Source organism: Biomphalaria glabrata, chromosome 8 (assembly GCF_947242115.1).
Source record: "Biomphalaria glabrata chromosome 8, xgBioGlab47.1, whole genome shotgun sequence".
NCBI classification, from domain to species: domain Eukaryota; kingdom Metazoa; phylum Mollusca; class Gastropoda; family Planorbidae; genus Biomphalaria; species Biomphalaria glabrata.
The window spans coordinates 1,325,848-1,552,484 of NC_074718.1; the positions used below are offsets into that span (position 1 = coordinate 1,325,848).

At 36.4% G+C, this 226,637-nt stretch overlaps 6 protein-coding genes, 2 long non-coding RNA genes and 1 other non-coding gene across 22 annotated transcripts; 5 read left to right on the forward strand and 4 right to left on the reverse strand.

Annotated features, from left to right (window-relative positions):
* The first annotated feature begins 16,858 nt into the window (after positions 1-16,858).
* LOC106058577 (A disintegrin and metalloproteinase with thrombospondin motifs like) lies at positions 16,859-93,032 on the forward strand. 8 transcript variants are annotated; one of them, XR_008779341.1, is made up of 19 exons: positions 16,887-16,943; positions 21,514-21,599; positions 23,012-23,217; positions 25,577-25,672; positions 27,289-27,508; positions 27,914-28,176; positions 30,511-30,588; positions 35,095-35,240; positions 42,312-42,361; positions 44,781-44,898; positions 46,461-46,631; positions 50,018-50,156; positions 54,527-54,646; positions 58,231-58,282; positions 58,473-58,607; positions 65,041-65,220; positions 66,036-66,173; positions 84,225-84,728; positions 92,953-93,032. XR_008779341.1 is itself a non-coding variant. In XM_056038155.1 (18 exons), the coding sequence occupies exons 2-18, from the start codon at positions 21,542-21,544 to the stop codon at positions 84,416-84,418; spliced, it is 2,364 nt and encodes a 787-aa protein (XP_055894130.1). In that variant the 5' UTR covers positions 16,887-16,943; positions 21,514-21,541; the 3' UTR covers positions 84,419-85,330. The 8 variants fall into 8 exon arrangements, 7 of the variants coding, with proteins under 7 accessions (XP_055894131.1, XP_055894130.1, XP_055894134.1 ...); XM_056038155.1 differs by lacking the exon at positions 92,953-93,032 and having other exon boundaries at positions 84,225-85,330; XM_056038156.1 differs by lacking the exons at positions 21,514-21,599; positions 92,953-93,032 and having other exon boundaries at positions 16,859-16,943; positions 84,225-85,330.
* LOC129927734 (uncharacterized) lies at positions 67,760-83,572 on the forward strand. Its single transcript, XR_008779342.1, has 2 exons — positions 67,760-68,234; positions 82,659-83,572. It is a non-coding gene; the product is annotated as an uncharacterized LOC129927734 (long non-coding RNA).
* Positions 85,405-117,800, reverse strand: LOC106050554 (uncharacterized). 5 transcript variants are annotated; one of them, XM_056038163.1, is made up of 18 exons: positions 112,979-113,239; positions 110,767-110,833; positions 109,515-109,657; positions 107,178-109,376; positions 106,490-106,632; positions 102,407-102,454; positions 98,972-99,028; positions 98,223-98,282; positions 97,753-97,812; positions 97,037-97,081; positions 96,288-96,410; positions 94,284-94,308; positions 93,880-93,949; positions 93,303-93,362; positions 91,826-91,897; positions 91,509-91,571; positions 90,080-90,151; positions 85,405-85,593 (listed from the first exon to the last, which is right to left on the reverse strand). In XM_056038163.1, exons 5-18 carry the CDS (start codon positions 106,581-106,583, stop codon positions 85,588-85,590), a joined length of 855 nt encoding a protein of 284 aa, XP_055894138.1. In that variant the 5' UTR covers positions 106,584-106,632; positions 107,178-109,376; positions 109,515-109,657; positions 110,767-110,833; positions 112,979-113,239; the 3' UTR covers positions 85,405-85,587. The 5 variants fall into 5 exon arrangements, with proteins under 5 accessions (XP_055894138.1, XP_055894137.1, XP_055894139.1 ...); XM_056038162.1 differs by having other exon boundaries at positions 110,664-110,833; XM_056038164.1 differs by lacking the exon at positions 110,767-110,833.
* A 17,082-nt stretch (positions 117,801-134,882) lies between these two features.
* On the forward strand, positions 134,883-147,184 carry LOC106050677 (uncharacterized). Of its 2 annotated transcripts, none has more exons than XR_008779506.1 (5): positions 134,883-134,945; positions 137,182-137,275; positions 138,188-138,364; positions 138,967-139,137; positions 145,635-147,184. It is a non-coding gene; the product is annotated as an uncharacterized LOC106050677 (long non-coding RNA). The 2 variants fall into 2 exon arrangements; XR_008779505.1 differs by having other exon boundaries at positions 134,913-135,052.
* Positions 147,185-158,522: 11,338 nt separating this feature from the next.
* LOC129927706 (signal peptidase complex subunit 3-like) lies at positions 158,523-168,897 on the forward strand. The gene is made up of 5 exons (XM_056038032.1): positions 158,523-158,733; positions 161,842-161,915; positions 163,373-163,449; positions 164,622-164,737; positions 166,511-168,897. Exons 1-5 carry the CDS (start codon positions 158,591-158,593, stop codon positions 166,638-166,640), a joined length of 540 nt encoding a protein of 179 aa, XP_055894007.1. The 5' UTR covers positions 158,523-158,590; the 3' UTR covers positions 166,641-168,897.
* LOC106053578 (ubiquitin carboxyl-terminal hydrolase 12-like) lies at positions 167,479-189,686 on the reverse strand. Its single transcript, XM_056038031.1, has 9 exons — positions 189,489-189,686; positions 186,446-186,526; positions 184,824-185,043; positions 183,725-183,805; positions 181,133-181,257; positions 176,800-176,960; positions 173,217-173,349; positions 170,572-170,715; positions 167,479-169,019 (listed from the first exon to the last, which is right to left on the reverse strand). The coding sequence occupies exons 1-9, from the start codon at positions 189,489-189,491 to the stop codon at positions 168,906-168,908; spliced, it is 1,062 nt and encodes a 353-aa protein (XP_055894006.1). The 5' UTR covers positions 189,492-189,686; the 3' UTR covers positions 167,479-168,905.
* Positions 189,687-192,580: 2,894 nt separating this feature from the next.
* Positions 192,581-197,970, forward strand: LOC106053579 (60S ribosomal protein L21-like). The gene is made up of 5 exons (XM_056037863.1): positions 192,581-192,733; positions 193,032-193,170; positions 194,668-194,780; positions 195,444-195,594; positions 197,859-197,970. Exons 2-5 carry the CDS (start codon positions 193,042-193,044, stop codon positions 197,946-197,948), a joined length of 483 nt encoding a protein of 160 aa, XP_055893838.1. The 5' UTR covers positions 192,581-192,733; positions 193,032-193,041; the 3' UTR covers positions 197,949-197,970.
* A 1,393-nt stretch (positions 197,971-199,363) lies between these two features.
* On the reverse strand, positions 199,364-224,086 carry LOC106076549 (amyloid-beta A4 protein-like). Of its 2 annotated transcripts, XM_056037861.1 has the most exons (4): positions 223,652-224,079; positions 204,733-204,924; positions 202,417-202,602; positions 199,364-201,880 (listed from the first exon to the last, which is right to left on the reverse strand). In XM_056037861.1, the coding sequence occupies exons 1-4, from the start codon at positions 223,845-223,847 to the stop codon at positions 201,669-201,671; spliced, it is 786 nt and encodes a 261-aa protein (XP_055893836.1). In that variant the 5' UTR covers positions 223,848-224,079; the 3' UTR covers positions 199,364-201,668. The 2 variants fall into 2 exon arrangements, with proteins under 2 accessions (XP_055893836.1, XP_055893837.1); XM_056037862.1 differs by lacking the exon at positions 204,733-204,924 and having other exon boundaries at positions 223,652-224,086.
* Positions 224,087-225,198: 1,112 nt separating this feature from the next.
* Trnaq-cug (transfer RNA glutamine (anticodon CUG)) lies at positions 225,199-225,270 on the reverse strand. The gene has a single exon. It is a non-coding gene; the product is annotated as a tRNA-Gln (tRNA).
* Between the last annotated feature and the right edge of the window lie 1,367 nt (positions 225,271-226,637).

Below are 226,637 nucleotides of genomic sequence, written 5' to 3' on the forward strand. Positions count from 1 at the left end.
TGACGTCACGGACCCGTGTAGTGAGGGAGAAAGACATCTCGAATGGCTACGAGACTAAGACTTTTTAGTGTCCCTAAAACCCACATTAAAACGCTAATATCTCATTAACGGCTGAAAAGTTATAGAAAATATTTTGCATACACGTTTTTTTAAGCATTATATTACAGAAAACAAGTATTAAAACGGTTTCTGTGATTGACCCCAAAACCTCTTCAGTTGGTCTTTAAGGTCAGGAAGCAATGAGAAGAGAATCAACTCTACCTCGCCTTCCCTGAATCCTGTGAGGTCTATATTTTATAATGACTATTAATCCGGAGTCAATTTTTCCACACATTCTCACGATTGTCATTTTTTTCCTCGTTTTGTCAGTTTTTCTTTTATATCATGAAAATTCAGTTAGAATCGTTATGGTTGCTATTTTTTTGATAACGTCACCAATGGCCCATAGCCTAAGGATAACATATACGTTAACATTTTAAAACTACTTTCAAAATTAAGGTCGCTAATTAAAGAGTGCCTAATTATCCGGTGCCTAATTTTCCGCCTTGTCAAAAAGTGCATAATTATCCGGTGCCTAAATTTCCGGGTGCCTAATTATCCGGGTGCCTAAATTTCCGGGTGCCTAAATATCCGGGTGCCTAAATTTCCGGGTGCCTAAATTTCCGGTGCCTAAATATCCGGTGCCTAATTATCCGGTGCCTAAATTTCCAGATACCGTGTCCATTAGAGCACGAGTTTTTCGTCAAAATAATGCCAACATTGGCAAGACTGCACTGGGTCAGAAATAAGGAAATTAATTCAAGTCATTATAATAGGTTAATGAATGCCTGCTGAGCACAAGTTCTCAGTACTTGCAAAGTCCTTTCTTCAGAGAACAGTACCAGGAAAAAGAAGAGGCAGACAGAGAAAGCGATTACAAAACAACTTTAAAGAATGGAAGGGGCCTGTCTTTGAAAGAGATTCTATTCAAAGCAAAGGATAGACAGGGATGGAGGAAGACGGTTGAGCGATCATGAGTGGTGCCCCAACGGGCTAACAGACCAAGGGATAGGTGGAAGTCAATAAAGGCGCCACGACAAATAGTACAGAGACAGCTGGTTCAATGACACCGAGTTAATTTTCGAATCTCCACGGCCTTAAGTGGCGCCTTGGTAGAAATGTTAGCGGAAGCAGATAGGCGAACAGCGGGTAGTGAGCCTCGCTTCTGTCCGTTTTTTGTATCGTTGTTATTGGGGGGGGGGTGTATTTTTTTTTTGGTGTTTTTTTAAATGTTTTTTTTTATGTTTTTGTTATGATATTTTTTTTTCAGTGTTTTCCAGTGCCTAAAGAGCCCCGCCACAAAGAGAATCTTTCGTCCCCTTCAGCCCATTGTACAAATATTCGTGCCCCTAATGCTATCTTCATTTTTTTTTTAAATACAATTTTGTAGAAACAAAGGGAGGATACTAGAATCAAAGCATACCAAACGACGAGAGAGAGGAAGAGAAACACAAAGACAGAAAGAAAAAATTAGAGACGTCGACATTGTGTTGATGTGTATGTGTTTGTATGTAGAGTTATTCCCCTTGGTAAGAAATCTCCTATTGTTGTGTGTGTTACGTGTGATATTAAAGAGTTTGATGTACCCAGCGTCTAGTGTTAGCGCGGCATCTTCGACACGGAGGTCACAGTTAGCGTCGCAGGTATAGAACATCTTAATCGACCACCGGCGGACAATGGTTATGCTTGCCTTGGATGTAGTAAAATATGTAGGTCACAGCTGGGACTCCATAGCCACGAGAAATGTTGCATTCCTCATTAATCTTCGGACTCCAAGACAAGCCTTATTATTATTAGTAGCAGTAAAGCTAACATGCGAGGGAAAGAGAAAAATATAGAGAGGAAAACAGAAAAAATGAGATAGAGAAAGAGAGATTGGAGCCCCGATGATACTAGACGAGAGGGAGAGAGTGAGAGAGAAAGAAAGAGATAAAAAGATAGACTTGTTGACATTGTATTTATGTGTATGTGTTTGTATGAAGAGTTAGTCCCCATGGTAAGAAAGTTCATACTGTGTTGTATGTAACCTGTGTTTTAGAGAGTGTTTTATGAAAGAGTCTGGTGTAGGCTATCCAGCATGTAGTGTTCTTAAGTGCTTTATTAGGCTAATGAGTGTATCATTATTTTAAAGAAATAGAGGAAAAGAGAAAAATAGAGATAGAAAGAGAAAGATAGAGAGAAAAAGAGAGAAAGAGATTGGAGCCCCACCACAAAGAGAATCTTTCGTCATTTTCAGCCCATCCTACAAATATTCGTGCCCCTAATGACACTCGCACAGGCCCCGTCCAATGCTAACGCCGTCTCTGAAGACTGCCCACCTTTTTGAAATAAATTACCATGTTTTAATTACTTTTTTTTAAAGATTAGAAGTTGTAATACCATCTTCCAATAGAACGACCGTTGCAATAGGACGAATCATAAAGATAGAAAGTGTCCATTTTGTACACCAAAAATAGGTGATTCTTTTCATTACCTGCTTGGGTGTAAGGATTTTAAACAACACAGACTAAGGTTGGTAAAAAAAGAAAATATTATTCCAGGTCCAATGTTGAAAAATTAGCTGAACTGTTAAATTCTAAATCTGTAAAAAAAAAAAAAAAAAAAAACTTAAAAAAAGAAAATATTGGTTTATTCATAAAGTTAATTCTGCCTTTTTCAGAAGCAAAATCCTACTATAGAATGTTATATTGTTATTTTAATATATACGTTTATTAAATTATTGACATCATTATTCTCATATTGTGTGTTGCTATGTCTATGGCTTAGAATGTAATTTGGTTCTAGATGACTATTTCACTATTTTGCAGGGCCGAGCTTAGGCCACTGCAACCTATGCGACCACAGTGGGACACGCACTTTTATAGGACCCGCGCTAATTTTAGGTGTATAAATTATTAAATTAAACCATTTTATAACTTATAACAGATTTCTCGCGGCCTCCTGTCGATTTAACAGGAGGTCCTGGAAATATTCTGAAATTGCAAAATATACCTACGAAAAAGTCCTGGAAATATCCTGAAATTATTAAAATCTTTTGAAAACTTATACAAATCTCATGTAATATATAGACGAATATTGTCATTTTGTGGTGTCATTCAATATGGAAAAAGCCAATCCTACGCACGATAAAAAAACGGCATTATGCAATACCCGCAATTGTGGAATCTAGTGAAATAAGCTTCTCGCGCCTCAAACTAATGAAGAATTACTTGAGATCAACAATTCTCGTAGATAGGTTGAAACATTTGGTAATTCTTGCTATTGAGCGTGATCTATGTAGGAAATAGAATTTTTATGATACACTGTATATGACTTCGCTACACGCAAGGCTCGTAAAGTAATTCTGTACGTAGTAAAGAATGAATAAAAATGCAAAGACGAATTTATTTTCTAATACAAACTCTTAATTTTCACTTACTATCCGTATCCCTACCCAAACTTGGCCCCGCGAAATCCGTTTCGCATAGGGCTCTACAATTGTTAAGTCCGGTTCTGCTATTTAGAGACGGATGAATAGTAATTCACCCTCCCCCTCTATTTTTTTTTTTTGCCTCTAGACTCTAGGATAACTCCCTCCGTCCGACTTGCAAAAATAAAAGAGTGATCTTTCCATGGTGTCCAAACTCTTGAGCGTGCTCCGTGTCGCCTCGATAGTCACTACAGAGTAGATTACTCCCCCCCCCCCCCTTTCCCACACACCTTTTTTTTTTAACGTGAGGTAGAAATTAAAAAAAAAGTGATATTTCAACGGTCCGGCTCTGCTATTTTGTGACAACGTGTTAACACCCCCCCCCCCTTTTGTTTTCTCGTGGAATATCCGCAGAGATAAGAGAGTGATCTTTCCTTTACTTTTATACTATTGAGGGAAGAGGAGAATTATATATATATAGAGAGAGATAGATTACTTTTCATTTATCTTAATCTTGATCATGTGTATATTGAAGTGCGACGAAACAAATCACATTATGAAATTGTTCAAAAAAAATTTTATTCTTGTAGTAATGCAATGTTTATTTTTTTAATGAGAAAAAGAAATGTAATATAGGCCTACATATATTTATCCCCCCCCCCCCCAAAAAAAAAGGATTGTAGAAGCAAAGGGAGGATACTAGGATCAATCCATAATTCGTGGATTATTTACCCTGTCTATTTACAGTGTTTAACTAATCTCCATCGTTTGTAGATCAACATGTTTAAGAGAGTCTCAATTTTAGAATAATTTTGTTTCAAATCATGTTGCTATTGATGTCTAGATGACACATTGTACAGTAACTGTTAATAATTATTGTTTAAATAAAAAAAAAAAATTCAGAAATTTTATAAATGTCATGCATTTTTAATTTTCCTTTTTTTCTTCTTTTCTTTCATTCTAAAGAGAAAAATAATTAGGCAGTACGAGGATCGAACCCACACGCTGTAGCATGACGCTATAATAACTTAGTTAACCAGCCATACTACTAAAAAGTAAAAAGTAGTTACCCTTTCAGACCATGCGGTTTATAGGGAAGATGATGTTCAGGTCATCTATATCTTAAGCCAACGGTTTACAAGAGTGTCATGTGGCCTGCAAAACGATCAGCCTCTACTTCCCTCAACTAGAGTCATTAGAGTTGGGTGGACTCTGAATGCAGAACTAGAGGGAAGGATCCTAGCAATGAAATTGAGATGCTACTAAAAGATCCTAGGTATCACATATAAAGACCTCATCACAAATAAAGAGATTAGAGACAGGATTAGCACTGCGAATGGACCCCACGATAACTTGCTAACTACTTTCAATAAAACGCAAACTAAAACTCTATGGCCATATCACAATATCCTCAGGGCTTGTAAATGCCTTCCTTCAGGGAAAAGTACCAGGTAAAAAAAAAAAGAAGAAACAGATGGAGAAAGAAGAAGGCAACATCAAAGAATGGACGTGCTTGTCATTGAAAGAGATTTTATCCAAGGCAAAAACAGAGACGATCTATTGGTCTAAACTGGGTCAAAGGTTGTGACGAAGAAGGTCAAGGTTGAGGTCTTCTATAACGATTGGACTCGATTAACTACCCACTTTTAGACTTTGCGGTCTACATGGCAGATGATATAGAGATTATTTTTCTTTGACAAACGGTTAACAAACGAATGAGGGTGTCATGTGGCTGACAAACGATCAACAGCCTTAATTTATCCCAGCTAATGTCAGGTACCTATTATAGTTGGATGGACTCATAGGTGTGCTAATATTAGAAGATATTACGTCATTGTTTGTTGTTTATGTTTTATGCGAAAGCAAAGAATCGGACGGAAATAAAAGTTAGTTATATATGTCTACCTTGATAAAGACAGTCTCGTTATTATCATTATTAATTAGTAACGTCTACAGTAATTTATTATTAATCTGTGACAACAGAACAATAGGTGTCCTAAAAAATCCCGAAATTCAAAAACCAAGCCTTCTCCGAGATTCGAACCTGAGACCACTCATCCCCCACGGCCACATAGTAGGCCTATTTTTTTAAAAGAAATCGTTAAATTGTCTGTGCTGGATCAACTATCTTGCATAGACAGTAACAACTGACAGTAAATGACTTTCAAAACACATATAATGTATAGAGGTGTATGTTTTACAAGTTTCGGATGTTCTTTTCAATATGAAGTTTATTACATCCTACGGCGTTGGTGGGGTGGCGGGCGAGGTTCAAACTATGCACGAGTGAGACAACAGAGCGCATAACACAAAACCTGACAACCAAATGTCCACATTTGATATCCCATGAAAAGCTTTTGCTGGGAGAGAGAGAGAGAGAGAGAGAGAGAGCTTATAGAAATATACTGGCCTACAAACAGACGGAAGTACGGATAGATAGATAGATAGATAGATAGACAGACAGACAGACAGATAGATAGATAGATAGATAGATAGATAGATAGATAGATAGATAGAAAGAAAGAAAGAAAGAAAGAAAGAAAGAACATGAAAAAGACATGTCGTTGAAATCAACATGCATGCCCTCAGGCCTGTCTACCAGGTCAAGTGAGACCATGGGATAGAAATGTTGTACACATAGCACTGGCTTAACGAGTTCTCTATTGAACTCCTGGAGAGCAGTTCGGGTCATTTAGAGCAGTTTCTCTTTCTAAAAATAGTTTTCTTAGTCAATGGTCGGCTTTGAGTATTAATTTGTTTTAATTTCCTTTCATATGTTTCGGATGTTCCATCAGAATAGAAGATGCATACATCCTAGAAACCTTCGCCAGAACAACTTGTGTAAAGCAACGGGCAGGGTTTGAACCCGGTACCAATGAGACAATAGCCCAGCGCTCTTACCACGTCACCAGACAGCCATAAATAAAGTAAGCACCCCTTTTTGACCTTGCAATCTATAAGGCAGATAGTGTAAAGATCATCTGTTGCTATGGCCTACTGTTAACGAAAGTGTCATGTGGCCAGCACAACGACCAACCACTCTTACTTCCCTAACTAATGTCAGGTTACGTGTTGATAGATAGATAGATAGATAGATAGATAGATAGATAGATAGATAGATAGATAGATAGATAGATAGATAGATAGATAGATAGATAGATAGATTTAGGGGTTATGGATAGATAGATAGACAGACAACAGGGGTGACTGGCTATATGGACATTAGGCCTTAGTAGAGTATATTAAAAAAAAAAAAAACTACTTCGCTCATGGGCCACTTCCCCTGAAAAAAGAATATTATAAAACATTTAACAATTTAATAGTGTCATCCATGCGGCCCTTATCTTATAAAATACAGACGTGATTTAAAAAAAAAGAAGATGCTTACTCTAGTGGGCCGGTATCCAAATGGGCCGGTAGCCGGTAGGACTATTAAATTGTTAAATGTTTTATAATATTCTTTTTTCAGGGGAAGTGGCCCCTGAGCGAAGTAGTTGTTTTTTTTTTTAAATTTAATATATCATATTTTCCGAAATAATGTAATAGCCTACATCCATAGAGCTTCATCCTTTTATACACTTTGCGATTAAAAAGCAATATAAAGCCTTTATTCCTTATAAGGACACAGTGTTCACTGTAAGCATGTGTACAGCTTTCGATACATTATCAAATTTAACATAATGATTATGACGTTAGGTAGACCTAGATCTGGATGTCCATCATATAATATACAATTTATGGGCCGGATGGTATTGAAATGCCTGGGCCGATTTTGATACCCAGTCCACCCCTAACAGACAGACAGATAGGCCTATATAGAGTAGAGCACCTATTTTAGACCTTGCAATCCATAAGGCAGTTGACGACGCTTAACTAGAATGTCATGTGGCTAGCACAACGACCAACCGCTTATACGTTCGCTAACTTATGTCAGGCACCATTAGAGCTGAATGGACTCAGGAGCACCCTAAAAATCCAGAAATTCCTAACCCACTCTTCACCGAAATTCGAACCCGAGACTCATCGGTTAGGAAGCCAAACCACCAAGCAGTCATCAAGCGTTTTCTTTCTTAGAAATTTTATTTTCGAAATAGGCCTAAATTGATTGTATGCAATCTCCCATAACAAATATTGTTCTGTTACTTTGATATTGTCCTTAGAAACTTTACAGGTAAAAAAAAAAAAAGCACAGACATATATGCCTTTATGTCTGTGGTAAAAATATAAACTTAAGTTATTGTTTCGTTCCCTAACACTTCAAAAAAATAAAACGCGGCCACTTTTGAGTCTTGAACATACAGCAGCGCACAGACCACAATTTCAACTCGCGGGAAAAGTGGCGCCGCCATTTTTCATTTTTATATTTATTTAAGTATGGGTGCTATTGATTTAAAGCAAAGAATGAAGAACCAGTCAATATAAGAAGCACATTAGAATTTTTTATTTTTTTATTTAAATTAAAAAAAAAATGAAATAAAAAAAAAAAAGTGTTAATTTTTATTTGGCCGAATTTTCGTAAAAAGTTCGTTATTTTGTAGATCTATTTCGTGCTTCAGGTTGTTTATACATTGAAAAAATTTGGTTATTCTTGAAGATAATTTAAATGGCCGTAAGTTGAGCAAATTTCATTGTAATATGATAATCGAGGCGATTTTTGTCTAAATTCTTGTGAGGCATATATGTCTGTGCTTTTTTTTTTTACCTGTAAAGTTTCTAAGGACAATATCAAAGTAACAGAACAATACAAATATATCCAGTTATCATTTATTAATGGGTCTAATCACCTGTACAGGTACCATTTATTCAAAAAACATTCCACATAAAGATGATGTTATTTCGAAAATAAAATTTCTAAGAAAGAAAACGCTTGATGACTGCTTGGTGGTTTGGCTTCCTAACCGATGAGTCTCGGGTTCGAATTTCGGTGAAGAGTGGGTTAGGAATTTCTGGATTTTTAGGGTGCTCCTGAGTCCATTCAGCTCTAATGGTGCCTGACATAAGTTAGCGAACGTATAAGCGGTTGGTCGTTGTGCTAGCCACATGACATTCTAGTTAAGCGTCGTCAACTGCCTTATGGATTGCAAGGTCTAAAATAGGTGCTCTACTCTATATAGGCCTATCTGTCTGTCTGTTAGGGGTGGACTGGGTATCAAAATCGGCCCAGGCATTTCAATACCATCCGGCCCATAAATTGTATATTATATGATGGACATCCAGATCTAGGTCTACCTAACGTCATAATCATTATGTTAAATTTGATAATGTATCGAAAGCTGTACACATGCTTACAGTGAACACTGTGTCCTTATAAGGAATAAAGGCTTTATGTTGCTTTTTAATCGCAAAGTGTATAAAAGGATGAAGCTCTATGGATGTAGGCTATTACATTATTTCGGAAAATATGATATATTAAATTTAAAAAAAAAAAACATCTACTTCGCTCAGGGGCCTCTTCCCCTGAAAAAAGAATATTATAAAACATTTAACAATTTAATAGTCCTACCGGCTACCGGCCCATTTGGATACCGGCCCACTAGAGTAAGCATCTTCTTTTTTTTTAAATCACGTCTGTATTTTATAAGATAAGGGCCGCATGGATGACACTATTAAATTGTTAAATGTTTTATAATATTCTTTTTTCAGGGGAAGTGGCCCATGAGCGAAGTAGTTTTTTTTTTTTTTAATATACTCTACTAAGGCCTAATGTCCATATAGCCAGTCACCCCTGTTGTCTGTCTATCTATCTATCCATAACCCCTAAATCTATCTATCTATCTATCTATCTATCTATCTATCTATCTATCTATCTATCTATCTATCTATCTATCTATCTATCTATCAACACGTAACCTGACATTAGTTAGGGAAGTAAGAGTGGTTGGTCGTTGTGCTGGCCACATGACACTTTCGTTAACAGTAGTGTGGCCAGCACAAGATCTATGGGGCGGATGATGTTAATGTCATCTGCCTCTAACATGAGCATGGTGTCATGTGGCCAGCACAAGATCTATGGGGCGGATGATGTTAATGTCATCTGTCTCTAACATGAGCAGGGTGTCATGTGGCCAGCACAAGATCTATGGGGCGGGTGTCATCTGTCTCTAACATGAGCAGGGTGTCATGTGGCCAGCACAAGATCTATGGGGCGGATGTCATCTGTCTATAACATGAGCATGGTGTCATGTGGCCAGCACAAGATCTATGGGGCGGATGATGTTAATGTCATCTGTCTCTAACATGAGCATGGTGTCATCTGGCCAGCACAAGATCTATGGGGCGGATGATGTTAATGTCATCTGTCTCTAACATGAGCATGGTGTCATGTGGCCAGCACAAGATCTATGGGGCGGATGATGTTAATGTCATCTGTCTCTAACATGAGCATGGTGTCATGTGGCCAGCACAAGATCTATGGGGCGGATGATGCCAATGTCATCTGTCTCTAGCATGAGCATGGTGTCATGTGGCCAGCACAAGATCTATGGGGCGGATGATGTTAATGTCATCTGTCTCTAACATGAGCATGGTGTCATGTGGCCAGCACAAGATCTATGGAGCGGATGATGTTAATGTCATCTGTCTCTAACATGAGCATGGTGTCATGTGGCCAGCACAAGATCTATGGGGCAGATGTCATCTGTCTCTAACATGAGCAGGGTGTCATGTTGGATGATGATGTTAATGTCACATCTGTCTCTAGCATGAGCATGGTGTCATGTGGCCAGCACAAGATCTATGGGGCGGATGATGTTAATGTCACATCTGTCTCTAGCATGAGCATGGTGTCACGTGGCCAGCACAAGATCTATGGGGCGGATGATGTTAATGTCATCTGTCGCTAACATGAGCATGGTGTCATGTGGCCAGCACAAGATCTATGGAGCAGATGATGTTAATGTCATCTGTCTCTAACATGGTGTCATGTGGCCAGCACAAGATCTATGGGGCGGATGATGTTAATGTCATCTGTCTCTAGCATGAGCATGGTGTCACGTGGCCAGCACAAGATCTATGGGGCGGATGATGTTAATGTCACCTTTTTACGGCAGAATGGACCAATTTCTTCCGACTAACAAACTATCATACTATTGATGTTTTTTTTTTTTGAGTGAACAAAAAAGGCCGGTAGAGGTCTCGCTAAACAGGAAGATGGTCTCTACCATTTATACATCCTTCTTTTACTGTTTCTTAATTTCATTTTCTTTAACATGTTTAATTACACATTTACCACACTAAAATTGACCCAGTCCTTTTTTAGATCCCTCTAGAAGATGCACAGTATGCGTCGCAGGCAGCGTAGGTGGAAGCTATTTAATCTGTGTTCTTGACGCATGTAAGTTGCCCAGCTCTCACTGCCATAAAGAAGTGTGCTCAGAACGCAGGCATTGTAGACAAGGATTTTTGTTGCCGTGGTCAATTGGGTATTTTCCCACAGCGCTTGGAGAGTTTTGCCATTGCTGCAGAAGCCTTCCTTATTCTTTTTGTCAGCTCAGTGTCTATATCTAGGTTGCTTGCTATTGTTGTTCCCAAGTATGTTAATTCCTGCACCACCGCAAGTGTATGATTTCCAATGTGTATCACTGGTATTTCTGCAACACCTTGTGCCAGGATTTCAGTCTTGGAGAGGCTGATTGTGAGGCCAAACTCTTGACAAGCAGCTGCCAGTGCATTCACAAGCCTCTGCAATCCTTCTTGTGAATGAGACATGTGTGCAGTATCGTCGGCGAACAGCAGTTCTCTAATCAAGATAAGCCGTCTCTTATATATATATATTAGTATTATGAGAATAGAGTAAGAAAGTATAAAGAGAATAGACAAAGAAAGTATAAGATAAGATAACTTTTATTGATCCAATCAAATGGAAATTCGGTTTGACAACAATTGACATCCTCAGCGTAACTACTATACAACAATATAGATGCACAATATAGATGCACAATATAGATGCACAATATAGATGCACATACGAACGACATTCACACACGAAAAACACATACACATAACCAGCGCTTTATAAATAGACTTCTATGTACTTCTCGATGATGACAGAATGTTAATTTTCAATGTTGGTAATCCAGGGTCTATTATTACTGAATGTTTTAATTTTCTTCTTTGGTACAATCATGCTTTCACAGAACTGGATGTACGAATTAACAGTTGTGTTAAGTTCATCTGTCTGGGCAGTTGTTTACAAACATGTCCCAATCTGCTCCAGACAACTTTGTGGCTGTAAAACAGCGTCGTCAGACCGTGACTGGATGGACCGTACTTCGGGTTTTGTTGTTTTTAAAACCGGTTTGTACGTTGGTGTAAGATGGATTGTGTGGTCCGACTCTCAGAGGGGAAATAACGATCGAGATGTGTAGGCCACTTCTATGTTGCTATAACACATGTCCAAGGTTTTATCGTGCCGTGTGGGACAATTAACATATTGACTATATGTTGGCAAGTGTTGATCCAACGAAAGATGATTGAAATCTCCCATAACTAGTTGGGAGGAACCATAGGAAGGGGTTTTCAAAGCGATACAGGGAACCCACCTCCTCCGGCCCGAGCCTCAAGGCGGCGACGATGGACGCCATCGAAGCTCTGACTGCTCCCTATCCGGACAATTTTAGTAGCAGAGTGCCTGGTGGGTGGACCAAGCCACCCTCCAGATCCTTGCGTTCAATCAAAAATGTCTTTATAGACATAGTAGAAAAAGAGAAAAAAATGCAAAAAAAAAAAAAAAAAACACTCCTTAAAAAAGGAAACGAAGACACCACACTTCTCGCGGAATCGAAAGTAATCTAAACGGAAGTTTAACCCTTAAAGTGCTGAGTGGAGTCTATTGTCTACAAGCAGAGCCTGCCTTACATAATAGGAGGTAAAACGAATAGGGCGGCCCAATGCGAAGTGAATAATGTGGCCTCAATTGCAATAGAAAAGCAAAAAAATTAATGCCTAAAATATGCAATGAATAATAAACTTTCCTGTATCACCTGTATTCATATCAAAATCAACAAATAAGTTCAATTCACACAGCTCCTACGGCGCTGTTGTCCTTCATGGACGATCCATGAGACTAGAAATAACGTTTCCATTATGTCAACAGAGGGAAGACATAACGGTCTTCTAACATATGTCATCTAACAAGTACATCTAAATAGTTGTGACTAAACCTTGACTCGTAGTAGAGACTTACAATTAGAGCTAGGGGAGAGGACGTAGTAGAGACTTACAATTAGAGCTAGGGGAGAGGACGTAGTAGAGACTTACAATTAGAGCTAGGGGAGAGGACGTAGTAGAGACTTACAATTAGAGCTAGGGGAGAGGACGTAGTAGAGACTTACAATTAGAGCTAGGGGAGAGAGGACGTAGTAGAGACTTACAATTAGAGCTAGGGGAGAGGACGTAGTAGAGACTTACAATTAGAGCTAGGGGAGAGAGGACGTAGTAGAGACTTACAATTAGAGCTAGGGGAGAGAGGACGTAGTAGAGACTTACAATTAGAGCTAGGGGAGAGAGGACGTAGTAGAGACTTACAATTAGAGCTAGGGGAGAGGACGTAGTAGAGACTTACAATTAGAGCTAGGGGAGAGAGGACGTAGTAGAGACTTACAATTAGAGCTAGGGGAGAGGACGTAGTAGAGACTTACAATTAGAGCTAGGGGAGAGGACGTAGTAGAGACTTACAATTAGAGCTAGGGGAGAGGACGTAGTAGAGACTTACAATTAGAGCTAGGGGAGAGAGGACGTAGTAGAGACTTACAATTAGAGCTAGGGGAGAGGACGTAGTAGAGACTTACAATTAGAGCTAGGGGAGAGAGGACGTAGTAGAGACTTACAATTAGAGCTAGGGGAGAGAGGACGTAGTAGAGACTTACAATTAGAGCTAGGGGAGAGAGGACGTAGTAGAGACTTACAATTAGAGCTAGGGGAGAGGACGTAGTAGAGACTTACAATTAGAGCTAGGGGAGAGGACGTAGAGCCTTAGAGTTCTGCTTGAGATTTCATTCACGTTTCGCGATTTTTTTTTTCTGAAAAAAATTCTTTGAGTGGGACTAAGGATGGTCCATCTACAAGATTGGGGGGGGGGATATAGGTCGAGTGTAACCTGATCAAGAAAAGAAAACTGGCTCCTCTTTTACACTAAATTTGTTTAACAATGTGTGGTTGGGGGTGGGTAGCGATTCCACCTACCGCTTCCCCCTCTCTTTTCATTAATCCACTAGTATTTACATTCTGCTATGGAGACAGTTTTTCTCTTCTACCGTACCGGTGGCTATTTTTACCCTTTCATTTTTTCCGTACCTTTCAACACGCGCCGACACGTACTATCGTAGTTTTCACGGCAGAACTAGGTGTGATGTAATCACCTTTCCCTGTTCGGAGCTTCGCCAGCGCCGGCTCCGTATTACATCAGTTACTGTTAGGATCACCGGCAGGCTCGTAAAGGGGAAGGGCAAGGTACGGTGAGTTAACTTGGTCAATACTGATCTCGTCGTTCACTTTCTTTGTTAGATCACCGACAGACAGTTCAACTGAGGTCTAAGTCGTTCACTTTCTTTGTTAGATCACTGACATACAGTTTAACTGAGGTCTAAGTCGTTCACTTTCTTTGTTAGATCACCGACAGACAGTTCAACTGAGGTCTAAGTCGTTCACTTTCTTTGTTAGATCACCGACATACAGTTCAACTGAGGTCTAAGTCGTTCACTTTCTTTGTTAGTTCACCGACAGACAGTTCAACTGAGGTCTAAGTCGTTCACTTTCTTTGTTAGATCACCGACATACAGTTCAACTGAGGTCTAAGTCGTTCACTTTCTTTGTTAGTTCACCGACATACAGTTCAACTGAGGTCTAAGTCGTTCACTTTCTTTGTTAGATCACCGACAGACAGTTCAACTGAGGTCTAAGTCGTTCACTTTCTTTGTTAGATCACCGACATACAGTTCAACTGAGGTCTAAGTCGTTCACTTTCTTTGTTAGTTCACCGACAGACAGTTCAACTGAGGTCTAAGTCGTTCACTTTCTTTGTTAGATCACCGACATACAGTTCAACTGAGGTCTAAGTCGTTCACTTTCTTTGTTAGTTCACCGACATACAGTTCAACTGAGGTCTAAGTCGTTCACTTTCTTTGTTAGATCACCGACATACAGTTCAACTGAGGTCTAAGTCGTTCACTTTCTTTGTTAGATCACCGACAGACAGTTCAACTGAGGTCTAAGTCGTTCACTTTCTTTGTTAGTTCACCGACATACAGTTTAACTGAGGTCTAAGTCGTTCACTTTCTTTGTTAGATCACCGACATACAGTTCAACTGAGGTCTAAGTCGTTCACTTTCTTTGTTAGATCACCGACAGACAGTTCAACTGAGGTCTAAGTCGTTCACTTTCTTTGTTAGTTCACCGACATACAGTTCAACTGAGGTCTAAGTCGTTCACTTTCTTTGTTAGATCACCGACAGACAGTTCAACTGAGGTCTAAGTCGTTCACTTTCTTTGTTAGATCACCGACATACAGTTCAACTGAGGTCTAAGTCGTTCACTTTCTTTGTTAGTTCACCGACAGACAGTTTAACTGAGGTCTAAGTCGTTCACTTTCTTTGTTAGATCACCGACAGACAGTTTAATTGAGGTCTAAGTCGTTCACTTTCTTTGTTAGTTCACCGACAGACAGTTTAACTGAGGTCTAAGTCGTTCACTTTCTTTGTTAGATCACCGACATACAGTTCAACTGAGGTCTAAGTCGTTCACTTTCTTTGTTAGATCACCGACATACAGTTCAACTGATGTCTAAGTCGTTCACTTTCTTTGTTAGATCACCGACAGACAGTTCAACTGAGGTCTAAGTCGTTCACTTTCTTTGTGAGATCACCGACAGACAGTTCAACTGAGGTCTAAGTCTAAAATGTGACGTAACATAAACGATGTCCCGATCAAATCTCTCTAGTTTGGATCCTATATCGTCGGCCAGCTTCAAAAGCAGTTGTGTATGACAAATGCACTCTGCTTGTCACACTCATAAATAAAATAAATTATAGTTTTTGTATAGCGCTACTTTCATGCTTATAGCATGCTCAGCTATAGTCCAATCTCATTTGTGGTCCAGTGGGAGGAGGGGGCAACTGGGAGAAATTTTCCGTGCTGGCTTTTAGGCGCTCAGTAAACACAACTCTGCTCGCGTCGGGTGTCGAACCTCGTACGCTTCTCACAGTGTCTCCCCCCTCTTTCCCCTATTTGGTCCAGAGAAGTAGTAACACTCAGACTATTTCATCTTGCTGCTCTTTTATCCCATTGAAGAGATTTAATAAAATCATTGATTTTTTATCGGCCCAGTCTCTATTTGGAGCCATCACAAGGTTACTAACTCCGATGCCATTGTAACATTTCCCGAATCTTCCCTTCCATGCCACAATCCAATCATGACTTTCTCAACTTTTTTGTAGATATTGCTTATTTTTATATTGCTCACTGTTTTACATTCAATAGTTTTATTATTATGTTAGAAATGAACGAGTAGTCATTCTCTGGCGCTGCCAGGGTCGAGTTTCGCTAAAGAGAAACAAAATTCATCGTAGTCCCTTTAACAGTTTCCACTGAGGAATTTTCTGGTGATGTGGCAGGTCTGCAGCAGTACCGCCCTCTGACAGGCAACGAAGATGTTCCTAGGAATGTTGAGGGCCTTGAAGGTGTCTGTGAGGTCAGTTGTTATTATCCCCTCGGTTGATATAACAATGGGGTATATTGTTATTTTGGACAATTTCCATAGACGCTTAATCTCCAAGCCTAGGTTCCCATATTTTCTTTGTTTTTCTCTCAGTTTTTCTTAAATTATGAGACAGTGGTACGGCGATATCGATAATGGTAGCGGTTTTTTCTTTTTTATCGATGAACAGCAGATCCGGGCGATTGAAATCTACCGTTTTGTCGGTTATTATTATTATTATTATTTCTCTTTATTCTATTACGGTTTGTGTGTGTGTCAGGCCTACCCGTGTATCTAATTAACCCTGTGCATCAAGCAGTCATTTAAAATTAGCCAATTTGTTTGCTAAATATTGGTAATTAATTATTTTGTTTGGAATCGAAAAAGTGAAAGAAATTGTACTTGAATGATGTGCTGGTGTAAATATTTGTTTTTATTATATATTATAATATACATATATAGGCCTATTATATAAGAAACAACGAAGATTAAATTACGCTATGACTACAACATGTCAAGCTTAAAGTTGGAGGTTATATATTTGATGTTAATATGTTTTCTATTATTTTTTTCCCTTTGTAGATCTATGCTATTACTTTTATTACATAATTTATATATAGTTTTTAGTTATTGCTTAAAGTACAAAAGCTTGTTTGCATTCTAAGTAAGTTTCACTATAAGTTCTAATAGCTGCTAGAAAGAAAGACAAAACAGCAACAGAAAAAAGTTGGCAAGTAATTCAAGGGAGATAGTCTAGTATTAAGCCTTAAAATCAAAATGGCGTATTTCCAATGACAATATATGGTAATAAGAAATAAAACTTAAAAATATATATTTTAAAAACTATTTATCTCCGAAGAAATCACATTATGTATTCATGGGCGCCCGCAAGGGGGTGCACTGGATTCTGAGTATCGAAATTTTAGCCATTTGTTCGCGCCATCAAATCAATTAACTTCTAAGTAGCAACTGAACAAGTAGTGCCTATACTAGTGCTTCCACTGGTTAATGTAGTAGTGATTAGCCTAGGCGTATGGAAAGGATGGCCAACCATGTACGTGCGCGCCTCTGCATTCTGAGTAGCCACGTTTTAGCCAATTAAAAAAAAATAATTTTATAATGAAATGCATCTTCCAGAACTGTTTTTTTTTTTTTTTGGTTTATTACGTAGATGTAGATTTAGTCAAAATCCGGGGTGGGGGGGGGGGCGGGTTCAAGTGCATCACAATGTACCCCTCAGGGTGCCCATGTATTATAGATTCAAGAGTTTAATAAATTAATGTTTAGGAAAACTTTTCGCATCGGATCGTCTTCTAAGTCTAAATCATGCGCCTGTCTCACAGGTGGCTGTAGCAATGCTGAAGGCTTTCAGAGAAGCTTTGAGGGTGTCCCTAAAGCATTTGCTTTGTCCACCTTGTGAGCGCTTTCCTTCCCTTAATTGGCCATACAGGAGTCGTTTAGGGATGCGGCGGTCTTCCACTCTGCAGATGGGTGCTGCCCATCGAAGCCTGAACTGCATCAAGTGGGTGCTTTGCAGGCCGCTTTTCGAAGGACTTCAGTATTGGCTATTTTTTCTTGCCATTTAACATTACGTATTTTTATTTGACAGTTCATGTGGAAGTGGTTCAGTTTTCTTTTTGCGTGTTTTTTATAGACACATTTGAGACCAAATCAAAATCCGCGACAGAGGACAGACGTAGACGACGAAAAGAAAATCTTAATCGACCTCCGGCGGACAATATTTTTGCCTGCTCTGGATTTTGGCAAAATATTTAGGTCACAGCTGGGGCTGAGTAGCCACGGGAAATATTGCATTCATTAATCTTCGGACTCGAACACAAGCCTTATTATTATTATGTAGGTCTGTGATCTTATATATGTAGCATTATTTAAATTAGTCACCCCTCCCCATTGTACTGCTGATTCCTTGCTTTACTTAAGTCTGTAATGACAATTGAAGTAATTACCTTGTGTTCCTTATGTTTCTTGTTTCCTTGTGTTCCTTGTGTTTCTTGTTTCCTTGTGTTCCTTGTGTTTCTTGTTTCCTTGTGTTCCTTATGTTTCTTGTTTCCTTGTGTTCATTGTGTTTCTTGTTTCCTTGTGTTCCTTATGTTTCTTGTTTCCTTGTGTTCCTTGTGTTTCTTGTTTCCTTGTGTTCCTCGTGTTTCTTGTTTCCTTGTGTTCATTGTGTTTCTTGTTTCCTTGTGTTCCTCGTGTTTCTTGTTTCCTTGTGTTCCTTATGTTTCTTGTTTCCTTGTGTTCCTTGTGTTTCTTGTTTCCTTGTGTTCCTTGTGTTTCTTGTTTCCTTGTGTTCCTTGTGTTTCTTGTTTCCTTGTGTTCCTTATGTTTCTTGTTTCCTTGTGTTCCTTGTGTTCCTTGTGTTCCTTGTGTTCCTTGTGTTTCTTGTTTCCTTGTGTTCCTTGTGTTTCTTGTTTCCTTGTGTTCCTCGTGTTTCTTGTTTCCTTGTGTTCCTTATGTTTCTTGTTTCCTTGTGTTCCTTGTGTTTCTTGTTTCCTTGTGTTCCTTGTGTTTCTTGTTTCCTTGTGTTCCTTATGTTTCTTGTTTCTTTTGTTCCTCGTGTTCCTTCTCTCTATCTGTTAGTTTCTGCAGACTTCTACTTATGAGAAAAGAGTCATTGTAATCACAACAAATTTCCTCATGGATCAATAAAGCAGTCTTATTCTTAGTTGTAATTCATATGTTGCATATATTGGGCCATAACAATACAGGGCCAGGTAGGCAGTACTGGCTAGTCCACGATATGTAGTCTTGAGCATATATTGGGCCATAACAATACAGGGCCAGGTAGGCAGTACTGGCTAGTCCACGATATGTAGTCTTCAGCATATATTGGGCCATAACAATACAGGGCCAGGTAGGCAGTACTGGCTAGTCCACGATATGTAGTCTTGAGCATATATTGGGCCATAACAATACAGGGCCAGGTAGGCAGTACTGGCTAGTCCACGATATGTAGTCTTGAGCATATATTGGGCCATAACAATACAGGGCCAGGTAGGCAGTACTGGCTAGTCCACGATATGTAGTCTTGAGCATATATTGGGCCATAACAATACAGGGCCAGGTAGGCAGTACTGGCTAGTCCACGATATGTAGTCTTGAGCATATATTGGGCCATAACAATACAGGGCCAGGTAGGCAGTACTGGCTAGTCCACGATATGTAGTCTTGAGCATATATTGGGCCATAACAATACAGGGCCAGGTAGGCAGTACTGGCTAGTCCACGATATGTAGTCTTGAGCATATATTGGGCCATAACAATACAGGGCCAGGTAGGCAGTACTGGCTAGTCCACGATATGTAGTCTTGAGCATATATTGGGCCATAACAATACAGGGCCAGGTAGGCAGTACTGGCTAGTCCACGATAGGCATTAAGTCTTGACTTGTAATGGACCACCCTACACTCATACACACACATGTTATTTTATAATGAAAACGCGACATCCTTTTGGTGCATTCTTTGTCTTGTATTTAGCTGAATATTGGTCAGTGTTTATCACATTGACAACTTTATAAGAACAAATTGTTATTAACGAAAAGGGATATAATGGACACAAATATTCACCAATATTCTGGCACTGTAGTTCCAATGAGCTGAAGATTAAATGTCTCGCTATACAAGGAAACAGATTGTTTACTAGCCTGCATCCTTGACCTTAGATCGGACTACTCTGGACGTGCTAGGGACCTGTTCCAAATCTTGATATTTCCTGCTTTTACTGTATGCAGCAGACCTTCTTCAAAGACGTCCAGTCTTGACTTGTCCAATAAAAGCTGGATACATTCTGAAACTGCAAGATGGAGAGCAGTCCAACCTAAGTAATCACTATTGAGACAAGTTAGAATCAGTGGCGTGCCAAATGTGGGGAGAGAAGAGCATCCGCCTCTGGTGCCGGGGCCGTAAGGGGGTGGCGCCAAAACATTACAAAACATATATTTTACTAATTCAGATAAGCTAGCATGAATAATTGTATTAATCATTTCACTGATTTGTATCCGCTTTGTTAATTTTCAACGCCAGCCGAATGCAAAGTAAGTAAGTCTGACACTTAACTTTTTAAGCAGCATGGCTAAATGTACATGTATTTCTAGGACTGTGACTGCTACTACAGATAGTTCATTAGCTAGCTTCGTTTTCATTATTTGTAAGTTATGTATTTCTCACATGACTATGCAAATATGTATTACGTACACTATTGTAAGGTTGGGTGGGGGGGGGGGGTCTCTGACAGCACTAGCCACTCCGGTTGGCTGGCATCCTTGGTACGCCTTTAGATATAATCCTAATATAAAAATAATTGTTAACTTATTAACGAAAGAGACTCACTATCTTAGTCTGAACTGAATGTCCATGTTAGTGCTAAAGTGCCAAATCCATGTCATCTATAGAATCCCAACAAGAAGAAGATTAATGAGGAGTACAGTATTTCACGTAGACACGCAGTCCCAGCTGCGACCTACATATTTTACCACAGCCAGCGCAGGCATAACTATTGTCCGATGGTGGTCGATTTAGGTTCCAGAGAGCGAAAAAGAGAGAGAGAGATAGAAGGACAGAGAGGGAGCGGGTCGTTAAACTTCATTGTTACAGATAAACTAATTCACTTGCTGTAAAGTACGTTAGGGTGATCATTAACATGTAGGCCATTTATTCAAATACTTTTAAAAAAGAAGTCGGTTCCGGCCATAATAAACAATATTAACTAATAAAACCTTGGAACAAATCAACGGGTGTAGCCGGTGTGAAGTGCTAGCATGATATATATTTAATATTTTTGTTTTTTGCCTGAAATGAATTGGGGTCTATTATGTTTGCCTACAATGGCTTAAGTATTTGATGAAACATACATGAAAAATAAAAATAAAATTAAAAAAAATAGCAAGGTTACAAAGACAGTTTGTGTGAAACAAACTGAAAATCGGCCCCCGAGTTTGTCAAACCAGGCAAGTAACAAAGGCAGGGTTCAATATTATCAGAATGAAATTTTATCAAAGACAAATGACCAGAGAAGAATGGAGAAAAAAAGGTTAACAGATCTTGTGTGGTGCCCCATCGGTCCAGCAGACCAAAGAATAGGTGAAAGTGAATGTGATATCATATACGAACCTGGCCTAACTGATGTCTTATAATAAATACCTAACTGATCGATTTATTTGGGGGCTAGAACAACAAAGATATATTCACGATGGAAGCCGCAGCGGTTAAATTTACCACATTAGAACGAAGAAAAAGAAGCAATAAATTGTTTGTAATTCTGTACATTAGTCACAAGATAAGAATTGAATGTTCTTTTTTAAATGCATTAAATTTGCAAATATTATATTGCAAAAACTTTTATATATCAACAGACTGTAATTGAGAGAACTTATTGGAAGAATGTCTATTATTGTCGTAACTCTCTCTGTTTTCATCTGTCATATCTCAAGTACTGACGGTCAGTGTGATCTATTAATATAAACAGTATTCTAATAACTTAGACTCTACTGTTCTGCCTTATATACAAAAGTCGTTAGAATCTCTGGTGTTATAACGTAATAGAAGCGAGATTTGTATTTGGCTAATAACGTGAGAATGTATTACCTTGTATAAGAGCTCATTTTGTAATTACATGTAAAAAAAAAAAAATTAACCAATAACCTTGTTCTAAAAGGTATTAGCAGTGAGAGACACATTTAATGCCAATCTATAAGGCTTGACTTCCGATCCGAAGATTAAGGAGGAGTATTTTACTTGGCAACGCAGCCTTGCTGTCATCTACTGAGTTTGTCACACCCAAAGCAGACATAACCGTGTGTCTTCCTGTGGTCTGTTTTGGGTTCTCTTTCCGCCTGCCACTGAAAGGGGTTCTAACCAAGACAAAAGAAAGGAATGGAGAAAGACGGTCAACTAATCGTGTATGGTGCCCCAATGGTCCAACAGACTAAGGCAGTGTTTCCCAAACTTTTGACCTATGTGTACCTCATTTATAATTTTTGTAACCTTGATTACCCCTCGCCCCCCCCCCCCCCCAAAAAAAAAAAAGAATAAAAAAAAAACCCCAATCAAAATACATTATTTAATTATACACTAAATAATAATGAACGAACAATGCAATTATAAGTAAAAGTTATTGTATAAATAACAATCTATGTGGATCAATGTTGATAATGTTTGTGTGCTGAGATAACACATCTTCGTTCTCTGGTTGTTCATTTTAACTTAAGAGGCGTTTGCTTTTTGACGTGATTTCTAGAAATGCTGACAGAGCATCTTAATGTACACATAAAGTTGGAAAAAGCAAGAAATTTTTTTGGAATGTTTTCAATCACACAACAGTTACCCCCCCCCCCCCTCCCCCATTCGGCTAGTGTTTCCTATGGAAATATCCGATACAGTTTGAGATCAACAGACATAGCTCGTATAGAGGAACATATTCAAATATTTATCAGTTATTGAACTAAAGGCGCCCTCGATATTCATTTTCACTCCACCCACATTTAACTCTTTCTCTCCGTTTTTTATTTGTCCACGTTTCGAAGGAATTCTTCATTTTGCTCATTACTATTTCACTTCCCTGTTATGATTGGGCTTCAATGACTTGGTTGTTTGTTATCAGAAAAAGTTGTATCTGGTATAGAATTAAAGGGAATAGCATGCTCTTTTTATTTAACACAAAGTCAAGTTCATAAAATTAAACATTAATTTAATTTAATTAGGTCAAATCAACGATGGTATCGTCGATTAGGAGAGAAAGAGTTAATCATTGTTATTATTCATAAGAACTGTATAAAAATTATTTAATGGATGTCATAGTAACAGCTCTTATATATCGTCAAGTAAATTTAAGCCTTATTTTTTTCTTCACAGTTATGCTTCAATATGAGGCGAGTGAAGTCACTGGAGATCAAATGCCTGACCAGGTCAATGTAACTTTTAGCACAGAAACAAAATCTCTAACCAAACTTAATCTCAGACGCTCGCGGCATTTTAACCTCGATATTCCTTTGTATACTTTGGACACCGACCAGGAAGGAATTTTCCATAGGCATAAAGTGAAAACCAGACCCAAAAAGGTAAAAACTGTACATTTTAAATTATTTTTTTTAAAGAAATAGTTCCAATAGTCAACATACAAATTACAATGAAGAAAAACTTATTGTGCGAAACTTACTGAAAAGAATGTGATTGTGTTGCGAGCAAGTGTCTGGAGTAATGCACCCCTAAATTATTGTTTACATGTCCAGTGGTTAAGTGTGGGATTTAGGAATTTTAAGCATTGGAATATTTGACACCGGACATTTAGGAACCCGGTAATTTATCGACCCAGAAATTTAGGTACCGGTAAATTAGGGATAGTTTATCATTAGAATAGTTTCTTGATTTCATTCAAAAAAAAATTCATATCAACAGTGAAAAATACACTCACACACACACACACACACAAGACTGGCTGCTCGAGTAAAATGTACACACATCGGCATACCATTCCTCACGCTTAACACACGCAAAAAAAAATAAAAAAATAGATAACTCAATTGCTCAACAAGACTACTGCTATTAACTCTTTCTCTTCGTAATTATTTTCCTCGTTTTGATAGTATTATTCGTTTTGCTCATTTGTACATAATTTCACTATACTATTTTGTTTAAACTTCAAAAACGTTTCTGTTTGTTATCAGAAAATGTTGTATTTGGTATCAAAATGCTCTTTTAACATAACTCATATTACAGCTTATTGCGCTGCCTGAGACGCATAATGGGCATCTCTTGCAGGGACCATGTCTCCAATTAGGAAGTTTTGAGATTGGCCAATATGAACAGCATGTATGCTCTCCTGACACAAAGAAGATTACGCTGGCTCGGACATGTCACCCGCATGCCAGATGGTTGAATCCCGAAAGATATCTTATATGCTGAGCATGTGGAAGGAGTCGGACCCAAGGGCCGCCCAAGACTAACATATAGAGATGTCTGCAAGCGAGACATGAGAGCCACAAGGCATCAGTGAAAGTATGTGAGAAAACAGCCAAAGACCGGAGTGCATGGAGACAGACTGTGCGTGCTGGGACAACCCTTGCTGAGAACAAAAGAATTGAAGCGGCCTTAATCAAGAGGGAAAAAAAGAAAGCTGCCCTGTCCGCTAGCCCTAAATCAGAGGCATACACATGTACGAATTGTGGCAAAGTACGCCGTTCTAGAATTGGCTTGATTAGCCACACCAGATTCTGCCCCATCTCAAGATTAAGCCAAAACCAGTGACTCATTTGGGCGCATCCATTGCCTTTCGAGACAAAAGGAGCCATATATATTACAGCTTATAAATCTAAAAATCAATTAAAAAATCAACGTTGGCACCGTCAATTAGGAGAAAAAGAGTTAAAGCTTCCTCCAGTCGTGAGACTATTTTTGGTCGTCTGATAGAAATGTGAGGAACGCCTGTGCATTAGAGATGGTTGGAATGACATCGCCTCCCTCTCCATGCAGCTGTTCTGTCTGGAACAGCTGCGTCGCAGGTTAAAGACAGGTGCTGGTACAGCTGCGTCGCAGGTTAAAGGCAGGTGCTGGTACAGCTGCGTCGCAGGTTAAAGGCAGGTGCTGGTACAGCTGCGTCGCAGGTAAAAGGCAGGTGCTGGTACAGCTGCGTCGCAGGTTAAAGGCAGGTGCTGGTACAGCTGCGTCGCAGGTTAAAGACAGGTGCTGGTACAGCTGCGTCGCAGGTTAAAGGCAGGTGCTGGTACAGCTGCGTCGCAGGTTAAAGGCAGCGACTCTCTGATTTTTTCCTCTGGGTTGATTTTCTCAGCCTTTACCAAGTTTGGATATCACAACAAAATTAATGTGTATTATTTAGTTGGCAACGGGGATTTCGCCCCACAGTGTTTATTATGTGTATTTCATTAAAATTATTTTTTTTTTATTATTATAGCTTTTATATAGCGCTACTTTCATGCTTATAGCATGCTCAGAGCGCTTTTTGGTCCAATCTCATTTGTGGACCAGAGGGGGTGCTGCCTTTAGGGCGCTCAGTAAACAAAACTCTGCCCGAGTCGGGTGTCGAGCCCCGAGCCCCTTTCTAGGTAGCCAAGCCAAGCCAAGTTCAAGCGCACTTAGCCTCTCGACCACGCTTCCAATGTTATTCTTTTCATATTTGTACGTTGTTCATTAGAACACAGTATATCGCCCTGTTTATTTTCCATAACGCCTGTGTTTTTTTTCAATAAAAATCCAGATCTTACAAACGGAAATGTAATCAAATTACTATGATGAATTCATTTTTTCATGAAAATAAAGATTTTAAACATCCTACACGGAAAACCAACTCCTAGATACCCCCTCCCCCCAACTGGTCCACGAATGAGATTGGACCAAAAAAGGTCTCTGAGCATGCTAAAAGCATGAAAATAATAATAATAATAAACACTCTCGTCATTACAGGATCTAGGTTTCTACCAAGATATTACAAACAAGGCTGTTTTTCGCATCCAAAGGTCTTCAGAGAAATCGGCGTACAAGAAATCTAAATTTAATTTGGTCAGTTTTCCACAATTGACGTTTTCTGGGAGGAATCAAAATAGTTTAAACTTCATGGACAGTGGCTCCTCTGGCTGGGACGATGCCCCAGTCGCTATGCATAATCATTTCCTTCATAATCAGCTTCTCTTAGCGGCTAAATGTGTATCTCGTACTATGTTATAGTAATACAATTAAGTGAAAAATAAATCCGGTTTTATATTTATAACAAAGCTTACATGAACTCACTCCAACTGTCTGTCTGTCTGTCTGGCCAAAAGTTTGTACACGTTATTATTCCGACACCAAATTTCGGATCAAGCTGAACTTTTGGACAAATATTTCTTTTAAATGACAAAGCAAAATATATTTAAAAAAAATAGCTAATTAGCAATTGGTAATAATTTATTTTGTTTGGTATCTCAAACAATGGCAAGAAATGGTACTTATCTAAAGTGGTGGTAGGGTGGTATAGTCCCCTTTATACGAGACTTAGTGAACACAAATATGAAATAGAAAGAAACAAAAGATAACTATACAATCTTCCATGTTTATAGAATCTTTGCTAGCAGAGTGGTTACCGCCTTTGCTTGTGAAGCCTGAGAAGGCTTTAGCCAACAAGTTCAAATTAAGGTCGTTCCCTTTTAATACATTTAAAAAGCGATCACCCAAAAAGCACGTTCATTCTCCACCTATCCCTTTTCAAGTGGTCCAGACAAGAGATAGAATCAAAGTGTATTGAGAACGCTAAAACCATGAAAATGCGCTAGACAAAAACAATTGGTAAAAAATATTTCTAATCGCTCAGATTTATTATTGTAAGTCTAGACCTATTATGAATTTAATTACATGACTGATTCTAATTGATTGATACACTTAATATAATCTCCGTGTATGTAAAATATTTTTTTTTTGTTCTTAGCTTGTTTGATTTTAAGATCATTACATAGAATATTGGTTTATTTGTTTGCTGGCCTGCTTGAGTCTTAGAACGACTAGGGTTAAGTTGTGTGCTGGCCTGCTTGAGTCTTAGAACGACTAGGGTTAAGTTGTGTGCTGGCCTGCTTGAGTCTTAGAACGACTAGGGTTAAGTTGTGTGCTGGCCTGCTTGAGTCTTAGAACGACTAGGGTTCATTGCGTCCTCAATCTTGTGTCAGGCTGACCTTGTGTGGCACACAATCGTCAAATCAGATAGCTCCGAATATGAACATTTAACAGATAACGCCCCCCTTGCGCTGACTACGTCATGTCCTCCGGACGGGGACTATCGTATCCCGAAAGTCATCCTTTTATGACTCGTGACAGGATCAAGAAAAACAGGTCGACCAGCCCCCCCCCCCCCCGCCCGCCCCGCTTCCGTTATGTCCATGCTATCAAACGGAACCTCAAAGCAGTGGATATTGATCAAGAAAGATACGGACAGCGAACAAGAATTAGCCACATCTCCACAGTCATATGAAAAAATGTTCTTCGAGATGAGCCATAGTCGTTCTACGACTGAAGCAGGCCAACTAAACACTAATCTTGAATGCCTAGTAATACAGGAGCATTTTCAATAAAACATTGAACTAATTATAAATTTGTAATTGATACTTATTTGTTACGCTGTAAAGACATGCCAACTAGTATCGTTTCAGAAAGGGGAATTTCTTTTGAACACCTCCAAATGTCTCTTCGACTCAGAGAAAAAGACCTTAAAAAAGCCTTGGAGAAATATGCCCCCCAAACCGATGTCGAATTCTAGATGGACTGCATCTCCTAGACCACTTTTCAATACAACATTCGACCAATATGTTTATACTTTAGAAATACTGAAAACCACAACGTTTGATTTGTTTGACCGCGTAAGAATACATCGTAAGTCACGTGACTTTCCATGTTACTAATTATTGTGTGAGTTTAAAAAAAATAGCTCTCATGCTCAAATTCAAGTTGTCCACCACCTTTTTTAAAATGCATTAAAAAACAATCAACAACATACATCCTTCTTTCTCCCGCCAATACTGCATATGCTGGCTCAGTAAATTGATAGGATTATAGTGTAGTGAGAAAGCTAAAATCATGAAATTGTGCTAAACAAAAAACAATTAATGAAAATATTTATACTCGCGCAGATTTATTTTCGTAAGTCTAGAGTAATCTAGAGTCTAGATCTATTACAAATGTAATTACATAACTGATCCAAACTAATTGATACAACTACGCTTACTATAAGTTTAGTTTTTTTTTTAAAGTATTTTTATTATGTAATGAATATTACAGCGCCAAAAGAAAAAACTGTGAGAATGAATGCCATCAACATTAGAGACATGCATATGAATAACACGGGCCGTAAATCTAACCAGTCAAAACTGAGGTCAGTCCCGCAAAGCAGACGTCGCCGGAACTCAGTGCAGGACTACTTCGTTGACGTGGTGGCGGTGATTGACTACAAACGCTACTCCATGTTCTTAGCACAAGCGAACTACAATAACTTCGCGGCAATGCAGAATATTCTAGAGTACTATGCTTTTGTGTTTAGTGGGGTGAGTTCCTCTTAGCATTTGTTCTCAAATTATCTAAATTCGATTGCGCGCATGTATGTCAATGTAAAATCTAATTCGATGCATAAATGTTAGTGCAGAATGAATCGACAGAGAGTAGGCATGAGAAACATGCGTGGTCTAAATGTGTGACATTCATAATGAAAAGAAATGAATTGTGTACAGATATCTTTTTAGTCGACACGACGAGAAAGTCGCAGTAGAATGTAGTAGAAAATCTGTAGCCAGATAGTACTTTGAATAACAACCAAATCTTTACAAACTTTTTGTAAGGCACTAAATAAATGGTCAAAAATAATTATTTTAAAAACAACGTGAAGCTTAGAAGTTGGAATATAAGTTTGTTCATTTCACGGATTTTGTTTCTTCACAAAGCAAGACTGTGTGGTGGCTCTAGCAGAAAGCAGGAGAGACGATAATCGCACAACTTTTAAGGTATGGAAACGCAACAAGAAGCTCTTCGAAACTGACACCAACAGTTGGGAACAAAAAGAAGTAAGGGTGAAAGTGATACAGACTCTTCTGATTACAAATGCTCAACCTATGACCAAAGCTGTGTATCGAGAATGGGACTCTTTTTATTTACACAAGACATTGAAAAGGGAAAGGTTTATTAACCAAAATACCACACGAATATGGTGGCAGTGAATTATATCAATATCTTATTAATTAATTTTAAAAGAGTAAACACAATTTTAGGAGATTTCTAACATTTTTTAGGAGGACTTTAGGAGATTTTCATTTTGTAGGAGATTTAGCTGCAGAAAAATTTAATCAGTTGTTTGAAATAAGCTGTTTAAATGCTCGTCAAGCAGTAATTATCCATCCTGGTATGATTGAAGCGCCTACAAATTTAATTGAAACCAATGAGACCAAATAACGATAAATAAAAAAAAGTTTATAGAAACATTTTAATTTTATTAAAACTAGTCAGTAAATGTTAATCTGGATCCGTGAGATTTTCATACATGGCGGAATACCTATTAATAGAAAGCTTTTTGGTGTATATGGTGTACCAAATAAAGTTAGTGTGGATGAGCTGTGTTTTTTTTTAAAACGTTACGTGTCAATTATTATACACACTTTAGCAATGTACAATCAAAGTTTGAAATTTTTTCTAGTTGTAACTTTCATTTGAGTTGGCAATTTGGGAAGGTCAATTAAGCGTTTAACATTGTTTAGCAACTTAGGTGTGTCCTTGACATTGTTTAGCAACTTAAGATCGTCCTTGACATTATTTAGCAACTAAAGTGCGTCCTTGACATTGTTTAGCAACTTAAGTGCGTCCTTGAAACTGTTTAGCAACTTAAGATCGTCCTTGACATTATTTAGCAACTAAAGTGCGTCCTTGACATTGTTTAGCAACTTAAGTGCGTCCTTGAAACTGTTTAGCAACTTGAGTGCGTCCTTGACATTGTTTAGTACATTGAGTGCGTCCTTGACATTGTTTAGCAACTTGAGTGCGTCCTTGACATTGTTTAGCAACTTGAGTGCGTCCTTGACATTGTTTAGCAACTAAAGTGCGTCCTTGAAACTGTTTAGCAACTTAAGTGCGTCCTTGACATTGTTTAGCAACTTGAGTGCGTCCTTGAAACTGTTTAGCAACTTGAGTGCAACATAAACATCTTAAATAATATGTGAATTCGTTTCTTATTTCGTTGAGTGGTGTGTCTCGGCTACCTGAGAGGGCTCGAGTTTGAATCCCCCATATAGACTTAGAAATGTATATCCGAGCTGAGTTGTGTTTGCTGAGCGCATAAAGGCTACACAGAAAGATTTTCTAGTTTCTCCCCTCTCCAGTTTCTCCCCTCTCCAGTTTCTCCCCTCACCAGTTTCTCCCCTCTCCAGTTTCTCCCCTCTCCAGTTTCTCCCCTCTCCAGTTTCTCCCCTCTCCAGTTTCTCCCCTCACCAGTTTCTCCCCTCTCCAGTTTCTCCCCTCTCCAGTTTCTCCCCTCACCAGTTTCTCCCCTCTCCAGTTTCTCCCCTCTCCAGTTTCTCCCCTCACCAGTTTCTCCCCTCTCCAGTTTCTCCCCTCTCCAGATTCTCCCCTCTCCAGATTCTCCCCTCTCCAGATTCTCCCTTCTTCAGATCAAAGAGATTGAGCCAGAGCGCAATGCTACGAGTACTATACAGGAACTATACAGATACCTAAAACCTACTCCGTGCCCTTAATCAACTAGTATTTTTTGCCGGTAACTTTCCCTCTTGAAATTTGCTTGAAGCATAATGAGTACGATGTTTAAAAATCTTGATTTAAAGGTAGATCCACATATAATCTAGTTACTGACTTATTGTGAAGATGTTTCTTTTTTTCAGGCCGATATGCTGTATGAAGGCATCAAACATCCAGAGTATACGATTCATATTCTTCTAAGTAAAGTATACGTTCTTCAGGTAGTGAAAATAATTAATAGTACTAGATTTATTTTTAAAACATAAAATTAGTAGAAAATTTGACCACGTATAATAATTAATATATCCAGATTTATATATAGGCTACTTTTTTTAGCAGTGTTTCTCAAACTTTTACCGAAGGCTCCCCCATATTTAATTTCCCCGTTTAGACCTAGCGATCTATAAAGCAGATGATGTTTCTTCGGCCAACGGTTTGACCATAACACTAAGCCTCTCCTGTCCCTTGTTATTTTCAACTAGATCTAAATCACTTGACCACATAAAAAGTTGCCCTATTTTTTTTTATCCTTATCTCCCCTTGGACAAGGTGAAGACAAAGACTCCAGTACGCACGAGTGATGGCGCTGGACGGTTTCGAGGAAACTACGACACACGGTGTGTCGCCACTGCACCGAGGACGTGGAAACAAGACACCACTTACTTTATGAATGTTGCTCTTCTGTTAGAAAGAAGATCTAAAAGAGAGAGAGAGAACTGGTTCGTGTGCGGTGTGCGGCATTTGGTCTGTCCTTGTACGGGGAAAAGGCGACCTTAAAACTTACTGACCGCTTCCTTGCACATGCTCTAAGGGAGTTCTCTCAGTCTCTCAGCATGGGTCACTACTAATGGGGTTTTCGAATCGGTTGCGCTGGTCTATGATGCCCGGGTACTCTGCCTCAACCTGGCACTCGGGTGGAAAACGATCGCTAGAGGAAGGGATTCGGCAAAATGTTGAAAATTTAACTTTTTAAAACCCCATCTGTCATATATCAGTTTTAGAACCCCTGTAATATTTGGTGACTAGTAGTCACTGAACTATTCCGTGCAGTTACCACGAGATTTTCTTGGTCGGAAGCTGACCACGAGGTGGACACCTCAGTTAACGGTGGACTCTTGTACAAGAGAGAGGAGCGTTGATATCTCCTCGAGTAGAAAGTATAAGTAGAAAGTGATTATTACACAAGTTATTTCTTTGGATGAAATTTGTGATGGCTGAAGTCGCCAATATCTTTTGTGAATTATTATGTGAATCAAATCCATGTGTCTATTAATGATACTCAATGTTGAGGTCGGAGAGTCCAGTATGTTAGTGTTCTCACAGCACCTGCAACTCTAGTGCGTGTGAGAAAGTATTTAGTTAACAAGCCAGAGAACATTATAGTAGTACCAGAAGAGGTATCTACAACGCACAGAGACATTCGCGTCATCACGCCTATAACAAGAACCAGGCTGTGACACCATCCAATAAAATAAACGAGTCAGCAATGACAAATATTTCCATCAAACACAATTAACTTGTTGAAATCATAGAAGTAGTAAAAAAAAAAAACTTGACTAACAAAAACATCCGAGCACAGTGATCTTAGAATAAGCATCATTGACTTTGTTAATTACTGACAAATGATTACTGATTACTGATCAATGACTTTACTAATTTTGACCAATTACTGACCAATGACTTTACTAATTACTAAAAGCCGAAATCTTGAACCGTTTTCCTATTGTAGTGCCCCAATAATTTTTTGCACTGTTTTGTTTTACATGTTTCGTATGACCGCTCAGATGTTCTGAAGATAATTATATCCTATCCCTAATTGTAGTGTGTGCTGGTCTATTTCGCTGTTATTCTACTCTCTATTATTTTCTTTATTTTTTTCGGATAGAGAGGAATTTACATTTGTTTTCTCAAAATGTATTTATTTATTATTCTATCTATCTGGATAGCATGAATAATATGATCATCAATGAATCTATGTACACACCCGCCATCTTGGAAACAAATGGCCGATACATAACATACCGCCATGAGCCCATCAACACACAGACAAACAGAACAAACGAGGCTTTCGCTAGCCCAACACTTGCCAACATATACTCAATATGTTGATTATCCTACAAGGCACGATAAAACCTTGGACATGTGTTATAGCAACATACAAATGGCCTACACATCTCGGTCGTTATTCCCCCTCGGAGACTGTCGGAGAGTCGAACCACACAATGATCCATCTTACACCTACTTACAAAACGGTTTAAAAAACAAAACCAAACCCAAAGTCCAGTCCATCCAGTCATGGTCTGACGACGCTGTTTTACAGCCACAAAGTTGTCTTGAGCAAACAGATTGGGACATGTTTGTAAACAACTGCCCAGACAGATGAACTTACCACAACTGTTAATTCGTACATCCAGTTCTGTGAAAACATGATTATACCAAAGAAGAAAATTAAAACATTCAGTAATAATAGACCTTGGATGACCAAAGAAATATAGGAAGCGATTCTATACAAAAAAAGAATGTTCAAGAGCAGTTCTTCTGAATTCATCTCAGCCAAAAGAGCCCTTAAAAAGAAATTATTTCAAGGAAAAGAGAGATTCAAGGAAAAAATTGAAAGCTCTTTCAAGAAAAATAACTCTAAAGCTTGTTGGAGTGGCTTGAAACAAATTACTAGCTACGTACCTAAGCGCGAGCCAATGTGCGTCGCTGACAATAACGAATTTGCCAATGAATTAAATGATTTCTACAGCCGGTTTGACTGCCACAACTTCGAAAAAGACCACAATGATTTATTGGCATCATTTGAAAACAGCAATATAAACCAGTCTCAAGAACTGTTTAATAAACAAGAAGTGACTAAAATATTTAAACAAGTAAACACCGCCAAAGTACCACGACATGATAAATTATGTGGCAAACTTGTAAAGCTATGTGCGTAACAACTGGCTTATATCTTTTGTGCTAAATTCAACAAGTCCTGGCAAACGCACACAATTTCTTCCATTTGAAAGACATCTGAAATAATTCCAGTACCCAAAAAGAAGATCATTGCTTCCAACAACGACCTACGTCCCTTAGCACTTACATCAATTCCAATGAAGCTCCTGGAGAAAATGATTTTAAAACATCTACTGAAAGAAGTCGAAACACGTCTTGACCCGCACCAGTTCGCTTACAAACCGTCAAGAAGTACAGAAGATGCAATACTATTCATGCTGAATTATCTATACCATCATCTTGATACTCAGAGACACTACGCCAGAGTATTATTCGTAGATTTTTCATCCGCATTCAACACCATTCAAACCATCCATGAAACAAAAACTATCTGAACTGAACGTTAGCAAAAACATACAAGCTTGGAGTCCAGATCTGCACATCAAACGCCCACAATATGTAAAAGTGAACGGGCATGTGTCAGGCACGAGAGAACTTAGAAATGGAGCGCCGCAGGGGTGCGTCCTGTCACCAGTATTGTATACCATATACACAAATGACATTCACAGCCTGTCAGCTGACACTCCCATCATAAAATTTGCTGACGACACAGCAATCATTGGCCTTATTGCAGGTGACGAAAATATGTACCATTCAACAATTAACACTTTTTACCAATGGTGTATAGATAACTTTTTAACTTTAAATGTTCAAAAAATTAAAGAAATGATTACTTATTTTAGGAAAAATAAAGGCCATATTGCAGAAATTCAGATACACAAACCAAGCCATAGAGCAAGTACAAGAATATAAATATCTAGGTACAACCATCAACAACAAGACGAAAGTGGACGCTATCATAACCTCTACACGAAAAATCACCAGCGACTCTTCTATCTCAGAAAGCTAAGAAAATTTAACATCGACAAAACAATAATCAAACTTTTCTACACAGCAACCATCAGCAGTCTAATTAACTTTGCCATCACCTGCTGGTATGGTAATACTTCACTGGCACAAAGACTTAGAGTAAATAGACTAACTCAAAAAGCATCGTATATCACTCAAATACAGCTACCATCTCTTGAAAAGCGTTTTCATGAAAGATGCTTTTCCAAAACACGATTCTTAAAGACAACCTGCACTTATTAAACCACTGTTACATAAGATCTGAACGGAGTGGTCTTCTCATTTCCATTAGGACTAAAACAGAAAGATTTAAAAAATTCCCTTATTCCAAATTTCGGTTAGAATGTTACAAGATCAGCTGTCGTCATCGAGAAGTACATTGAAGTCAAATTCATAATGTGCTGGTTGTGAATGTGTATATGTTTCAAAATGTTGCTCGAATTCTTCATCTATATTGTTATTGTACAGTATGGCTGCCTGGTCGTGCGGTTTGCACGCTGGACTGTCATTCAGATTTATCGATGGTCCCGGGTTCAAACCCTGTCCGCTCCCATCCCCCGTCGTCCTGCGGGAGGTTTGGACTAGGAAGTAATTATCTTCAACTCTGAAGGAACATCCGAAACATGTAAAACATTTTACAAAACAGTAGTTACGCTGAGGTGGTCAATTGTAGTCTAACAGAATTTCCATTTGTTGGATCAATAAAAATTGTCTTATCTTATCTTATTTAATCTTATCTTGGACCAGAATGTCTACTTTTTCATTTGCCTTCGTTTTTAATGTGTTTGTTTAATGAAGAACCTTACCAATTGTTTGAATTATTATTTTTTTTCTTTTCGAATAAATACCTAATACAAAAGAGTAACTGATTTCTCCCCCAGACGGTCGCTTCTTCAAGTTTTATAGACAGGCACGCTAGTGACGATGAGATCTATGGAGACACAGCGTTACCTGATCTACGAGCATTTATTATAGGCGCTGGGCGGAGCATCGTTGGCATTTATGATCACGTGATGTTGTTTACCGGGTAAGAAGTTTCCCTACATTTAATGGACCTCGTTCACCAATCGTAAACAAACAACATTTAGTCACGTGATCTTATTGATAAAACAACGAAACAAACTGTCACGTGGCAACCATCATGAAGTAAACATCAGATCGTAAATTATATAGAAGAGATAGAGCACCACGTAGCCCCGCCCCCCCCCAACAAACCTAAAAAAAAAAAAAAAAGAAAAAGCCGCTAATAGTCTTGCGTGGTTGGTCCGTCCTTCGTTTAAGCCCCCTCCCCCCCCTCCCCCCCCAAAAAAAAAAAAAAAAAAACTAGACAGATATTTAAAAAATCTGATATTATATTTTAAATATTGCAAAGTTCTGGTACAATGGCTTTTTAAAAATCTTTTGTAAAAAATACTGCTACGAATGTCCACTATCCTGGCTCTCTGCAGAATGCACCACACGACACAACGAACTTAAGAACCTCACAACTCAGGCCTCACAATCGCTCTTATATAGGGTCTTAACTGGCCTTCTCGAATCTTCTTGACCACTACCAGTTGATCACTTCCGCCGTGACCTGCGTACGTAATATTTACAACACTGGTCCTTGCCGAACTGGCGAGTATTGTCGCTGGTCACGGTTGACCGCTCGTCCTGTGCTAGACTGGGGCGATTTGGGTAGGCTAAAAACACATACTGTTACGACCACCTGTGTCACCACCAAGTTTCAAACAATACCTTTTGTTTTAAAGTTAATGATGCAAGGTTTTCTTTTTCGCATAAATATAGCCTACTCTTTTGAAAACAATTCATCAATCAAAGACACACAGATAAAGGCACATTTCTTATTCCATATGGAAGTTTGCACAAGTGCTCTCTCTTCCCTAGTGCTATTAGCGGATAGTATGGGCTGCCTTAATCAGTCAGGAAAAGCAACGACTTGGCATATTTCAAGTGACTTATAAACATGTATGACTAAATTGATACATAAATACGCCTAAAATGTAATCATCTTCTCTATTGAAGTAACGTTTATAATTAATAAGAAAATTAATACATCCTTGCCCTTCCTAAGTCTTAGAACGACAGTGGTTCATCTCGTAGAACGACAGTGGTTCATCTCGTAGAACGATTGTGGTTCATCTCGTAGAACGACTGTGGTTCATCTCGTAGAACGACTGTGGTTCATCTCGTAGAACGACAGTGGTTCATGTCGTAGAACGATTGTGGTTCATCTCGTAGAACGATTGTGGTTCATCTCTTAGAACGACTGTGGTTCATCTCGTATAACGACTGTGGTTCATCTCGTAGTACAACAGTGGTTCATCTCGTAGAACGACAGTGGTTCATCTCGTAGAACGATTGTGGTTCATCTCTTAGAACGACTGTGGTTCATCTCGTAGAACGACAGTGGTTCATCTCGTAGTACAACAGTGGTTCATCTCGTAGAACGACAGTGGTTCATCTCGTAGAACGACTGTGGCTCATCTCGTAGAACGACTGTGGTTCATGTCGTAGAACGACAGTGGTTCATCTCGTAGAACGACAGTGGTTCATCTCGTAGAACGATTGTGGTTCATCTCGTAGAACGACTGGGGTTCATCTCGTAGAATGACAGTGGTTCATCTCGTAGAACGATTGTGGTTCATCTCGTAGAACGACTGGGGTTCATCTCGTAGAACGACAGTGGTTCATCTCGTAGTACAACAGTGGTTCATCTAGTAGAACGATTGTGGTTCATCTCGTAGAACGACTGTGGTTCATGTCGTAGAACGACAGTGGTTCATCTCGTAGAACGACAGTGGTTCATCTCGTAGAACGACAGTGGTTCATCTCGTAGAACGATTGTGGTTCATCTCGTAGAACGATTGTGGTTCATCTCGTAGAACGACAGTGGTTCATCTCGTAGAACGACTGGGGTTCATCTCGTAGAATGACAGTGGTTCATCTCGTAGAACGATTGTGGTTCATCTCGTAGAACGACTGGGGTTCATCTCGTAGAACGACAGTGGTTCATCTCGTAGTACAACAGTGGTTCATCTAGTAGAACGATTGTGGTTCATCTCGTAGAACGACTGTGGTTCATGTCGTAGAACGACAGTGGTTCATCTCGTAGAACGATTGTGGTTCATCTCGTAGAACGATTGTGGTTCATCTCGTAGAACGACAGTGGTTCATCTCGTAGAACGATTGTGGTTCATCTCGTAGAACGATTGTGGTTCATCTCGTAGAACGACTGTGGTTCATGTCGTAGAACGACTGTGGTTCATCTCGTAGAACGATTGTGGTTCATCTCGTAGAACGATTGTGGTTCATCTCGTAGAACGACTGTGGTTCATCTCGTAGAACGACTGTGGTTCATGTCGTAGAACGACTGTGGTTCATCTCGTAGAACGACAGTGGTTCATCTCGTAGAACGACAGTGGTTCATCTCGTAGAACGACAGTGGTTCATCTCACTGCTGACACCTATTCTCGAGAGACATTTGGTTATTTCTATGATGATGAATGAATGTAAGGGAAATTATATCAAGGAAACAAAATATTTTTTTGTACATGCCGATTAACATTTATCCACAAAATTTAGTTATTTGTTGAAAAAAAAAATGTTATATATTACATTTGGTTTTCCTGATCAGCATCCCACTGATCTTGGTATCTGAACATAATTCTGTTGGCTCCAGACCATGTTGGTTAGTTTCCTAGTATTCGATTTCGCACTTGAGTCTCAGCTTTTGTTAAACGCTTGAGTGCAGGATTCGCGTTGATATCTTTAAGATTGTGATAGTTCACAGTAATCGTAAGCTTCTTGTCGTGGGATCTACATTCGTAGGAATTGCTATCACAGACAACGCTAATATCACCAGCGTCTCGGTTAAGTCTCTTTTTGACATGGTAGCCAACATGGTACCTATTGATTGTCTTGTTAAACATGGTACCTATTAGTTCATCTGTCTTGTTAAACGTGGTACCCATTATTTCATCTGTCTTGTTAAGCATGGTTTCTGTCAGTTCGTATGTCTTTTAAGTATGGTTCCTAACAGTTCATCTATCTATTATGGATCATGGTACCTATTGATTCATCTGTTTATGGAGCATGGTACCTATTGATTCATCTGTTTATGGAGCATGGTACCTATTGATTCATCTGTTTATGGAGCATGGTACCTATTGATTCATCTGTTTATGGAGCATGGCACCTATTGATTCATCTGTTTATGGAGCATGGTACCTATTGATTCATCTGTTTATGGAGCATGGTACCTATTGATTCACCTGTCTTATTGAGCATAGTACCTATTGATTCATCTGTCTTATTGAGCATGGTACCTATTGATTCACCTGTTTATTGAGCATGGTACCTATTGATTCATCTGTCTTATTGAGCATGGTACCTATTGATTCATCTGTCTTATTGAGCATGGTACCTATTGATTCATCTGTTTATTAAGCATGGTACGTATTGATTCATCTGTCTTATTGAACATGGTACCTATTGATTCATCTGTCTTATTGAGCATGGTACCTATTGATTCATCTGTTTATTAAGCATGGTACCTATTGATTCATCTGTTTATTGAGCATGGTACCTATTGATTTATCTGTCTTATTAAGCATGGCACCTATTGATTCATCTGTCTTATTGAGCATGGTACCTATTGATTCATCTGTTTATTGAGCATGGTACCTATTGATTCATCTGTTTATTGAGCATGGTACCTATTGATTCATCTGTCTTATTGAGCATGGTACCTATTGATTCATCTGTTTATTGAGCATGGTACCTATTGATTCACCTGTTTATCGAGCATGGTACCTATTGATTCATCTGTCTTATTGAGCATAGTACCTATTGATTCACCTGTTTATTGAGCATAGTACCTATTGATTCATCTGTCTTATTGAGCATGGTACCTATTGATTCATCTGTCTTATTGAGCATGGTACTTATTGATTCATCTGTTTATTAAGCATGGTACCTATTGATTCATCTGTTTATTGAGCATGGTACATATTTATTTATCTGTCTTATTAAGCATGGCACCTATTGATTCATCTGTTTATTGAGCATGGTACCTATTGATTCATCTGTTTATTGAGCATGGTACCTATTGATTCATCTGTTAATTGAGCATGGTACCTATTGATTCATATGTCTTATTGAGCATGGTACCTATTGATTCATCTGTTTATTGAGCATAGTACCTATTGATTTATTTGTCTTATTGAGCATGATACCTATTGATTCACCTGTTTATTGAGCATGGTACCTATTGACTCATCTGTCTTATTAAGCATAGTAAATATTGATTCATCTGTTTATTAAGCATGGTACCTATTGATTCATCTGTCTTATTGAGCTCTGTACATATTGATTCATCTGTCTTATTGAGCATGGTACATATTGATTCATCTGTTTATTGAGCATGGTACCTATTGATTCATCTGTTTATTAAGCATGGTACCTATCAGGGGCGGACTGGCTATATGGGCATCTGGGCAAATGCCCGGTGGGCCGGTACCAAAATGGGCCGGTAGGGCCACCGAAATGGCTGCATCGATGCCATTACGGCATATATCAAATTGTTAAAGGTTTTTATAGTATTCTCTTATAAAAAGGCCTTCTGGGCGTAATGTTTAAAAAGAAATCTTTCACAGACTCTACAGTGTAATACTATTTTAATTTAACACATTTTCCGAAATAATGTAATTATTCGTTGACAGTGCTAGTAGTAGGCTTCATTGTTTTAGGGCCTACATACTTAGCGATTAAAAAGCAACATAAGGCCTATATTTTGTATATAGATATTGGTTTCACTGTATGCATGCATACATTATCAAACTTATTATAATGATTTTGAGGACAGGCACACCTAGAAATGGATGCCTATCATATGATATAGAATTTGTGGGCCCGATTGTATAGACATGCCCGGGCTGATTTAGACACCCAGTCCGCCCCTGGTACCTATTGATTCATCTGTCTTATTGAGCATGGTACATATTGATTCATCTGTCTTATTGAGCATGGTACCTATTGATTTATCTGTCTTATTGAGCATGGTAAATATTGATTCATCTGTCTTATTGAGCATGGTACCTATTGATTCATATGTCTTATTGAGCATGGTACCTATTCATCTGTTTATTAAGCATGGTACCTATTGATTCATCTGTCTTATTGAGCACTGTACATATTGATTCATCTGTCTTATTGAGCATGGTACCTATTGATTCATCTGTTTATTGATCATGGTACCTATTGATTCATCTGTCTTGTTAAACATGGTACCTATTGATTCACCTGTCTTATTGAGCATGGTAAATATTGATTCATCTGTCTTATTGAGCATGGTACCTATTGATTCATCTGTTTATTGAGCATGGTACCTATTGATTCATCTGTTTATTGAGCATGGTACATATTGATTCATCTGTTTATTGAGCATGGTACCTATTGATTCATCTGTTTATTGAGCATGGTACCTATTGATTCCACTGTCTTATTGAGCATGGTACATATTGATTCATGTTTTATTTTTGGTACCTATTGATTCATCAGTTTATTGAGCATGGTATCTATTGATTCATCTGTCTTGTTAAACATGGCACCTATTGATTCACCTGTTTATTGAGCATGGTACCTATTGATTCATCTGTCTTATTAAGCATGGTACCTATAGGTTCACCTGCCTTGCTAAGCATAGTACATTTATCCATATCTCAAGTTAAATTTCAACTATGGTACAGATCTGTTCGTTAGATCTGTTCAATGACCTTGTTCAAAATGGCGCTTGGTTGATCTACAAACAGTCAGGTGTCCAGGTCCTCTTAATCTTCCATCAGAGCTAGCTGGAGACATTTTTTAAAGAGTTTCCTTGTTTCTTATCTTATATAATACAGACGTTACGTCAAAAAAGAAGATGATTACGTCCTACGCGTCATGCATTTAGTCATGCATATTAACCAATGACTTAAATGCAGCCAAGTCACTGGTTTTTCCTGGCTAGCTCAGGCAACCCATTCCATGCTCTAATAGCACTAGGGAAGAAGGAGTGTTTGTACAAATTTGTCCTAGCATATGGGACGAGGAATGTGCCTTTATCTTTGTGTCTTTCAGAGTATTTTATTAAATTTTGGTTTTTGTATTTGAAGATTATGGTTCAGTGTTTTATGTATGATTGCTACTTTACTTTTGAGCCTTCTGTCCTGAAGGCTTTCTTTTAAAGCATTTCAGTCTTTGTCATCGTATTTATTGTTTCAGCACTTTGAATTCAAGTTCGTGGATCATTTTCATAAAAGCCATAGAAAATTCTACTTTAAGACACCAATGTTGCATCTCTTTTTATCAGCCTCTCAGCAAACACTGCTCAACACAAAACAAACAACTTATGAACTTGAGCACTCCCCTTTCAAATAATGTTTTACTTCTTTTACTGCGTGTAATACTGAAGTACTTTATGAGAAGCAACACAAAACGACTGACTGTAATTGCTGGACTGAACTAGTTTCTCTGTCTCGTCCTACACTCTCGTTCTACTTTTGCTCGGGGTTTCACTGAACTGACGTCACTGAGGGGTGAATGTACGAAACTAAATTGTCTCTCTGACCTACTCGTTCTTTTTTTTTATTGGTCTACCAAGGCAATCTTGAAAAATCACAAAAACGCCAGTCCTTTCTACAAGATCTCATGACCTGATCACGTGATATTCAGGTGCATTATTCATATCACTATAATCCACCCTCACAAAAACTCTCCTAGCACCAGTACGGCGGACCAGCACCTTTCTCACCTTTTTCAATGTGGGGAAAATTATTACTTTTCTGGTATTTTAACGTTTATTATTAATTTATTAGTAATTTAAAGTTAGGCAATCCATCACTGAGTACCGGCACCTATTTTTTTTTTTTACAAAAAAGTACTGCATATAGGGTTAGGGTCGACTTGATCCGAGATTGAGCCAAAGAGTGTACAAACTTTTTACAAGGCAGACAGAATGAGTTGATTTTAAGCTTGGTAAAAATAGAGTCATTTAAATTCAGTTCAGTACATTTAACATTAATAACGAACAATTTCGTATCCATTCTTTTCATTACAGTTATGACCTCTATACATTGGACAATAACAATGATAAACAAAATACCTTAGGTAAGTGCTCTCTTTTCGGGTTAATGTCTTTAGACAGTAGGCCTACCTCAGCTCATGATCATACTTCCTTCCAGAATGTTGGTTGAGAATTAATTTGTTACAACAGCTTAATACTTAATAATTTAATTTGTGGGAAGCGTGGTCGAGAGGCTAAGTGCGCTTGAACTTGGCTTGTCTTGGCTACCTAGAAGGGGGCTCGAGGTTCGACACCCGACTCGGGCAGAGTTGCGTTTACTGAGCGCCTAAAGGCAGCACGGAAAACCAACTCCTAGATACCCCCTCCCCCCCCCACCGGTCCACAAATGAGATTGGACCAAAGCGCTCTGAGCATGCTATAAGCATGAAAGTAGCGCTATATAAAAGCTATAATAATAATACGTATTTAAATTTAATTTGTTTTTTTGTTTTTTTTTCCACGAACCAGATGCAATGTGAGTGTATGTATTCTACAGTTAACACGTTGTTTTGAAGTGTCAAATGTTTGACATGTTTTGGATGTTCCTTCAGAGTTGAAGAGAATCTATTTCCTAGTCCAAACCTCCCGCAGGAGGACGGGGGATGGCAGCGGGCAGGGTAGGAACCCTGGACCATGGAGACAACGGAACGACAGTCCGGCGAGCATACCGCACGAGCAGGCAGACATGTAGTGGGACGTAACGCTGTGGTCATATTTTAAACGTATTTCCTTTTTCTTGCTAAAAGTTCTCAATGTGGGTCTCTTTGTTTTGACTGATGACTTCATTAGACCGTGATTCAAGATTCGCAGTGAAATAACAAATCGAACAAGTAAAATTTAAGTTGTTTTTAAATGAAGTCTTCACTAATGAAGCCGTTTGATGGTCTATGATTTCTCATTTAATCAATTTCCTGTAGTCCTTATCATTGGAATGAGTCTTTCTTCTAAGTCTAAGCTTTACACATTCAAGTTCTTCTATTCACAATTCAGCTCAAGATTTCTACTTTGAGCTTGTGTGCAAGATGTTCATGAACGTCTATTTTATGTTGTTCATTTACGTGTCCTCTTTAGTGTTCACTTTTTAAAGCTGGTCAGACACCTTGAGTTATCACTTTTCTTGCCTCCAGTGCCGGCCTTAGATAAATCGAGGCCCTAGGGGAACTGCATTTGGTGGCCCTAAATGAAATGTGAACTACTGGCTCGAATTGCACAGTTCACGGCAGCACTTTTAAAACATAAAATAATATGGAAAGACAAAGGCTTAGCTCTCGGCACCAAAAACAGACTGATGCGCTCCCTGGTCATGGCCACATTTTTATATGCTTGTGAGTCTTGGACGCTGACTGCAGAGCTAGAGGAGAATCCTAGCAATGGAATTGAGATGCTACAGAAGGATCCTAGGGTATCACATTCAAAGACCGCATCACAAACCAAGAGATTGGAGACAGGGTTACTGCAGCGATTGGACCCCATGATGACCTGCTGACTATTGTAAAACAAAACGCAAGCTATGGCAATATTATGGCAATATTACAATATCTTCGGGGCTCGCAAAGACCTTCCTTCAGGAGACAGTACCAGGAAAAAAAAAGAGTCAGACAGGGAAAGCGATGGGAGGACAACATAAACGAATGGACGGGCCTGCCATTGAAAGAGGTTCTAACTGAGGCAAAAAAACAGAGAGGAATGGAGAAAGACGGTCGACGAATCTTGCATGGTGCCCCAACGGTCCAACAGACTAAGGCATAGGTAAAGGTAAAAGGTAAATGGAAAAAAAAAACAGCGAAAAAAAAATTAAAGCATTGTCTTCGATTCCGAAGATTAAAATAATTTGACTACGAAACCCAGTCGCAACCTTCATATTTTGTTACATCTAGTGTCGACCAAGCCTTTTTTTTTTTTGTAGAGCGTTATTGAGTCATAGATAGATTTAGGAAATTTAATAAGTAGCAATATCGGAACCAAACGTGTAGTCTGACAAAGACAGAAAGTACAAGACTAAAGATGCTCTAAGAATAGTGACAAGAGAGACGCTCAAGTTAGTAAAGCGGAAGTCATTTGTCCATGTAAATACATCTGTTCAACTTATTAACAATCGTTTTATCCCTTGAGAGCGCCTGAGAAGCCGAGCATGAGGATTGAGTGATCTAAATAGGAGCATAACTGTCTATTTAAGTTTCCTTTTCGTATTCGGCTCCTGTGGGTTAGGCCATCTTCTGTCAGATTATTTCCTTTATGGGGGAAATGGAACTTAATTTTACTGTAATATTTGATAATTATTCAGTAGTATTATTCTAATATTATTATTTGAAATAGGTAAAATAACACCTATGATATCACAATTTACTTATCAACTTAGCATGAACAATCACTTGTTTACAAATCTGAAAGATCATATGCAAAACCATATCCAGAACAAAACCTAAACCTATGTTCTAATAACCGAATCCTAATTTCTCTCAGGGATTGCTTATAATAACGAAATGTGCCTAACAAACGGAGGAAGCTCTTCTATGATAGAAGATCGCGAAGGCTATTCTACCTATACTATAGATACGGTAGCACATGAACTGGCTCATGGGTAATTCTTTGCTATTTACTTTGTTGGAAGGCTTTTATTATTCTACGTTATTTATTATATGAATTGTACAAGCATTAAACACCGGCTAACGTCCATAAATATTATATCTAGACTGGACATCATGGAGATATTTCAACACTGCAAAAAATGTAGTTAAATTTTTTTAAAGTTGAAACAAGGCGTTGTTTTCTAAAGCAGTTATAATAAAGTTATAAAGTAGTTGTTATTTTACACCCTAACCTATCATACCTATGTAACATAATTAAATGTTTACATCTAGATCTAGTAATTGAACATCTAGTCTCATAATTATTAATTTGCAATTTTTAGATACATAATCTAGAAAGATCTAGGTAATCAATATATTTAAATGTACATAAGATGACTTAATTCAATAGACGTGAATTTTTTAGATCGAGGATATTTGAAACAATATCTTAATGGAAACTAACAGAAAATGGCTTTATTTGATGAATTTGCCTGAATATATAGTCCTGTGATTAATATATATATATATATATATATATATATATATATATATATATATATATATATATATATATATATAACAACATTCTTATAAAAGTAAAATTCCCCTTTCAGACCTTGCGATCTGAATAGATGATGTTAAGGTCATCTGTTTATTTGGCCAAAGTTAACGAGCAGGGTGTCATGTGGCCAGCACAACGACCTACATCTTTGCTTTCCCCAACCAAAGTCAGGTACCTATTAGATTTGATTACACTTAGAGGCGCCCTAAAAATACCGAAATTCAAAATCTCAGTCTTCATCGAGATTCAAACCCAGGTCCCCAAGACTAGGAAGCCAAGCGCTTAACCACTCAACAACCGCGTCTACCTTTTTTGACTTATAAACAAATGAACTAATAGCGGAAATAAAGGAGGTTTGTTACATAGATTAAATGATACGCTTAGCGATAGTGTTGAAAGTTTTATTTCGTTGGATACATCAGCTGTGGGGAGAGTGGAAACTGCTGTGGGAGAGGGGGAACTGCTGTGGGGAGAGGGGGAACTGCTGTGGGGAGAAGGGAAAATGCTGTGGGAGAGGGGGAACTGCTGTGGGAGAGGGGGAACTGCTGTGGGGAGAGGGGAACTGCTGTAGGAGAGGGGGAACTGCTGTGGGGAGAGGGGAACTGCTTTTGGGAGAGGGGGAACTGCTGTAGGAGAGGGCGAACTGCTGTGGGGAGAGGGGAACTGCTTTTGGGAGAGGGGGAACTGCTGTGTGGGTGACATCGTTCCAACTAAAGCTAATGACCAGGCATTCATTATCATTTTTAGGAGTTGATTCATAGTCGCAATTCCCTGTCCTTGACATTATTTAGCTTGTCGTGAAATTCTTCAATAAAGAATTTTGCTCGTTCTTTAATTCACCATCCTGGGCAGTATTAGATTCGAGTGAATGCCTCCTGTAGGTTGTGGCGGGCAGGAGACTTTGGAGCGGATAGTATACAACAAGGCTGCCAACTGAGTGAGGAGCAGACGGACTTTCTTAAACAACCGTATTATGAGATTTAACTTGTGAATACATTACATATTTTGCAGCCTCTCAGCACGTCACGACGGAGAAAACAATCTCTGCAACCCTTCAGAGAGATACATTATGGGTTCTCCTGATGCGGAAAAAGAGCCTGGGACAGAGTATAATCCATGGCTGTTCTCTCCCTGCAGTGTCAGTTACTTTACCAGCTTTTTGAAGGAAAAGTTGAAATCCAGGTTGGTTACTACATTGTTATGAAAACATTTGTTGTTGTTTCAACTAAAGATCTACTTGTATCTGTTGAATTCCGGTGGCGTCGAAGACAGACGGAGACGGCGAAGAGAAAATCTAAAATCCACCACAGGAGGGAAATGGTTATGTCTGCGCTGGATGTGGCAAAGTATGTAGATCGCAGATGGGGCTGTGTGGCCACGGGGAATACTGCATTCCTTATTAATCTTCAGACTCGAAGACACGCCTTATTATTTATCTTATCTTATCTTATATAATACAGACGTTACTTCAAAAAAGAAGATGATTACACTACGCGTCATGCATTTAGTCATGCATATTAACCAATGACTTAAATTCTGCCAAGTCACTGGTTTTCCTGGCTAGCTCAGGCAACCCATTCCATGCTGTAATAGCACTAGGGAAGAAGGAGTATTTGTACAAATTTGTCCTAGCATATGGGACGAGGAATGTGCCTTTGTCTTTGTGTCTTTCAGAGTATTTTATTAAATTTTGTTTGTTTTTGTATTTGAAGATTATGGTTCAGTGTTTTATGTATGATTGCTACTTTACTTTTGAGCCTTCTGTCCTGAAGGCTTTCTAAATTGAGTGATTTTACTAAAGGTGTTACTCTAGTCAAATGTGAATATTCGTTTGTTATGAATCTCACTGCTCTATTTACAAAGCTTATATCAACTCCCTCTGTCTGTCTAGTAAAACGTTTGAACATGTTATTTCTCCCGTACTCAATCTCGGGAAAAAAAATGAAATTTTGCACAATTATTTATTTTACATGCCAGCACAATAATAATAATAATAATAATAAAATAACCAATTGTTAATTAATTATTGTTAATCAATTATATTGTTTGGTATCTTGAACAAGGGAAAGAAATTTCACTTGACTGATAAGCTGAATTAGTCCTCTTTATTATTTGTAGAACGAAAATTTTGTAAATTACTATAAAATCCATTTTCATAGACAGCTCTCAGGCAGAGGGGTTACCGTATTGGCTTGAGAAGGCAGAGGAGGCCTTGGCCCTTGAGATTGAACTCAGACCACTTACTTTTTTTTTTACAAGTACATTTAAAAGCGATCACCCAGGTACTCCCTTCTTTCTCCACACAACCCCTTTCCAATTGGTACTTACAGGTGATAGGATCATAGCAAATCGGAAAAGCTAAAAGCTAAACAAAAAAACAGTTGGTAAAAATATTTCTAAACGCGCACATTCATTATAGTTTGTCTAAAATCTAGATTTAATCCAAATTTAATTATATGACTAATCCAATCTAATTGTTAGTTGTGTTTAAGTTTGAGTCTGTTTTTACAATTATATAAGGTGAAAAACTAACATTTTAGAATAGTACTAGTCGACCGGCGGCGTACCTTACGCCGCTATTTTACAGTGCCGGCCTTAGGCCACTGCAACCTATGCGACCGCAGTGGGCCCCGCACTTTCATAGGACCCTCGCTAATTCAAGGTGTATAAATAATTAAATTAAACCTTTTTATAACTTAAAACAGATTTCCCGCGCCTTCCTGTCGATTTACCAGGAGCTCCTGGAAATCTGCCGAAATTGCAAAATATACGAAAAAGTCCTTAAAATATATGGAAATATATAGACAAAAATTGTCATTTTGGGATGTCATTCAATATGGAAAACGCCAATTCTACGCATGATAAATAAAATCGGCATTTTGCGTTAGCTGTAATTGTGTAATCTGGTGAAAGAAGCTTCTCGTGCCTCAAACTAATGAAGAATTACTTGACACTTGACGTCAACAATTCTCAAAGATAGTTTGAAACATTTGGTAATTCTTGCTATTGAACTATGTAGGAAACAGAATTATTATGATATACTGTATGTTTTTGCTACACGCAAGACTCGTAATATAATTCTGTACGTAGTAAAGAATGAATAAAATACATAGATGAATTTATTTTCTAATACAAACTCTTAAATTTCACTTATTATCCGTATCCCTACCCAAACTTGGCCCCGCGAAATCCGTTTCCTATAGGACTCCACAATGGTTAAGTCCGGCCCTGCTATTTAGTGACAGATTCCGATAGGGCTGAACATCCTGTCATTATGTGTTCAATTGACTCACCCACATTTTCACATTTTCGGCATTTGTCAACAATATTGACTTTTGGGGTATGTTTCTCGTAATTTTCTGTCCTGTATTGCTGTAACAAAGGCTTCAGTTTCAGAGTAGACCTGCTTTGAGCCATGCTAAGGAAGCAGCCTTGTCTAGGTTGTCCATGTCTAATAAAGCCGGGAATTTTTTTCTTCCCATTGGTGAATCTCATGCACTACATCTTCCAGACCAACATTAACATCAACATTGTGTAGGTTCAGAGGGGCGCATCGGGGTCGTATTTCCGTAGGAAGGAAACTAGTTCATTTCTGGAGGCGTGCAATTTTAATCTTATTTTTGAAAACTTGCGTCTTACACAGTTTAAAGATGTTCTGAAATTCCTGACCTCCATCCTTCCGGGGCAGGTATAACCCTATGGTGGAGGACTTGGGGCGTAAACATCGAAATTTGGTTAATAATTTCCTCGTGAGGCTGTCAATGTCATATAGGTCGGTGTCAGTCCGTTTGATGACACCAAACTTTTAAAGGAGCACTGGGACGGCCCAGCTGTTTATTGCCGTGATTAGGTTACTGCCAGACAGTTCTTTGTTGAGAATTTTATTTTTCTCTCTGCTTGTATTCACCAAGAAAGTCCCCTTTTAATTTTGTATGGTTTATCTTGGCATTCTGGTTTATTCCAAGATATTTATAAAGGGAGGCAGAGTTCAGTTCTTCGATGCTTTCAAATGTAATGTCAGTGCTGGTTGACTTGCCTTTTTTATGCTTATGATACCACACTTATCCAAGCCAAAAGACATGCAGATATCGTCACTGAAGCGTTTTACTGTTTTAATTAAGGTGTGCAACTTTTGCTCGTTCTCTGCATATAGCTTTATATCATCCATGTATAACAGGTGAGACACAGACTTTGTACATTTAGTGTCAACCCTAAAACCGTTTGTAGTGCCATGGAGTAATTTAGATAGTGGGTTAGTAGCTAGGCAGAACCAGAGCGGAGATAGAGAGTCTCCCTGCTATATACCCCTTCTTATGTGCACAGAACCTAGTTTATTACGATTAAGATGTAAACTTATCTTGCAATTATCCGTACAGACTTTCAATAGCTGTTATATTCTTGGGTTGATTCTATGAATTTCCAGGTTTTCATCAGCCTATTATTACTATTACAGTGCACAGTCTCGACCAACACACGAGTCTTGCCTAAATAACTAACATTAAAGGAGTAAAGATTTGAAGCTAAAATGTAAACTCTACGTAGTATATATTGTAAATGTTTATTCCAAGTCGAGGTTACACCTGTCTTGTCTACGCTATCGAAGCATCAGCAGACATTCCAGATGTATCTGATAAACTATTGGGTCAGGTGATCAAACCTGATCAACAGTGTCAACAGTTTTATGGAAATGATTCCTTCTTTTGTAGGGTAAGTAACACAACTCGCTAACAGCCCAATTAAATTAACTTCTTTCCTGCTAAGCACTATTATCCCTCATATCAATGTCTGCTTAGTCACGTCATCATGCATTGACTTCTTATTCCCTCTTATTTCCTGCTTAGTCACTTCATCATACATTGACTTCTTATTCCCTCTTATTTCCTGCTTAGTCACCTCATCATACATTGACTTCTTATTCACTCTTATTTCCTGTCTAGTCACCTCATCATGCATTGACTTCTTATTCACTTTTATTTCCTGCTTAGTCACCTCATCATACATTGACTTCTTATTCACTTTTATTTCCTGCTTAGTCACCTCATCATACATTGACTTCTTATTCACTCTTATTTCCTGTCTAGTCACCTCATCATGCATTGACTTCTTATTCACTTTTATTTCCTGCCTAGTCACCTCATCATGCATTGACTTCTTATTCACTTTTATTTCCTGCTTAGTCACCTCATCATGCATTGACTTCTTATTCACTTTTATTTCCTGCCTAGTCACCTCATCATGCATTGACTTCTTATTCACTTTTATTTCCTGCCTAGTCACCTCATCATGCATTGACTTCTTATTCACTTTTATTTCCTGCTTAGTCACCTCATCATGCATTGACTTCTTATTCACTCTTATTTCCTGCCTAGTCACCTCATCATGCATTGACTTCTTATTCACTTTTATTTCCTGCCTAGTCACCTCATCATGCATTGACTTCTTATTCACTTTTATTTCCTGCTTAGTCACGTCTTTATCATTGATTGTCGTCACGTTAATCACCGAGCCCCTTATCTTTGCTTCTTCACGAAATTCGCTAATGATGAGGCTCTCTTTGCTCTGCTCTCAGTCAGACGTAAATGAGTATTTCAGAGAATGGAACAAATTGAAAAATACAGTATATATATTTTTTTAAATATTGAATGTTTAAAAAAAAATGATAATCGATTTTTGTAGGGAAAAGATGGAAAATGATATTGTTTCTGTAGCTGGAGAGAACATGGAAATAGTACAAATTTTTAAATACCTTGGACAAACAATTAAATTTTACTGCACATACTGGTCATTTCAGCCAAAAAGGGCAGCAAAGATTATAATTACTTAGAAAAATAAGTTCCCATTTCAGACCTTGTGGTCTATATGGCAGATGATGTAAAGGTCATCTGTTTCTGTGGCCTACGGTTAACGAGGGTGTCATGTAGCCAGCACAACGACCAACCGACTTTATTTTTTCCCCATCAAATGTCAGGTACTTATTAGAGCCGGGCGAACTCAGGCGCCCGGAGATCCCGAAATGTAAAATCCCAGTCTTCACCAGGATTCGAACCCCCGGACCCCGGTTAGGGAGTCAAGCGCTTTACCGCTCAGCCGCCGCATCCCCAATTGGAATAATGTTAGCGAATATCATTGACGATGTTTTATCATGTTCACATTGGCCTGGTATGGCAAGCTGCTTTTTTAAGAAAATCTTATCTAAAGGGGAACAACTCCGCCCATTAAACTATATCAATCATGCACAAGTTATTTACCTTATTCTATATAAAAAAAAAATTATTACCAATTATAAATTCACATTTTTTAAATTGATTCATGTTTTGTTAGGTACAACTATTAATTGTTTGAAGTATTAAATTGAGGATTGGCCTTATCTGTGATTACTGACGGATTAATTTCCCTTGTTTGTATCAAACAAAATGAATAATTATCAGTAATGAGTTTACACATTTTTTTTTTGGGGGGGGGCTGTCTGTCGTGCGCGCGTGAAGTTTTCTTTGCATTTAATATTGGTGTTTTAGCGTATAGGAAGTAGTTTCTTTTTAGTGCGTTTTGTTGTCTAGAATATTGTGTGTGTGTGTGTGTGTTTACGTCATCCTTAGTTCCCGCAAGAGAGAGAGAGAGAGAGAGCTTCTTTTGTGAGCTAGGTAGCTGGTTGTTTGTTTTCCCCTTGTAAGGGGTGTTAGGCTTTGGGCTATGGGAAAGTGTGTCGCCTTTCCGCCCTTGGAGTTTTGCAGTAACTCTTGTTGTTGATGTGTAGGGAGTTGAGGTTACGTTGGGCGCCGAAATGGAGTGTGAGCGTGAAGGTGTGTTATGGAAACTTATTGGCGTGATATTAGACTAATTATTAATTCAATGATGACTTCAATGATAGTGATGTATATGTAAATATGTTGGTAACTTATAATTAAGTATTATTAAATATTGTTCATGTTGACAACTGTTGTTATTCACTAAATGTTCAGTTGAATAACTGTTATTCAATGTTCGTATTTGACATGCCATTACCTTTAGGTTCTTGTGTTACTCTGTTCAGGCTGGGGATATGGGACCATCATATCATACCCTACTTAAGCGACTAAACCCACCTGACACTGTCCATAGCGTTCTTGTCTGCTATTTCTCTCCGCGTAGGGAGGTATAGTGCATCGATGTTCCCCGTTTTGAGGTCACGCTTGATTACTTCCACGTAACGGAGGAGGAGGCAGCACACAAGTGGAATGAGTTTAGTTTTCTCTCTTACTTTGCATTGGTTGTCCACGACTCACTGCCTTGCGGTAGCGTGCTCAGAACGCATGCCTTGTAAACCTCCATTTTGGTCATGCTAGTGAGACACTGGTTTTTCCCAAACTCTTGGTCCGAGTCTAGCCTTCCATGTGCTTTGTTTTCTATTTCCTCCTCTGGAGGCAGGTCAATAGTGTATACAAGATAACAGGTTTCATTTACGACAGCCAGCTTGCTATCGTCTATGAGGATGGAGGGTGGTGTTTGTCAGGTCTTTAATTGAGTGTAATTATTAATTATTAATGTGTGTAGGGTATTAAAAATAACCTAAATTCCAAAATGTGTGTTTTATATTATATTATTGTAATATTTTAGGCCCAAGTTCAGCCCGACAGTCACAGCATACACACACAGTTGTGCATAAACCAATAAACGAGGTGTATGATGGTTTAAATTAAAAATATGAATTTAATCTACAATAAAAAAATGACATATGATCAACAATAATGATGTAGAAATATGAGTACATATAGTATGGTATGCAAAATCAATAATAATAGTATGATTCTAGTAAAATACTTAAGTATTTAAAAATAAACAAGAATAATTCACCTTAACTTATAAGGTTCAGTAATATTGTCCACACAGTGACAATCTTTCAAGACAACAACTGGCAATACACGTAGATCTATATTCCTGCCAAGAAACTGTTCACTAACCATCCATAAGTAAAAGTTTATAGTAGCATCCAAAACTCACATCTTCACAAAGCACCACCAGGTCTGGATATAGCACTCGCAGTCTGAAATCTGGAACCTCATTCCCGAAACTTGAGACGAAAACCTCAGACAGAAAACTTGAGATGAAAACCTCAGTCCTGTAACCTAAAACTGAGACTTAAAACTGAGACTTAAAACTGAGACTGAACCTGAGATCCTATAAAGATAGCGAGAACAGATTCTTCTAATCTTCTAGTCCAATTACAAAATACGAATACGATCGAATCCAAATAAAAATTAACTATACACTATGAAATAAAACTCACTCTAAACAGGGGTCAATATAATCCTTTAGGAATATCTACCAAAGACAGCGATAAGGCTATCCAATATCAGATCCAAGAAGCAGAAATTAAGAGCTGACCAAACTATAGCTTGCTTCAGTCTATCAACATGGCGTTAATGCACCAGACGAACTAAGACAATTTACGTCATACAAAATTTTGACGAAGCAACAAGGGGAGATCAGCTACTACACCTATATTAAAATAACGCAAATTGCGTCATCAAGAGTTGATGAAAGCTGAGCTATTAGATAGTGAAACAATTCTACTGTACAACTACATAGATAACTGCGACAGTGCTGTAGCAGGTGGTCCTATAACATTTGTTTTCTTCGTGCTAATTCTTTACAGGCATGAGAGAAGCGGGACATAATGACTGAAGCTCTTCTTGTGAGTATGTCACTAGAGCTGCATCGTCCGCGAATAGCATATCTCTTACGAGTGGGTTTCTGATTTTAGATTGACCCTCTGTCTGGCAATATTTATAAGTTTGCCTTCAAATCTGGAAGGGAGATAGATGCTCTCGGTGGATTTATCAAACGCGTGGTGGATTAGCAGTTAAAAGAGTATTCCGAACGGGGTTGGGGCCAGAACATATCCTTGTTAAACTTATCTTATTTTATATAATACAGACGTTACTTCAAACAAGAAGATGATTACGTCCTACGCGTTAGCAGTAATAACTGGTATGGTACAATTAGAGGCCTTTTGACATGCACACTCAGACCAAAATGACTAAAAATACTATAAGTAGCCAAGCGGCGAATAGCATAATTATTTTGTTTTATTAAATCAGGCTTCCGAACCTAAACGCTCTTTCTCTGAAATCTGCCAGAAAATGTATTGTGCAGATGTTTCAATACAGGTTTGTATACCTCAGATAGCACTCATCGGAACATCTTGTGGCGATGGAAAGGTAAGCTTTGATCAACAAAACAGTGTATCTCAGAACAGTTTCTCAACCACTGGTTGCATTAGGGTTACTGATCGGTGAAGAAACGCTAAGGCAGTTTGATTATTGTACTAGAAATATCAATAAAAAATCTAAGCAAAAAGAAAAACAAAAAACAACAACAACATTGTTTACTGAATTATATAAAAAAAAAACTGTGTAAAAGGACAGTAAAGGCCTTGTGGCACAAATGTCCTTTTATTTTATTTTGTCCCGAAAGCCGTAGGGTAACATTTTTATTGTATTTTCTATAATATATACAGTCTTTCACCCCTGTAGCAGTACATCTTTGTTTATCCCTCCTTCCTTCTCTTCCTCTCTTCTATACTTCTCTCTCTTTTCATTCCTTCCATTTCTTTCTCTCTTTGTCTTTTCCTTCCTTGAGCTCTTTATGTTGTCTGTTGTATTTATGTGTATTTTTCTGTTGTGTTGTCTTTAAATGAGAAACGAGTCCTTGTAATCACAACAAATTTCCGTAGAGATCAATAAAGCAGTCTTAGTCTTCCTTTCTTCTCTTTCATCCTTCTCTTTTCATCTCTCTCTCTCTCTCTTTTCCTTCCTTCCTTTCTTCTCTTTCATCCTTCTCTTTTCATCTCTCTCTCTCTCTTTTCCTTCCTTCCTTTCTTCTCTTTCATCCTTCTCTTTTCATCTCTCTCTCTTTTCCTTCCTTCCTTTCTTCTCTTTCACCCTTCTCTTTTCATCTCTCTCTCTCTCTTTTCCTTCCTTCCTTTCTTCTCTTTCATTCTTCTCTTTTCATCTTTCTCTCTCTCTTTTCCTTCCTTCCTTTCTTCTCTTTCATCCTTCTCTTTTCATCTCTCTCTCTCTCTTTTCCTTCCTTCCTTTCTTCTCTTTCATTCTTCTCTTTTCATCTTTCTCTCTCTCTTTTCCTTCCTTCCTTTCTTCTTTTTGATCCTTCTCTTTTCATCTTTCTCTCTCTCTCTCTTTTTCTTCCTTCCTTCCTTTCTTCTCTTTCATCCTTCTCTTTTCATCTCTCTCTCTCTCTTTTCCTTCCTTCCTTTCTTCTCTTTCATCCTTCTCTTTTCATCTCTCTCTCTCTTTTCCTTCCTTCCTTTCTTCTCTTTCATCCTTCTCTTTTCATCTCTCTCTCTTTTCCTTCCTTCCTTTCTTCTCTTTCATTCTTCTCTTTTCATCTTTCTCTCTCTCTTTTCCTTCCTTCCTTTCTTCTTTTTGATCCTTCTCTTTTCATCTTTCTCTCTCTCTCTTTTTCTTCCTTCCTTCCTTTCTTCTCTTTCATCCTTCTCTTTTCATCTCTCTCTCTCTCTCTCCTCCTTCCTTCCTTTCTTCTCTTTCATCCTTCTCTTTTCATCTCTCTCTCTCTTTTCCTTCCTTTCTTTTTCTCTTTCTTTTCTTTCTTCCCTCTTTGTTTTTCCTTCGCTCTCTCTTGTTCTTCCTTTCTTCTCTCCATAACCATTTCTCACGTTTCTGGGTTTAGTCTAGCCCTAAACTCGCTCAGTGTGACTCCACCCACTATGTGTATTTTTCTGTTGTGTTCTCTTTATATGAGAAACGAGTCCTTGTAATCACAACAAATTTCCGTAAGGATCAATAAAGCAGTCTTAGTCTTACAACTACTATTTCATTGGTAGTACTACTTGTGGCAGAAATAGCAATCGTCGTCCCTTTCCCCCATTCAGAGAAATAAATGAAGCAAAACTAATATTACAGAATCATTAGTTAATGAGGCTTTAATGCTCAACCCCTAACACCAATAAAAGTCACTGGGTTCCACTGATAAAGTAATTATATGAAAACTCGAGCAATAAAATCAGCCTGACAAAAATTGAAACTTCAAACTTCGTAGTGATGTTATAGACTTTTTTGGGCTACCAAGAAGAACTAAAATTCATGCTTAGAAATTTAATTCATACTTAGAGATTAATTCATAATTAGATATTCATTCACGTGTAAGTCTAAGCTTATCTCGCTCATCTCTACCTGTGGTCCTTGGCCACCAACCAGCTTCCTCCAAGCGTCTCGGTTCTGGGCGAGTCTCTCCAGCTGTCCCCACGTCTTGCTCATCTGCTTCCAAATCGCAGCGCCATGTACTCCTGGTTCGTCCCCTCTTCTTCTTTCTAGCCAGTTAGTTCATTAACTATCGGTGATTAATGATTTCTTTTGTTATCTTGAACAAGGGAAAGAAATCGTACTTGACAGATGTGGTGGTATACGTTGAATTAGTCCGCTTGAGGAATCTTAAGCCCTTAATGTATTTAAAAACGATCATGTAAACATTCACCAAGATACCCCCTTCTCCCCCCCCCCCGCCGCCCCTTTTCACAAGTGGTACAGACAAGCGATAGGATCATAGCGCATCGATTAATTTCAAAGCTAAATAAAAACGATTGGTAAAAATATTTCTATCGCACATTTTATATATCTAGGTCCATCAGCCGTTGAATTACATATTGAAATCACAAGGTGCATTGGTCTGATCACATACCAGATATTGAAATCCTACAATTGTCCAACATGAACAGTATCAATGCTACGGTAAAATGGTCGCAAATTCGATGGGCGGGAGATGTAGTCCGCATGCCAGATAATCACCTTCCCAAACGATCTCTGTAAAGGGGTCTGTGTTAGAAAGCGCTCCCAAGGGGGTCAATACAAGCGCTATAAAGACACCTTCAAGAGCTCCTTCAAGGAGTGTGATATTGACATTCACGGCTGGAAAGCACTAGCTCTCAATCGATCTCTGTAAAGGGGTCTGTGTTAGAAAGCGCTCCCAAGGGGGTCAATACAAGCGCTATAAAGACACCTTCAAGAGCTCCTTCAAGGAGTGTGGTATTGACATTCACGGCTGGGAAGCACTAGCTCTCAATCGTTCCTCATCGCGAGAAGCTGTAAGATATGTTTCCGTGATATGAAGCAAGAAGAGTGACCAGCGTAAAAAAAGGGCCGAACCAAGCAAAAGCTGAGAGAAAAGACCTATCTGCAACAGACCAAAACTACGTTTGCGGCCGGCTTTTTGAAGTGAGGATTGGACTTTAATAAGTAATCTTCGAGTCGATAAGATATGAGAAATACTCTCATCCTTAATCATACATATAACGAACAAAAAAGTAATGTTTCCCTTTCAGATTATGTGGTCTATAGTGAAGGAGTTGTAAACGTAATATGTTTCTGTGGCCAAGGGTAAACGAGGGGGTCATGTGGCCAGTACAACGACCAACTGCCTTTAATTTTACTCAACTAATGTCAGGCAAAAAGGGAGGAATGGAGAAAGACGGTCGACAAATCTTGCCTGGTGCCCCAACGGTCCAACAGACTAAGGGATAGGTAAAGGTAAAAGGTAAAAATGTCAGGTGCCCATTAGAGCTGGGTGGACTCAGAGGTGCTCTAAAGATCCTGAAATTAAAAATCCCAAACTGTAATTACATGAATGATCCAAACTAATTGATACAATTACACTTTGTGTTTTTTTTTAAGTATTTTTTTTCTTTAAATCTTGAAACAAAATAAGTAATTTATCACACAGTCTAAAAAATGTTGATCATTGAATTTTAAAATACCTATATTTGTTTCAGGTCTGCATAAATGGACAATGTGTCAGCGACCCATACGCTCCTCAACTTGATGGTGTGTAGCTTAATTGAGTCCATTGTAAAATAAATTATCTTTTAGCTGCCATCAATGTACCTTTGTGTATGTTATAAAGCAATCTTAACTTTCTCGGAAATACATTCTCTTTAGAAGTATTATTAGATGTTATTTATGTGCTATAGCTGCTTATGGTTAATGCTTCTCTGTTGCATTTTACTCTCTCTAGAAAACTGTGCATTTGGAGACAGACCGGACAACTCTTGCTATGGGTATATCAAAGAATTTATAGGCAAATGCTATACTAGTATTGACTATCAATCATGTTGTGACTTATGTAACAATGTGTCTAGGCCCGTGAAAGGTAGATCTAAATACTCACTTTCAACGTCATACATAATGTCATACATGTCAATCCATGTCGAGTACATGTCAATCCATGTCGAGTATTTTAGAGGCACCATAGTCTGGTATGTTTTGACGAAACAGAGTGATTCAAAGAAAGAGCTCGTGTGTCCGGAGTCAGCGTATCGTTTCCGAAAGCTCCACTCACCATAGACTGGTTAAAACCATAAGCGCTTATGGTCACCTTCAAATAAGAGTATGATGGAATAGGTCTCTTCCCCATATCAATGTCTATAAAGTAGTTGGTTCTCAGACCTTGATTTCTATAAAAGGCATCAAAGTTGTCTTCGCTCCTTAATTGGCATAAGCTGGCAAGTGTTATGACATGATTAGGAATTAGTTATTTGTTTCGGGAATAGGGTAAAGTTTTACTTAGCGACGATGACGTAAAGTTGGTTAAAAAACAAGAACGCTCTAAGTGACGCTAAAAGAAGACGCTTCTTGTAGAGCAGTAGAATATATACGGATTTACGGACATAGCTAACATCGGACGATTCCCTTCTTGATTATTAAATCCTATACTCTTAATCGAGCAATTCTTGTATGTATGTATATATATTTATATATATATATATATATATATATATATATAAATTTTATTTCGAAAACGGCTCTAACGATTTTCTTTAAAATTTCACGGTATGTGCATAATAGTGAGAAAAAAATTCTTAACTCATTGGCCACATTGGGAAAACTCGAGATCGACCGTTATATCGGTTTGAAAATGCCTCATTATCGAAAAATTAAATTTGGCTAGAATGTTTTATGAATGAAAATTTTCCATGACGTAAACGGGAAAAACGCTGCTTACGTCACTAGGCTTACCGCAGAACACTAAAATATTTCTTTGCAAACAAGAACAAGTTTTAAAGAATCAATAGACCTAATTAAACATTTGCGCACCATCTTACTGTAGATTGATTTATTATAGAACTATGAAAGAAAAGTAATGAAATTAAATGTGCCGATGTATGATTAGTTATTGTGTTTTAAGTGCTTAATAAATTGTTTACACTTTAATTGTGTAGAGTGGTGTAGATACCTTTTACTTTGTTGTTTATTTAGCTGGTGCCCTCCAGCTGTCTCGTTCTGAGGTTGCATGCAACCATGTGCTCTCTTCTTTGTCAGCTAAGTCAAGTTTGCGCCATAAGCTGGTGTTTTAAGCGTCTCGGTGTTACGTCGCCCACTTTTTAGCTCACCAAAAAAGACTGCCTTTGGCATACGTTCGTCTGAGATTCGTCTCCCATACAGGATACTGCTCTGTCCAGCGTAACTTTCGTATTTAAAGAATTCCCTCTATACAAAGGCCGTGGATACACATTTGAGACCAAAAGAAAATTTGCTGCCGTGGACAGACGCAGACGCTAAAAGAAAATCTTAATCGAGCACCGCGGACAATGGTTATGCTTGCCTTGGAAGTGGCAAGATATGTAGGTCACAGCTGCAATCCTCATTAATTTTAGGACTCTAAGACAAGCCTTATTATTATTATTATTTTGCTGGTGAATTATTACCATGTGTTCATGCTTCAGTGTCTACCTCTCCTGTACCAAAACAAAGGAAATGGTCATAACACAGCTTCTCTACGCCTTACTTGCTCACACTAAACATGATATCTAGCGAGCGGTCAACGAGTTTGCTTACGCTGCAGCCTCTTTTGATTTAACTATAAACCTCGGTAAAAAGCTTGGAGTTAGGGTGTGCTGACGGAAAGCCCAGGAGAGATCTGAATGGAGGGATGTGTAAAAGCAAGCCATAGCACCACAAGGATGGATGGATGGCAAAAGCCGGTATGAACTTCCTATAGTCCGACAGTCAGGCTGGGCAGGGCACGTATCCCGTATGGGTAACGAGCATATTATTTGGCGTAACAGAGGTGCCCTAAGGAAACGTTTTTTTTAAAAAAAATAATGCAATGATTTAAGTCTAATAAGAAAAAATGAGCCATTTTACTTTGTCACTAAGTGCATGTTTTACCCTATAACGTAGAGAAGTTACACTGCAAAGACTTTCTTCCAAGCCAATAATAGTAAGCCTACAATAGTTTTACGCAAAAGATGGATTGCAAAACTTTAAGACGGACTTGAGTTGTAGTTTGTCTAGACTGTAGGAGGACTTAAAAGACTTTAAATTTAATCGACATGTTCAATTAGGCCTACAATTAGAACTAACAGAACACTAAAACAACTCTTCAGATTAGTAGTCTTTATCCGATCGTTCATTTTCATAATTACAAGAATATTCCCAAAATGACTTCGGGTATATAACCTTCCGAAATTATTTAACCGAGCGAGGTTCGGCCACCTGGTACAAAAATATTCTCAAAATGACTTCGGGTATACATCCTTCCTTAACAAATTATTCATCCGAGCGAGGCTCGGTCACCTGATATTATATTTGTAGAACAACATCAGCGTCGACTACATATTTGATAGTTTCGGCCTTTCGCCGGTGTTACTGAAGTAGTTTGAGTTAGGCTACGCATTACTTCCAGTCAGACGTAGATCTACACTAGATATGTTTCCAAGAATCAGCACCGCGCGGAAGCCTTAACACAAGACTACCTTACAAATAATCATGTTCTGCTAGAGTTCGGTTTAGAATGTAGAAGCCCTACTTACGATCGGACAACAGAGCTGGGGCGGACACTTATCCCATATGAAGGAGGGACTGCATGCCAAAGGCGATCACTTTGAGGAGTGTTATAGAATAAAGAACAAAAGAGTTCTTGTGTCTATTTGTTTTGGGGAAGGTTATGTTCGTCTTTTTCATAGAAAAAATAAAGTGCGTCATTTTCTTGTTTTTTGCACGCAGTCGGCCACAACCCTCGCGGCGGCTCTGATAACAACCCAAAGTAAACTATAATAAGTAGGAGGAAAAATCCGAATAACTGTTTCGGCTGCCACACTTAAACCTATGTTTCCGAACCTGCATAGCCTACGTCCGAACCTGCATAGCATAGTCTGAACATGCATAGCCTACGTCTGAACCTGCATAACCTACGTCCAAACCTGCATAACCTACATCATAACCTGCATAGCCTACGTCTGAACCTGCATAACCTACGTCTGAACCTGTATGTCTGAACCTGCATAGCCTACGTCTGAACCTGCACAGCCTACGCCCGAACATGCATAGCCTACGTCTGAACCTGCATAGCCTACGCCTGAACCTGAATAATCTACGTCCGAACCCGCATAGCCTACGTCTGAACCTGCATAGCCTACATCATAACATGCATAGCCTACGTCTGAAGCTGCATAGCCTACGTCTGAACCTGCATAGCCTACGTCTGAAGCTGCATAGCCTACGTCTGAACCTGCATAGCCTACGTCCGAACATGCATAGCCTATGTCTGAACCTGCATAACCTACGCCTGAACCTGCATAGCCTACGTCCGAACCCGCATAGCCTACATCTGAACCTGCATAGCCTACGTCTGAACCTGCATAGCCTACGTCCGAACATGCATAGCCTACGTCTGAACCTGCATAGCCTAAGTCTGAACCTGCATAGCATAGTCTGAACCTGCATAGCCTACGTCTGAACCTGCATAACCTACGTCCAAACCTATATAGCCTACATCATAACCTGCATAGCCTACGTCTGAACCTGCATAGCCTATGTCTGAACCTGCACAGCCTACGCCCGAACATGCATAGCATACGTCTGAACCTGCATAGCCTACGCCTGAACCTGAATAACCTACGTCCGAACCCGCATAGCCTACGTCTGAACCTGCATAGCCTACATCATAACATGCATAGCCTACGTCTGAAGCTGCATAGCCTACGTCCGAACCTGCATAGCCTACGTCTGAAGCTGCATAGCCTACGTCTGAACCTGCATAGCCTACGTCCGAACATGCATAGCCTATGTCTGAACCTGCATAACCTACGCCTGAACCTGCATAGCCTACGTCCGAACCCGCATAGCCTACATCTGAACCTGCATAGCCTAAGTCTGAACCTGCATAGCCTACATCATAACCTGCATAGCCTACGTCTGAACCTGCATAGCATACGTCTGAATCTACATGTCTGAACCTGCATAGCCTACGTCTGAACCTGCATAGCCTACGTCCGAACATGCATAGCCTACGTCTGAACCTGCATAGCCTAAGTCTGAACCTGCATAGCATAGTCTGAACCTGCATAGCCTACGTCTGAACCTGCATAACCTACGTCCAAACCTATATAGCCTACATCATAACCTGCATAGCCTACGTCTGAACCTGCATAGCCTATGTCTGAACCTGCACAGCCTACGCCCGAACATGCATAGCATACGTCTGAACCTGCATAGCCTACGCCTGAACCTGAATAACCTACGTCCGAACCTGCACAGCCTACGCCCGAACATGCATAGCATACGTCTGAACCTGCATAGCCTACGCCTGAACCTGAATAACCTACGTCCGAACCCGCATAGCCTAAGTCTGAACCTGCATAGCCTACATCATAACCTGCATAGCCTACGTCTGAACCTGCATAGCCTACGTCTGAATCTACATGTCTGAACCTGCATAGCCTACGTCTGAATCTACATGTCTGAACCTGCATAACCTACGTCTGAACCTGTATAGCCTACGTCCGAACCTGCATAGCCTACGTCTGAACATGCATAGCCTACGTCTGAACCTGCACAGCCTACGTCTGAACCTGCATAGCCTACATCATAACCTGCATAGCCTACGTCTGAACCTGCATAAACCTACGTCTGAACCTACATGTCTGAACCTGCATAGCCTACGTCTGAACCTGTATAGCCTACGCCTGAACCTGCACAGCCTGTCTGAACCTGCATAGCATACGTCTAAACCTGCATAGCCTACGTCTGAATCTGCATAGCCTACATCATAACCTGCATAGCCTACGTCCGAACCTGCATAGCCTATGTCTGAACCTGCATAGCCTACGCCTGAACCTGCACAGCCTACGTCTGAACCTGCATAGCCTACGTCTGAACTAGCATTTTGTTGTGACACGGTTACTCTGTGTGGTCAACCGTGACACACGGTCAAGTGTTGAGTACCTGGCAGCATCAAGTGGAGTTGCTTCTTTATAAATGTTAGCCTTGTACATACGTTACTGTTAATTCCTTTTTAATTGAAATTTCATCCTTCAGAATTCAGCTATATGACTGAATATGTAGGGTTCTTCTTGTTCATGGCTAGTGATAAAGAAATTGACTTGAAAACATTCTTAAACGATAGTTCGTTGATGGCGATGGTACAAAAAATGTTTATATTGCTCCTTGATAGTAGTTAAGATCACATGTTTCATTGGTCCACGGTTAACGACGGTGTCATGTGGCCAGCACAACGACCAAACTGCCTTTACTTTTCCTCAACTAATGTCAGGTACTCATTAGAGCTGGGTGGACTCAAAGGTGCCCCAAAGATCCCGAAATTACAATTCCTAGTCTTCACCAGGATTCGAACCTGAAACCCCCGGCTCGGAAGCCAAGTGCTTTACCACTCTGCCACCGCGCCTCCGACTCTTTTAGTAGTTTCAAATTATTTCAAAATCATGGAACAAACTTTTCTATTCAGACTAATTAAGATGGCGATTTTAGTGTAGACTTTGTTTTAGATTTCATATAGCCTCAGTGTGGGATGTATGACCGAAGGGTAAGTACGCTTGAACTTGGCTTTGATAACTATCAATGGGGCTCTAGGTTCGACACCCGACTCCAGTAGAGTTGTGTTTACTGAGCACCTAACTGCAGCACGGAAAACCTTCTCCCAAATATTATCCCTCCCCCTACTGGCCCATAAATGAGATTGGACCATAGCGCTCTGATCATGCTACAAACATGGAAATTGCGCCATATAAAAGCTATTCTTTATTTACAAATGTAGTACGTTACGTCAATAAACGCATTCATGAGCTCAGTTTTCGAGACTTTATCTAGTTAAAATAATATGACGAAAGGTACGAATGGATACTTATGATATAGCAATCAAAAGGTTGGCCTGTAGTAAGTAATACCAGGCTTATTTTGATAGCCAGTCCAACCCTGTATCAAACGATGATAATTACCTATACAAAACCATAATTACCAAATGGGTTTGAGAATTTTCAAATTGCAACAACACATTTTATAGTTCGTCCATCGTAGTTCGATGATGCCACTTTTGTCATCCAGGGGGGGGGGGTCTGCGCTGTGGTTTTGTGCCCCCTCATGTGGCTGGTGAGACCTACGTGAGCCCGGAATGTTTAGCTGCACTCTGGGCAGGTTATTCCAGCCGGAGCTAATGTAATTGGCCTTGCTTTTTTTTCTCTGACGCTTTTCTTCTGCCATCGCTGTTCTCTTATAATTTTGCACACGAAAGACTTTTTTTTTTAGAATTCTCCATATAATTTTAATTTGAGATTGTACCGCTTTAGGCTGTGAATACGGAGACAGAATCATCGATTGTACACAAGATCACTGCTTGAATTCTCAAGTGGATTGCTGCGGCACGTGTAACTATGGCACCCCCTTTACCCCAACGTACAGCACCAGAAGAAACACACCTAAAAGATCCACGACAGTAAATCCCCTTGTGCTATTCACTTCAATTAAAGGTAGGGAACTTTGTTCACATTTCATGTAACGTATGGAATCATAGTTTTGAACATTTAGTATTATCAGGCTTTCATATGCTATTCCTGTGAACGTTGGTATGGAACTTCTTATGGTACGACAGTTACGCTGGGCAGGGCACGTATCCCGCATGGTAGACGAACGTATCCCAAAAGCAGTCCCTTTTTGGTGAGCTAAAAGGTGGTCGACGTAACAGAGGGGCCCCACGGAAACGCTTTAAAGACCAGCTTAGGCGCCAACTTGCCTTAGTTGACATAGATGAGAGCACCTGGGTGTATGCGGCTTCCGAAAGACACAGCTGGAGGTTACTCACAAAGGCCGCGGGATACACATTAGAGACCAAAAGAAAATCCACTGCCGAGGACAGACGCAGACGGCGACAAGAAAATGTTAATCGACCACCGGCGGAAAATGGTTTGGCTGGCTCTAGATGTGGCAAAATATGTAGGTCACAGCTCACTCTGTCTCGTAAAAAGTTTGAACACATTTTTTTTCCCACACACCCATTCTAGGATCTACAAGGAATGTGGCAAAGTTTTGGCTATGTTGACAATTTAATTTATTTTTTTTGTGGCAATCTGAGCTCTGCATTTTATCAGCATTTTGACATATCTGTAAATACTTTTATTTCTACAGGTTTTTTCTTTTGTTACATTCCCCATCTCTCATTTAGCATAACTCTACTTCATGTTGCTAAGCATTTTATGTATGCGCCTCTGCACTTTGCAAAAGCCTCTCATTTTTTTGGAGTAGTCAAGATATAGTCAAGTAAAGTTTTTCTTTAAATAATGTACAGGATGTGAACCAGGGGATCAAGACTTGAGACCAGAACTGTGCACTAACTTAAGCGTCTGCCTGATACAGCCAGCACAGTGCTGTCACTACTGCTCATTCTATTTCACGTATGCAACTACAAGTACCACGACTGTGACAGGTGGGGAAATGTGACGTGTGTTTGGCGCGTTTAATGTCTAGGGGATGATTATTTTTAAAGCTATCACACACCATCCTATCAGCATATGAATCGGGAGCAGACACGCAACGAGACAAGCAATGAAAGAATAGATACAAAAGTTAAAATGAAGAATATTTATTTACATAAATATACATATAAGAATAAAAAGGGGGAGGGTTTGCATCTATCTCTAAATAATACTAGAGTTAATCATCACTCTTGCATTTAATAAGAGAGCATGTCACTTTGTCCTCTGACTTAGCTGGTTGTCCTGTTGATGTCGCAGCTGGCTGTGTCCTGGCTTGAGGTTCTGCAGCTGGAGGTGGCGCTCTAGCGGATAGAGGGACGCCGGTGATATAGTTCTTGTGGAGTCTCAATCCCAAGTTCTAATATCTGTAGTGGGCACAGTAGGGCGGGTGGCCGGCTACCGTGGGCAGCGTAGTTGACAGGATATGTCCAGTGAGTTGCAGAGGGTTGGCATAGCTATGACGTCTCACACAGATCTGAATCTATAGGGACTTCGCACCTAATAGCTTGACAGGTGGGCTGTCGAATAGGCGGGCAATGCCGATAGCGCCAAGTGGTAGAGTTGAGTAGATCTCAGTAGGCAAGTGCAGTGCTGAATAGCACTAAGCACATAAATAGGCAGGTAAATAATCCGATAAATAGGCAGACACCTGAGGGAGGCTGCGGATAAATAAAGACAAGTTAGGACATGTCTCTCATACATCTTATCGATGCCCTAGACTGAGGTGCATTCGTCAGATTGGTGAAATTGTTTTAGAGCACAATAGGGAGATGATGACAAATGGGATTGGGAAAATAGATGGCTGACAATAGCAATATAAAAATGTACATCAAAGGGAAAGTAATAATATAAAATATACATGGACGGGGAAATAATAATCTCAAATAAACAACACAGGTTGGAAGAGAAAAGAGGGGGGGGGGGGAATGGGCGGTGGTCAGCGACCATGACGGTTTGTTTACATACGACCCTCGGTCGAGAACAATGGAGTGCGCTTGAATGGAGAGGGTGTCCGTTCAGGCGGCGCACCTCTCGTTAGAGTGAAATGACTACAGGGGAGATAATTCAATACAGGGGAGATAACTCATATCTCCTTTCTAGACGCAGTATCAGTGCGCTAGTAACATTATCAAGGCGGCCAACCGAGATAAAGGAAATAAAATACGATGTACAAATATATACATGGTTGCATCAACGATCAATTTAGCAACGTAGCATTAATAGATTAATTCAATACATAAATACATACATAGGACATGTTTATGTTTTCTACTTACGCCAGTGAGAAATACACAATGCACTAATCAAATATAAATGAACTAAGCAAAATACACATGATAAAATCCAAATGGAAAGGGCACAAAAGTAACTAAGATGGAACTCGTGATTAAGTTCGGCTTACCACCAGGTATTCCCCTAGGAGAAAGAATAAATGAAGCAGTCCAGACTCGATTGCTCAGATAGAATGAGAAATGAAAGAGAGTCTGGCTTTATTTGGATCTACTTTATATAGGCCTGGAAAATGCGGGAGGAAACAGGAAATGTCCTAGGCTAAGAATTATCGTACACGTGGGTGAAGTCCGACAAGAGTCGCACCTTGGAGTATCACGCGGTGTGTTGACCCGAGTAATCTCTTAGATCAAAGAGAGACTTAGGAGAAGGGGGGGGAGGAGTGACTTGCATTCCACACAAGGTGGTGTCCACTGCGGCTGTCAGACATCCTGCCGATAAGATCAAAGAGTCTGTGTGTATCTTTGCCCTGGTCAAGGGAAGATAAATCGAAAGACGTGGCCTAGCTATGTCCAATGTGGTCAAATAAGTCTAGCCTGGAGCGGAAAAGGTGGTGCGGGTGAAGAATTTGGGGTAGGATGTGGAAATAATTAAAATAAAATAAATAAATAATGAAAAATAATAATTAATGCTGTGATAAATTTGAGTGACTCTGACAGCGAGTTTTTGACTTGTCACAACGACAACGAGACCATTGATACCATCCACTTCACCCAAAACTAGTAGGCTATGTATTGGTAGTAAATGTGACGTTTGAACTAGCAAAATAAAAAGAAATACTTTTAAAAAAAAAGCTTATATTAATGTGTATCATTTAGTTTGGATCAGTCATGTAATTAAATTTGTAATAGAGCTAGACTAACATTAATACATCTGCGATTAAATATATTTTATACCAAATGTTTTTGTTTAGCGCTATCTCATTCTTTTAGCGTTCTCAATACACCATGATCCTATTACTTTTATCAACCGGTTGGAAAGAAGGAGAAAGAACGGGGTATCTGGGTGATCGCTTTTCAAGTGTATTTGTTAGAAGAGAAAAAAGGTAACGACCGAACTTTGGGTCTAAAGCTTTCTCAGGCTAACGCGGTAACCATACTAAGCCTCAGACGGCAGCGTAATATAAAGGAGCTTATACCACGACGTCAATCAAGTACTATTTATTTCCATTGTTTCAGATACCAAACAAAGTAATTAATTACCAATTGTTAATTAACAAATTTGGTTAATTAGTTTTTCGTTTTCTTTTGCACCGACGTATGTAAAACAAATTAGGCCATTTACTGCTTCGTACTGCTTCGTGCGAATGCGTGTTGAAAGGGTTAGTGAAGAATCCAAGATGGAATAATGTAAACCATGTTATTATTGAAATGTTATTAATGGTTTCTCATTATTAAAGTATTCGTCGTCTACTATATATATATATATGAATTAGTTTGTACATAATTAAGAGTCTCGTCAGTTCGTAACATTTTCCTTAAATTCGTGGTTGTTCATATTTGATACTGTTCCATATCTGAAGCTTATACTTATACTCTACAGCAGTGATGCCCAAAATACGGCCCGCGGGCCGACGTGGTTTCATCCGGCCCACCGAACCGTCGCCATTAGTGTAGAAAATCCAGTAGACATTGAGCTATAGACTTCTGTTTGAGATTTGATCTGTATGATATGATTTAGAGCTAGACCAGTAGACATTGAGCTATAGACTTCTGTTTGAGATTTGATCTGTATGATCTAGATTCTAGAGCTTAGAGCTAGACCAGTAGACATTGAGCTATAGGACTCTGCTAGTTTGAGATTTTATCTGGATGATGTAGAGCTTAGAGCTAGACCAGTAGACATTGAGCTATAGACTTCTGTTAGTTTGAGATTTGATCTGGATGATGTAGAGCTTAGAGCTAGACCAGTAGACATTGAACTATAGACTTCTGTTAGTTTGAGATTTGATTTGGATGATGTAGAGCTTAGAGCTAGACCAGTAGACATTGAGCTATAGACTTCTGTTAGTTTGAGATTTGATCTGGATGATGTAGAGATTAGAGCTAGACCAGTAGACATTGAGCTATAGACTTCTGTTAGTTTGAGATTTGATCTGTATGATGTAGAGCTTAGAGCTAGACCAGTAGACATTGAGCTATAGACTTCTGTTAGTTTGAGATTTGATCTGGATGATGTAGAGCTTAGAGCTAGACCAGTAGACATTGAGCTATAGACTTCTGTTAGTTTGAGATTTGATCTGTATGATCTAGATTCTAGAGCTTAGAGCTAGACCAGTAGACATTGAGCTATAGACTTCTGTTAGTTTGAGATTTGATCTGGATGATGTAGAGCTTAGAGCTAGACCAGTAGACATTGAGCTATAGACTTATGTTAGTTTGAGATTTGATCTGGATGATGTAGAGCTTAGAGCTAGACCAGTAGACATTGAGCTATAGACTTATGTTAGTTTGAGATTTGATCTGGATGATGTAGAGCTTAGAGCTAGACCAGTAGACATTGAGCTATAGACTTATGTTAGTTTGAGATTTGATCTGGATGATGTAGAGCTTAGAGATCTTATCTTTTTCTTTCAGTCTTATCTTATCTTATATAATACAGACGTTACTTCAAAAAAGAAGATGATTACGTCCTACGCGTCATGCATTTAGTCATGCATATTAACCAATGACTTAAATTCTGCCAAGTCACTGGTTTTCCTGGCTAACTCAGGCAACCCATTCCATGCTCTAATAGCACTAGGGAAGAAGGAGTGTTTGTACAAATTTGTCCTAGCATATGGGATGAGGAATGTGCCTTTATCTTTGTGTCTTCCAGAGTATTTTATTAAATTTTGTTTTTGTATTTGAAGATTATGGTTCATTGTTTTATGTATGATTGCTACTTTACTTTTGAGCCTTCTGTCCTGAAGGCTTTCTAAATTTAGTGATTTTACTAAAGGTGTTACTCTAGTCAAATGTGAATATTCGTTTGTTTTGAATCTCACTGCTCTATTTTGTGTCTGTTCCAGTTTTTTTAATGTTTTCTTGAGTTGAGGGGTCCCAAACGGAGGATGTATATTCTATTATTGGCCTAATCAAGGTTAAATAACATTTTAGTTTTATGTTCTTATTTGATTTATAGAAATTTCTTTTAATAAATCCTAATGCTTTGTTTGATTTTTTTGTAGTTTCATCAATATGTGGATTCCATGACAGTTTTTCATTTATTATAACACCTAGGTATTTTGCGTTTTTAGTCTGTGTTACTGGTTTGCCATGAATAAGATAAGTGGAATTAATTTGTTTTAGTTTTTTTGTTACTCTTAACAACTGACATTTTTCTGGGTGGAAAGACATGCCCCAATTTGATTCCCATTTCTGTAATTCATCTAATTCTCTTTGTAAAGTATCTGTGTCCTGTGTTGTTTTTATTGTTCTATATATTATGCAATCGTCTGCAAATAATCTGACTTTTGTTCCTGTAGTAATGCAATTTGGTAAATCATTTATGTAAATTAAAAATAGTAGTGGACCCAAGACTGTTCCTTGTGGTACACCTGAGTTTACTGTTATCGGTGTTGATTTAGAGCCATTTATTATTACAGTTTGTTCTCTCCCTATCAGAAAATCTTTAATCCACTGATGCAGTGAACCATTAATGCCAAAATATTTTAATTTTTTAAGCAAACTATGGTGGTGGACTTTGTCAAAAGCCTTAGAAAAATCTAGTAAGATAGCATCTATTTGATAACTATTATCTAAACCTTTTGAAAAATCATCAATTAGTCCTATTAGTTGTGTTTCACATGATCTATATTTCCTAAAGCCATGTTGGTATGGTGTGAGGACATTATGTTTGTCTAAGCGGTTTATGATGTTGCTACATATTATGTGTTCTAGGATTTTACATGTGATGCTGGTAAGTGATACTGGTCTGTAGTTTCCTGGGTCAGATTTTTCTCATTTTTTAAATAGGGGGGTGACATTAGCTCCTTTCCAGTCCTTTGGTACTCTGCCCTGATTAAGTGAAGCCTGAAAGAGTATTTTGAACACTGGGGTTAGCTCATTGCTTAGTTCTTTGAGTAATCTAGCTGGAATACCATCAGGTCCAGAAGCTTTATTTGGTTTATTGTTGGCTAATAGTTTTTGAATTCCATTTTCTTGTACTACTATATCTTCTATGTTAAGATAGACCAGTAGACATTGAGCTATAGACTTCTGTTAGTTTGAGATTTGATCTGTATGATCTAGAGCTTAGAGCTAGACCAGTAGACATTGAGCTATAGACTTCTATTTGAGATTTGATCTGTATGATCTAGAGCTTAGAGTTAGAACAGTAGACATTGAGCTATAGACTTCCGTTTGAGATTTGATCTGTATGATTTAGATTCTAGAGCTTAGAGCTAGACCAGTAGACATTGAGCTATAGGACTCTGCTAGTTTGAGATTTAATCTGGATGATGTAGAGCTTAGACATAGACCAGTAGACATTGAGCTATAGACTTCTGTTAGTTTGAGATTTGATCTGGATGATGTAGAGTGTGATGTTGCTTGTTCAGGCTGTCTTGAGGTCAACTATGGATGACTGTTGAATTTCAAACAATTACTCTGCAAGCGTTTGGGTGTTATTGTTCGGGTGTATTCCATGTAGTTGATCAACAATCCAGACAAAACAATAAACATCTATTTAACAGGTAAAGAGATGTAGTAAATGCTTATGAACACTTATCATATATTTATTCTAAGAAAAGGCCACAGTAAAAGTCTCTGTCAACTAAACACGTCATTACCCTAGAGGATTATATCGCTAACTGATTTTCCGGTCTCTAATCCAACATATCCCAAACGTCACTAAACTATAAATACGGTGTCTAACAAGAGCTTAGAGCTAGACCAGTAGACATTGAGCTATAGACTTTTGTTAGTTTGAGATTTGATCTTGATGATGTAGAGCTTAGAGATAGCCCAGTAGACATTGAGCTATAGACTTTTGTTAGTTTGAGATTTGATCTTGATGATGTAGAGCTTAGAGATAGCCCAGTAGACATTGAGCTATAGACTTCTGTTAGTTTGAGATTTGGTCTGGATGATGTAGAGCTTAGAGCTAGACCAGTATCTTATCTTATCTTATATAATACAGACGTTACTTCAAAAAAGAAGATGATTACGTCCTAGACATTGAGCTATAGACTTCTGTTAGTTTGAGGTTTGATCTGGATGATGTAGAGCTTAGAGCTAGACCAGTAGACATTGAGCTATAGACTTCTGTTAGTTTGAGATTTGATCTGGATGATCTAGAGCTTAGAGCTAGACCAGTAGACATTGAGCTATAGACTTCTGTTAGTTTGAGATTTGATCTGGATGATCTAGAGCTTAGAGCTAGACCAGTAGACATTGAACTATAGGACTCTGTTTGAGATTTGATCTGGATGATGTAGAGCTTAGAGCTAGACCAGTAGACATTGAGTTATAGACTTCTGTTAGTTTGAGATTTGATCTGTATGATGTAGAGCTTAGATCTAGACCATCAGACATTGAGCTATAGGACTCTGCTAGTTTGAGATTTGATCTGGATGATGTAGAGCTTAGAGCTAGACCAGTAGACATTGAGCTATAGACTTCTACTAGTTTGAGATTTGATCTGGATGATGTAGAGCTTAGAGCTAGACCAGTAGACATTGAGTTATAGACTTCTGTTTGAGATTTGATCTGGATGATGTAGAGCTTAAAGCTAGACCACTAGACATTGAGCTATAGACTTCTGTTTGAGATTTGATCTGGATGATGTAGAGCTTAGAGCTAGACCATCAGACATTGAGCTATAGGACTCTGCTAGTTTGAGATTTGATCTGGATGATGTAGAGCTTAGAGCTAGACCAGTAGACATTGAGCTATAGACTTCTACTAGTTTGAGATTTATGATCTGGATGATGTAGAGCTTAGAGCTAGACCAGTAGACATTGAGCTATAGACTTTTGTTAGTTTGAGATTTGATCTGTATGATCTAGAGCTTACAGCTAGACCAGTAGACATTGAGCTATAGACTTCTGTTAGTTTGTGATTTGATCTGTATGATCTAGAGCTTAGAGCTAGACCAGTAGACATTGAGCTATAGACTTCTGTTAGTTTGAGATTTGATCTGTATGATCTAGAGCTTAGAGCTAGACCAGTAGACATTGAGCTATAGACTTCTGTTAGTTTGAGATTTGATCTGGATGATCTAGAGCTTAGAGCTAGATCAGTAGACATTGAGCTATAGATTTCTGTTAGTTTGAGATTTGATCTGTATGATCTAGAGCTTAGAGCTAGACCAGTAGACATTGAGCTATAGACTTCTGTTAGTTTGAGATTTGATCTGTATGATCTAGAGCTTAGAGCTAGACCAGTAGACATTGAGATATAGACTTCTGTTAGTTTGAGATTTGATCTGGATGATCTAGAGCTTAGAGCTAGACCAGTAGACATTGAGATATAGACTTCTGTTAGTTTGAGATTTGATCTGGATGATCTAGAGCTTAGAGCTAGATCAGTAGACATTGAGCTATAGACTTTTGTTAGTTTGAGATTTGATCTGTATGATCTAGAGCTTAGAGCTAGATCAGTAGACATTGAGCTATAGACTTTTGTTAGTTTGAGATTTGATCTGGATGATCTAGAGCTTAGAGCTAGACCAGTAGACATTGAGATATAGACTTCTGTTAGTTTGAGATTTGATCTAAATGATCTAGAGCTTAGAGCTAGATCAGTAGACATTGAGCTATAGACTTCTGTTAGTTTGAGATTTGATCTGGATGATCTAGAGCTTAGAGCTAGACCAGTAGACATTGAGCTATAGACTTCTGTTAGTTTGAGATTTGATCTGTATGATCTAGAGCTTAGAGCTAGACCAGTAGACATTGAGATATAGACTTCTGTTAGTTTGAGATTTGATCTGTATGATCTAGAGCTTAGAGCTAGATCAGTAGACATTGAGCTATAGACTTTTGTTAGTTTGAGATTTGATCTGGATGATCTAGAGCTTAGAGCTAGACCAGTAGACATTGAGATATAGACTTCTGTTAGTTTGAGATTTGATCTGGATGATCTAGAGCTAAGAGCTAGATCAGTAGACATTGAGCTATAGACTTTTGTTAGTTTGAGATTTGATCTGTATGATCTAGAGCTTAGAGCTAGATCAGTAGACATTGAGCTATAGACTTTTGTTAGTTTGAGATTTGATCTGTATGATCTAGAGCTTAGAGCTAGATCAGTAGACATTGAGCTATAGACTTTTGTTAGTTTGAGATTTGATCTGGATGATCTAGAGCTTAGAGCTAGACCAGTAGACATTGAGCTATAGACTTCTGTTTGAGATTTGATCTGGATGATGTAGAGCTTAGAGCTAGACCAGTAGACATTGAGCTATAGACTTTTGTTAGTTTGAGATTTGATCTGTATGATCTAGAGCTTACAGCTAGACCAGTAGACATTGAGCTATAGACTTCTGTTAGTTTGTGATTTGATCTGTATGATCTAGAGCTTAGAGCTAGACCAGTAGACATTGAGCTATAGACTTCTGTTAGTTTGAGATTTGATCTGTATGATCTAGAGCTTAGAGCTAGACCAGTAGACATTGAGCTATATAGACTTCTGTTAGTTTGAGATTTGATCTGGATGATCTAGAGCTTAGAGCTAGATCAGTAGACATTGAGCTATAGATTTCTGTTAGTTTGAGATTTGATCTGTATGATCTAGAGCTTAGAGCTAGACCAGTAGACATTGAGATATAGACTTCTGTTAGTTTGAGATTTGATCTGGATGATCTAGAGCTTAGAGCTAGACCAGTAGACATTGAGATATAGACTTCTGTTAGTTTGAGATTTGATCTGGATGATCTAGAGCTTAGAGCTAGATCAGTAGACATTGAGCTATAGACTTTTGTTAGTTTGAGATTTGATCTGTATGATCTAGAGCTTAGAGCTAGATCAGTAGACATTGAGCTATAGACTTTTGTTAGTTTGAGATTTGATCTGTATGATCTAGAGCTTAGAGCTAGATCAGTAGACATTGAGCTATAGACTTTTGTTAGTTTGAGATTTGATCTGGATGATCTAGAGCTTAGAGCTAGACCAGTAGACATTGAGATATAGACTTCTGTTAGTTTGAGATTTGATCTGTATGATCTAGAGCTTAGAGCTAGATCAGTAGACATTGAGCTATAGACTTTTGTTAGTTTGAGATTTGATCTGGATGATCTAGAGCTTAGAGCTAGACCAGTAGACATTGAGCTATAGACTTCTGTTTGAGATTTGATCTGGTTGATGTAGAGCTTAGAGCTAGACCAGTAGACATTGAACTATAGACTTCTGTTTGAGATTTGATCTGGATGATGTAGGGCTTAGAACTAGACCAGTAGACATTGAGATATAGACTTCTGTTAGTTTGAGATTTGATCTGGATGATGTAGAGCTTAGAGCTAGATCAGTAGACATTGAGCTATAGACTTCTGTTAGTTTGAGATTTGATCTGGATGATCTAGAGCTTAGAGCTAGATCAGTAGACATTGAGCTATAGATTTCTGTTAGTTTGAGATTTGATCTGTATGATCTAGAGCTTAGAGCTAGACCAGTAGACATTGAGCTATAGACTTCTGTTTGAGATTTGATCTGGATGATGTAGAGCTTAGAGCTAGACCTCTAGACATTGAGCTATAGACTTCTGTTTGAGATTTGATCTGGATGATGTAGATCTTAGAGCTAGACCAGTAGACATTGAGCTATAGACTTCTGTTAATTTGAGATTTGATCTGGATGATCTAGAGCTTAGAGCTAGACCAGTAGACATTGAGCTATAGACTTCTGTTTGAGATTTGATCTGGATGATGTAGAGCTTAGAGCTAGACCAGTAGACATTGAACTATAGACTTTTGTTAGTTTGAGATTTGATCTGGATGATGTAGAGCTTAGAGCTAGACCAGTAGACATTGAGCTATAGACTTCTGATAGTTTGAGATTTGATCTGGATGATATAGAGCTTAGAGCTAGACCAGTAGACATTGAGATATAGACTTCTGTTAGTTTGAGATTTGATCTGGATGATCTAGAGCTTAGAGCTAGACCAGTAGACATTGAACTATAGACTTCAGATAGTTTGAGATTTGATCTGGATGATATAGAGCTTAGAGCTAGACCAGTAGACATTGAGCTATAGACTTCTGATAGTTTGAGATTTGATCTGGATGATATAGAGCTTAGAGCTAGACCAGTAGACATTGAGCTATAGACTTCTGTTAGTTTGAGATTTGATCTGGATGATGTAGAGCTAGACCAGTAGACATTGAGCTATAGACTTCTGATAGTTTGAGATTTGATCTGGATGATATAGAGCTTAGAGCTAGACCAGTAGACATTGAGCTATAGACTTCTGATAGTTTGAGATTTGATCTGGATGATATAGAGCTTAGAGCTAGACCAGTAGACATTGAGCTATAGACTTCTGTTAGTTTGAGATTTGATCTGGATGATGTAGAGCTAGACCAGTAGACATTGAGCTATAGACTTCTGATAGTTTGAGATTTGATCTGGATGATATAGAGCTTAGAGCTAGACCAGTAGACATTGAGCTATAGACTTTTGATAGTTTGAGATTTGATCTGGATGATATAGAGCTTAGAGCTAGACCAGTAGACATTGAGCTATAGACTTCTGTTAGTTTGAGATTTGATCTGGATGATATAGAGCTTAGAGCTAGATCAGTAGACATTGAGCTATAGACTTTTGTTAGTTTGAGATTTGATCTGTATGATCTAGAGCTTAGAGCTAGACAAGTAGACATTGAGCTATAGACTTTTGTTAGTTTGAGATTTGATCTGTATGATCTAGAGCTTAGAGCTAGATCAGTAGACATTGAGCTATAGACTTTTGTTAGTTTGAGATTTGATCTGTATGATCTAGAGCTTAGAGCTAGACCAGTAGACATTGAGTTATAGACTTCTGTTAGTTTGAGATTTGATCTGGATGATATAGAGCTTAGAGCTAGATCAGTAGACATTGAGCTATAGACTTTTGTTAGTTTGAGATTTGATCTGTATGATCTAGAGCTTAGAGCTAGACAAGTAGACATTGAGCTATAGACTTCTGTTAGTTTGAGATTTGATCTGTATGATCTAGAGCTTAGAGCTAGATCAGTAGACATTGAGCTATAGACTTTTGTTAGTTTGAGATTTGATCTGTATGATCTAGAGCTTAGAGCTAGACCAGTAGACATTGAGCTATAGACTTCTGTTTGAGATTTGATCCAAGTTTTGCTTTTTTTTTTCTCCAAACATTTTTTTTTGAGTCCTGTGCGAGGCTACCTTTAATCTAAGGCCGGCCCTGTACGAACTTTCAACCGTGGCGAGGGGCGATTCCTCGGCTCATATGATCATCCAGAAGGAATGGCAATGTTCTAGCGCTTTCGAGAAGGCCTTCGACGATCCTATAAAAAGAGAGAAGGTCATGACGGTTCAGATTCACGAGTTACATTTAGTCCAGTACAGTCCAGTCCAGTCCAGTCAAGTCCAGTCCAGTACAGTCAAGTCCAGTACAGTCAAGTCCAGTGTGAAGTCACCCAGTTGAATCCAGTACAGTCAAGTCCAGTGTGAAGTCGCCCAGTTGAATCCAGTACAGTCAAGTCCAGTGTGAAGTCGCCCAGTTGAATCCAGTACAGTCAAGTCCAGTGTGAAGTCATCCAGTTGAATCCAGTACAGTCAAGTCCAGTGTGAAGTCACCCAGTTGAATCCAGTACAGTCAAGTCCAGTGTGAAGTCACCCAGTTGAATCCAGTACAGTCAAGTCCAGTGTGAAGTCACCCAGTTGAATCCAGTACAGTCAAGTCCAGTGTGAAGTCACCCAGTTGAATCCAGTACAGTCAAGTCCAGTGTGAAGTCACCCAGTTGAATCCAGTACAGTCAAGTCCAGTGTGAAGTCACCCAGTTGAATCCAGTACAGTCAAGTCCAGTGTGAAGACACTGTTACGTGTTACCAATAGTACAGTATTGACTAATTGACTTCTGTTTTGAAGTAGCGTCTTTATTTCATTAGATATTAGAATTATATGGAGCCCGAGTTGTCAGGTTATTAGAGTAGGTTGTGAAGTGTTTGCATAAAGCCTGGATAGAAAGAGTGACGTTACAATATTGTAGTCTTTTGATCGTGACACGCCAAGGACTGTGTTATAGTGTTATTGAGTGTGTAAGTGTATTCATAGCACCTCCGTCGTGGTTTTCTATGAACTCTACGATGACTAAGTCTAATCCTCCATTTAAAAAGACAGTATTTTTTCTGCTTCAAAGAATGTAAAATTGTTCATTAATGTGTATTATTGCTTATCAACTAGTATATCAATCTATACCAAATCTATTTCACTGTGTATATTACAGAGAGTGTATCATCGTGATGTGTGCATTTAAGTTTTAAAATTGTCTTAAAGAATGTGACGTGTATAATTGTAATCAAAGAATGCAAATTATTGCTTCAATTGTGTATCACAGTATAATCACAGATTGTGTAGCCTACAATTGTGTATCAAAAAAATGGGCTTTATTATTTATCAAAGAGAGGGCATCAAAGGATGTTTATGATAGTGTTTCAAAGTTATCAAATAATTTCTTAAGTTGGGTTGACTAGATGACTACTTACTTTTAGAGCGACAGTTCTGGATTTTTGAATGACCACAGTCTTATGTCTTTATAAAGAAAAGTTGTTTTCGCTTAAAAATATTTGTGAAGCTATAATACACGAGATTCAAGGCACTGATTCCTGTTTTAATTGACCCCTGTCCCCACTAATCACTTCATCTAATCTTTTTCTTTAGTTGCTAAACATTGTTTTGTATGCTCCATTTAGAATTTAGATACTACAAGGCTATGCTTTAAAAAATAATATATGCTCCATTAGATACTACACAGCAGTGGCGTAGCTACCAATGTGCGGGTGGTGAGGGCCGCACAGGGCACCAAGTGGAGAGGGGCACAAAAATTCCCCCAGTGTGTATTAATTTCCTATTTCCCTGAGCTTTTCAGTAAAAACGACTAATTGTATGGACACGAACAAACATAAACTACTGTATTTTAAACATGAACTAACGATTTATAAACTAGTCATGTCGCTATTTTGTTTCATCTCCTTGACTATTTCTTCAATACAATGTAAGCTATAGAACAGTTTGAATCTAATTTACTACATTTATTTCGGACACACGGTACATATTGTTACTACACTGATCGATGCTCTGTAATATGAAGAAGAAGAAGAGGATAGGCCAACCTTTTTTTTTACTTCATTGTTTAGTCCATTGGTTTAATCTAGATATTGAGTTTACAAATATATTTCTAAACTCTAGCTCTAAACAATTGTCTTAGTTTATTCATTTCTTTATGATTCTTAATAGTTTAATTTTTGAAATAATTCTATTGTAATGTCAATTTTTTTAAATAAGCTAACCTTTGTTTTCTACGAGTTTTTTTTTTTTAACTAACTAGTTAATTGTAATACTGTAACGTAAACAAAATGATGAACAGTGCTCAAGACTGACTAGTCTGGCTTGCGCCTCAAAACCATTTTAAGCTCACACGGAGAAATCGGCATATCTGGTTCTGTCCGGTCTGGGTAGACTATATATATATATAAGGGCCCGATACCCAGATCTATCGGGGTCCCTCATTACCGACCCATCGGTGTAGCAGAAAATGGCATCTGATGGGTAGGACTTTAGTGTAGCTGATGCCAAGTTTTGGAGTTGCCCAATAAGGGACATGTTTATTTGTGGGGCTGGCAATCTCCTCCATGGAGGGCAAGTATTAATTCTTCTAATAGGAATTCTATCAGTGGAGAGCCCAGATGATTTTGACAAATTGGCCGCAATGTGGAGGAACGATCGCATTTTTATGCGGTTCCTCTCTCTCCACTGTTGCACTAAGATTGTGGTGGGTAGCCTAGAGTCGCCCCTTTTGTAGCGCTCGTAGGCCGTAAGTACCGCCCTCTCCCTCCTTAAATGTAAAGGGGCCACGTTTGTTAAGATTTCATCATCTTCATTTAAATCCAAAGATGGATTCAATAAGTGGTGGAGGTTATCCCCGAAAATAGTAAAACATGAGACCAGCAGAGCTCACATTCAGTCATCGCTTGCTTGGAGGGAACTTGAAGTTCACCTGAGAGTAGGAAACAATATGGACAACAAGGCCCAAGATTTGATTATACAAGAGACGAAAACCTGGAGAGTTAGTAAAATTACTATCAAAGTACGATCCACTCTTGAGGGAGCATGTGCTTCGAACTAACCTTTGTTCCAGACCGAATACATACATGTCTCCACAAATACAAAATGAATTTATTACAAAATTGGGGGATCACGCTAAAAAAACAAATCATACAGCAAGTAAAACAAGCCAAATATTTCTCTATTATTTTTGACAGTACAACTGACATCTTAAAGCTGGATCAAACTTCCCAAATTTTACGGTACGTTGTCATGGAGAATGACGGGGTGCAGGTTCGTGAGTATTTTATTGACTTCATCGACACAAAGGACAAGCATGCTGCTGGAATCGCTGAGATGATTCTAGAGAAACTGCGTTCGGGTGGCTTAGACATAATGGACTGCAGGGGTCAAGGTTATGATATTGCTGCGGTCATGAAAGGTCAAAACTACGGTGTCCAAAAACGTATTCTAGAAGTCACTATTCATTGCCTGCTCAAACTCTGGAGACATTAACAAGCAGAGATGAAAATTCATCGACTAGATCTGAAGCAGGTGGATTATTGGTTGCTGTTCAGTCTTTTAATTTTCTCACCTATCTTGGATTTTGGGCTCCTGTATTAACTGAAATTAGTGATGCGCAATTCTACCTTCAACAAAAAAAAAGGATTGTCTATTCGAGACTGCTCACTCAAACTAAAAACATTAGAGACATTTTTAAGTAGTAATCGAGAGGACATCGCTGAAACCAGCATTACCTTTGCCGAAAGCGTGTGTTCAGATCTGAGAATCAGTACAGAACCTCAAAAACGTATTGGCCATAAGAAAAAGATGCCTGGTGAGAAAAGTGACTACTCTGTACTTACACACAAAGAAAAGCTACGAAGGGAAATTTATTCTACCTTGGACAGGATTGTTCAAGAAATAACCACCCGATTCGAGCAACTTCATGATGTAGCAGATAGATATGAATTTTTGTCGCCTTCCCAGCTATTAAATCTTCAGGTCGAAATCAATCTCGATAGTACACCTAACGACATTGATAAAAACGAATTTCTGCTGGAGCGAAAGAGGCTTCAACAGTTTCATCAGAAGCCTCCGAATTTCCAAAACAAAGACCTGTTGAGCTCTTGAATTTTATAAATTCGGCATCTCTGGTTCTGTCCAGTCTGTGTAGTCTATAAGGGCCCCATACCCAGATCTATCGAATCCGAATATCGTCCTAGCTATTAAATCCTCAGGTCGAAATCAATCTCGATAGTACTCCTAGCGAGATTGATAAAAACAAATTTCTGCTGGAGCGAAAGAGGCTTAACGGTTTGTCACAGTTTCATCGGAAGCCTCCGAACTTCCAAAACCTGTTGAGCTCTTGAAATTTATAAAAAAATATCAGCTAGATGATTCAGTCCCGAATATCGTCATCATGATTCGCATATTTTTGACTATTGCGGTAAGCGTCGCTACATGCGAGAGAAGTTTTTCCAAACTTAAACTGATCAAGAATAGCGATCAACGATGACTCACTAATTTGGCAATTTTGTCCATTGAACAAGAGCTGGTGGAAAAAAATGGATTTTGATAAAATTATTGATACTTTTGCCAGCAAGAAAGCGCGTAAAATTCATTTGTAGTATGTTTATGTAAAAGTGATTTTTTTGAATTAACAATATTTGATTTATGAATACATATTATTTTGAACAGGTTTTGCAATGTTATTAATTAGTTAGTTCTTTTTTTTGGTTGGGGGGGGGGCATCAAGATGAGGTACCGCACCAGGCATCATATACTCTAGCAACGCCACTGCTACACAGCTATGCTTTAAAAAATAATATATGTTCCATTATATACAAATCTAGCTTAAAAAAAAAATAATGTATGCTGCAAGCCACAAATCGAAGAGCAATGGAGGCATTCTTGATGATATAGTATGTATTTTAAAAATTGTCTACAGAATGTGAACCAGGAGATCTAGACTTGAGGCCAGAACTGTGCACTAACACTAGTGTCTGCCTGACAAAGTCATCACTATGCTGTAGCTATTGCTCGTTACATTACAATTCTTCAACTACAAGTACCACACAATTAACGCCCCCCAACGATAGGAAATTTTGTAACAAAATGTGTGCAAATACATTTAACATTTTTCGAATGCTTATTCAGTTTTGAAGATGAACTACATCCTGGCCCAAACCACCGCAGGACAAAGGGGGGAAGGCAGCTGGCAGGGTTTGAACTCATGAACATTGAGACCACCGAACGACAGTCCAGAACGCATACCAAACAACTAGGCAACTATTCATGTTACATGTATTTTATCTGACGTTTGAGCTTTTGGTAGTGTAAGTGATTTGCAATTCGTATCTAAGTTCTAAGCTTTAAACTATTCCTTTGTCTAAGAAATGTGTTTTATAAAAGATACATAGTCAATAAACGATCTTCTATATACGTAAAAAAAATTTGAGTCAAGGGAAGTTAATTAAAAGATTGTACCTGTACTTTCGTTCAATATAAACTCATATGTTTCACTGGAAATAAAATAGTGTGTATCTTTAAGTATCAAAGAATGTGTATCATTATGCATTTTTATGAAAAACCAACTTGGATAATTATTATTCTAATAAAGACGGTTCAGTTTCAGAAATCATAAAGTAGCCTAAGCATCAGATCTTTCCAAGCTGTAAAATATGAAATCAGATTTTCAAAAGATTTTCTATAAGTGTGACAGACTGATGAAAGAACGGACTGACAGACTTCACAAAGCTATAGCGGCTTTCCTGCCTTTCGGTGGCCAGTAATATTGTCGCGATAATAATAATAATCTGTATAATCCATTAGGAAATGTGTCTTACATTTTGTGCATTGCCCCCCCCAAAAAAACATTAGAACTATAGAAAACCAAAATATTAATATAGTAGGCCTAGATATTTCGATCTACTTACTTTGTCTTAGCTCTTGTAAGGATGTCAGTAATGGTAGAAACATTGTTTACAATCAGAAATTTTAATGTGGTGTATAATAATAATAATAATAAAGCTTGTCTTTGAATCCGTAGATTAATGAGAAGTGCAGTATTTCACGTGGCAACGTAGCCCCAACTGTGACCTACATATTTTGCCACATTCAGCCATTTTGCGCAGACATAACCATTGAGTGAGGTTTCTACAAAACACAAAATGCCTCGTTTCCTGTTTTATTGAAGTAATTTCTTCATTATAAAAAAAAATGTATCCCGTGTCTTGGAAATGTTTATTTGTTGGTATTCTGTTCAGTCCGTAGCTATGTTGTTTCCTTATATATTCCAATCCACTTTATCGGTTGCTAATATTTTGTTTTGTGAGCTAGAGGTATTTGTATTTTTTGGACGCATCGGCAGAATTTAGGCCATGTCCTGCCCATAATCCCTCTAAGGAACTAGAGGTCAACATATCTAACTTTGATTAAGTTGTTTAAGAAGTGGTACGGTTTTCAGTGGTCGAGACATAATGAATAAGTATAATTATCTGTTTACTTTTAACAGAGTGTGTACTAGGAGAACCAGATTTATATCCAGAGCTGTGTACTAGCCCAAGTATCTGCCAGACACAACCATTGATGTGCTGTGAATATTGTTCTTCTGCCAGCCGTCTCTCATTATACACTATTTGGATAGAGATCTATATTATTCGATATCGTTGTTTTTTGCATTGCGTTCTATTATTATATGTCTATTAGGTAGATAAAGTACAAATGTCTATTAGGAAGACAAATTACACATGTCTATTAGGTAGCTAAAGTAGAAATGACTATTAGGTAGATTAAGTACTTAGTAGCCCTAGTAGGTCTACTCCACTGAAATCCCCTTGTTCGATATTTTACTAGATTCTAGATTATATAGAATATAGATATATACTACAAGTTAGTTTTAGTTTTTGTCCCCACAACGATATCAATCATAATGAAGCAATCATTGGTGTACTGTGCATGAAATAATTGTAGTTTTATAGATCTAGACCTCTAATAAAACGTGGCTTTGATAATTGAGGTAATTGATAATTTGCATGCTTTTGGACGTCCTCTTCTAATACTGGATCTTAAGATAAATTGTGTTGCTAGTTTGTTTTTTTCATTAAACGATTTCAAATTCTTTATATAATGTGTTGCCTTTTCCATTTATAAGTTATTCTACAGTTACTACACTTGTAACGACTTGTTTGTTTTGTTTCTTTTAGTGTAAATGAACTTTCCAATTTAATTTTTTAAAGCATTGATTCTGATTTGCCTTTTAATTTATTTATAAATCTATAAAGAAAACTTAACTAGACCCAACACCGGATGGCTCTCTCTGCACTAGATGTGTGGAAAAATATACAGGTTGTGACTGGGTTTGAGTAGTCATGTGAAACACTGCATTCATTTAAATCTTGGAAATTGAAGGCATTGACATTCATTGTATATCATTTGTCTTCAGTGTAATTATTATAGGATTGTTTCCACAGAATTTTAAAATTTGTTATGTTGTCTTCTTCATCATCAATTACACCTTAATAATGTTGATTCAACTATATTGTTTCTGTAAGCAAGTACTCTATAATTAATGTTTAAACAAAACAGTGTATGATGCTGGCAAATGCTTGTTACTGCAGACTACTAAACAGCTGTATGCTGGTATTTTGTAAACAAATACAGACAAAACTCCACAAATAAATGACAGGAGAGGGAACTGTTTCAAAATTTAATTGCAACAAATAGTTTGTCCTAATTTTAGGTAAATAACAAGTGTTACATCCAGGTAATAACTTGAGTACTTTATATCCTCAGTAAATAGTTTGATTATGCAATTCACAAGTAACATTTCAGAAAAGCTGCAACTCAACTGAGTCCCTTCAAAACAACTGTCCATCTCATGGCTAAAAAATATTGATATATGCACACAAAAAAAGTTGAATAAAAAGTAAACAGGCCTTTCAAAGTTTATAAAATAATTTTATATAGTGCAATTTAATGTTGGTAAATAAATTAACAAGCAGGCCTTTAAGGACTATAATTCTGAATTTCATCAGCATAAATCAGTTGCTTGGAGAGAGGGAAACTGCTGTGAGGGAGATAGTTTTGGCCAATGCCCAGGGATTCATCTCATTTCCATATACTGTAGTTTCATGGCTGAAGGATCACAATTAAATCAAGCTGGAACTTTGATCTCCCATCAAGCTTTATCTCAGGTGGCAAATAGGGGAAGGCTCTTCAGATATGGCGAATATCGAAGAAATAAAATACTTATGGTATACCAAAATCAAACCTGCTGCCTGGACAAAAAGGGAGGATCCACAAAGATTATGGCACCTTAACCAAAAGTAAAGGCAGCTATCCATAGAGCTTAATAGGGCAACCCCAACTGGTTGTGCAAAGGGTTAACAACAGTCATAAAAAAATATGAATACTAAAAAGTAATTTTAAAAACATGCTTTGGCTATAATAAAATGCTCTAAAAAGAAGAAAAAAGCGTTGATAATACAAAATAAACCTTTCAATGATGAACTATGAAGAATTCATGACGAGGCAACACTGCATGACATCAAGGAGATTTCAATTGCCAAAATTGGAAAAGAATTTGCCTTCAGATCAAATAGGCAAAGAAAACATATGAAGAGGCAAATAATAATGACCTAACATTACTGGGTTTGGCCTCAGGAAAAGGAATGTCTATCTGTAGCACTAAATGCCAGCATAAGAAAATTTATAAAGCAACATGGATATCACCTCATGGAAAATGAAATCAAATAGATCATATACGGGTACTCATAAATAAAAGATGTAGATTTGATATAATCGATGTAAGAAGTTTCAGAGAAGCAGATGCAGAATGAGACCATCTATAAGTAAAAGCTCAATTTAGACAAAAAGTAACATATATACAATAAATATACAATAACCAAAGTAGCACAGCAATATGATAATCAAAAACTCATGATAGACCCACTTGATGCAGAAACTTAAGAATTCCTAACACATCTAACAGCATTGGAAAAGGACTATTACAATCTAGACTATAATTCGAAGGGCATTTACTGATTCCCTCACCTTTCACTAGTAACCTCAATTGTGGTGAACTAAAAAAAAATACAAATTTAACTTGTTCCTAGAACAGCTAATCCAGTTCACGAATGGAAACTTCTACCATGCCATAAACGAAATCTATGGACCCACAAAGTCAGGCTCATCCCCTCTATTAAATGCTGATGGGACAATCCTATTGACAGATAAGGAAGAAATCCTAAAATGCTGGGCAGAGCACTTCGAAAACGTTCTCAATACACCTTCCATCATAAATGAAGCGGCCATAGACAGGCTACAGCAAGTACCAATAAATGAAAAAATGGATGACCCAGCTACGATAAAGGAAACCAATCTTGCCATTCAACAGCTCGCAAGTAGAACAGCCCCAAGAGCTGACTCCATTCCCGCAGAGGTCTACAAAAAAGGTGGATTAGCCCTGATTGAAAGACTTCATAAGCTCTTCTTAATTATGTGGGAAAAAGAGTCAATACCACAAGACTTTAAAGATGCTAAAATTGTTCATTTATACAAGCGAAAAGGAAACCGCCAGATCTGCGACAACCACAGGCGAATATCTCTTCTCTCTATTGCTGGGAAAATCCTTGCACGCATCCTACTAAATCGGCTCATGCAACACATAGAATATGGTCTACTACCAGAAAGCCAGTGCGGCTTCAGAAAAGAGCGTGGAACCATTGACATGATCTTTGCAGTAAGGTAGCTCCAGGAAAAATGCCAAGAACAAAATGCTGACCTGTTCTCAATATATGTCGACTTAACAAAGGCATTCGACATTGTTAGCAGAGAAGGACTCTGGAAGATCATGTCAAAGTATGGCTGTCCACAAAAATTCATAACCATGGTGAGACTATTTCATGATGGCATGAAGGCTCGCGTCCAAGAAAGTGGAGAACCATCAGAGCCCTTCGAAGTATCAAACGGGGTAAAACAAGGCTTTGTCCTAGCACCTACACTGTTCAGTATCATGTTCTCCGCTATGCTGACAGATGCATTCACAAATAGAGAAAACAAAGGGATAAATATATCATACAGATTTGATGGTGGCCTATTCAACCCGAGGCGGCTTAAAGCAAAATCAAAAACAAATGCAGCAGTAATCATAGACTTGCTATTTGCTGATGACTGTGCCCTAAATGCCTGCTCTGAAAACGATCTGCAGAGCATCGTCAGTGACTTCTCAAGAGCATGCTCAGACTTTGGCCTTACCATCAATACGAACAAGACTGAAGTCTTACATCTACCTGCTCCTGGGAAAGCCTACTCGGATCCAAGCATTACTATAAATGGACAGGATATAAACACAGGGGACAAATTCACATATCTTGGCAGCACACTCTCCAGAAATGGAAAAATCGATAGTGAAATCGACCTGCGTATCACCAAGGCCAGTGCATCCTATGGCAGACTGTCTACAAATGTCTGGAACAGACGTGGTATCACCACAAACACCAAGCTAGGGGTCTATAGAGCCGTCATCCTCCCTACATTGCTCTATGCCTCAGAAACATGGACAGTGTACAGTAAACATGCAAAGAAACTAAACCACTTCCACATGACATGTCTGAGAAAAATACTAAATGTCAAATGGCAAGACAAAATACCAGATACAGAAGTCCTTCGAAGAGCGTGTCTGCAAAGCATCCACACAATCCTGATGCAGTCCCAGCTGCGATGGGCAGGTCACGTCTACAGAATGGAAGACCACCGCATCCCAAAACGACTCTTGTATGGCCAACTAAGCGAAGGAAAGCGCTCGCAAGGTGGGCAAAGAAAGCGCTTCAGGGACACCCTCAAAGCTTCTCTGAAGGCGTTCAGCATAGACCCTGGCACCTGGGAGACAGAGGCACATGACAGAGCATCATGGCGTCGCGCTGTGAAAACTGGCGCACAGGTTGCTGAGGAAAAAAGAACAACGCAGGCAGAAGAAAAACGCCAGAAAAGAAAAGCAAGACAAACGACACTAGCTCCAGCTGGAATAACCTGCCCAGTGTGCGGCCGAACATTCCGGGCTCACATAGGTCTCACCAGCCACATGAGGAGGCATAAAACCCCAGTGCAAAGCCCTCAGCCCCCTGGATGACAAAGTGGTCATCATCGAACCACGATGGTCGAACTATATAATCCAGTTCACGAATGGAAACTACAGCAATTAAAACTTCCCAAAATGATTTTTCATTCCCAATTTTATCTTCAAGTTGATATAACAAAAAGACAATATTATTTTATATACTAGGACAAAAAAAAAATTTTAAGTGTGTAAAATGTGTTTAAAACAATGCAGATTTAAATATTTTATTTGTTTGTTTGTTTTACATGTTTCGGATGTTCCTTCAGAGTTGAAGAAGAAGAAGTTTACTTCCTAGTCCAAACCTCCTGCAGGACGATGGGGGATGGGAGCGGGCAGAATTTGAACCCTCGACCATCGATAAATCCGAACAACAGTCCAGCGCGCAAACCGCACGACCAGGCAGCCATCCAATTTTGTGTGTTGAGGTGAAGGTAAAAATAAAAAACATCCAGAAGGATGTGCTTGTGCGTGGGAGGTCAATATAAGTGACCTGCTCTAATTTAAAGTAATATCGAAGAAGAGTATCTTAGAAGAGTATTGAAATTGGAAGGGGGATATTGGATCAAAATGTTATGCGAGAACAGCTCACAGGCCAGAAGTGTGTATGGGATGGAATTTAAAGCTGGCCATTCCAATTAAATGAAGCATATACTAGAATACACAGACCAAAAGATAAATTGTTGAAGCACAACAACAGGCTACTGTGGGTAATCCTAATTATAACAAATGAGCAATGCAAAAACAACAACATGCTATTAAAAGTAAAGCAGATGACATGGTTGGATTTCAGCAAAAGAAAAGGAGAATCTGACATACAGAAGAGACAAATAATGCTAAAGAAAGAAAGCAGTACTATGAAGCAAGGTGAAGGGTTACAAAATCTGTCAGAAAGAATAAAAATGAGCCAATGAGAAAAAAAACAAAGAGCACTCATTGAGAACCTTGATGCGAGAGGAATGGGCATGAAAATAAGAGATGACAAGAATGGATTTCAAGCAAGATCACACATGTATGAGAACAATAATGGTGTCCTCGTCACAAAAAAACAGTCGGGTCATTGACAAATAGGCTGAATACTTTGAGGAGTTCCTAAATAAAACTGAAGATGGAGACAAAGGAAAATATGAACAGCCACCAACACTATATTATGTAGGATTTTTTTTATATTAGCCTGAGGCAAATACAATTATAAAAAACAGCATGTTGATAAACTTGAAATAAGACTTTACAAATATTGTTAAATCACTTACAGTTTGGTCAGCAGCACAGGTAGAGGTTTGACTAACAGTTGCAGTTTGACTCTCTGAAGTCTTGGGCTGGAACTGGAATGGTCAAATAAAAAATTTGAGATCACAAACACTCTAATAAAAAAGACAGTCATTTTAACAATAAAATAACATAAAAACTGGACAGCCATTAAGAACACTATCTATCCTATAAGATTATTATAAAATCCCAGTTTATGACATTTATTCTACTCAAAAGCAGCTATTTCTTATCATTTATGGAATCTAAAATTAAAAAGGGGGGGGGGGCAAAAATTGGCTGTTGTAAGCTAACTTTGTACAGATCTAGATCTAGTATTTCACAGCCTACGATTCTGTGGGGTTGATAAAATACCTTTAAATATCCCTATGCACATTAAAAAATAACTTTATGAAGCTGCTTACAGATCTAGATCTATTCTAGATCTGAATTAGATTTTTTTTTTTACATGCAAGTGAGAAGGGCAAAGGTTTTCATAGAAGGAATATTGGTTGAGCTTAATATTATCTCTCTTTTAACATGATAAAGGAAATCAAACTGATGTTCCCTAACTTGCAGAATGTATCTTCTGTGGTAGCTACTGGAATAGTCACTAGCGACTATCTAGTTTCCATTACTTATGAAGGCCTAAATTCAAATAATGAAATCAGGGGCATTTTAGGCAGACTCAATTACTTTTTTTATATTAGAAACAAGTTCAAAGACTAATTAAAATTATCTGCCTGAAAAACAAATATTTAAAATGTTTGTTATTAGTGATTGTAGAGGATGCCAAAGCTTTCATAGCTAACTTTGCAAAAAAGGTATGGAAGAAGAAAATCTGAATGATATAAAATATTTCCAGTGGCTGGATACCTTGTAAAGAAATTGCCTATAAACAAAACTACTTTTACAAAACTAGATGTCACTGATCCAGCTAAGCAAACCATTACATCCAGTTTAAGTCTATATTCTATATTCACTTGTAACAAAAATTCTCATTCTTTTGAATACATTTTCTGTTGCTGCTATTATAGAATGTGAAGTACACAAGAGGCATTATGATCAGTAAATCATTGCCAAGTGACAAGAACGTTTTCATTCTAACATTTTCTAGAAAAGTCTAAGACAAAGACTGCAAGTGTAAATATTTTGACAAATGTACAAAATGTCTTATAAAACTTTATGCTGTGTTTAGGATTGCTGCCTTTCGTGTATGTTATGCGCTTGAATGATTTAATTTTAGTCTATCCTTAGTATATTTCTTGATATTTAGGAAAATACACATTTTCCCCTCAAAATACACATTTCCAGGTCTGGGAATACACAATTCCCTTTTGGCATGTAAGCATCTCTGAATATATATACAAACATTAAAAACAGAGTGTTGATAAACTTGAAATTAGACGTTATTAACATTGTTAAATAACTCACAGTTTGGTCAGCAATACTGGTTAGGATACTTTCAGTTAGGCTCTCCGATGTTTCAGGCTGGATCTGGTGTGGTCAAACAAAAACAAAAAAATAGAGCTCAAACACTCTAATAAAAAAAAAAGTCCCCTTTATATTAAAAAAAAACTTGAAAAACTGAACAGTCATTAAAGAACTTTATCCTATAAAATCATAGAAAATAATAAATCTACTTTATGCACATACACAGTATTAACATTTTTATATTAGCTTGTGATATATAGAAAAAATAAAAACAGCATGTTGATAAACTTGAAATTAGACTTTATTAAATGACTCACACTTAGGTCGGAAATACTTGAAGCATTTGAATTAATCGTTTCAGTTAGGTCGTCTGAAGTCTTGGGCTGGAACTGTAATGGTCAAATAAAAAATTTGAAATAACAAACACTCTAATTTAAAAATAAAAACAACATGAAAACAACTGAATGTTAGATGTTGTTAAAAACCTCAATTAATTGGATGGCTACTTAGTCTAGTTATAAAAACATATTGACTAATAATGTAGTCAATAATAATGTAATCTTTTTTATACTATAATTTCTTTTTTAATGCTTGCTTGGCCAGTCATTTTTCTAAAAAAAAAACTTTCAAAAACCAAATAAATATATACTAACTAAAGTAGGGCAGAAAAGCGCTTGGTTTCTGAACCGGGGATCCTGGGTTCAAATTCTGTTGAAGGCTGGGAATTTTAATTTCGGGATCTTTGGGCACCTCTAAGTCCACCCAGCTCTAATGGCTACCTGACATTAGGTGGGGAAAAGTAAAGGCGGTTGGTCATTGTGCTGGCCACTTGACACCCTCATTGACCGTAGGCCACAGAAAAAGATGACCTTAACATCATCTGCCCTATAGACCACAAGGTCTGAAAGGGAAACTTTGAAGTCTAGTGATAAGTGCTCTGGACTGCTGTCATGATGTTCACCATATCAAACCCACCTAATGGCGGTCATTCCCTAGCCATCCTGTAGAAGGTTTGGACTAGGATTTAATAATCTTCATTTCTGATGTAGTACCCAAACTACAAAAACAGTAAAAAAAAAATAAAAAATTTAGTTCAATCTTCCTCCATTGTCTGGTGTGAATTTAAACTGCCTATACAAGTTTTGCTTTTTGTCTTGGATGTGAAAGTTTGTTAGTTAAAAAAAGTAAAAGGTTTGCAATAGCATTTTTTTTAAATATCTTTTTTTTTTCCAGTTCTTTTTAGGGATGTAATGTCTGGAGATTAATTAAATGGTCGCCCTGTAAAGAACTTTTTCTATCCTATTGAGGATGTTCATACATGGCAGAACAATTAAATAGCTAAGTGTACAAAAAGAAGGAAGTTTTGATCAGTTTTTGTTTTTTAAAATGTATAAGTACTTTTTAATGCAGCAGAATGAAATTTTCTTAATTTTTCTGCTTGTAGCAAAAAATAATGTCAATATGGAAGGACATGTAGACTTCACTCTATGACTTAAAAGTATTTAAAACAAGAGGGGATCTGAGGTAAGATAATGTAATTGATATATTGTTAAAATTATATCTTAATCCTTTTTTAGAGTTGGCAACTGTAATATCCAATTAAGCATTCCAATTAAGCAGTCTTGACATTATTTATTTATTATAAAAAATTTTCAATAAATTGTTAGCAAACTAATAGCTCTACTTTCTACAGGCACAAATAGCCTTACCAGTATACATTTCTTTGCACCATAGAGAGATCATGAAAGCGATAAACTTGAAATAAGACTGTTCAAATACTATTTAATGACTTACGGTCTGATATCCTGTATATATTACTGAGTCATAAACATGGTTTTCTTCTGTACTGTTCGCCTATGGAATGAAAAAAAAAATGTAATAAAATTTTAACAAGTTAAATATAAAAACATTTTTCTTAAAAAGGCATGCATCTCAAATAGCCTCTGACAACCAGACCTTGGGCCTGGTCTAACTATTTATCACTAACAGGAGAAGGGGAAAAGGCGAGTACTGACACTTAAGCAAGTAAGCTTTGGGTAAGGAGGGGCTCATTAGCCTGGCTGGCTACACGCATGGAGAGGGTGGCATCATTCCATCCAGGATTAAGGCATAAGCTTCATCTCACTTCCATAAGATGATCCATAGTCATTTCTCGATTTAAAGAGGCCACATATATGGTTGACAGAATCAATGTATGCAATGACTAGTTGAAAATTCTTTTAATAAGAACTCTTTTTTCATCTCTAAACTTTTTACATGATGAATTTCCTCCCCCCCCCCCTCTCATTGCAATTCTTATATGTTTGTGGAATACAGAAATTAAATAGTAAATAATGTTGATACAAATTTTAAATGGTATTTAAATACTTACTATCTCTATTTCTTCAGCAGCATTGGAGGTGGTCGCATTGGAGGTGCAGACCACAGCATTGCTTTGAATACTGAAAGAATAAGAACATTTTAAAAATGTTAAAAAAAAAAACAATAAGAAAAATGTTTAGTTAACCAAAAAACCATAAAAGCAATTGTAGTTTATGATAGGCAAAGACAAAAAGAAACAGCAAGATGATGTCAGGTGGACTCAGAGGTGCTCGAAGATCCAGAAATTAAAAATCCCAGTCTTCACCAGGATTTGAACCCCGGACCCTGGTTCAGAAGCCAAGAGCTTTACCACTCAGCCACCATGCCTCCAAATATGTCATTGTACATTGTTCAAATGATCCATGCATAAGTTAGGTTTGCAAAAAAGAAACATTAAAAAAATTAAATTCTTACTTCAATTGAACAGCTGTTGACGAGCCTGAGAATTTAAAAAAATGAAACAATATTGAAAGAATCTTTTTTGTTGTTACAAAATTGGTTTTCAACCAAAATAAAAGTGAAAATATATTGTGAATTTGTTTACTTAAAGGGGGTTCCAAAGGACTGTCAATGCCGGGGGAGAAAGTGGAGATAAGCACCCACTTTCCAAGAAATGCTCCCATGGCTTGCGTCTCTAAATTTGTTGAATTTGTGAATTTATTTACTTAAAGTTTATTTATAACAATTAATTTTTTTAACGAACAGTAACTAATAAAAATCAAACAAATCTAACATTACTAAAACAGTTAGAGACAAAAGGGCTGCCACAAAGTTTTAAAAGTTATGTAAAAATATAAGTAATGCATATATATATATATATATATATAAGTGCATCTCCTGGGGAGATAGTGTCTCCAATCAGTTTTGAATTTGGCCTAAATATATAGTGTTTTTGCTTTATAGAAACTTGAAACAGAACATTATGCTAGTTTAGACAATGTCACATTTCACCTAGATGCATGTTTAATATTTAAAGAAAAGGAACAGACTAAAAGCAGCTGTCACATCTTTTTTTAAGCACATTTAAGGCCATGGTGAAATAAGTTTTTCAATAGCATTTCTAGTTTCTGAGACATTAGCATGACAATAAGCACAAAAGGCAGCTTTTCAATATTGGTGCTGTTAAAAATGTACATGAATGGCTGACTTATGAAACAGAAGGTATTGATATACAAAAATTTGTGAATGATTTAGCTAACTTAAACAATGCTAGGAGGATTCTATCAGCTTTGAAGATATAGGATGATGAATATGTTGTATTTAAGCAAAAAAAACTTCAGATTTCCTTTTGCTTGTGTTTTAGTCGAAAAAAAAAAGGAATTATATTTTAGTAATATCAAACTTCAGCGAGTTATATCTTAAACAGCTAAAACCCTTTCCTTCAAACATCCTGGTGAAAAATCAATGGGCTTGTATTTGACAAGTGGCTTCCTTGAATAATAAAAACACACACTAGGTAAGTTGGAAAAATTTAACCCAAAATCAGACATGATTTTCTATTGCGCACATAAAAAAAAGTTTTTGGAGAGTAAAACATTTAGCATCATTGTGAAAAATAGGAACTAAAAATACAGAGGCTTGCTCTGCAACGATCTAGTTTTTCTAGCCAGCTTTTTACCCTCAGCTCTTTTGCTGTCTTTACCAAGGCTGAACAGCGTGTTGTTTTTTTTCAGCTGTTCCACATTGTTCGAAAGAGTGTTGGTTATGCTGGGTTAATGTGGTAATAGGGTTTGTGAATTAATTAGGGGCATTTAAACCATTAGCTCCTTCTCAATCAGAAACGTTTTCTCGTTTTAGTCCTAAACCGTTGTAGAACGTTTCTGAAATCCCCTATTCAATATACTTGCTTTTAACTTTTGAAAAAGAAGATTTCTTCTAGTCTCTTTGCTAGCATTATTACAAATCATTATGGAGATATCTATTCTATTATTATAAAATTGGGAAGATTTATGTTGCTTAAATAATTTTTCAAACGAACAGGCCCATAGCCCCACTGTATAAGCCCCACGTGGGAAAATGAGCATTTTTTAATCTTTTTTTATATTCTAATGGTGTTAAAAGTATTATTTAAAGTAGACATATCATTCTATATTTTAAAGTTGTTTGTTTATTAATTAGTATTAGATCTTAAATTTGATTATTTTTTCAAAATAGTTATTTTTTTAGGATTTTTTAAATTGGGGTTATCCCTCTTTGCTTAGGGCCTGGGAAGGATTTTTGGTAAATAGAAATAGGAGCTATTGGGTTAAAGACTAAGAGGGCAGGTTTTTGTAAAGATGGGCACAGTATTTACAAAGGGGTGGGTTTATTTATGCCAATATAGTACCAACATAAGAAAATTAGAAAGGATCAGAAAGTTGATTTAAAAAATCAAAACAAATTTAGCTTATAATCATTTAAATATAAAAATAATCTCACCTGAACTGAACTTGAATCCTCTTTTCCAAATATAAATTACAATCCCAGTACAAACCAATGCAACAGCAATAAAAATAGTTAAGCAAATAGAAATGACCATAGTCATTTTTTCTTCCATTGAGCCTAAGAAAATTTTTTTTATAATAATAAAAAACATTAAGAATAAAGATATTATTAATTTCATTTTTTATTTTAACTAAAAAATGTATTCCAAAATCTCACTACTTGTGCTAAAATTTTAATAAATGTTTGATTCTCTTTTATGGAAAAAAGTTGCTTGAAAAACTCTTTCTCTACTATTAAACGATACCAAAAAAAAAAGTGATTTGACCCAATTAAATTGACTTCAACTGTGAGAGAAGCAATACACTGTTGCTATTAATATCTGTGGTGTGTACTTATATTTTTCATGCACCAAGTCTTTTGGTGTGCTGACTCTTAGAGCACACCTTTGGTTAAAATTAATGGTACAATTAAACCACCAATGACTGACTCAGCCAGCATAATAAAAGAGATTATAGTATACCAAATAAATTACATTATTAGTCAATAAGTTTTATAAGGCTAACTACTAAAAACTAAAATTCAAAAACTAATATTGATATTTCAAAGTTAGAACATTCATACATTTTGTAAAACTTACTTAGCCATTTTAGCTCTCCTGTTTATGTTTGTAATGTTAATTACAATTAGGTAATTAAAATTTTCTTGCTAACTCCATAAAATATTACAAAAATAATAAAAACTACCTTTAGGTTCTGCTGTAGACTGGTTTGGAACAAATGTGGGGGTAACTGTAAACAAAAATAATTTTTAGTCAAGTAACAAAAATAATTCTGAAATGACAATACTAGTTTTAAAATCATAACAAATCTTTGATACTCTTCTAAAAACCATAGAAATATTTGCATATCAACATAGAAAAGATATCAATTGTCAGAGAAGCACTACACTGTTGCTATTAATGACTGGTGTGTCAATGGTATGTACTTATATTTTTTTGGCACCATGTCTTTTTGTGTGCTGACTCCTAGAACACACTTTTGCTGCTGTATTGCTTTTAGTTATAGACCCTTGTTCTCACTATGATGAATGTTGGTTTTGTGGCTCTATAATGCTATATTGCAGTACTGTTGATTTTGTGGCTCTATAATGCTATCTTGCAGTACTCTTGGTTTTTTGGCTCTATAATGCTATCCTGCAGTACTCTTGGTTTTTTGGCTCTATAGTGCTATATTGCAGTACTGTTGATTTTGTGGCTCAATAATGCTCTCTTGCAGTACTCTTGGTTTTGTGGCTCTATAATGCTATCTTGCAGTACCCTTGATTTGTGGCTCTGTATCTATATTTTAGATCAAATATTAATTGACTTTTTGTAGCTAGGCATTATTACAAAGGTTAAACATTGCACATTTTATTTTTCTAGTTTACTACATAGATTTTGTAGACAAAAAGTAAGACATACCTTTGGCATTAATTGAATAGGTCGGGTCAGTAGTCTTGTTAAGTCTGGTTGTGTTTGGGGCTATGAACAAAGAAAGTCAATAACTGTGTTTTCTTATTTTAGATTAAATATTCTTTTTTTTTTCTAAGTAATCAGTTACTCTTGAAGGGTAAACATCGTTATTAGTGACGGACTAGACTGTAGCCCATTCTGTATTAAACATTATATAAAGTTCACCTTGAGTCAACTTAGTCATTTGAGTCTTTGTTCCTGTTTGCTACCTGTTCATTCTTGAAGTGGATGTCATAATAAAGAAACTCGCAATTGTAATTCATCTTACAAGGTACGCACGCACTTAGTATAATCAATTATTGTTTGAAATACTTCAACTACATTTGATTTACACATGCATCTGTTTCAAAGTTGAAACATTATGACTTTTATTTTTCTAACTTACTACATAGATTTAGTATACAAAAAGTAAAACATACCATCAGCATTAGTTGAATAGGTTGGATTTGTAGTCTTGTTGAGTCTAGTAGTGTTTGAGGCTATAAATAAAGAAATTGCATGTTTCTGAATCAATTTGTTTAACTAAAAAAATGTACTCCAAAATCACACTATTTGTGCAAATATCTTTTCAACAGTTTGTTATTGTTTTATAAATTAGAGAAAAAGAAAATAATCTTAAAATTACTATTATGTATTATTACTATTAATCTTTAGTTAGTATTTTTTTGGTATATATATTTTTTTAAGTTTTTGTTTAATATAAAAATTACTGGCTAAGCAAGCATAAAAAAGAAATTACAGTATAAAAAAAATTACATTATTAGTCAATAAGTTGTTTTTTTTTTTTTTAAGGAGCTTTACTCTCTGTCACAGTGAAAGTTACGTGGGGTAACTCTAGTCCGACTTGCAGAAATAAAAGAGTAATCTTTCCATGACTTTTTCATCATAAAGCCCCACAAGGTTGGGCCACGAAGAGAATTAGATATATATATATATATATATATATATATATATATATATATATATATATATAATATATATATATATATATAATATATATATATATATATATATATATATATATATATATAATATATATATATATATATATATATATATATATATATATATATATATATAATTACTTTTCTCCAAAGCTTAAGTTAATTCATTTATTTTATATCCTATTTTTATTTTAAAATAATTTCTAAGAATTCTAAAATCATACTGTTGGCATTAGTTGCAGTGGTCGACGTCTGCTGGTATTTCTGGGTAGATTCTGTGGCTGTAAATAACGAAAAAGCATGTCTCTGTTTAAAAAGACTATTATTAATTTTTTTTTATTGTAAGTAAAAAAAAAAACCTCCAGTAACACTACTTTTGCTGATATTTCATTCATTGGTTGTTACTCTTATAAATTAAAAAAAAATGTTTACTAATGAAAGAACATATTATTTTTGAGGCATAAGCTTTAGTTATTTAATTATTTTAAACTGCATCTTTTAAAAAAAATTAAATTCTAACCCTTCTACAGTTACTTAACAGAAACAATAAAAATTAGAGGCATGATTTGAATAACTAATTCGTTTGCAAGCTAGAGGATTTCAGCTCCAGTAGTGTCAAAGTGGTGCTTGTGTGGAAAAGTCTAGTAGTTGAAGTAGTTAAGCCATAATGAACCAGGCCTCAAATGGATTGTGTATGGCATGATTCAATCATAGTAATGGACATTGCCATTATGGAACCTTCAGACATTACTTTTGATGAAGAGCATTCAATCCTTTCCAACTAATTGGGATTCTGGCCTAGTGCCACTGGTGACGAAAGACCTAAATTTGGTTTGGGGGAGTTGTATTATGCAAAACCCTCTTAGAAACAAACAGATGTATATTCTAAATAATGCAATTTGCAAAAGTCATATTTTTATTTACAAAAAATGCCATTAATGAGAAATTAAAAAAAACAAGGTTACAAAAGACAGTTTGTGTGGAAACACAAACTCAAAATCGGCCCCCGAAGTAAAATGTTTTACATAATTCGGATAATCCTTCAGAGTAGAAGATAGTTTACTTCCTAGTCCAAACCTCCCGCAGGACGACGGGGGATGGGAGCAGGCAGGGTTTGAACCTTCGATCGTCGATAAATCCAAACGACAGTCCAGCGCGCAAACCACACGACCAGTGGTCCACCCAGGTAGGCTTCAATATTTTCAGAAAGAACATCCAAATGAAATTATATCAAAGACAAATGAGAGATAAGAATGGAGAAAGAAGGTTAACAGATCTTGTGTAGTGCCCCAACCGTCCCGCAGATCAAAGGATACGTGAAAGTGAATGTAAAGTTAGATGTGAACCTGGCCAAACTAGTTTGTGGTCTATAGGGCAGATGATGTAAAGTTCATCTGTTTTTGTGGCCTACGGTTAACGAGGGTGCCAGCACAACGACCAACCGCCTTTGCTTTTCCCCAACTAATGTCAGGTACCCATTAGAGCTGGGTAGACTCAGAAGTTGAAAATCCCAGTCTTCACCAGGATTCGAACCCGGGACCCTCGGTTCGAACTAAATAAGTTAATTGTTTTGAAAAGGCTCAATCTCATATTCGAATCCTCAAAAAAAAAAAAAAAAATTTCCGCTATATAGAAAAAATGTTCACGAAAATGATGTTTATAAGATTACTATTCGTCTTATATTAGGTCTAACATATAATGCATACTAATTAGCTTTTTCTTATAAAAAACTGCTTGCATAATTGATTTTAAAAATTAGAATTTTCGCTTTCAGGAAAAAAAAAAGTAGCCGTTGCATCAGAACTTTGAATGGTCTAAAATATTGTGAAGTCGGATTTTCAATATCTCTTCTAGTTTACGAGATCTAAACGGGACGGACGGACAGACGAACAGACGGACAGACATTTTGCACAAAACTAATAGCGTCTTTTCCCCTTTCGGGGGCCGCTAAAAAAGAAAAAAGAATTAAAGAAACATAATAAGAGTATCATAAATTATCGAAACAGCTGAGACTATTTATTTAAACTATCCTGTTTTAATGGATAAAAGTTGCTAGTCTTCCTGAATTATTGTACATGTAGGCACAATGTCATAACTATTCATTAGAATTTTTAAGATTGAAAAGCTTTCAGCAGAGCAGTACCCACAGGCTAGCTATTATTAGCATAATTAGAAAAAAAATCTAAATTTCTTTTATGTTGTTTTTTTATTGTAATGTATTGGAAAAGCTGTTAAAATCTTTAATGAATTTGGGAAAATTAGGGATCGAGTTTTGTAATTCTTTGAATAACTATTTCTTCTTTTGAAATACTTTTAAATTTTATTAAATCATAGAACCAACAATTTAAACTGTTGACAGAAATATTGAATCCATATATCTAATTAGAGAAATAATATTATTTTTTTAAAATCTATTTCATATTTGCTTTTACAGGAATATAATATTTGTTCCGGCCTACATGATCCAACACCACTTTCTTCTTGGCTTCCATTTATTTTTAGCCTTTTGCCAGATTAATTTTTTTGTATCTATTTTGCCTGATCCAATCAAAAAATATATGCAAGTACTCAAAAAATAAGAGACCTATCTTTGAGTGTAGTTTCAGACTGATATAGATAGTATGTCCTAGATTCTATAAACTAAAATTGACAAAAATAGTGCAAGATTTCATTAAAAGGACTACATTACACATTTTTTATTCAATTAAAATAACTCATCTACAATATTGTTATGAAAACAACAATTGCTATTAGAACATTTTTAAAAGTCAATAATTGTCTTTTCTTTTATTAGATCAAATAATAGAGATCTTTTTCTGTGTAAGTAGATGCTTTGTTTTCTTAAGTGTTATTCTATTTAAATATTATTTTGAGATACTTGTCCATGACACACCTTCATGGAGGACCTCAGAACAGTGGACACCAGGTGGGAGGAGGCTTTAGACATTGCCAGTGACAGATCATTATGGAGACAGCTTGCCGCCCAATGCGCAGAACGGCGCGGGAGGACCTAAGCCTAAGTAAAGTAAGTCCATTCTATTATCCACTCTGCTAAAATACTAATATAAAAGTGACCTTTACATCTATATCTTTAGTTAATTATTTGTAGACTTTGTTTTCTTGCTTACTCCATAATATATATATATATATATATGAAGACCTAAGTTTATAGTAGTTGTTTGGTTGTAGTTTTAGACTGATTTTGATTGGATTTCGTAGATAAAAAAAAAAAGATTTGTAACATAAAAAAAATTGCTTGAAATTTCCCTGATCATTGATGCATAAAAGAAAAATGTGCATACAAATACACTACACACTGGACTATAACTATGTTATCCATTTACAATGTTTTAAAATAAAGATTTTAATGGGTGGAGAACAACAACACTGTTGCTAGCAAATAAAAAATACAAAAAATGAGTAATTTTCTTTTATTATATCAAATAGTAGAGATATATTTCTCTGAATGTAGATGCTTTGGTTTCTCAGGTATTTTTCAATTTAAATTTTTGTACGTATATACTTATCTATTCTATTATCCAATCTGCTAAAAAATTAATAAAAAAGTGACTTTTACATCCAAATCTATAGTTAATTATTCGTAGATTTTGTTTTCTAGCATACTCTATAAAAAAATGTATACAAAAAATACGACTTACCTATGGGTGTGCTTTTAGAGTGGTTTTTTTGTGATGGCATAGTAGATGCTGTAATAAAAAAAATACAAGTTTTTATTAAAAGGACTACATTACACATTTTTTATTTCATTACCATTCTGAAATCTCTTGTGCCAATATATTAATAGATGTTTGTTACTCTTTTATAAACCAAAGGAAAAAAAAATCAGTCTTCACCAGCATTTAATTTAAACCCAGGACAGCCGGTTCAGAAACCAATCAATTTATCACTCAACCACCACACTTCCATGGTCAAGTCAAGTCACCAACTCAAAAATCATAAAAAAGATTTCTTTTCTTTCTAAATATCTTTGTGTTTGATGCTGTAGACCAAGGTAATCCTTGTTTCTGTATAAAGGGCCAACCTGTGAATGTTTGTATGTGGCTTGGACAGGAGAAGATTCAGAGGTAGAGCAGAGAGGCAAGTTGGGTTTTGTGTGAGTTTGTTTTGGACGTTTTCAATGTCTGTAAATAATGTGACCTATTTTCAAAGAGACTTGATATGTTACATGTATGTGTGTTGATCTGTACTATTTGAAGAGCATCACACACAAGTATTCAATTTTTTATTTCAGCTAACAATGAATTAAAGTATTTCCCTTGTTGTACTAACATATTAACAAATGTTTTTACTTTTCAATAAACAACAAGGGTGAAATTTGTATAGCTGTGTATCTATTTTTAAGTGTAACTGTATTCTTAACTCTTTATCTCCTAATTAACGAAACAATCGCTGATTTGACTCCATTAAATTAAATTAATTTTTTTGTTTTAGAATGTATAACTTGTGTTATATAAAAAGAGCATGCATTCTCCTATAATTCAATACCACAAGAAAAGTTTTCTAATTTCAAATAAAATTTTTTATTGAAGTTTAATCATAACAGGGAAGAATGTACAAATGTGAAAAATGAACAATTCTGTCAGAACATGGAAAAATAATTACGGAGATAAAGAGTTAAGTCTATTTACTTTACCATAAGTAAAAACTACTCTTATTGGTTGGTGTGATTAATATCTCAACCAACCCATACCCTCATGTGTTGTTTTTTAAACTTTTTATAAATAGCCAGTCAAGGAATGTATTTTATAAAAAGCTAACTTATGTCTGTTATAGATAATACTTCCAGTTGGCCCCCTTCAGTTGTAGAGTGACTATGGTTCATCTCAAACACTTTTTCGTGTAGCTGTAAAGCCCTATTTCGGAGAGACATTCCCGTCCACAAATATTGCAGGTTAAGGTGGCTTTCAATTTGGTGGTAGAGGAGCTGGCCATTTTTCACATGGCATGCTTTTCTTCCAGAGCTGAGGCCCATGTTTTTTTGCTGTCCATAGCTTTTTGGTCACCATCTCTCTCCAACTAGTGCGGTCTAAGGCTATGTCAATGGTCATTATCAATGTTCGCTGATTTTAGGTCCCATTTTGTTACATCCATGTAAAGGAGGTCAGAGCGACCAGTTTTCAAACTCAAGTGGCCCACAGAGAATAATTTTCGGGATGCGATTGTCTTCCATCCGGCGAACATGTCCAAGCCAGCGCAGGTGGTGTTGTCTGAGGACTGTAAAGATGCTGGGAATACCTGTTCGTGCAAGAAGGATCTCTTTCTTTCCATGTGATTTTCAAGATTCTTCGGAGACAGCGCAAATGGAATGAGTTTAGTTTTTTTGTCTTGCTTTGCATAGGGGGTCCACGACTCACTGCTGTACAATAGGTTACTCAGAATGCATGCCTTGTAGACCTCCATTTTAGTCGCTGTAGTGAGCTTCTAGTTTTCCCAAACTCTTGACTTGAGTCTAGCGAATGTTGAGGCAGTCTTCTGTAACCATTTTTTAAATCTCTTCTTCTAGGTCATCCTAAATTGTGGATCCAAGATAGCAGAATTCATTTACAGCATCCAGTTTGTTATCGTCTATGAGGATGGAGGGTGATGTTGTAGCAGTTGGTCCCATAACATATTTTTCTTCATGCTAATTGTTAAGCCATACTCTTTACAGAGAATACTATATATATATGTATATAATCACACACACAAAACCTCAAGTAAATGTTTGTTTGTAAAATGTTTTACATGTTTCAGATGTTCCTTCAGAGTTGAAGATAGTTTACTTCCTAGTCCAAACCTCCTGCAGGACGACGGGGGATGGGAGCGGGCAGGGTTTGAACCCTCGACAAATCCGAACGACAGTCCAGTGCGCAAACCGCACGACCAGGCAGCCAAAACTAAACTACATGAGTAATAAGATATTCACATTAAGACTGTACACAATAATACCTTGGTCCTCCACATTTAGTTTGTTTTCTTCATTCACAGGAGAATTCACAAAGTAACATCGCAAGAAAGGTAAGAGCTTTGAGAATGTGTCCATGTCCAAACTTGTGTTAACTGTAATCACTTCCTTAGTCTTAACTGATTCTTGATTCCGCAATGAAAACTTTTTTTTTATAGATGTCTAATGAATACATTAATATGTGCATAAAATCATATTAATGTTTTCCTGGCTGAAGAATGAGCACTTATTGAATTCATCCTAGCAAATAGAATCAGAATTGTGCTTATCTATTTGTCTTTCTTAGTGTTATATAAGTTTGCTTTTTTTTTTTTTTTATTTTAAGATTTTGGTTGTTTTATGTATAATTGCTACTTTAGTCTTCTATCCCGAAGGGTCTCTAAATTTAATGTTTTTACTAATGGTGTTTTTTGACTAAATGTGAATATAGATTTGTTATGAATGTCACTGCACTATTTTGTGTCTCTTCTTGTTTCTAAATGTTTTTCTCTTCCAGAGTTGAGGGGTCCCAAAACAGAGGATACATATTCTTTTAATCCTACCCAAGGATAAATAACATTTTAGTTTGTCTTTATTGGATTTGTAAAAACAAAAAATATTTTAATAAAAACCTATTGCTTTGATTTTTTAAAATTTCCTCAATATAGGATTTCATGATAATTTTTCATTTATTATAGCACCTAGGTATTTGGAGTTTTTCAGCTCTTTCTCTCCTAATCAACGATACCATTGTTGATTTTGACCTCATTAAATTTAATAAATGTATAATTTTTAAAACTTGACTTTGAACTATATTAAAATAGTATGCATTTCCCTTTAATTCTATACCAAACATTTTCTGATAACAAACAAGAAAGAACAACAAAGCTATTGAAGCCCAATCATAACGGAGTAGTTAAATAGTAATGAGCAAAATGAAGAATTCATTCAAAACGTGGAAAAATAATTACGGAGAGAAAGAGTTAGTATGCATAACTGATTAACCATGACGAATATAAGTGGTATTTATTTGTTTTAATTTTTCTATTACTCTTAATAACTGTCATTTTTTCTGGGTGGAAAGACATGCTCCAATTTGATTTCCATTTTTATAATTCATCTGCAAAAAAATAATAAGACAAATGCAACTAATGCAAATTAGTAATTCATTTATGTAAATTGTACTAAGGCTGTTCCTTGAAGTAAACATATACACTGTTAATGTAGGTTTAGAGCCATTTATTATTACAGTTTGATCTCTCCCTTTCAGGAAATCCTGAATCCATTGATGTAATGAATCAGTGATGCTTTTTTTAAAGCTAGTTTCACTGATTTTAAGCTCCAACCCATAGGGGATAGGATGAATAGAGGTGTTAAGAGTAAATCAGACAAGTGGAGGTGGAAATAAAACAACTTATCCAAACCTCTTAACATAATAAAACACAGGAATTAAAGAGGAGCTCAATCTAAAAAGTAGATTGTATGATAGTAAGAGCAAAGCAGTGATTTTAATTGGCCACCAGTCAGTTGCACATTAGTGGCAGTAACCAATAAAAAAAAATAGTCCACAGTGAAATAGCAAAGAAAACCCTTCTCACATATGTCTGTGGAGACACTTAAGATTAATTCTGCAAGAAAATTTTCAATGTTACAAAAGTGTCAAGACTTTTTTTCTATACTATGCAGCTCTAAAGATGTTCAGGATGGGACACAATTAATTTCTGGTATTCCATGTACCTATTAAGATATTATTCATTGATCAAAACGTAGGTTAAAATGTCAACCAAAGTGTACTCACAATAAGATTTTTCACACTTTCGCTCACTTTGGCTGCAACTAGATTTGGATTCAGTGATTTCAATACCAGATTCTCTGTCAGGTCCAGTGAACATTGGAGAGAAAGCTGACTTTTTGCATTTCCGCTAAGGGATATCTGAATAACTAAACAATACAGTTAGGATACATAATTAGTAGAATATACAGTTAGGAAACATATTTAAAATAAACAGGATATATAATTAGAATAAACAATTAGGATAGATATTTAGGAGAATAGAGAAATTAATTTTGTGAATAGAAATATCAAAATCAAAAGTGTAGCTAGAATTAAACTGAAGTTATAACAGTTTCACCACTAATAGTGTAGTGACACTAGAGACACACTGAATATTGGAGACTTAACAACATTTAACCCTGGTTAATAAATGTTTTTAAGTTCTTTTAAGTCTTATCTTGAATGCATAGTAGCTGTTGAGAAATTGCATGTGTGTTAAGAGGTCTTCATTTAAGCACAATAAAACATGGTAAGAAAATAAATGTTCAAAATAAAACTTAATAATGAAAGTAATGAGGAGTGAAATAGTGATTCTATTCATCTGGGATTTATTTGTAAGTAGATAATTCTGAACAAATAGTGTATTTAAAAGATTTAAAAATATCCAGCTTAGGGTCTAAAACTCTTGGTGACTAATACAAAAAATTTTTACCATAGTTTATATATTTAGAATGGATCTTTGTGATCAATAGCTTTAAGAGTGCTAAGTTTGCACAGGAGCTCATTTCCAGCTCTGGCCGGATAACTGGCCATGTTTTACTCCAGCAGGGCATTGAAGTAGAGTTGCCTGATTTAGGTCTAGGATGGATTCCTTTACTGTCTAAAGCTTCACAATCTTGCGTCACACCATTCTCTACAGAGAAACAAGCTAACAGGTCCCCATTATATCCGATTTAACCATTTTGACCAGTATACAGTAGCTTCAGAATAGCAATGAATCTTGGAGGGCTTCCGAGCTGAGATAGAATCCACCACAAGCCATCCCGACTCACTGTATCAAAAGCTTTGGTGAGATCGGTAAAGTCAGCATACAAATTAGCTACCTGTATTTTTCCTGCATTTGAGGCAAGACAAATATCATGTCAGATGTACCTCTCCTTGCTTGAAATCTGCACATCTTAACTAAAACATTGCCTAGTAATAGTTTACATATAAGCACTACATATTTAAATATATAAATATATTTACATATATATGTGATATTTATTGAGAGGTTTATAATTAAAAAGACTAATATTGTTGGCATTAAGTTAATAATTACTATTTCCAGTTTTGAAAAGTCTAGTATAAATCCTAAGTAAAGAACAGTAACTCTAACAAAAGAATATATTTTTAAAGGTACTTCAGTATCAACACTTTTGTTGTTTTTTTTTAATTTTCAAGGATCACTATCACTAAAAAAAAAAAGAAAAAAACTTGCAAAGCTTCTCTTATAGAGGAATAGAAACGTGATGAGCTTTGCTTCTTTGAAAAAGGGAAAAAAATTATTTAGAAACCCATCACTCTTCATTAGTTATTAGTCAATGGTAAAGTCCATTATATCCAAATATCAATTACCAGTATTGTAAAAAGTTTTACATTTAAGATATTCCTTAAGATTTGAAGGTCTTCTGCAGGACAACATGATCGAATCGGGCAGGGTTTGAACACAGACCATCTAGACCTCTACATGTCTAGAACACATATCACATGACCAGGCAACATCTTTAAAAAAAGTTTCCAGATAAAAGTTTTTTTTCGGGACAATGACATATCGGTAGGTGATTCCTTTACAATAAAAATGTTATAAAGTTTTGGCTTTTTAGCAACAAAAGTGGCTAAATTTTTATTTTATTAAAAATTCCTATACATGCCTTTCTAAAAAGGATAAAACATATATATTTGAAAAGATATTTATATAGTTTATACAACAAGACATTTATAGTACCAAAAACATTCAAAAGTATCATTATTTAATTAGTTTAAAAAAAAATCTTTACAAAATTAACTTTTATACATCTAAAGGCAAACAAATGCTTAAATTATGTAAATATCAAAATGATTTATTATGATAAAAATTATTATGAGTATTGTACTCAAAGGAAAAAAAAAAGTCCAACTTCAAAGGAAAAAAGTACATTTAATTTTTTTAGCAAAATAGTTGAAACGCAGAACTTGTTACAATATACTGATAAATCACACTTCATTGAAATACACGAGACAGCAAAAATTTTTATTTTAACATACACACATTTAAGGAACACTCCTTGTAACCATGTATTTTGCAAAGTTTCGGCTGTCAGAAAGTGTTGAATAGTGTCAGATACTTTTAAATGTTCTCAGATCCAAAAAAAGAATTTATGTTGGTTTGCAAACTTTATGTATTACAATGGTGCTGAATCTTGTTTGCTCTAGGGGCCACATGTGTGCAATATGTGTGTCACAGGTCACACAAAATTGTGGTGTTCAATGAATTAAGTCTTTTCTGCTTCATTCTGCATAGCGAGAATTTCAAGTGACCAGTTAAGACCTGTCACTCGCTGAATATGGCCTATGGATTATAGTTTGAATATCACTGATACATTTGATTCCACACTGAATGATTCAAAACATTACCATCAAGTCCCTAACATATTCAGTAGACAATTGTACTGGCCTGGTTGTTATTTAGCATTAAAAAAGTCTGGTTCTGTTTGTTTTTCTTAGATATAAAGTTTAAGACCACAACTGGAGGACAGGGAAGATGATGGCGGTCATTGTTCAAACTTGGCACCATCCTCACAACAGTCTTCATTAGTTTCTATTTCTTTTGAAAAAATGTATTATCCTTTTGCAGGAGCATATTGCTGATTTATCTTGGCTAAGGATTGACCTGAAGATATAAATTAAACTTTGAAAAAATAAAACACATTACAACAAATTATACTTTAGATTTGAAATTACTTCACTTAATAAATAATTATTAAATGTAGAAATTCATTTAATCCAAACTCTTTACTATTTTTCTTACCTAAGTTAAAGCAGAGGTCTTTATTTTCAAAGTTAGTCTCCTGTACACTATTTGACAGCTTATTGTTATCTAGGTAAGTTGGAATAGCTCAAAGAGTTACATTTTAGTTTTTATTATAGAGCCATAAAACCCTGGCTTCAGATCTGAAAATTATAAATATTGATTAGATCAACAAATTATTTATTTTTTAATTTTCTAATTTCTAACACACAAAAACAGTCATAAATCAGATCTAGATAATGCTGTAATGAAGGAAATCAACATTTAAAGCTAAAATGTAAAAACAGTGTACCGGTAACAAATCAGATCAATCAGTCTATGTGCAGACTAATATTGTAATGAAAGAAACCAGCAGTTAAAGCTCAATCAAAATATAATCAAAAATATTTATACAAGTAAGTAAATAATAACATGTTTTCTAAATATCTGAAATCTCAGAGTTACAAAAGTTAAGTTCCCCTTTTAGACCTTGCTATCTATAAGGCAGATGATGTTAAGGTCATCTGTTTCTTTGGCCAATGGTTTACAAGCAGTGTGTCATGTGGCCAGCACAACGACCAACTGCCTTAACTTTCTCAAATAAAAGTCAGGTACCCATTAGAGTTGGGTGGATTCAAGAACGCCCTAAAAATCCTGAAATTCAAAATCCCAGTTTTAAAACCCAGGACCCCAGGTTCAGAAGCCAAGTGCTTAACCACTCCGCCACTGTGCCCCCTAATAAAATCTCAGACATGCCTAACTAGAATATGGAATACTCAAGATCAGAAATAATTTAATTATAAATTAAAACTGTAGATGAAAACCTGCCAAAATTGTCCTCTTATTAAGTTTTTATAGATGCTTGAATATAGAACAGATCTAGATCAAAGATCTGTGGGCTGTAAACTTTTTTTTTACATACTGCCTTCTTTTATTTTATTTTTAAGTGGTAATGGATATTATTTTTAATAAGCACACCAATACCTATAAAATGTCGAAAACTAGTCCAAGAAGTGTGGCTTAGATGTTGAGCCAAGGGAAACTGTTTTCAATAAAAGGTGAAGGACGAAGGCGTTTAACTGGGTCTGAACCAGAAAGATTCAGGGAGGAGGGGCTCATTAACAATGGCTAGCTACCACCTAGGAGAAGAAAAACTCTTTTAATTCAAACCTCTGCAGCCTTGTAGCTATTCCAAAACATGAAAAAGCTGCCTGGCCATGTGGTATGTGTGCTGGATTGCCATTGGGTGGCCTCGATGGTCCAGGATTCATACGTGTCCACTGCCATCCCCGTCATCTTGCAAGAGGTTTCGCCCATTTATTTCAACTCTGAAGGAACATCTGAAACATGTAAAACAAAGGCTTTAGGAATCAACCATGAAAAAAAATATCAGTGGATGATGACATCATCCCAACCATTGCTAATGCCCAGGTAGAAGCTTCACACCATGACAAATGAAGGGGGAAGTATAATTTAAATACATATAATTCTAGACCTATGATTAGTGAAGAAACAGTTTATTGCAGATCCAAACTAGTCTTGATCTAAGAATCTATAATTAAGTTCATCCATTGAAGTTCGATGATGACTTTTGTCATCCAGGGGGCTGAGGGCTTTGCACTGGGGTTTTGAGCCTCCAGATGTGGCTGGTGAGACCTTGGATGGCTGCCTGGTCGTGCGGTTTGCGCGCTGGACTGTCATTCCAATTTATCGATGGTCCAGGGTTCAAACCCTGCCCACTCCCATCCCCCGTCGTCCTGTGGGAGGTTTGGAATCTTCAACTCTGAAGGAACACCCAAAACATGTAAAACATTTTACAAACATGTGAGCCCGGAAAGTTTGGCTGCACACTGGGGAGGTTATTCCAGCTGGAGCTAGTGTCATTGGCCTTTGATTTTTTTTCTCTGACGCTATTCTTCTCCCAGCGAAGTTCTAGTGCCCCCTGCAATATGTGCGCCAGTTTTATGTGCTTCTGTCTCCCTGGTGCCTGAGTCAAGGCTGAATGCTTTCAGAGAAGCTTTGAGGGTGTCACTGAAGTGTTTTCTTTGTCAACCTTGTGAGGGCTTTCCTTCCCTTAATTGGCTATACAGGAGTCGTTAAGGGATGCTGCAGTCGTCTACTGCGCAGATGTGGCCTTCTCATCACAGCTGGGACTGCATCGGGATTGTGTGCATTCTTTGCAGGCCCGCTCTTTGAAGGACTTCAGTATCTGGTATCTTTTCTTGCCATTTAACATTCAGTATTTTTCTGAGATGGGTCATGTGGAAGTATATATATATATACTGTCCAGGTCTTTTAGGCATAGAGAACTGTCGGGAGGATGACAGCTCAATAAATCCCTAGCTTTGTGTATGTGGAGATACCCGTCTATTCCAAACATTTTAGACATTCTGAAATAGGATGCACTAGCATTGGCGATACATAGTTACTAATGATCTTTTGCAGATAATTTAATTTTCAGAACAGGCATTTTGGGCACAGTTGTCGGCAAATAGCAGATCCCTGATTACTGCTGATTTTTTTTTTACTTTGCTTTGAGACGCTTCGGGTTGTATAGGCCACCATCAAATCTATATGTTATATTTATCCCGCTTGTATCTCTATTTGTGAATGCATCTGTCAGCATAGCAGAAAACATAATGCTGAACAGTGTGGGTGCTAGAAAACAACTTTGTTTTACCCCATATGATACTTAAAAGGGTTTTCCACTTTCCTGAACACAAGCCTTCATGCCATGAAGGCATGAATAATTAAGTAAATCTATATAGATCTACATCTTATCTAGACTCTATATAAAATCTATAGATAGAGGCACATTTCATATAAATTCCATATATATATGCTAGAACTAATTCATACAAGAAGTGCTTTTTCTTGCCTAATGACTATAACAGTGCCATTGATTAGAGAATGGAATGGGTTGCCTGAATCAGCCAGGAAAACCAAAGAGTTAGCAGAGTTTAAATTTAAGTCAATAATAATATTAACATGTATGACTGTCAGACCTGTCACTATGACTAGATTCTCTAGATTGTAGTAATTGTACAAATGAAATGTGTAGGTTTTGAAGGTTTTTGAAGATGCCACTGAATGTAAAAAATGATCATTTATGATGTCAATAATGAGTCATTGAGACAATTGAGTGAATCATGATTGCATGAATGAATGATGAAGGGCAGTGTCCAATGATTTTGAATTTTAGAACTATTCAACTAGACATAGATTCTAGATCTAGAATTCTAGATCTAGTCCTAGATCTAGATCTATTTCTAGAGAGTCATTAGACTGCTTAAATGCCGGCTTACGTCTTAAGAAGTTAAGTCTTAAGTTATGCTTATTAAATTCATTTTTTTTTATATCTACACTAGATCTATATTCTTATATAATAAATCCAAATTGGTTAATATATAGGTAATTTCCTCCGCTTTTAGCAGCGGAGTCTAGACTAAAATCACTATATATTTGAAAAAAAAAATTTAACTTACCTGCTATGTCACTATGTGTTGGTGTTGATATTCTATAGCCAGACAATCGCACAAGGTGCATTCAATGTTTCGATAAACAATCACCGGGCAAACGGAAGCTGTCCAGGTTAGCAGTAACTGAATAAGCACCAAGAACACTTACTAAACACGAGCTTCGATGCTAATTTGTTAATTAGCTAAATCTAAACGGGGTAAATACGCAGTGGCAGTGGTTATCAAACTGTTATATAGATCTAGTAACTTCGTAGACCAAAAAAAAAATGTTTTCCCCATAATAGTCAGAAGTTTTCCGTCAGAAAGTCTTATCTTATCTTATATAATACAGACGTTACTTCAAAAAAGAAGATGATTACGTCCTACGCGTCATGCATTTAGTCATGCATATTAACCAATGACTTAAATTCTGCCAAGTCACTGGTTTTCCTGGCTAACTCAGGCAACCCATTCCATGCTCTAATAGCACTAGGGAAGAAGGAGTATTTGTACAAATTTGTCCTAGCATATGGGACGAGGAATGTGCCTTTATCTTTGTGTCTTTCAGAGTATTTTATTAAATTTTGTTTTTGTATTTGAAGATTATGGTTCAGTGTTTTATGTATGATTGCTACTTTACTTTTGCGCCTTCTGTCCTGAAGGCTTTCTAAATTTAGTGATTTTACTAAAGGTGTTACTCTAGTCAAATGTGAATATTCGTTTGTTATGAATCTCACTGCTCTATTTTGTCATTCTCATGTATGAACATGTGAGAGGAGAGGGCTGTAAATGTAGGCACAATTAATTAATTAAGCTATTGTCATAAGTGCGACCATTCTCTTGGGTAGAATTTCGTATACCTATAGAAATCAAACTTTTCCGGCTTCAAACTTGTATTAAAAGGCTAATATTAATTTAATAGATGATAGGCTATATATATATATATATATATATATATATATATATATATATATATATATATATATATATATATATATATATATATATATATATATATATAATCACGTTAGGCTTTATTGGTGAAGAGAATAATCGAGTAACGTTATTTTATATTAATCCCATTTAGCCTCTTTTATTTGACATGCATATTTTGTTAAAAAGTTTAAATTGAATTAAAGGTGAGGGTATAGGCCTATAGTGCGCGGGTCTTGCATTTTCGTAAACACGTCATAATTAAATATAAATAGGCCTATATGGTCTACAAGGGTGGCTGCCTTGTCATGCGTTATGCGCGCTGGACTGTCGTTAGGACTTGTCGATGGTCCCGGGTTGATACCCTGCCCGCTGCCAACCCCGTCGTCCTGCGGGAGGTTTGGATTAGGTAGTAAATCAACATTTTCTTTAACTCTGAAGCAACATCAGGAACATTTTTTTTTTAAAATTACAAACAATCTCATCTGCATACCCACTATATAATTTTATAGAAATGATGTCACCTACGTACATTAACACATTTTAACAGCGTACATCAATTTATGGACGAAGTCTACAATTTTACAATGCTACAACTTAGGAGCTATAGGGCCTATAATGTAACCTACATTGTAGTCCAACTTATGGGAGTAGCATACGAATATTCGATGTTAGGATATAATTTAAGGAAGTATAGCCTACATATATACAATGTTAGGCCCTCACCTCAAGGAGGTAGCCGACAAAGATAGGGCTACATTATTAGGCCTACAATTTACGGAGGTAGCCAACAAAAAATAGGGCTACAATGTTTAGCCCACAACTTACGGAGGTAGCCCACAAAGATAGGGCTACAATGTTACCGTTCAAATTTTCTCACCCAATATGCCCATATTAGCCTATATAGCCTACTTAATGCGGCGACCCCCAACCGTAAAAATCATAAGCCTAAGTAGCTGTGCTTTTGATAATGTTCTAAAACAGTTCACTTGATGTAAATATTTGATATGCGTTGCCATGTTTTAGGTTTCAACATGAAACAATTGTCATTGTAGTCTTGAAATAAATAGTTCTGATTATGATTAAATTATAAATAAATAAAATTGCATCTTTGTGACATGCATTTTTTTTTTACTATTCTATTTCTTATTCGGTAGACGCGGTGGCTGAGCGGTAAGGCAGTAATCCTGTGTTTGAATCCCTTTGAAGACTAGGATTTTTAACTCGGGAATCTTTGGGCGCCTCTAAGTCCACCCAGCTCTAATGTGTAGGGCCCACCTGATATTAGTTGGGGAAAGTAAATGCGGTTGGTCGTTGTGCTAGCCACATGACACCCTCGTTAACCGTGGGCCACAGAAACAGATATCCTGTACTGTGTGGACCCTACAGTCCGCAACGGAAACTTTTACTTTTTAACTTATTTCGTATTCACCATTTTTGTGGTGCAGACTTATGTGATTATTTTTTTTAAGCATGACGTAGCATTTGCAGTATTAGAATCTATATTTTCAATGGTCTTTGACGACCCCTGGCGAATCGTGCATCGACCCCCAAGGGGGTCGTGACCCACAGGTTGAGTGTCACAGTCTCGGTTGATATTGCCTGCTATATGTTCACCTCGGGTCAACAAGGTGAAAGACACGTGAAACCTCTGATATAGAAAGAAGTAAGAATGACTAAATTAACTTTTAGTCAGTAGTAACCTTAAGTCAGTTGAGTAGGGCAGTCACTTGAAAACAGTAGTAACTTTTAGTCAGTTGAGTCGTTTATGGGACTTGAGACAGTACACGTATTTTGATAGTTATTTTCTGTACTTACAGCAGAGTTATTTTCTGTACTTAGAGCTGGATACATATTATTGAAGTTAATTGTTACCCGCTGTGATGCGGACGTGATTTGATAGTAAAGTATATATATACACCTGCTCTTGAGGACTTAGTATATTGGATATATTTGGTACCGCTGTTACGCGGACGTAACTATATTTCTATGCATTTGATCATTTTTGTAACTACTATGAAGTGCAGCATATTGTCATTGAATAAACGTTATGTCTTGTCTGCTACAATTCGGATTCTAGTCAATCCACGGAACTATACCATTTGTGTTTGTTACGTGTCAAGTGTGACTCCAGGCAGCACGAACCCAGCATTCTACAGCATTCGCGACACATTGATTGTGATACACGTTTCTACATCTTAGTGACTAGCCTTATGTGTAATACTAATACCACGTCAAAAGGCCAGTTACATTGAGAACCTCGGCTCTAGATGGAAAACAAAAAGTATGTTGGCGCTGCCCTTTGTCACTTTTTAGTGGGCTTGGGGGGGGGGTTGGGGGAACACTGCTTTTGAGTTGTAAAGAGCTTTCTCCTGGCGACGGTAGAACAAGTTAAAATAAGCCCAAAGTAGGAGGAGACACTGGCCGATAATGTGAAGAGCAAACGAGGCTGCATATTAATTTTTATATGGGGGTGGGGGTGGGGGATAATCGTTTTGACTGTTGCAACGCAATAAATACTAAGACTAAGACTGCTTCATTGATCAACATGGAAATTTGGACTCTTTTCTCATATAAAGACAACACAACAGAAACATACACATAAATAAATAGAACAGACACAACATAAAGAGTTCATTCAGCGATTACACTTAGGCACTTTGGTCCTTTTCATGTTTCCTGATCAACGACTGGCGTTGATATAGTCTGACCGAGTAAGGTACGGACGAGTTTTTGTACCGCTCTGTTCTTGTCATGATTGACAGTAGTAGCCCACTTCGCAACCACTTCTGATGGAGCGGGTGGCTTCCAAGATTTTTCCGATTTTTCTTAGACATTTCTGTTCATGAAGCTCATTCAAATATAGCCATGTAGGCGGGGTAGAAATGGGCATGGCGGCTATGTTGAAATGTTTTCTTGAAAAGAATGTTTTGAATTGATTTTGTTGCTGGTCCAATTTAGAAGATGAAAGGACGTCTCTTAATTTTCTGTTTTTAAATTTAAGATTTTTATTTACACTCTTTGTTCTTTTTTTTTTAATTCACAAATATGTCCCCCCCCTCCCCACCCAATCTTTATATTTATTATTTATATTTATTTTATATTTATTAATTATTAATTTTCAGATAAACTATCAATAGATATCGCTAATAATATAATATCGAATCTATATTTCTAAAACATAACAAAACATTGACTATTCTTTAAAAAGTAAAATAAGATGATTTTTAACAGATAGCCTACTTAAGGAACTGCAGTCCATATAATGTGAAATATGGATAGCTGCCTGCCAGTGCCTGGTCTTATGGTATGCGCCTCGGACTGTCGTTACGATGGTTCGTGTTTGAACCCTTCCGCCGCACAGTAAATTTGACTATGGTGTAATTATTTCTGAAAAAAAAAATCCGAAACTCGAAAGACAAAAAAGAAATTACAGTTTCTCCTATTGTTGTGTTTTGGACTTTGATTATATACCAGTAGGCTACAATACAAAAAAAAAGTAATCGGATGGACTCTCTAAAATGAACACACAATGAACATTAAAAGCAGACCTAATTGATTTGTTAAAATGTTACTTACACGTTGATAGCAAAATCACTGAACCCAGAAAGGTCTTCATTTTCCAAATCATTTTGTTGAGTCTACTGCTCTTATAGTCCTAAATGCGAAATAGGCTTGTAGACTTTCTTTCACGATATAAAGCTTGATATTTTCCAATACAGTAGAGTGCCTTTACGAAAGTTTTATTGCAATTTTCTGCCACAAACTGATATTAAATTAGAAACTAGACAGTTTGTAGTTGCGTCCTTTTAAAAAGAAAAAAGGAATGTCCCAAAAGAAAACAAAATAGAATCGTCAATTTCACACATTAAAATTCACGTAAGCTGCTTCCGAGATTCTTTTGTTTTGGTAATCCTATGTAAATCAGATTAAAGAACCTATTTCGAATGCAAGTTCCGTGAGTGCCCTCCTTTTTGTCACTGCTTTTTTTTTGTCACCTGCCTGGCGCACGTTGAACAGTGCGAGTAGACCTAATGAAATCACAAATTGGTCGTCATTTAATGCAGTGAATCCCTGTCTCTCCCCCCCCTCTCTCTCTCTCTCTCTCTCTTTATATATATATATATATATATATATAGAGAGAGAGAGAGAGAGAGAGAGAGATAGATAGATAGATAGATAGATAGCATGAGGCCTCGAAATGATAAGGCCCAATGTTTGTCTTCCTAGAAGTGAACAAAATCTGCTGTTCAACCAGTAACTGGCGTTCAACTAGTAACTCTGACGTTTAACCAGTAACTGGCGTTCAACTAGTAACTCTGACGTTTAACCAGTAACTGGCGCTCAACTAGTAACTCTGACGTTTAACCAGTAACTGGCGTTCAACTAGTAACTCTGACGTTTAACCAGTAACTGGCTTTCAACTAGTAACTCTGACGTTTAACCAGTAACTGGCGTTCAACTAGTAACTCTGACGTTTAACCAGTAACTGGCGTTCAACTAGTAACTCTGACGTTTAACCAGTAACTGGCGTTCAACTAGTAACTCTGACGTTCAACCAGTAACTGGCGTTCAACTAGTAACTCTGACGTTCAACCTGTAACTGGCGTTCAACTAGTAACTCTGACGTTCAACCAGTAACTGGCGTTCAACTAGTAACTCTGACGTTCAACCAGTAACTGGCGTTCAACTAGTAGGCCTAACTCTGACGTTTAACCAGTAACTGGCGTTCAACTAGTAACTCTGACGTTTAACCGGTAACTGGCGTTCAACTAGTAACTCTGACGTTTAACCAGTAACTGGCGTTCAACTAGTAACTCTGACGTTTAACCAGTAACTGGCGTTCAACTAGTAACTCTGACGTTTAACCAGTAACTGGCGCTCAACTAGTAACTCTGACGTTTAACCAGTAACTGGCGTTCAACTAGTAACTCTGACGTTTAACCAGTAACTGGCTTTCAACTAGTAACTCTGACGTTTAACCAGTAACTGGCGTTCAACTAGTAACTCTGACGTTTAACCAGTAACTGGCGTTCAACTAGTAACTCTGACGTTTAACCAGTAACTGGCGTTCAACTAGTAACTCTGACGTTCAACCAGTAACTGGCGTTCAACTAGTAACTCTGACGTTCAACCTGTAACTGGCGTTCAACTAGTAACTCTGACGTTCAACCAGTAACTGGCGTTCAACTAGTAACTCTGACGTTTAACCAGTAACTGGCTTTCAACTAGTAACTCTGACGTTTAACCAGTAACTGGCGTTCAACTAGTAACTCTGACGTTTAACCAGTAACTGGCGTTCAACTAGTAACTCTGACGTTTAACCAGTAACTGGCGTTCAACTAGTAACTCTGACGTTCAACCAGTAACTGGCGTTCAACTAGTAACTCTGACGTTCAACCTGTAACTGGCGTTCAACTAGTAACTCTGACGTTCAACCAGTAACTGGCGTTCAACTAGTAACTCTGACGTTCAACCAGTAACTGGCGTTCAACTAGTAGGCCTAACTCTGACGTTTAACCAGTAACTGGCGTTCAACTAGTAACTCTGACGTTTAACCGGTAACTGGCGTTCAACTAGTAACTCTGACGTTTAACCAGTAACTGGCGTTCAACTAGTAACTCTGACGTTTAACCAGTAACTGGCGTTCAACTAGTAACTCTGACGTTTAACCAGTAACTGGCGCTCAACTAGTAACTCTGACGTTCAACCAGTAACTGGCGTTCAACTAGTAACTCTGACGTTCAACCTGTAACTGGCGTTCAACTAGTAACTCTGACGTTCAACCAGTAACTGGCGTTCAACTAGTAACTCTGACGTTCAACCAGTAACTGGCGTTCAACTAGTAGGCCTAACTCTGACGTTTAACCAGTAACTGGCGTTCAACTAGTAACTCTGACGTTTAACCGGTAACTGGCGTTCAACTAGTAACTCTGACGTTTAACCAGTAACACTCCACTCATCAAACAACGTTTACCTACACGATTTGTGTTCTGTCCAATTTGTTGACGTTTTTAATTCAATTTAAAATTGTCCTATCTAATGAATTCTAAAGTAATTATTACTTATATGGTTATCTTTCTCTTGTTAAAGGCTGACTCAGTCCTTATGCTCTCAGCGAGAGCATCAAAGATTATGTGATGATATATATACAAGAGAAATTAGCAGCATTACTGTAACACTTCACTGTCTCTCGTGTTGCAATGTTTTGTAGTTTTCTCTAATAAAAAGCCCTTTGTGGTCATTATCCTCGTCACCCCCTGGCAATCAAATCATTAAATAAGAACAATCTTGTATAAACTTTGTCACATGTAAATTATGAGAGAGTCTGGTGTGAATGTACACTTTGGTTTCTTATTGTTATAATGTTTTTTGTTTGGTGTAATGCACAAATTGTAAGACAAATTTCCATACGGACAATTATTATTATGTTAGAAATGAACGAGTAGTCATTCTCTGGCGCTGCCAGGGTCGAGTTTCGCTAAAGAGAAACAAAATTCATCGTAGTCCCTTTAACAGTTTCCACTGAGGAATTTTCTGGTGATGTGGCAGGTCTGCAGCAGTACCGCCCTCTGACAGGCAACGAAGATGTTCCTAGGAATGTTAAGGGCCTTGAAGGTGTCTGTGAGGTCAGTTGTTATTATCCCCTCGGTTGATATAACAATGGGGTATATTGTTATTTTGGACAAATTCCATAGACGCTTAATCTCCAAGCCTAGGTTCCCATATTTTCTTTGTTTTTCTATCTCAGTTTTTCTTAAATTATGAGACAGTGGTACGGCGATATCGACAATGGTAGCGGTTTTTTCTTTTTTATCGATGAACAGCAGATCCGGGCGATTGAAATCTACCGTTTTGTCGGTCAGAATAGGCCTATCCCAGTACAGCAGATGATCAGTAGACTCGAGAACCTCTTGCGGAGAGTATTTATAATAAGGGGGAGTGTCCTTACCGATCAATTTGTACGTCAAAGCCAAGTGTTGGTGTATTAACTTTGCAACTTGGTTATGCCGACCTAGGTAGGCTGATTCTGATAGGGCTGGACATCCTGCCATAATGTGTTCAATCGACTCGCCCACATTTCCACATTTTCGGCATTTGTCGACAACATTGAGTTTCAGGATATGCTTCTCGTAATTTTGTGTCCTGATTACTCTGTCCTGTATTGCTGTAACAAAGCCTTCTGTTTCAGGGTAGAGATGACCTGCTTTGAGCCATGTTAAGGAAGCAGCCTTGTCGATGTTGTCCCCATGTAATGAAGCCGGAAATTTTCCGTGGAGTGTTTTTTCTTCCCATTGGCGAATCTCATGCCCTACGTCGTCCAAACCGATATTGACATCAACATTGTGTAGGTTCAGAGGGGTTGCATCGGAGTCGTATTTCCGTAGGAAGGAAACTAATTTGTTGCTGGAGGCGAGCAGTTTTGATCGTATTTTTAAAACTTGCTTCTTACACAATTTGAAGATGTTCTGCAATCCACGACCCCCATCCTTCCTGGGCAGGTATAACCTTATGGTGGAGGACTTGGGGTGTAGGCATCGAAACTTGGTTAGTAATTTTCTAGTGAGTCTGTCAATGTCATGTAGGTCGGTGTCAGTCCATTTGATCACACCGAACGTGTAAAGGAGCACAGGGACGGCCCAGCTGTTTATTGCAGTGATGAGATTACTGCCAGACAGTTTGGTGTTGAGGATTTTATTAACTCTTTGCCTATATTTGCCAAATATTATTATTATTATTATTAAAAGAGCGAGTATTCATTCTCTGGCGAAACCAGGGTCGAGTTTCGATAAAGGGGAAACAAAATTCATCGTAGTCCGTTTATCAGTTTCCACCGAGGAATTTTCTGGTGATGTGGCAGGTCTGCAGAAGTACCGCCCTCTGACAGGCATCGAGAATGTTATTATTATTATGTTAGAAATGAACGAGTAGTCATTCTCTGGCGCTGCCAGGGTCGAGTTTCGCTAAAGAGAAACAAAATTCATCGTAGTCCCTTTAACAGTTTCCACTGAGGAATTTTCTGGTGATGTGGCAGGTCTGCAGCAGTACCGCCCTCTGCCAATAGATCGTAGACAGGTAAGGACTGTGGTTCTGCACAAAGTAAACTAATTGACCTCGATTTGGAATAAGCTTCTTGCTACAAGATATATTTCAGTCTTTTCCATTTTTTACGAATTTTCGTTTACACTACAGCCCTGTCTCATTATAGTCCTGCAGGAGTGTTAAGCATGCTCTCTATCATTTCGTATTAGTTCAATGGAGACAACTGTGTATCATCCTATTGTCTCTCTATTCGTGAGTTATTAAGTCATAAATCGTTTTCTTCCGGCTGGATGTTTCCTGTCCCCTGTGGCGTAGCTAGAATGGGATGAGAAGGAGCGGGAAGAATTTGAAAATCCCCCGGGCCTCACTTGAGGGGGCCCCCAAAGGAGTGTTTTTTTTTTACATTAAAAATTAAATATTACGCAAAATGCAGGGCCCCCCAAAGAGGTCAAGCCCCCCGGAACCCCAAACAATGGAAAATTCCTAGCTACACCTCTGACTGTCCCGATTTAATGCATTGATATTTGTTATTATGTCATTCACACTAAATTTTTGTTGATTTTCAACGCGTCCACCTTGTTAAATGTTGCCTTATTTATAGATAGATTGTTTCGTTGGCCTAAAGCTCTCGGGTTATCTTTTTAAGGCGCTTTCACCAGTTTGGCCGGTGCATATCCGGGTTTTCGTCAGTGAGTCTTCCAAGGGCTTTTCACTCCAAGAACTGAACAATTATAGGCCTACACTTTTGAAACTAAAATATGCATATTAATTATTGTTTAAAGGGAAAGTGAGATTAAATTTATAAGAACTGTTTCTTTCTTCTAAAATATAACATGCTTTTAGATATAATCATTCATAAGTGGATCTTAAAGCTTTTGAAAAATTGTAGGGGGCTTCCACAAAATCTTGCCCTGGGGCCTCCACGTACTTAAATCCGGCCCTGGCTCCACCCGGTGCAGACAAAGACTTAATTCGATCTGGGGTCTATGTAGGCCTAAGTTATTTTTTCGTCCTCCGTGCATGCCTTTGGAAGGGGCTTTTCTTTGGGACTCTAATTTCTCTCCAGCGGCCTGCTTTCATCTAAGCTAGTGAAGGCGAACATCATCATGGCACCCGATAGGCCTTTACAGCGCTTCAGCTCCCCTAAGCATGCAGTCACCCTTAGGGTTACGTCTAAAGGAGGGCAGAAAGAAGGCAGAATAAATATATATATATAAATTGAAATGGTATTGATGAAACATGACTATCATTGGCTGTAAAAATAAAATTTTATAGCTCTTAACTCTTTCTCTCCGTAATTATTGTTCTCGTTCCGATAGTAGGACTATTATTCGTTTCCCTCATTTGTAGTTCACTATCCTGCTATGATTAAACTTCAATATTTGTTTTATGTCATCAGAGGATGTTATATTTGTTATTGAATTAAAGGAGCTGGCATGCTCTTTTTACACAACACAAATTAAAGTTTATAAATCAAAACATCAATTTAGTTTAATGGGAGTCAAATCAACGTTGGCAGCATCCATTTGGAGAGAAAGAGTTAAAAAGTATCATAGTTATCGGTCGATGCGACTTTTTATGTTGCACTTGTATAGCATAATCGTTGCACCATGGTTGAACACTTTCTTTAGATTGTGTCAGAGTTAAGACGCCTCAGTCGAGTACCGGTACTGTTGATCCACAGCAAGACAGTGCGACACAGTAGGGAGTCCAGAGTGAAGTTAGTACGGGCATGACTTCCGTGACCCCTACATCGAAAGGTGTCGGTCCGGGACAGTCGAGACAGAGTCCAGTTCAAGTTGAGTACAACGGTAAAGGGTTAATTGTACAGTATTTGGATGTAATATATTACATTCGTTAGAGCATAAAGCTATAGTATTAAAGTAGTCCCTTATTTGGAAATGGACCTCATTCACTTATCGTAAACAAACAACATTTAGCCTCTCTATCTCTTCTAGACAAATTACGCAATCCATAAAGGCTGTCACGTGATACTTTTTTTTTTCATTGTTTTATCAATATTATCACGTGGCTAAATGTTGTTTGTTTACGATTGGTGAATGAGGTCCAATGGAGTTGTCAAGTTCTTGAATTGTTTATGTCGGGTTAAGCACGTGTGTTAAGCAAACGTGATGTCAAGTGATGGTTCAAACAAACACCATAGAGACTTTTCTAGCTTTAGTTTTCCCACGCGTTACTAAAAAAAATATAGTGCTAGATCGGGGACTACACAAGCCAACAGTTTTTGATTGAAAGAATAATATGCAATGCAGTGGCGTAGCAAGCGTGGGTCCGGGTTGAAGAACACGTTTGTGGGCCTCCACACAGAAATAAAAGTGTGTGACAAAGAAATCGAGTAGTCTGTATGTATGGGCACATTGAACAAAAGACATTCTAATACCGTACTAGTAATGCAACAATTTTGTAAGTAATTATTTTAAAGCCATGTATCTACTTTAGTTATGACTTCGTGCAAGTAATAATGTCTTTAAAACTAAAAAATTGTAGACCTTCTTAACGTATCAATCGACTAAAAATGTTTTCAATTAACAAGAACAAGTTTTCGGCTGTTACGTCCGCCCCCCCCCCCATTCTACAAGTTTAATAACAATGTCCATTTCTTCTATTCCAAAGATTAAGGATGAGTTCAGTGTTTCACATGACTACGCAAATTCAGTTGCGACCTACATGTTTCTCCGCATCTCGTGCAGACAAAGCCGTTGTCCGCCGGCGGTCTATTTAAGCTTTCTTTCCGTCTTCTACGCATCTCTTCAATAAGGGCTTTCTTTTGGGTCTCACATATGAGTCCCGCAACCTTTGTGGGAGCTCTCGAAATGGCGCCTGAGTTGATCTTTATAGTGCTCAAGTCACCTCTTTTACGCAATCTTCCATTACAATCACCAAAGAAGATTCGGTACTCGGGGTGATTCGAGACACACTGCAAGGCATCCAGCCTGCACTGTCTATTTATAGTGGAATATGGAGTGCACAGACCAAAACCCTTTCTTTATGTCAAGTGTCGACCACAGTGGCACAGTAGTCTGAGATAGCTGTAGACATCAAAAGGCTGTAGGCTTTATTTTGGAGTTTCTATCTCCTAGACTGGCTGCCGACCTAGAGCCCAGTCCGCCCCTCGACCGCAAATCTAATCTATTCTCTTCATCGCCTTTGGCATGCGGTCGTCTGCGTTGCAATGGTTTTCACAAGGAAGAAAAAAATTGTTTACAAATCTCCCAACCAGACCTATTATTTATTTATATTATATTAGACACGACTCCATCAGTGTTAATGAGTGGCTGACAGGTCAGATGTGCCACAGTGTGGACTATATGCAAACCCTGGCCTATATTGCTGATCTAATGAGTCATTGGACTTTGTTGATAGTTTCAAAGCATCTCAGTTGTTAATGTCTGAATGTTGACTGTACAGCACGACGAACAACATTTTGTCTTTATTTACATCCTAACAGCTAAGCTTTAAAACAAATAAATAAATGCTAAGCTATAAACTGAATGTATAAATGCTAAGCTATAAACTGCTTGACTATCTAAGTGAGGAGAGCTTAAATTGAAATCACTAGGTATTTTTAATGGACTTGATTTGCTTGCATAGAGCCTAAAGGAAGAACTCACAGATTTCCTCCACCCCCCCCCCTTTATGTTTACAAAAGATATTGACCCAGAATGCACTGTGCTTGCTATAGGAGCATGGAAGTTGTGCTAATCAATAGCAATAATAATACCGGCAATAATAAACAGCATGACTACTGTCCAGAGATGAAGGCTTCAATTCAGCTTTTATCACCAAATTTTGAAAAGCATGAACTAAAAATGTAAGTCATTCAGTGTTGCCAGACATAAGCACTGTAATGAACATCTTCTCAATCACTTGTTCCATAAGTTTGATGGATCACTGGGTCAACAAAGATGCTGCCCATCAAAGCTTTTCTGCTTTACTCTTAGTGATAAATCTGATGGCTCAAAACCAAGGACTTTACCAACAAAATAAAACTCTTCATCTAATGAGGTTTGTATGGTCTCTGCTTTTCGATAGCCATGTTGCTTCCCTAAAAATGCAAAATATTAAAAATTTCTTTAGAAAATGTTATGTTCTCTTGTTTTCACTATTTTTGTCTAACATATGCAATTAAAAGTAGCCTATAGCATAACTGACACGACCAGAGCGACAAACATCCAACGGGACTGTGGGGTTGGAGGTGGCTAGGGTTCGAACCTTGACCATCGAGGCGACAGTTTAAAGAGAATACCCCATGACCAAGCAGACAACCAATACGAACAATCTCTGGCATTTCTTCCGTCCCTTTGACTATCGACGTAGGGTTTGACATTTCACTTCACCCAAATCCACTTCCCCGGATGTTCTTAGCAGGATGTCAAGGCCGTTCACAAAGTCCTGCCAACTTTTCTTTGGACGACCCGTTCTTTGTGCTCCCTTCAGTGTACCTTGAAGGATGACTTTTGACAGCCAACTACAATTGGATGGCTGCCTGGTCGTGCGGTTTGCGTGCTGGACTGTCGTTCGGATTTATCGACGGTCGAGGGTTCAAACTCTGCCCGCTATCATCCCCCGTCGTCCTGCGGGAGGTTTGGACTAGGAAGTAAACTATCTTCAACTCTGAAGGAACATCCGAAACATGTAAAACATTTTACAAACAACAAACAATTGAACCGAACTTGCTCAGCTTTCGTCTATTCACAGTATTGAGAAGTGCATCCTTTTTGCCAGCCAGACTAGTTAAAAAAAACAAACTCATTTACTCTCAAAAGTTTGAATTCTTCTTTCGGCCTCAGCGTTCAGTGTCCAACTTTCACCACCATATGGGAGAACATAGATTTATATGTAACAATATATTACTGACCGGAGATGTCCAAACTACTAGTCATATCCAGCTCGTGACGTCATATCCAGCTCGTGACGTCATATCCAGCTCGTGACGTCATATCTGGCTCGTGACGTGGTGCTATTCATCCTCTTGAAACGAATGTTACAATGTGTGTTGAAGACTCAATAAATTTTGTTGCTCATCCGGCCCATGACATGTTAGAAATTTACATGACCTTCAAAAACTGGGCGTCACTTGTTACAACTAATCCGTCTTTAGCAACAGTCGTTTTTATTTTGAGAGGAAGAAGGTTTACCATTTAAAAAAAAAAAACAGCACCGGTATCAATAACATTTTTAAAAAGGATTTTTAGTTAAAAATATTTTCTGAATTTAGAACAAATTTAAAGATGGCCAAATCTTGACTACACTGTTTTCTGTATTAGTTTTTACTACTTTTAGGACGCGTAGAATGTAATCATCTTTTTTGAAGTAACGTCTGTATTTTATTTTATAGCTGTTGTGTAGATTTGCTTATATAAAAATGAGGTGTATTAACACAAGTGGAATCAAACGTTAAATGATAAAGGAAAACATATACTGGCCTTTAATTAGTATTGTACATTCATGTCGTACACATATTTTGTTTCATTAAATGTTGCGTAACATCATGTTTTGTCATTAAATTTTAAACTTTTTTTCCTCTGCAGTCCCTCTTTTATTGTTGTAATTCTAAAAAAAGAAATTTAATGTCCAAAGACATTAGCAGACCAATGCACTAAGCCAAGAACTTGGAAAATGTAATAGGTCTTCAGGTAGCCACGTGTCACTAGTCTACTGGAAAGACATGCTTCAATTAAGAATCAAATATACAACTTTGTGTAATATTTCAATATTTTCTTTATTTTATATACTAAGTGTTTCAACAAAAGTCTAACAGTAGGCTTTCTAAATAAATTTGTTTTAGAAGTATCACATGTTCCTCCAGTAATCAATATTATAATGTCCTAGCACATATAACAAAGCATCTGCAAGCCACAGGGGAGGGAAGTGGGCAGTGATGACAGTGCAAAGTCTATAGTAGTCAGGCAACTCTATATTAGGAAATTTTAGATTTCTTGAAGTAAAAAATAAAAAATCCTTTCCATACATGTCAACACAAGAGGCTTAAATTTCATTGAAAGTGTTGAACTAACAAACTAACATCTCTTCTTATATTATCCTTGCCGGTTCTGTGAAGTAGAATGTTCTGTGAAGTAGAAGTCTGTTATGTGAAGTAGAATGTTCTGTGAAGTAGAATGTTCTGTGAAGTAGAAGTCTGTTCTGTGAAGTAGAATGTTCTGTGAAGTAGAATGTTCTGTGAAGTAGAAGTCTGTTCTGTGAAGTAGAATGTTCTGTGAAGTAGAAGTCTGTTCTGTGAAGTAGAATGTTCTGTGAAGTAGAATGTTCTGTGAAGTAGAATGTTCTGTGAAGTAGAATGTTCTGTGAAGTAGAAGTCTGTTCTGTGAAGTAGAATGTTCTGTGAAGTAGAATGTTCTGTGAAGTAGAATGTTCTGTGAAGTAGAAGTCTGTTCTGTGAAGTAGAAGTCTGTTCTGTGAAGTAAAATGTTCTGTGAAGTAGAAGTCTGTTCTGTGAAGTAGAAGTCTGTTCTGTGAAGTAGAATGTTCTGTGAAGTAGAAGTCTGTTCTGTGAAGTAGAATGTTCAGTGAAGTAGAAGTCTGTTCTGTGAAGTAGAAGTCTGTTCTGTGAAGTAGAAGTCTGTTATGTGAAGTAGAATGTTCTGTGAAGTAGAAGTCTGTTCTGTGAAGTAGAAGTCTGTTCTGTGAAGTAGAATGTTCTGTGAAGTAGAAGTCTGTTCTGTGAAGTAGAAGTCTGTTCTGTGAAGTAGAATGTTCTGTGAAGTAGAAGTCTGTTCTGTGAAGTAGAAGTCTGTTCTGTGAAGTAGAATGTTCTGTGAAGTAGAATGTTCTGTGAAGTAGAAGTCTGTTCTGTGAAGTAGAAGTCTGTTCTGTGAAGTAGAATGTTCTGTGAAGTAGAATGTTCTGTGAAGTAGAATGTTCTGTGAAGTAGAATGTTCTGTGAAGTAGAAGTCTGTTCTGTGAAGTAGAATGTTCTGTGAAGTAGAATGTTCTGTGAAGTAGAATGTTCTGTGAAGTAGAATGTTCTGTGAAGTAGAATGTTCTGTGAAGTAGAAGTCTGTTCTGTGAAGTAGAAGTCTGTTCTGTGAAGTAGAATGTTCTGTGAAATAGAAGTCTGTTCTGTGAAGTAGAAGTCTGTTCTGTGAAGTAGAAGTCTGTTCTGTGAAGTAGAATGTTCTGTGAAGTAGAAGTCTGTTCTGTGAAGTAGAAGTCTGTTCTGTGAAGTAGAATGTTCTGTGAAGTAGAAGTCTGTTCTGTGAAGTAGAAGTCTGTTCTGTGAAGTAGAATGTTCTGTGAAGTAGAATGTTCTGTGAAGTAGAAGTCTGTTCTGTGAAGTAGAAGTCTGTTCTGTGAAGTAGAAGTCTGTTCTGTGAAGTAGAATGTTCTGTGAAGTAGAATGTTCTGTGAAGTAGAATGTTCTGTGAAGTAGAATGTTCTGTGAAGTAGAAGTCTGTTCTGTGAAGTAGAATGTTCTGTGAAGTAGAATGTTCTGTGAAGTAGAATGTTCTGTGAAGTAGAATGTTCTGTGAAGTAGAATGTTCTGTGAAGTAGAAGTCTGTTCTGTGAAGTAGAAGTCTGTTCTGTGAAGTAGAATGTTCTGTGAAATAGAAGTCTGTTCTGTGAAGTAGAAGTCTGTTCTGTGAAGTAGAAGTCTGTTCTGTGAAGTAGAAGTCTGTTCTGTGAAGTAGAAGTCTGTTCTGTGAAGTAGAAGTCTGTTCTGTGAAGTAGAAGTCTGTTCTGTAAAGTAGAAGTCTGTTCTGTGAAGTAGAAGTCTGTTCTGTGAAGTAGAAGTCTGTTCTGTGAAGTAGAAGTCTGTTCTGTGAAGTAGAAGTCTGTTCTGTGAAGTAGAAGTCTGTTCTGTGAAGTAGAAGTCTGTTCTGTGAAGTAGAAGTCTGTTCTGTGAAGTAGAATGTTCTGTGAAATAGAAGTCTGTTCTGTGAAGTAGAATGTTCTGTGAAGTAGAAGTCTGTTCTGTGAAGTAGAAGTCTGTTCTGTGAAGTAGAAGTCTGTTCTGTGAAGTAGAATGTTCAGTGAAGTAGAAGTCTGTTCTGTGAAGTAGAAGTCTGTTCTGTGAAGTAGAATGTTCTGTGAAGTAGAATGTTCTGTGAAGTAGAATGTTCTGTAAAGTAGAATGTTCTGTGAAGTAGAAGTCTGTTCTGTGAAGTAGAATGTTCTGTGAAGTAGAATGTTCTGTAAAGTAGAATGTTCTGTGAAGTAGAAGTCTGTTCTGTGAAGTAGAAGTCTGTTCTGTGAAGTAGAAGTCTGTTCTGTGAAGTAGAAGTCTGTTCTGTGAAGTAGAATGTTCTGTGAAGTAGAATGTTCTGTGAAGTAGAATGTTCTGTGAAGTAGAATGTTCTGTGAAGTAGAAGTCTGTTCTGTGAAGTAGAAGTCTGTTCTGTGAAGTAGAATGTTCTGTGAAGTAGAATGTTCTGTGAAGTAGAATGTTCTGTGAAGTAGAAGTCTGTTCTGTGAGGTAGAAGTCTGTTCTGTGAAGTAGAATGTTCTGTGAAGTAGAATGTTCTGTGAAGTAGAATGTTCTGTGAAGTAGAATGTTCTGTGAAGTAGAAGTCTGTTCTGTGAAGTAGAATGTTCTGTGAAGTAGAAGTCTGTTCTGTGAAGTAGAATGTTCTGTGAAGTAGAATGTTCTGTGAAATAGAAGTCTGTTCTGTGAAGTAGAATGTTCTGTGAAGTAGAATGTTCTGTGAAGTAGAATGTTCTGTGAAGTAGAATGTTCTGTGAAGTAGAATGTTCTGTGAAGTAGAAGTCTGTTCTGTGAAGTAGAAGTCTGTTCTGTGAAGTAGAATGTTCTGTGAAGTAGAAGTCTGTTCTGTGAAGTAGAAGTCTGTTCTGTGAAGTAGAATGTTCTGTGAAGTAGAATTTTCTGTGAAGTAGAATGTTCTGTGAAGTAGAAGTCTGTTCTGTGAAGTAGAATGTTCTGTGAAGTAGAAGTCTGTTATGTGAAGTAGAATGTTCTGTGAAGTAGAATGTTCTGTGAAGTAGAATGTTCTGTGAAGTAGAAGTCTGTTCTGTGAAGTAGAATGTTCTGTGAAGTAGAAGTCTGTTATGTGAAGTAGAATGTTCTGTGAAGTAGAATGTTCTGTGAAGTAGAAGTCTGTTATGTGAAGTAGAATGTTCTGTGAAGTAGAATGTTCTGTGAAGTAGAATGTTCTGTGAAGTAGAAGTCTGTTATGTGAAGTAGAAGTCTCTATTTGAACTATTCTGTTTAGTTCAGTAAATTTAGAATTTCACTTGTGAAAATTATATGCTGTATCGGTTTTCGTTCTTATGTTTACATGTGATTGTAACTCGTCCGTAAGAATGTGTTCACAAAATGTGTGTTGTCTAGTCATTCAGTGTATTAAAGCCATACTAAGCAGACATGTTTTTTCGACTCAGTTATCATTATGTTCATAACACTGAGGATTGAGAGCTGCCTTACAAAACAGAAAATGAATCTTTATCTAGAGAATTAATTGTACATTCATAGAAATATTACTGGAAACACACACACACACAAATGAAATGGTATCAATATCAAATTCTGTATTATTTTTTGTTATTTTTTTATTATTGGAAACACACACACACAAATGAAATGGTATCAATATCAAATTCTGTATTAAATTTTTCATCAATATCAATTTCTGTATTAAATTTTTCATCAATATCAAATTCTATATTAAATTTTTAAAATATTTAACATTTACAATTTAATTTCAATAGTGGAGGCCAGACATTGTAGGGAATTTGTATGACTATTGGGAGGACAACTATATGACTCCAAGATTTCCGATAGCATTATGGACCTATTGGACAGTGTCCGACTCGGAACTGGGCTAGGACTGCCTGAGCTCATACCATGTGTCCTTTCGGTCTGGTCTACTCAACTGCTTAGGTAGCTCTCGACCCTTATCGGAGCGTCCCAACTTCGAACCAATGTGCCGACAAACGGGTGTCGGCTAGGGATCGTACACTCGCGAGAGTGCACTGTTCATCATCCATGGTGCACTTGCCGCCGCGGACTTCGCAAAAAAGTCAGCCCTCTGATGACTGACCAGACCACAATGGGATGGAACCCACTGAATAAAACTATTTACATATCGCGTGTGAGTATAAATCAGACAAGTATCTTTGCCTGTTTTCAAAGTACACTATAGAATGTAAATAAATTATATATTTTGAAATTATTCATTTAGGATATAAGATATCTTATCTTATATATTACAGACACTACTTCCAAAAAGAAGATGATTACTTCCTACGTGTCATGCATTTTGTCATGCAATGACCTAAATTCTGCTTAGTCGCTGGTTTTTCTGGCTAGCTCAGGCATGCTCTAATAGCACTAGGGAAGAAGGAGTACTTGAACAAATTTGTCCTAGCATATGGAACGAAGAATGTGCCTTTATCTTTAGGTCTTTCTGAGTACTTCACTAGATTTTGTTTTTGCATTTGAAGATTATGATTCAGTGTTTTATGTATAATTGCTACTTTACTTTTGAGTCTTCTATCCTGAAGGCTTTCTAAATTTAGTGATTTTACCAAAGGTGTTACAATGTGGAAATTCAAGAGCTGTAAAAGAAAAAGCATAACTGCTATCTTTGTTCTTGCAAACCCTAATGACAATGCAGCCAGATCTCTCTATAAATCTTCTTGTCACATTCTGCAGACAAAGGCCCGAGAACTAAATAGTAAATGGTGGCTTGAAGTTTAACTCTCAGTAAACGTGTAGGGTTATGCTAACACTGGTGACACACGCTCTTTCCACGAGTCGCTTCTATGTATCTCTAGCTCATCTTACCAGACTGCAACCAGACTACGTCGCCGCTAAAATCTTCCGATGATTCCACTCTTTTAACTAGCAAGGCGGATATACAAAATCGCTGGACAGAACACTATAGGCCTGCTATTTGGTGATAAAGGTTTGTATCGCAGAGATTGATAGCTAATCAGTTGCTCAGAAAACTATGAGAGAGGATCTCGATGATTCACCATTTGAGAAAGTTGAAACTGCAATTCTCATATCCCTATACAAAAAGAGTGACAAGTCTAACTGCTCCGACTATCGAGGCATCACACTTCTGTGACAGGGCCGCCGCTACCTATTGTGCAATGTGTGCCGAAGTTAAGGGGCGGCCAAATCATTATTCATTTTTTTTTTATTTTTTAGTTTAAAAAAATACTTCAATATTAAATTTTTTTATATTAGTTCTAACACTATTGACCAGGGCTGCCTCTTTATTATTAGATTTAATATGGCCCTCAACTTTTTTTTTTTACTGGGATGAATAGTGCGTTCTGAGAGAAAGCACATCAACTTTGGCGTTTTCGATATACTTTTTTCTTACTACAAGAAAAAATGAAATGTAGACGGCAGGAGAAAGAATTTCTGAAGATGAAAACGACATCAGACTCCTTGCCAAATTAGCGTAAACCCTCCGCATTTCTATCTCCAGGAAGAACTTTTTACAACGCATAAAACGGAAATTTCGTTGTGTAAATTTTGATTCTAAACATAGCGTTAAATTACAACAACTCTATATCCCCAGCTTCTAAGGAAGGCTCGAACGATAATTTTGTCATGTAGATGTCTGACTTACACTGCCTTTTTTATTATAGTATTATAGCTTTTATATAGCGATACTTTCATGTTTTCATTGTAGACAAGTGTGCGTGTTTGGGGGGGGGGGGGGTATCTAGGAGTTGGTTTTCCGTGCCTTTAGGCGCTCAGTAAACACAACTCTGCCCTAGTCGGGTGTCGAACCTAGAGTTCCAGCGCATTTAGCCTCTCGACCACGCTTCGAATCATTGTATAAGTAACTTGTTCTTTTGATTATTTATTTTGTATTAACGCAAGAAAAATATTCAGCGCTGAGTTGCTTCATTTTGTTGGATAAATTTGTAAGCACCTCCGAATCCGCGTATGTCAGGTGATTGTGGAGACAATCCAAAATACAATCGTGATAACCATTATAAAAACTTGCGAACGTTGAAAAAGATTCACAATCAATGACTTTTATATTTTGAGGAATTTATTCTGCATTTTATGGTCCTTATAACCTATGTTGAAATACATGAAAATTTTTTGGGGTTTCACCCAATTACTTAGACAACTGGAGTCTGGAGAAAGACTTTGTGACATCGTGGAAGAAAAAATCAAAGTTAAAATTGGAAATAAAACGTCTTAAATGGCAAGAGGGATACGGCAACAGTGCGAATATGAAAGAAATGATCTACAAATATGGATTTAAATCAAAGGACGCTTTTGGTCCAGTGTTCAGCTAAGTCTAATGAATTTTGTTTTCTAGAAAGAAAAAAAAAAGGGGAGGGGGTTTGGAAGTTTTAAAATTTCGCACGCAGGAAGTCACAGCCCTCGAGGCGGCCCTCCTTCTGTCAGTAGCTTAAAAGCTCTTTACGTGAGTTTTGCTCGATATACTAACCCACTGTTTAGTGGAAAACCAGTGTGGCTTTGGAGCCGGTAGAGATAGGCCTACTTCTGACATGATATTTGTTTAGCGAGAGCGACAATTGCAGAGAGCAGAACTTAAATATAGGCCTATATGCTGCCTTTGTGGATGATGTGGATCTCACCAAGGCTTTCGTCGCGGTCAGTTGCGATGCCTTATAATCTTCCGACTCCAAGATTAGCCATATTAAAAATTATTATTTCATCAAAGAAGTTACTACTAATTTTCTTTTTTTTTTTCAAATGGCATTTTGAATCAACTATTTGCTGACGAGATTGCTACCACTACCTTAGATCATAGAGACAATCGAACGACAGTCCAGCGCGACCATGCAGCCAATATTAGATCTAAATTAAAGGACAAGATAAATAACAACTACAATATAGGCTAGAACTAGATTTTCAAATCTAGATATATTCTTTTTTGTTCCGTAATCTGGCGTAATCATGACTAAAGGTAAAAACTATGTTTGCATCCTATTTTTTTATTCAATCCCTGCGGTGGCTATGAAATTTATATTTTATAGATAGATCTAGATCTAGTGACCCTAGTGTATATAAAAAATGCAGGTAATGGGTCGTCGTCATTATAATAATAAACTGACAATAATTTGATGATAATTAGATCTAAATGGTTACCCTAATAATGTTGGGTGGATATGCGGTTCTCCTGAAAGGTAAAATAATAATAATATAATATATCTATGACGATTTCAGATTCTTGTGAGTACAAAAAAATGAAACGTTATAAACGTACGTCGTACCGTCTGCTGTGAAAGGAAAACTCGTGGAGTCTAGATCGGTAGATCTAGATAGTAAATGTAATATATCCTTAGCTACTAATTTACTCATTCAAGTTGGTAACATGGTGACTTGATTTCACTAAGTTTTCTTAATTCAGTTGTTATGAGCAGATGAGACTCTTAATCATACACCAAACCGACTCATTTATAAAGGACTTTAATCTTGATTCAACAAATAGATCTAATATGTTAGAAGAAAAGATAGGCAAAGCCATCAGCAATGGAAACATTAAAGGCCATTTATTTGACCCTATGAAAGAGAATAATGAAAATTTGATTTCCTACCAACAAGTGCAATTAGTTTTGAAACTCTGGTCAGCTAGTCACAGGAGACATCCAGTCTTCAGAATTGAATAAATTTATAATTATACTTAGCATAAGGAGGCGCGGTGGCTGAGTGGTGAATCGCTTGGCTACGCCTACTGAACTGGGGTTCAAATCCTGGTGAAGACTGGGATTTTTAATTTCTGAGTCCACCCAACTCTGATGGGTACCTGACGTTAGTTGGAGAAAAGTAAAGGCGGTTGGTCGTTGTGCTGGCCACATGACACCCTCGTTAACCGTAGGCCACAGAATCAGATGTACTTTACTTCATACTTTACTTCATCTGCCCTATAGACCACAAGGTCTGAAAACACTTTACTTTTACTTTATACTTAACATACTAACTGAAATAGAAAACACTGCTAACACTCATATGAAGAGGCCGTTTTATTAGGCTTTGTGGATTTCGCTGATGGCAGTTTTGAGACCCAGAAGGGAGAAATTATTCCATTAACTGAAGCCTGTACTCTGGGGTTGATGAAAGGAAAAGCATCAAAGCAGTTCATGAGGATTTATAAAGAGCTTAGATTAGCTGACTTTTGTCTATATACAGTGCTCTTTTTGTGATGGTATGCACCTGTATGGTTTACTGGCACCTTTTTCAATGTGGGGAAAAATATTACTTTTCTTGTATTTTAACATATATTATAAATTTATTAGTAGTTAAACGTTAGGTAATCCATCACTGAGTACTGGCACAAATTTTTTTTTACAAAAAAGCACTGTATATTTGTAACTCTTTAGTGACAGGTGTACTGTTTTAACCATTATGTACATTTCGTTTTTCAATCTTCATTTTTTTTCCTCAAATATTTACTTTACAGATTACTCTTAATATTTATCTGAACTCTTTAAGGGCATGGTGGCTGAGTGGTAATGCACTTGGCTTCCTAACTGAAGGGTCTTGGTTTTTAATCTCAGTAAAGACTTAGATTTTGAATTTCAGGATATCTAGGACATCCTTCAGTCTCAAAGTACTTGACATAAGTTGGGGAAAGTAAATGTGATTGGTCATTGTACCGGCCACATGATAACCTTGTTAACTGTCAGCCATTGAAACATATGAACCATACATCATCTGTCCTATAGATTCAAATGTTTAAAAGGGGTACTTAACTTCTTTTACTTATCTGAACATTCCATGTGTCTCAGTGACAACTTTGTGTTGTATACATGAATGTATATCCTTTTAATCACCTAATTAAATTATACATACCATAAGACATTCTTAGACTTAGATCCATTTGCACCATTTGGCACATTGGGCATCAAGAGCCTTCATAGAGAATTGATTTCTTGCAATGTCTGTAACATTTCAGCTGATGTTCACTGCGATTAGGTCCTACATGAAGGTGTGGTGCCAAGTTCTATAACATCCTTGTTTGCATTTTTCTCCAAATTAGCCATCCCATTGCTACCTATCCTTGGGATGCAAAATTCATTTTGTCAGATGACTTGTCCCTCAAACCTCATGCAATGCTTGGTCACATCCTCTTTAATTTTGTCACGTGTGCATACTAGGCATAGATTTCTTTGATTGTGACCCCACCTCTAAAACTAAGTGACTTCTTACTTTATGTTTACATTTTATATTATTATTTGTACCCCGAATTTCATAAAAGTCTTCTGTAAAAACAATAACTTTATTATTTTAATTTATTTTCACTTTGCAAATACAGATAAATGAACAACACAACTAATAAATCTTTGGCAACTCAAGGTCATTCTACAGAGAAACTGGGGATCCTGAAACATCAAGTGGGAAATTTAATGGTATGGTTGAAATCTTTTTTATGTTTATTTTTATATTATCTTAAAACATTTATTGTATTCAAAGGACTAAGATTGTATTGCTGACTGTAGTTGTATGTTTTTTTTATGAATAGGAAGATATTTTGGAAACACCAAATTTTTACATTTCTTAGCCATTCTAGACATCTGCATTTCTTATTTTTACCTTTTGGGTATACTTAAAATTCAAGAAATATAATCACGACACAATTTCTACTATGTCAGCTAAAATGTAAGTTGAAATATTTTTTGGGGGGCATGGTGGATGAGTGGTAAAGCCACGGGACTTGAGATCAAATCCAGGTGAAGACTAGGATTTTGAATTTCTACATTTTTAGGCCCCTGAGTCCACCCAATTCTAAAGGGTACCTAACATTAGTCTTGGATTGTTCAGGCATTCGATTAGTCATTCTTCTGGCTACATTACACCCTCATTAACCATGAGCCACAAAAAATCAGATGAAATTTACACCAACTGCTGTATAGATGACAAGGTCTGAAAGGGGTAATTAACTTTAAAAAAAAAATATATTGTTGTAAACCTGTTTCCCCTTACTCAGTTTTCTTTCTCTACCAGTCATGTGCTAATTGTATTTTGTTTCTGCTTGGGTATAAGAATAACTCATGCGGACACATGGCTAGTGTGTAGGAGGAAGATTTTTTTTCTAACTTGAAGAGAGAAATACATTTTAGGGATTGAGAATGGTCATCATTTGTTTATTTGTTTTTGGATTCTTTTACAGTATTATCAACTAATTTTTTTTTTATTTTGATATAAGCTGTGCTTTTTGTGAATAAGTTGTATTCAGAGAAATATCTGCAAATTGGGGATTTTTTTTTTGGTTTGATCCTTAAACATAGCCATAGGTAAGACATATACTGTTTTTTTTTTAGGAGTGTAAGCAACTACTCAGCAGGAAGGAGCCTGAACTTCTTAAAGTGATTAGCCAAGCTGAACAGATTATAAAAGAAAATGTTGAAACACAAGATGATAAGTTGAATGATGCATCAGCTTAACTAATTCAGAAACTTAAATCAAGCACCACTGACCTCAAAGCTAGATTTAAAAAGGTTAGTTACATTCAATATTAGCCTAGTCATATTTTTCAAAGCAAATGACACAAACTTCATGCCTATTTTTTAGTGCCAGTATTTGTCAGACTTAAAGGTGGTCAACGTAACAGAGGTACCCCACAGAAACATTTTAAAGACCAACTTAGGCCAACTTGCTTTAACTGACATTGAAGAGAGAACCTGGTGCATGCAGCCTCAGAACAAGACAGCTGGAGGTCATTCACAAAGGCCACGGGATACACATTTGAGACCAAAGGAAAATCTATTGCCAAGGCGTGCCCTGGATGTGGCAAAATATGTATGTCACAGCTGGGGCTGCGTAGCCACAGGAAATATTGCATTCCTCAATGATCTTCGGACTCAAAGACAAGCATTATTGTTTATACTTATTCTCCTTCAAATTTGATGGTATCCTTTCATATCTTTAACTTGGTAGTTTTCTTTCTTTTGCCTAGTTGGTCTACTCATCAGAGAAATGGATTAGTGCATCTTGCCTTTGTTAGTTTTTATTTTTGATATAGAAAATTATATATATATATATGTGTGTGTGTAAGTGTATCAATTTTCAAAATGTTTTGTTCATCTTTAAAATAACTCAGGTCAACACAGAAGCTGACAGTCGTGTAGAGATGTACAGCCAGATGAGTAACCATTTAAGCAAATTTTATTTGGACATGGAAGATAACAAATGGCTGAATAATAGTTTGGAAAGAACTAAAGACCTTCAGTTGCCATCAGTGGCATTAGATTTTCAACTAAAATTAATTAAGGTTGGTTACTTGGTTACTAAGTTTTTTTGTTTTTTTTTATTAACATGAATATTGATTACTTTAATTAATTGCAGGCTAGTCACCATACTGAAATGCAAATGACTAATAAAGTGACTTTATCATGACTCGCCATCTAGTCACCATACTGAAATACAAATGTCCATGTAAACTAAGATAGTGACTTCATCATGACTCACCATCTAGTCACTAGACTCAGAAATACAAAAGACTATGTAAACTAAGATAGTGACTTCATCATGACTCACCATCTAGTCACTAGACTCAGAAATACAAAAGACTATGTAAACTAAGATAGTGACTTCATCATGACTCACCATCTAGTCACTAGACTCAGAAATACAAAAGACTATGTAAACTAAGATAGTGACTTCATCATGACTCACCATCTAGTCACTAGATTCAGAAATACAAAAGACTATGTAAACTAAGATAGTGACTTCATCATGACTCACCATCTAGTCACTAGACTTAGAAATACAAAAGACTATGTAAACTAAGATAGTGACTTCATCATGACTCACCATCTAGTCACTAGACTCAGAAATACAAAAGACTATGTATTTATAAGACTATTATATTTAATTTATATGTATAATGTAAACTAACAAATACATTGACTTTATCCAGACTGTTCAGTATATTTCATTTACTTAAGTTCCATGCCATTTCTTTCTTATTCAAATATTAGATATTTTTGTTAGTTGATTCTCAATTTTTTTTTCCTGCGCATTAATATGGACATTGCCATAAAAATAATTTAACATCAAAATACACATAGATGTAACAATTAGTGCTTGAGGGATAAACAACTAAATTGATAAATGTAACAGTTTTGGTAAAACTTATGATGTCACATTGTATCTGTCCCTTAATGTTTGCTTTGTACAGAAATAATTTACAAAGTCTAGGGCTCAATCATTTGTATATGAAAAATGAAAGTCAAAATGATAGTTCAAGTTGTCCCTGCTGTCAGAGGTTCAACTTATATATATATGCTTGCTGCTGCTCTATGCTCTGCTTGTCTCTTGTTCTTGTTGACTAGGCTCGCTAGGGGTATGAATACTCAATTACACTTGTTAATACTTGCTTGATACTTTCTTGGTTACTCAATTATGTCATCAATACTTGCTTAGCTCAAATACGAACACTTAATATACATCAACTCTAACTCCTTATATTCATGAATATCGATAATACTTTAATACTTAATAAAGCACACAATTATATCACTCTTATGAAATACACAAAACACCAGTCCATCAACTTATAAATATATAAATGCATAAATACCAGTCCAGGAAGTAAACGTCCAACCTTCCTGGACCGGGAGCAAGACCTTACTGACTTAACACATTCTCTCGCACATTCAACGAAGACTTAATCACTCAGTTCACAACACGTGCAACACTTCGCATTCATAACAAGGGGATATAACAATCATACCAAAATATCAAACTAACATTCATTCTCGCCATACCTCTCCCTGACATCCCCCCTCTCACGATATGACTGTTATTAGATAACAGTCATTCAAATATATACATAAATATACATACATACACACACTGTGTCATACACATACTTATATACATATATATAAACATATATATCTACAAACAAATGTATATAATGTACATTAAAGTGAAATAGTCCTTATTAACCTAACAAAAGGAATATGTCCCGCTATTTACAACAAAGGGAAAGAGAGAAAAGAATAAATGAGAAAAGAATAAATTAGAAAAAAAAATAGTGGCATGGAGAGTTAAATTACAATTTGTAGTCGGCAGGCATAGTCCTTCCCACGTTAATATTTAATATGTAAAACAGCAAAAATACAAGAAAAGATCAACTCCTATGTATAGCAATAATATACGACAAGATACCATCTCTAATAGTTAAAGGCACGTTTCACATTGTATTGGGGACAAAAATGAATTCTATCAATTATAACTAATACAAATATGCTAAGTCTTGACAGTGTATCTGCTAGTAGACAATGGTCTGTGGTCAAACTGAATTGTGCATCCTCCTGGGTATCAGAGGTATCTGTCTAAGCGTTGGACACTCACGCTACTAATGAAGTAATGCTGCTCTCTATATGTCAGTTCTCTGCACTTTACCGGAAGGAAGCCATCTACTTGGTGTAACACACAGCAAGCTATTTCGGATGTACTGTTTAGATAAACACAATAACTATTAAAAAATAAATAAAAAAAAAAAAAAAATTAAAATACATGAAGACAGACAATGCTGAATTTTCTCTATTGCCAAGTCGCACTCGGGAATTCAGGTGACCCTCGTGGACATCCCCTTCTCAGCAACAGGGAGAGGGGAAACACTACGTCAAGATTTCTTTTATCTTTTTCTTGGAAGTTTTAGATACAAAAACATTTGTAGCCTATTGGGGTCTGGTTTAACTTTACCCCCAACAACAACTTGACAAACTTCTTTAAGACTTTTTTTTCGTCTTCTGGGGATTTTTAGGTACAAAAACATTTGTAGCCTATTGGGGTCTGGTTTTACCCCCACCAACAACTTGACAAACTTCTTTAAGACTTTTTTTTCGTCTTCTGGGGATTTTTAGGTACAAAAACATTTGTAGCCAATTGGGGTCTGGTTTTACTTTACCAGTACCAACTTGATAAACTCCTTTTGTTAGGTTTAATCTCTTTAATGGTTTGTGTACTCTGTGAAATGGTCTCAGAACATGAATAATATTATTGTCAATAAACTGACAATCAATAAGTTCCTTATCAATAAGTTCCTCATTAGTTAAGACATTTTCTATTACTTCTCCAATTTCTATCTCATTAATATCATTAACAGTATAATTACAATCATTTAGTTCCTTACTTGATAAGACATTCTCAATTTCTTCATTATCTTCTATCCCACTTATATTATTATCAATATCCTGACAGTTATTTTGTTCCTCATTAGTTAATATGTCATTTTCAATTTCTATTTTATAGTTTACATCTCCCTGTAATGACAGTTTTACTTCCAGTTCCATTTTCAACTTTACCACTTCTATTGCCTTTCTTTCTAATTCTAATTTTAATCTTTCTAGATCTAGTTTTTGTTGGTTTAAAACAAACTCTCGTAATTCATCACCCTCAATTCCAAACATGTGGGCCTGTTCTATTAATACCTCAATTGACCTAGGTTTAAACTCGTCCAGTTCTATTTCCAACTTTACCACTTCTATTGCGTTTCTTTCTAATTCTAAATTTAATCTTTCTAGATCTAGTTTTTGTCGGTTTAAATCTTTTAATCTTTCTAGATCTAGTTTTTGTTGGTTTAAAACAAACTCTCATAATTCATCACCCTCAATTCCAAACATGTGGGCCTGTTCTATTAATACCTCAATTGACCTAGGTTTAAACTCGTCCATGGTAATCACAAATAATAAGAAATATTACTGAATAAGCGTAAATAAATTTATAAAGGTTAAGTTAACAATTAACATTGTTCAATTTACATAAGACAATAAATTATAAAAAGGATCAACAAAAAAAAAATTCACCCTTTATCTCCACTACTGAAAAGGCAATGTACACTCGACCCTGAATGCCCTATACAACAGACAAAAGAAAACTCAACTTATCTGTGTCTGATGCCAGGAAAGAAATGACAACTCTTCCCACACGACAGTGTTGCTTTAAGAATGTAGAACTTCTGGAGTGTCAGGTCACTGTTCGGCCTCCTTGTAAACACTTTATGACTCACAGCAGATTTAGAGAATGAAACAAATACAAAACAAAATTATTCAAACATTGATATGATACTAATAGTGATAATAATGGGTGCATAAAAAAAAATGATTATCTAGTTAGTTAGTGCAATAATAATCCAAAAGATACCAGATATACAAATAATCAAGTCAGTCCCATAGGTTAGACACAGTGATACAGGCACTTGCTATTTCCTTTACGTTCAACGATGACCAAGAGGGCATCGATGCGCTAAAGTCCAGTATAATCCAACATCAATGTAACAAAGATAGATAATTCACGATTACTTGAGTAATTGCATTCATGTAGAATAATCCAATAGTAAGTGAATACTAGTAGTAGTAGTGTCTCTTTAAATGGTGATGTCTCTTTAAATGGCGATGTCTCTAAATCCAATAATCCAATAATAAGTAAGTAGTAGTAGTAGTAGTAGTGTCTCATTAAATGGTGATGTCCCTTTAAATGGTGACGTCTCTAAACGCAATAATCCAATAGTAAGTAAGTAGTAGTAGTGTCTCATTAAATGGTGATGTCCCTTTAAATGGTGATGTCTCTAAACGCAATAATCCAATAGTAAGTAAGTAGTAGTAGTGTCTCATTAAATGGTGATGTCCCTTTAAATGGTGATGTCTCTTTAAATGGTGATGTCTCTTTAAATGGTGGGTGACGCAATGACCTCGGTATACAAGAAGTAGCTGCAAGTCCACATTAGTCAATGACCTTTCGTAGAGTTCTGGTAGACTGCTTGACTTCAACAATAACGTGTGGATGGCGAAACAAACAAATAGTTCCTCCGTGTTCTCAAAAATGTAAACAATGTCAAGTCCTTCAATGTGTGTCAAGAGACTCTCAAATACTGGCCGAACGAGGCCCAAAATGTCAACGAGTAGTAGGTTACAAATAATACAGATTGCCTTGAATCCAACTTTAGTGGACAATGTCATGTACAATAGTTACTGTCCCAGACCGGACGAAGCTCAAAAAATTCGGTATCCTTATCTTTGCTTGTGTTGCTTATTCTTTATTTTCTTATCGACTTCTTCAACGTGACGAATGACATAACAGGTATAACTGACCTGCCCGGACTAGCCCTCAGATAGATGTCAAGAATAATACTGTATTAGTACACCGGCTAACACACTGGTGTTTAATAATACAGGTAACAGGTACAACGATACCTGCCCGGACGAAGCCTCCAGATGTCAGGGGTTCTTAATTATATATATATACTGCTGCTATGCTCTGCTTGTCTCTTGTTCTTGTTGACTAGGCTCGCTAGGGGTATGAATACTCAATTACACTTGTTAATACTTGCTTGATACTTTCTTGGTTACTCAATTATGTCATCAATACTTGCTTAGCTCAAATACGAACACTTAATATACATCAACTCTAACTCCTTATATTCATGAATATCGATAATACTTTAATACTTAATAAAGCACACAATTATATCACTCTTATGAAATACACAAAACACCAGTCCATCAACTTATAAATATATAAATGCATAAATACCAGTCCAGGAAGTAAACGTCCAACCTTCCTGGACCGGGAGCAAGACCTTACTGACTTAACACATTCCCTCGCACATTCAATGAAGACTTAATCACTCAGTTCACAACACGTGCAACACTTCGCATTCATAACAAGGGGATATAACAATCATACCAAAATATCAAACTAACATTCATTCTCGCCATACCTCTCCCTGACACCTGCCTGTACCAGGCTTTCTCATCACTTGTGTCCTGATTGGTCTCCACATCAAATTTGCTGCATCTGTTTATGCAATGACAAAGACTTACTCAAACTTATCAGTTCATTCTTGTCATACTCAAACTTATCAGTTCATTCTTGTCATACTCAAACTTATCAGTTCATTCTTGTCATACTCAAACTTATCAGTTCATTCTTGTCATACTCAAACTTATCAGTTCATTCTTGTCATACTCAAACTTATCAGTTCATTCTTGTCATACTCAAACTTATCAGTTCATTCTTGTCAAACTCAAACTTATCAGTTCATTCTTGTCATACTCAAACTTATCAGTTCATTCTTGTCATACTCAAACTTATCAGTTCATTCTTGTCATACTCAAACTTATCAGTTCATTCTTGTCATACTCAAACTTATCAGTTCATTCTTGTCATACTCAAACTTATCAGTTCATTCTTGTCATACTCAAACTTATCAGTTCATTCTTGTCATACTCAAACTTATCAGTTCATTCTTGTCAAACTCAAACTTATCAGTTCATTCTTGTCATACTCAAACTTATCAGTTCATTCTTGTCATAATCAAACTTATCAGTTCATTCTTGTCAAACTCAAACTTATCAGTTCATTCTTGTCATACTCAAACTTATCAGTTCATTCTTGTCATACTCAAACTTATCAGTTCATTCTTGTCATACTCAAACTTATCAGTTCATTCTTGTCATACTCAAACTTATCAGTTCATTCTTGTCATACTCAAACTTATCAGTTCATTCTTGTCATACTCAAACTTATCAGTTCATTCTTGTCATACTCAAACTTATCAGTTCATTCTTTTCATACTCAAACTTATCAGTTCATTCTTGTCATACTCAAACTTATCAGTTCATTCTTGTCATACTCAAACTTATCAGTTCATTCTTGTCATACTCAAACTTATCAGTTCATTCTTGTCATACTCAAACTTATCAGTTCATTCTTGTCATACTCAAACTTATCAGTTCATTCTTGTCATTGTTTCAGCCTGTCCCAAGCACATACAAGACAATCTGAACAACTTAAAGATGAAGACTTTGGACTTGATCCTCATGGAGCTGCAAAAGATGAAATCAAAGACTTCAAAAAGGATTAGCTTGGCCAAGATAGAAAGCTGAAAGGTATTACATTGTATTAATGCTTGAAATTGTCACCATCACCTATCTCTTAGTCTGTTTGATTGGTGGGGCACCTCACAAGCTCTGTCAACTGTCTTTCTCCATTCTTCTAAGAAAGAGGCATTGATTCATCTTGCAACTAGGACCATGTAAAATATATACCATTTTTGTGAGAGGTTCTAGCAATATTATGAACTCAAAACTTTTGAAGAAGATATTCAGAATGTCTCCTCTTTTAACTTAAAATATGATTCAACTCCACTTTCTTATGTCAGAACAGTCTAATTTCTCCTGAATGTTATTTATCATTATTTTGATGACTGTTTGCAAGACAAAAGTCAGCAACAAGATATTTTCCTTAACAGGGAGAGATCTTAATACAATTACATTTATAGCCCTTTAAGTTGTTATTTCACCTGTTGTTCCAGCACATTCCATTGGTGTTGAAAAGGAGCCTGTTCAGCTTGTGTGTAAAGTCTTTAACTTTTCCTTTCTCTCTTAATGATCTCAAATTCCCTGTTCCTATAGACATTTTATTTTAGCATGGACCTGTGATATACTTAACACTTCTGCCATTGTCTGTGACCCCAAGCATGACACTTGGTAACCCAGGTGATGGCTGAGCTAGTAGGAGTTCATTTATGGTCATAATGTTATGGGGTGTTACGAGGGCTAGATGATTGCACAGTGGCCCACTGCTGAAATCCTCCAATTAGGTGGTTTGCCTTGATCCTGAACATGTCCTCATCTTGGGACTCTTCCCCCTGTCCAGTGCCCCCCATGCCTTTAATGCTTGCATTGTAATATACTTTTTTGCATTTGACAAAGTATTATTATACACATTATACACATTATATTATTAGCATTTATTTAATTTTTTTTTTGTATTTCTGTAAGCAACTTTATAATGTGTTAAAGAAAGTATTGTTTTTGTGTATTTAAATATATTCTATGTGTCAACTGTTCATTGTTAGCTTAAGAGACTTCTTACTTGGTACTTTTAATGGCATTGTAAAGAAACATTTATGTTATGATTTTGTCATCATATGTAATCAAGAAATGATTTCCTAGTGATTATTTCACTCTTAATAACTAATAAATGCTAGACTTAAAAAAAAACATTTTTCAGTTCCTCAACTTATGTCAGGTACCCTTTAGACTGAAAATACAATTATGTTAAATCAATAGTGAATAACTTAAGTACAGTTACGTCTTATTATGAAATGAGACTCTTTAGCAATACACCAACAACAAAACGACAAAATCTTAGTTTATAAATCATTTAATCTTAATTAACACTCTAAACACTATTTTGTTTTTATTCCTTCATTTTGGTTCTCCTCTCCTTTCAACACTCATTCGCACCGTTCCACATTTACTCTATGATGTGCACGTAACCATTGACATGCTTTTTTTTTTTTAAAACAATAATCTGTGATGCATAACTATGGCTTATGAGGCTGATGGTGTGGTAGTTTTGACAGAGTCTGAGTTGTAAATCCTTTCTTTGGAAGGGTGATGATGAGTGATTGAGTCCAGGGTTTGGGCCATTCTCCTGACTGCCAGATCTTGTTGCAAATCATGAAAGTGCGTTTACCATGGTTTCTCCTCCCGCCTGTATAAGTTCACCAGGAATGTTGTCAACTCCGGCAGATTTTCCTTTTTTCAGGGCTTTTACTGCTGATGCTACTTCCGAGCGAAGAATTGGATAGTTGTCTATGTTGGATACTGTCAAGACATTTAGTATCTCTCTATCTCCTGAGATTCAAAGTTGTACAACTCTTAACAGTATTCCGTCCATCTTCTTATCACATCTTTTTCCATAGTTAAGCATCTATTCTTTTTGTCTGGTATTGTGTTAGTTTTTCCATGATTTGAGGTAGTGAGGTCTTTTACTAGTTGGTATGCTTATTTACTGTCATTCCTGTTAAGTCACGATAATACGGGACTGCTCTGACCATGGAAATGACAACACCTCCTAGCGATAACACACTAAGCGAACTTAACCTCTAGACCATCAGAATGTCCAAAATACATTCTTCTGGTCCAGAGTCATTTCGCCCGTATGCAAATTTCCACCCCAGTGGTCAATGCTAACTCAAAAGGTGCATCGTTAAATTTGACAGTACATTTTGTTTCCTCATGAAAGCACTCAACGTTGTTGTGGACTAATCTAATCTGACTTAGACTATGTATCAATTATTACTTAACATTAGCCACAGAACATTACAAGTTGAATATAGTTGATAACAACATTCAGTTCTATAAAATGAGACTTAATTAACAACTGGGAAATCCGTCCAGTCTTCCTAAAATGTCGCTATATCTAATTACTTTTCAACTACTATTCAAAACACAACCTACTTCTAACATAACGCCATGTTGGTTCCTTTTTCATCTAAGTCTACTACGTCATTAGTCTGTCTTACTACATCACTACTTTTACCGTCGCTAAAACTATACAAAATATATTTAACTAACAAAACTAACCTATTCTCTAAACTAGTACATTACATTTCCTCCCCCTTTTCTAAGTGTGGTAGTAGGGTATACCATCACTCCGTGTGTAGATCTAGTGGATCTAGACTAGTACTTTAGAAGAATGGCGTCTTCTATACATCACTTTCAGACAAAGTGTTTCTAACGGTCAACTTCGATGACCTTGCAAAGTTAATAACGAGCGCCGCTCAAAATACTGTAAAACTGTTGACTTCTCCATGTCCCACAAACTCTAGTTCAACTGCTAAAAAAAATAATTTCTGGCTCACTTCAGGCAATGTTCTGGCGTTCTTCGATCCCTTCTCTGGGTCGTCAAAAAATAATGGCGTGGCGTTCGTTCTGGCCTCGGGGTCGCCAAAATAATGTTGTGGGCTAATCTAATCTGACTTTGACTATGTATCAATTATTACTTAACATTAGCCACAGAACATTACAAGTTAAATATAGTTGATAACAACATTCAGTTCTATAAAATGATACTTTATTAACCACTGGGAAATCCGTCCAGTCTTCCTAAAATGTCGCTATATCTAATTACTATTCAACTACTATTCAAAACACAACCTACTTCTAACATAACGCCATGTTGGTCCCTTTTCCGTCTAAGTCTACTACGTCATTAGTCTGTCTTACTACGTCACTACTTTTACCGTCGCTAAAACTATACACAATATATTTAACTAACAAAACTAACCTACTCTCTAAACTAGTACATTACAATGAACTTCAGTAGTTTGGGAGGACAACCTATTTTCCTTAGGAGTTTGAATAGGCCACCTGCTGACCACGTCAAAGGCTTTAGTAAATCAACAAAAGCTATGTAAAGGGGTCTGTCTCTATCTCTAAATTTCTCCTGCATTAGTCATAGAGAGGATATGATGTCTATGGTGTAACCACCACTCCTGAATCCACGTTGAGACTCAGGGTAGACGCAAGATGCTATCACTTGCAGCCTGGATAGTGCCACTCTAGCAAAGATTTTTCCAACTATGCTGAGGAGAGAGATACTCCTATAATTGTTGCAGTCACTCAGATCTCCTTTGTTCTTATATATTGTGAATATATTTGTGTCATGCATGTCCTGTGGGACCTTACCTGCTTCTCAGCAGCGGCAGAGGAGATTATAGAGTTCAAGGAGCAGGAGTGATTCGTTGACCTTAACTACTTCCGCTGGGATGCCATCACTCCCTGGAGATTTTCTATTTTTCATGCAGTTTATTGCTTTTTTGAGATCACCAAGGCTCTGAAGCTCATCTAGGCATTCCAATACTGGAAGATCTGATAGAGAAGTCTATTGTATTCTGTGTGGCATAGACATTGAGGTAGTGTTCTGTCCATCGTTCTAGCTGCTTGGTTTGATACATAATTTTTCTAGAGGATTTTAATAGAAGGGGGGCAGGCTTAGACATTGTTGGACCCAGGTCCGCTTTTATTCCTTCTAACAGAGCGTTACTATTTCCTAATTAGAGACTTTCTTGAATACTGTTGCAGGTATCCCTCCAAAAGTTGCTAGCACACTGTCTAGCCATTTGTTTTGCCTCTTAATTAGCAGTTTTGAAGGCTTGTAAAGATTTTGGGCTAGGCTTTGCCTTGTGAGCGAGGTGGGCCAAATTTACACAGCCTGTTAAACTGTATCATCCAATGAAACGTCTGTTCTTGTGTTTGGGTTTGTTGTCACTACATTTGCAGTGTTTTATATTTCACTTAGTTTGTTAACGATAAAGTCATTTAAGTCTGAAGACTGAACATTTCCTATCAATAGTTACCAGCTTTCACGATAGTACATATGGACTTGTAATTGTTGGTAGGAGAATACATTTCCATTATCATTTTCATTAAAAGGTTCTAATAATTGGCCTTTTATATATCCATTATTAATTGCTTCATCTCTCTCTACTATATTTTTGTGTACGCCATTATTTGGATCAATGATTCATCCTTAATGGCTTGACCAAGGGTAATGTCCTGTCCAGTGTAAAGATTGTTTGCAGCCAAAACCTTAAATTTTATATCTTCAAGTATTATAGAAATCCAAATACTGTCTTCATTCTGTATGGCAGAATCAGTTATGAGATAACCAGCTTTTATAGCTTCTGTTAAAGATAATTTTTCCTCCATTACAGAGTTCTTGAACATTCCTAATAAAAGAGCAAGAAAGAAATTTAATAAAGATATTTTCTGGTGATGCTCCACAAGGGCAGGTTTCGCTCGTCCCTACTTTAAGCTTCCGGAACATATGTTGTCTCATTCTGTTGTGTCCAGTACTTCGACGCTTTCTTTTGGTTCAATTAGTTTCAAAACAATAGATGTCTTTATACCTAAAACTGGGTTTATTTCATTCTTTGTCACATACAGTTTGTCTTTGACTTCCACATCGCCAACTTTAAATGTGACCAATTGTAAATGGTTAATGAAACTATACGACTGACTTAAGTCCGTTCAGCAGACAACATGAAGTTTATTTTTACACAAATAATAATAATAAACTGCACTCCTTGTTAGTGCTACAAGTCAAGAAATAATAAACAATCCTATCCGCATAACAGCGGTATCAAAAGTATCCAATATATGTCAGTTACTAATCAATCACGTCCGCATCTCAGTGGGTAACACTGAGAACAATTACTACTAGTGACACTGGAGCTTCAACTATAGATATCCATTGAAATACGAATAATACTTTAATATTCAATAAGCACATAATGAAATCAACTCTCAAATATAATTAATAAACAATCATTACTCCATCGACTTTCATGCTATATACACATATATACACCAGTCCAGGAAGCAACGTCCAACCTTCCTGGACCTGGAGCAAGACCTTACTGACTTGACTTGACTGACTCAAAGTCAACTCTATTCACTCTACTTCCTGTTTTCTACATCAGGAATTCCACGTGTCTTTTAAACTCTTAACATAACGTGAACTTTAGATCATGCAATGTCAACTAAGACTGTGACACCAATGCAACTCCCTTCAGTTCTAATGCTTCGTCCCCTAATTCTCGAAGGGTCGTATTTGAGTGCTGTAACTGACTATCAGTTTCTAAAGTGTTCCAAGTTGACTCTGATGTGACATGATATTCACAGATTCCTCCCCCCTTGAAAAATAATACTACAGTCAAGTCTTTACAAGGGCATTTCATTAATTGAGGAAAGTCAATCAATCATCGTTGGCCTCCTTCAGTTGTAAAACGACTATGGTTCATCTCAGAGCACACTTCCTCATGTGGCTGTGGAGCTCTATTTTGGAGAGACTTACCGGTCCACAGATAGCGCAGGTTAAGGTGGCTTTTGCTTCGGTGGTAGAGGAGCTGGCCATTTTTCGGATTGTGCGTTTTTCTTCCTGAGCTGAGACCCATGTACTTTCACTGTCCATAGCTTTCTTGGTCACTGTCTCTCTCCATCTGTTGCGGTCTAGAGCTATGTCTTCCCAATTGTCAGTATTGATGTTCACTGATTTTAGGTCACGTTTTATTACATCTATGTAACGGCAGTGGGAGCAACCAGTTTTTCTTGTGCCAGTCGCGAGTTGACCATAGAGGATGACTTTCGGGATGCGCTTGTCCTCCATCCGGCGAACATGTCCAAGCCAGCGCAAACGGCGTTGTCTGAGGGCTGTAAAGATGCTTTGAATACCTGATTGCGCAATGATCTCAGTATTGAGGAAAGTACACAAACATAAAAACAGCCACTTCTTGGTTGATGTCTTTATGATGTCTTTTTCTCTCTCTTTGTCCTGCCTTTCTTGTTTTTCCCTTCTGATTTTCTCTTGTCTCTCTTGTTCTTCCCTTCTGATTTTCTCTTGTCTCTCTTGTTCTTCCCTTCTGATTTTCTCTTGTCTCTCTTGTTCTTCCCTTCTGATTTTCTCTTGTCTCTCTTGTTCTTCCCTTCTGATTTTCTCGTCTCTCTTGTTCTTCCCTTCTGATTTTCTCTTGTCTCTCTATCTCTTGTTTTTTTTTCTTCATTTTGTCTCTATATATCTTGTTCTTGGCGCTCTTGCTCTTCTCTTCTGATTTTCTCTTGTTTCTCTATCTCTTTTTTTTTTGTCTCTCTATCTCATCTCTTTCCCTTCTTATTTTATCTTGACATTCCATAACTTCTTTTACCACTTGCTGTGCATAAGCTGCCTTGTCCTTACCTTTTAAATCCATTGCTTTTCCATCTTGGATCACCAACTGACTTTATGTCTCTAGGTATTCTTAGTTGTATTAATGTTACTGTTGACTGTACCTAGTATGACATGGCAAATGAATTTTCGAAATGAAATAAGACGTTTATTGAGTTCAAGATACTGAGAGTCGTCATCTTTTAAAACTTCTGCAGCCCAGTTAGCCATATTCAACAACTCTGATTTTTGTTGGGCTGACAAACTATCCAACTAAAAAAAAGTTTATTTATTATATGAATCTTGTTAGTCCAACATTTATGGGACAGGAAAGGTTACCTAAAACATCAGATTACCAAAGTTTAGATATACTGGAAAGAATTTGAATGTATAATTAAGAAAATTGTATGTGTAATGTAATAGCATAGATTGTTCTATGATAATGCGCATGTAGCAATGTGGTCAGTGCATGATTTTTCCTTATGGAATCCAGCCTGTTCTGGTTTTAGTCTTTTGTCTAGGGCATCTTTTAGGTGCTCCAATGTTATCCTAGTTAATACCTTGCTAAGGGTAGACAGTAACATGATACCTCTCCAGTTGTTATATTGAGTCAGATCACCTTTTTTGTGTAATTTAATTAGATAACCCAGTTCTCAGATTTTAGGGACTTGTTCTTGTTCCCAAATCTTGCATAGCAGTGGATGAAGCATTTCAGCTGAAAGTTTGGGGTCTGATTTAAGCACCTCCACTGGCATACCATCTGGGCCTGGTGCCTTTCCATTTTTATAAATTTAATGCCTTGAGCAAGTGTCCAATATTTTTCAACCTCTGTATTTTATTGTTGACAACTGCATCCCCTGAGTATGAAAAATGTGTTTTGCTCCAGTTATGCAATGAATTTGGGAAATATAATTTCTATAATGCAACCTAATTTATACTACACTTTAAAAAAAAGGGGTACTTTCCTTTTTTTTTACTAACTTCTTTTTGTGGTCAAACAGAAACAGATAGAATAAAAGAGAATCAATAAATAATAAGTATTCTAACTGCATCTTTTGTTTGTGTCTGGGAAATTGAATTACTTAAAAATTCAATTAAATCTGATCTTAATCTTTCAATGACAAATTTGAAGTTGACTGTCAAAAATACATCTCAACTCTAAACAGGCTAAATATCGCAGCTACTAAACTTCATCAGAAATTGTGAACAGGACTGGTGACTGGTTGGTTTAGTGCACTGTGTGGTCATCTGATCTCTCTTGACATCACAACCGTGACACGTGCAACAAGATTCTGCTAAGTACAATGTCTTTCAACCAAATACAACATGTACGAGCAGACAAGCAGATGTGGGAACTTCTGATAGTGCGTAGAACCTTTTAGTAGACTCTTGCGGCCTCTGGTAGTCTCTTGCGGCCTCCGGTAGTCTCTAGCGCTTTCTTGCTATCTGAAAAGCTTAGTTGTCTACAACAAAATCAACAAAATGTAGACAGAACTATATACTACAACATCAATATCAATCTCATCACAACAAGCAAAGCTTGAGAACTTAAAGTAAATAAACAATAATCAATGGTATAAGTTTACCGAAATACATAACATCAGTAGGGTTCTAGGTTGGTTTAACACTGATAAAAAAAAATTTTACGAGCCCCCATGTGACCTAAAGAGGATTCATGATGAAAAGTGATGAGCCCCCATGTGACCTAAAGTGGATTCACGAACCAATATGATCAGTTCACATTACCTATTAGCGGATATAGCTAAAGGTAGTCTAAGAGATTTATCGTCAACAGCAGTCCCTGTGTGACTTTATTGTTAATAACGAGCTCCCATGAGACTTATAGCTAGATTTAGGTATTTTAGGTCAACAGATCAGTGTTAAAGGTCTGCTGGCACGTTTGTCCAGAGGTACATTGGTCCCTACTTGTACTGCCTTGGTTATTAGGTATAACCTCTAGGTATACAATTAAACTAATGTATGCAACACAAGACTTAAAGTCGCAAGTAAACATATATACAAAATTTATTTACATGAGTAAAATAAATGTGTAAATAAATGGCCATCAACTCACAGGCCTACTCCACACAAAATAAACAAAAGATACACATTCAAAAATAGTATGGTACACCGCTCTAGTCATATGTTACAACTATGTAAATAAATAGCCATCAACTTACTGGCCTTCTCAATACAAAATAAACAAAAGATACACTCAAAAATTGTATGGCACACCGCCCTAGTCATATAATACGCAGCCTTTTGTCTTCAACTGGCTTAGTAGTCTGTAGTGCTTCCAGGACATTTCTGAATCGTTTTTGTGTTCTCCTCATTATTTTCTGTACTCTCTTCCTCGCTTGCTTTATAAAGTCTGTTAGGTGCCACTCTCACAAAAACAACTTTTCCATATTGAAATACCACCTTTCGAGGTCCAAACCATCTCTCTTTGCCTTCACGCTTGTAAAAAACTGTCAGCATTTGGAAACACCTGCTCTGATGCTTGAAGTTTAGAACACAGGGCTCGTCATATTCTTTCACTGACTCTGATTGAATGTAAGCTTTACCTGCCTCTTTTCTATTCTTCTATATCTTGTGTCAAATTTTGCTATGAAATCCTGTATGGACTGGTTTTTCCCTCTGTTTAAAATCTTCGAACTCGTCAAATTTGTGAATACTGTCTGCGAGGTCGTCTTTGCCCAAGTTCTTGTCAAGAAACTTCAAAAGTCTCTCTAAGCCTCCCCGACACTTGAGCTCTGATGGGTCTAATTGTTCAAACACTTTCTATCTTATCCCTGATTTGCTGTTTTGTGGTAGTGAAAGGACTATGGCTATTGCTCTTTTCTTTCAGGTCAGTTATTTCATTCCATGCGAGTAACTCTTGTTTATACAATTCGTATGGCTTTTCTTTAAAGAATGACGGGATCTCTATCCTAGTAGCCATTAGTACTCCAAATAGGATCGATAAAGTAAATAATTTTACTGACAGCTCTGCTACCACTTGTTAACTATAAACGCTACACTAAATAACCATAAACAACGACACTATAATGCCACATTTATGAGTGAATTTATTTACACACTTTGTAAACACACATGACACATAACATTGCAACATTCACTCCCTTAGTCAAGGGGAATCATTCGAGATACTCATATAAACAATGTCAACAGTGCTTTCATTGTGAATCTGATCATCCATGTTTTTATAGAAAGCCATCTAGTTATTGTCTAATTTAGGCTAAGGTTTGTTATTAGCCTTTAAGATTTAGAGTTTTGCTGACTTTTTTTTCTATTTAAAGATACAAATGTTACATCATCTGACTGGTCTAACATTTTGGTGATGATTTTGTCTTTATGATGAAAAATTAACCAATGTCTTGATTTGAAGTGTGAGAAGATAGAATTGATGAAAGTGGAATGAGATAGTCATTGATAATGTATTAGTTTTTAAATATTGTAATTTTTACATTCACAATTTTGCTTTAAATCCAATAGTGACAATTGTAATGATCCAATTTCAATTTGTAGAACAATGAGTTTTTTTTCTTATTAATTTGTTGAACATGATTTACATCATTCTTTGTTCCCAATGTAAATAGTTCATGTGCTATTACACTCATTACCACCTAAACTGTGATTTCATACACACTTACGATAAATGTTTACAACTTTTTCTCTATTGAAAATTGATTGAGATATTTATTTTGACAAATTAATGAGTTCCAAAGTAGGCAAGTCTAACCTTGTTAGATTGTTTGTTTTGTTGACTTGCAATCTAATCTTGGTATTTTACATTGTGTAATAAGAGTCACACAGTCCAGCCATGTTATTTCACATTATGATACACAGGCCTTTAAATCTAAGATATTTTTTAACTGCTTTTGTACATTGCATTTTCATGCTTGTATTTATTATTATTATAGCCTATTATTAGCCTATGAAAGTTGTAATTTTAATTTGATGTGAACTTGTCAAATTTCATCTATCATTATAATTGATTCTGACCAGGACTGTTTTGTTATTATTTAATTGAAACTAAACATGGCTTAATGTTATATTAGGATTTTTCAGCAGATGTTAAAGAGTTACAATTTAATAAAAATGTGTGATTGAAAATGTTTTTTTAAAATTGTTGTCTTTTGAACTAGAAACTAATTTAACTCTTTCTCTCCGTAATTATTTACCACATTCTGGTGGAATCAATGTTGGTATCGTCAGTTAGGAGAGAAAGAGTCAAGGCCTGCAATAATTCTTTTTAGTATTATTTGACCAAAGATCATCACAACTAATGTATGTATGAATTATCCTTATCCTTTCTTCTTGGAACATATGTTTAACTCTTTCTCCTGTTTGGCGATGCCATCGTTGATTTGACTACTTTAAATTATTTTCTGGTTTATAAACATTAATTTGTGTTATATAAAAAGAGCATGCATTCCCATTTAATTCTATGCCACATAAAATATTTTCTGAGTTATTGAAGTTTAATCATAACAGAAAAGTGAACTACAAATGAGTAAAATAAATAATCCTGTCGTATCATGGAAAATAATTAAGGAAAGAGTTAAGACCTTTTTCAAACATTACAAAGCTTTTTAAAATTATAAAACCATTCAGTATACAGTAGGCCTACATACTCTTATAGATTTATTCTCTACATTTTAATTATATTTTTTTTATTTCTCTTTGTAATGGATAAAAATAATAAATTAATAATAATAAAGCAAATAGCCTTTAAACCAAAAGATTAAGAAAATATTCCATAGTGATTGAGACTTAATTGTGAATTAAAAATTATTTATCACACCTTGTGCAGACAAAGCTGCATGGGGTAGATGTACAACTTTAATATAACAAAAACAGTGTTAAATTTAACACTGAATGACAAAACTACACACAAACTACAGGTCAAGAAACAGATGTTAGATAAGATTTTTTTGATGTTCTATATATTATGCGATCACCTGGAAATAATCTGAAGAACTACGGATGGAAATGTATTCTTCCTTGAACGGGATAGTTCAAGAACAAATTACCACATATGAGCAATATCATGATGTGATAAATAAATATGATTTTTTTAATTGCCATCCCAAATATTGAATCCTCAGATCAAAATGAATCTCAATAGGGCTCAAAAACAAATTTCGTTAGAGTCTGGAGCGAAGGAGGATTCTGGGCTTGTTGCAGTTCGTTCAGAAGCTTTTGAACTAATGATCTTAGGACCATTTTGAGCAGCGGTTCTCAACTTTTTAAGCTCGGTGACCTTTTTTACAATCCCCCACTCTGCAGCGACACCCCACCCCCCGCTCACACACACATTGATAGAAGAATAGACCAAACAATCCATTTTTTCGATGGTCTTTGGCTACTCCTGGCAAATTGTCAATCGACCCTCAAGGGGGTCGCGACCCACAGGTTGAGAACCCCTGATTTTGAGACTTATTAAAAAAAAGATATTAGAGAGATGATTCAGTCCTGATTATTGTCTTGATTCGCATATTGCGGTAAGTGTGACTATTATATGCGAGCAAAGTTTTTTTCAGACTTATGTTAATCATGAATGAATAGCAATCAGCAATGACAAAGTTGACCCGCGACTCAATAATTTGACAAGTGTGTCCATTAACTCTTTCTCTCCGTAATTATTTACCACATTCTGGTGGAATCAACGTTGGTATCGTCAGTTAGGAGAGAAAGAGTTAAACAAGAGCTGATGGGGAAAAAAATGATGTCGATAAAATTTTTGATAGTTTTGCCCGCAACAGAGCACGTAAGATTCATTTTTAGTAGCTTTTTTTTTTTTTTTTGAATTAGAAATACTTTAACAATGAATAGGCCTACAGGAAAAACGTATTTTTTTCTGTTTAAATCATTGGTTAACATGCTTGACTACATTGACCTAGGTATACACGCGTAGGATATAATGTTCTTTTTTGAAGTAATGTTTGTATTTTATAAGATAAGAAGTTATCTTTTTTTTTGGGGGGGGGGGGAGGGGGGCAGGGGTCACGAAAAGCTGCTGCACATAATAATCTAGAACTTATATTTATGTCTATGGCTGCTGCACTAGTTTAATTAATTAATTAATTCGTTTTGTTTGAACTTCATATTTTTTATTGTTTACAAGGGACAGTACTCTTTTTTTTTTTTCTCTCCGTGTCTAGTCTAGATATAAGTAAAAAAACTAGACAAATTCATTTACAATATTGAATATGAATTCGTTTACTTCAAGATTGAATTCTTTGTTTGCCTTCACACTCAGTGTGATGGCAGCCCTTACGTTTTGTTGTTTTCTCACAACAGTCTTTAACGATCATATAAGACCTGTTGAACTCAATGTAGCCAAAGTGTTAGTGTAAGTAGACAATCGCAGTGAGTTGTAGATCTGGAAGTGAATTAATTTATTAAAGTTAAAGATGACGTGTACTAACCTAGTAGATCTAGTAGTACTACTAGTACTAGTCTAGATCTGGATTCTAGATCTACTAAGACTTAAAACTAAGTAAGACTTTAACTTTAAGTCGAACCTACTAAGACTATGAGACGGAGGTTGACTGAGTGCTGTGTTAAAAAGTCATAAAAAATGTGTAATAGTCTTAGAGTCTTAGTCTTAGTATACTCTTTATAATTACTAGTAAACTATTACTAAGTATTAGATTTAGATCTAGATTCTAGATTAATAATAAAGTCATTTTAGTGGTTCAAGTAGTTGGTGTTGTGTTACTGAGCTTCAAAGTTCAATGAAATTGGAAATTCAATCTGGTTTATTTTTATTTAAGAAATTGTGTTGATGCCATCTAGAACTAATAGACTATTATAGACCAGTAGAATTTAATAGTGCAACTAGATCTAGATCTGCTTGAAGCCAGTAAAGATCTTGAACTAGATCATCTACACTACTCTATATAGACTGGATCTAGATTATTAAATTCTAAGATAAAAATCTAGATTTAGAATTAAGTAATAACTATAATATATAGATCTAGATCTCTAGTAGTTAACAAGTAGGAGTAGTGTAATAAGTAGTGTTAGCCATTCATTCGGAGTCTGTAGATTAACAATACTCTAGTTCTAGAATTTTGAAGTCATTTGTCCAAAAAAGGCGGAAAACATTCTAACACAGTCTAGAAAATAGATTGCAAAACATTTGTGACCAAAGCATCTAAAATTTTAAATATAGATTGACTAGATCTATATAAATTTAGTTATTATGAGCTTGCCCTAATATCTTGTCATGATATGAAAAAAAATTATTCAAACTAGTATACAGTTAATTTTGGTGAAAGTTTTAGTCATATTAAGTATATATAAGCTACTGTCAGAATGATGTTGTCCACATGGCAGTTACCCCCCTCTTTAGCAGATGATGTGGCTGAAGAAAGGCAAGTGCTGATACAGCTGCCATAAATCTCAGGCTCTTTATTTATCCTCAAAGTTGATAGTTTTTCCCATATTTTTGGGGTATATCTGCTAGCCAAAGCTTACTGGTATATCAAGTTTAATCAAATAAGCCTCATCACATTATAAAAGGTTAAAATACTGCAGCATTTAAATGTCAAAGTTTATATTTTCAATCGTAGTTTTGTTATAAGTTAAATTCTTATTAATTTTATTAGGACATTTAATAAGAATACAGAATTATTAGTATTTTTTCAAAACATTTCATTTAGTATTAACCTTTTGAACCCGCAAGCCCGATTTATCGGTCTGCGCGTAAGAACTCCATGCCCCGCCAGACAGATATATCAGTCTCGCGCACCTTACCTTAAACCGACAGTCCGTAATTAAAAATGTGAAGAAAAAAAAACATGTCGCGTAGGACTATTCGACTTGTGGTAAATGACAGTAATGGCTGCACCCATGAGTGTTTTCTTTTTAAAGAATTAAACTGATTTACTAAATGAAAAGACAGGCTCTTGATTCAGGTAATCGTAACGCAAAAAGATTAACTCTGCATGAAGCAGTGAACTATATCCTCAATGATTCTAAGGATGATGAGCTAGATCTAGAAAATGATTACAATTATAGTGAAATGGAGATTAACTCCGACGATCATCTAGATCTAGACGAAATCAGTACAGTAAATGAAGACACTAGATCTACACCTGTACCAGCACCAGGTCCATCGAAGGAAAGTTGCCCCCAAAATGATTCTACATCTAACTTTGATTCTGACCAGGTTTGTCGTCTCAACAAAACACGTCATCATTACCGTTGGCCTCGGCGTCTAATTGTAAAAATATTTTTTTTTTGTGGGCTTGCAACAATGCATGCATTCTTATGGAACAATTCAGTCCCCACAAACAACCAGGCAAAAAGATATAGAACATTCTCAATGTTCATGGATGACATTTGTTTGTCACTTATTGGGGATACAAGAGTTCAAGCAAAAAAGGCTCTACTCCCTGTAGACACACATGTGAGACTACAAAATGTTGGGTTTACACCATCTTCAGTTGTCCCCAACAGCTACTGGAAATAATTGATGTGTAGTTTGTGCTTACAAATTTAATAAACATGTAAAGCAGTTTCCAGACATGGATTATAATAGCAGGCCTGTCAAGAAAATCAAAACTAAATTTTGGTGAAAATTTTGCCAAATGTACTTGTGTATAAAGGAGGGGTCTACATGCTGGGAAGACTGGCATACCAAGCAAGAATAGTGGAGATAAACATACTAATATATTTTTCTCAAAATAAAATATTTCTCTTTAAATTTTTAATACCAGTAGTTTGATTTTGTGCATGTTTGTGTTAAGTGTAATTTTTCCTCAGTAGCCTAGGGGAACAGGAAAATAAGGGCAGGGAACTGAGGGTTCAAAGGGTTGAAGTACATGAAGCTTGAATAATATTTATTTATTTATACACTGGTACAACAAAGTAGAAAACACCAAACTGTGGGAGATGATTGGGCAGAAAAATATAGAGGTGCAGATCTTAGAGAGGAAGTGGAGATGGATTGGTTACACCATTAGAAAAGATACCAACAACAGAGCTAGACAGGCCTTAGAGTGGAACCCCCCAGGGAACAAGATGTCTTGGAAGACCAAAAAGAACATGGAGATGCAGTATACTAGATGAAGCAGAGAGGACCAGAAAAAACTGGGAAGCCATAAAAAAACTAGCAAGAGACCATGGAGAGTGGCGTGTTTTTGCTGAGGAAATCAAAGGGATGATTTTTTTTTTAAAATAGTTTCTTGCAAGCTCTTATTCACATGAAACTATTTTATCATATTATATTAAAGCTTTATCAAATTCACTTGACACATTTCTTTCCCTCTTCCTCATGCATTGGGATTATCATTTTGTTTTTGAAATAATGAAAGTCCTTGTCAAGTCTGCACTAGTGTTTTAAAGTAAAGCTCTTGAAATCGATACGATTTTATTTAACTATCTTTCTGAGATAAAGATATTGAAAATGGCACAATTTATCTTTTCATTCTGTTTTTCTTTTTTTTTTCAGCAAAAATGTACCAGACTACTCTGCTGACAGAGAGAGGAGTGATTTGGGTCTGATCACATTTGACCTGTCAACTGATATCCTTTAGAAAATATTTGCATGATTACATCATTTTCTGTACGTCAAAGTTTTGTAAAATGTTTTATGAGTACCTTTTGCGCAAATAGATACTGTTCATACAAAAATGAAAGGGTTCCCACTTTATAAACTACCTTTTCTTTAGGAATGGAAGACATTTTTTTGCAGCAGAAGGCTTTTTTTTTTTTAATATTGGGGGGGGGGGGGTGTCAACACTAGAGGTATAAATAAAACCTCAGGAGCTCCCTCAAGAAATAAAAAAATCAACCTTGACATGAAATAACTATTCCCTGATTGCTTTTTACAGCATGGACATGTCATTTTAGTGTTGGCCTTTCAGGCTATGAGGAAGGTAGCTGTCAACAAAGAAATTCATTCAGACCAATTAGCTCTGCATAACCCTGCTCCTAATGTAACAGCTTTTCAAAAAGGAAATGGGACTCCACAGCCACCTTTAAGTTTATAGAAAAATGAAATTCAGCTCATGAAGGAAGAGCTTCTATATTAGATATATTTATTTTGATATAAGTTTATATATTAGATATATTTATTTTGATATAAGTTTATGTATTAGATATATTTATTTTGATATAAGTTTATGTATTAGATATATTTATTTTGATATAAGTTTATATATTAGATATATTTATTTTGATATAAGTTTATGTATTAGATATATTTATTTTGATATAAGTTTATGTATTAGATATATTTATTTTGATATAAGTTTATATATTAGATATATTTATTTTGATATAAGTTTATGTATTAGATATATTTATTTTGATATAAGTTTATGTATTAGATATATTTATTTTGATATAAGTTTATGTATTAGATATATTTATTTTGATATAAGTTTATGTATTAGATATATTTATTTTGATATAAGTTTATATATTAGATATATTTATTTTGATATAAGTTTATGTATTAGATATATTTATTTTGATATAAGTTTATGTATTAGATATATTTATTTTGATATAAGTTTATGTATTAGATATATTTATTTTGATATAAGTTTATGTATTAGATATATTTATTTTGATATAAGTTTATGTATTAGATATATTTATTTTGATATAAGTTTATGTATTAGATATATTTATTTTGATATAAGTTTATGTATTAGATATATTTATTTTGATATAAGTTTATATATTAGATATATTTATTTTGATATAAGTTTATGTATTAGATATATTTATTTTGATATAAGTTTATGTATTAGATATATTTATTTTGATATAAGTTTATGTATTAGATGTATTTATTTTGATATAAGTTTATGTATTAGATATATTTATTTTCATATAAGTAAGCAGACATTGTGCTTTAAAGTGGAGATGCCTTTGTTGTGTATGATTTAAAATCAGGTGATATTGTTTTAAAATAGCATTTCTTACTACAATGTAAAACAAAGTGGAACTTATTTCCTTAACAAAAGTTGAACATCTTCAGCCTATCTTCAACTGGAATGTCAAGCAGCTGTTCTTGTATTTGACAGCAGAATATAAAACCAGTGAACATGTAGGTATAGCATTTTTATTTATAATTTAAAAACTGTATACATTTGTAATCAAGGTCTTGAGGGGAACTCTTTTTATCATTTCATCAATAGCCAGACAAATTATAGCTTTTGTTTTGAAGAGTGAAAATAAACTTTCACATAAGATAGTTAAAGGGAACTGATGTTGTTGTTGATTTAATTTTAGTTGATGTATGATCTGCATAATACATTTTTTATGGGTTTTTTTTTAGTACTTTATTTATATAACTATTTTGTTCACTTTAAATATGATTTTCTCAGCATCTGCCCTATTTTGAGTTTTAATATCACTTGCCTGGTATGGCAATCTGAAAAATAAACTTCACACATTCCTAAATGCTGCTGGTAAAGTCATTGGCAAAAAACAAGCCCCATTTGGGCAGCTGTTTGAGAGAAAAATCCATAAAAAAGCTAAAACGATTCTAGAAATAAAAAAAATCACCCTTTGGGTCAGGATTTTGTGATTTTACTATCACAAAATAGATACAAGACACAGATAGCAAAGACAGACAGACACAAAAACTCTTATGTTCCTCTGGCAATCAAATTATTAAATAGAAACTATCTGATATAAACTTTTCGCATGTAAATTATGAGTGAGTCTGGTGTGAATGAATATTTTGGTTTTATATAGTTATAATGTTTTGTTTGGTGTAAAGCACAAATTGTAAGACAAATTTCATTATGGATATTTAAGATTATTATTATTATTACAAAGATTTATGTGCTGGTTAGCCTATGCAATAGTATCCTCTCATATTCAGGGGCTTCACTCAGAATTGTTGGAAGCTGAGTGCATCCTCCAATATTCTCGCCAGCAATTTGGCATTGCAAAATAGACGATTGATATATGCTTTTTGAAGACTATCGGCTTCCTATAATCAGAGTGGGGCACCTCCTGAATTTAGAAACTTTTATGAGTCATGCTATTTAAAGAAATAAAAACAAATTTATACAAAATATTTTTATTTCAAAAATTATTTAATAATCTCTATTTTTATTAATTTGTTTTCTACCTATAGGCCTATATGTATAGAAATCTATGTTACGAGTTGAATTCTTAATTAAGTCATCTCCATTTCAAATTTATACTATATATATAATATTCTATATTTCTATTTTACTTTTATATTATATTTGAATGCAATGACAGGCTTTGAATCAAGTTGTACTCTGGGATAAAATTGTGGAGAGGGGAGATAACACTATTCTGGACCTCAAGAACGCACACACCAAATATTATTTCTGGGACTTTGGCAATGGACTCAAGTAAGCCTAAAGTTATATAGTTTTTTTTTTTTTGTTGAATTTTGTACAAATATTATGATCCTGTATAACAAGTACTTTACCTTAACTGTTGGGCTAACCAAGGCAGATTTTTGGAATCAAAATGAGTTTTAAATTCAAAACCAAATGCTAAATTGTGTATTGTCCAAAGAGAAAATATAGCATTTAACTTACCATAGTCACAGAAATAAAAATTTGTTTTGTGTGACTTAAAATCATAAGTCATTTAACTTTTTCATTTTGCAACTTCTCATGACGCCAATCCTTGATACGTGTGCATAGTCACAAATAAGCCATGTGTCATCAGGATATGCTGCAGCGTTTTCGGCATTTTTGCCACTTCTAGTTATTGTTTTCCATCCAGGCCTCATGTTTATGCTTGCCCTCCATCTCACTGTAAATGATGTTGAATGGTGTAATGTTGAAGAATGCGAATGTCGTGAAATGCTGGGTTCTTGCTTCCTGGAGTACTCTTAACACATGACAATTATATACACTACAAACTGACTTAAATCCATTTCAGCAGACAAATATAAAGTTTATTTTACTACATAATAATAATACTGCACTCCTTGTTAGTGCTATGAGTCAAGACATAATAAACAATCCTATCCGCATAACAGCGGTATCAAATGTATCCAATACGTTAAAGTCTCTAGATTACAAATCACGTCCGCATCTCAGCGGATAACACTGTGCAGAAATATAGATTAACTAATACATGTCTCAAAAAGACCACTGGCAACAACTGCCCACAAGTTACTTTCTAACTGCAATTGCTACCGACTTTTCTAAGTCGCTACTGTCCATCCCGGACCAAAATATACTAGACTGCCTCCTACAGAGGATAACACTTTACTTGACCACCTGGTCCAAAGTATCCCACTTAACTTCACTGACTTGACTGAACTCAAAGTCAACTTTATTCATTCTACTTCCTGTTTTCTACATCAGGAATTCCACGTGTCTTTTAACTCTTAACATGACGTGAACTTTAGATCATGCAATGTCAACTGAGACCATTTACACCATTTAACATCATTTACAGTGAGATGGAGGGCAAGCATAAACATGAGGCCAGGATGGAAGTGCTTCATGTCACACTATCATACATCGCTTACATACCACATTGTCCTTCTGACTGTCCTGCCTGCTATTTAATCACATAGTATGTCATAATGGAATAGATAATATATAGAAAGATCTACCACTACACTTTTTAAAAAATATCTATTCGACAATCACATGTAAATATTTAGGTGTGTTCTACAGAGCATTATGGTCCAATCTCATTTGTGGACCTGTGGGGGGGTATCTGGGAGAAGGATTTCCATGCTACATTTAGGCGCTCAGTAAACATAACTCTGCTCGAGTTGGGTGTTGAACCTCGAGCCCCTTTCATAGGTAGCCAAGTCAAGTTCAAGCATACTTAGCCTTTCGACCACGCTTCCCACTAGTTGAAATAAAAAACCTATTAATGTAGGCTACATCATAATATAATGTCATGAATCAAGTAGAAAAAAATTTTCATGATGGTTACTTTAATATAGTGTAATGTACTAGATCTATATCAAATTTTAGATGAACAGCTTATAAAAAATGCGTGCATTCTATCTATAGTTTGATCATTTTACTGATTGCATTTAATATGTTCTATAACATTAGCTATTATAGACACATTTAATGAATCATCAGTCTAAGTGTTTGCGGTTTCTGATAGAATAAAACTAATGCAATAATTTTTTTTTTTTTTAGGGGCAACAGTAATGTCACATTGACCTTGTCTTGGAATGTTATACCAAATGCTGGGACATTGCCTAAGGTTCAAGGTTCTGGCAGCCACAAGATTGTTTTCCCTGATCAGTACACATCTGGAAGAATTTAATAAAAATAAAATTATATAATTTAACTCTTTTATCTATCAAAATAATTTAAATATTCGAAGTATTCCAATTTATCATTCATAGTGTTTACCTCATTTAACGAATATCATTTGGATATGTGAATCATGAACACTGAGCTTAGTCAGAGTTATCAGAGGACCTCTAGATTTTTGTCACAGAACCGGTCAAATATTTCAAGTGTTACTTATTAGTTTAAACTTTTGCTCTCAGTGAGAATGGTGTAAGCATGAGAACTTCTTGTCGTGATGTCAGCACTGTGTAAGATTTGTAAATGATGTTATATTGTTGGAAACAAGGTGTCATCACCAGTAATTGAAACTTGACAATGTTAGCTCTGCATTTTATTAAAATTTTCTGTTTAAAACTATGCTACTGGTTTATTCTGGTGTTTGAAGCATTTACTTTTTATTTTCCAATGATACATTATTTTTACTTATTTTAAACTTTGATTTTGTTGTTTTCATATTCTAAGTGTCATGTGATTTTGTTGTTTTGATATTCTAAGTGTCAATGTTTGATGAAATTCCTCTAACTGTTTTTCCTAAGGTGAATGGTATGTGCAGTTTTAATGATCTATTACATTTTTTTAAAACAATTATTTGTTACTGTTGTATGCTTTGGGAAATGAAATATTAATAAAATATCATTTTGAAAATACTAATTGTATATTGCCACATATTACTATGAACAGAAAGTTAACCCCTCACTCTCTGATTCCTCTGAGCAGAACAGACAAATCCGTTAGAGGAAGATAATATAACTTACTACGTCTGTAATTAATTTGATTTAGTGTGAACAAAACATAAGTAAATCCAGCTGTTGGTTTCTAGAATAGAGTTTATTTACATAACAAGAGTGCACATTGTTCAAATCATTTGGTGTCAACAAGAAGTATTTACAATTACCAGAAACTCAAATGATTTATTACAAACATACATACAAGTTAAAGTGTGAGACAGTATCCGAGATGTACATTCACACTCTGGGAAGGTGAGTACTGTCCATCAAACATAATGGAAAATAGGTGCAAATTAAAAAAAAAAAATAGGTCAAAGTCAAACCTACTGAATTGACATTTGAACTGGTATTCAAAATCAAGTAATTATTTGAATTGTAAACAACAATTGTCACAGGTTGTTTCCTTAAAGTTTTATCTTAAAAGTTGACACTGAACTTTTAAAAAAATGAAAAGTGAGGATAAATTACTCAATTGCTAGCAACAAGCGTTAATATGAGAAAATCATATTTATATCAGGTTTATGTCAAAATCTGACTTTTAAAATTTACCAGTATTTAAATTTATTTTCAATGGAGTTTTATGTAGATATTTCATAAGAAACATTGACAACTACTTCTTTTTTTATTCTATTTTATATTTGTCCAAACATACTGCCTAGACTTAATAAATTTTTTTTACATAATTATACAATTTTAGAAACAGATTTGTTAATACCATTTTTAAACCTCATTTCAATGACTTGAAGTAAATTCTTTCCTGCTAAACTTATATCGCGAACGGTACCACCTTCTTCCTTAATGTAGATTTGAAAGTTGGACTACCAACATGATTTGATATTGATGAGTCTAAATAGCACATATGTGTTTGCTATTTTTTATCTTAATTTCTGGGCAAAGATAATTCTATATTTTTACTGTTCAACTCAAGTCTATATCTCTGAATATAGTTAGTGCAAAATTTCTTGGTCTAGGAATTCTATTTTTGTGTCTATAACTACATTCCCATGAGAAAAACACCATTTGCTAAGACTTTTTTTTAGAAAGTAAAGGAAGCTGCATTGGCACTAGTATACCAATGAATGGGGCTTTATACTTGAAATACAAACTGAACTAAAGTTGGCAATAATTTCATGTAAACTTGCACTTTTAAATACTATGTACAAATAGGGAAAAGCATTTGAAATAACAGTCACTCTACAACACTCACACATTTGTTATGAAAATATTACAATTACTAGCAGAGAATATCACAGGGCTCCAGAGTCTGTCTGAGTCTTGAAATAAATACTCTCTTGAACACAACACCAACAATGGCACATGCACACAATACACAAGAAATGGCACATTTACATTTCATAGTAACTTTACAAATGTAATATCTATGTATAAGCATCATTATCTGCTTGTTTGTTTTATTTTTGCTAGTTTTAATTCTAAATTGTATGTACAAGAAAGGTTGTTTTCATTGATCACAATTAATTTAAAGTGAATACACATTTTTTTTAAATTCACTTCATTTCATCTCGTGATTGATAAAACAGAATGTAACCAGACTCAGAGGAAGTCTTGTGCATGTCAGATGGAACTCCATAAAATTCTTCTATCTGGCTGGCATCAATTTTCTACAAGAAAAAGTTAAACATAAAAATAATTTGAGGCTTTAGAAAGGAAAATAAAGATGATAAACATCAAATTGTTAAACATGTAGTAATATCAAGTTGTGTGATAAGGTATATTGTCAATGGGAAGATGTAATAATAGTATCAAGGTATATTGTCAATGGGAAGATGTAATAATAGTATCAAGTTTTAATGCTTTAAGTTAAAATAAAAAGAAGGATTAATTGTTAACCTGACATTCAAGCAGACAACTAGTAATGTACTAAAACCTTGAAGTGACCAACCTTCAAGCAGACAACTAGTAATGTACTAAAATCTTGAAGTGACCAACATTCAAACAGGCAATTAGTAATGTACTAAAACATTGAAGTGACCAACATTCAAACAGGCAACTAGTAATGTACTAAAACCTTGAAGTGACCAACATTCAAACAGACAACTAGTAATGTACTAAAACATTCAAATGACCAACATTCAAACAGACAACTAGTAATGTACTAAAACATTGAAGTGACCAACATTCAAACAGGCAACTAGTAATGTACTAAAACATTCAAATGACCAACATTCAAACAGGCAACTAGTAATGTACTAAAACATTCAAATGACCAACATTCAAACAGACAACTAGTAATGTACTAAAACATTCAAATGACCAACATTCAAACAGGCAACTAGTAATGTACTAAAACATTGAAGTGACCAACATTCAAACAGGCAACTAGTAATGTACTAAAACATTGAAGTGATCAACATTCAAACAGGCAACTAGTAATGTACTAAAACATTGAAGTGATCAACATTCAAACAGGCAACTAGTAATGTACTAAAACATTCAAATGACCAACATTCAAACAGGCAACTAGTAATGTACTAAAACATTCAAATGACCAACATTCAAACAGACAACTAGTAATGTACTAAAACATTCAAATGACCAACATTCAAACAGGCAACTAGTAATGTACTAAAACATTGAAGTGACCAACATTCAAACAGGCAACTAGTAATGTACTAAAACATTGAAGTGACCAACATTCAAACAGGCAACTAGTAATGTACTAAAACATTGAAGTGATCAACATTCAAACAGGCAACTAGTAATGTACTAAAACATTCAAATGACCAACATTCATGAAAAACCTGCTTAAGTTCTCTAGTCATATAGACCAACATTCATGAAAAACTGCTTAAGTTCTCTAGTCATATAGACCAACATTCATGAAAAACTGCTCAAGTTCTCTAGTCATATAGACCAACATTCATGAAAAACTGCTAAAGTTCTCTAGTCATATAGACCAACATTCATGAAAAACTGCTCAAGTTCTCTAGTCATATAGACCAACATTCATGAAAAACTGCTAAAGTTCTCTAGTCATATAGACCAACATTCATGAAAAACTGCTAAAGTTCTCTAGTCAATCAATCTTATATCTCTGTGTGTACCATGAAGTGAAAGTGTCAGTCCAATGTGTTAAGAAAGATTTTGTGAAGTTTATAAGAAGTAATGATGTCAAAATAAATACAACATGCAAGTAACTCTGTAATCACTTACATCAACAATGTCATCATCAAACAACAACCAGAAGCCATGGCTCTTGACTATACTGATATAGTGACCCCTGTTAGGGCCTGACCCACAGTGCACAACAACAGCCACAAGATCATAAAGTCTCTCAGGATTGAAGGCATCATCAGACTGTCAAAAGATTTTTGTATGCACCATTAGACAGCAATTTAATTAATTGTAGTAAACATTTGTGGAGATGACCAATCTTATGACCAAGTAACAATTATTTACAATTTCAATATGGTACTTTAACAAAGGATAATGATATAGAAAGTTATATACAAAATCTTTGTTGGATCAGTACAACAATTCTGATGTCTAATAGATGAATCAAGATTTAATATTTTAGTTGTAAGTAATGGGCATCAGTCCAACACCAACTAAATAAACAGAATCAACTTCCAGCTTTAACACAAATCTTGAATAGATTTTAATAAATATTTTCCAAGAATGCATGATTCAGATCTATCCAAACTGTTTGGACTATAGTAAACTTTCCACCATTACTTGCTATCAATAATGAAAAATCATGTATTTTTATACTTGGGGGACAAATTCAATTTAATAAATTGGTCTTATTAAAATGCATAGTTTTTATTGGCCTTATTTTAATATACTTTGTTATTCATAACACAAACCAATCCCTAAAAAGGCAGATGGTAACAACCAAAAACAAAACGGGAAAGATTGGAGCCAGCTGCATCCCTTAGAAATTCAAGTAAGAAGTTGGAATCAATTCTAGCTATGAAAAGTATGACATGGCTCTGTCTGCTGATTTGGACACATAAGAAAAAGTATGACATGGCTCTGTCTGCTGATTTGGACATGTAAGAAAAAGTATGACATGGCTCTGTCTGCTGATTTGGACACATAAGAAAAAGCATGACATGGCTCTGTCTGCTGATTTGGACACATAAGAAAAAGTATGACATGGCTCTGTCTGCTGATTTGGACACATAAGAAAAAGTATGACATGGCTCTGTCTGCTGATTTGGACACAAAAGAAAAAGTATGACATGGCTCTGTCTACTGATTTGGACACATAAGAAAAAGTATGACATGGCTCTGTCTGCTGATTTGGACACAAAAGAAAAAGTATGACATGGCTCAGTCTGCTGATTTGGACACATAAGAAGTATGACATGGCTCTGTCTGCTGATTTGGACACATAAGAAGTATGACATGGCTCTGTCTGCTGATTTGGACACATAAGAAAAAGTATGACATGGCTCTGTCTGCTGATTTGGACACGTAAGAAAAAGGATGACATGGCTCTGTCTGCTGATTTGGACACATAAGAAAAAGTATGACATGGCTCTGTCTGCTGATTTGGACACGTAAGAAAAAGTATGACATGGCTCTGTCTGCTGATTTGGACACATAAGAAAAAGTATGACATGGCTCTGTCTGCTGATTTGGACACATAAGAAGTATGACATGGCTCTGTCTGCTGATTTGGACACATAAGAAGTATGACATGGCTCTGTCTGATGATTTGGACACATAAGAAAAAGTATGACATGGCTCTGTCTGCTGATTTGGACACATAAGAAGTATGACATGGCTCTGTCTGCTGATTTGGACACATTAGAAAAAGTATGACATGGCTCTGTCTGCTGATTTGGACACATAAGAAGTATGATATGGCTCTGTCTGCTGATTTGGACACATAAGAAAAAGTATGACATGGCTCTGTCTGCTGATTTGGACACGTAAGAAGTATGACATGGCTCTGTCTACTGATTTGGACACATAAAAAGTATGACATGGCTCTGTCTGCTGATTTGGACACATAAGAAGTATGACATGGCTCTGTCTGCTGATTTGGACACGTAAGAAAAAGTATGACATGGCTCTGTCTGCTGATTTGGCCATGTAAGAAAAAGTATGACATGGCTCTGTCTGCTGATTTGGACACGTAAGAAAAAGTATGACATGGCTATGTCTGCTGATTTGGCCATGTAAGAAAAAGTATGACATGGCTCTGTCTGCTGATTTGGACATGTAAGAAGTATGACATGGCTCTGTCTGCTGATTTGGACACGTAAGAAAAAGGATGACATGGCTCTGTCTGCTGATTTGGACACGTAAGAAAAAGTATGACATGGCTCTGTCTGCTGATTTGGACACGTAAGAAAAAGTATGACATGGCTCTGTCTGCTGATTTGGACACATAAGAAAAAGTATGACATGGCTCTGTCTGCTGATTTGGACACGTAAGAAAAAGTATGACATGGCTCTGTCTGCTGATTTGGACATGTAAGAAAAAGTATGACATGGCTCTGTCTGCTGATTTGGACACATAAGAAAAAGTATGACATGGCTCTGTCTGCTGATTTGGACACATAAGAAAAAGTATGACATGGCTCTGTCTGCTGATTTGGACACGTAAGAAAAAGTATGACATGGCTCTGTCTGCTGATTTGGACACGTAAGAAAAAGTATGACATGGCTCTGTCTGCTGATTTGGACACGTAAGAAAAAGGATGACATGGCTCTGTCTGCTGATTTGGACACGTAAGAAAAAGGATGGATAAGTGATGACATTTTTTGTTCTTTAAAAATAAATAATATCTCTCTACACATAAACATTTTTGTTTGTTCTACATCGAAGACACAATTTGACTCACAGTGTTAAAAAGGCGAAGCTCAAGTGGAAAAACAACTCTGTAGGAAACTTTGATGTATCTATTTAAGTGCTCCATATACTTAAAGCGTTTCAAATGTAGGGCTAAAATTTGTGGCAATTTCTTCACTCTCATCCTGCAACAAAAAGCATACAAAAAAAAATTTTAAAGACAATACCTCCATTATATGACTGAAAATAAAATACATTTTTTTTTTAAATTTTGGGGTATTGATTTAGACACTGTCAGTTCTTAGTACGAATGATGCGATCCATTAGGCCAGCAGGCAATGTATAATTTAGAAATTATTCATTGGTACTTTCATTATATCAACATCTAGAAATAAAGTAGATATAGACTTCTGATTTAGAACTCTTAAGATCTAGTCTAGAATCTAGACATAATCTATATTAGATATACATTAAAATAAAGGTAAAGCTTAGATAATATAGCAATAAACTTTAAGATTTAAATTTAATAAACAACTTAGTTATCGGTACACCACATCTGACGCCTTTTATTTTTACTACAATTTAGAGCCAAATTTATTTTATTTCTTTTTTACTTGAAAAATGATAATGGTCAAAATAGAGTTTTCCTGTGTGGCCAACAAGCTAGTAAATCTTTTCTCAGCGATATAAATCAACAGTTAAATTTATAGGAAAATCGTTAAATCCGTTTTTGAGGTTAGAGTCCAGATTCCACCACGAAGTTGTGACTTGAATAGAGGTATTGTAACTAAAAGCATTTAATAGTTAGTAAAATTGCAGTTTATTTCTAATTTTCAAGATCCTTAAAGAAAGTTTTAATGTTCTAGTTGTCATGAAGAAAACTAATTACTGGTGCAACCTTTAACAAAGTTTTTATACAATTTATAGATAATTAAATCTTTCTATTAGCTAAAGCTCTAAAAAACAAAAAGGTAACAGTAACATTTGGGTCAGCCTGGTTAAACCCAACATCTGGGTCAGCATGGTTAAACCCAAATATCATTAAGACAGTCAACAAAAGCAGTCAAGCTGCATGTCTTATAATGATGACTTCCTACTTTCTCATTTCAAGGACAACTTGTTATGTGTCAAGTTATTCATTTACCAATTATTACGTTCACGTGCAATCATCATAACTATCTGGCATTCTTGCTTATTCATTCCTTGGCTTGTGTCTAGGATGCATCCAAAGAGAACTAGACTTTTCCATTACTATTCACCCTCAGTAGAGTTTCATGTGACAGCCGTTCAGTTCTTTGTCTAGCCTCTATTTATTCACAATCAGTGTAATTTCCAGAAGTGAAATACAGAAGAGAAAGGCCAATTTTTCTAGGAATGTAGTTTTAGAGCATTTAATAGGAGAAACAAAAAGTGTCATAGAGTTTTAAGGAGACTCATTTTTGTCTTTGGTAACATGACTTAGTTATTTTCCAATCTTACCATCCATGTGCATTAGGCTATATTTCATAAAGAAAGGAGCGTACTTTCAATAAACAAATTTGTCAAGTGGTAACAAGTAACTGTAACAATTAAAAATGACATTTATTGATAGGCAGGGTTCGTGGCCACCTTGAAAACCTGGAAAACACCTTGAATTTCATATTAAATTCAAGGCCTTGAAAAAGCCTTGAATTTCGTAAAAAACAGTGAAAAAACCTTGAATTTTAAAACTGGACCTTGAGTTTTTTCCCTCCCGATACCTGGTGTTTATTTTCGTTTTTTTTCCCGGTTACATTGAGCTGACCAGTGACGACGCGTCTACACCGCCTTTCACCCACTTGTGAAGCGCGACCTCGTGATTGAAAACGACCTTGGCTCAAGCAAGCATTTCACTTAGCACTATTTTCCTTTCACTGTTACGACTGAAGACGCGCTAGATCTAGTCTGTAGTGACTGTTGTCTATAACTAGAGCAATTAGCAGCCTAATGTGAAGGCTACACCCCTCCGGGCCCTCCCTCGCCGAAAATCTTCTTGTTGTAACAGTAAGAGTGACTTCGCGTGGAAAGTCCGTATATCATCTTATCTTTGTGTCTTTCTGAGTATTTTATTGGATTTTGTATTTGGAGATTATGATTCAGTGTTTAAGTATAATTGCTACCGGTACTTTACTTTTGAGTCTTCTCACGATCCATCCTTCTCATCTAGCTAGAAATAGTATCTAGATTTAGATCTAAGTTAGATCTAGTTAAGATAATTCGCGCTTAACCTGAAAACTCCGTGAATTTTAGTTAATTTAAGGATCTAGATCCAGGTACATCTAATGTCTGGATTGCTCTAGAAATACGCTAGATTCTAGATTTACGCTAAATCACTAGAATCTAGTGAAGAAAATTCTCTCACAGCCGTTAAAGGCCAAGAATTTAGTGACTTAGATCTAGACTCTAGATTTACGGTAGATTCAGTGAAAATAATTCACACACAGCCGTGAAAAGTCCGCGAATTTTAGGGACTAGATTTACGGTGATTCAGTGAAGATAATTCGAAAAAAGTCCGCGAATTTAGTGACTAAGACTTAGATCTAGACTTAATTTACGCTAATCCAATAGAATAGAGTGAAGATAATTCTCTCACAGCTGTGAAAAGTCCGCGAATTTAGTGACTTAAATTAGAGTCTAGATCTACTGTAGATTTAACTAAAATATTTCGCACACAGCTGTAGAAAAGCCCATAGAGTTATTTTGGTTGTAATTTACTTAAAACTGATGGAAAGCAAGTCAACTGGTATAGTAAGAATGAAATATTATTTTTACAAATCTATGTCAATTTAAGAAAATTTCCAACTTCAGATTGCGACAGTTTTAGCTGAATTACATCTCATATTTTTAAAAAGTTATTCTTCTGTAGTGCAAGCTTGTTTGTGTTTTCTAATGTATTAAAAAGTTGCATTTAAATGCTTAGGAACACTAGAGATGAATTTTTTTATTTTTTTTTTGGAGGTATGATTTCAACTTATCAGCATACATTTTAATGTGGGTTTTTAAATTTAAAATATATATATATATTGTTCTTTTTACATATTTATGTCATATGTATGTAAATATATATACATATATATTGCTTGCTATGGTGCGATGCATACCTTGAAAATCTAAAACTCTACCTTGAAAACCTGGAAAATACCTGGAAAATCATTCATGAAATTGGCTATGAACCCTGGATAGGACTAAGTGAATAAAAAGTGCTTCTGTGCTATTTTTTATAAAGAATGGGATAACAAAATAAAAGAAATATCCTGAGTAACACAGTTTCCAGCTATGATAGCAACCTACGTCCCATCTTGTTTTGTACTTCCAGGCTCAGATAGGTCTCACCAGCCACATGCAGAAGTACAACAATGCAGTGCTAAGCCTTCAGGTGAACAGAAGTGATAGTCTACTGCGTCACATGCAGAAGTACAACAATGCAATGCTAAGCCTTCAGGAGAACAGAAGTGATAGTCTACTGCCATCAATGAACTTTAAGAAGAGTGAAAACTAAGCCTCAGATAACCTTAAACACGAGTCAGTCTCACTTTTAATCTCTTGGTCAAGTGCTAATGATATTAGTACTAGCAATTAAACTAATACTATTTAGTGACTAATGAACTGATACCCACCGTTTCTGCGCCTCCTGTTTGCTGCAACATACTTCACAATAATATTTGTGTTCAGAACAGAGAGTCTCTGTGTTACTAAAACCTCGTAAACAGTGAGTGATGGAAGTATTCTGTTCAACATCCACACTCAAATCAAGGAAGTCTTCATCTTTGCTACTGACCTATACAATAAGACCAACAGTTTTTTTTTTTTAAATAACAAACAAGAATGATTGCAATAAATTCTTTAAAAAAGATACATCCATACAAACATTTTCCAAGCACAAATACTAGATACCGGTAGTTTTAATATCAACCCGATGGACAAGCTCTAAGCATTTTTATGATGAGCGCGCACTTAACAGCAGCACCTCAAACAGCCCAAGAGAGTTGACAACACTCATTGTGATAACCCACCAGATGATATCAAAATTAAATATCAATATTACACTACAGTGGATCCCTGGACACATTGGCATCATGGGAAATGAAAAGGCAGATAAGCTATCAAAGGCAGGTTCATCTATGGAACAACCAGATAGACCTGTTAACTACCTCACCCTAAGGTCAATGTTAGTCAACAATCACAAAGAGGAGTGGCTCAACCAATGGGCATCAGGAAACACAGGCAGAGCCATGTACAGAGAAATGACTACGCCTAACAAACTGGACAGTATTAACTTCCTCCCCCGCAAAGAACAATCTACAATCTTCCAACTAAGAACAGGACACACACCACTATTAAATTACCACCTGAACAAAATAAACTCCACACAACTACCCCTTTGCAGACATTGCCCCCACCCCTTTGAAACCGTAAACCATATCCTCTTTGAATGCCCCTCCCTAATCCACCTTAGGCAGACCCTACTTCCACTACAGCCCAACATAACCAACACCCTTTACGGCAGTGCTGAACAGCTGGAGAAAACAGCACAGTTTTTTTCCTTGGCACAGTCTGCAAAAGAGCCCACAGCTCAGCAGCAATAAAGCTGGCTAGAAGAAGAAGAAGAAATGATGAGCGTACAAAGAAACAGAGACTATTTCACTACTAAGTAATTCCAATATTGTGGGATAGCTATGGAAAATGCATTATTCTCATTCTTCAACTATCATCTATCTAAGTAAAAAAACATGGGATTTATTGTAAAAATGGCATTATAGAAATTCGATACAGGACTCCAAGTGGTAATCGTTTCCCCATGATAACCTGCTTACTCCTGTAAATAAAGACTAAGACTAAGACTAAGGACTAAGACTGCTTTATTGATCCTTTCGGAAATTTGTTGTGATTACAAGGACTCATTTCTCATATAAAGACAACACAACAGAAAAATACACATACTAAAACTATTTTGTCATATCATGAGTTATTCAGGACTCACAAAGACCTTCCTACAGAGAACAGCACCAGAGGAAAAAAAAGAAGAGGTAGGCAGAGAAAGCGATGGAAACAAAACATCAAAGAATTGTCAGACCTGTAATTAAAAGAGATTTAGTTCAAGGCAAAAAACAGAGAAATAGAGACCAAAAGATCATGTCCAACAGACATAATCATCTTCTTTTTAGTGATTGGTTTCTGTATTTTATAATATAAGATAAGACTAAGAAGTAGACGAAGGTATTTCAGTGCCAACATCATAACTCTAATTAAAAAGTAGTTAAACATATTAATGAAATATTTTAGTATCTTTTTTATCTCACTGTCAGAACTGAATCAGATACAATCAAAGAATTCCATGCTGTAAAACTGGGTAAAGGTAAAACTACATACTACTGCTACTGCTTTCTACATCAGCAATCACTTTTTTGGGCTGTCCTCATTGTTAAATCTTGACTATGCCCCTATAACTCAATTCAATTTCATGCTGATGTTTGTAGGTTTTGATGACAGGTCAGAAAACAGAAAAATTAAGTCTCTGTGTTGCTATCAGGAAGTAGTGGCCATGAGTGTCTGCCTTTAAAAGCAATTAGCTGGTCAACTAATTGAACTGAAGTAAGAAAATAAAGTTGCTGATTTGAATGTCTGGAGACATAACGGACTAGCCGCTGTGACATTTCAAGCTAATATTTTGCTGATTATAACATGAAGAACAACTAAATAGTTGTTCACAAAGTTAATGTAACCATAATGTCTGAGAAGAATTCAGATATCATTTATTGTGATCATATTAGACAAACAGACTAAGATACTTGTCCAAAACACAAACACTGCACCTCAAGTAAGCATTAATGGCCAACCACTGGAAATTGTTGATCACTTTTGTTACCTTGGCTCCATCATATCCAACAACACTCTACTGGATAAAGATATAAACAACAGGATAGCCAAGGCAATGGCCACCATGTCACGGTTGCAGAAAAGAGTCTGGGACAACATATTGCTGACTAGCAGTACTAAAGCCCTAGTCTACCGGACCAGTGTGTTGAGCACCTTGCTGTACGGAAGTGAAACATGGTCAACCTACTCATGGCAAGTAAAAAAGCTGAATGTCTTCCACCTCCGATGCCTAAGGCGGATCTTTAAAATAAGTTGGCAAGATAAGATAACCAATGAAAAAGTGCTACAAAGAGCAGGGTGCCAGGACATCCGCTCTGTTATCAGCAGCAGACGCCTTGGCTGGCTTGGCCACGTTCGAAGAATGCCAGTAGGTCAACTTCCACAGGACATCCTGTATGGCAATCTAATAGAAGGCAGGAGAGCCGCTGGTCGCCCACTTTTACGTAATACGGATATATGTAAACGCGACATAAAGCTCTTTAAAATTGACACTGGCAACTGGGAAGAGGTGGCACTGGACAGATCCCCATGGAGAGAGAGCATAAAGGAAGGGTCACAGATTGCAGATGTCATACACAACAGAAGCAGAAAGAAGGGTGAAAATGCACCGGCGCCTGGTGATTATATATGCCCAACCTGCGATCGCAGCTGTGTATCAAGGATTGGCCTCTTTAGTCACACAAGAAGTTGCAAAGGGAAAAGATCATCTCTCGAGACGTAAAATGCCACAGACATTAGACAAACAGTAAAGCTGCAACAATGTGAATCTCAATAACCAAATTAGATAAATAAAACTGGTTTCATGAGTCAATTCTGTCCTGTAAAAGTAATAACAGGTCTAAACTAAAGTTACCATCAAATATAAGACACCAAAAGTGCAACAAAATAGACAAGGATAATCCACAATACCCTAGAGATCATCACTAAGCATAATCACCTTAAGAACAATGTGCAAGTAAGTGATGCAAGTCAAATGACACAAATGAGGACAATGCTAATTATTGTGTTTTAGAGAACGTTGCAGAATGCTGACAGCCAATTGTGATATTAAGATTTAGGAGCATATTATATCAGGGCCAGCCTTAGCCAAACTGAGCAGCCCCGTAAGGCCTCCTATTGTGGGGGCCTCGCACAGGACTCAAAACCAATTTTTTAAGAGAAGAAATAGCAAAACCTGTTACCAATGTTATTGTTGGATTACACTAGTTTTAAATAAATTCAATTTTTGTCGCTGTTTATTTTTTATTCTTCTAATTCATTTGGGGCCATCAAATTCACTTTGCCTAAGGCCTCCAATTATCTAAGCCATGGTCCTGATTATAAATTATACTAAAAATAATAAATAAACTGAAACAAAGATGACAATATGTTATTGATCACGTTGAAAAATCCAGACATTCTATAGAGACTAACTTGTTTTTAAACTGTGGGGACTGTTAAATCAATGATGTACAAAATAATGTAAATATGCCACCAAGTTTTAGGTGGCTTCTTCTAGTTTTGTGAAAGAAGCTTAAAATCACTAACTTGGAATTATGATCTTGGTACTCCAATAGAACTTGTATTCCTTATCAGGAAAAGTTAAATGGGGATTAGATGACAGCAAGAATGAAACTAAGAAAATACCAGTGGATTCATTAGAAGAGTGGTCAAGAGATTAGGTACGCTTGAACTTGGCTTGGCTACCTATGAAGGGGACTCGAGGTTCGACACCCGACTTTACTGAGCACCTAAAGGCAGCACTGATACCCCTCCCCCACTGGTCCACAAATGAGCTTGGACCATAGCGCTCTGAGCATGCTATAAGCATGAAATAGCGCTATATAAAAGCTATAATTTAATTATTTTTTTTTGTAAACTGGCAAGGTTCAATGTCAAACCGAGTCATTTCTTCAACAGTATGTCACAATTGACTATATGGCTAAATCAGCATTGTGAATTGGGTCAAATATTTCTGAATATAATTTTAGATACTATTGCTGCCTTGTTTTAATATCCCAGCATGCAGACTTTCACTGACAAACTTGCATTCATGCATATACAAAATATGTTACGAAGGTTTGGACTTGTTACCGTTTCACAATTGAGACATCTTGTTTCATTGGTCAGTGTCCCTTGAAATATTTCATGCACCCACGTTGGATCTGGTTTCAGGTTACAATTAGTGTCAGCTGTTTTCTGAGAACCTTTTTTTTCAGCTAGAATGACGTAGTTGAGAAACATTTCATTTAAATGAACTTCTACTGACAAAAATACAATGAAAATATAGTATAGTTCAAAACACAAACACACACAGATGCTACACTACAAGAAGATATAGGTATACAGAAAGTGAGACAATAGAACTAAAAAGAAAGTTTTTTTTTAGTTTCTGTTTCTTGCATGAATAATGAAAATGAACAGATCTTCTACAACAACAAAGTTCAGATGAACACTTTTCCTTGTCAGTTCAATAAAATAGAACTAAAACTAAAACAAATATGGAAAAGCTCCAGACTTTTGTTAACAGATGCCTACGCCAGATATTAGGAATTAGGTGGCCAGAAAAAATAAACTACTATCGATTTGTGGGAGAGAACTAGACAAAAGCCCATAGCCCAAGACATCACAAAACGAAAAGTGGGCAGACCCAAGCAAACCTGGAAGAGGTCAGTCATCAGTGAAGCTGAGGGTACTGGAATGACATGGGAGCAGATGAAGAAAGCTGCTCAGAACCGAGTTCGGTGGAGAGGTGTGGTTGTGGCCCTATGCTCCCCTGGGAGTGCACAGGATTAAGGAAGGAACTGAACAAGTCATTTTTGGTCTTGCCCTGTGACATTTAAAATTCCTATTTCTTGAGATGCTTAGACTGATATTCTAAGGCCAAAACTACTGTGCAATGGATATATTCCCTTACTTTATTTAAGAACTTCAAAGAATCTGAGAATAAGTTGATCATAATGTAAACACCAACAACAGTTGTTGGCTGTATGCTTACATGACACTCTACACTTCTGTTTACATGACACTCTACACTTCTGTTTACATGACACTCTGCACTTCTGTTTACATGACACTCTACACGTCTGTTTACATGACACTCTACACTTCTGTTTACATGACACTCTACACTTCTGTTTACATGACACTCTGCACTTCTGTTTACATGACACTCTACACTTCTGTTTACATGACACTCTACACTTCTGTTTACATGACACTCTACACTTCTGTTTACATGACACTCTACACTTCTGTTTACATGACACTCTACACTTCTGTTTACATGACACTCTGCACTTCTGTTTACATGACACTCTACACTTCTGTTTACATGACACTCTACACTTCTGTTTACATGACACTCTGCACTTCTGTTTACATGACACTCTACACTTCTGTTTACATGACACTCTACACTTCTGTTTACATGACACTCTACACTTCTGTTTACATGACACTCTACACTTCTGTTTACATGACACTCTACACTTCTGTTTACATGACACTCTACACTTCTGTTTACATAACACTCTACACTTCTGTTTACATGACACTCTACACTTCTGTTTACATGACACTCTGCACTTCTGTTTACATGACACTCTACACTTCTGTTTACATGACACTCTACACTTCTGTTTACATGACACTCTACACTTCTGTTTACATGACACTCTACACTTCTGTTTACATGACACTCTACACTTCTGTTTACATGACACTCTACACTTCTGTTTACATGACACTCTACACTTCTGTTTACATGACACTCTACACTTCTGTTTACATGACACTCTACACTTCTGTTTACATGACACTCTACACTTCTGTTTACATGACACTCTACACTTCTGTTTACATAACACTCTACACTTCTCCTAAGAGACTCAAGTTTGAATGGGAGGATGATGGAATGATATAGTAGTCTACTTTAAATGGAGCAAAGAAATTGATTTTCCGTCTTACGTTTTATTTGAAATAATCTGATAAGACTGATGTTTAGACACAGCTTGAAATAAAAATGTGTGATGTTTTACACTGTCAAGGCTTTGTCATAAAAAATTGACCAAAGACTTTTTACTCCATAGAACCTAAACACTAATGAAATCAGTTACTTATCAGGCAACCATCAACTTATACCACTCAAACAAAACTCTTACTTCCAAATTCATTTCTTCTCATAACCACAACACTAAAGAGAATTTTCATAGATTTCCATCTAATAAACTACAATAGAACAAAGATATACATCTACTGAACAAAGAACTACACTACTACACTAAACACTAAAGACCAAAGAACTATAGCTACTAAACTAATAAAGAACAACCCATTACACTCAAGTAAAATAAAGTGTTAAACTGAAATATTTCAATAATGTTAGTTAAAATAATTCTAGACTATTAATAAGTCCAACAAAGCTTGCTGCATGAAAAAAAAAATTCTTTGAATAATTTTTATTTGATGTGTGCATGGTTGTTTTTTTTATATGTGTCTTCATTTACAGATAATGGACATATTATTCTTGTCATTTTATTTTCAATAATTTAGCAATTGATGTTTTTCTGACATAATTTTTCTTCAGATAGTAAAATTTTTACTTCTATGTGTCATCAGGGTTACCTAAATGTGCACATATTGCTAGACACTATGACTGTGCTATGATCACAAGGAAATATTCACCTGTTAGTAAATCTGCAACAGTGTTGAGCAAATAGTTTAAAAATTCATGAGCATCCTGTTGCATATAGTTGTCAAATAATTCTGGGAAATGCAGAAAAAAAAATTAGTATAAAGGAACAAATTATTATGTTTGTTGCTGTTAGCTTATTTTTTTTTATACTACAAAGCTAATATCTGCAAGACAATATTTGTAGCTTTAAATATTAACTACAAATGATGCCTGTGGTTCTCATGTCTCGCAAACAGCTCTGTAGGTTAGTCTTGGGCAGCTCTTGGGTCTGACTCAGCATATAGGATGTCTTTAAGGATTCTTCCATCTGGCATGCAGGTGACATGTCTGAGCCAGTGTCAAAAGAGCATAGATGCTGTGCATATTGGCCATTTTTAAATGTCCTGGTTGGAGACATGATCCCTCCAGGACATGCACATTAAGCGTCGCAGACAGCATAAGTGAAAATTATTTACTCTTGACGCATTTAAGTTGTCGAGGTCTCACTACCATAAAGAGGTGTGCTCAGAACACAGGCATCTTGCATGCAGTAGTTTTATTATTGCTTTTGTATATTGTATCGTCTATGTTCAAAGTGTTCAAATTTCAGATTAAAATTTCCTAGTCTACATTGTACCCCCTAGTAAGGTAGCCAAGCAGTTTATGCTTTTGGATGCTGACCATAAATAGTCTTTGGACCTATTTATAGAATGATAATGGTAGCAGCTTTTACATTTCAAAATGGTGTTTCTTTTAAAAAAATATTTTTAAAAGAAAGTTAAGATGCTACACATTTATCTTTTAAGTGTGATTTTATTGTGGTCAGTCAATGTTAAGAGAGAAACCCATGAAAATAAAGAAAGTATTTCAAGGCAGGCACTTGATTAGAATTAGCAATATGGGCAGACCCAAACAACCCTGGAAGAGGTCAGTCATTAGTAAAGCTGAGGGTACTGGAATGACATGGGAGCAGATGAAGAAAGCTGCTCAGAACCGAGTTCGGTGGAGAGGTGTGGTTGTGGCCCTACGCTCCCCTGGGAGTGCAAAGGATTAAGAAAGTCAGTTTCAGAAATTACTTCCGCTTTTTACTAATTCAATATAAAAGCTTACCATTTTCTTTTCTTAATCTTGTGATAAACTTTTTTGGAGCCAATGTGCCAACTTTCTTCTTCTGTGTGGCCACACTATAAAAAAGATCTGCCAAGCAAGTCAAAAGTGTTTCTTTCTTCAAGCTTTTGACTTGGTGTTTATACTGTAGCACTTTCTCACGAAATGGTCTGCAAAAGTAGAGTGCCTGCAATACTGAATTACAGTAGCAGGTGTTGCCAAACTGAAAAAGTTAAGAAAATGACATTTGTATTAAGAAAAGAAAGTTTAGAAAAATCATGTTTCAAAATCCTTCATTAGTTCGTGTATAGTTATGTATGGACGGGAAATGAAAAGGCAGATAAGCTATCAAAGGCAGGTTCATCTATGACACAACCAGACAGACCTGTAAGCTACCTCACCCTAAGGTCAATGTTAGTCAACAATCACAAAGAGGAGTGGCTCAACCAATGGGCATCAGGAAACACAGGCAGAGCCATGTACAAGGAAATGACTATGCCTAACAAGCTGGACAGTATTAACTTCCTCCCCAGCAAAGAACAATCTACAATTTTCCAACTAAGAACAGGACACACACCTCTATTAAATTACCATCTGAACAAAATAAACTCCACACAACTCCCCCTTTGCAGACACTGCCCACCCTTATGAAACCTTAAACCATATCCTCTTTGAATGCCCCTCCCTAATCCACCTTAGGCAGACCCTACTTCCACTATAGCCCAACATAACCAACACCCTGTACGGCAGTGCTGAACAACTGAAGAAAACAGCACACTTTTTTTCCTTGGCACAGTCTGCAAAAGAGCTCACAGCTCAGCAGCAATAAGCTGGCTAGAAGAAGAAGAAGAAGAATATATGGAGACAATCAACCCCCAACTGTAATGAAAAGGAATTAACAATCTTTCAAGTAGTGCCAAACAGTAGAAAGATCCACATATGTGTGATAGTAAGTGTATGTGTTTTGAGTGGCTGGTAGTTCAGCGTGTGTGCCTGTGTACGAAATGACCAGTTGACCTTGATTGTATATGGTTGAGTGAACAGCAAAGAAAGTGTGTAAGTCAGGACTGTGTGTAAAGGTGGGTCACATTCATAACAAGAGGCTGGAGTAAAGGAGACGAATAGAAGACTTATAAAATCAATGTGTTGATTGAGACTCTTTTTGTTTTAGTGTCTATTACAATATGTAATAAAAACATGAAAAACATAATGAATAAAATCTATACAAAAAAATTAAAAAAAAAACAACAGTTAAACACTTGGGTATCTGTGGCATTTTACGTCTCGAGAGACGATCTTTTCCCTTTGCAACTTCTTGTGTGACTAAAGAGGCCAATCCTTGATACACAGCTGCGATCGCAGGTTGGGCATATATATACACTTGGGTATAGTGTAATAATAACCAAAAATTTAGTTCGAGATAGCATTCCAATCCAAAAAAAAAAGACTAAATGATTGGATGTTAGTCTAAAAATAACTCAAAGACAGAATCTATTCTAACAATAACACTAAAAGATTAGATCTAGTAATCTTGCGTGTGAATAACTAAATAACTGGGAAAAAATAACAAAATAATTGGATCCAGTCTAAACATCATTTAAAGATTGGACCTAGTGATAACTTACATTCACCAAACCAAAGTAGTGTTCATTGCTAGGAAACTGTTCAGAGCCAATCTCTTTCTCTAGCTGGGAAGCATTGGCTCCCTGAAACGAAATGGTGAAAATACATTTTATTGAAAGGCTTTGCAGTTCTGATTAGGTTCACAGACCATGCAGATAAAATATAAGGTTATGCAGATATGAATAGATTAAGATATTTCTTATCTTATGTAATACAGATGTTACTTCAAAAAAGAAGATGATTATGTCCTACGCGTCATGCATTCAGTCATGCATGTTAACCAATGACCTAAATTCTGCCAAGTCACTGGTTTTCCTGGCTAGCTCAGGCAACCCATTCCATGCTCTAATAACACTAGGGAAGAAGGAGTATTTATACAAATTTGTCCTAGCATATGGGATGAGGAATGTGCGTTTATCTTTGTGTCTTTCAGAGTATTTTATTAAATTTTGTTTTTGTATTTGAAGATTATGGTTCAGTGTTTTATTTATAATTGCTACTTTACTTATGCGTCTTCTGCCCTGAAGGCTTTCTAAATTGAGTGATTTTACTAAAGGTGTTATTCTAGTCAAATGTGAATATTCGTTTGTTATGAATCTCACTGCTCTATTTTGTGTCTGTTCCAGTTTCTTAATGTTTTCTTGAGTTGAGGGGTCCCAAACAGAGGATGCATATTCTATTATTGGCCTAACCAAGGTTAAATAACATTTTAGTTTTATGTTCTTATTTAATTTATAGAAATTTCTTTTAATAAACCCTAATGCTTTGTTTGATTTTTTTATAGTTTCATCAATATGTGGATTCCAAGACAGTTTTTCATTTATTATAACACCTAGTAGAGGTATTTTGCGTTTTTAGTTTGTGTTACTGGTTTATCATGAATAAGATAAGTGGAATTAATTTGTTTTAGCTTTTTTGTTACTGTTAATAACTGACATTTCTGTAATTCATTTAATTCTCTTTGTAATCTATCTGTATCTTGTGTTGTTTTTATTGTTCTATATATTATGCAATCGTCTGCGAATAATCTGACTTTTGTTCCTGAACCAATGCAATTTGGTAAATCGTTTATGTAAATTAAAAATAGTAGTGGACCTAAGACTGTTCTTTGAGGTACGCCTGAGTTAACTGTTATTGGTGTTGATTTAGAGCCATTTATTATTACAGTTTGTTCTCTCCCTATCAGAAAATCTTTAATCCACTGATGCAATGGACCATCAATGCCAAAATATTTTAGTTTTTTAAGCAAACTATGGTGGTGAACTTTATCAAAAGCTTTGGAAAAATCTAGTAAGATAGTATCTATTTGCTCACTGTTATTATCTAAACCTTTTGAAAAATCATCAATTAGTCATATTAGTTGTGTTTCACATGATCTATATTTCCTAAAGCCATGTTGGTATGGAGTAAGGACATTATGTTTGTCTAAGTGGTTTATGATGTTGCTACATATTATGTGTTCTAGGATTTTACATGTGATGCTGGTAAGTGATACTGGTCTGTAGTTTCCTGGGTCTGATTTTTCTCCTTTTTTAAATAGAGGGGTGACATTAGTTTCTTTCCAGTCCCTTGGTACTCTGTACTGGTTAAGAGATGCCTGAAAAAGTATTTTGAACACTGGGGCTAGCTCATTGCTTAGTTCTTTGAGTAATCTAGCTGGAATACCATCAGGTCCAGATGCTTTATTAGGTTTGATGTTTGCTAATAGTTTTTGGATTCCCTTTTCTTGTATTTCTATATCTCCTATGTTGTCTACTTGGTTCAAATTAATTAAAATGTCTTTGTCTCCTGGGGCTGAGAATGCTGATGCAAAGTATTTGTTTAGGATGTTAGCTTTAGTTTCATTATCATTATGTGTTAAGTAGTCTTCTTTTAATGGCACTATGCCTGTTGTTTCCATTTTCTTGGACTCAATGTATGACCATATGTTTTTGTTGTTATCTTTAGATATTACATTGTTTATGTATTCACTCCTCAGCTGTCTGCTTACATTTTGGGTTAGGTGTTTAATTTTTATGTACTTTTTATAAACTCTTTCTGCCTTAGTTTCTTTAAATTTTCTATATAGGTTTTCCTTCTGCTTACAAAGCTTCTTTAATCTATTATTAAACCAGCATTTATTTATTTTGTTTGATGTGTATTTAGTTGGTATATGGTTTTCTATAATGTTTTTAAGATAGTTTATTATGGAATTCCAGAGGTCATCAACTGGTTGGTTAATGTCTTTTTCTGATAAGAATGTTTGTTGAAAGTTTAATGCAGCTTGGTATAGTTGTGTTAGGTTGCATTTGTTCCAGAGTAAAATTTTTCTTTTGGGTTTTATATTGGCTACTGCTTTTATCTGACTGTGTATTTTTATGATCTATAGATAGATCTAAAACTCTAAATAAATCTATATCAAGATGAGTAGATTCAAAATAGATTTATAAGAATCTAGACAGATAATCTAGAATAGATCAGTAGACTGAGTAGATCTCTAGTAAATTCTAGATCTAGAATCTAGATCTAGTCTAGTGCTAGTCAGTCTTAGTCTGATTGAGTCTTAGAGTAAAGAGTCTAGTCTCTGTATGACAGTCACAGTGTATCCATTCTTAGTTTATAGTTTATAGAATAGTAGAATCTAGTGACTAGTCCTCTTAGTAACTCTAGTAAGACTAGTACCATGACTCATGACCATAGGCATAGTCACATAGTGACATAGACATAGTAGACGATATATGTTGATAGTACATAGAGGTCTAGTTATGATAGTGTAACATAGTCTGTAACTGTAGTCTAGTGTAGATCTATCATGATCATCTACTAGTAATTACTAGTACTACTACATCTAGTCATGTGAAACACTGCAACTGAAGTCCCATTCACACGATGATGATATGATGATAATCATAATGATTGATTTAGAGTCATTCATCAGTCATGAACTTGATCAACTAAACTTCATTCAAAATATTAATCACAAATTACAAATAAAATTAAATTTAATTTAAAATTAAAATACTTCAAGTTCAAGTGACAACTTCATTCACATATTAACAGACTTACCATCTCTCCAACAGCGCAGCAGGCGCTAAACGTTGGCTTTAAAGTAGTTATGTTTGCAAAATATCCTTAAAACTATAAAAGATCAATTTCAAAAAGCATAGATCTAGACTACATAAAGTTACATTCCAAAAGACAAATAAGGAAGTGTTGAATACAGATAATCAGCCATATTGTTTTCATTAGTGCATTATGGGCAGTGCTCGGTGTTGCCAAATCGATAGAGCTCTATAGCACGCGAGCATATACATGCACACTCACGGATATAACTAGTATAACATACTTTTTAAAAAAATATATACTGTCTAAATGTGTGTGTGTTGTTTTTTTTAATTCATATTTATGTCATTTATGATTTTAAAATGCTATTTTAAATGTCGTTTTTAGTTTGAATGCAAAAGGCAATAACTAATATAAACAGTTAATTATTTATTATTGGGCCTATAATAACTCTTACCGGTAGGCCTAGATCTTTTTTTTTTTTTTTTTTTTAATTATACAATATGTACAATTGTATGCATGAATCCGTAATTAGTTATTCCACCCATCGCCGGGACCGCGTGAAATCCTAACGTCTAAGCCGTTTAAATAGATTTTTATCTTATAGATTTTTCTTTTTTTTTTTAAGTAATGAAGGACCAAAAAAGAAAAGATGACTTATTTATAGATCGAAATGGAGATTGGAAAAAGTAGCCATAACAACAGGGATAAACAAGTCTTTTTACAATATTTAGCTATTCGTCGTTGTTTTGTTGTTGTTGTTTTTCCTTATCTTTTTTTTTTTTTTAGAACCTACATTCATTCTAACCCAAATCTCTCATTCTCAGGACGTCGGGGTGGCGGCTGGCAGGATTTGAACCCGGGACCATCAAATCTATTGAACGACAATCTAGAGCCCATACCACACGGTCTAGGCCGCCATAGGGTCCTACTTCTATTGTTTTTTGTTTTTATGCGTTTCGGGCGTTCATTCAGAACAGGACAGCAGAGGATGTCATCGTCAGCAGTCAGGGTTCAAACTTGGGACCATCTTAGCAACAGTCCGGAGCATTTACGGTGATTTACCACACCACCATGCAGTCAAAATCTCCACAACTTTGTAGAAAATAAATATGCCTTTCAAGCAGAGTTTCTTTCTCCGTTGCTTTTGTCCATTAATATGAGCAGGGTCTTTGCATTGCAAACGATCTTTCCGAAGAACAATACGCAGACATTAGGTCACTCTGCGTAACTAGTTAACGCGGGGGAAAGGGGGGGTGTTATGGCTAGTTTAATTTGCTCTCGTCTACACACACGAATGTTTCTTATCTTATCTTATTATCTTATATAATACAGACGTTACTTCCAAAAAGAAGATGATTACGTTCCACATATAGTACCGCGTTAAAAGCCGCAAGGGTCGGAGATCCTAACAATTTAAACTGTTTACCGGTAGGCTATCAAAAAAACGTCACTATTGATGCCAAGTTATATTTTTAATGAAACTAGAATACATTGCAGCGTCACACTTGAAATCTGGTTTAATTTGAATAACGTACACCATTTAAGGTTAACAAAGCCTTAGAAATGTATAAGCCCTGTGTTTAATTCATGTTTATATGTTTAGTCAATAACTAAAAAAAAATAATAATTTCTTTCAAACTCCCGTCTTGTTCTAGTGAAGTTGTTTTGAATCACTATTTGACAAGACTGTATATCTTATCTTATCTTATATATTACAGACGTTTGTTCAAAAAAGAAGATAATTAGTCTATTTCCAAAGCATTTCATGTGTCATTCTAGTCATGCATGTCAATCAATGACTTAAACTCTGCTAAGTTGTTGGTTTTCCTGACTGATTTAGGCAATCCGTTCCGTTCTCTTAATAATTTCATTAACTTTTTCACAAAAAAGCGTTTTTTTTTTTATTGTTGTGCTGTCAGATCATCAGTACAGTGTTTCCCAAACTGTGTTCCGTGAAACCCTAGTGCTCTGCGTGGCATGAATAGGTGTTCACGAAGTGATAGAATAATTAACTAGTTGGCCTCCACGTGAATTAATCTCCGTAAAAAAAAAATAGGCAAAGTGTTCCCCTAATTACTCAGAATGTGAGAAGATTATGGACACTTCTAATCTTATAAATTACGTACGTTGCTTCAACAAAGAAAATAAAAACTTTAAAAGCATCTTATATAATACAGACGTTACTTCACAAAAGAAGATGATTACGTCCTACGAGTCATGCATTTAGTCATGCATATTAACCAATGACTTAAATTCTGCCAAGTCACTGTTTTTTCTGGCTAGCTTAGGCAGCCCATTCCATGCTCTAAATTAGCATCTTAAATTAAAATCTATTTGATAAAACATAGCATTAAAACTGTACAACTGCTATATTAAGTATAATAAATCACAGGCAAAGTCATAGTAGCGCATCTTAAGCACAAATATAGGCACGGGCTTCTATGCACATTTTATTCACGTTGTAAGAAGAATGTCTGAATCCACAGAGAATCTAGCTTTTAATAGCATCATCACCAGGAATGCAAAGAAAAGTTACAGATCCTAAAGAGTTGTAACAATCTATTTAATGTAGAACATCCTTCCATATACAAACACCAGTGGCCTGTTCACGAAACGGATTAGAAAAAAAAACTTAAAATCTTTTCTTATTTATCTTCTCTTTTGAAGTAACGTCTGTAATTTATAAGTTAAACTGTGAGTGACTTTTGTGTGTTTCAACAAAAAGATATGAAACATTAGATTTTATTAATAGAGACCAAAAAAAAAAACAACACACACAAAAAAAACCCTGTAATATACAACATCCGTCTGATAATACTATACAACTAATACAAGTGATATTTCACCTTCACATATCCTTTAGTTTGTAGACCATTGGCGCCACACATAATCTGTCCTACATTTGTCTCTATTGCCTTGGCTAGAATCTCTTTCAGTGGCAGGCCCGTTCATTCTTTTATGTAATCATCTCATCGCTTTCTCTGTCTGCATCTGATGTCCATATCAAGAGGCAGTCCAAAATTATAATTACTTATAATTATAAAACTAGACATCTTATCTTATATATTACAAATCTAAATCTAGACTTCTATATCTATAACTTTTTCTGGGTTCTGTTTGATGGTTGGTTTTGCGTTTTAGAGCTAGTTTTAGATATACTCTTCTGTAACTGAGACAAAAATTTGTGGGCAAAATTAGAATCGCAACACCGGTTCTTTCCTTTCCGACGCGTGTGGTGATTAGACGTAAGTGATGAAATTCTAGTCTAATACATTTAAAAAAGAATAGTTAAAAGTAATTTTTTTTAGACATAGTTAAATTTTCTGAAGGGTTTTATAAAGAAAATCAACATTGATATAAATCTATTCATTTTACTTTTAGCCAAACATAGAAATTCAGTCACGCTTGAGATTTATATCGGGCCTACCTGAAGTACCTGTTATCGATAACGAGCGTGCTTTCATTCCTCATCATACATTTAACATTAGCAAATAAATACTGTTACTCTTTTACCAACGTTCTTTTTTTTCTTTCTATATTTAGGTAACAGAAAATGACTAACCCAAAAGGTTATCGTCGCGGTACCCGCTACTTGTTTGCCCGTAGATTCAGAAACAAAGGTGTGACAAAGCTGTCTCGTTATATGTCAGTCTATAAAAGGGGTGACATTGTTGACATTAAGGTTTGTATACTTTTATTATTAGACTATTATTTTAATGTAGATGCTAACTTGTCCTCATTTTATAAATAAACTAGATCTAGAGATCTATAACTTAAATACACTAAATTATTAAAGGCAAAGGCTCATTCTGATAAGATTTAAGAAAGTCTTTTGAACTTTTCCATCTTGTCCATACTTCCCCACTCAGGACCACTGGCATTAGTGCCATTACTGCCCATATTTTTATAGCCATTGCCCAAATTATTTTATTTAGATCTAGAGGTGATGAAAAAATAGGTTCAACCAACACTGTACCTGCCCGGACGGGCCCTCAGATGTCAATAATAATACTGTTTTGCCACCTCATCCTCACCTTATTATTAAACCCTCTTTATTTTAACGTTTACTATTCAACTACCTTATAGATAATGCGCATGAACCATTTTTTCACTCTTCCAACATATGTAGCTCCCTTTTTCATTGAGAAAAGACAATTTAACTGGGGTCAAGGTGCACTGGTATAAAAATTTACTATTTTCCCTAGGGATGAAGGACATAGGTCTAAGGCACTCTAAGGATAAGATTTTTAAGCCGCTGGAGTCTAGATGCATCAGCCATACATAGATGGTTTAAAAAATGTCACAAAAGCGATATCAATGTAGACTTGTACTATAGCTTACAATTATTGATCAACGAGGTGTGCCAAAGGCCTTGGTGTGAAAATGTTACACTAAGCTTGTGAGAAGTGCTATGCTATGTATGGTCTAGCTAAAAGGTATCAAAATTAGAAGTGTTTGAAACACACACACAACTCCCCTCCTTTTTTTTCATATCCACTAAGTATACTTAAGTATACTAGAAGAGCGACATATTCTAACTAATAAAAAATTGGTGAGAGAACAGGAGACAAGCAATTATTGATCAACCAGGTACTGGTACCAAGAAGGCTGGGGTATGACAAATACTTGAACCGAGTTAGTGTAGTTGCGCTATGAGAAAAATGCCACCGTTGCGACAGTAAGGTAGAGTGGAGAGGAGACTACTAGGCACAACAGTTAAAACTAGTGGCCATGGTGTGATGTCAGTTACAAACCAAGAAGGAACATTTGGAGCGTGGGAATGGTCTTTATCCTTGCTTAAAAGGAAGAAATTTGAAAATATTTGTTTTAGATATTTTTCCTTTGATGTGTCTGATCTCCAAACCAGTTAACTTTTACATGAAAAAAATCATGAATTTTTACAAATGACTGTGCTGGCCCTATTCTGCTTTAACATCAGATATACTTTTAACTATGCATTGTGGTACATTTCAAAATAACTTTTTTATTGACTAAGGATGATGAATTCATAGATACTCGGTTCTTTCACAGGTCAGACCATTATGACCTATGAAAATTGAAATGAAAAACAAATGGCCAGGACTTGTCTTAGCGTGGCCAATAAACATGCGTTACTCTATCAAGATATATTTGATAATATTTAAAAAAAATAATTTGAATGCATTTCTCTATTTTTCAGGGTGATGGTGCCATTCAAAAAGGTATGCCTCATAAATTCTATCATGGAAAAACAGGACGTGTTTTCAATGTGACTCCACATGCTGTTGGTGTGATAGTCAATAAGCAACTGGGGTTTGTACACTTTTAATATAATCCTGTTTTCGGCATTGCTTTGCGGTGGTTGACTTTTTTTTCCCTCTAAACTTAATTTATTTTCATATAGAAAATTTTACAAAAGAGAGTTATTTTACAAATTATTAGCTAGAAAACTGAAAACTAAATTTGGCTGATAAATGATCTGAAAATGTTGTTTGCCCCATTTGTAAAAAAAAAATAAAAAATACTAGATTTTGCATTACGGTAGTATTTTTTGAGACCATATCGATACATCATATTTCTTGGATCATTCCAAAGCTAATGACCTTATGGAGAGAATTCAGTACGTCTTTAAAAAAAAAAAGTGGACTGTTACAGCATTTCATTGAACATCCCACAATTTTTTTTTTTTTTTTTTTAATATTGTGACATTTTCCTAGCAGACTTATGTTTTGTAAGCAGTAAACTCATATCATGACATTAAGAAATTAAATTATTGCAAACTATTTATTGCTCAGCTATTTACATAAATTATTATTCATACTTATATTTAAAAATTAACATAATTAGTTCCAAAATAATATTGAAATAGGAATCTTTAATTTCCATAAGTTTTTAAAGTGTTGGTGTTGAATGTAATTGTTTTAAACTGTTGACATCAAGATTACAAAACAATTTTGCTTTTTTTTTCTTCTCAAGGAACCGCATCATCCCTAAGAAAATTAATGTCAGAATTGAGCACATTAAACACAGCAATTGTCGCTTGGATTTTTTGAAACGTGTTAAAAGAAATGAAGAACTCAAAAGAGAAGCCAAGGAAAAGGGCATCAAGGCAAACACCAAAAGAGTGGTAGGTTTTGTTTTTTTTTTTTTTGCTTACAATATATGAAGATAACGGGTTTATAGCACACCATTTAATATCTAATTTTCTCTTGGCAACTGAGTTGGGTGTGAGTGTACAATGAAAAGTTAGAATATTTGTGGCAATGTCTTTGATTCCAACGATACGTGCACTGTTTCACATGACTGCTAAAAATAAATAGCTAAACAGATTTTCAAGTATGTTGAATGGGTTATTTTTTTAAGTCAACTGTGACCAGAGATAATTTGTATTTAGTATGAAAACCTAAGGTCACAGAGATAATTTGTATTTAGTATGAAGACCTAAGGTCACAGAGATAATTTGTATTTAGTATGAAGACCTTAAGGTTTCTATAAAAAAAAATACTGGCTTAGTGTGGCTATTCTTAACCCACAAAGCGTCTTAAGAAACTTTCTGTGGTGTTCGGGGAGTTTTAGCATATTTATGCATGTTAGAAAATGGTCTTAAAATGCCATAAAATGAAGGTTGATATCCATGTTTTATATATATTCTGAAAGGTAATTGGACATAATTAGTATGATTGATTTTTTTATCAACAAAAAAAGCTTGTTTGCTGACCTCTATGAGAAACATTTTTAGAGCTATAACAAAAGTTTTGATGTAATTGGATAGCCCATTTCATTTTCCTTTATAAATATATATATATAATTTTGTTAAAAATGGACCGTTAGGTTTGAAAAAAAATTTTTTTTAGTGAATTGGTTACCCTTTTAATACAAATAACAGTGAAGGAAAAAAAAATAGATAAAAATCTTTTTTTTTTGTTCAGTTAAGTTAAAAGCATTTAAAAATTGAAGAAATAGAATACTTAATGCATAAAGAAATCAATATTATCATTAATATGCTTCAATCTATCTTAAAATGACTTAAATTTCACTAAATTTTGACTAGGTCTAGGTGCAGATCCAGGCCGGTCTCTAGTCTAGATCTAGACTTTAGATCTACGGACATAAATCATCAGCCACTTTATCAATACATCTAGATCTAATATATAAAATATTCTCATTATTCCTAGATCTAAATCTAATTGTAATATTAAAAAAGAACAACTAAAAGTATTTGAAACTTTATGTTTTGTAACATCTCATGGACCAGGGCTAGCATCGGATATTGCAAGAAAAATTCGCCAGTGAATAATCAGCATGTAAACACAAAAACATATGGGGAAATGGGCTATTTTTGGATCTGACAGGAAGAAGAATGGTCGTTTTAAAACGTGGATTTGAATAGATAATCAGCAATCTAAAGTCGGCCGGGACGCCACAGAAACGAAATGTATATCGGCCGACGACGCTTCTTGGGTTAATTACCTAATAAAAGTTCATTTTATTTATTCTAGATATAAATAAAAAATTAAAGAATTTTAACAATTAATGATATACTTCATCCATTTTGGTTTGATGATTACGATGAGTACTTTCGCCATCCCGGGGGGTGTGTGCTCTGTATTTGGGTTTTGTGCCTCTGTCAATTAGCTAGAACATCAACTAGGATATTATATTTATAAGTCTTAGTATGATTATCAACAGGAAGTGGTTAATAGGACAAAATAATTTTCATGTATCCTGTGATACACATCTAGGGAAGGCAATATCAATTTATGTTAAATTAATAAATTTAATTTAGTTTATTGCTGTAGCTTTAATTCATTTTAACTACAGATTTATCATTTAGAGCTAGTTATTTAGTGATTGATTTGTCTCTAGAGTATTAGAGACTTTGAAAAGTTTTGACTGAATTTACAGTTTCCTACCATTCTGACAGTACCATTTCAGACTTTGCATTCTACAGGGCAGATGATGTAAAGATTATCTGTTTCTGTAGCATACAGTTAACAAGGGCCAGCACAATGGCCAACTGCCTTTATGGCCCATACCTATGTCAGGAACACATTAGAGCTGGTGAACTTGGGGTATCCTAAAAATCCCAGTCTTCACCTAGATTCAAACTCAAGAACTAGAGCACGTTGTTTCAGGGTGCCTTATAAATACAATTCAATTCTAAAATTGTTTAAAATATTATTGTGTGTACACTACCTATCTGTATTCCAGTCATTGTAGGTTTTTTTTTATCTTGATGAAATGGTGAATACAATTTCTTAGATATTCTCAGACCTGGATTTGTACTGAAAACATTTGATTAAAGATAAGGGAAAAATATTTAGACTATTTATGGGTGTGTTTTAATTATTAATACTAGATATTAATTGATTTTTTGTTTTTTCATTTCAGCCTACTCAGCCACGAAAAGCTCATTTTGTTAGTACTAAACTTGTGAAGCCAGAGTTTCTGACACCTATTCCATATGAAATTCTTGCTTAAATAAACACACACGTTTCTTTCATCTGGTGTATGAGTTATTAAAACATACTTGTTTCTGACTATTGTTAACAAAAATATTAGCCATTTTGTAGGTCTATAAAATAGCCACAATATATGCCCAGTTTATAAATCCCAAGAAAGACATTATTTAAATAATACAATCCAGTATCTGATTGTTTGGGGTAAATTCCTTTAAGATTTCAACCTCTCACACAGTCTTGTGTTAATACTTGTAGTACACTTTTTTAAAGTGTTGTAAATTTTTAGTTACCACTTGACCTAGAAACCTGGTCCCAATGTCACACACAAACACTCTTAGGTATTTCTAGAGAAGAAATTGGTTCTGATACAAGACAGCTAATTCATCTGGTGTGTATTATCAATCCTTTTTTTTTTTTTAATTGCACTAAAAAATCTGAGATTTTTTTTTTCAATATATCCAAATTTTGAATATCTGACAATACTGGTTAGGACCATGAAATCCAGACCGTAATATAAATCTGAGATGCTGGTAATAATTGGCTAGTGAGTATCCATTGGTGATGAATCCTAACTAGGCAAGTTCATATTTGGTTTAAGTAATAGATGAACCTGATCCTTAGTACCAAAAGACTGCAAATAAGTTTTATACGCCTATGTCACCACATGTTTTGCATTTAAAAAAACAACATGGAAGTGTCCAAAGTGTAACAGTGCTAATTTAAGGTAGTTATTTGTGGATAAGCAGAGTAATGCCTTGTGTATGTTCTTGGAATGAACCATGTCCCTTCTCGAAATTGTGCATTGAATGTATGGCATGTCTCTGTTAATCATAATCATCATTCTGAGCCTGCATTGTTCTCTAGAAATGGTTCCCTTGGCTTCTTAACCCAATATAACAGGTGACTAATTGGGCCTTGGCCCCTAACATATTTTTACCTTTCTAATGTAGTCATTTTGTGCTAGCATTATTATAATCAAAATAAATTCTCAAAAAAAAAATTTTATTAAAGAGAAATTTTCTCATCTTAATTCATATGCCTGTTGAAATCAGATCTGATTCATATCACAAAATTGTTTTCCGGTATTGAAAAAAACAAACATTTTAAAGTTATGGTGTCATACACAAGGAAACCTTCCAATATCCAAGAAATATACACGTCCATAATGACAAAAAAACAGCTTAAAGTCTGGGCATGGAGACGTAAAGCACAGGATAGATCAAAATGGAGATGTGCCAAAGCAGGCTAAGGCCCTACTGGGATGGGTGGTTTATGATAAATTGGTACTATTATAGTCTACTCTGTTAGGCTTACAGCTTTAATTTTAGTACATTGGCTAATCTTAGATTATCAACACAACTCATTATAACATCTAATTGCCTTTAATAACATTATTTATTAACTTAAAAAAAGAAGAGTGAAAGTATAACTGAGTATTGTTCCAACTCCACATTTTAATGACATACTGCTATACATATTTTGACAATTTAGTTCTGTTTAAGAATGACCAGTAGCCTACAGTACTCCATCAGTATTGGTTATACTGTTCAACAACTTACATGTTCAAACGATGGTATATACACTTAGTATGATATGCATACAAACAAAACATCCAATAAATTAAAAATATAATACTGATAAATTAATGTCAAATCACAATTCAAGGGTCATATAGCAGAACATCATTGTATAATCTACAGGTAGACATTATAAACAGAAGGATGGGACTACTGATTGTTAGTGTGTGGTGACAAAGATCTAGTCATACAGGCTTTTATCTTGTTCGACAGTTTGGATTTCGGTAGTAAAATTAATGTCTTAGTTGACAGATTTTGATAGAGAAATTTAACACAAAATTGCTCTTAACTCGTGAGTGAAAAAATAGCAAATTTAGACCTAAAACACTGTTTTGGCAATTGGTTGTGGTGCTGGCCACACATCCCCCTCGTTAACTGTGGGCCACAGAAACGCATTGCTTTACATCATCTGCCAAACAGACCACATGGTCAGAAAGGGGAACTACTTAATAGAAATTACTGATTTAAACTTATGATTAAATTGATTTTTGGGTGTTTAACAAAAGCACATGATTGTTGTTTCTGACTAGTTTTTAAGTCTTATTTAGTTGTCATTGAAATATGATTTAAGCTAAAGATTTAAAAAAAAAATACAGAATATTAAATGTTTATTTGGTTAAGTTTGGACAACATCAAATAGGTCTAATGTTTTTACACCATGATGTTTTAGCATATTTTCTATATTGACAGCTTGAGAATTCCATAAAATCAATTTATATATTTCTTCATAATTGTTCTTTTTTTAAGAAAATGTTGGATATAAGTTTGAAATGGATGACATGAATTAGTCACAAATGTTCTCTAGTTCAGCAAGGCTTTATGTATGAGCGATGGTTGTGTGGTAAAGTGCTTGGGTTCCTAACCAGAGGTCCTGTGTTTGAATCCTGTTCAAGACTGGGATTTTTAAGTCCACCCAGCTCTAATGGGTACCTGGCAATAGTTGGGGAAAAGTAAAAGCGGTTGGTTGTTGCGCAGGCCACACAACACCCTCTTTAACTGTGGGCCACAGAAACGCATTACCTTTCCATCAGCTGCCCTACAGACCACATGGTCAGAAAGGGGAACTTCTTAATAGATATTACTGACTTAAACTTATGATTAAATTGATTTTCTGGGTGTTTAACAAACTGATCCTAATGAGATAAACAAGTTTGAAACAATGTATTTTTTGAAAATCATTTCTGCAAATCACTTGACAGAATACATGGAGAGATCTACATAACATTAGTTAAAACTCACAACACCAAAAAAAAATTAATTCTAGTCACATTCTAAGAAATTTCTGTCATCTAGAAACACTTTTAATAATACTAACGCTTTTTTTTGATGATGCTCAGACAATCTAGATCTCATTCCATTATGTAACTTTTCTTATTGTTCACACAGGCAAGTAAAAATTGTCTAGTTTATAGCCAGGAATTAACTTGACACATTTTAATCATTCCAAGCAACAGGAGTGCGAGGACTAGAATGGCTAAATGGCAGGGGAAAAGTGGCAATAACATTTAGCTCACTTTACAATAGTGTCATAAAAAAACTAATGTAAACCAAAAAAAAAAATGTAACAACACAATCATGCACATCTGATCTATTAATAACAATAGAGAAAGAAATAATAACAATAAAGAAAGGAATAATAACAATAAAGAAAGGAAAAATAACAATAAGGAAATAATAATAACAATGGAGAAAGTAATAATAACAATAGAGAAAGTAACAACCAAAAAAAAAAAAAAAAACACATACATACATTCGCTTGTACACCACATGTAATGAAAAAAAATAAAGGTACCGGTACAGATAACAGAAAAATTATGTGCAATGTAATTTAATAATAAAACTGCACTACTTCATAGAAATAAATTTTAAAATATACGGGTTATACTGATGTTCTACTGACCAGCATTCCATATTTTGAAGCACTCAAATTACAATATATTTATATAGCAATATACATGTCTCGTTAGATACACTCCTATGGATAAGAGATGCTGCATTCATATCAGAACATGATTTGAAAATATTGATGTAAGACACTTTCACTTCATACATTTAGTGATTAAATTAACTAAAAAAAAAAGATTTAAAGAACTAATTTTAAACTGTATCAATGGAAAGATGTAACAGCTCTTGTGTTTAATGGCAGCCATATGGTTGACTTTTTAGTCATGTTTTAAACAAGTCAGGTGACAATCCTCTATAGATTCAAAATTGTTATGGTTTCCAAGGCAGCCACCATAGATAAAAGGGTAACATTCAAATGTGGCCTTATTGAAGTAGAAGCGCTTGAAGGAGGCTCGACATGGTCCAGGGTCTGGCAGGTGAAGACATTGGTCAGCTATCTGGTCATAGTCTTCTTCTTGTCCTTGGTTCTCTAGAGGGAGGAAATAGGTTGTGAGCATCAGAACAAACTGAGAATTATGAAGAAGTCAGGTTACAACTATAGATCTACTATTTGTATTGTAAATGTTTTTATATTATGACTGTGTATGTTCATCTATCTCTAATTCTTCCCATTTATGAATTATAAGCTTCAAGTCCCTTAGATTGTGAGTAGAAACACTTGTTAAACAAATGTTGTTACCAAATTGTCTACGACACAGAAGAAAACACTGCGCAAGTGTATAATTGTTTGAATATTTTTTTTTAAATCACAGCGACTCTTTTTCCACTGCCCTACTCCATGTCCTTTCCATTTAGATTCAAATCTTCAAAATTTTAAATAGTTTTGTTTCTCTTAACTCATCCGAATCTCTTTATGTTTTATGTTCGTTGAATGAAAAGAAAGTTAGGGACTATTTTTTCCATTATTGTTGAGGACTGGTGTCATGGCTAGTCCTATGTACCAGTAGGGGCCTATCTATCTTACTTTATCAAGTCATAAAATGTTTTCAATAGTTTGAATTTTACCTTCTTCTTCAGACTCATGTTCCACTTTGCTTTGGTGACGTGTCCAGTAAGCATGGGCTTTGGGACCAATAAAACTGGGATTACTGTTTTCCATTGGCCTGTTGTCTGGGTGTTTAAGTAATGTTCCTCGATCCATTGTTTTATCTTCATTCATGTTGGTCTCTTCGTTAAAATAAGTTCCACCTTCTGAAAATTAATTTTCAGTTAGAAAAAAAAAATCTGATTATGTCAATGCTTCAAATAGCTAGCTTACAATTTAAAAGTCTAGGGGTGGAACTTTCATGAATATACAGTACACTTGTACTGTGGCTCATCGAGCCTCTTTGCCATGTGATGACTCTTGTCCATTAAAGGAAAGATTTTACCCAGAGTCGAGGAATAATTAAGAAATTGGCTTTTCAAGTAGTGAAGTTAAAGTTTGACTAGGGTAACACCAATAGTAAAATCACTAAATTTAGAAAGCCTTCAAGAGAGAAGACTCAAAAGTAAAGTAGTAGGCCTAATTATAGGCCTACATAAAACACTGAACCATAATCTTCAAATACAAAAACAAAATCTAATAAAATAGGCCTATTCAGAAAGACGCAAAGATAAAGACACATTCCTCGTTCCATATGCTAGGACAAATTTGTACAAATACTCCTTCTTCCCTAGTGCTATACAGCATGAAATGGGTTGCCTGAATCAGCCAGGAAAACCAATGACTTTTCATGCGCATGACTAGATGCATGACGCGTATGACGTAATCATCTTCTTTTTTTGAAGTAACGTCTGTATTAGGCCGATATAAGATACGATTTATTCCCTCTGTCAGAAGGCCTCCCATAAACTAGATGGCCATGACCCGTTGTTGTGAGACACAGTTTCTTTAGCCCAACCCTTTCTTCCCCTCTTTTCACATTTGATATAGTTAAATCACTCAAAGACTATTCAGGAAAAAAAAAAGTAAAGTAGCAATATTACACTGCACTAAGTGTAGGCCTACCATAATTTACAAAACAAAAACAAAACCTAATAAAATACACAGAAAAACACACAAATAAATAAGGCACATTTCTTATTCCTTCTCCAAGGAATAATTCGTACAAATATATATGTTCCTTTTTCCTTAGTTCCATTATAGAACATGGAATGGGTTAACAAAACACAGTTTAAGTCACTAATTTAAATGCATTGATAGATTGACACATGCAACAAGTTAGCTATACCTATAAAAAAAAAAGTTCCCCTTTCAGACCTTGTGGTCTATAAGGCAGATAACAAGGATATCATGTGGCCAGCACAACGAACAACCGCCTTTACTTTTCCCTAACTAATGTCAAGTACCCATTTGAGCTGGGTGGACTCAGAGGCGCCCGAAGATCCCAAAATTCAAAGTCCCAGTCTTCACCAGGATTCGAACCCCGGCCCGGAAGCCAAGCGCTTTACCGCTCAGCCATCGCGCCTCCAGCTATAGGCCTATATATGCTAGCTAATTATCTTTCTTTTTTGAAGTAACATCTGAGAAAATAGTTTACAAAATCAAACACACTGGATTTTATTATCTTCGTGGGCTATAAGATTATCAACGTACTTTCTTCTTACTCTAGTATCCCAGTGGGCTATAAGTTTCAAAGCCTCTCTCTATCTCTCTCTCATTCCTCTCTGATACCTGTACCAGCGTTATATCTTATCTTCTATGATATCTTATCTTCTATGATATCTTATCTTCTATGATATCTTACAGGGGCGGACTGGCTATATGGGCTGGGCAAATGCCCGGTGGGCCGGTACTCAAATGGGCCTAAAGGGTCTCATGAATGCCACTAAGGCACGCATAAAATTGTTTAAGGTCTTATAATATTTTCTTATATAAGGGGCTATATAAACGTCAAGTTAAATACATCTTTTACAGACTACAATGTAATACTTTAATCTTACACATTTTCAAAAATAATGTAATAGCCTACATCCGTAGACAGTGCTATTAGTAGGCCTCATCCTTTCGGGCCAACAAACGTAGCGATTCAAAAGCAACATAAGTCCTATCTTTCTTTTAAAGATAGGCCTATAGAGTATTATAGAGCATGCATACAGTTATCGATACGTCATAATAAAAAAACATAATGATTTTGTGAACAGATAGGCATATAATTGGAGACCCATCATATGATATACAATTTACGAAATATAGGCTACTGTTTAGAAATGCCAGGGCCGATCTTAACATCCAGTCCGCCCCTGATATCTTATCTTCGTTACTGCGAACTTAATATATTGACTTAGGCTATAATACATTCCCCCCTTATTACAACGCCCTAATAAATGTTTACTTACCAACACACTCTCTCCTTATTCTAGGGTCCCAGTGGGCTGATTTTGGTGTTGGCACACAAGCCATAACTGTTGGTCCTTCCAGCCTGAAGCCTTCCTTGCAGCGTACGTAGACTACCGAACCAACTCGTGTTCCCGTTCCGACAATAAAACCATTCTCGGGAGGTTCCGGCTGAGGACATTTTATTCCGAGCGCTTTAAAAAAAAAAGAAAAGAAAACATATTAGCTCTGCAGAAGAAGAAAAAATGTGAAACACAGACTTTGCATCATTGGACGCAAGTATTTGTAAAGTACACTCAAGATTGTTTTCTACCGCTATGGCCAGAAGCCGAGCAAGTAGATTCTAGTTTGTGCAAAATTTCAGCTTGATCCGAGATTGGATGTCGGAGAAATAACGCGTACAACCGTTTTAAAAGACATTCAGACAGACAGAGGCTGCCTGGTCGTGCGGTTTGCGCGCTGGACTGTCGTTCGGATTTATCGACGGTCGAGGGTTCAAACCCTGCCCGCTCCCACCCCCCGTGGTCCTGCGGGAGGTTTGGACTAGGAAGTAAACTATCTTCAACTCTGAATGAACATCCGAAACATGTAAAACATTTTACAAACAAAACATTTTACAACAGAGTGAGTTCATATAAGCTTTTTTAAAATCGGTGTAAATATAAGCATAAAACAAAAAAAATATATATTTAAAGAATAGGCACTGATAGTGAAATAGTGACAAGAGAGTGATGGAAATTTAATGTAAAAATTTCCCTTGTGCCTACCAATGAGAGTGACGAGATGGAAAAAAAAACAAACTTGGTACGAGATAAGATTACATTTGTCTATACAACACACATTGACAGACAGACACAAACATAGAGCACACGCATTTTACACATATAGGCCTACACATATAGCCCACACACACTAAAATACACATAACTCGCACATATACACTTATATGTCAGAAACAGAGGCGGCCTTATTAGTATGCGCGGGGCACTAGACCAGTGTCTTATCAGGACCAAGAATATTTGTACGATGTGCTAATGGTATTCTGGGGTGGTTGCCCCACTCTCCACCCCCTAAGGCCGCCTCTGGTTAGATATACTAGTTGTATAATCTTCATGTAGGCCTAAGACATATGTTCAACTCAAAAAAAAAAAGATAACCTGCATCCATCACTGGAGAAACGCATTAGACCATAGCGAATACAAATGAAAGATTGGGACCGTCCCACAAAGAGAAAAAATGCATTTAGCACTCTACTAGGTCTACATAGATCTAGAAACATTTTATATTAAGGCTATGGATCAGACGTATGAACTTTGTAGTTTTACCGCGTTCAAACTTTGTTACGACATATGTATCTTTGTTCCGAGTTTGAACTATAGGCTAAATGTATCTTTGGTGTCTTTGTTTAATCTAGAAGTAAGTTAAATTAATAAATTGTATCCAAGCATGCAAGATTGTCTCAACTTGATAGAACTATACAATTTCAAAGAACATCTGTAATAAATCTCCGATTAAAGTCACAATGGAATCAATAGTTATATAACAAAAAATGAGATAATGAAATGTCTTAATTAACATGAATAGGCCTACCTAAGCATTAGGCTGCCGTGAAAGTTCATTTCAGTTCCATATTAAAGCGTAACACATTACAAAAATTCAAGTATACTGACGCCTGAGAGTTATAGGCCTAATATTCATTAACAGCTCTACTATTCACTTACAGCTCTACTATTCACTTGTTATCTAAAACAGACGTAGTAAGAGTCGCCAGCCCTGCCGCACTACAGTTAATTAATCAACAATTAATATTTGCAGACAATAACTATCAATGCAGCCTCGGGATTATAGGGCAAGAGAGGCAACTAGATTGAAATGTTCATAATTAATTTTATTTATGTAGCCTTTGAAAAATGTGTAGCCCTACGTTTGTACAATGAATCCTGTGCAGGGCCGGTCTTAGATAATTGGAAGCTCTAGGCGAAGTGAATTTGGTGGTCTCAAATGAAATAGAAAAAAATAGCGAAAACATAAAATGACGCAATGTATTTAAACCTTAGTGTACTCCAACAATAACATTGGGCACAAATTTCGCATATTTCTTCTAAAAAAAAATTGTTATTAGTTCTGTGCCAATCACTCACCGATAGGAGGCATTATAGTTGACTGCTTAGTTTGCCTATGCCTAAGGCCAACCCTGATTTCAGTGTTTTTTGTTGTTGTTTTTTGTCATACTTAAAAAAAAAAAATACTCTTGGGAAGTGGGTCAATAATGTTATCATGTACACATTTACACCAGGAAATCTACCTACTTTTAGGTTGTGTAAAGTGGTATGGGACTATGTGTCGTGAGGGCTAGCATGTCACCTTTTTTTTCATTCACCTTAGACATATATAATATGAAGAGAGGTTACATTTAAAGATTATTCTTTGTCTTGTAAGCAGACTAGAATGTGGGAAAGGGAGGAGGAGAGAGAGAGAGAGAGAGCCATAAATATTGTAAAGAATTAATACATTGAATGCCGACGCTCGTACCAGTTACTGAGGCTAATCAGGGCCCGCTACCGGAGTGACTGTACCAGTTGTCAGCCTTGTACCAGCTGAACATGATTACGGACTGTTACCTCCCTTCCCTACCTAGTGTATGACACGGAGACAGTGACGGACACTAACGGGGGGGGGGGGGGGGGGTGCGACACTAAGGGTAGGCCTATAAACAACGACCAATGTCGCAGTTCTGATGATTTAACAAAGCGTTATAACCTAATAATTCTTTTTTCTTTCTTTATAGACTTTACAAACCTGCACGTAGCAGTTACTTCGCTAGTGCCTCTCCCTTCTCATATGTAATATCTGCATCTGTCTTTATGTGTGGGTGCGTGTATATATATATGTATATCATGAAGTACCTAACTAACGCGTGTTAATCCGATCTAGTTAGTGTTGTTTTGTTTGTTTTACGCGTTTCTTATGTTTCTTCAGGTTTGAAGATAATTAAAACGTTAATCCAAACCTCACGCAAGACGGGGGATGGCTGAGGACAGGGTTTGAACTAGGGACCATCGTGGCCATCGAACGACATTCCAGAGTGCATACCTCACGACCAAGCAGTCATCCTGGTAAAGTAAAGTAACGATGATGTAACGAGGGTGTTATGTGGCCAGCGCAACGACCAACCACCTTTACTTTTCCCCAACTGGACTGGGTGGACTCAGAGGCGCCCGAACATCCCAAAATTAAAAATTCCAGTCTTCACCAGGATTCGAACCCCGGTCCCCGGTTCGGAAGCCAAAGCGCTTTACCACTCAGCCACCGCGCCTCCTAAGCAGTCATCCTAGATGTCGATCAAATGCTGTTTAATCATGTGTATGGAAGCAATATCATCTAGTTGCCCTATTTAAGTCTTTGAATTAACACAAGAGTTATTTCAGCACAGGTGTTATTACGTAATTGACGTCATATTTTAGAAAATGCTGTGTATTGCTGTATAGGTTTACCACTTATTTGATCCCTATAATATAGTTAATGTGGATCTATCTATAGGCCGTAGGGCTACTAGATGACGTGTGCGCCAAAGGAGTGCAGAAAGACACAAAGATAAAGGCACATTTCTCGTCCCATATGCTAGGACAAATTTGTACAAATACTCCTTCTTCCCTAGTGCTATTAGAGCATGGAATGGGTGGCCTTAGCTAGCCAGGAAAACCAGTGACTTGGCAGAATTTAAATAACTGAATGCATGACGCGTAGGACGTAATCATCTTCTTTTTTGAAGTAACGTCTGTATTATATAAGAATATGAAGAATAAGAAAGGAGGGAAAAACTGTACAAAGGAGTAGGCTACAAAACATGCAAGCACAAGACAATGTAAAAACTAGGCTAAAAGTTTAATGATGAAACAAATCTTCAGACTGTAAAACTCGAATATTAAGTAGCCTATTTCTCAGACAAAGTAGCATTTTCTTCCGCTAAAGCTTTGTGAGGAGAATGCCTGTGACTCAATTAAAGTCGACTTCTCTCTTTTGTCCACTGCGCCAGGACTGTGTGTAAATCAACGAAAACGCTTTACAATAAAGAAAACAAACACCACTGATCATAGGCTGCCAAATGTCAGCGTTAACTTGCGGCACAGTTCAAACCACCGATCACACCAATGTAATAATGATAATAATAAGGCTTTGTCTTCGAGACTAATGAGGAATGCAGTATTTCCCATGGCTTCGCAGCCCCATCTGTGACCTACATATCACTTTTAAGTATTGTACGTTTGAGTTGAGTTTGAGTTTTGAGTTTAGGCACACCGGCACAATTTAGGCCACTCTCTCTTTATATAACTAGGGCTAAATTCTATACTGTTAAATAATTAAAAACAAGGTCTATTCACAGTTAAAATAGTAATGGTAGTAAAAATTAAAAAAAATTGTAAAAATCTTATGTAAATATTATATGTTCACAATTATACGTTTGACACTGCTTCATTTATAAGGAATTATATTGTTTGATGATATGCAATTGCAGCGGAGTAAAAGCCGGACATATTTACATTTTAGACCGATGCCTGCCAGATTGAGGACGCAGCCTAAAAAAAAAAGGGCACATGCACTCCTTTTGCTCGACGCCCGCTAACGCAAAACTACAGACTAGATAATACATGTACGTTGAAAGAATCTCACTATAACTTGAATACAAACCTTCAAATCTAGTGCTGTAAAGAACACAGGCATTTAAATCTAGTGTTTTCAATCCTTAACACAGACATTTAGGCCAAACTCTACAGTTTTCTGCCTAGCACACAGACATTTAAATCTTCTGTTGTCTGCCTTGAACATCGATATTTATAAATATTTATATCTAGTGTTGTCTGCCTAGAACACATGCATTTATATACACTGTTGTCTGCCTATTACAAAGACGTTTAAATTTACCGGTGTCTGCCTAAAACACAGACCAGTATATTAATTACAATACAGATATTGCTATTAAAAGAACAAAGCACTTTAAATAGACGGTGTATAAAAGGAAGAGGGGGGGGGGAAGTCGTGTGTGTGTGTGTTTATGGGGAAGGGGAAGTCGTGTGTGTGTGTTTATGGGTAAGGGGGAAGTCGTGTGTGTGTTTATGCGAGGGTTGAAGATGGAAATTTCATCATCAGTAAAACTGAATTATCTCTCCTATCCTTTTGTCTTAGAATTCTCTCTGCAATACCTTCTGCCTGGACCTCATTCACCAAATCGTAAACAAACAACATTTAGTCACGTGATCATATTGATAAAACAACGAAAAAAAAACTGTCACGTGACAACCACAGTGTAGGCCTATTAAAATTAGATCGTAATTTGTATAGAAGAGATAGAGAACCACGTTACAAAATATTGTTTGTTTACGATTGATGAGTGAGGTCCATTGAAATATAGGTATGTTCGGTCTGACGGTTTCTAATTCATGATATCTGATACTTGAAGTTTTCTGGATTGCTTCTCTTAGTGTTGTTGGATGGCTGCCTGGTCTTGCGGTATGAGCTCTGGACTGTCGTTCCGTTGACTCTAGTGTCACGAGTTCATGCCCCGCTCGCTGCCCCCGGTCCTCCTGCGGGAGGTTAGGGCTAGGATGTAGGTCATCTTCAACTATGAAGGAACATGTCAAGCATTTTGTCTTTTTAGTGTCGGGTAGTCAAAACAGCGCAATTCAATCAGAGTTGAGGTCTTCTTGTCTACTTATCAAAAGGAACCTTCCAGAGGCGGCCTTAGCAGTGCGAGGGTCCCTGGCGAGTGCCATATGCGGGGCCCTGAGCCGCAAGGGTAGACTATATATATATATATATACCGTGCCACGTAAAGCTTACGTCTGCCTTTAACGCCGTTGGCCTTATTTTTGTCACAAAACATGATACCTTACGTAAGTACTGTACTATTGGCCGTTTGACTCAGTACATCTCCTTATCTTATACAAAACAGACGTTACTTCTAAAAAAAAGAAGATGATTAGGCCTACGTCCTACGGGTCATGCATCTAGTCATGCATGTTAACCAATGACTTAAATTCTGCCAAGTCACTGGTTTCCTTGGCTGGCTCAGGCAACCCATTCCTTGCTCTAATAGCACTAGGGAAGAAGGAGTATTTGTACAAATTTGTCCTAGCTTTGGCTAACATATCGAGGAATGTGCCTTTATCTATATGTCTTTCTGTATTGTAATTGTACTGCAGGAAAGATTTAGCATTTAAAGCACTACCAATGATTCAGAAACATTCTGCATGAAAAAATAAACCAACAAACTAAATAATAATAATTTCTGCTAAATCCACTGACAAATGACCTTTTTATGTAAAAATACACGTATCTTTAAAACTAATTCAAATTTGATCACTACACATTTCCCTATTCCATTGTTTCCCAAACTGTGTTCCGCGGAACCCTAGTGTTCCGCGAGGCCTGAATAGGTGTTCCGCGAACTACTGGAACAACTAGTAGGTCACTCTCTAAAAAATATGCCAAGTGTACAGCTAAATACTCAGAATGTGCGAAGTGTTCCGCTAAATACTCAGAATGTGCAAAGTGTTCCGTTCAGTGAAAAACTTGGGAAACACTGCGGGCCAATTCAAATCCGAGTGGACGTCGATGTTTATTTACGAACTAAACGATTTTGATTGGTTTCTCCGGCTACGTGTAGTTTTGTTTTTTTTTATGCCAAGGTGAACTGTTTAACAGTGATAGCCTCTGAGAATCGACAGTTCATAAGAGACTGTCTCTACCGTAACTGAACGGTATTTCGAAACCAAAAATGTCATGTTAAGAGCTGACATGGTAATTGGTATCATATTAAAGATGTTGGAAAAGGCTTTCGAAATATTGAGTGACCATTCCTAGTTTTTGAGAACTAATCTGATTTTCGAAGCTGATGACGACAAGGGAATCTTCGATCGCGGCCTCCCCTCCCCCCATCAGACGCTGGGCCTGTGGCGGTTGCCCCACTTGACACGCCCTAAGGCTGCTACGGAATAACCTACCATCATTTTAACAGAGTGCACTATTTGTTTTGAAGTAAATAGTAATTAGGAATCTCACGAGATTTGTGGTCCGCAAAAAACAAACAAAACAAACAACAAACAAATAAACAAACAAAACAAACAACAAACAAATAAACAACGATTGGCCTTTTTTTTTCCGCAGAGGAAAACTGTACTTATCTTATCTTATATAATACAGACGTTACTTCAAAAAAGAATGATTACGTCCTACGCGTCATGCATTTAGTCATGCATATTAACCAATGACTTAAATTCAGCCAAGTCACTGGTTTTCCTGGCTGGCTCAGGCAACCCATTCCATGCTCTAATAGCACTAGGGAAGAAGGAGCATTTGTACAGCATTCTGCCTCCTCAGATATTTGCTATGTCTACTGACACATTTCACACGCTTTGAAATATTAATTAATATTAGGTCACTCTCTAAAAAATAAGCAAAGTGTACAGCTAAATACTCAGAATGTGCGAAGTGTTCCGCTAAATACTCAGAATGTGCAAAGTGTTCCGTTCAGTGAAACTAAAAATAACCATCTTGACCATTTGGTTTTACCATGACGTTGAGAAAGACTAGAAAAGTCCTTGGCAACTGGCGCGCTCTCTGAGAGCCATAATGCAGAAAATGGAGCACTAGAAATAGCAGTTACTAAACTAGTAAACCACCCAAGTACGCTAACTCACACACACTAGTAAACCACCCAAGTACGCTAACACACACACTAGTAAACCACCCAAGTACGCTAACACACATACACACACTAGTAAACCACCCAAGTACGCTAACACACACACTAATAAACCACCCAAGTACGCTAACTCACACACACTAGTAAACCACCCAAGTACGCTAACACACACACTAGTAAACCACCCAAGTACGCTAACACACATACACACACTAGTAAACCACCCAAGTAGGCTAACACACACATAGTAAACCACCCAAGTACGCTAACACACACATTAGTAAACCACCCAAGTAAGCTAACACACACACTGGTAAACCACCCAAGTAGGCTAACACACATATTAGTAAACCACCCAAGTACGCTAACACACACATTAGTAAACCACCCAAGTACGCTAACACACATATTAGTAAACCACCCAAGTACGCTAACACACACACTGGTAAACCACCCAAGTACACTAACACACAGATTGTCTTTCAAACCGTTGCTAAAACAGTGCTTCAAAGCTTGACAGATGTGAAACAACTCAGAACAGTCCTTGTTCAACAATAATCGCAAGAAAATCTTTCTCCACGCGCATTGAAAGGAAATGACAAAACTGACGCAATTGCCAAATATGAAAGAATGAATAAGCGATCGAACATTCTATTTCCGGAAGAAATGAAGAAAATAATAGTTAGTAGAATAAATAAATGGACAAGCTCTCATCTAAATTTCAATATATAATTCAAATTTGAGAACCTCTGCCCTAGGCGAAGTGAATGGGTGGTCCCAAATGAAAAAAAAAAATTAAGACAGAAAACTACGCAATGAATAAAAAACCTTCCTGTATCTATCTCTAAATCAACAAATGCATGACGCGTAGGACGTAATCATCTTCTCATTTGAAGTAACGTCTGTATTATATAAGATAAGATAAGATAAGATAAGATAAGAAATAAGTTAAATTCATAGAGCGCCGATAGCACGATTGTGCTTCACGGACAATTCATGATCACCAAACTAGAAATAACGTTTCGACATTTCACCAAAAGAAAGAAGCAATGGTCTTCTAGCATACGTAGTCTAACAAATGTAGATCCTTAGAATTCTCGAATAAACCTTGAATCAAGTAAAAATCGTAAACCTTGCTGATAGACACAGAGCCATAGAGTTCTGCTATGTTGAGAACGAGGCTAGCAGACACAGAGCCATAGAGTTCTTCTATGTTTGAGATTAGATCCATGTTTCGCGTTTTGTTTTCTAAAAAAAATATTTGAGCCCTGTGCGAGGACGAGGCCCCCCATAATCGGAGGCCCTAGGTGGCTGCCTAGCTTGCCGATGCCTAAGGCTGGGCCCTGCCGTCAACATCCTGTTCCTAAATATTTATCTTTTTTTTTTAGACAAGTAAATACTTGTTGAAAGAAATGTGTGTGTGTGTGTGAGTATTTCTTTTAAAGTGTTGAATTGCCCTTTCTTGTTGCTCCTTCCCCCTTCTCTCTCTCTCTCTCTCTATCTCTCTCTCCTACAAGTACACTCGCGAAAATGAGCACAGTTCATTTCCTATGAACTCGGAGATGACTAGATAGCCCTAGCTTCGCTTTCAAAAGCTGGTCTCACACAAGACATGTGTAGTTTTTGGTCTGTTGCTTCATTGCCGGACATTTTATCATCTTTTTAAAAATGATATGCTAACTTTGCTAATGCCAATATTCGCTGCGAGACTGATTTTTTTTTCCCAAAATGACTAAGCTAATATCAGCTCACTCCATCTGTCTGGTCAAAATCTTTAACACGTTATTTTTCCCACTTCACATTCTCGGATAAAGTTGAAACTTTGCAGAATTATTCATTGTCGACGACAACACATGAATCAATGAACAAATTAACCGATTCGTTAATCAATTAGTTGTAATTAATTAATTTTCTTTTACAAGGAAGATGTACTAAAACGGTGGAGGGTGACCCGTGACGATATTCACGCACAGTCGTACCACGACAAATAAGCTAAATATTTTAAACAAATAGTTGAATTAATAAAGCCTTCTATTTTTATTAGTACTTGAATAGCCCAGTGGCAAAACCCGTCAGACTTCCATCATGGAGGCTTGAGTTCGAATTCAGACTAGACTCGGTTCTCAACCTTTTATGCTCGGCGACCCCTTTTTACAATCCCCCACTCTGCCGCGCCCCCTCCCCCTCCCCCCCCCCCCCCGCAAATACACACAGCAATAGAAGAATAAACAAAAACAATCCATTTTTTCGATGGTCTTTGGCGACCCCTGGCAAATCGTCAATCGACCCCAAAGGGGGTCGCGACCCACAGGTTGAGAACCCCTGGACTAGAGCAACTTTCTTTTTTTCAATTGCTTTTAAAACCTTCTCACAGATACCCCTTCCCTCTCCCTGCCTTTTCACAAATGGTCCACACAAGTGACTGGGTCACTGGACCATAGCGTGCTGAGCATGCCACAAGCATGAAAGTTGCAAACAAATTATATCCAAAATTACCAACAAGATAACAAAATACAAACACTGATTCGACTAATTCTAATAGTGCTGCCCTCGAGTCTCACTTAAAAAAGATGAGGTAACCGTAAACCAAACAAACCAAAACGGTATTGAATGCAGTTGGTTAATTTTTGAGTCATCAAAAAAATTAATTACGTGATTGATTCAAAATATTGTTATAACCTTGCCATGCACACCGCCATCCAAGATAGTGCAGAAAGAAGATGCGCACTATTAGTGACGAGACTAAGTCGGATGTTGACATGAAAGAGAGAACGATTTCCGCCCAAGTGAGAGCAGGTGTGAAGATGCTGTGCTCAAGACATATTGTTCTACATGTATATGTGATGTCCTGTCATTAAACATCGATGTGTCTCGTTGAGTTGCCTCCCTTCAGTTATACAATATTGATGCAGTTTCACTCCATATGATTTGTTAAGTTGCCAAATTATTAAAGACATGGAAAAGATTCCGTTAATTTTTCCTACATAGACATGACTGAGAGGGCCATTCCTTCTAGAAGGCCTGAATACTGACCAGTGGACAGTTTAAACCAATGGTTCGTTGCAACAAACAGACGCACACACAAATTTGACTCTATACACGGTAAAAGACTGAATCTATTGCTCTAAGTATCTTCTAAGATAGCGATTCTCAACCTTTAAAGCTCGGTGACCCCTTTTTACAATCCCCCACTCAGCCGCGACCCCCCCCCACACACACACACATACATCAATAGAAGAGTAGACAATAACAATCCATATTTTCGATGGTCTTTAGCGACCCCTGGCAAATGGTCATTCGACCCCCAAGAGGGTCGCGACCCACAGGTTGAGAACCCCTGTTCTAAGACATATTCGAAATGCCCAACGTTTAGATTTATATTTTTGTCTTAGAAATCGGATGTTGTAAAGGGTCGTTTACACAGTAAGGAATGACTAAGCTGTGATCTCCGATGGAGGAAATCTGTTACGGGCTGTTAAAATATTAATTGCGGGAAAATAAAAATAAAAATGAAATTGGTCAAAATAATCAAGTCAATCAGTTTTAAACAACAAATATATGTATGCAGAACTGTACATTGTATACCATTAACGTTTTGCAACGGTATAAAAAAGAACAAAAAATAGATTTGTTTTCAAAGGCTCAAGGATCACTTCATTATTAAGAAAACAATGTTGTAACATAAAAAAAAAATGAGTATATATTTCCACAACGTTTAGGGTCGCAAAATACCAAGAAACGGCCTTAATTGTTGTACACAACTTCACCATAATCATAAAATGTTGCACACAATAATATGAAAAGCTAGCGGAACATTCTCTGCAAGCAATGAAAAGTGAAACTCTGTTTACCCTAGCAATGAAATGTAGAATTATGTTTACCCTAGCAATGAAATGTAAAATTATGTTTACCCTAGCAACGAAATGTAAAACTATGTTTACCATAGCAATGAAATGTAAAATTATGTTTACCCTAGCAATGAAATGTAAAACTCGATCTACCCTAGCAATGAAATGTAAAACTCTATCTACCCTAGCAATGAAATGTAAAACTCGATCTACCCTAGCAATGAAATGTAAAACTCTATCTACCCTAGTGATGAAATGTAAAACTCTATCTACCCTAGCAATGAAATCTAAAACTCTAACTACCCTAGCAATGAAATGTAAAACTCTATCTACCCTAGCAATGAAATGTAAAACTCTAACTACCCTAGCAATGAAATGTAAAACTCGATCTACCCTAGCAATGAAATGTAAAACTCTATCTACCCTAGCAATGAAATGTAAAACTCGATCTACCCTAGCAATGAAATGTAAAATTATGTTTACCCTAGCAATGAAATGTAAAACTCGATCTACCCTAGCAATGAAATGTAAAACTCTATCTACCCTAGTGATGAAATGTAAAACTCTATCTACCCTAGCAATGAAATCTAAAACTCTATCTACCCTAGTGATGAAATGTAAAACTCTATCTACCCTAGCAATGAAATGTAAAACTCTATCTACCTTAGCAATGAAATGTAAAACTCGATGTACCCTAGCAATGAAATGTAAAACTCGATCTACCCTAGCAATGAAATGTAAAACTCTATCTACCCTAGCAATGAAATGTAAAACTCTAACTACCCTAGCAATGAAATGTAAAACTCTATCTACCTTAGCAATGAAATGTAAAACTCGATGTACCCTAGCAATGAAATGTAAAACTCGATCTACCCTAGCAATGAAATGTAAAACTCTATCTACCTTAGCAATGAAATGTAAAACTCTATCTACCCTAGCAATGAAATGTAAAACTCTATCTACCCTAGCAATGAAATGTAAAACTCGATCTACCCTAGCAATGAAATGTAAAATTATGTTTACCCTAGCAATGAAATGTAAAACTCGATCTACCCTAGCAATGAAATGTAAAACTCTATCTACCCTAGTGATGAAATGTGAAACTCTATCTACCCTAGCAATGAAATCTAAAACTCTATCTACCCTAGTGATGAAATGTAAAACTCTATCTACCCTAGCAATGAAATGTAAAACTCTATCTACCCTAGCAATGAAATGTAAAACTCTAACTACCCTAGCAATGAAATGTAAAACTCTATCTACCCTAGCAATGAAATGTAAAACTCGATGTACCCTAGCAATGAAATGTAAAACTCTATCTACCCTAGCGATGAAATGTAAAACTCTATCTACCCTAGCAATGAAATGTAACACACAATTTTGAACAAGTTCTACAAATTATAATGCTACACTAATAATTCAATGAATACAATTTGAGTTTGTTATTTAAGAGATTTCAGTGGGCTCATTCATTTGGCTACCTAACCGAGAAGGCTCGAGTTCGAATCCTAATTTTTTTTTTTTTACATTTGAGAATAAACTAGCGCTGAGTTTTGTTTGCTGAGTGTCTGGAGGCAGATGAAAACTCTTTTCATCCTCTGAACCATTAAAAAAAATATTAATTAATTAATTAATTAAGTCAGAGAGCAACGAACATGCTAAAGTAACATGGTAAAACGCTAACAGGAAAAAAAGTAATAAAATTAATTCATTAAATATTAGCTGTAGACCTTAGCAGAAGACTCGCTTCATTAAAGAGCACTATCGCTGATTAACGAATGGGTCAGGTTATCTCACCACTAACCTATATTTCTTAGGGCGGTCATCTAACCGCTCTACCGTATGTGTTGTCCCTTGTTATCGGGTGTTTTGATTCGTACGTGTGCTACAGTTTAAAAAAAAAAAAAACAGCATCTAAGTGAAGAAATCAGGGGGCGTCAATACACACGAGTAAAAGATAATAGTTTCACCATATTGTTATGTTTGACAATGAAATACCTTAAGAACTTAATTGAAGAGCAATAATAATGGGTTTGTTCATTTGATTTCAATCAATTTTCTAACAGAAAAAAAAATTACTAAGACAAGGCTAGGTTTGCATCATCAGAATACAAATAGGGCAAATGTTCTGGTTGAAAGCAGGTCTGTGATAAATCTACATGAAATAAATACTAAGAAAATACTCAGAAAGACAGAGAAAGGCACATCCCTCGTTCCATACGCCAGGACAAATGTGTACAAATACTCCTTCTCTAGTGCTATTAGAGCATGGAATGGGTTGCCTGAGCTAGCCAGGAAAACCAGTGACTTGGCAGAATTTAGGTCATTGGTTAATATGCATGACTAAATTCATGACGCGTAGGAAGTAATCATCTTCTTTTTTGAAGTAACGTCTGTATTATATAAGATAAGATAATACAAAATAAGATAATATAAGATAAGGGGGGATAACTTTTATTCTTATGGTCGTCAGTGAACTGGTGTCTTGATGGTGCTGGGTTCGAATCCTGCCCGCCACCATCCCCTGCCACCCAGTGAGAGGTTTGGCTAGAATTTAACTCTTGCTCTCCTAATCGACGATTCTAATGTTTAATTTTATAAACTTGACTTTGTGTTATATAAAAAGAGCATGCATTTCCCTTTTAATTCTATACCAAATACAACATTTTCTGATAACAAACAACAAAGCTATTGAAGCTTAATCATAACAGGTGAGTGAAATAGTATTGAGCAAAATGAAGAATTCCTTCGAAACGTGGAAAAATAATTACGGAGAGAAAGAGTTAATAAGACTTCAAGTTTGAAACGTTTGGATGAAATCAAACAACACAATGTTGAAGCCATAGAGATATATAGCCAACGTGACGGCTAGTTATTCGCTCATCTTTTATGCAATCTATTCTGAATTAGCCATCAAATATTTTCTACCAATTCAGTTCTCTAGTATACGACTCTAGACTTAACTTTTGTCCACCATGGTTCTTAAGCTAGCATTGCAGTTGCTGAAGCCAAAAGTTTGTAGTTTTCTTTGAAAGATTCGAAACAAAGTCAGGTTAAAAAAAAATCATTTCAACATAAACGTCTGAACGTTTAAAAAGACTCAAAAATAGGAACTATAATAAAAATTGCTTTTTTTTAAGATTGCAATATAAACAAGATTCGGGTTTTTTTTTAACTTTCTGGTGATTTGCATTTTTAAAGCTTTAAATATAAAAACGTGAAGAAACTTTTAATTCTTCTTTGTCCTCAAATTAATCAAAGAATTTTGCTATTGAAAAACAAAGCTCAAGGCAATGAATAGAACAAAACAAGACAAATAGGAAAAGTGTAATTGTATGAATTAGTGTGGATCAGTCATGTAGTTAAATTTTCTCGATGCGCTATGATGCTATAGCTTGTCTGGACCAGTTGGGAAAGAGGCAATGGGAGAAATAAGGAAGGATCTGTGTGAATGCTATAGTGATCGCTTTTTAAATGGATTTTAGAATAAAAAAGTTCAACGACTTGAATTTGAACTCAAGGGCTCTAGCCTCCTCAAGCCAATGCATTAACCACTGTGCCAGCGAAGTGCTTATGAAAATAAAAGGTTTTGTATTTATCTATTGTTAGTTTCAAAAGAGATTATTCTCTGCAAAAAGTGTAAAGGGGACTAATTCAACTTATACCACCACATCAGTCAAATACAATTTCTTTCCCTTTATTGATAGCAAAAAATAATAAATTTTATTACCAATAGCTCATTAACTAACTGTTGTTTTTTTTTTAAATTGATTCTTGCTTTGTCAGGTACAAGCAATAACTGAGCAAAGTTTCAACTTGATCCGAGTGGGAGAAATAACGTGTACAAACTTTTTACCAGACAGACAGACAGAGTTGATATAAACTTTGTAATAGCACTTACTGTTTAGTGCTGCTATATAAAAATATATCCCAATTATAATTTAACATCATACAATCTTTAATAAAAACCTTTAAAAATACATATGCAGTGCTTTCAGATTAGCCCTGAAATAAAGCGATGGAATTGAACCATTATACTTATAGGCTACATCCATCCTTTAACATGCGAACTATGTATATAGCTTCTCCTTCGTGATCGAAGATGAGCACATTTCTATTATCCTATTAAATCGAAGATGACTGTAAAGTCCGATCCTCGCTTTAAAAAGCCGGCCGCGTAAGTGGCTTGGGTAGGTTTGGTCAGTTGCTAATAGGCCTGCTTCTTTTCTCAGCTTTCTGTTGGTTCAGAGCTCTTTCACGCTGGCCACTCTTCTTGATACATATCTCGAGACTACGAGACTCACAGCTTCACGCTACGAGAAGCGATCGAGCGCTAGTGCTTCCCAGCCGTGAATGTCGATATCACACTTCTTGAAGGAGCTCTTGAGAGTGTCTTTATAAGGCTTTTATTGGCCTCTCTGGGAGCACTTTCCTGCATACAACTCCCCGTGCAGAAGTCTTTTGGGAAGACGATTATCTGGCATGCGGACTACATGTCCCGCCCATCGAAGTTGGGAACTTTTTATTGTCGCATGCGGACTATGATCAATGTGATAATAACAGCTGCTTTAGATTTTCTATGATTAACAAGAGTACTATAAGCAAAGCTAAGCAATTTGAATTCGTTAATATCTTCTCTACCCTGCTTCATTGGTGTCACTAGGTTCGGTGTCAACAGGTGCGGCACCCTCCGCCTAGTGACGCCACTACCGTTATATCTCTATAAAATTGAATGGCCAACAGGCTTATAAGCTCAGTGGACTACACTACATTTGTCTGTATCTCATGCATAGCCAAATAAAAATAAGCAAGCTTAGCTCTATCTGCCTCTAAATACTTTAACCACGGAACTCCTATTGTATGTCACTGCTACCAACCAACACAATCACTGCATTGTAACACGTGACTTTAAAAAATAATAAATAGGCTTACACTACATTTATTTTTAGTCTATGGTCTACACTTTATGTCGATATTGCATTAAAAAAAATACTTTTCACTATCTATTATGTTATAGAAAAAACTTTGCTTTTGAAAGCGAAAAGAAAATTCTCTTGGCCTAAAACAAAAAGGTTAAAAGGTTAAATTATGTAAACTGGGACCAAAAACGTCTGCTTCGTGTTCAGACATAAAATCAGTTTCTGAAAAATGGCTCGTAGATCTATATATAGATTTGTTAGGATGAAAATGTTACGCCATGACAGGCTTAAGCTTCAACAATTAGCGATTCACGGTGTACTTGCAAAACTTGCATCAGTTTGAAATAACCTACTTGTTGGAAAATTTATTTATCGACTCGTGATACAAACTTACATTCAGGGCCGGCCCTAACAATTGCGGGGCCTTATGCAAAACGGATTGCGCGGGGCCTATTCTGGGTAAGAATAAGCATAATGTCAAAAGTAGGATTATTTTAAATTAGAAAATACTTTCGTCTTTGCAACAAATTTTGAATAAATGAAAGCTCACAATGCTGTTTTCATTTATTGGCACCCCAAAAAATGACAATCTTGTCCATTTTTCAGGAAATTTTAATAATTTCAAGAGATTTCCAGGACTTTTTCGTATATTTTACTTCCTGAAAATCAGGAGGCCGCCGAAACCCAGTTATTATATATACGTTATAATGGTTTAATGTACATTTAGAATTAGCGCCGGCCTATGAAAGCGAGGGGCCCACTACGACCTAAGGCCTAAGGCCGGCCCTGCTTAGATGTGTATTTTTTATATATTTTTCAATAAAAATATAGCCCTAATTTCATTCTTCTGTCCTGCTTTACTGTCCCAGGTATGAATTATTAGCCACTGGACTGTATCAGCACACGCTTATACATTAACTGTTGTGACTGTTGGTCTCCTTCGGTCTTGGGACCATGGTTCCTCTCATGGAACAGTTTTTCATGTGACTGTAGAGCCCTAGTCTGGAAAGACATTCCCGTCTACAGCTCTACATATAAAGTACTTTATGTTGCTTTGATGGTAGAGGAGCCAGCAGCCATGGCTACCAGATCCTGAGATACAAAGGTCTCTCTCGTATAACCGATGGAACAGAGGAATACTGGAGGAAGTATCGCTCTACAATTTTTTTTTAAATAGTTTTTTTTTTTATAAACTACATTTATTGTTCACACAGAAATCTAAGACTTAAATAAGAATGTCGACGAACAAAATTCTAAACTATCTATATGATGTTAATAAAACTAAAGTTTACTTTATAAAAATACTACTCTTTCAGAAATTCAAAACAAAAAATTCATAAGAAACAATAAGACCTACTTCGTATTAAAAAATAAAAAGTAACACAGAAGAATATCATTTTTAAATATCCCTCCCCTTTTAACCCTTAAAGTGCTGAGCTGTTTTTCATTGAGTGCAAACAAAATGGAATTACAATTCTGATGTTTAGAGGCTAAACTACAATACGCGTTTTAAGGGTTAAACATTAAAAACAGGTTTTCGAAAATAGTTCCTCTTTTTTTTTTTTATTCATTCAGAGAAATGAAAAAAAAAATTACGCGTAAAAAAAAAAGAACAACTATTCCACAATTTTTGCTCTCTTAAAAAACGTCTACTCGTGGACGTGGTCATAAGCCGAACACACGTTTGACTGAAACAGGTTTAGACCAGTGGAGAGCTGGACTGACCCAACACCTGGAGCGCCTCTTAATTTCACATTTGATGTACCACAAAAAAAAAAATTAAAACACGAATTAAGTCTTAAGACTAAGTGGGACACTAAATTTAGATAAAAAGGTCACAAATTTCGATTTTCAGTTTTAACCTAATTTAAATAGCCCAACCATTTCTGGACATAAAAATATCATTTTCATGATTGGCAAATAATTTATTATTTTTTTATAATTTTTTTTGTAAGGTGGATACAGCTGTTTCTTTTCCAATTTTGTTTCGTTTTTTTTTTTCGATTTTTTCAAAATACTATTTTTATTCATATTTTTGTACCACTCCTTCACTAATTCTGCATAGAAAAAAAAAAGGTGTCTAGTGTCCCACATAGCCTTAAGTCAGAGAATGAGAAAGATTGTGCGCTATCAATAGAACAAGTCGGCGTCTTGCATATCTGGACAAAATATTCCATAAGAATGTATAGATCTGTAGGCTATTTGTGTATGTGTGTGTTTCTATGGTAATATGCGTATGTCTGATGTAACTTTCTTGGTATCTATGAGTGACTTGGCAGAAGTAGGCTAATTGGTTAACATGCATGACTAGATGCATGACGCGTAGGACGTAATCATCTTCTTTTTTGAAGTAACGTCTGTATTATATAACATAGGATAAGGTAACTCTTAGTTTGCTAAATAAAAAAACAATCAGAGTGGCCTGTGTCTGTCTAATCATTCTAATGCCTACCTTGGTATTTATCAATATCGACATTGTAAAACATCTCCTGGCCATCTTCTCGCATAATAAGATCCCTGGAATTGTGGGGCAAACTTTCCTCCACATGTTGTGATAGTACAAACACATTGTCTTGTGAGCAGAGTGCTGTCAACACGCACACAACTAGAAACATTGAGTGAAACACATTTTTCTCGCGCACATTCATAGTCAGATAGTTCCTTAGTCACTGGCGACAGTTGTTGGTTCTTTGATGGCTTAGATCGAGATTCCTAAAAGTTGGCCGAGCCCTTTTTGCTGGTAGTCCTTATTCCCCTCCTCTATTGGCCTGTATACAGTTATGTATTTGTGTGCTTTCCTATAACTATCACGGTGGCAGTCAGCGCGATACACAAGTTGTCGAACTTGGACACAGTTATCTGACGGTGGCAGAAGGGGGCGGAGATGTTACGGCTACTACCTGGTTTCACTTTTTTTTTGTAATCGAGTTGTTTTTTTTTAAACTGCATTGTGTTCACACTTAGTCAATTTGTCTCGGCTGGTGAAAGACAATATTCAGCCTAGATTAATGCTCGTCTGACGGAAAAGTACAGCGGCGGTGATACTGGTTACAGGTAATAAAAAATAGGGTGGTCCAGAATAGTGTGAACTTCGCAGAGGAAAAAAATTTTTTAAAGATTCAGTGAAGAAACCGAATGACTTATTTTTAAGTCTTTAACATGCCAAAAGGGCTTCAAAAGGGGCATCAGTATTGGAGGTGAAAATCTGACTAGTGTTAGCAGCTTCAAATACCTCGTAGCTATTGTCTCAAATGAGGGAACAAAACCTGAACTACTGGCCCGAATTGCACAGTCCACAGCAGCCCTTTCAAAACTTAAAATACTATGGAAGAACAAAGACATAGCCCTCGGCACCAAAATCAGACTAATGCACTCCCTGGTCATGGCCACAGTCTTGTATGCTTGCGAATCTTGTACGCTGACTGCAGATCTAGAGAGGAGGATCTTATCAGCAATGGAATTGAGATGTTACAGAAGGATCCTAGGTAAGCTATTGCATACAAAGACCGCATCACAAACCAAGAGATTAGAGACAGGGTTGCTGCAGCGATTGGACCACATGATGACCTTCTAGCTATTGTTAAAAAAAAAAACATAAAAGGATGGACGGGCAGAGGTTCTAACTAAGGCAAAAGACAGAAGAATGAAGAAAAACGGTCCACGAATCTTGCATGGTGGCCCAACGGTCCAACAGACTAAGGGATAGGTCAGGTAAAAAAGGTCAAATTAACATGCACGACTAGATTAACACGCGGATACGCTCATGGCGCAGTTATCTTCTCTTTTGAAAGAACGTCTAAAATTTAGATTTAAAAAAATAGTCCCCCTTGCAGACCTAAAGGGCAGATAAAGTAAAGCTCATCAGTTTCTTTGGGGGACGGTTAAACGGGGTGTCATGCGGCCAGCACAACAAACTTTACTTTCCCAAACTAAATAGTTCAAAATCTCAGACCCAAGATCTATCAGAAGCCTAGTCACCCTAAAAAAAATAAAAAATTCAGGTCCCACCGAGATTTGAACTCGGATCGCTGGATTCAGAGTCCAGAGTGCTAACCATTACACCATGGAACCGATACACATTGACTTTGAATAATTAGGAAAGTGTATAACATTCTCTGACTACAACAGCGTGTACGAAAGAAATCAAGTGATTGTTGATCAATTCACTTCCTACCAGACTCGATTGAAATTTCTTTCTTTGTTGAGGGGTCAAAGAAAACTTGTTAGGAAATAGAAGCGCACGAGGTGACCGCATAATAATAATATGGGTTAAAAATCCTATCTTATACAATACAGACGTTACTTCAAATAAGAAGATGATTACGTCCTACGCGTATCCCTATCACATGGTTACGCGTAGGACGTAAATAGCCTACTCCTTATTCCATAGTCATTGATGACATGACTAGATTGACATAAGGCCTATGTAAATCTAGTCACGTCATCAATGACTATGGAATAAGGAGTAAGCTATTTATACAAATTTGTCCATATGAAGCAATGAGTGCGCCTTTATCCTTGTGTCTTTCTGGGTATTTTATTAGGTTTTGTTTTTGTAAATTATGGTTCAGTGTTCATTTTGAAGTCTCTCCTGAAAGGTTTCTAAATGTATTGATTTTACTGATGGTGTTTATCTAAACAAGTGCAAACATTCGTTGGCTGTGAATCTCGCTGCTCTATTTTGTTTCTGTTCCAGTTTCTTAATGTTTTGTTGTTGTTTATTACTTGTGGGGTCTCCAACAGAGGATGCATATGGCATTCTATTATTGGTTTAATCAAGGTTAGATAACATTTTAGTTTTATGTTCTCATTTGATTTGTAGAAATAGAGAGTTCTTTGAATAATGATTTTTTTTTTAAATAAGTTAACGAAATGCAAATCAAAACGCGTTACTTTTTTCAACCAATCTCAGGTACCCATTAGAGTTGGGTAGACCCAGGGGGGGGGGCTCCCTTAAGACACCGAATTTAAAAAGTCCCAGTCGTCACTGAGATTCTAACCTGGGATTAGATCATAAGGACCGGTTTTAGAGTTGATATGACACAAGACTAAGTTGAGATGTGGAGCTCCTTGTAATCATCATAAGGCACTTAAATTTATTCCTTTGCTTTTTTTTTTTCTTCAAACAATACTTAGAGGCCACCAGACAATTGGGGGGCCACCAGACAAGTGTGTGTGTGTGTGGGGGGGGGGGGTAAGATATAGCTTATGCTGGTTATAGGTAAATTCAGCAGTGCCATTGGTTCGGAATTCAAGTGCATTACCATCTGGCCACCAAGCCCCCCCCCCACACACACACACACACGTTTTGTCAACAAGCTTTATTATTATTATTATTATTGAAAACTTTTAACTAGGCCTACTTGTCATCACTGTAGCTCTGGCAGAGTCTAGATTCGTTAAACAAATACTAAATTTATTGTCAACTGAAAACAAAA

Bases quoted from the DNA above. Each gene is read 5' to 3' on its own strand.
- LOC129927706 (XM_056038032.1), top strand. From the start codon at position 158,591: ATGAATTCGTTTACTTCAAGATTGAATTCTTTGTTTGCCTTCACACTC. The intron at 158,734-161,841 runs GTAAGTAGACAA...TTTTTTTTTCAG, and splicing joins AATGTAGCCAAAGTGTTAGT to CAAAAATGTACCAGACTACT. The intron at 161,916-163,372 runs ATATCCTTTAGA...CAAAAGTTGAAC, and splicing joins CACATTTGACCTGTCAACTG to ATCTTCAGCCTATCTTCAAC.
- LOC106058577 (XM_056038155.1), top strand. From the start codon at position 21,542: ATGTCTATTATTGTCGTAACTCTCTCTGTTTTCATCTGTCATATCTCA. The intron at 42,362-44,780 runs GTAAGTGCTCTC...AATTTCTCTCAG, and splicing joins TGATAAACAAAATACCTTAG to GGATTGCTTATAATAACGAA. The intron at 54,647-58,230 runs GTAAGCTTTGAT...TATTTGTTTCAG, and splicing joins CATCTTGTGGCGATGGAAAG to GTCTGCATAAATGGACAATG.
- LOC106050554 (XM_056038166.1), bottom strand. From the start codon at position 106,583: ATGTTCACTGGACCTGACAGAGAATCTGGTATTGAAATCACTGAATCC. The intron at 93,950-94,283 runs GTAAGAATTTAA...TTATTCTTTCAG, and splicing joins TCAACAGCTGTTCAATTGAA to TATTCAAAGCAATGCTGTGG. The intron at 91,572-91,825 runs GTGAGTCATTTA...TGACCACACCAG, and splicing joins CAAGTATTTCCGACCTAAGT to ATCCAGCCTGAAACATCGGA.
- LOC106053579 (XM_056037863.1), top strand. From the start codon at position 193,042: ATGACTAACCCAAAAGGTTATCGTCGCGGTACCCGCTACTTGTTTGCC. The intron at 194,781-195,443 runs GTTTGTACACTT...TTTCTTCTCAAG, and splicing joins ATAGTCAATAAGCAACTGGG to GAACCGCATCATCCCTAAGA. The intron at 195,595-197,858 runs GTAGGTTTTGTT...TTTTCATTTCAG, and splicing joins AGGCAAACACCAAAAGAGTG to CCTACTCAGCCACGAAAAGC.
- LOC106076549 (XM_056037861.1), bottom strand. From the start codon at position 223,847: ATGAATGTGCGCGAGAAAAATGTGTTTCACTCAATGTTTCTAGTTGTG. The intron at 204,925-223,651 runs GTAGGCATTAGA...TTTTTTTTAAAG, and splicing joins CGATATTGATAAATACCAAG to CGCTCGGAATAAAATGTCCT. The intron at 202,603-204,732 runs GTAAGTAAACAT...ATTAATTTTCAG, and splicing joins AATAAGGAGAGAGTGTGTTG to AAGGTGGAACTTATTTTAAC.
- LOC106053578 (XM_056038031.1), bottom strand. The intron at 185,044-186,445 runs GTAAGTTATCAC...TAACTTTTTCAG, and splicing joins ACTACTTTGGTTTGGTGAAT to TTTGGCAACACCTGCTACTG. The intron at 170,716-173,216 runs GTGAGTCAAATT...ATCTTTTGACAG, and splicing joins AGCTTCGCCTTTTTAACACT to TCTGATGATGCCTTCAATCC.